Genomic DNA, 240635 nt, shown 5'->3' with positions numbered 1-240635 from the left:
TTGGAAAAAATAACTCTATTCACCTATATTTTATTTTTTTTCTTTATTATATTTCAATTTAATTTACAACTTGTAATACATGTTTCCAAAAGAACTACTAATAGTATTTCAAAATAAAATATTTATCTCCGTTCGCGAATAGGAGATCCGTTTTTCCATTTTAATCCATCCGCGAATAGGAGTCCCGGTTCACTTTTATCATAAATGGTAATAAGATCTCACCTTCAACTAACTTATTCCACTCACATTTCATTTAAAATTAATATATACAAGTGTGACCTCTATTCCACTAACTTTTTTTCACCCACTTTTTTTACCATTTCTTAAAATCCGTGTCGCCCATGAATAATGGGACTCCTAATGGCGGAAGGAGTGAGTATTTTTTTAATTTGACTTTTTATTTTATTCATTGAGATTGTATTGGACTTCTCAACGTAGGAGTATTCTTTTTCCTATAAAATATTCTTTTTATGTGATTGCTTGTAAAAGATAATTTTATCTCAAATTGCCTTTAAGACCTTCACCCTATTTATATTCTCTAGATTAGAGTGCCCAACCAAAACAATCCCTATTAAATTTTGTGGAGGTTGAGGAAAATTTAGTACTGCGAAACAAGAATTATTTGATTTACTTTATCTTTCAGATTTGAATTAAAATGGACGATATTACTTTTGATCGACGAAAGATGCTCAAAGCCTAGCAAAGTCAACTCCGAATGGTCACAATCTAAACATTAGTAAAACCAATATAATAAGTCAAATAATATAGATACATTAAAAGGGTAAACTTTGAGTGTAACACCTGAAATTAGGATTAAATATAAGTCACTAGTCCAATGAGATAAAAAAAATATATATATCTTTTTTTTTTTGTGTGACCACATGTGTACAAAACTTATTTTTTGGCGAAATCTGACTAATCATGTTGGACCGTGTCTGTGGATTAAGGCCAAAAGTCTTCTAACGAGTGATCGGGTTTGAACCCGTGACTTCAGTCACCACAGCTTCATGCTGTCAATTGTGCTACAACCCGTTGATAAAATGATCATTTTTTAAATGGTTGTAAAATGGATTATATATTATCGTACTCGACGATACTTGTAGCATATTTTATTTGGTTGTTTACTGACTGAATAAGGGGTGTTATAACATCTCAACTGATGTTGCTTCTTGATGCAAATTATTTTTATATTTAGAGAAAATAAAGTCTATTGTAAATACTAATACTCAGCAACCAATATTAGTTAGGTTTGCAAATGAAAGTGAGGTAACCAATTGAGTTTGATTCATTTCATTTGACTTGTGGATGAGAATGGTGGGTTTAAATATTTAACTTAGGAAACAATCCAAAAAGTAAATATATGTACCAAAAATTGCTTTCGAGAAGATTGTCCCAAGCTGGAAACTGAGAAGAGACTCTTGTTGTGGAGGTTAGGTTCGTGGGCTAAGGAATGGTGTCCAGAGTTTCCTTTTTTACCGGAACAAATATATGAGGAGCTGAGCCGAGTTAGAAGATGGACTGACATCAAACATAAGGCTAAGGTTGCAATCAAAGACCACTAATGAGGTTCGTCTTGCCCTCGGTTTGATGTAATGCTTTGTTGGCCTTGCTTGCTTGGGGGCTTTTGCTTTGGTATGAGCTGAGGTGGTGTGAGCTTTGGTCGTTTGTTTGTTTTTAATTTTGGTTTTTGTTGGTGCTTAGTTTTTTTTTTGCGTTGGTCTTGGTAGGTTTGTTTTTTATTTAGGTAGTGTTGTTGAACTCTTGCTCACCATCTTTTGGTTTGAGCCTATTTTTATTAAAAAAAAAGATGTACCAAAAATTGTCCTAACTAAGCTCGAAAAACCGACCAGTTCAGTCATGAATCGCAATTTGATTGAATCGATTTTTCTTTTTTTCTTTTTAAAATATTTTAAATATGTGTCTAATGGGAATGGTGCTTCACTTATTGTCAAGACGTGAAATGCATATATCATTGGCTGCGACATAATGTAAATAAATATGTAGTATATAGTAAAGCATCAATTTTTGCATCTACACTAACTAATAACTCGTGTTTGAAGATATAATCTTATTAAAATAATTAATTAATTTTATAGTTTTTATAATTTATACTGTATATAAGTATATATTAATGTTTTTTAATTATAATATATATTTGCTACAATAAATTGTCCAGAACGATTTAAACATGAACTGCTAGTTTTCAATTGACCTGGTTCTTAAAACATTGGTGGTACCCAAATTTTAATTATTTTACTACTAAAATGTTTATTTTATTCTACCAGTCCTTTTTCCTTATTGGGCTCCTTTTTATACAATTTGGGCTTTTACTTAGCAAATTATTTATTCCAATAAATAAATAATGATTATAAAGTGAAGTTTAACTTAGCATATTAAAGTGAGACTTAGCATATTTCTACCAGTCCTTATTGGCCTGCAATGCAAATAAATAGTAGCTAATTAATTGCGATTTTCATTTGATTAGAAGCTGTAACTATGCAAGTCTCCATGTCATAGAAAATAAGAAGAATCTGTGCACCATATTAAATTAAAATACATAAACATAACTTGCATTGTTCGAACCTTGTGAATTGCCATTTGATTTAAAATCTTCCTTCCCTCTCCACACTGCCAATACTTCATCCGTTCTGAATCGCTGGGTGAACGTAGATTCTTCTAACGGAGTCGTCTGGCTCGAGCGTACACGAGGAGCCCCGTGTAGGAAATCATTGCCCACGTGAAATCATAGCACCGCCATATCCGCCATTTGACAACAATAGTTCAACCAGAGTAACACCAATCAAACTAAATCAAAATGGAACAATGTTCAGCTAAGCTTTATAAATTGGAAATACAGCTGAATTTATTTGGAGTTGAAATAACTAAGAGCCATTCTTATTGGTTAGATAATTAGGCAAAAGCTTTTGGGAATATGGTGAAATTGACATCCCAGAGAAGTTTTAAACATGTATAAATATCAGTAATTGCACATTAACCTGCATCAATGACAAGAAGAGAAGAAAGCAGAAGATGAAGTACTAAAAATAATACGAGTCGTTTATGGTGGGACATAACACAATTTTTTTGTAACATACCATATTTTATCAAATAAACATATAATTATTACTCCCTCCGTCCCAAGGTATTAGACCAACTTTCCTTTTTGGGATGTCCCAACATATTAGACTCATTTCCTTTTTTAGCAAAAAACATCTATCTTATTTTATTCTCCACCTACTTTTTTCTCTCTTCTCTCCCCTACTTTTTCCCTCTCTCATACTTTACTCTCTCCACTTTAACTATTTAAATATCAATTCCTTAAATCATGTGCCCAAAAGAAGTGAGTCTAATACTCCGGGACGGAGGGAGTATTTTATTTCTCTTCATTTAACTCATAAAACAAAATTAGGTAAAATGAAAAGCTCAATTCAATATATATTTATTATATATATATAGTATATAAATAGAGATTGTGATGTTCCAAAGATTACTAAATTAGCTTTATATAAACCTAAAATTAAATTATAAATATAAGGAATTAATAAAATATGGTACTTATACAAATAATAACAATAGAAATAAACAATAATTGATGGAGTACTATAATTATATATTCGACAACGTTTTAGATTAGGGTGATTATTCGATAAGTAAGAGAAAAATTGCACATGAATCAAATTTTCTGAGCCAAACTTAAAAATACAATGAAAGATAACAATGGTCAAAAATTAATTTCGTTTTCACAATATAAACTGAACAAATTGAACCTCTATCTATCTCTCTCTATTTCCTGTCTCGTCTCCCATCCCTCTTCTTTTTTCTGTGTAAAGGCAAAAAATCTGCCGCCCTATGCTAGTTCGGTCGCTGCTCACACGGCGTGAGGACGTGAGGTGGGAGCGGAGACGTGAACGCCATAGGGTCGGAGAGGACGTCAGGTGGGGGCGGAGACGTGAACGCCGTAGGGTCGGAGGCCGAAGAAAGTAGCTTTCCGGTGGCATTGCGGGGCAGGTGGTGGGGTCGGCCGACCCCGCACGACCCCACCTAGATCCGCCGCTGATTGTATGATCCAGAATTCATAATATTTCTTTTAGTTAACTTGAACTTTTCACTTTATTACCATTTTATATTTTATTAATAAAAATTGATCTATTTACATTATGTAAATAAATTGAAGAATCAATTTTATATTTTTTATGTGGTTATTTATTTTATAAAAATTGTTAATAAAGATTTATTGCTCCTCAAAGTCAACCTCTGACTAATGCTTGTGCCAAAAGCAATTGGTACAAGAAATGAAATTATGATAAAATTATTTTTCTTAACCACCAAGCAAGGCATGCCACAATTTCAACATTGCAAGTGCCCTTTATTGTCTTTTCAGCCAGATCCGCAGGGGCAATTTTGTCTTTACAGATAACCGACCTGAACCGTCGCGGGTTACAAAGGCGGCAAAACTTCTTCATTTTACCTCAGAAGCTCGTTGCAGCGCTAAATCAGCAGATCTTGTACGCAGAGCTTCTCTACTTGTACCTTCAGGTTTCAGCCATGAATTCGTTCAATTCCGCCTCGGTAACGGCGAAGAGGTCCGCGGAGGTGAGAGGCAGCGCGAAGGCCGTTGTCCATAGCGAGCCGTTGATCCAGAATTATTCGAATTTCAAGCGGAGCTCTTGCCCGGAGCGATTGATGTTCTACCAGAACGGATCGTGGGTTGATTATTCCGAGGAAGTGGCGGAATTGCTGAAATTAGGGTTTGCGGAGGGTAGGGCGGTGGTGGAGGCGCAATTGCTCGGGTACAGCTGTTTGTTTGACTTGTACCGCATGCTCGAGATCGATTTGGATTCCGGTAATCAGCGCTCCATCGCTTGGATTGATGCTGATGGTAAGTGCTTTTTCCCTAAAACGTTCGTCAATAGCTGCGAAAATGATCGTGAGGTGGAATTGGGCGATGGCGATGGCGATGAGATCTGCGCGAGGATTGAAATTGATGTCAGAATTGTTGAGAATTCGGGGGATCGCGAGGGCGAGGGGTTGAAGGAAGGTGTGGATTTAGGTAAGAGGGGGAGAATCGACGATGTGGAGGAGAGTTTTTGTGGCGCCGCTGCGAAGAGGGTGAAAATAGAGGAGAGTGAGTCGCAGTCGTCGCGGTGGCCGAAGGCGAGGAGTTTGGAGGCTGGGGAGAAACGTTATGAGATAGTGAGGAATCTGTTCTTATCCGGGCTGGAGAATGTGGAGCCGGGTGCTATGGTTACCGCGATTCATCAACGTGTGCGGACGGGGCCTTTGGATAAAGCGCGTTCCGAGGTTTTTGCCAAGCAAACGGAGGTCGTGAGACGAGCTAGAGGTGGGAGTAATGTGGTTTTCGCGTGGTGTGGGATGTCGTCCCGGGGCGTGGAGAGCGTCTTGATGCACGGGTTTGGAATCCCTAGCAAGTTATCTCGGTCAGCCGGTCATGGCGTTGGAATTCACTTGTCGCCTATACGATTGCCCCAAAATAGGTATAAATCGATGCATACTCGTGCTATTATCATCGTATTACCGTATGTGCTAGTTAATTCTTATAATGATAATGTTTTGGTTGATTATTGAGATGGAATATATGTATTTGTTTGTGTGGCTTTGGATTTGGTGTATGTTTCTGGAGTTGTGTATTTTCTAGTAATATTTTGGTTGGGATGGACAGTGCAATGTTGGCTGAGGTGGATGAGAATGGCGAAAAGCATGTCATATTGTGTAGAGTGATATTGGGAAGATGTGAGAAGGTTGAAGCAGGGTCGCTTCAGTCGTATCCATCAAGTGTGGAGTACGATACTGGTGTTGACGATTTGAACAATCCTAGGTGGTATACCGTGTGGCATGGGAATATGAACACTCATATTCTGCCAGAATGCGTGGTCAGCTACCGGCCTGTAAATATAAATGGTACTCCTAATAGATAGCTTTCTATAGATGTGAACTTTGATCGAATTTTCATGTGCCTTTGAAACTAAATCGCGTTAGTTGATATTTCAGGTTCTGTAAATAGTATCCCTAAGAATAGGGTTCCTAATCCGTCGACATTTATTGCAAAGCTATTCTCCAAGCTGAGAGGCTCGCTTCCTTTCCCGCAGTTTTGTGAGTTGCAAACTTCGTGGGAGTCATGTAAGGTGAGAATTTTGTTCCCTCAATCTGATGCAGAATGTTTAGTTAGGTTTAATTTGCAACTTACGCATTCAAGTATAAAACATATCTTTTTGCAGAAAGGGAAGTTGGGGAAACATGCTTTCATGAAAAAATTACGATTAATTGTTGGAGATGATGTGCTGCGCTCTACCATTCATGACATTCGTGGCTGAGAATATGTCTTCTGTACTTGTATGTTCGTATTTGGCAGAATAGAATTAGATATTTTTAGTCAAAACCTATTGGAATAGGGATGTATGGATTTATTGAGAAACTTGATCAAATTAGCAAAGCTAGTTTGATGTGGGCAAGATTTGTATTGCATTGGTGTCCCTCTTCAGTTAGAATAAGAGATGGAATTAAGTTATAGAGTTTGAACAGTTTCTACATCTTCTTTTTTCTAGTTCCCTTGTTATACCTCATCTTCTTCTCACATTTACAAAGCTTTATTCATCATTATTTTGTTCTGTATTGCAAATAGTTTAATCTTTTAATATGCCTTAAATGAAATCTTACTCCTGTTGATTATTGAGTATGTCCATCCAAAGTTTCGATAACGAAGGGGCAGTATTGGAAGAGGTGCAGTTTCGACAAGGAAGGAGCATCTACATTGCCAGGCAGTAGGCACCAAGGCTGGTGGCTGTGCCTCAAATGTGGCTGCTGGCAGCGGTCTGGGCCAGATTTTCGAGCATTCTTAGCTGGTACGTTGTCTGAATTGCCTTATTGTTCGTAGAAAAACATTGATCGGTTCAACAGATTCTCATCAATCGTTTATAGTTTTGTGGTTCAATCCTCTGCGAAGATTGCTTGATGTTCTTTATTTCTTTGATTAATTACATTTTTAGTAAATTTTGATCACTCCATCTTTTCTAAAATGAATTTGCATATACAGCAAATTGAATCTGTATTTATTATAAATTTGCATATATATTAAAGGTATATGTATTTTATTCAAAATAGACGTATGTATTTTATACAAATAAGTGTGTATAAATTTGGTTACCAAAAACATTCAAATATAGATTTCGTGTATGTTATGATCTTGACCATCAAAATTTAGAAGTGATCAAATATGTCAAATACTACTCAACTAAATTCATATTAGTAATTGACTACATATTCAATTAAATCACGTGTGATTTATAATTATGTCAATGATTTAGAATTCGATAATGACATTAAATTTTGATTGGTCGGTTAAATGAAGAATAATTAAAGTTGAATAAAAAGCACGTGAAGGATTGTGAGGCATATAAATGTCATTGAAAAAAATATGTAGATGAGATTTGTTTTGGATTGTCCACACATTTGGCTGGTAAAATTTCACTAGAATGAATAAAGCAAACTCCACTCAACTACTCAACTAGATATGCATGTCATTCTCAATTTTAATCGATTTTTATTATAATTTCAAGGGATTTATTAGGTGAAAATAGCATGGCTTAAAGGTATAAAGTGAATTAAGAAAGATGAAGAAAGAGTTTTTTTTTACTATTAAAAATATCCGGTGTGAGTTTTTTAAAAATCTCGAAACTTCTTCATAAAAAAATAAAATTCTCTAGGTTGTGCGGACAACTATAGTATTTTCGGACTGACCTTAAGGAAAAATTAAACTCTACTATTGGCACGAGAGCAACCACCACCTCTCGTCCCCAATCTGCCGCTAATCTCAAATAAAATGTAAGAGTATACTCCGCAAAAGAAATACCTAGTCAATTTTTATCATTTTAGCATGTATAGAAAAATGAATCTATTTCCATCTACGATTATCCTCAATAATCAATATGTTAATTCATTTATTCTTTTAATTTATTTATTCTTTTTTATCATAATATGTATTAGCAGTATATTTATTAATTATTACTGAATACTATTACTATTTCAAAGATAATAATTTCTGCACTACTGTCGCAAGGGACAAAGGAAATTTCGTTTTCTGCATGTTATAATATTTACGAAAATGACAAAAAAGTTTAGTGGCGTGGCTTTGTCGTGTCTTTTCAATTGCAATGTGGCACTAAGTCCTATCATAATATATATCAAAACAAATTTAAAATAAATTAGTTTCTCGTGTGCATAGTTTTTTTTTCATATTCATAATTACTCCAAAATTAATTGTCACTCACTTGGCTATTGGCACCCCAATTGCTAGTAGTTTGAGAGTATCAATTTGATCAAAGGTGAAGAACAAAATATATATATACAAGTCAAAGATAAATAACAAAGGTTTCAAATTATTTTTTTCTTGCTCTTTTAACTAATTTGATGGGATGCCCTCACATGCTGTTGTTGCACTTGTTGTCTATTGTTGATTTTTCTTTTGGTTAGGTAATGTTGGTTTGTGTGGCAACCACCTATTGTTCAATTTTTGTATTTGGAGGATTTGAGCTCACTCTTTGGGGGGTTTGAGCATTTTCTTTGATTAAAAAAAATCCAATATACATACTTGATTACAACATAAGTATTGTTCAATATCCATGGCAAAAAGGTAGAGAGACCGAGACGAGGAGGAACTCGACAAAGAGTGAGCGAGATGAAAAGAATGAAATAAAGACGAAATGAAACTCGGCAACCACTAAAAGGCAAAGTTTCATTGATTATTCAGACATTAATGTATCGCGTAACTATTTATCGCACTCCAAATAAAAGATCAATAATTAGATCAATAATTTGTCGACAGATGTATAGTCTATATGTTTATAACATTCTAATGTGCCTTTATATAGGTGAAGTTAAATTAAATTCTTATAATGGCATACTCCATAATCAAGGGAATATAGTAATATAGTCTATGTATACAACATGCTAATGTCCCATGCAATGTTAGGTGATGAAATATGTATCATGTGCATGTGGCCCACATTATAATTCTTCCTTTGGGAAAAAAATTTAAGTGGTGAGAATTGAATCCCACAAATCTCATTAAATTGGATACAATTCTCTATCGTGGAGTTATGGGCCTCCCATTTTGATCGACTTTTTAGTAAATATTGGAAGACAATATAATATTCCACAACTATACAAATTTTAATTGATCATGGAACTCCTTCAAAAGGAATGGATCACATCGAATTTTCCAACTTTTTGAGATGTAGAATTTGTCATATATCAACTTTCTTTGCAATCATATGTCTTTTGATCTTCAGTAATAACGCTAATTTAGTAATAGATGAAGATAATTCTTTAACAATTTAGAAAATAATATTTCAAATCAATGAATTATTAATACTTTATTTTTCTTATTATATCAATGACTAAGCATGAATGAATATGTTGGACAAGTCATAAGCGTTTCATAAAAGTCCAAAGAGAAGAGAATAAGAAAAGTCCAAATGAATAAGTTCATTCAATAGAATAACTCGCGAGTGTAATAAAAGGACCAAATTTCTTCTTGTATTTAATTTCATGAGATCACTTTTCTCCATAGAATAAATATATTACACTCCTGAATTAGTATACAAGAGTTAGTCAATTTAAAATGTTAAATGCACTCAAGTGGAAAATCAATTGTTTCCAAACAAATTAAATACTAGTACTCCCATGTCTTATTCATGAGACACTATTCATCATTCTAAATTAATTATACATCTACCAATCTAGTACTAGTAATGGAGTATTAATTCATTTCATCATACTAATTACCAACTATAAAAACCAAAATAATAACTAGAAAATAGTAGTATATCATTTTTTTTCATAGTAACTTAAAAAATATATATATTAAAAAATGAAAAATAGTAATATGAGTAACATTTTAAACGATCTAGTCAGTCGATTTTCAGGCTAGCCCGTTCAAGCTATCTTGGACTCAACCAAGCTAGGTAGCTACACCAACACATCATTCAATTTGAAATTCAAATTAGAACTTTTCGTCATTAATACTCCTTTCGTCCAGTTATAAACTCCATGAGTTCTAACACATAATTGTAAGAGAGAAAAAGAAAGAATTTGATAAAACAAAAGAAAGCAATAATAAAATTCTATAATAAAAATTGACTAATTTTTCTTAGACGGAGAAATATTACCTTTAATCTACTCATTCTGATAAGATGAATTTCGAGCCGAATTGACATCCCGGAAAAATATAGACAATTCAATGCATGCATATGTGTGCAAAAATTGGGAATGGCAGGTGGGTCCCACCCCATGAATGTAGGGCGTTACATCAGTATCAGTTCCCATGGCCATGGCGACAGCTACCATCTATAAAGACAACCCCTTTCTCTCAATCTCTTTCCTCCACGCGTTCCATTTCACCCTTTTTCTGCTTCCCCCAAATCCCCCTCTCTCTCTCTCTATCTATATATACATGCGCATGAGATACAAATTTCTCTCTTTTTTTGTCTTCAATTGCTTCAATTGCTTCTGCCTCCTGCTTCAAGCTGTAGAAAAAATCCACTCTTTATTTGGGAATTCAATTTTCGAAATCCCTAGCCCCAATTTTTTCAATTTTGTGAAATCGAGCGAAGGGGGATTTGAAATTGAAGGGGAAATTGGGGGGGATTGAGGGTATTTGGTGGGGATTATCGATCGATAAATTGGGATTGAATTGAAATTGGGGGACGAGGATGGGAGGCGAGATGGCGTACCTCACTGTGGGGGAGAAGGAGAGGTGTGACGAGGGGAAAGTAGCGGCGGCGGAGAGGAAGTATTCGGCGCCGTCGGTGGGCGGTGGCGGGTTGGCGCCGCCGCCGAAGAAAGTGGTGGTGGTGGGGTATGCGCTTACGTCTAAGAAAGTTAAGAGCTTTTTGCAGCCCAAGTTTGAACGCTTAGCGAGGTAACTGGTTGATTGATATCTTCTCGTGATTGGTGTTTTTTGGAGTGTTGGTGAAGATCAATTTTGGCTGATGTAGTTTTCAGTGATTTTTATGCTTCTTTCATTGAGAATTGAATTGGTTTGTTTGTTCACTGTTTACTTGTTTGGATTGAGGTGAGGGTTTGAGTTCGTCTTTGCCGATGTGTTTGATTTGATTAATCGTTTTTTTAAAGTTGGAATTGGAACTGGAACTAATATCTAGCTATTTAATTAATGGTTTTCTTTATGCTGGATGATCTTGCCTTTTGGTGTGTGTGTATATATATATATACACATGTGTGTGTGTTGTTGTGGTACAGCTGTTAAATGTTCTGTTTTTAAAGGATTTTGAACTGTCAAAGATCACAATTTGGTGTCTAAATCTTTAGGCAGTCATGTGGCATTTTTATCTTGTCAGACAATGGTGAAATTATAATATAATTTTAATCCTGACAGTTTTCAATTACTAATTGATATTCAGGAACAAGGGAATCCTGTTTGTGGCTATTGATCAAAGCAAACCCCTTTCGGAACAAGGTCCTTTCGACATTGTGTTGCATAAGGTGACTTCCTTGTTCGTTCTCCACTTCCGGCTGAATCGCTTAAGACGCATATGACTATGAGAATCTAATGCATTTTAATCTCGTTGTGTTTCCTGCAGTTATCTGGAAAAGAATGGCGGCGAGTACTAGAGGTTGGTTTCATCTTTCGGGGTGACCTTTGTTAATAACTGGTGAAACTTTTACTATTTATTAGAAAATTTTAATGTATTAGGAAGTGGAATGATACACATTGAATCATTGATTATATGGTGGCATGTGCATCTGTTGTGACTGACTATGGTCATGCCTATTGTGCTTATTCACAGTATAACATAATTTGCAGAGATATTGCTTTCTTCTTCTTGAGTGTTTTGAGTACATATTTTAGTTGAATCCTCATGAAGAGATGATTTTCTTAACAAATACATCTTCGTATTGAAAGGAATTTCTTTGTTGGTTGTATCAGAAGAGAAAGAGACGTATATTACGGAGGGGTTTCTTACTTTTCTACATATGTTCTAGCTGAAAAAAACTGCCTTATTCTCGTCTTGCTGGAGGTTTTCTTCTCATTATTTTAATTCTGATTTGTCGATCATCTTCTATGACCACATATATTTTAGATAATTCGATTCTCAATCATGCCTCACTTAATCTAGTGATTAACATAAAAATTGGTTTTTGAGTATTAATGCCCACCTCCCGCCCAAAAATATGTAAGGTCTAGATGATGATGATGATTAGTTCTTTTCTAATAGTATTTCTTTTAGTTTTATGCTAATCTGGAATTTTTAAGGTTCTAATGTGCATATCGTCTCCCTTTTTAGCTTCTCCTTTCATGTGGTTGTATTTGTGAAATAGAATTGAAGTCTGAGATTGTTTCTTGTCATATATGCACGAACATGTATGCAGCATTTCTCAATAACCTTGAAAGGCTTTGCGAAATATCCTTTGCACGAACAGCATTTCTATGATTGTTTCTTGTCATTTATTGTTTACTACTTTTGCAGGATTATTGGCATGAACATCCTGAGGTCACAGTTCTGGATCCTCCTCGAGCGATACAGCAAGTACATAATCGTCAATCCATGCTACAAGAAGTTGCCGACCTGAATCTGTCAGACCGTTATGGTAAATTTGATTTATACTGCTTACAGTATTGTTATTTTTAAGCTTCTCCTCTCCTTGTTAAAGTCTTCCTGTTGTTATTTGTTCACTGTTGTTCCTTGGTAGATTATAATGAAGCTGTTTTTCAATTGAATACGGACTTATTTTTGGATACATGTCACTTATGTGACGTGCAGGAAAAGTCGGTGTTCCTAAACAGTTGGTTATCAAGAAAGACCCGTCATCAATTCCCGGTGCGGTGAGCAAGGCAGGTCTGAGGCTACCAATTGGTATGTCGTGCTTTATCTTCCTCTCTTTTTTGTACCTGCTGTAGTATTTTTCTTGTTTTCTTTCCTTATCTAATTAACGGAACTATCTTCACAATCCACCTGGAAAATAAACTCTTTGTACAAAATCTCTGTGCTTCAGTGGCAAAGCCGTTGGTTGCAAAGTCACATGAACTGTCTCTTGCCTATGACGAGTTCTCCCTCCAGAAGCTCGAACCACCACTCGTTTTACAGGAATTCATTAACCATGGTATGGACTATGGAGAGATTTATTGTGTCCTCTTATTGCTTTTTCCAGTGGTTTCCCTTAAGACGGATAAAAAAACTTAAGTTTTTTTAAACGGACCTTCTTTCTTCTTTCGTGCTGTAGGAGGTGTGCTGTTCAAGGTTTATATTGTTGGTGAAGCAATAAAAGTGGTTAGGCGTTATTCCTTACCCGATGTCAGCAAATGTGAACTGTCAAAGAGTGCTGGTGTTTACCACTTCCCAAGAGTTTCTTGTGCTGCAGCATCTGCCGATGAAGCTGACTTGGATCCTTGTGTTGCTGGTGAGCTTATTATGTTCGAACATATTGGTTTTTCACTTTTTCTGGCATTTTGCTTAGTTGTTAGCCTAGACAGTTTATTTCGTCTCTCAGCAACCTCAATATCTTATCTTTGAGCTCTTGTCAGTTCTTATTTTTCTGCTGCCCTTTTTTCACGCAGAGCTTCCTCCACGGCCATTACTCGAGAGATTGGCTAAAGAACTAAGACGACGGCTGGTACACATTTTGGTCTTCCGCAATTCTTTACATCTGCTACCCTCGTAATATTGATCTGATCATTTGTTGTTTCAATCCTCTTGCCATAGGGTCTTCGGCTATTCAACTTGGATATAATCAGAGAGCATGGAACTCGAGACAACTATTATGTGATAGATATAAACTATTTTCCAGGTATGCCATCTACTCAAACATAAGATATTTACGAATAGATTTGATATAAACAATAAACTTTCGTCTAACTGTGAAAGGGGTCGTTCGAATCTCCAGGATATGGAAAAATGCCAGAATACGAGCACATATTTACGGATTTCCTTCTGAGTCTAGTTGAAAGCAAGTAGACACATCGTCTGCAGCAAGAGCCATATCATCGACACACATCACTATGCTTTGGAGGGCGAGGAAATCGATATCCTTATGGTGATATTTGGCAGTGACTTTGTGGCGTTGTGAAGGCGATGATCGATCAATCGTCTGTGGTTCGTCGTGATCTGCCAAGGCCTGTTGTGTTTCACCTGCTAAGCAGCTGGGTAGGGCGCTAATCAGTTAGTATTAATTTTTGATCTGATCGATGTGTGTTCAGTTTTGTAAATTCTTGTTAGATAGACTATGTATCTCTCTCGGAATTTGCTGCCTAATTCACATTTTTTTCATTTTTTGGGAAGTTGATATGTTTCGTTTCTATGATGAGTTTTTCTTGTCTTGGAATGATAAAAAATTTCATTTCTATCATCTCAATTTTACTCATATTTATAATACTAGATTTGACCTCAAAATCAGTTATGATAAGTGAAATTACATAAAATTCTACCAAATTTGCACCCAATGTAAATCTCCATTGTCGAATGCCAAAAATAATTGAGAAACATTTTTAAATGTACTCACTCCATCTCACTTTAGCAGTCTCATTGACTTTTCCGCCTCTTTTTGTAAAAATGATAAAAAATAATTAAAGAAGAGAACTTGTAAATTAAGAGAGAGAATAATATGGAAAAGTGTCTTATCTAGGTGATTGTCTCTTTTACTTTACTATTTCTCTACTTTAACTATTTTTTATCAATTTTATAAAAAAAAAACAGAAAAGTCAATGGAACTGTTAAAGCGGTACGAAGGGAGTACTTGCTAGCATGATCTCATCCTTTAACCAAAATATTGAAAACAAACAATATGGAGCACTCAACCATTAAAAATTAGTTGCCTAGCGATATACTCCCTCAGTTCCATAGTACTTCATAGAGTCATTTTGCTATTTTGGTACGTTTCATGGTAATAGAGTCATTTCCTTTTTAATAAAAGTAACACATTTCTCCACATACTTTACTTTCTCTTTTTTTTTTTCTCTCTTCATCTCTCTACTTTTTTCATTTTATTCCCCTTTACAACTCACCTAACACCATTTTTCTTAATCTTCGTGCCAAAAAAAATTGTCTCCTTTAATGTGGAACAGATGGAGTACTACATCCAACACCATTAAACATGAAGATAATGCATTCAAATCCAAATAAATAAACATCAAATTCTTTCACAAAATAAGTAAAATATCCAAATCATTCAAAAAAAACGCCGAGGAATTTCAAATTCAACAACAATATCAACAGCAATTCAGCTCTCTAATTGCGGCAATTAAATTGGTACAGTCGAAAACGCAAACCTAATTTCCCCAAATTGGGGATAACTTCACTCGGACTGGACAGCAGGCTGCGACGGCGACGGCGCGGCGGCGGAGTCGCCGGAGACGAGAGTCCATTCCGGAGGGAGAGGCGGGAGCGGGGGGTAGACGGCGGGGCCGTGGCGTATGTCGGAAGGGCGGCTCTTGCGGGGGCGGGACTTCATGTGATGCTTCGTCGCCTTTTTCTGCGGTCGGGAAGAGCACTCGATCGCCAATCCGCCGCCGCCGCCGAGCGATAGGCGGCTCGGTGGCGGTGGGAGAGCCTTGGTTGCTGCGGCGGAGGGGGGCGGAAGCGCCAGTCTTGCCCCGAAAATGGCTGAAACTGACATTGTGAGTGATGAAGGAATGAAGGGATAAGAGTTGGATGATGAAACTGATAAGAATTGTTATTTTATAATTGGTGGAAAATGGAAATTCTACAAAAATAGTTTCTCTATTTTACTCCATCTTCAACTATTAATTTTATTATGTTCATTAATTATTCAAAATTTAAGATATACTACTCGTCTACCCCCCATATTCAAAATAAAATATTTTTCTATTAGTTGTCCCTATAAAAATGAAATATTTCTCAAAAAATAAAAAAAATATTTCATATTTAGTGGAACATCGGAATAAGTATTGTTTTACAAATCAGTTTGTTACAATAACAATAATTTTTTTATAATTATAATGCATATTGTTAAAACTTAAAATAGTGAAATTATTAGTGGAAAATTATGAGACACAAGAATCTTAAAATTCTCAACAAAGAAGCTGAATTCTATGAACTATTGTCTTTTTTTCCCGTTCAATTAGTTTCCAATTTTCATAAAGCGAGGTTTTCTATTAATTTTGAGGTATATAATTATATATATAACTCAGTGATTACTTCAACATGTCCTAATATCATACTCCCTCCACTTCAACCAAACAATAATCATAATATACAATCTTGTCTATTCTAGCATACATATTACATTATAGTGGTATTCGGTTTGTAAGATAAAATAATACCAATATACAATATAGAATTGAGTTGTGAAAATTATTTTAGTCATAGGGGATTAGCTATGACTAATTATCTCATGATTATTCATCTAAGATTGAATTGCAGAATTAAATCTCATGAACAAAACACACTACATATTTAATTTGGAATACAATCTTGCAAACCGAACACCCCTCTATATATTTCAATCCCACCACAAAAAAAAAAAAAAAAATGAATAAAGAAGATAGTTTTATGAAGAAATGAGACAATAGCCTGCTAAACCTCAATGGATGAAAAAAGAGATAATACAACTGAAGCATCATGTCACACTACTATGAACAACTTCTCTTACTTCTGTACTCTAAAATACTAATGAATATCTACTCTCGCAGAATCTGCTCTAACCCAGTCAGGTTGCAACTTCAGATTTTGTCAAAAAATCATTGACACAAATAGCTACGAAAAGGACTAAAATCGAGTCACCGGTTTATATTTTGGTGAGATTAGATAGGGAGTGTTCTTCCCGGATCTGGGAGCTACGATACAAAATGGCGATGAATGGAAGCAGAAAGGGTGTGTTAAACCTCACATCATCCGTTCTTCTTACAGAACCTTGGAAGAGATGATCGCATCTGCCGCTTTACAGAGACCTTCACATCGTCCCCTTCCGAATCACTAGCATAGTTACTAATGCCTGCACACAAGCATAAAATTTATTCCTACTGAACTTTGAATGAATGATCTTTCATGTGATTAATCGTAGAACTTGAGGGCATAATGCAACTCAAACAAGTACTAATAATTTAATGTTATCATTAAAAACAATAATATGAATTTTAATTTCTTCCTCCAAATGCCCAAAAGGAGAATATGGTGAAGCTTAGCATTCTGGACATCATGTATCAATTATATTAACCGTTTACAGAGTTTCTGCATCAGTGCGCAAAAAATCTCACGGGCTAAACAATCATATACTCCATCTCTAAAATAAGCTAAAAAATGAAATAACAAATTTGTAGGGAAGAGACATATTTAAGAAGCAAAATAATGAAATAACAAACCTTCTGATTTAATGGCTTCTTTTTCACGAAAGCCGTTTCTTGGATCTTTTGTGTTGTAACTGTGACGCTTGGTTGATATTGTAATTGTTCCACTTGTGATTGATTCTTCTGGTGTATCACAGAGACCAGTAAAAGGCTTCATGTAACAGAACCTAAAACCAAACACAAGATTTTATTCATCAATTATGTTGATTCTGCAAATATCACATCTGTCTGCATTTGTAATTTATAAGTTTATGAATAGAGTATAATATTTGCATGAATGCAAAATAAAACTAATACTACTGATGATTTGGAAAACATCCTCTAACAGTTGTGTATATGGAGCTACCAAATGTTTAGAGTAAATTTTAAATGGAAAATGATATATAACCATTGTGAAGGTAATGTCTTGCTGTCAAAATCAGCGCTTAGCATCCTCCATTTTCTGCATTTGTCACACTGCACCCATTCATGATCAGGTTTGTCTGACGCATTACCCTTTCTCTGTACAAGAAACAAATCTATATCAACCAGACTAACCTTACTAATCTTGTAGGGTAAATTTTCTATGAGAACACTATATATACTGAAATAGAAAATGGTAAAGGATAGATTAGAAACTAGAAACGAAGTTTATCTTAAAGAATAGAAGGAAATCATAATTCAGAATTGATGAGTCAAGCCTCTAACTTTATGTTATTTCTTAGCCAATATGAAAATTTCATAAATTCTATGTGTAACAGTGTAACTACTAAGCATAGTTAATGTTGCATGCCGATTAGGCATCCAATTCTCTTTCAAAGAGATCTTGGCTAAGCTCCTGCTTACATCCCAGTCTCTGAAGATTAAAATCGGATGAAGTTATGCTGTAGAGTGAATGTTTGAAGCAATACTATAGAAGCTAATAAGACAGTTATTGTTTCTTTTAGGAGAAAGCAAATCAATTACCAATTGAATCTTATCAACATATTTGTCTATATATTCATTCGCTTTTTCACCCAGCCACTGCTCCAGTTCAGCATAGGCTTCACAGTCTTGGAACCCTTGCTTGTTGCTGTGCACCCAGACACAACCATTCTCATCGTCCTGTCAAAGAATAGAAGAGAAGAAAATTTAGATTGTCTCTGCTTCAATACTGCTGATATCTTTTTTATTATAGTGGAAGTCCTTTGGCCAAAGAAAACGATATTAAAACTATTGTGGTATAAAAGTCTGTTAATGAGGGAAGAGTCATCACAGATTCTAATGTCAGTGCTACTAATGGTTACAGCTTATCGAACATCACCGATTCAGATAAAAAACCCACATCACAAAAGATCACCTCAACATACAAAAGGTTAGCTTTATATTCAAAGGTATTGTCTGGCTTAAGTTACGAGGACTTTGATTTTTGCTGATTTAAACAAAGTGGATGAACAAAGATCCAGGATACTCATCTCCCTTCGCAGGTGGGCAGTTGAACAAAACAAAAGATCTTATAATCCCTACTAATAAAATAACAATTCTGACCAAATATAATAACTTGTAATTTGACATGTTATACTTAATTCAGTTAATTGAACACAAATAAATTACCACACCCATTGTTAATTGCAGTAAAAGTTAATAAAACTTACAAGAATCGAATTTGCCATAGCATAAAGTACAATAAAATGCAAGTTTGTAGAGAAGTATGAAAACCAAGACTCTGCTCATTTTTAGTAAAATATAGGATTGGGCCCTCATTGATGACATGTTTAGGACTGGTTATGGAGCCTCAACAAAGATAGATATCTTCAGATGTGCAGATTTAGACTTCTGTTCAGTGATTGACAAAGCACTATTTTTGTACCAAGATGGCTAAACTCTCAATTTAGCATGTAACATATTGAGATGATAACTAAACCAAGGATAAAATCATTTTACGAAGTTTACCATTATTTTAGTAACATCAGCCACACCAATGATGCCACGTCCACAATCTCCATTGTGAACCATGCTTCCAACTCTCTTATAAGCCTGAAACACGTGATGCACAATATGAATTTATAAGCCCAGCATAAAATAACGCGATGCACAATAAGAATTTAGTTTTAAATTTTTAATATATTTCCTTGTCTCTTATTATTTCCTAGTAGGACTCTATTGGATATTCTGTAGGGTTCATATAACCCTCAATGTGCATGTTTTGGGGATTATAATTGTTCTTTTTATGAAAATTATAGCACTATCATTGTTTACTAGGATAATTCAAGGATTATAACTTTGAGTTGCTAGGATACATTGAATTAAACAAGACACGACTGAAACACCATGCTCAAATTGATCCGTACTACATGGGGGGGGGGGGGGTGAGGCAAGGCGTGACAGCAGTGCCGTTGGTTCGAACAGGATAATAGATGTCTTATCGTCTCTGTATCTTATTCATTTCCAGGCCTCATGCTTCTTAGTTAAGTTAGATGTAGATATACTCCATTTTAAGATGCGGCAAGATTCCATTTTCTTTAAACAAGAAGGTCAACTACCATAATTTCCTTGATGGCTAAAAGATGCAAAAAAAATATTAAAAGGATCCTCCTTACGGATCAATTTCCAGATGTCTTTAAGACCTTAAGCAAGAAAGTCGTTAGAGTCAGGTTCAAGTTAAACCCTTGTATAAACTAAGTAAGACAGCAGCATGTGCCAATGCTACATGATCTAAGTATCATTTAGCATGAGAAACACAAAATAAATCTTGAAATCAATGTCATTTATACAGTATCTAAGAGACTAGATAATGTTGGAATGACAAAATACATCACTTCCCATAGTGCCAAGGAAGTGCAAGAAGCAAACCGAACAGGTTAGGGAATTAAATGATTTCTTTTCCTAGTGCAACAAAATAAAGGAAAAAGAAGTGTACGCTTACCTCTATTAAACGTCCGTGCCAATATAAAAATATTCCACTATTTGCTTGCTCCCATTCCAATTGAGAACGGCCAAGAGTAAGTTGAACTGGTTTTCCTAAGATGGTGCCATTTTCAACAGTAGTCTTACTCAATGATTTTGCAAGGGGTCGACTTCTAACCTATTAAAAAACGTGGGGGAAGGTGAGAGATAGAAATAATGATAAAAATTAATTAATTTGCTCCACACTAAATCAAGCACACGTGTTACAGCAAAACAGAAAGAACTAATGTTAAATTTCTCTCATCTCAAGAAAGAAATGTCTCAGTTTTAAGATCGCCTACTTAATCATTTACATTCATAAGAAATGTATAGAAATGTTTATAAACACAAATTTGGTGCCTTGAACACATAAATTTTGTTACCAGTGCTCCCTGTACATAGATCTTCATCCTTGGATCTAAGAATATCACCTCCAAATACGATTTCAGACAGTAGTCCAAAGGAACCTGAAATTAAGAAACCACGTCTTAGTTTTTGTATGAATAATTCATTTGAGATGCTATCAGGAAAAAGACACACCGACAAAGACATTTGCCCTGGACGGCATCTTGTCCTTCTTGACCGAATGAATATACCACCCTGATGAAACGAACTCCCGCCAGTGAACCCAGCTTCCCATTTTAAACTATAATCTGATCCCCATTCATCCAGATTCCATATATAAATTTGTGTTCCAGTACCATCTGCCCCAAAGATACCCACTTTTTCACCAATAAGATACTTATCAAATGGGGAATATCTTTTAATGATCTTCAAGTACAACTTTGCCGCATCCTTATTCTGGACATCTGTGTCCACTTCCATGGATTGCCCAACTCTGCGGTAGCTTACAATGGGTATCTCCAGATTCTACAAAATAACATGCCAGAGAAAAATCAATTTAGTTCAGAACAAGCAACACTAGAGATTTAACTCCACATCCATCACTGGTATATATAATTGGGATTGGGGACTTGCATCTTTGCCTTCATTCAGCGACTGCGAGAGGAATGCAATTGATCTGGAGTTAGTTGTCTGGGTCAGAACCAAAGCATCCTTTCCTAGTCGCATAGTGCCAGTCTGCGAAAATAACCAAACAAAAATACATATTCTGGTCATTGTTCGGCAATAGCTTTTTCCAATGTGGCCCACAAGACTACACAGGTAATCCTCCAAGACTTGCACCATATATATAGAAACTGAACATATTCATATTAGGTATGTTTTACCACAGTAAGAGTCTTCATATATAGCTATTATATATATATATATATAACACCCATGCTATATGCATTACATTATGAACTAAAGACCTTCAATTAGTATTAACCACTGGGGATCAGCTTCAGTATAAAACTTTAGAAGGGAAGAAAGAGTACAAACAAATATCAGCTTCAGTATAAAACTTTAGAAGGGAAGAAATAGTACAAACAAATATCAGCTTCAATACAGAACTTCACATATTGAAAAGTAGAGACAAGTATGAGAAGTAAGAGTAACTGGTATCATATTCAATAAGGCCTCTCTTGTATGAAGATAAACATACATAAAGGCAACATTTAGTTGAAAATATTTATGAAGATAAACCACTGTATGTTAACTAAGCTGGACTGTGAAGAAGTACCTTAAACCCAATTCCATACATTCCAATATGATTGGGGTCATCTACTTCAGTTTTCCCGTGGCCAAATGATACCATTCTTTGGATATCTGCATGGCTCATTCCATGGCCATCATCGATCAATGATAACATAGGAATTTCTTTGCAAGAAATTTTAGAATAGAACTTATTGATAGCGATTTCCAGTCTGAAAAACAACATTAGATATCATATATGTTAAAGAGAATATAATAAAATATAAAATAAAAAAGGAAACATGAAACATGCAATTACAATTGAGAAGGGGGGACACATAGAAACAACATATAAACAATAATAGTTGGTCATTTCCATTTTTCCCAAGCATCTCAAAAAAAGACAACTCACTACTTTGGACTTAGAAAACTAATGCTGTTTAAAAATGGTTATGTATAAGTTACTTCAACACCAAGAAGAAGAGAAAACATGTACACCTACTTGGTTGCTTTTGCATCCCTTGCATTATCAACAAGCTCAGCAACTGCCCCAAATATCCAACTGGAATGTGCTTGACCAAGTGTTTTCAGATAACTGGGATGTGCTGTTACATAATTTCTCTGAAAGGGTTTAACTGTTTCAACAGAATTTCCTAATTGACTGCTAGCTTTAGCTGACAAATCACAAGAGGAATCTCCATTTACTTCTGCACATTGTATCTTAGGAGAATATTTATCTTGAGAAACGTTTGAGATCGACATAGCAACCTCACCAGCCTGAGATTGAGATGTAGGCGGAGATATTTGATCAGAATCAGCAACCCCTGCTCCAGCTTAAATAGAAGAACGTAAGATTTGAGTACAATATAAAATAAATTATGTTTAGTAACTTTAGTTTCTTCTCTTCTATGCTAAGAGTTAGAAGTTATGCATAAATTTATTACCATGCAAGCATTTCAGTTTATATGATTTCCAATAAAAGATGGGATGAGCAGTATCCAGGTCAAAAACAGCTGGAAGGACATATGATTCATTCAAGGATAAAAAATTGAACTTTGCTATCTGGATAGATAACATGAAAATAACAGAGGAAGTTCATTTGCATTGTTCATGATTTGATGAAAACATTGGGATCAGGAAGAACAAATAGATGGCTTTTCCTACTTTCCTTATTTGTAATGAATGTTATACTATTACTTACTTATTTCTTTATAACTAAAATTGACATTTTAGTTTAACTGTAAATGGACAGTAAAAAAATATTACTAAGTAAAAATATATTCCTATCAAAAATATAAAAAATTATCCTGTTGGTATTAGTTCATATATTCACATGAAAAAGAAATAAAAGATAATCATATTCCCCCTTAAAATAAATACTACTACTACTTATACATCATTTTTATAAAGTAAGAAAAACATGATTACCTTTTTATTTATTTTTAACTAAATGCTATTGATGAAAAAAAAACCTTGTATCCACTTCATAGTTCAATAAATAAATAATTTGTTAAAACAAAATTAGAGAGAAAAAAAAATCATCACTTGAATTAATTAATTTTTTCTTGCTAAAATGTTTGCTATTTATATTAATTTTAGTGTAAATTTATTTCGATATTTGAAATCACATTCAGTAAAAAAAAATATATCTATTAATTAAATCCATGATTTTTTTTAAAATTTCTTATATAATAGTATTACAAAAGAATGTAGCTTAAGCATGAAAGAGCAATTTTACTAAATTAATAATATTACTCACTACACTTCAATTAAAGAGTAATTATAAGAAAAGTTTATCATACAAACGAGTTTATTCAATTTATAAATTATACTATGAAAATACAATTGATGTTTTCTTTCATGCTTCATTCAATGCACATACCAATTATAGGAAATGTCCCCTAGCTACATTTTTTCTAGTACCAATCACCTCTTACATACATACTCTCTCCGCCCATGTTACTCGCACTTTTCATTTTAGGTTGTAAATTTCGGATTGATTTTTTAGTATAATTAAATTAGTATTTTTAAGTGTAATGTGAGATCAATTAATAAAGGAACACATAATTAACTCTAATATATTAATTAAATACCCTAATTCTTACTTAAAATCGAAATAGTGTAAGTAGTTTGGGACGAGCCGAAATAGAAAAATGCGAGTAACACGGGACATAGGGAGTATTATGTAAAGAAAAATGATAACACGGCCTATATGGAATATTCTTGAGAATCTACAGAATTTAAAGATGAACTTGCTAAGTAAGTAAGATATTTTCAATTTTCCTTTCTATCTTGTATTTAAGATAATTTCAATTATTGCATCTCCCATTTTCCATTTTTATGTTGTATAACACAACTTACAACATATTGACAGGATACATTGATTATCATTCATTTAAGTTTTGGGTCAATGGTTCTAAAACTTGGGATATGAAGCTCTTAGATCAAAGCAACACATTATATTTCTTCTCTAGATCCTAACTTGCATAATTAGTAAAATAGCAAAGAACCACCATTTACTAGGGGGTTTAAGAATGCAAGAGTGATGATAAATCTCAACAGTCATGTTATGCTTCAAACCTGGAGATGTTTTTGATGCTTTCCCTTTGTATCGAACAGTTGCAAGGTCAGATCTTGAGCGTTCAAGGGAAGGTAGTATGTAGAATTCAAACAATCCGAAGTTTGATATAGCAACCTTCAAATTTAGGAAACATGACAGCATTACATTTCCCCAAAAACACAAGAACTGAGACCTAGGTCCATAATAAGTCCCAGACACAAAAAGCAAATAGTTCTTGTCACCTTCTAAGCATGGGACTAGCATTACTTCAGTAAAAAGAGTTCCAGAATACTTGTAATTGTATATTACCCTGTTATGCTTCTGAAGGAAATCCAAGAACTGCCCCCATTCTTTTTCCTGATGGGAATCTTCACAGGCTGGTATTATAGAAAAACCAGGCAATGAAGATAGAAATCTGACCTTGTCTTTCCTGACAATGGAAGTTATGTCCCAAACTGCAGGCCTGTCATTCATGTACTTTTAAAAGGCTTGGATATTTTATAAACCAAAGAATGCAATTAGATTTCCAAATTAAAGGCACAAAATAGTGACAAGAAGAACTTAGAAATCAAAAGGGAAAAAGATTGCTAGACTGTCAGGCTCTTTTGACATGATCAGTATCTATGCGGGAGCATGTATACATAAAGACAAACTACTAGTAAGTACTAACAAGTTCATAAATCCACAGTCCACATCCATATATTGTGAAATTGAGAGAAGACAACTAATAAATCTACAAATGGTTTTGGATTTTGCACTCTATTTATCCAACTGATAGTTGTTCCATTTTCTACTATCAGATATGTTAATGCAGGTAAAATTTCAAGACTTCGTGAAAAAATAGTTTTTGTCATGTGTGTTGATTGATACAAGCTCTGTTGGGACAGCATAAATGCTTGGGCCATTATGTATATAGGCCATTTATGTGCCTTCATGACAGCTAACACAAGTTAATGTGAGTATGATTCTCATCTACTCATACTTCTACTCAACTCCCCAATTAGTCAAACAAGTGAGGTTGATAAAAATTTATACATTTACTTTTATCCTTTAGTCCGTGTAAGAATTCCTATGTGTTACCTTCTTATTTTTAATATCATCAGGCAATCAAAATTGTAATTGACAGATTTTAAATATATACTAGCAACAAGTAGGCTACTTCAACCTGTAGTTACATTACCCATTGGGTGGAATAATAAGCATAATGTATCATGTTCAATGCTACAGTAATACAAACCAAAATCCACAAACCATGGGCATGTAGAAGAGCTATATACAAGGTCCAGGGAAGACGAACCATAGTATATTAACTTCCACAAAACATCATATACAGCATGAGTGTGATGTATGTTGCCTCATTGAGAATCTTAAAGGACATGTCAATACATTAGTTGCAGTCGTGACTTACATTTGGCTGGGTGGATTGACACATGCTGCACGACTTATAATTCTTTTATCCTTTGTCAGTTTAAAAAGAGTCTGGGAACACCCTACAGAACATTGCATCAAAAGGTCAAATATAGAAGCCTATAAGGCTTAATTTGGTTGAAATCTATTCATTCACAAAGCACTTACATGAGTGGATGAGTAAAAGAAGCCATAATATCAAAGCTCATGCACAAAAAACATAAATCCACCAACTTAACTCACAACATGCAATGTACAAATTTCCATTGATCTTTTTTTGGGGGGTGGGGTCCTTCTCTTATCTCATAAACTAATCAATATGGATGCATGTGAAAGAAAATATGTTTGACCAAGGTGATGTTCATTTGAGTGGAAAAAAAAAGAAAAGAAGAAAACACACACACACACACACACACATATAGAGAGAGGGGGGGGAGACAATTTACGGGAACAAAAGAAACAAAGAATTATTCAACGCGGATGAATTGAAGTGCAATAATCACCTTCTCCCATTGGAGTATCTTCCATGAAATGATCCCCCATTACAAATCCAGTCACGACATGTAACTTTTAGGAAACAGAGAAGATAGGGTAAGTTCCTTTAATCAAGCTCAACAAATAAACATTTTATAAATTTACAATTTAGCAACAAATCTTTTGAAAAAGCATCATCTAAGAACGAGAAATAGAAAGTTCAACGATAGCATTCCCACGAATCACAGCCATATGCAGCTTGTGATATGTAGCACACAAATCATTGTTTCAACCATACTTTTCACACAGTAAAAACTCAAGAGCAGTGGGAGAAGGTGGTGTACAACCATTGACCAAACTCTCAACACTAGCCGACCACATTTCTAATTCACATCATCGGCGCCTTAATCACATCCTGACCTGACTTCGAAATACGCCACCGGTCAATTTTCTCATCTAAAGCATGTGCAATTAACTCACCACCTAGATACCTCGCACTACCGAGCTTTTTATTCAAGAGAATTTGCAATCATATAAAAAATCACACCATCATCAACCAAAGCAACACTATTATGAAGCCATATCTTATAATCAGCACTACGAGCATCACTTTCGGTGCATTCAACGAGCAGCACAAACACTCACAAGTACAGCGCCAGCCTCACACACAACACAAAAGATCCAGCTCAAAAACTCAACAAATTAGCAAAATTTCAAATGACGAAAAAACGTTTACAGTAAAATCAATCGACACAAAAAGCAAGGAACACTCAAAAAATCAAACATCATCACTCAATTCTGCAGCATACACAAAATATCATAACCCTACGCCATGCAATCAAACTATTGAAAAGGTGCTGAAGCTATTTCAACATTTTCGAACGAAGCGGGAAAACAAAATAGCTGCCTCGTCACCAAAACCCTACCACCTACGAAAAAAGGGGAACACTGTATATGATGATCAAAACACGCCAAAACAACGAAGCAACAACAGCAAAATGTGAGAATTTTTAGATTTTCGTGCACGTATATATATACTTAGCTAGTTTAGCTTCAATGTGCAATCATAAATTCGTGAGAATTTGCAAATACTAACCCAGAATTTCCGATTGAAGACTGAGAGAGAGAGAGAGAGAGAGAGAGAATTGCTTCCGACGCTAGCACAGTAGCTATAGCTATAAAATAACCGCTGATTATTGGAGCCGTACAATTTGAAAAGATTTAATTGTAAATTGAATAAATATTACCCGATATAGTAGTGATTTAATTGAAAATTCTATTCTTCATACTTAATTAAATGTTTTATATTGGTAATTTTATTTTATTTTTACTATTTTTAATAAATTGACACCATATTTAGTTAACATTTTATTTATTACTAGTATTTTATTATAAAAATAGGATTCATTTTTTCTTATAATTTTCATTCACTTTTATTTGTTATATCATAGAACTAAAGTGAAAGGCAACAGAAAATAAATGACTAATTAATACGACGGCACTGTCCCAGAAAGATTGTCTCATTTCATTTTTCACACTTGTTTTGCAAAAGTAATAAGAAATAGTTAAAATAGAGAGAGTAAAGTAAAAGAGAATAATATAGAGAATAATCTTACATAAATTATTCTTTCTCTTATTTTACTCTCTCTTAACTTTACCTATTTATTATAATTTTTTTAAAATGGGTGCAAAAAATAAATTAGGATCATCTTTCTGGGATGGAGGAATCACATCTGTATAAATATAAAGATTTGAGATCAATTATGAATCAATTTTGAATGTAATTTGCAATTATGAAAACTAATTGAGGGCAGTATATACAGCCACAAAATGTGACGTTATTTTCAATGTTGATTATATATGTGTGCATCTGATTTTATGTGTCTTCCAAATCTTGTTTTCTTTTTTAGTAAATTGATTGTTGTTTATTGGATCATAAAAATACAAAATGGAGTTGCGATAATATTGTTTCGGATTTTATAAATTGCTAAATCTTATTTTCAAAACTTATAAATGGTGTGAGTTACATCCGCATATTTATCACCTACAAATTTATAAAATACGTCACTCAATCATTACAAAGTAAAGTTCAATGACATAATATATTGATACGCGCGATCATCAACACCAAAGTGTGGATAAAATATTTGAATAATTATTTAATAGACTATGACTCAAACATAGCTAAATTAATTCCCTTGTTCGAATGCTCAAGGAGTGGGCCCGTGCGGAGGGCTGCGGCAACGGTGACCACGGCACGAGGGCCGGGGCCAAATAGGGTCTTCAATATAGGAAGAGCCTGGATGGTTGATTTGTGGCTTCTCCATCGTCTCGCCTGTTTAATTGACAAACATACATTATCATATAAAAATCGATGGTTGGGCTAGACATTTCACATTCAGAGGCTCGAGAAGAAAATAACATACTATAGACGTTGGGAAGTTCCCTAGCTACAATAGCTTGTGGTGACATTGTGAGAACTATGAGAAGAAAAATTTCAAGAAAAGCCATTACTTTAGCTCCCATATTAATGTTGGAGGCTAAAAATTAAGATGTTTTTATTTGTGACTTAGTGTTTGATTAAATCCTCAATTTATAGAGATAGATTTGAGTATTTTTGAGATACACTTGGGCCCTTGGCTACTTCCACACATAACATTATGTTTTGGAAAAAATTTCATCATGCACGTTACTTTCTCCCTCTCTAAATAATTGTCCTATTTTTTAGTTATTTTTTTTATTTTATATACGTAATAAGTACTCTATAATTATCCATCTTTAGAGTTTTCTTTTCAAGAAAGTGATTTAAAAAAAAGTTTGTTGAATATGGATTCCATTTATGTATACTTGTTTACCGTTTAAAGTGGTAAAAGATAAATGAGATTCATATTCAAGGAATATTTTTTTCGTATACAACTTGATCATTCATTATTATATGGGAAATAGGCTAATTAACTAGTCAATTTTTAAGTGTTTTATCCGTCCTATAGCAAGTGATCGATTTTTCTTTTTTAGTTATTTCATTAGAAGTGAGTGATTTTAATTTTTAGCTAAAAATAAAATATTTAATTACTTTTATTTTACTTTCTCTTTGTTTTTCTTACTTTATCATTTCTACTTAACTCAATAAATATCAATTTTTAAAACTTATGCCGAAAAAGTATCAATCACATGCGATAGGACGGGGGAGATTAGTAATTATGCTCTAGCTCCTTAAAGGGACTTCAACAAATAGTAAAATTAATGGGATAAAATGTTTGAAAATTTTCTAAGTAGAGTATAATATCAAACATATTCAAATTCCCTTGTTCGGGCTTGAATGCTCTAGGAGTGGCCCATGCGACATCGGTTACGGTAGCCACACGAGGCTGGATAGCCAATTTGCGACTTCTCCAACGTCTACAAACATATATTAGCACACAATATTCAATGGCTAAGCTAGACGTTTCACGTTCAGAGGCTGAAGAAGACATTTAATATATGTATTGCATTAATTCAAGATGAAATTAAATGTTTAAGAAGAAAGAATTAAATTTCAAGAAAAGGAATTACTTTTGTGTGACTTAGTGTTTAATTCACTCTTCAATTTAAAGATAAATTTGAGTATTTTGGGATACACTTGACCTACTTTTGCATAGTTCATGACATTGAGTGCATTGAAAAATTAAAGCAGTTGGAAAGTTTTTCCACACAAAACATATCAATCTCTAAAAATTTATCCTATTTACCTCTTTTCTTTATTTTATGCAATTAGTACTCTATTTGTCCACCAGAATCTTTTTTTACCAGAGTTTTAATAAATATAAGGGTTTTAATAAATACTATGGTGGAAAACGAATTAAAAAAAGTTCATAGAATATGAATTCTATTTTTAATTAGTAAAATTTAAAGCAGCTGGAAAGTTTTTCAGAACTTCTTTAAATAATGAATGCATTGAAAAATTAAAGTAGTTGTAGATGAAAATTTTTTCCACATAAAACATGGCATTTAAAAAAATTTATCAACTTGCACATTACTTTCTCCATCCTAAATTATTTAGCTCTTTTTTCTATTTTATAGTACTAATAAGTACTCCATGCGTCCAAGCTAAAATGACACACTCTCCTTTTTAGTTTATTCTTAAGATGACACATTTCTATTTTTGATAAATACGATATCTCTTTCCAATTAATACACATAACCACTTTTTCGGACTCCAATTAAAATATTCAACTCTCTTTCTCTCTCCATTTAATACTTACACCCACCTTTTATCTTTTCAATTAAATGCATTAACAAACAACTTCTAAAATCTTGTGTCAACTAAGAAACATGTACTCCATTCATCCATCATTAGAGTATTTTTTTTTCAACCCAAATTTTATGAAGGAATGTGAGTTAAAAAAGTTCATAGAACATAATTCCATTTTTAATGCGTAGTAGTTAGTTGAATAGAATGAATTCATGAGAATCATCTATTTACCAATTATAAGAGTACAAATTAAATAAAATTCATATTTATGGACGAACCAAAACAAAATTAAACTCTTAGAGTATAAAGAGTATTTTTTTTCTTATACAACCTCATAATTTAATTATACAGGAAATTAAATAAATCTAATCAGTTCCATTTTATAGTAATTATGCTCTAGCTCCATACAAAGATGCTTTTGATTATTCACCAAGAATAAATGCTATACAATTAAAACACACAAACTTTGCACTACACACCTCTAAAAGAAGCTGCATTTTTGGTAGCCTTCAACTCATACAATATTCATCAAACCACCCTTTTTTTTCTTCAACTTTTCATGAAAATCTACCAAATTTAAAGCTAATCCTTGTCGTCTTCATCGATGAAATCCTGCATTTGATCATGCTCTACTTCCACCTCTCCATTCATCAAATCTTCGCCTCCGTCTCTCTCAACCCCATCCACCCGCGGCCTCAGCTCCTTCCTCCCGATTTTCTCATCGCTCTCCACGTGTTGCGGATTCTTGAAATTGTAAAAAAACCACACACAAATGGCCACAAGCACAAGTATGCGAATGACATGCTTCACCTTCAAGCCTTTGGCTCTCAAATTTGGATGCATGGCAAACTCACCAATGGTTTTAGAGTGTGGAGAGGCAAATATATAAAGAAAATAAAGGAATCATACATATCACTTGCAAAAGTGAAGTAAGCATTGATTCTTGAATAATGGGAACATTATCTTTGGATATATTTGTAATCTCACTTTTGTGGCTAGACCCCTTTTCAAGATTACTAGAGATTGGCTTGAGAAGGAAAGTTTAAAAAATGAGTGGATGTGAAAAAAGTTGGTAGTTTGAGAGATTTAATGAGAGGGAGTGGGGATAAAGGCATTTTAAATGTGTTGGCAATTGGTATATATTTATGGGACCTCCATTGTAGTTCTAACTGCCTAGGTAATTATTGTAGTCTTTTGGAGTACTTTTAAATGGAAAAAATAATACCATTTTATGAAATAATTTACAAAGAACACAATACGAATATCACATTCGAAAAATTATACTACATGAAATGTGCGTATCACACGCGAGTTAGAATATTTTTGTACTTCATATTGTGAATAAATAAAATAAGTGAGACTAAAAAAATTTAGGAGTATATACCAAGAGTATATAAATCTAATGAAATATTTTATATACAAATAAAATATTAGGGGACAATAATATCTTCCAACTTTCACATAATACATGTTAACCTAGCAAAGATAGCTATCATTCTCATCTTCTTCGTCAAATATTCATGTATCATCTTCTTTTCGGACGACAAACATCTTCCTACAGAAGCTTTGTTCATTGGTCAGTTCAAACAGTGACATCTCTCCCTCTTTTTATTCAACAAACAAAGAAGTAATAGTGTAAATGAAATTTGAAAAAAAATATATATTTAGGGTGTTATAGTTCAACACAACAGATCGTAGATATTGTACAAAATAGCATAAAAAAGAAAAGAAAACATGATACCCTTTGTAGAATGATTGAGGAGCTATTCAATCCTAAAATGAGTTGAAGTATTGTTGAAGTTGCCCCTAGCAAGAATGAATTTTCTTCAATTCTTCAAGCTTTTCAGCTTGGTGGAACTCAATATCTTTGTGTTTCTATTTTCGCAAAGTATCCTTGTAAAAGCCAAATTTATAGAAAATAGAAAATGGGTACCTTTTCATATTCTTTGTGACTTTAAGCCAATATTATATGTGATAAACTAAATTGATAACAAATGAAGACCTTTCAAATTATAATCCATTAATAAAAATTATTTGGATTAACAGATTTTTTATCAGTCATCGTTTATAACTGTCAGTGCTACATTATAAATTAATTATACACCATTAATTCATAGATATGATTCAAACAAATTAATTGGGTGGTGGTGGTAAATTGCACTCATTCTTTAATCCCAATATTGAATAATTGTAATGGTAATGGTAATAAATATGATAATGATAATTAGTGTTGTAATGGTAATAAAAGGTAGTAATTAGAACGTATATGCTAGTTACCCATGGTTGAATATAAGAAAAACTCCCACCGTAACTTATGGAGTATAGGCTCGAAATGTAGTATTCAAATTGATCCCATAATTTGTAAATATTTTAAAATAAGGACAAAACTTATAAATATTTTAAAAGAACGCCAAAACTCGGCTTTTATATATGTACTAGTATCACCCACATGCGATGCACGATTCATTTTTTTTATTTAAATTTATTTTATAATGTAAAATGATGTTATAAATTCATAAAAATATTATTGTATGAAATGTGAAATCATAAATATATAAAATAAAATAGAATTATTAAAAAATATAAAATCAAATAAAGAAAAAAAATAACACACAAATATATTGATCGGTGATTTTGGCAAAAATATACATACATATTATTATTATTAACATTATGATAGTTATTTATATCTATTTTATGATTAGTCAATTAAATCATAATTTCTTAATTGATTTTTGGTTAATCTCATAAGTTATAAGTTATAAAAGTAGGTAATTAAATCACCACTTTTACACATTTCTCAATCCTGTCACTCACCAATTATTTCACTATAATATACATGTATTTGTTAGTATATTGGATTTGGAGTATTTTTTAAATCTTTGTAAACCACATTCCAAGATTAATTAAGAGTCACTATTCCCACTAAAATAAAACATCCATTGGTCCACTTCCAATTGTAATCAATAGCCACTACTCCAACTAAAACTCCTATAATCCACTTCCGTCAATTATTATACACTTAATTTTAGAATTTAAAGAACCAGTAGCATCGTCTTCACAAACTAAAATCGTCAAAATTTTACTGCTCTTTTCATTTTCCAACAACACTTGAAGATAAAATAACTCGGTTTGCTTAGAGCCATTTGTTGCACCTCTTATAACTATAATAAAATACATATATAATTCAAAATTTAAATAATAAAATATATGTTACAAAATTAATAATATATAAATAGAATGACAACTGAAAATTTTAATGATTACTATTGAAAAGAAAAATTATAATTATTAAAGTATGAAAAAAATAAATAAAATGGTGGTAATATATAAATTAGTGAGGACTAATAACAAAAACAAAAATATAATTGGCAAATAATATAGAGAAACCTAAATTTAGTGAATGCCAATAGTTCATTTCAATAAGTAATAAATCTAATTTATAATTAATCAGACTAATAATAATAATATAAATATTGAGAAAGACTAAATCCATGCAAAATTGAATAGGAGTATGGCAGCAGTAAAATGACGCAACACAGATATACCACCACATTGTCGACCTTCGTCCACGACCCTCTACTCATTCTCTTATGCAATTCGCCCTGAAATGAAAAAAAAACACAGAACCACACGAAAAAATTAACTCCACAATGATATAAACAAAAACTAAAGGTTAGCATAAATTTTCTAAACGTTTAAAATTCCACCATAAATCATAGAAGCACATAATGTAACCCTACATTAAAAGTATACTCATACAACATCTATGCATCAATAAACTTATTGTATCCTGCGAAATAGGCTAACAATATAAAAATATAAGCTTCCAAAAGTACCAATGGTTGAATTTATATTACAACAATTACATGCATTCAATTAGCACTCCACGTTGTAGCAGTTTTTTACCTTTCAAACCACGTTCATATAACTGCAATATCTAAAAATTCTATTAATAATAATAATTTTAATCAATAAAAAGCTTTTTAATTAAAATGGCATTTCTATAAATATTCTCAAAACCCTCCTTTTATATATGTTTAAAGATATTAGTCAATTTTTAAAAATATTTCTATATTTATATTAATATAATAAATTTTGAATTTTTTTATTTATTAACACATGTAAAGAGTGGGTATTTGGGTACCCGATATGTCGGGTATGAATACCCGGGGCGGGCATTGGAGTAATCGAAAATATATCGAATCGGATTTTGGATAGACGTTTAGATGATTTTCGAGTTTAAGTACCCGACTTTTTCGGGTTGGGTATCTACAGATACCCGTATTCCCACCCCTAGCCATTCCCCACAAAATTAAATCTACAATTGAGAGCATGATTATAGGGGCATTTACATATCCATCTGCAATTGTAATAAGAATTGTAACTGCCATATTATTGCATTAGTAAGAGCGTTGATTTGCTTTATTACGTGGTGTATGATAATTTTTTAATCCTCACCCTGTCATTGACCGTCTCATAGTACAAATATATATTATTAATAAAAATAAAATTAGTGGGGTTTGTATTATAATGAAAATGAGATTGTGACTTCTTCAATACCATAAAAATTATACTGCCATAAATTAATAAAAAAAATCAAGTTAATCAAAATATACTGATCTTAAAGAATATTATTGTAATTTGAATAGGATGACTCAATTAATTCATTGCATGAAAACCGAAACATAAAATCAATAAAATAGACGAAAATAAACTTCTTAATAAATAGACATTATTTAGGGTATGAATTAATTTTTCGCACTAATTCTAGAAGCAGAATAAATACATGAAATAATGTAAAATGAGATCATGGACTCTAGAAGCTGAACAAATACTATATATTTGAAAACTCAAAAAACAAACGTATGTTTATCGTATATGATTAACAATGATAATGTAGTCCAAGAATTTACACTAATTCTAGAATTATTTTGTAAATTATAAAAGATGTGCCTCACTTTCTAATTTTCATTCTTCTCAAATCCTCTGCTACTGATCCTGCTATACTCATTCGAAGGCATATCACTCTCCACACCGTCACTACTACCACAAATATGGAATTTTGATTGAATAAATGTGTTGGGTGAAAGATTATTTATAGAGAGAAAATAGGGTTTTAGGGGCGGGCTATGATAGGCGTTTTGTGTACATAAATTATACAAAGACTGAAATTGAATTAGTTTTATTGTATATAAATATATACGTTACTAATAAGATTGAATACAACTTTGTATTTAATGAAGGCAACGTGCGCATAATGGGAGAAAAGTTGCAATCCTTCGTTAAATCAATAGAAACACAACATCAAATTTCTAGCAAATAATAAATGGCATCAATATTTGGATGAGAAACACCCGTAACGGCCTCATCAAATATTCCACCCCTCCTTAATTCCTTCTTGATGTCAAACAAATTAATGTACAAAATAAAATAAAATAAAATGAAACTAACGCATGATGCATCCAACAAACTTCTTATATATAACTTTTGTGAATTAATTTATAATGAATTAATGATTGAAATTCTTCAATGTATATATACGTTAGCACGTTACTTCGGAAAACGCTTGAATCAGTTTGGTGTCCAATATTTTGATCTATTACAAATCTGGTCTAAAACTTTTAAATATTCAAACTGAAGCCCATAATTCAAAAATATTCAAAATAAGGCCAAAATTCGCCTTTTATATATGTATAGATAGATTAAAATCGAACCACATCTTATTGCAGAACACAGACCCGTCACTTTTTTGACAACACAAATGTCATTTTTAGTTCGTTTTTAGTATATTCGGATTTTAGAAATACGGAGGTTATTTTAATATTGCTTCACAAGTCATCTTTTTCTAAAATGAACTAAAAACGAACTAAAAATGACTTCTATGCTATCTAAAAAAACATTTGCGTTTTGATTCTGATTCTGTATTCTGCACAAATCACAATTCTATATCTTATGTAAACACACATAAATGATATATATGCTCGATAAACATAATTAAATTACAGAAAGTATAGATGTTGGATTTCTTAGGCCTCTCCAGGGCTGAAATATAAATCTCCACATTTACATTTCCAACACATTGGCTTATAATTTGAAATATAATCTCCTCTCGAATATGCAATAATATTAATTCTTGGAGAATATAATTGTTTTGGGAAAATGATTTTCTTTGGTGTCACAATTGGAACCTGAACTGCCTCGCAATTTCCACAAGATTTACATTTTTTACCATCACATCTTGGAGGCTTTGATCCTATCAATGGTCTCATTTTGAGCACCTTTTCTTCACCTATTTTCTGCATATATACATAACCAATTCAGTATACAAAATAATTTTTACTACTAAAATTCAAACTCTTGCTATAAATATTTCAAGAAATTAAACCTACCATTGTGAGATCATTAGACAGTTTGGAGATTTGTCTTCCTGAAAAATGAAATAATAAATAGCATATCACACTAATTAGCTAAATGCTTGGTAAAAATGTATAATTATTAACTTAGTAGTATAAGTTTACTTACCTTCAACCATGAAATGGAGTGGGCTCAAAGTTAGTAACAACAAAAACTCCAATGCCAGCAAATATTTGAATTTCATGCATGCCATTGAACTTTTTTGAGGGAGAGAAAGTTGAAAAGGAAGGATACAAATTCAACTTCTCAAAGGGGTGGATTTAGAAGAAAAAAGAATGAACAAGAATATAAATAGAAAAAAATGATTAATGATTGAAGTTTAAAGACAAAAGGGTGTTCTGCAAAAGATGAAGTGTGAAAACAACCCTCCCAAAAGGGAAACAACCTTTTCAATGTGTCCTAGATTTATGAGTCCTTATAAATGGAGAAAAAAATCAAGGAAGACAGCTGCAAAATATGGGAATGATGAGAAAAGGATGATACCAATAAGAAAAGAATAAAAAGGATTTTTGTTTTTTTTCAAATTGCCTGCAAAAAAGATATATAATGGTGACATTTTATTGGATCAAGAAAGATAGGGATTTGAGCTTATGGGGTTTCATTTTCATGGATTTTGCGTAATTTCGTTATGTCCCCACCACATATATTTGAAAATGTATACACATTAGAGAAGTGTATTTATCTTTTGTTCGGTTTGATATATTAGATAAGATTATGTGTTACGAATGTGTTGATTAGATAGGCCATACATGGTTAGTTCTTAGTACAATAATATTTAATATCGTGAGAATGTCATGTATGTCTCGGATCAATCTCAAACAATGACATTATTCTGAATAATGGCGGATGCAGTAAACATAATTTGTAAGATCGGACACTAAATAAGGTCATTGATGGTTTCAGAATGTAAAGTGGTATATATTACGAGTTTAGCTCGCAATGAATGGCGGTCGAAGGGCGAAAGCGAATCATAGCCCTAAATGATGGATGTTGTTGTCGCAATGTGAGTCGGTTCCAACTCCAAAGTCCGAATTTAAAGGTAATTTATGTTTGGTGTTGGGGATCGGTTGATCCTCCGAACCCACCTAAATCTGTCATTGATTCTGTATGAAGTTTTTTAAGTTATAGTGAACAAGTGAATTATTTTTCCAGGTACATTTAAACAATGCATGTGTATAGTATATATTGTAACTTAGGTCCACTCTTGGCTCATCTAGAAACGTTACTATCTAAGGACCCAAGTTTTTAAATTTTTGTGTATTTTACTATATGTTTCGTACTTAAATCCCAGATTGATAACGACCTCTCAAGAACTCATGTGTCAATTATTTACTTAATCCTCTGTATATCTTTCTTTGATAATTAAATTCCATCATATCTTTAAAAGTAGAAAATTATTGGAAGTTGGAACGTCGGAAGAACATTCCTTGTTCACTAATGATGGAGAAGTGAATAAATAGGAGTATAATTTATGAATTTTTTTTTAAGTACACACTCCGTCCTATAATAAGATTCATATTTGATGTGAGCATGAATTGTAAAAACTAATGTGTTGGAATAATCAGAGGTATATGAATGAGGTCCATCTTTTTATATTGATTTTCATGTGAGATCTACTTACCATTTATGGTAAAAGTGAAATATGACTCTTATTGTGGGGACAAACCTGAAATAACAAAATGTAAATCTTATTTTGGAACGAAGAGAGTATTGTAGTTTGGTAGAAAATTTATTGCAAAAGAAAGTGTATAACAAATTTCACTTTTTACAATTTTGGAACCCACTCTAAAATTTGTAAAACTTGTTTGTGGATAATTTTATACTTATATTATGATTAGTGATAAATGCAAATTTATATATGGTGCAAACCCAAATTCAAAACTCTTCAACCACAACTGTTTCAATACAATATCAACATAGTGTAAAATTTCAAGATTTTAATGTCAACACAGTGTCAACACGATATCAACACAACATTAATAATTGACTACCGTTGAAATTCTGTTGACATTTTCCTTTAGATGTTTTTTTGTGATCTGTTGACATTTTTAATGTCCAGCTCATAGTTTTGAGTTTATACAGTATTTAGAGTTTTCATTTGATCACGTTCCTTTAACGATAAATCCAAATGCCTTATTAATCGACTCTATTTGAATTAGATTTTTAATTATTTTTTTTAATTATAGTCTCGTATCAAATCCGTTTGTATTATCATTAAATTTGTGATTGTCTTTTTGCCGTGTCATTAATTAGGGATAATTATATCATAAACACAAAATAAGTGATGATTATGTAAAATTTTAAAAAAAATTTAATGAATTAGTTTTATCAATCTTCCATCACTTCTCACACACTGCAGCGATTCAATTTTCATTTTTGAAGATTTTTTTTCCACAAAATCTACACACATCAGCTCTAGCTTGGCAAAGAAATGGCAGCTAGAAGGCCGATTAATCCCTCTCGGCGCATATCAGAGACTGGAGCAGTTTTATCATCGTCTTCGTTGCAGTCCAGATCCCGCTCTCCTTCTTATTTGTCGATTGCGCTCATTCTGGTATATTCATTTGTGATTCAATTTGTTTTTGAATGAAGCGGATTCTGATTGGCGAAATTGAACCTGAACGCGCTCCTTGCTTGACTTGTTCAGCTTGATCTCGATTTTGCAGGGGGCATTGTTTGTGATTGGTTATCTATATCGCGGCCAAGGTTCGAATTGCTTTTTGAAAAAAAAATTAATTGCTTCTGGAATTGTGCATTAGGTTACTGATTAGAAGGATTTTAAGTGAAATCAAATTCATGTAGATTGGGGATGCTGAAAATGTATGTTAGTAGTAGTTGATGATCAATGCGTAGTGCTGCAAAAATGTTGGAGGTTTGCTATGAATTGCTTTTGAATTGCTATAAATTGTCTGCAAACTTGAGTAGTGGTGTATATCATTTTGCTCTTATATAATGGATGTGATGTTTCGACATGAAGGGAAGTGCTTATATTGACATTTAGGATTTAATCTGATATTGGCGAATGTAAGAGGGCTAATATTTTCAAATATTAGAAGATAAGCAGCTTTGTGTGTTCCAAATGACTAGCATGGTAATAGTTTTCTCGGTTTTGGTTGTCTGACCTGTTGGTTTATCGTGTTATATTTGAACAGCTTGAGATACTTCGGTATCGTGCTTTTTGTGCTTCTATGCTATTATGTCGACTGATGTGTTTTATACTTATTATGCTTTGACTGAAAGGAAATGATTTTCTTGATAGGTAGTTTTGGAAATCCTAAAGCTCTGAATCGCGTGGAAGGTAATCATACTGCGAGCTCTTTATTTTTTTTAATCTTGTAAATTTGCAATCTTAAATCTTGTGCATCTAAACGGGGCTTAAGTTCTGATTCTTTTGTTGTCTATAACCTGTTTCATGATGGTGGATCTATAGTTCACTATGATGGAGACGTTTTTGAATATAAATGGAACATGGTCTAGGTTGCTTTGTCCTGTTTCTTGTTGAGAAAGGAATACTGACTTTGGGGTAGAGGCTTCATGAAATTTCAGTGTTCATGAATAGACACTTCTATTTAGCAGTTTACATAATTTAACACATCAAATTAGTACCTTTTGCTGGTTGAATATATTTCTCGGGTAAGATATGCTCCGTTTTTATTTACCTGTTGTACTTGATTGGCATGCTATTAGTTTCTTCATGAGTTTGCCTGCTGATTTAGGCTAAAATCTTGCATCATATAGAGCTCCAGAACAGTCAATGGCTATTCAGCTTTTGTTAAACTTTCTTTGATTCTTCCCTATCTAATCTAAAATAGTCTCATTGTATTTTGACTCGTCTGCATATAGTCTTACCTGAAATAACACTTGTATGAAGGGTTTTACAATAAAACAGGAGGTAGTACTTATCAATTTTTCGGGAGATTTCACGTAAATGATTAACGATCAGAATAGAAGGTTGGTAGGCGTGCTGACATTTATCTTGATGTTCAATATCATGTTCTACATGCAGGAGATGTTTCATGCACTGTTGAAGTTGAACGTGCCATTCCAATTCTAAAAAAAGTATATGGTAACAGTATGCTCAAGGTGTTGCATGTTGGTCCAGAGACTTGTTTTGTTGTTTCAAGATTGATAAAGGAGGAAGGCACTGAAGCTTTTGGTGTGGAACCATATGATGTTGAAGATGCTGATGAGGCATGCAAGAGACTGGTGCACAAAGGCCTTGTTCGTGTGGCTGATATCAAATTTCCTCTTCCCTATAAGGCAAAATCATTTCCTCTTGTCATTGTGTCGGATGCGTTGGATTACTTGTCTCCGAGATATCTCAACAGGAGCCTGCCTGCATTAACAAGGCTATCATCTGATGGTCTGGTCATATTCACAGGTTAGTAGTTACTGCCATGTTTCTTTACATGTTTTATTGAAATTCTTTTTTTGTTAGCTGAATTTATGGGATTTAGTCTATTTCATTTTATCTCCAAATTTACAGCCAAAAATCCTCATAGAACGCATCATACATGACGAAAAACTAATCTGGACTACCGGTTATTGATTTATACATGGCTTGTACAACCTATTATATTAACCAACTAGATTGGATCCTGTTCCACAACAAACAAATTCTTGCTTATGTCATTTCCCTACAATGATGGTGATTATCCATTGGGAAAAGCCAACTTTGGTCATTATTCATTGGAAGATAGTAGCTTGGCAAGTACTGATCTTAGAACTTTCATTGATTTATGGAACTACCTTATTGTGACTTCAAGTTTCTGGCCACTAAAGGTAGCAGAGGACTCAATCACCTTGGCTTAGATGTATTAACATACATGTTCTGCATTTTCGCGCTCGGCTCTACTTCTTTATTTTCCTCATGTTGCTCAAGTCATCCTTTTTATGGCTGTTACTGCTTCCATGACCTTGTATATTAACTAGTACCTTACTATAAACTTGTAGGGTATCCGCACAAACAAAAAGCAATGTCTGTTAATAAAGCCAGATATGGACGTTCTGTAAGTTTATCTTTATCTCACGCTTTTTTCCTCCATTTTAACTTTGCCCTTTCTTGCTCAAGGACTGTTGAGAACAATATATCAAGTAGTATTAAATATGGCCAACCGGATTAAGCAACCTTCTCCGTAATTGGATGCTCAGGTTTTCAAATCTGAGCTTCGATAATGGGAACTTGCTTGATGTTCTTACCAAACACCTAATCTCCTCAAAGATATCATTCTTGGAAATATGTTATCCTAATATTTTGCTCATAAACTACACATTATTTTGCGTGCAATTTAAGGCCATTTCCTTATGCTTTGCTAATAGGCTAAGTTGAGGAGTTCGACGTGGTGGATAAGATATTTTCTTCAGATGAGCCTAGAGGAGAACGAAGCTGCAACGAAGAAGTTTGAGCAAGCTGCAGCAAAGAGTTCATTCACCTCAAATTGCCAAATACTTCATCTCAAGTCTTACCGATGATGTCCTAGTAGGTGTAGAATGTCTCTGCATATATATCAAGTAAATGTTGAATAGTTCAGAAAGAAATCCACAAATTTTGTCTCATTTTTCTCTTTTTTTGTTTCATCCCAAAATAGGGTCATATTCTTTTATTACTAGGAGTACAATATATGGGAAAGTAGAACATTTCTCATTTCATATTTTATTAAATCATAGGTTCATTTTCAAATATGAAATTTATAATTGAGAGAGAGATTGTTTCTTGCAGCTCATTGATTTCGATGGAAAGTGAATCGATTGACTTGTCTACATGTCATGTGCGGAGATATTCACATATGAGTTGTTCCACGTATATGAAAGTGTAAAGTAGAAAACGATCAATCTAAACAACTTTGCGGTGAGACGTTTCCTTTTCAAATCAATACGTTGTGGGTTAGAATAATCACTACTATTATATAGGTAAGTCAGAACCATTATTAGTCTTTTATAATTATTATTATTTTTTTTAAATCTAAATACCTAGTAAACTTCTCCTTCGATTGCCAATTGGTGATGAAACGTTACCCAATAAATGAGACTATATCCAGCCTCTATAAAACTCTAACATGGTATCAAAACAGGCCCATTGCTCGAGCTGAATGTGCTCCCGGAGGTGACATCGCTCATGTGATCCTAAATAAAATACGAAATAAGAAGGCATGTTGAGATATTCAAATGTGGATCAAATAACTAGATTCACATGTTTTTTCGTACAAACAACTTGATATTAAAAAGGTGACTTTTTGAACATTAGAGTTTGTTTTCAAGTTGGTTTTAGTAAAAGAATTTTAAACATCAAACATGTTGACAAAAAACACAGCAAAATGTAGTTAAAAACAAACACAAATTGTACGTTTTCTTCAAACATAACCCCAATATTCAACAATTTATTTCATCTGACAAGAGAAGATATCTTCCACTGACACAATATACTTTATGGATTTGAGTTAATTAATTTCAAGATCTATTGTGTCTTCACGTAAAGCAATTTTTTTAATTGCATTGTGAAAATTTAAATTACACTTGTTATATCGTTTAAATATATTGTATTGTTTGGAACTCAACTGATCCAACTAGAAGGATTGGAAAATTTCATTAAATTAAATTCGGTTTTTGGAACTTCTACCGATTCTATAGTGCGGCAGCTAGCTGAGCTCCGCACCAACTCTTCAAGGTTGAGGTTCACTTTCATTCTTTGTCAGCTATCACCAATGACGACCGCTACACCGTCTTTGCGTTGGATGTCAGTGACGATCTTCTTCTCTATGTCCGACTCTTCAAGATTGAGGTTCACTTTCATTCTTTTCTGGATATGATGTATATTATATAGTATATAATATATGGAGATTGAATATAGATAAATATACATGCGTCACACATATATGAATATCGATGAAGGGGAATGTTAGGGTGCCACCACCTCTTAAAATAACACCATACCACCATTCCTAGTCAATCATTTGTATACGTGGACGAATAATAAGCTGCCACGTGGCAAAAAAAAAAAAAAAAAAATTCTGAAAAAGACAGCCAGCAATATGTTATACACTATACAACAATTTTTCTTAGCCAGCAATATGTAACACGCTATACAACGATCTATAGATTGTTGTGTAGCGTTTATAATATTGTTGTATAAGTGGTGTCACGGTGTCATTTTAAGAGGAATTGTCATTTTAACACAAACCTATCGATGAATATAATGAATATAATGAATTAGGGTTTATATGATGTAGTAAAGGTGCGTGACAAATGGGAACGCAGAGAGGGAAAAGTAGGCTGCAAAGTCAATTATTGGTTCCATTTATAAATGGTAGACTGAAATATGGATGAAGGGTTATACAAATATGGAACCTCATAAATTCCATTGCTTTATGCTTTGCCTTTTTTAGCTATTTCAGTGTGCCGACCAACCCACGCTTCTTCAATATTATCCACTACATTTACTTTGTAGTACTAATTTTTAATAGAATTATGCTATTTGGTCTTAATGACAAATCCAGAAAACAAAACTCGTGCGATCAGACACAGTTAAGAAAGGTTGTTGCCGATGTTGGAAGGTGGATCGGGACCAATCAAAGTTCAACAAAACCAAAATCAAATAAAAAAGCACAGCCGACGAAGCAACAAAACCAACAAATATGTTCCGACGAGAAGGGGAAGTATGGACGCCAACTTTCCGGCTAAGTTTTAAGGCGCCAAAACAATCGTTTCTTCTTAACTTTCAATTGAATGAAATCCTTGAAACACAATAGACACATAAAAAATTCTATTATAACAAATTGAAATATGTATCTAGTTGAAGAGATTTAATTAGCTTTCCCCTATCGTTGTCAATTGGTCGGTTTTGCCCAAGTAAAAAACCAAATCATGATACACATGTTATATTGTCACCACAATTAAGATATACTTATACTTATATTTATCTAGTTCCAACAGCCTCACATTATATTGTTAATTTCATTATGGAATTATTGTACCATGTGTTTCTATCCTTTAATAAATTTGGCATTCTCTTAAGAGTGAGCACATGAACAACTTTTATTTTCTAGTATTTTCTTTTTCTTTTTCTCATGCATCGTATATGTTATTACTGTTAATAATAATGAAATGTGAATTGCAAAGTATAAGAACAAATAGTTCATTTGGGATGATCTTTGATTAGGATTTAACTAGCTAGAGATGAAGTGTGCCTCTTCGTATATTAAATCGAATAAGCTATTTATTTCAAGTTAGATTGAAGAAATTATGCATTTCTCTCTTCACATTAAAATGAAGAATATAGACAACGAAATTAATATATAGACAATGACTAACACTACATTGAAAACTACAGGAGGAAAGCATTGCACGAACATAAGAAAAAAAAAATTAATGAGCGAACACACATTCTGACACTACTAGCTAGCGGAATACTTATCCTCATTCAGCAGAGATATCAAATAAAAACAACAACAAAACAAAAAACCCACAAGTAAATTATGTTGCATAATATATATACGAGTACATATTACTGTACTTTGATATATATTATGCAACATACTTTATGTGAGCATCATCAGTGATCACTACTCTTAGTCATTATTAACGTTATTTATTTTATTTTATGCATTTAGTTTGATTCTAGCACATTAAAATTGTTATCGACATTTTATTACTATACAAGTTAACATAAAATGGCTCAAATTTTTATTTTATTCATTTACTTAAAGTTATAGACAAAACGACTAAATCAAAAATTTAATTTTAAGTAATTTTTAGCTACTATATGAAATAAAACAAATAACCATAACAAAGAGTACTAATAGAAAAAGGGATATAAAATGGAATATCCTAGGCCTAAGAAACTAAATTAAACTATCAAATTCTTTACACTTGGCATTTGATGAAGCACACTTAAATATATTGAAAAGTGGCCCCTGCCATTTTAAACCAAAAAAACTACACCAACTTCATTTTCTACTCATTTTCTGTAAAGTTTCCAAGAAGTGACACTAGTGCCAGAATATATATGTGCAACATTATATCTTAGTTTGAAATAGTGAGCATGAGTTGTTTATAGTTGGGCATTGAATTACTTCAATTAAAAAAATAGTTGATTGAATATTAATCCGATCAAAATTCAAGTAATATTCGTTGACCGTTAGATTTAACCATTTCCGTCCATTTCGGACTAAATGTGATCGATTTTTATTTGTTAAGGATCAAATAATTCAAAAGATAATGTTATGGACCAAAATCAAAAAATCGCCATATGTTAAGGACCAAAAAGGACCTTTCCTCTTAGACATTCTACTATTAAACTTGTTTGTTTCATACCCTTATATAGGCCAACACCTTTTTTACTCAACTCCTCTACAAGATTGCAAGATTCCAATAAGGGGTAGATTATTAAAAGCCTTTGCTAGTTTTCCTTCTATACGTTTTCTACAAGTTGAGTGTCAAGACTTGACCGGCACCCAACACTTCTTTTTAAAATATAAAAATCACTAAATGTGGCGAGCCTCGTGTACACATGTGGAACGCTAAAATAATGTAACTCGGATAAGATAACAGAGATAACAGAGATAACAGACTACAACCAACAAGAGATTCGAACGACAAAAAATACTACAATCACTAAGAAATTTTGAACTTAATCGAGATAATATGACTTAAGTATTACTCCATATTTTAACTATGAATTAAATAAATCATATATAAGAAAATAATCCTATTGACCCAATGCCCATATATAACTCAAACCATATTGATATATATATATAAAAATGCACTTAAATAATTTTCAAGTCCCAATTTAACTAGAGGAATCATACAGATGATATTCTTTTTTATCTATTTAAATCAGAGAGGGATATATTTTGGTTTTAAAACTATTATTTATACTATTATTTCTATTGTTGCAATATTACTTATCTCATCACGACCAATATATATATATATAATGTCCCCTTGTTCCATAAAAGTGAGAAATATTGCATGTAGTCATGTCTCATCACGTTCAACATTTACAAAAGGAATATATAGTATAATTAATTAATTGAGGGGCTATTTTATATTATAGGATTTGTCGATCTTTAAGTGTTCATTATAATTACCTTTGTTTCATTTCGAAAATGATGAAAGACATAAATGCAATTAATACACTATTGAGTGGAATCCATAATAAACACCACAAACTAAAAATACACAAACTTAATTGGATAAGATTTCCAATTCAACTCAATTTCAATGACACTATATATACTAGTAATTTTTATCCAAAAGGTTAAATGGCTAAAGCGAAAGAAAACTAAACCAAAATCCACACTTATATATCCTACACTAACATAGTAAGTATATAGTTAGAGTTTCATAATTGGGATGAAATTACTGCAAATTGGTGACTATGGTCTTCGAAGTATTATTAGTATGTGCAAATAATCACTTCATTTGACTAACTAAAAACCTTTTTGGTGATGGAAAGTTCCCAATGGGAGTGGGGTGTTGCTGGGCCAAGTTCCAGTTTTTCCATTAAAGGAAATGGTGCATTATTGGCTTACTTGTATGCATGGATAAATTTCACTAAAGTCCCATTATGCAAAGTTGATGAAATAGTCAAATTTCTATCATGTAGTATGTTTTCGGAGGACAAGTTGTTGCGTAGGCATCAATGACTTAGTTTGTCTAGTCATGCCTTTTGTCTAAAGGCATATATGCAAGTTAGGCTTATTCTTGAAAAATAGCTTGAAATTTGATCCGTTGGTGATATATTTAGCCCGAATATCATATTTTTTATATAGTATAAAGCGATCAAATAAAATTAATAATAGTGAGTGAACATTGTAAATAATTCAAAATATAACAATAAAGTAGCGATCTATCTAAAATCACATGGAAACAGAAGCAAACGAGCGCCACATGTAAGGACATTATAGTTACAAATATAGCATGGGGTACTTATTTCCACGCCTTCGTTTCATCGTCTCGAATATTATTAACTAAGACTCTAAGAGTGGAGATATGTACAAGTTATATGGAGTATGTAATTTGATATTCATCACATTTTAATTTGGAGAATGATGTGAGATATAAGGCCTCAAGAATAGAATAATTAATGGTGACGATTGTCAAATATATGTAGAGAAATTATTCAACTTGACTTGTAACGGTTTTGTGTCACAATTAGGACATGACTTATACCATCGTAAGCTATAATGGTCTTGTGACAACATTTTTGTCCTCATTATTCTAAGACTCAAGAATCAATCACAATCCCATTATCCACTTAGATATGAAACCATTGTTTTACTAGTATAATATTAGGAAAGTAATTTTGTGATCATATTGCAATTTGATAATTACTTAATTAGTTTTTTTTTTTTTTTTTGGTTATCAGTTCTATCCACAAGGAATTTAGCCCAATCTTATCGGATTTTGGCTATTTTCGAGCTAATCAATCGGATCGTCCGGGCTATTGCGAGTAAGCTAGCCGTCGTCTTCATCGAAGAAGAGACGAGGTGCAAACCCTAGATTAGTCACTGCAGTCTCTGAAGCTGATTAGCTTATCTTGGAAAGAAAAAGTCTCACTAAAGAATGTTTTATCTAAGGCATTATGTGTTTCTAAATATGATTCACTTTGCCAAAGCAAATTGGAGCTTAAAGTATTTTCTTTTTTTTGCACTAATTAGTTTCAATGGATAAGAGTCTAACACTGTAGGTTCCACTTCCACATAAGGAAAAAACATGCATGCATGATTGATCTCAGACACAAACTAATCACTTCTTTTTTTGGGTGTCCATGAAGTAATCCATGAAATATAGGAGATAGAGTTTACATGAGAATCCCTAAATATTGTAGTGATGATAGAGTGATCAATTTGCACTTAAGCACTTAAACACAACCGATACGATTACTTATTTGTTGTGTTTTTTAAATAAGTTTGGTCGAATCTTGCAGGTGAATCCACTCCTTTCGTTATTCATGTGTATGTCAATCTGATACATCAACAATTCTCGATACAACTTAAATACGTTTTATTCAGTGCACTGATCTCACGTTCTCACAAAAAATATAGTTTTCGGGCATATAATTCATAGTTTCTTAAAGTGGCAACATTTTTCACATATCCAAATCCAACACACCATAAACCAAAAGATATGTTACTTAATCACATTTAGTTTCTTTTTCTCTTTTCTTTCCAAGAAATGGGGCATTAACTTCGACAAGACTATAGTTTCACAAAAAGTCCAACAAAGCAACTACTTATGATGCATCATCAGTCAAAAATCTAATGACCGTTGAAGAAGAACATGGTCGGCCCTTTGTCTCAATCCATCTCTTGTTGTATAAATAGACCCTCAATTTGTCACATTTCCACAACACCTTTGTCTCCCACTAAATTTTATTCCAAGCTAGGTTGTGTTAAGGATAGCAAACAAAATGTTGTCTAGGAAAGTTACATCACATGGCCAAGACTCCTCCTACTTCCTAGGATGGCAAGAATACGAGAAAAACCCGTTCGACCCCATCCACAACCCATCCGGGATCATCCAGATGGGCCTCGCCGAGAATCAGGTAATAATATTTTTTTTTCTGCGTCCGCCCCTACTTAAACAGCAACATTTTCATGCATGAAATATTAACATTTTGGCTTGTTAACCGCAGCTTTCTTTCGATCTTCTTGAGTCTTGGATCGAAGAAAATCAAGAATCGAATTGGTATCGAAAACAAGGTGGATCTGTGTTTAGGGAGCTAGCTCTCTTCCAAGACTATCATGGCCTTCCTGAATTCAAGAAAGTGTGTATAACTCTCTCTATTTCTTTCTCTATATCTCTCATTCTCTCATATATATATATGTACATATATCTCAGGTGCTGGCAGAATACATGTCTGAAATAAGAGGAAATAAGGTGAAATTTGATGTGGACAAGCTGGTTCTCACAGCCGGTTCAACCTCAGCAAATGAGATTCTCATGTTTTGTCTGGCCGAACCGGGAGAAGCGTTCTTGATCCCGACTCCATATTATCCAGGGTAACCACACAACTCTTCCGAAATACTAATATATACAACGACGAATTCACAAAACATAATTTATGGGATCGAAAAACACAATGAAGAAGGTTGTTGCCACCTGACCAAGAACCCCACCTGGATCCGTCACTGTATACACACACACACATACATTTCATATCACAAAAGATTATTTAGATATGCAAGTATGATGATTTACTCATAAAACATAAATATGATGGTGGATTTTACATTTTCAACTACCATCTTAAATATGATACTTTTCTACCTACTCTTTTGCCTAAATGAGTATCCTTTTATTGTATAACAAAGAATAAAATCTATTTTGTCACTTCAATAGTCAAATTCCTTTGACTTTAAACTCCCTCCATCCTACACCAAATTATTGAACTTGGACCAAAATTACATTTTGCATACTAACCAAAAAATCATCCCTCTAATTTCATCTATTTTTCTCTCCTAAGGTTTGATAGGGACTTGAAGTGGAGAACAGGAGTGGAAATCATCCCAATCCACACCTCAAGCTCCAACAACTTCACCATCACCAAACCCTCTTTACAAGAAGCCTTCCAAAGAGCCCAAACCCTAAAACTCAAAGTAAAAGGCCTCTTCCTCACCAACCCCTCCAACCCCCTCGGCACCGCCCTCTCCCTTCAAGAACTCCACCTCCTCCTCTCCTTCTCCCTCTCCCACTCCCTCCACATCGTCAGCGACGAGATCTACACCGCCACCGCCTCCTTCCCGACCCCCTCCTTCACCGAAACCCTCTCCCGCCTCCTCCCCGACCCCCTCCACCCGGCCTGGTCCCGCCTCCACGTCGTCTCCTCCTTATCCAAAGACCTCGGCCTCCCGGGATTCCGCATTGGCGCGATATACTCGCACAATGTGGAGCTTGTGGCGGCTGCGACGAAAATGTCCAGCTTTGGGCTTGTTTCGTCGCAGTCGCAGTTCCTCCTCTCGCGTATCCTCGCGGATAAGGGTTTTATCCGGGGGTACGCGAGGGAGAATAGGAGGAGGCTGGGGAGGAGGCGGGGGGTGATGCGGGCCGGCCTCAGGGAGGCCGGCCTGCGTTGTCTGAGGGGGGAGGCGGGGCTGTTTTGTTGGGTGGATATGAGGGGGGCGATGGGGCCCGGGCCGGCCTCGTTCGAGGCGGAGGCGGAGCTGTGGAGGAGGATGGTGATGGAGTTTGGGGTGAATGTGGCGCCCGGGAAGTCGTGCCATTGCTCGGAGCCGGGGTGGTTTAGGGTTTGCTTCGCGAATGTGGCGGAGGAGACGCTGAGGGAGGCGTTGAGGCGGATTAAGGCCGTCGTGGCGGATGCCGGGGTGCGCCGGTGAAAGCCATTTGTGTTGTAAGGAGATTAATGTTATGTAACAATATGTTGTTGCATTACTTGCATGGATGTAAATATAGTCGAGTTTTTTTTTTTTATTGAGATTTGATTTCCTACTTTTTTGTGTGTTATGTGTTATGCTCGGTCACTAAATTAATTGTTTTATTTTCTAAAAAAAAATACAAATCGTTATAATGTCTGTAAAACAGTACAAGATAAATGGTCGATGTTATCGCATCGTTTAAGACATTACTAATTAGGTTGATCCCAAAAGGTAATATCATTTTTGCGGAAAAAATGTCCCATAAGTTTTCGGTTACCCCACATGTGCATATTTGAAAGTGAAACACAAACTTTAATAAACATTTTTATCTAATAAAATGATATTAGATTCAAAAAAAATAATTATATACTCTTATAAGGTATAATAAACACATCAATTTTATTTAAGCATATAAATTGAAATTAAAGAAACTAAATTATGTGAATGAGATATGATCCATTGAATCTCAAGTCAATCTAAAAAAAAGTATGAATTTCACCACATAAGTCAATTAAGGTCTAATTCAAGACTATGACGTATCTATATTTAAGAGCGATTTGTCTAAATTTTAGAAAAAAATTTGTTTGACTATTGGTATTTGCAATTTCTTGCTGCAATATTTTTAGATGTGACAAAACTTATTTAAGTACGCAATAAAATATTGAAATACAACTATATTACCCCTTTTTAGTGAAAGAAGGATAAGGCTACATGACAAATTTGACTATCAATGTTGAAAAAATCAATTCCAAGTGACGTAAACTAAATTCGCACATATAATTTGTACAAATCTACGTCACTTTGAGGACTTATGTGGTGCAATATGTCTATACAAACTTTTCATCGTTAAAAATACATAAAATGGCTAAATAAACCGTCTGTCACAAGCCCATAAAGTAACAACTTGTAGTGATTAATTTATAATCATAAGTTGCATATATTTATGAAACCAACAATGGTGATTAATGCCATTGAGAGAGGGCTACATACCTAAATGACACTAATATTCATCAATCATCATATATCATTCAAAAATGTCACAAAAACTACGACATTGGAAGTTAACCAAGCTCAGAAACTACCTAATTACCAGCATCAACAGGGCTCGAAGAGCCATCCGAAGAAGATTCGTCTCCATCGTGTTTCTGGACGTCTTTCCAATTCCACAAGACCTGCACCAGTCCGCCGTTTGCAGCGTGCATAAGAAAATGATTTTGCTCCGGGCAAATATGTTGATATAGCCTTCACAAGAACGAAGAACAAAGCAATGTTCTGCGGACAGAAAGTTCAACCATCAAATCCTTCTTTTCGTACTCAACCCACATTCTTAATATCCACCACAGTCACGGTATATCGAACCTTGCTATAATTAGCAAAGTTGGGTCGTAACATTTAATCAGTCATTTGTATAATACTAAAACAATTGTTTCGATCCAATAAATTTTAGTAGTAGGAGTACTATTTTTCATAGTACTATTCTTTATCACTAAATTAATACTAGTGTTGAAGTATTTTAATACCGCTTTTACTTTACTTTACTTTTCTTTTCTTTTGTTGGGCAATTTTTCTTTATCAGTTTCTTTACCTTATAATATTAATATGGGTCTGCATTAATAACTCCACATTCGAAATTCCTTACAAATTGTTTAATTAACATGTCGATATTATATATGATTTAATTTCCTTTTCATATAGTATCGTCGCATCTAATTATATTAACTGAAATTCAAATTAGCTACTCTTATGTGTATAATACACTCAGCACTTATTTTTCTTTTTCTTTCTCACATTTTTTCATTCGAATTCTTGTGTATGCAATCTATATAGCCCAACCTTAATGTCACACTTCTATTTTTTCATATAATGCTAAAACTGTTGGAAAGTGGTTATAACTAAAAAATTGATAAGACAAATTGTCGTCTCATTATTCTTTTGTCCAAATGATATCTCCGGATTTGCTTGATTCCATTATTACTCATATTTCTAAAGCTTAGATTTACTTTTGCTTTTCTGTTCTTTTCTTTTGTTGGGCATCTTTAAAGATATAGAAAAGTGAGAAAATTAACTCATGAGGTGTGTAATAAAATTAAGATGCGTTTCTTTGTCATCCTTCAAAATTATTCTTTCCTCAAATTCCAGTCCATGTATATAGAAGCATTATCTTTTCCAATGTGAGTAGTGATAAAAAAAAAATTGTTTAAGAGAAAAAAAAGTATGGAGGAGGAGAGTTTTTCTCATATTTTTCACGAACACCCGCTGAGTCTGATCTCCGACTTCTCCAAGTATAGTCGTTATGTATGTTTTTGTTATGGTTGTGGAAGACGCTTCATGAGTGGAGATCTACTGTATGGATGCAATCTCAAGTGTGGATTTGAGTGGTTTTTACACAAAGAATGCATGGAAATGCCGCGAGAGATTATGCATCCTATCCATCCTTCTCACCCTCTCACACTCTTTGATAGAAGGCATATTTCCAATTTTAAAGAATGTGAAGTTTGTAAAGAGAGTGTGCGTAGGTTGGGCTACATATGTAGCCAAGGGGGCTGTGATGGATTCTGGATCCACTTGGGATGCACCGCGGGGTTGTTTAATTATAAGCAGCCGCTTGTGCACCACCCAAGCCACCCTCACCATCAGCTTCGTTTTTCCAAGAAAACAAGGTGGTGCCCATTCCCCTGCGATGCATGTGGTGCCATTGAGAAAGGGGACTCCTACACCTGCACTGTATGTGACTATTGCATACACGAGAGTTGCGCGCTCCTCCCATTGTCTGCGGACTTCCCTCGTCTTCACCCCGCTCACCCTCTCTCCCTCGCATTTTTTCTTCCATCTGAGTACATCGAATATGGATTTGATTGTGCTATATGTAGCTCAACTTTGCCGTTGAGACATTGGGTTTATCATTGCCGCCTTTGCAAATATGTTGTCCATCTCAACTGTGCCACCTCCAAGTAATACTTTTTACTATTTACTATTTACTCATACCGTTTTTTTTAGATGTGTTAAAACATGCATGTTTAGATTTTGAGTCAATATGATTTAGGCCCAAGACTTTTTGCTTTCTCTGTTCTCTAAAAATAAATAAGTCGGAAACGATAGTGCTAATTTGTTAAGTACTATAATATGAAATAGTGGTCCTAGACAGTGAGACCCATATCATTAGTAGTGTAATGTGTGATGGAAAAGTTATTTTAAAAAAATGTGTTAATTTTGTAGGACAAACTAAAACAGCAAAAAGAGACAATATTTGGGGAACAAAGAGTATAATTTAATTAATTAATTTATGTTGATTTTTTTTCACAGGTTTGATGATGAGAATGAAAACGCAAGTGATGATGAGAAAGAGGTTACTAGGTTTCCGATAGCAGTAGAAGACATGTATGAGGATATAATCAAACCCTTCGTTAAGCGAGAAAGAGGACAAAGTATCATCCCTCATTATGATCATGACAATCAGTACATCGGTGGCAAGTACAGGTTCTTCAATCACCCTGATCATCTACTAACGTTTACTACATTTTCTTCAGCTTCAACATCATCATCATCCTCTCATGCCCACTATAAAAAAGATTATGATGATGATGTTGATGAAGATGATTTTGATAGTATTCTAAGATGGGAATTAACATGCGATGGGTGCACATTGCCTATATATGAAAAGAAGCAAACAGATGGTGATGGGTACGAGAGTGGTTATATGAGTTGTGATGAATGCAAATACTTTCTCCATTTATCCTGCTTCAACTTACCACTACACATCCCCTCTCTTCCAATTCATCCTCTCAAAAATCATAGCCTAAGGCTTCAAAATGCTGACATGCTTACAAGTTGGAGACAATGTGATATTTGTGTGGTTTATACGAATGGTCTCTATTACGCTTGTACCTACAAACACTGTTGGTTCACAATAGACATCAAGTGTGCTTCTCTACCTAATACCATCAAACATGCAGCCCACCCACGACATAATTATCTCGATCGAGTTTCGGCCAACGTCTTGTTTGGTTTTTGTGATTCCTGTCATCTATATGTAAGTTCACATAAGGGAAAATACAAATGCAATAGCTGCAGATTCCTTGTGTGTGGTAGTTGTGTGATTCTACCGGCAACAAATAAGCATAGATTGGAGAATCACTTGTTGTCGTTGACATATGATGCCTATGTAAACCGTCCTGGTGATTTCTACTGTAGCAGCTGCGAAGGCCAAATAAACCCCAGGAAATGGATGTACCATTGTCGAGACTGCGATCAATCCTTTCATCCCAAATGCTTTCCTGCAATGTCGGGTCGGTACAGAAACATCAAATTTGGGACGCAACAATATGTGATTCCCCGTATTCATGGCCATCCTCTTAGATTGCAAATCATAACTAAGAAAAAGAGATGTGACCTATGTCATCAAGATTGGTATGATTGGCCTGGATTTCAATGTGCATTGTGCTTCTTTGTTTGTTGTAGATCATGCGGTGTGAAACAAATGGATGATATGAGCAGCCGACTCTTGAGGTAAATTTGGTGCGACTTTTTTTTAAAAATATGTGAATTATATTATTTTCAAATGTGTGTTAAGTTCAAATATTTGAATTTTGTGAGCCAAATGAATTAATTGTGCATTTTTGCATTTTTCTAGTGCGAGAATTATATCTGAAAATATGTGATTTTATCCCCAAGTGTGAAATAAATCAGTTAAATTATTTTTTGGGGATTTTATTTAAAGAGTATTTCGATTTTTAAAAATGATTTGGAATATTGTCAAAGAGCATTCAAAGTTGGCTTACCCATTGAACCGAATGTATTCATATGTATGTTATTTTTCTTTATTAACATAAGTATTTAATTTTTACATATGTATGTTATTTTAATTCTTTGGCATGATGGTATAGGCATGGTGATAGTTGATTATAAGAGTAACTAATATTAACATTCGTATTATACACGGAACATAAGAATTTCAAATAATAAATACAAAATATAATGAATATATAGAAAATAAGAATTCAAAGCAACGTGAAGATTTACAAAAACAGGATTGTGTCACATTCTAACTGAAGAATTTACTACTCCCTAATGAATGAAATATTTTAAATTCGGCGATTTTATACAATTTTGATTTATGATCAAATACAAACCCCCTATAATACAAACTATACAAACTTTAATCCTATCCGTTGTTTTATTTGCTTATAAAAAATATAAATCATTATAATGTAAAACATTAGACTGAGTTCAAGATAAATGGTCGATGTTATCGCATCGTTTAAGATGTTTACTCGAAATTGTCCTACTATTTAGGTTAATCCCAAAAGGTATCATATTTGAGTTAAAAATGTTCCATAAAGTTTTCGGCTAGCGGGATATTGATGTGTCAGTCGAAATTATATACACGGAATATATGTTGAAAGTGAAGCACATCGAACTTTAATAAACATTTTTATCTAATAAAATGAGATTAAATTAAAAAAAATTATATACTCTTATTAGTAGAATAATAACAATATTCAACTATATTAAAGCATATAATTCCATTGAATTTTCACCACATAAGTTAATTAAGGTCTAATTCAAGACTATGACGTATATATATTTAAGAGCGATTTGTCTAAAGTTTTGAAAAAAAATTAGTTTGACTATTGGTATTTGTAATTTCTTGCTGCAATATTTTAAGATGTGACAAAACTTTATAAGTACGCAATAAAATATTGAAATACAACTATATTACTTGTTTAGGTGCATACTTTTGATAGCATTTGTGAGACATGGTACATCTCAATTACCCTTTTTAGTGAAAGTGATTCATAAAATAAGGATAATGATAAATTTGACTATCAATGTTGACAAAATCAATTCCAAGTGACGTAAACTAAATTCGACATATAATTTGTACAAATCTTCGTCACTTTGAGGACTTATGTGGTGCACTATGTCAATACAAACTTTATTCATCGTAAAACATGCATATAGTTAAATAAACAGTCTGTCACAAGCCCATAAAGTAACAACTTGTAGTGATTAATTTAGAATCATAATTTGCATATATTTATGAAATCAACAATGGTGATTATATTAATGCCTTTGAGAGAGGGCTACATACCTAAATGACACTAATATTCAATATATATCATTCAAAAACGTCACAAAAACTACAACATTGGAAGTTAACCAAGCTCAAAGAGTACCTAATTACCAGCATCAACAGGGCTCGAAGAGCCATCGGAATAAGATTCGTCTCCATCGTGTTTCTGGACGTCTTTCCAATTCCACAGGACCTGCATCAGTCCGCCGTTTGCAGCGTGCATAAGAAAATGATTTACTCCGAGCAAATATGTTGATATAGCCTTCACAAGAACGAAGAACAAAGCTATGCTCGGAAGTCTCCAAGTAACGCATCCATCCTGAGGGAAGAAGACTGAGTTAATAATTTGACAAAAACTTGTGTAAGATCAAATGTCGGGTTAAATATCCTGATTTATATAGTGTCATGACCCGTTTGGGCGTTTTACCTGGTGGTCAGGCATGAGTTCTCGGGATATCTCATCGAACAATTTGGTTGTCATGATTCCGACAAAGAGACCTAATGGGATAACCAATTCTTTGTTTCTAGAGATAGAATATGAGATATCAGATAGGCAGCTAAATGCAAAGTATGCAAGCAGACACCACTTCAGTGCCTCCTTCGCTAAGGCGAAAAACTCTTCTAGCGCAACAGTCTCTGCTTTCTTCCAAGGAAATTGTTTAACTGAATCCGGCATCATGTTCCACAATTTCTTCTGTGTATTACTCAACATGACTACGAGCTTAGAAGGGTCGTTGAAGTGCTCCATCCCTGGCAATTTTGCAACGCAGGACACTGAAATGTGTTTCTTCGGGACATTTATCAGAAAGGGATTACGGAGTTGATGCAGTTGGCTTTTAGATGATGCAAGCTGTGCAACACAAAACAGATGTAAATCCATGAATAATTAGGAAGTGAAATGAACAATGCTTCAACCAGATTTTGGTAGAATGATAAGCAGCAAAGAACCATAGTTCACTTCTAGTGATCAGATACAGAATAGTTCATCAATTACCATGTTCAGTTTGTGCATATACAGATTTGAATTTGATAAGGAAAAGAAACGAACATGTATGGCACAAAAATAGCTCGAAGAAACGAATATATACATGTTTTTTATGTTCAAGCCTGAAATAAGTCGGAGATATGTACCCATCAGCCAAATTAATAGAGAAATTTGTTTCAATCAATCACCATTCTCAACATGTAGAAGTTTGAGCTAGCACAGTCACAGCACAAACAGATCATGCTCAATGTTGATGGCTTGAAAAGATTTACGTCAAAAATGCATCCGTACTATACTTTCGAATAGGAACTTTTCTGTCTACATAAAAAAGACAAGCTACCAAGGTGACTCGCTTGGTATTTCCATCAGAAGAAAATGCAAAATATTGTCTTTCAATAAGTTTCCACTATATTTGTGAATAATATTGTAATCAAAATCTTCAATAGTTACCAGGTGCAGACAGAGAGTCATAGACAGTAAATCAACACCATTTATATATCTGGTTGAAGTTCAATATTTGCAAAAAGGACTCTTCAGAATCTAGTATTGTGAATTATAGATACTCATACTACTACCGAACTACATGCAACCCGCTCCTGAAAGTAGCTCCACAGCAAAATAAAGTGAATCATACCTTTAACTCGGAAATAAGAGGTAAGACTAAACTACTTTCATAAAAAATGAAGTGATACAAAATGTACCACTGATGCCAGATTTATAGCTGGAATTCTAGGGAAAAACAAACTAGGCCCCTTGTCGTTTCTATGGAAGATGATCGTGTAAGCATTCATTCAACAACTTAATGACCAAAGAGGAACGGAAGCTAGCTGGAAGTTAGTCGGGAAGGATCTATGTCAGCTGCAAGCCTGCAACACCACTTGGTTTGTTGAAGGCTACCACTAAGCATAGTCTAGTTACAATTCATTGCACTCCACTGAACATTCTGTATGAATCTATCTTATCAAATATCAATAAACATCCGACTTTCTCTATACTGTATCGGATCGAAGAATTCTATGCGTGTATATATGCATCAAAAACCATTCTTGAGTAAGATAACAGGCAGAGAACAAAGATTTACCCAATTCATCTATGATTACACATTGTCAATTAAATCATAATATACCTAATTTCACATCAAAATCAACAATCTCTCTCTCTGAATTCTCACTCAGCACAATCAAATGTGAAATGCCTAATATATCGAAGCTTGAATCGAAATCCTACAACGGCATAATCTCAATTAGCAAATCCACTAAAACAAATGGGGGTAAATAACACTGATTACTTCTAATTTCCCCCTAATTTCTCAATTGCAGCATTGAGCGATGGTGATACTCCCCCATTCCCATCACAATTGAGTTCAAAAAACCTAGGGGTTTATCTCCCCTTCTATGAACTGTAATGCGACTCATTCACACAAAGACGAAGATATATGTGAGTAAATAATTTGTACAAACTTACAGGTGAATTCAAAGGAGTGAGTGCGGACGCCGCCGCGGACGCCATTCTCGCCGTCGTTGAAGGTCGTTGCGGCGGTGAGGGTGCAAATGAGTAAAGCTTTAAATGGATTATTTGAAATATAAATTTATTAGCAGAATTTACACTTATTATTTTTAAGTTATTTAATTAACCTTATTTCTAAACAAAAGTTGTTTTATCCAATAAAATAATGAGTTTGGGAAAAATTAAATATAATCTTGATATATTCTACCAATTATTTTCTTGTTTGTCTGCTACTTTATTATTTTAGATTATGCATTTTTATTTTGAATTTTACTCAAGTTGAATAATTCTTTTTCAATCATTTTATTGCAGTAAAATCATTTCTTTTTATAATACAATTACGGCCATTTATCACTATCATCAATCTTATTAACTTTAGCCTTTTTAAATTATTTATTTTATCTACATTTAATTTACCAAACACTGATTACTTAATTCTCTTTATTTTTTTTTACCAAACATTCATTGGTTAGAGGCTAGAGCATCTTCAGGAATAGGTAAATAAGAAGGTAAAGTATGATAACTACTATCTCCGTCTCCTAAAATTTGCTACACTTTGATCCGACATGAGTTTTAAAATATGTAATGGAAAGTGAGTTGAAAAAGTTGGTGGGATGTGAGTCCTACTTTTAAAGTATTAGTTTTATAATAAAATGTGAGTAGGAATGAGTTAGTGGAATATGAGGTCCACTACCAAAAATGGTAAAAGTGAAGTGTGTCAAATTTTCAGGGACGGACCGAAATGGTAAACTGTGTCAAATTTTCAGGGACGGAGGTAGTATCAAATTTGCTTTTTTCTTTTTTATGGAAAAACATTTTTCAAGAAGAAAGGTATATAAGAAAGTATTATAACTTTTCTCATTTTGAGAAGGTATCTTTACCTCTCCATTAAAGAGAAGGTAAAAGAGAAAAATAATTTATTTATTTTTTTTATCTTGGCGAGATATAGAGAACGCAACAGAATGTCTACGGCAAAATTAATTTAGGATTGATTTATGTTTTTAATATTTTTTAAGACTTTAAATTATTAGTTACTTTATATTATTTGTTAAATATATAATTGGGTTCATATAGATAAGGCGTATGCCTTTATATTTGATTAGTTCACGGCTGATTTATATTTTAAATATTTTTCTAACACTTTATATTATTTGATAAATGTATTGTTTAGTTTTAATATTTTATGTTTAGATTATTGGTTAATATGTTTAAGGAAATAATTATTTACCATTTCAATATACCTTTTTCTTTGGAGTTGGTTATATTTTGAAAATTATATTACACTTTTTAAGAAGGTATAAACATGATATACCTTTTTTATTTACCCTCTCCTCTTGGAGTTGCTCTTAGTCATCACACGAAAATGGGTTTATATCTATATTACCATGCATTACGAAATTTATTAATTCGATCACACATCAAATATAGATATTAAATTAATTTTGTAGAAAATATATGGCGCATGATGAATTCACAATTTAAATTACCCATATGTATATTTTATTGAAGTTAAATACAAAAATACTCCAAACTTACGTCGAATGTACGTATAAAGCCTAAAATATACTCCATATAGGACATATTAACATAAAAAAACAAAACATTTTTAACATAAATTAAAAATACTAAAATTATTTCATTGACTGTATAAAATTAAATTTAAATGAAATTTCTGTTCCTTGAGAGATTTTAACAATTTTATTCGATCTTTTCTAAAATAAACAATTTTATTAGAAGATCTCCGTACTTAACAATTTTGGAAATAAGTACGTGTTGAATTTTGTGATAGGAGTATCTAAATACTCTCAATATTGCAAAAGTTTTTATTATATTTCCTATTTAACCTTAATAAAATAAAATTACCCATTTTGAAAATCTTTTTACATGCAAACAAAAACATGGCTTTATATCACACCTACTTAAAACGAGTATGCAATAAAGTGTTGCCGATTTATTACCAAGATATTTCATTTTTTAACAGCTATGAACACACAAATGCAAAACTCTATACATTAATTTTTGTCACAAAAACCCCATTCCCTTTCTATCCCTCTCTCATACATACAACACATTCTCTGAGAAAAAGAAAGGTTTTCAATGGATTTAGCTTTGAGACAAAGCAATTTGAGGAGATCTATGTCTTGCCCAATCTGCCATAAGCTTCCCAGACAAGTCACAAATCTTGAAGAATGTTGTCATCTATGTGAGTTTTAATTTTTTATCATACCTCTCAATTTTTCGTGTTGCCTGTTTTCTCTGTGTTATGCTTCATTACCTATTCGATTGAAACTTTTCTTCTTTAGAAAGATTATTTTACATGTCAAAAGGCATAATTTTATTTGAAAGTCAGTTTTTAACATATACCAATCAAAATTTATAATCAGAATAAATAAAATATCACGGAGAATCTTTATTTTGCAATCCGCCTTCCGTCTAACAAGTAGTGACCCCAATTTGCTTTTGCGTGCGTAATTTAATTAATTGTAAACTTTTGTTATCCTTCTTTTGGCTACCACGTAGCGACCCAATTTGCTTTTCGCGCGTAATTTAAAAAATTGTCTGAGTGCGTAGCGATGAATATAACGGTTTTATTTTTTAGTGTAATTTTAAGTTAGAATGATTTGGTTGGATGTACTCTAGTTGAATAAGCAGACCACTTTTGTTATCCCATCCCATCTCTCAAGTAATGACTAAATGACCCAATTTGCTTTTGGCAAAAATTGTAGTAATGAAATTAATTGAGTGTGTTAATAAGAATTTTACTTTTATTGTAAATTTAAATTGATTGAATATCTCATTTTTATCAGGGAATAATAATTGTGGTGGGTCCAATGATTATAGTACTGGTAAATAAAATTTAATGTTGTGGATTATAATTAATCAAGTTGTGTAGGATATTATTATTGAAAATCAAATGAGAACGGGGATTATTTGAATATACCAAAATGAGTCATTATTTCGTGGACTACCAGAATATTTAATTATTAAAATTATTTATTTTGGAAAATATAGTATGTGAAGAGTGCATGACAAAAGATATTGAAGAGGGGTTGCACAATTGTCCGATATGTAACGTTGATCTTGCTTCTGAGCCTCTTCAAAGACTCAGGTACAAATTTGAACTTCAATTTCACTTCTTTTTTTCTAAAATTAATTTCTCTCTTATTGCTATATAGCATGTAGTTGGCTTCAATATATAGATATGGTTCATGAAATAATGTAACATGTTCTTACAAATAGTTTTGGTCCAAATAATTTTGGTAGTGGACGACACGACGTACAAGTTTCAATGTAGAGTTGATACAGTAAGCTATCGATAGAGATAAAAAGTGGTCGAAATATAAATACCATTAATGAAAAATGGAAATCACTTATTAGAGAGAATCTTGCCATAAATAAATAGAGTCTACTTTTGAGGAATGAATCAAAGCGGAAACAAGACGGTTTTTCGTAGATTGAGACAGTTGTAGTTAATTGTATTAATGGAAGGAGAAAAAGGTCAAATTAAATAATTATAAAGAGATAGAAAATACAACTAAATATATTAATGATGATTTACCTCTTTTTCAAAAAATGCAAGTGTGACATGACATTTTTATTGGGATAATCCCCAAAAAAGTGAGACATCTTCACCATGCAAGAATATATACTTTTGAATATCAATTAATATGGGATAAAACTAAAAGTTAATTGTAGTTTAGTTTTTGTATCTAAAAAGTTATGGTGGGAATAACAAGGAAAACTATATTAATAATCAAAATCTCTGTTTTATGGTTGGTTGGAGAATCTAAGTATGTAAAAGTATTTGAATATTAATTAGAATAATTAGTTTTTATTTTTATTGTTTTTATATTATATTCATTCATCTAACTGACTGGATTATATTATTGGCCAGAAAAAGAGAAAATAGGGAATTTGAATTGGCAAAATCTGTTCAAGTTTCAAAACAAGATGTGAAGGGATCAAAAAAACAGGTAGCCAATTTCTTCAATCCATTTGCTAAACTTTTTCTTGTTCTAACTCACATTTTATTATTTTTATAAAGTCAAAATTGGAAAAAAAATTCATTTGAATTTATGTCAAATTCTGATGTGTCATGCAATTTTATAAATCAGCATTAAAAATTGTGAATTTTAAATTTTTCCTTAATTTTTCCATGAATTCTAATTTGATTGCATTTAATGTGGTATTCGAAAAATTCTACAAGGACGAGAGCATTTGCAAATGTTTTGTTTTCTTTCGTTATTGTAAAATTGAGAAAAATGTTGGTAAAATTCGTTTTTTTTTTTGGTTGATTAAAGTCGCGAGACAAACCAACATTCATGGTTTTTCTAGCAATGTTCCTCTTTTTATTATGAATAATTCTACATTTACCTTGTACATCAATCGTTGTATTGCTTTTACAGAAATATCTTGTTGAGTATGAAGATGGAACATTTTATCAAACTAGAGAGTTAAGGCCAAGAAGAAGAGAAGAAAATTCAATTATTGCACTTAGAAGATCAAGAAATTCAACTAAAACTATATCTTATACCGAGGACGACGACGATGATGATGAATACAATGAAAAAGTGAAAACAATTTGGTTTTCTCTTATTGCTTCTGAAAACCAGTGAGCTATACTATATTTTCATATCAAATATTTATGTCTTTTGGAAATTCATATTTTTAACTAATTCTTTATTTTATTTGACCTTTTGTTTTTTATTATAGGAAATGCAAGGTGCCGTTGGAGCAAATACCACATAGGTACATAAGGCTGAGGTAAGTTAATCACAAAAATTAATTATTTGGCTTCATAGAGAATTCATTATGTTTTTGTTTGGTTGAATACAATCCCTTATTTATAATGGTAATGTTGCAAATATAATATTTTTCTAACACGGAAATATATATGAATAGAATTAAATTTCTAAATGATAAAAAAGAATATTGTAAAATTTGGATTGCATGATGAATGTTGCTAGAAGCCTAGAACAATTAACGAATTTTCATTTGATTTCATTGTGGATATTTTACAGGGATGGAAATGTTACAATTTCGTCTATCAAAAGGTATCTCATGCAAAAGCTCCACTTACGCAGTGAAAATGAGGTATACAATCCCATCTCCAATTAAACATTTCTTATTTAATAAACCTATTAGTTAATTATAAACATTAATTATCCCAAAAATACTAACTAACACCAACAATTTTCAGGTAGAGATATATTTGCAAGGAAGGCTTTTGCTTCCCACTTTGGAAATGTGGAAATTGGTAGATTTGTGGTTGAACACAAAATCACCATTAGAAAAGAAAAGGGCCTCAGTTGGTTCCTCAGCACAAGACTTTGTCTTGACCCTAACCTATACTCGAAGGACTAAGTCCGCTAAGGATTAGAGGTTGGTGCTCGAAATTTCCTTTCTCGTTTGGAGGAAAGGAACCGAAGCCAAAATAGACTCATCGATTGATGCTTAAGGTGACCTTATTTGGGTGTTGTTGGATGTTTATACCTTCCAATATCCTTTTTTGCTTTGGTGGATTGTTTCTTGGTTGGTGTTTGTTGTGTCTTGGTGGATGGTCTTGTTTTCCATTGTGTTGTTCTTGTGCTTTTGTTATTGTTTTGATTCAAACCTTGTTGTACACTGCTAGTAACTTTTTATTTTATTTTAAAACTATCTCCTAGGTTACTTTTGGAATCATGTTTTTGATGATTGATGTTTCCATTTGATGAATCATTTGTTTTAAATGTTTTCCTACTTTTAGGGTCATCAAAAATAATACTTATAAAATTTAAAATTGATTTTGTAGTGCATTTGTTCAAACTATATAATATGTGTGATATTTTTTTTTTCTTAATCAATATGTTTTGGTTCATATTTAATGGTTCTAGCAAATACTCACGCATTTTCACTAGATTAATGAGTTATACATAATTTTAGTTAATCATTTTAAACTAATTAAGTTATTACTTTAAATACAACAGATATTAACACATAAAATAAAATAATTAGGTTAATATGACTAACTAATTTATGCTAAAACGATTAATTAAAATTATAATTACCTAATTAGTTCACTCAAACTATGGTTTTGTCAATTTTTTATAAAACCGTTAAATATAAACAAAAACATATGGTCTAGAACATGAAATCAGAAACTATCACACTTGATGTGAAAGACGAACGTTTTTTTGTTTTGCTATCACGCTTGTTGCATAGGACTAAAAAGATTTTTGTTCAAATGTATAGGACAATTTTGAATATTAGTATAAACTTATTTACCCTATGCTCTACTTTAATATAAACTGATTTACCATATGCTATATATTTATAAATTGACACTATGTGCTCTATATTTTCCAGTGAAAAAAAATGAGAAATCAAAACAAAATCAGTTCTCCTACAATTGAAAATAACAAATTCAATCGACCAATTAAACAAATCATTCTTTATATATATGCACTAATCCACTGCTACACCACACAATTTCACACATCACATAAATTATAAAATAAAACTTCCAAATGAAGACCAGTAACAACATTACATTGATAGTAATTTATATTTTTCCAATATCAAAAGCAAATTAACTTAATTTCATGCATAATGTTATTGCTCACAATCAATAGCTTACAACTATATATATATAAGGTTGAGCTAGCAAACTATTACAACTCACTTCACCCAAAACGACGTCGTATACATAGGGCGAGGCATGTGTAGCATCACGGCCCGAGCCTATATGGACCATCAGGCATGTAGTGGCCCTCCATATAGAGGGCTCCATTTTGTGGATGAAGTCCATCCATCACCATGAATTGCATATCTTCTGAGGGCTTCCAATGCCTTTTTCTTTGGTTTATGAACCAATTATTTATCTGTTTTTGGTCCAAACCAGTTGATTCTGCCAATGCCACCTTCTCTGATTCCTGCAAGGAGACACAATTGTCAAATAATTTGAGATTAATTTCTACCGAAATTGATGTATTTATGTAACCTTATCATCACCAATTAGGGTCAACCGATCTCGATTAGTATAGCATTAGTAAAATCAGAATTTGACCAAAGTTCGATAATTTACTGACAACAATAGGACATTTCTTGTATATTAGTATATCGAGATTTATTTTACCAGAATTTATGGTGATGTGACGGCCTTGATATATTCATGTGACCATATCATCACCATATACGGTAAAACGATCTCAGACATAAAATCATAATCGTTTAAAATATAGTTGCAAAATCAGAACTTGGCCAAAGTTTGATAATTTCATTGGAGGGGGAGCCATCTAGAATTTCATTAGGGATAAATAACAACATGTAACTTAATGAATCCCGGCCAAATTCTGATTTTGTGCGCTCCATATAATAAAATTTTGATCATATAAATTAGTACTACTCCTACTATATAACTTTTTTAGCGGAATTTTGAATCAGAATTTGACCAAAGTTCATTATTCTGTTCTATTAGAGGGTCGAACAATTATGGAAGTACGTGGACGACATACCGATGGATAAGGCCACTTGTAATGAAGCTCCCACCAGCTAAGAAGTTTTTGGCGAGCCTCTTTAGGCAGTTTCCCTTTCTTCTTCTTCTTGGAGAGTTCTTGCTTGAGACTACTCAAGTATCCACTGTACTTTTTTAGGAGGTGGGTTTTCAGCTCCCGGTCTTCTGCTCGTGGATCGATCTCCGCCAGCCCTGTCTCTCCCGCGCTGATCTCTTGCTCCTCCTCTGACGAACCGATGCCCTCACTCTTGTCCTCTTTCAGACAATACAAACAAGGTAAGTAAAATTGAAGTTGTATAAAAAATTTGCACTTTTTTGTGTTGAAATGTTCAAACCAAAAAGATGACGAGCGGTTCAGAATAGAAATAACAACAAAAAGAATAAATTTAACGTAAAATCTAAATCAAGCGTTCTATCCAAAATTTACAATAAATAAAGAAATAAACGAACACAAGAATACAGAAGCAAAGGGATAAAAGTGCTCACTCACAACAACACTGGCTGAAAGAAGAGTTCCAAAAAACAATTGGAATTCTAAGTAAAAATAAATAAAGAATGAATGATAGCAAAGAAAAGGAAAAAATCAGTGATAAGAAAGGTCAAAGAAGAATAGTTCATGGCACAAATGAGAAAATGATGGTAACTACAAAGGCTATGATGTGTAGATATTAATTAAACCATTTATTTCTATTGTTCAATCCTTTTGCTCTTCATTAATAGTAAAAAGGGATGTGAAGCTCATGTAGACCTAATTAAAGTAGCAACACAATGGGAAATATAGATAAAAATAAGATCTAAATTCATGTAATGAGTTAATCATGGTTTTAACACTACAAATTTTCAAACGGTTCAAAATAATCAATCCTTATCATTTTTTCTAGAGCCAAATGTCTCATATTCAAATCTCACCAATGTCTTTGTAAATCTCACACGTTGGGCTTTTCCCGGTATGCGCACTGAAGATAGCTACTGCATAAGCTCGCGACATAGAAAAAATATCACAAAAGCCCTAATGCACATTGAAATAGCGCGCTTCACTCAACGCGCACTAAAGATTGCGACCGTAAATTTCCACATTATAAAAAATATCACAAATCACGCCTAATCCGTGTAAAGATAGGGTGTAAAGATAGTTGTTGCATACTCTCATAACGCGCAGAAAGTCGTGATTTTCGAATAGTAAAAAAGAAATGTGACTCGTATAAGTCATGACACAATATACAATAGGCTATAATTATTAACCAAAGAAAGAGGCTACTCAATAGAACATCGAAGTGATGGTTCAATCTACAGTTGTTGATGAAATAAATTCAGAAAAGACAACAAAAGGATGACACCACTATAAAAAGAATAAGATAGAAATGGCATGTATTATTTCACCTTAGAAAATATTAGAATATTACAATACCTCCAAATATATGCAAAAAGCAGAAATTAAAAAAAAAAGGCAGCATGTAGTGGAAAGAAATAAAATAAAAAATATTATAAAATAGAAAACCTGAAAATTAAATTGGTACAGAGACTGGATGGGGCAGCTCACAGATTTGAACAGCATCCTATGTTTCTCATTTTTCCAAAGCCTAAAAAGCTAAATTGCAAAACTAAAGATATGACAAATTTAATGGTTGTGTGTCATCTATGTCTACCCACCTATCTCAGACATAACTCTCAGATTCCACCATAATGCACTATATACATATATATAATAAACAATTACTATTATTTTTTTAGTGCAGTAAAACATAGTAAAATAATTCAGACAAAAGAATGTACTTGGTTTTCACAATATTCAAACCCTATATATATTCAATGTATTCTTGTAAGAAAAATACAGTTATTTTAGTACCAACATGTTCAGTACAATATTCTCATATTTTTGTAAAATGTATAATTCTCACAGCATACACATAATTAAATAAATATCTTGAGAGAGGTAATGAAGATTATGGAGAAAAATAAGATTTATTTCAAAGCAAACATGTTAGTAAATTTTCACAATAACCAAATTAAATTTATATATATATATAGAGAGAGAGAGGTAACTAAACAATGATTATGGAGAAAAATAGATTGGAATCTGATGGAAGAATTAAGTAATGGAGAAGCCATGAAAAGGGAAAGAAGTAATAAAATAGAGTGATTATATATGATTGTTTTAAAGGTGATAATATTATATTGATCATAATGGAACCAAATCAAATCTTTTTACTATACAGCTCGTGATTAGGGTTTTATTTTAATTGGAAGTTTCAGTCAAACTTCTGTTCACTCGTAAATCCCACCATCTCTACTATTCATTCAACAACAAGCAGTTGCAGTAAATTTTTGCAGACAATAAACCCCCAATTCCGACGTTTCTCCTCAAATCAATAGCTCAGAAGTTTGAACCGTAAACAACACATTTTTGAGGGTTTTAAAAAATCCAGCTGCTCAGTTGATAAAACGTTTTTTTTTTTAATTCAGTAAGTCATGAGTTCAAAAAAAAAAAAAGTAAGAAGCAGTCGCATCTTAGCTGATAAGACGTTTCCCCTCAAATCAAAAGGTCAGGAGTTCGAGAAAGAGGTGTTACCGGAGTTGAAGATGCGGACGGGGGCGTTGGTGAGGACGTTGAGCTGCGATTCGATGCGACGCATGAAATCCATGGCTTCTTGCAAGGGACGATTTAGCTCTTCTCGATATTTCACCAACATATCATAGTAAGCTTCCTGAAATATTTTTTATTTTTTTTATATGATCAAAATTTATTAAATCAAATTTACCAAAAAAAAAATTAAATAGTACTACCATAAATTGGTCGAGTTCCGGATCCTTCGAGTACTCGTCTCGGCTCGCCACCGCCGCCCGCTGGCGCGCCTCAAACTCCTCCCGCGCGGCCGCTAGCCGCGCCACGACCTCGGCTGGCGCCCCAACCTTCACATGTCAAATTTGTCAAATCATGTAAGGAGAAATAATTTTTTTTTTTTTTATATAAGCGGTAAAGTGGTTAATGTCTGATGTGATGCTGTAATAAAAAAAACAAAGAAATGTAACCTTTTGACAATCCATGTAAGCCTCCAATAGATTGGAGTATTGGGGATGCGCAATTATTTTGGCTTTGATGGTGTCGGTTTCGATCGGATCGAGACTATTGAAAGTGGACGGATATTGGAACCTAGGGTGGGAGGTTCCGGCCTCGGTCTTCACGGCCGGGGAGTCGTAGCAAGAGTGGATGTGGAAGCCTCCACCGCCGCCGTTGGAGCCGCCGCCGTAGAAGAAGGCGGCGCCTCTTGAATTGGAGGTCTCGGTGAGGTGATGATTGTATTCTTCCATAGTTTTTGATGAATTCGGATATTGAAAAAGTGGAAAAACCCTTTTTTTTGTTATTGGGAATTTGAGAAAGTGAGGGTGGAAAATGAAACCCTAGCTAGAAGAGTTGTGGAGATTGAATGAATAAAATTATGTGACACAAAACAAGAGATGATTGATCTATATTTAGAAAAGTAAAGGGTGTTTTTTTGTTAATTTGGATGGAAGATGGAGGTGTGAGATGTGAGCATGTTTGATTTTGAGAAAAGAAGCCGGAATTTGGCGGCGGAGTTAAGCCGGAATTATCAGCAACGGCGGTGTGGGGGTGGGGTGGGGTGGGTGGGTGGTGACGAGATGTTCTTTATCAAAGAATAAATTATGGGAGTTGTAGAATATATATATAAATATAAAATCTTGAAGAGAAATAAATGTTGGAAAGGTAGACCACTAGTTGACAATTAATCCAGTTAGTTTTTTCTACTTTTATCCTTTTATGTTTTTTTCTTTTCCTATTACTCTTATTTTCTTACCTCCACTAACTTTCATGAGACTTTTTTTTAACTTAATTCTAATATTAGGCCTTCAATAGTTGATTTGTTCGGGTTAGGTTTTTGGATTAGGTAATGTTTTTCTTAGTGAATTTTCTGTTTCTTGCTATTTATCGACGGATTAGCATATGTGATGTTTGGCGAGATCGATATCTTTGCTAAAGAAGATGAGTAACTTTGATATTGTTGTCCCAACTTTATTTTTATTTTGTTTGGATTGTCATATTTTTCGGTGAATTCTGCTCGTCGATTGATATCAATTTTGTGCATTTTTGCGACTGTAAAAAGGAAAGTTGAAATTGCTTTAAATTTAACCAAAAAGTATGTGTTGTGAAAAATGATACTACAAGAGTTTCATGGTTAAAGAAATTTATGACAGTTTCCTTCGACAACCATAATGGATAAAAGGTGAAAATAATTCATAGGATGACATGTGTTCATTTCCTAAAAAACTAAAGTTTGAATCCCACCATAATGTTAAGGTTCTAGCTTGTCCCGATAGAATTTACTATAGGTTCATTTTTCAAATTTATCTTGTCATAAAATGAAAATAGACAGCACTATGGATTTATCTACATTAAATTCAAGTACTTCGTATTAAAAGATATGACCATTATATACATCTAACATTCATTGTATACATCTAACATTATCAGTTTCTAGTTGTGGCCAATTGTTTGTTGCAATGATTATGAGTAATATGGTTCTACAAGCAAGGTTGAATATAAATAAATGCTCTTAATTAGTTGTTTATAGCTTTTTTGAGAGTATGATATTGTTAGTATTCCTAAATAGTTTCATTTTCATGTTTTATTCGAAGATTAGATAGTATTTATATTATAAAAGAAAAATGATATAAACAGCTCTAGGATTGGTGAGCAAAGGAATCAAAGTTCAGAACAAAAACCTAGTTCATTTAAGACAAGAAAATAAAACACCTCACACCAAAATAAACAAGCTAAACAAGAGGCAACCGAGAGAAAACCAAGAAGTGCACCTTTCGAACAAAACACTTATTAACCAAAACCACCAATCAAAAGACTGAATGGGAAGTAAGGCGAGCTACATTGCACCTTTGTGTTCACCAGGTTACTTGGTATGTAGATTATAATATTGATAAATGTCATTTTTCTCACACGTGTAAAAATCTTTTTTTATGTTGGAAGACACAACTCAGAGGATCTTGTATTACAGTTTAATTTGTTAAGATGTTTCCTCTTCAATTAATACGTTGAACTGTTGGAGGTTCAATCCTCCGCGGTCAGAATATATAGATAATTATTGAAATCCTTCTAACTATGATTGATTTTGATAACAATAAAACATTAGAAAATTATTGTCTGAAATCTCAAACTCAAAATTTATACGTATATATATCCCATACTAAAACAATTTTTTAGGCTGTCTCTACTTAGATATATATAGTACTATAACATAATTATTGATGGATCAGATTTTTTCTTCAAAAATAATGCATAGCTCTGTGGCTTGTGAATAATATGTTCTTAGTTATTTTTATGTGATCACTGGAATCCCTTCTTGAGAAATAAACTTTTTTGTTCAAATTATCATGATAATATATGATAAGGTTTATATTGAGTTGTCACATTGAAGTTTAGTTAATTTGAGAAATTCTAGGCAATTAAGACATGTTATCTGTATAATTAAAAGTTGATAAGTCGTATATTATAACCAAACTTGCAAATTGCCTAAAATTGAATCTTATTGTAAATTGACAACTTTAAAAATGAGTACTTTACTTTTATTGGTTTGGCTTAATAGAATTGCATCATCGCATGTACTTACTTATATTACAAAATTTGAGATTGGCTAAAAATATGTTTCTATAGTTTTGTTTCTTATACTTACCACAATTGATGTTCTATTATTCTCCATTGTACTAGTATGCACTATATTTTGGAAATTAAATTCGCTTTATCAAAAATGTTTATTTAAATTTTAAATTATCATCTTTGCATCAAATATCATGTCATGAGCCTAGTTTTCGGCCTCAGAATCTCGATATAGCTTGTCAAAGTCATTGTTTAGTTTTTTATTTTTTTAAATGGCATGGCTCAAAATTTCATACTACTAGCTTAAACTACTTTGTTTTATGTCATGTCATTTTAAATATTATTTATTAAAGTTCGAGTCATTTTTCATAAACGGGTATAATTTTAGATTTGAAATGACATTTTTTTTGTATCTTTATAAGTATTACATAGATGTATAGGCTATGGAGATAAAATGTTATCCAAAGATGTGTAGATTTCCTTTTAGCTCACTAACTAAACTAAGTTCTAGTTGAAGGTTTTGTGATAATGTTTTGCTAATTAAAGAAAATGTTAATTTTGTCAACATGTAACGTCAGATAAATAGTAATTTACACGGCCAATATTAAATTTTGGAAGTTCACGAAGTCAAGTTGGTAGAGTAATCTACTTCAATAAGAAAAACTAAAGAAAGAAAAAAAACAACTTTTTTTTTCATTTTAAGTGATAGCAATGTGCCATCCTAAAAAGCAATTTCACAACCATGTCAAAAATTACAACCTATCATATTTTTATATATGTATATTGACGAACTCAAAAAAGCACTTCAGTATGGGTTTTACAAATATACACAATAGTGCTATTTATTATATATATTTATATATGATGTGTAATATTAGTATGTATAGGGAGTTTATTTTTTGGATCACGCGACATCATCTTGTCATAATCATAAGTCTACAAACAAGAATGTGTCTAGAATATTTGTCTAAACACCATTGCTACTTTGAGAGGTTGCAAAAAACCTAAAGCTATCTTTTTATTTTTGTGTGGAGAAACAAGTTTAATTAATTAACTACTTTTAACATTTTCTTATAAAAATAGTGCATGCACAAAAAATGTGAACAAATCGCCCTACTGTCGTCCACGAAAAATGTGGATATTTTATCTTAATTTGAACATTTCTTCATGACCCATTATTTTAACACATTATTTGCTAAGTCTATCAAAATGGATATTGGGTATTGTATATCCGATATCCAAATTCGAAAATGTCGGATAATTGGATACCCGAAACCCGATTTTTCGGATATCGGATCGATTCTCTATTAAAACCAACGGGCGATCAGGGCGACGCCCCAGACCACCAGGAAGCCCTAACATTCCCTTATGAACGACCGGAAATGTCGTGACCGTCCAGAATTTTTTTTAAGATTTAAGCGTCAAACAACATCACTATCCATGCCTATGTTACATACCAGAAAAAGGAACAAACTTTTCTTCTCTAACCAATAAGTCGAAGATTCAAGTTACATACTAAACGTGCGGCCGGATCCTTACCAGTCATAACTTTAAAAAAGGAGGAAAAGTACCACCACCATCCGCAATAAATAGTTCCATTTTTATTTTTATTTTGAACCGTCCACAAAAATTAGTCTTGTAATATCTCTAATCATCTCGTCTCTCCATCTTCGCATTTTTCCAATTTTACATTAAAACACGCGTACGACAGAGAACACGCGTACGACAGAGAAAGGAAGAGGAGTAGAGGTGAGTGAAGAGAGGTTTGGAAACGTCCAATCTAGGTAGTAGTGCAGAAAAACTGAGAAAAGAGGGATTGAAAGAGAGGAGCAAATGCAATGTCACCTCGTTCACAAAATGGGACCCAAAAACCCCATGCATTCACTGACTTGGCAGCAGTGCCTAATTTGTAGCGCGTAATTTCCGGGCGTATTCGTATGCACTATTCACCCACTGCTGCCCCCACGTTTCTTCTTTCAGAGACACTACCCCACCTTCATTTACATTCTCCCTCTCTCTCCTATATTCATTTTAAACTAAAAGTTAACTCTACCAATCTTCAATATATATACTCCATTTATTATTTATTATGTGGGGGAATGGAGAAACACCTTATCTTATTACTCCCTCTGTCTCCGATTAAGAGTCACACTTTTCCATTTTGGTCCGTCCCTAATTAAGAGTCACTCTTCATTTTTATCATAAATGGTAAGTAGTCTCGCATTCCGCTAACTCACTTTACTCACATTTTATTATAAAACCAATATAAAAAAGTGGATCACACATTCCATTAACTTTTTCAACCAACTTTTCTTTACATTTATTAAAACCCGTGTCCGGTCAAAGTGTGACTTTTAATCGGGGGCGGAGGGAGTATAAGGTATTTAGTTCATGGATTAGGCCATTGATCACGAATGCAACTCAGTTGATAAAACGTTTTCTTTCTAACAATCTATTTTGATGCATACCTGGCTGGCTTATCTATATAATAGGTGGTGTCTGATTGGTCAAAACTGCAAATGCTCCCTCCGTTGCATAGTAATAGAGTCATTTTGCTATTTTAATACGTTCCATAGTAATAGAGTCATTCCCTTTTTAGTAAAAGTCAACACATTTTTCCATACCTACTTTACTCTCTATTACCCCCTCCGTCTCGCTTTAGCAGTCCCATTGACTTTTCTGCCCTATTTTATAAAAAATGATAAAAAATTGTTAAAGATGAGAAATGCTAAATTAAGAAAAAAAAATAATATAGAGAAGAGTCTTATCTACATTATTGTTTCTCTTACTTTACCATTTCTCCACTTTAACTATTTTTTATTATTTTTACAAAAAGAAGGCAGAAAAGTCAATGGGACTGCTAAAGCGGGACGGAGGGAGTACTTTTTTCTCTCTTCATTTCTCTATCTTTTTCATTTTTCACTTTATTCTCTCTTTAATTAATTCAATTAATATAATTTTTTTTAATTTTCGTGCCAAAAAGAAAACGCCTTCGTTATTATAGAACAAAGAGAGTATATGTTTCTAATTGTTGGACTATTTCGTTAAAGGTGATTTGAATACTTTTCTATTACATTTCTCAAAATTAAACAAATGATGATAAATAATTAGGGAGGAAGGGAGTGTTCCGTATTTGTACAGTTCGATATATCCAAGGTGCAAATTGTACCAAAAGCAAGTATATATAGTAGCTACGTCATTGACTTTGTGTCATATAATATGTGGACGTGCATTAATGAGAATATTAAGCATTTTAGAGAGAATAGTATACTCAAATACTACATGAAATAATTACGCCCATCTACACCAACTTAAATGCAATTCTGATTTTGTCGATAAACTAAAAATGATATTTCTAAATGCATATTTTTTTAAATTTATTTTTCTATTATTTTAAATTTCGGGGAAATTAATGCAAATAATGCGCGTGTCTTTGTAAATAACCATCATTTGTGTGTGTATTTATCGATAAAATATATTCCATTATACTAAAAGCATAGATTTTAATATACAATTAGTAGAGTAAAAGAGAAATGCGAATAGGACGGAGAGAAGATGTTGTAAAAATTAGTGTAACATGAATCCTACTTTTATATACTTCCTCCGTTTCAATAAATATGAAACGTTTGCTTTTCGGTACAGGATTTTATCTAGTGTTGTTTTGTGATTAAAGAAGAGAGAGTAAAGTAAGAGAGAGGGAAAAGTAGAGATAAAATTATTTCTATTTTAAAAAACGTTTCATTTTTAATGGGACAACCAAAAAGGAAAACGTTTCATTTCTAGTGGGACAGAGGGAGTAATAGTTTGTAATAAAGTGTGAGTGAGAATGAGTTAGTGAAATGTAGGATCCACTACTAAAAATGATAAAAATAAAAGGTAGTAACAAATTTTTAGATAAAACAAAAATAGAACAATTGACAAATTTTCAGGGATGGATGGAGTATTAATTAGAAACAAGTTTTAAGTGAAATGAGACAAATTTTGTCGAACTGATGGAAATAGAAAAATGTGACAAACTTTCAGGGACAGATGAAGTACTATTTTTGGTAATAGACCTTATATTCCACTAACTCATTCTCACTAACATTTTATCTTTGTCCCATTCAAAATAAGACGTTTTTCCATTTTGGATTTTCACATTAAAAATGAAACGTTTCCTAAAACAGTAATAACTTTATTTCTATTTTTTCATTTCTCTTACTTTACTCTCTCATCATTAATTCACAAAACAACATTACACAAAATTCTGTGCCGATTTCCAAATATTTCATATTTAATGAGATGAAAGGTGTATATAAAAGTAGGATTCCACTAAAAAAATTTTATCTCACTTTTTATTATATTTCTTAAATTTTGTGTCGGATCAAATAGTGACAAATATTAGTACGGAGGAAGTAATATGGTTTATCTAAAGACCAATGTACAGTGAATTAAGTATAACAGAGATATATAGGAGATGATGACAAAATCATTCACCAAAGTACTCATTGATTGAGAACGACCTAACAAGTCAACTTTGCAATTGTTTCTCTTTAATCGTTTTCATTTGTTGTGAAACAAACTATACTAATGTTTGCTATATATTGCTAGATGTTTATGCAATCTGCCCACCCGACCCGAATACCTAATTACCACTTAAATTCCGGCACGAAATAGTCCAGCGTGGTCGTCGAAAAAATGACTGGGCAATGTATACACGCCATGATAAACGCCAAACAGGATCCAGCTATCACTTGATATGCCAAATAGGATTATTTTTGACACGTATACACGCCGGAGTTCACCGCTGACCCGCCTTTGACCCGTTGTGGCAAATTGCATACGAATCGAAAGTTCATGGTTTTAAAAACAAATTTAAAAGTTCATGGGAAAAACCGAAATTCGGGGAAAGTTTATGATTTTTAGGGCTAAAAACCCTTTAATCTATTACATTTAGACGTGGTACTCCTTTGCTACCATTATTGATTAGTTTAAGCTTTTAATATAATTTATCGAGAAAATACCATTGTATAATTCTCTCTACAAAGAGTTCACAATTCATGACAGCAAAACAGAGGATCCAATATTTGCAAAGAGCTGAGAATTTCGGACATGACACAAAACTCAATATGAACATACGTGTAATTATTTAGTAAGTTAGGTTACGTCTTATTATGATTGTATACTTGTCATGATAAGCCTACGATAATGACTTGACACACATGATTTAATTTATAAAGTCCTTAAAATTATGAAGTAAATGCTATATTATGCATCTATTGATTTGATTCATTAAAATAAAAAATTGATATAGACTTCTCTTCTTTTCTGCTATAGTAAAAAAATTCTTATAAGCATTAAAAGAATTGAATTTTAGACATTTTAGTTAGTTTCCTAAAAAATTGTTCATTCTATTTATGGTTTTATGGTGACACACAATCACTAGCTCTTACTTTTTCTCGAGATTATATTAATTTATACAAATATAATTTACATATTAAAGTGATACTATGACACCATGCTACACTGCAATATTATAAATGTCACACTGTAATAGTATAAATGTTACACTGCAATCTATAGATTGCAATCTAGCGTATTAGATATTGCAGACGGGCAAAAGTTGCAGTCTACCGTATTGGATATTGCAGTCCGAAAAAATTTACCCTTGAGCATTTTTCATGATTGCCACATGGCAGCTGATTATTCGTCCACATGTACAAATGATTGCCTATGAATAATGGTATGGTGTTACTTTAAGAGGTGTTGTCATTTTAACACAAATATATTTATATATTTACTTAATATAGAAAAAGTCTCAAACGGTGTCGTTTAACGTGTTCCCAGGGGCAGTCATGATATTTTCGACCGATCCTATGAAAAAAATTAAGCCCTCCTAACTGTTCAAGATGATATTACCAAAGCTCAACAAACTACAATAATATTTAATGTAATCTCAGCTACTTGGGATTTAATAACCACCTATTCCATTCCATCCCATCCCAGCCATATATATCACACTTGTCTCCCTTGAAAACACACTTCACAAAATTAACACATGACAATTATAGCTAATTAATATCACCCTCTTTCTAGAATAATATAATTGGATGCATGTATTATTCATTTTTCTGCAAACTCTTTGTTTTTATCACAAACAGTATCTACTTTCATCTTATGACTCACACACATAATATTACATCAATTCAGTCACTGAACTTTTCACTATTTGCCGTTGAATATGCAGTGCTCTATTTATCTCTATCCCTTACACCAACTATATGGTTTTCTTTTTTATTATAATTTTTTTCAACATTTTTTCACTAATGATATTCGTATATAATCTTAGCTAAATGAAGATGGAAAGTTGAGGCATGAGGATAATATATTCTGGCCAATAAGGTGAAATTTAATGTTATCTAAGAATTTAGGAGCTCTAGCTAGCTTCTATGGAAGTTCTAAAAATAGACCCTATATTAATAGATTAAAAATGGAAAATATTAAATATAAGTATTATATGTGGAATAGTATACAGGGTTAATTTGAATAATTAAAAGTTTCTCTTAAGATAGGAATTAGAAATTATTTTCAGTCTTTAATCATAGATCATTATGATCTAATGATTGAAAATATTCGAAGGTTATAATTGTTAACACACGTGTGTGTATCAATAAACGATTATACAAACTCCTAGTTTGCAACATTCTTTTCATATCACAAACAAACTACAACTATTTTGTCTAAAGGGTTTGGTTCATATAATCTATTAAAACACAACAAATATAATTATTGATTAAGCATAGTTTCAAGAATCCTATAAACAATCAATTTTTTTTTTTAATTCAACCATATCATACTAAGGTTCTCTAATAGAGTGATCCTAAATAGTCAAATTTTTGTTGCCCAAGCATTTAACAAAAAAAGTTGAATGATGACTATTTTTTTAGGTTTCAATTTTTGTAATATAAAATTTTCAATTTTAAAGTACTACTGAATTATAATCGAATAATAAATTAAATCATAGTTTAGTTTTTCCTCTAAATAGTTTGAAGGGGAAGAATGAAAGAAAATAAATCAACAGTCATATAATCTATTTAAAATTGGTGGGATATGATAATTATACAAACATATTTGAATATTAATTACTCCATCCGTCCCATAAAAGATGGTATACTTGGGTAAAGATACTAGATTTTAAAAGATATTGTTTTGTGTGATAAGTAGAGTGAGAAAATAATATATTTATATTAATGTGATAGATAACATTGTCCACAAAAAGATTATATTAATGTGATAGAAAACATTGTCTACAAAAAGAAATGTGACATCTTTTATGGGACAAATTAAAAAGGAAAGTGTGACATCTATTATGAAACGGAGGAAGTACAATATTTACTTAAATAACTTTGTGTGGAAGTCACTATTGTATACTCCACATAATAACATGATCCATCTCTTCTAAATCTAATCATATAATTTGCTGGGTAATTTGGGTTCACTCTTGTTAATTCTTGTCATTCAAAAAGGGACCAGATGGGAAATAATTAATCACAAATATTATATAGTAAAATAGCTGTGTGGATTACCATCATTTACCTAATTACTTTCCCTAACTAATCATTCTTTGATTCATTGATTGGTCTAAATATTTGTCTAACATCCAGCTGCTTAGCATTATTGGTAACTCAATTAATCCCAATATGTACAACTGTCATTTATGGGTTGCTTCAAATATTCTCCATAAATCTAAATTTCAATGTTTGCTTTGACTAAAGAGGTATGATGACTGATTATCTAATGAATTTGAATAGGTAAATTGATGGTGATTTAGATAGAAGAATTGACTATAATCGGAAAGGATTATTTTTTAAGTTACCCTTTTTCACTTCATATGGCGTGTGGTAGTTGATTTTTTTTATCATAATGATATTATCTACGATTTTAGTCTAATCCATAACTAAGGATGTCAATTAAATATGAAATTCAAGGATTGATCCAAATGACCCCATAATATTACAAGGTTATGATTAAAAATTTATAGCGAAAAAATCATAATCCAAATCAATATAAACAGTGTAGCCCGCGGTCTGATATGGTAGATACTTTGGCATGTTTGGTAGGAGTGATAACTCATTAAGGGATGAAAATCCATGAACAAAAATATACTAGTATTTTAATCTTTTTATGATCATTTTATATTTTTAGTCTGGATGTATAACAATTTACAGGTCCAAAACATTACTCTCTCTGTCCTAAAACATTACAAGTCCAAAACATTACAAGGTTGTGATTTTAGATAAAATTTTTGGACATGAAAATTAAGAAATTGTGTTAAAAAGTACTCCCTCCGTCTCAAGATAAGTGACTTGTATTCCTTTTTGGGATGTCCCACTATAAGTGACTTATTTCCATTTTTAGCAAAAAGTCATCTCTCTTACTTTATTCTCCTTTTACTTTATTCTCTCTTCTCTCCTCTACTTTTCCCTCTCTCATACTTTACTCTCTCCACTTTAACTTATTTAAATATTATTCCTTAAATCCCGTGCCCAAAAGAAGTAGGTCACTTATCTTGGAACGGAGGGAGTATGGAGAGAAGAATAAAATACGAAAAATAAAAAGAGAGTAAAGTAAATAATGAAATAAAGTAAGAGTGATTGGATGTTTTATTTTTTTTTAAAAAGGAAATGACTCAACTTAGTTGGGATATCCCAAAGAGTAATACGACTCAACTTAGTTGGGACGGGTGGGGAATAAAAAGCGTTGTTGATTTATTTTGTAACTTAAACACTAGACTAGAGTCTATTTTCATCCTAAACCAGTAAACATTTTACGACTTTGGTTCAAAACATTATAAATCGGTCCATTTTGCCATAAATTGACAGGGTCATTAAATTTGGCCGGTCATGCGCAATGATTCCAACCTAAATATCAACAGCGAACGATAGCAGAACACAAGGGTATTGAAGCTCATCAACATCCGATCTTCAGCCATGAATCGCACGTCGGCGATGAATTTTAGTGGTGAAACTAGCGCCCGAATTCGAGCATACGAATACGTTTCTTGGTTAAACTAATTAAACTCCGGAAAAACATAAAGATATGAGTTTATTTAATTAAGTAAACATGAATTAATGGGGAAGGAGTGGGTAGAAAGGAAAGTACAAAAACAGTGTAGACGATGCAAGACATATCGGGTGATAATAAAGGTGAAAGGGTCCCTCTTTTCTTAGCCCGCGAAAACACCGCGGGACTTGTTTCCTCAACACACACACACTCACTTAACTATATATATCATCATATTATATATTTATTCATTATTTTCAAAATATAAAAGGTGTTCAATATAGTGTATCGAAGTTTGTTAAGTAACTAACTAACCAACACAATGTTATTTATTTAGTGAAATATGATAGGTTGATGGTTACAATATTTTTGTAGGATGAAATGTATTTTATTAGTTGTTTGTTTTGCTATTTTGGTCCGTTTTATTAGTGAGTGTCTCCCATCCGTTTTATTTAACTATATTCCTATTGAGAATTTGATTAATTACACAACAGTAATGGTAGTAGAGTGAACTTTAAATAATTTAGATATATGTAAAATTACTAATCACATTTTATAAAAATAGAGTATATTGAGAAATATAATTTTTTAAAACCACGATCAATTGCAGGAAGAAATGATATTAACTGTTATTTTTTAGAGTGATTAATTGTATTAAATCTCTAATTATTCTATTATTATGCCGCTAAGTTGAACCTATTACAAACTAACTAACGATATTTATAATATTTAACAAGATGTATTAATTTAAAAATACTAATGTAATTTTTTTTACGATTCATGTAAACCTAATACATTTTGTATTAAATTAAAACAAAGATAAAACATTTTATATGACCCCTAAGTTTTCAGATACTATTTCCAAACTAGGAAGAAAACAAATTGTGTTGTAATGTAAGCGACAACACTCCATTAAATTACCCTAGCAAAATTACCCCAGCTAATCACATAGTCATGAAACAATTTGAGAAGCAAATTGCAATAATTAGAGTTGATAATTATTGTATGAAATGAGAGAGAGGTCCGGCAAGGTTGGTGTATGGGCATGTGGGTAGTGGGGGCAAATGGGGGCAGACATAAAATGGAACTGTGTGTGAAGAGATTAGGCCCACCAAACTAAAATAAACACACATTGGTCCAATCATAGTATAGTGAAAAGTAATTAGTTTTATAGTGGTGAAGATATTGGTGGTGGGAGTCTATCAATTCGATGTGACGGCGGGCCACGGCCGCTTTAGGGGCGGTGGGTCGCACCGGTGATTTTCGCAACTCCCAAATGATTGTGTGACAACAATGTATGCCCAACTACAATTCATATATACACCCATATAGTAATACATGGATAATATGGTTATGTGATTGCTAATATTTCATGAATTATTATCATGTATAGGGACTAGGGTTGATGGTGATAACATGAATTATTAGTATACGTGGTGGCGGTTTCATAACATAATTTCGGTGTGTAAATGGTAAGTAGTGTGTATAATCGAACGAGGATGTATGATGTAGGATTTTTAGAGTAAATACCGATGTAAAATTTTAAAAAGATGTGAATCGATAGTGATTATGTCATTTCCGGCCGACCCAACTTAGAGGGAAATTGACTCATTCTTGCATTCTGAAGATGCCACAAAGTATTTTGAACATCGAATCGAATGTGATCATGGAATTTCTGGCAGACCCTAATGCGATTAACGGTATGGCGTTACAATAGATGTTGGGATATTGGTTTCCCCCCTCAAACCAAGACCACGTGTCTGCCTCATGTTACAGGTCACCAGGTCACCGCAGGTCTTGGTCGGAGAACTTGCAAGCGCAACCACCGAACCCCGAGCCACACAGGCCCAGCCCTGAACTAGGGCTCTGATACCACTGGTGCACACCCGAACTACACATTAGTATGATATTGTCCGCTTTGGGCAAAGCCCTCACGGTTTTGCTCTTGGGGTACTCCCCAAAAGACCTTATACTAATGGAGGTAGGGTAGCTCATTTATATGCTTGCAACTCTTGTTCATTCTCCGATGTGGGATATGGTTTGCCCTCTCAGTAGACATCCATTTGCGTAATAGCATCCCTACATACGAAAATAATACACTAACATCCTATGTCTTAATGTAATGAGTCATTTTCTTTTTTGGTCTATCCTAATGAAAATGATCAATTTGAAATTTTTTCGGTATGATGAGTCCTGAATATCAGTGTATATCCCACCCCTAATAATCATAAATACCTTATCAAAAATCACGTTATAACAAAAATTGATATTTTCCGGTACAATTAATTAGATATATCGATGTATTTCCCACCCCTAAAAATCACATATGTAAACTTTATTTATATGTCCAATGTATATAACACATTCAGTACAATTTGATTTTCACGTTCTGAATATTGTTATTTCGATATTTGGCTATCCATATAACAATAAGTAAATGCGGGCAGCTCGAATTGAATGTATTGAATAATTGAAAAGTAAAGTTAAGTGTATAAGAGCCACATACGTCAAATCTAAGTTTCCTAAATAGTAGATGATAAATATCCTTTTTTTTATCTAACAACATCAAGATGGAGAGTATCCAATTCAAAGCAAACAAAGTTTCAAGTGTCACCACTTACAATCTTAAAATAAATTAAAAATAATTATCGATAATTTTGATATTAAATGTCGAGTTTGAATTTCATCAATGTATTTTTATTTAAATTTGGTTTTATAATATACTTGTGGTATACATATATTTTATAAGACCCACTATCTCAGTTATGTGGTATGCATGTTATTGTACAACAGTGAGTTTGAATTATAATAGAGTTTAAATTTATAAATTTATTACTACTAATATTTAAGAAATTTTATTTAAAATAACTCACTCAAGTTACTCGATTTTGTATTTCTTTTTGAAATATTTTATTATTTTAATTTTTTTTACTTTACTCACTAACCACCTTTTGAAAACTTGTCAAAAATAAACGCTAAAAATTAAACCTCAACTTTGAAATTTTATTTTTAATGATGACATCTGAGACTGAACATTGTGTAAGTCATGTCACAATGGAAGTGTCTGAATTTAGTTTGACTATGAAAAGATGTGAATCTGCATATTGATTTGAAAATTCCTGGTTTTTTTACAGAATTTGAAGGGACTTTTTTGTTTCTATGAAAATATGATTCGAAGCACGAATTTAAATTTCAAAGGACCATTATAATTATAATCGTACAAACTAAATCCAGCCATATTCCGTAAATTAATTTGAAAAATGCTACTCCATATACTTTCATGACCACTATGCCATTATTACAAGAACACATTTCATCTCTAGAAAAAGGTCACATAATTTCAACTATTAAAATAACATTTTTCACTTTGTTTAATTTACTAACTTTTATTTTATTTTATATATTGGTAGAATTATTGTTGTTATATCTTTCCTACATAAAAAAGGTAAAGGGGAAATGAGGAAAGAAATTAAAAATTTTCTTTGCAATGGAGTGGGCTTACTGCAAGAAATGCAAAATCAGGCTTCATATTCTATAATGGGCTTTAAATACATTTTTTACTAATTTAAAATGCGAGCCCATAGATAAATTTAAGGGATATTGACGTCTAATATCATGAATTTAAGGGATATTGGCGTCTAATATCATGAAACTTTCAAAAAATTGTGTTTTTTCTATGAACTTTAAAATTGGCAAATAATATCACGAACTTTACCCCGGATTTGTTTTTCCCACGAATGAAAAAATTCTCACAAATAATATTATGATACAGATTTTTTTTCGTAATTTATTGACAACAATTTTGAGAGTTCAAGTTTTTCAATCTTTGAAGATAATTTTTCTTGAAGCACACCCTCCAAAATTGTTCTTCAATCTATTAAAATAACATTAATTTTTTCATTCGTGGGAAAAAACAAATCCGGGATAAGTTTGTAATATTTAAAATTCGTGGAAAAAATTCAACTTTTTAAAAGTTTGATGATATCCATAAAGAGAAGTATTTAATTAGTCATGTGTGGATAGTATTTACCAATATCCCTAAATTTAATTAGTCATGTGTGGATAGTATATTGCAAAAGAGTTATAGAAATTGGTCTAAAGAGAAGTTACTATAGGACTTGTTATGTATCTTGAATGATTTGAACTTTTAATCTAAGTGTAAATCTAGCCTACTAATTGCACTCCATTGAGTTCACTTTTGGGTTTGGTTACCATAATTAAAAAATAAAGGTTGTTATATTTCATTGCATTATTGCATAAGGCCCATCTATTAAAAGAGGCCCGCTTCAAAATTTAAATAACAGAGGACCATTATAGTTTTATTTTAATCAGACAAGCTTAATCCTGCCATATTCCATATATAGATTAATTTGAAAAATGCTATATGCCACTATTACAAGAACATATCTCATCTCTAACAGAGGGAACATATTTTAAACTATAAAAAAAACATTTTTCACTTTGTTTGGTAGAATTAATCCCGTTATATTTTCTAAACAAATAAAAAGTTAAAGGGAAAATGAGCAAAGAAATAATTTTTTTTTTTTGTGATTAAGTGGCATGTCCATTAATTGACTGAAAATTTCAAGAATTACTAGAAAACAAGTCCAGCCTATAGAACAGATCCTGTTCAAGTAAGGTCGTAACTATTCTTGTTTGCCATGTCTATATGTACATGTCTTTTTATTGTAAGAATTTCGATGTGGGATTTTAATTTTATGCTAAAACTATACTTCGACTTATTATATTGACTTAGATATTGGTCATGGGCTTGTTGATTAATGGAAGAGAAAAACTAGCACTTGCATAAGGCCCACTTCAACAATTGAAATTTAAAAATTAGTGCATTAATTAAAAGTCCATTTAATTTTCTTGTAACACATACTCTATTAGAAAATATGAAAACAAGATTATGGAGAACATATTTGTGTACAACTGCACTTGTAACCATTTTGGGGTGTTGTAATTAAACTCTTGCATTTAAGATCGAATATATACTAGACCTTTATTTTATTGAATACTACAATTTTTTTTTTTTTTAATGTACTTCAAGTTATAGAAAAGAATTAAATAGTACTTCTATATACTATAAGAGATAATAAAAGATAAGATATCTTGAGGGGAATATAAATGAAAGAAACACTTAAATAACCATAATCCATGTGCAACAAAAACAATAAAATGATCTCTACACATTTTGATACTGTACAAAGATTTTAATAAATTTAAATGTATAGGTTATCTTTAATTAATAATTAAATTTCTTGGGGTTGGTAAGATAAGATTAGTCCTTGAGCTCGTGCAGAGAGACTCAATCCCAAGATCTTGTCACATGACACAAACTAATTCATTATTACAATAATGATATAAGTCTAATGCGTGCGAATATTCGATAATTGAATCTAAATTATATAATATAAAGTTAATGTTTCAAAGATATATATTGAATCTCTCCCCTTTTAATCATTTATCTAATCAATCTTGTTTGAATTTTTAATCTAATTGCATGTGGTGTGACAATTGAGTGACTCGAAATGTTGGGCTTTGAAGACTATGCATGTTTATGAATTGAAATGTGTGTGTGCTACTCTTCAAATACCAATAGAGATGTTTGCCTCATTTTAATTTTTTCTTGGATAAATTCAATGGATTCACACTTCTACCCTTCCTAAATCGGAAAATTTTGAGATTATTGTGACTATAACACATTCAAAAATCAACCAAATTTAAATAAATAATCAACAGAAAAATGGGTCATATATGAGAAAATAAATTGGAGAGAAAATGGAATAGTGTTATGCATTATAGTCATAGACATATAAATGTTATGTTGCACACAATTAAATTGAAACATGGGCATTGTTCTCGTATAGTACTTATCCGTTTAATTTTATACATTTATTTTGATTTTGATATCTTAAATTTTATTATTGAAATCATCTACAAAAAAGGTACTACATGTTTTTTTCTCTCTTTGGAATTGCAAATTCAGTATGATGAATTGAAATATGATAAAGCTTGATATAAATAAATTAGACAAACAAATCACACATATGATGACAGACCCAATTCTTGCCTTTTGCGATGAAATACAAAGCCATAAGATGCTAGCTCGTTTTTACCCATTAAATTAAAAAAAATTAGTTGATTTTTTTGATATATTTAATTAAAAATCAACCAATTTTATTGAAGATTAGCATTCAACTAGCCCCACCTAACTTCGTGTATGTTAAATTAATTGTGAGCACTATAGTTTCACGAATCGAGCTTCAATTTAATTATTACTATTAATCAAATATATCTCGTTAGTTTAGATCAATTATAATACTTTAAATTAAGGGTAGAAGCATCTCACCTTGATTTATTAAACTAATAATAGACTTTGAAACCTATGGTGGTTTTCCCAATTAATCTCACTTTGCATGACCAAGCTTTTGTCATCTTTAGGTCGCCAACCCAACAATATTCATAATAATCTCACTCCCCAATGCATTTCCACTAATTTATAATAATAAAATACACTAAGTATAGTATTTAACCTATCTAGGGTTTTGTGCTATGTAAAATTACTAGTTAGACAGATAGTTGTAGCCATGAGTAGCTCCCAAATTCCAATCACATTAGTAAATTGAATAAAATCTTTGGAATTTGGTCCAAAGGGTCAACCTAATCAGCCTCATTCTCCAGGCCTGATTTAATCCAGGTTAGCCTTGGAAATATATTTTATAATTAATGAGATATAAAAGAAATTAAGATAAAAGTGGCCAATTTTCTTGTGGTCACGTGCCATGTGGGCTGTTGAGACATCGAAGAATAAATTCAAGAAACATATGCATAAATGCAATTTGTCAAATTGGACAGCCAAACATATGTATACACTTACATTTCTTTTAATCTCTATTAGCTGGACCACCTCAATTCTTTCTCATCTTTGAATTTAAGCCTAACCACTTCTTCCAATTCTACCTCTGGCTTCTGTTTCAGCTCATGATCTAAACGGGTCGCACATAAATTCTATTATTGCACCCTGAAGAGGAATCTACTTCAACCTATATGACCTGGTGGACGACTACATATCAAATGTATAGAAATTACACATGGAAATAAGGAACACGTACAACTAGTTATAGTGCATATGTTGTAGCGAAATCGATAACTCTATGCTACGAATAACTCAATGATACAAATAACTCGTTATTTTTTAAAAGTGGAGTGTGTGTGGGGAGGGCAAGGGTTAAAACAAAATCATTAGGTAGGTGCATGCTTCAAAATTAAGTAAAGAATTTTAAAATATAGAATATTGGCATTTAAATCTAGAATTTCAAATTATAGAATATTGACATTTAAATAACTCCTTTGGGGATCATGGTTTTTTTTACCCTAAAGAATTTTACCTTGAGTAAACTTAAGTACTTTTGTAGGTTATGTAACACACCTATCAAATTATGCATTGATAATGGTGACTTGAGAAAAAGTATAAATCATTACTATTAATTACAATTTGTAATTTGCACTCTTTCTCTATCATAGGTGTTTTGAGAAATCTTGGAAGTGTGATTAGCTATGCATAAATACCTCAAACTTTAGTGTGTAAAGAACCCTTTATCTTGATAGTGTAATTGATCATGACAAAATGTATTATTACATTTATTGAGATTAATTTCAACTCTCACCTAAATCAAAGAAAATATTGGCAGACAAATAGTCAATATGAGCATTTGATCCATATGTGTGTGTGTGTGTTTGGCATGTGGAGTATAAACCCTAGAGATGGAAGCTTGGAAATGTGGAGCCTAATTACAAAATAGTATTATTACTTATATAAATGACACCCAATTCGATGTGCCTCAAGCATGCATATTTACACACACAATCACACACACATATATGTATACACACATGTAATCAATACTATTGGTTAGTATTTTTTACCAACATGATAAGACATACCTTTGGGATTTACACACAAGTGTACAAAAAAATTTTAATTTCTCTTGCATTTACTAATTTAATGTGCTCAAGCATCTATACCCGCGGGTTTATGATGTTCTTCTTTGGACAAAATTAAATAGACTGAATTAAAAATAATCAAGTGTTGTTCCAATGCATATATAACTATATAAGCTGGTGTCAGCGTTGGGGCAATTCCAATCAAGAGTATTAAATATTAATAGTAGTATTATATAAGTAATGTTTTCTTTTCCTAAAATTCCCACAATTGATGCACAATATTTTTTTTTATATCCACTGCAATCTTCTGCTTTATGTCAATTACTGAGATTTTGGAGCAGTAACTACCCATACATACATACTCTGTGTACCCCAAAAAAATTAATATGATTAAATATTAATGTCAATTTATAATCAAAAGCTGCAATTATGAAAGTAATCAAGTTTGTTCTTCCAACTATTTACAGGTCATGATTCTTTTTTGTGCTGTGATTTTGAGTTATATTTTTTTTATAACTAGGCTTAAATTACTAATCCTAGCCATTTATGTTTTAGGCAAAAATTCGAATTTTTTGAAAAAACATAAAGAGAACACACAACGAAATTATCCTATACTAATGAATGCATAAATGCTCGTGCATTCGGGTTCAAAACGAGTTATTACACGATAGTATACGAACATCTACGTACGTACTCATGTATTTATGGATTCTATTAGCCGAAGTCCATGATTTTTTTTTATCAAATTCCCGGTAGTGAAAAATTTAATATGTCTATTCACATAGATTTTGTATGTGTTTATAAGGGTATTAAAATTTGTAAATTATATACCAAGATAGGTTTTTCTTAGATTAAGTTCTAAAGCTTACATGTAAAACATCATTTGGGTTAATCATAAAATATGTGTGAATCCTTCTCTCCATCCTTTGACACATAAAAAAAATTAATATATTTAATTTTGAGTTACATGTCAATTTCTTCTCAATTAATTGACTAAAATAAAAGGTTCATTACTATGATATTGATGGTAAAAATAACTGCACTAGAAAACCGACCTTCATAATTCGAATCCTAATTTCTAAAAAAAAAATCATTTTTTTCCCACAGAACATAGAAAACCAATACACTTATAAATTTGAAAATTTCATATTAATAGCTTAAAACCCTAGTAGGTTGAATGCATATAGGGGGTAAAACTTAATTCAACAGTTGACTCGTGTGAACGTATAATTACAAGTATAGTGTAGGCTACAGTTTATAGAAAAAAAGTGAAGTCTATAAACCTAAATCACACCACTAGGTTTGCTACGTGAATATAAAACATTAATTACAGCTCATTATTACTACATTTTACCGTTCTTACAACACAATTTAATAGTAGTATATTAATATGCCATATGGTGTCCTTTTACAAAGAAATAAAACGATTTCGCCCACATGGGATTAGGTTGGAGAAAATTTGAGAATATTCTATTGTATGTCATTATATTAGGGAGAAATTTTGAGAATATTGTATTGTATGCAATTATATTAGGACTTTTATTGCTTGTATATAATTGCAATCTGAGTATTGAATTGACTGATTTCACTGTCGCACATGAAAGTCGGAAAATTCTATTGATTTGCTCTTTGGATTGTCGTTGATAGTACAATGTGATAGTTCCGTCCAAGGTCCTCTTTTTTTTCTTCTTCTAGCATTCATTGCTTGCGACGACTGCCTCTTATTCCAATTTCAACAATGAGTTTATTCATCAGGTTTAAAATCACAAGTTTTGTTTTCTAGACTTGTCATTAGTGGTATATAGACCCTAACTATATACGAAGGCTAAACGAATCCTTTGTCTTAACATAAAAATGATGGATGGATAAAATTTGCAACTTGATCTAGACTCTAAAACGGATAGATAAAAAGTAAAAAAAGAAAGGTAAAAAAAGAAAATAAGACCTTGTTAATGTGTAAGAGTTTTAAAAAAATAGAATTGATTATTCGATTGGTCAGTTACAAGTTAATCTCTAACTGAATTAGAATCGGTCAGTTATCAAATAATCAATATCCTACACTTTTGATATATGTTCGATTCTGATAGGTCCGTAGGCAAGGCGGCAGACGCAGTTCAACCTGCATCTCCGCTTGCATCACGTGCTCCGGTCCGGTGCACTCTCTTGCACCTTCGCGGATGCTCTTAAAGATGAGTCAAGTGTGAGTGGCACAATTCGTGTGCTTGACATCCAAATTAATTGAGAAAATCTAGCCTAGTTATTTGGTGCAATAATGGAATAATAATGTTATCTTTAAATTGAAGAATGGCAGGAAAAAAATATCAGAATGGTGAATTATTAGAAAAAAATAAAGAGTGTATGGGTCCCACCCTATCCCTGTCGGCAAAGGGGAAACGAACCACTTCTCATTTACATCTCGCTCTATCTAACCCGGCAGCAATACACACACTCCCCCTCCACTGTGTGTCTTTCTCTACTTTATATATTACTCCATATTGCTATGAATTTATTTTCTGATTTTTGAATATTTGATATGGTGTTGTATTCTCTTGGACATATATATACATACTCTGACTATAACCATTGAATTTGTACGTGAATTCAATAAGTTTTTATTTTATAATTGTTGTGTATAGTGGAGTCTCGAGTGTTCGTTATTAGACTTCAGACCTCACGAGCTTATTCAAACTTAAACGAATTTTGTAAATGATTGATTATTTGATATGTATGTAATCATATGATTTTATATTCCCTCAATTTTTTTAAAAATAGCAACTATTTTCATTTTGGGTTGTTCCTTAGAAATAGAAACTTTAAAATCTTTCTATTTTATAACATGCACCCCACAATACACTAACTCTACTTGCACAACTTTTTCTCTTTCTCTCTCTTACTTTACTTATTTTTCTTTTCATCTCTCTTACTTTATCAATTTTTCTCATGTACTTTACCTATTATACATTAAAACCAGTGTCGTTTCAAATATTTTTATTTTTTGAATACGGAGGGAGTAGAAACTATAGTACTTACACCTATAAATGGAGTATCTCGTACTCCATCATCCAATGAGAATAGTCATATGTCTCTTTTATTTTATTAATTTTGTATTAAATCTTGTGTCATTTACTAGTATGTAACTTGTTTTACGCAAACGAACGGAGTATTTTTTTTACAGTAAATTATTCCACAAGACAAGTTAACGATACAGTACCACCAGACTCAAACAAATCTGCCGAATTGGCTCGCTTGTACTATGTAAGCTCAAATGAGCTTTTTTAGAACATAGATAAACCTAATCACAAGACAATACTACCATATCCAAATGAACTCGTTTATCAAAGATTAAACAAGGTCAAATCGAACCAAGTTTACCAAAGATTAAACAACCCAAGAAGCGATTACTCATCTTATATTATCTCGAGATTAAGCTATCATATAGCTAATGAATGTTAATACAACAAAAAGCAATAAATGTGTTGTTTTGTCTGGGGACCATAGTAGTGGTAAGTGGGCCGCACACCCACCGTTGACACGTCTCCATCACTCCTTTACGTACAAACTCACACTCTCTCCATCTCTATAAAATGTGTATATATCTCTCTTTCTCACTCATCAATTCTTATCCTTGTCCTTTTTCATATCCTTTCAATGGGATGGATTCCAATGGGATGATGTGACGAGGGTCTGCACCCTACCTATGCATGCATTTAACCAATTTCTACTTTCTCATCCTTTTTGCTTTCATTGCAAAATATTCATTTCATCATACATCTCTTTTTTGCTTAATTCCCTAGCTTGTCACACATAGTTTAGTGGGTGATTAGCTTTTGGTAGCATGTAATGCTCCCTCCATCCACTATTTATAGAGTCATCTTGACTCGGCACAGATTTTAAAAAATTGTTCGACTTTATAAAAAAAAGTAAAAGGAGAAAGTGAGTGGAATGTGAGACTCATTTAAAGTACTCCCTCCGTTTCATAGTAATAGAGTCATTTTGTCATTTCAGTACGTCCATTATTGTATTTCTCTTTTTAGTAAAAGTCAACACATTTCTTCTCACTTATTTACTCTTTCTTACTTTATTCTCTCTACATCTCTCTACCTTTTTCATTTCCTACTTTACTCTTCCTTTACTTAACCCACCTAACACAATTTTTCTTAATCTCCGTTCCGAAAAGAATTGCCTCCATTACTATGGAACGGAGGGAGTATTAGTTTTATATTGATTTATGAGTGTAAAAAGTTGGTGGCATATTGGATTCACACATTAAAAGTGGAATAAAGTAAATGGTTTTATAAATCGTAGATAAAATAAAAATGGCAAAAGGTACTTTAAATGGTGGAGGGATAGAGTATTTAAGTGGATATACTCTTTGAGGTGATGTAATAAAATCATAGTATTTGAATTACAATATGTTAGATGGAGATTATAGTCTAAGATAAATTCAAATTGTCTCACTTAAAATAACTCAATTGCAAAAATAGAAACATCAATCATGAGAATTGAGAGCGATGAACAAACACATAAAATAGACAAACAAGCACATAAAAATCAATAAATGGAAAATGAACGAATAAATACAAAAATTTTGCCCCCTCCAAGATTCAACAATCAACACAAGTGTGGCATTCATTTATAGTTGGAAGATGCATTCCCCATAGGTTGAAGGACTCAAAATGATTCTCATACCTCATTAACCTCACCAGCTCCATAACGGTTGTGACGAGACGTTTTGTAACGCTCGACGATTACTAGACTCACAATGATGACAGTCATCATGACTGTTGACCCCTGTAGTGGACTATGATTATAAATATGCTAGTCATATTTTAGGAAAATTATGTACTACACATTTCTAGGTCGAAACAATTGAGTAATGACCTTTTCGCAATTGTATCACAATATAGAGTTAACCAATATCTAAATGTTGAAACCATTAAACTTTTAATAATTACATCTTGAAATTCGATTTTTAGCCACATAAATAGTAGGACTACGTGACAAGTGATAATTGAAGTGATGATTCGAATAATTTTAATTCTTATTTTTCCCTAAATTAATACGTAACGTTTTGACATTGAAACATAACTTCACATTTAATGTAGTAGTAGCTTATATAACCTAGTGAAATAGTACTCTAATTTCATGTAATCATGTTATTATTTTTTAAATTACGTAATACTCCATATTATACTATGCGATGATAATTAGAGTATTATATTTAGATAAGACCACTATAATATATCAAATAAAACGAGACACACATTACATCATATTTAAGCCGACTTGATTGAATCAAAACGGCCTTTCGTAAATGAGAGTCTTGTGGTGCTATCGCTCGAACGATTCCTGTAAAAACGGATAGAAATCCATAGGTTCCATTAGTCAATTGGTGATAGGAGGAGTGTTCATTATAATACTATTTTTTTTCAATAGCCAACACCCTCCTTCAAACCCTTCAAGGTGAACCATGGAGGGGTTGAACTTTTTTTTAATCGGTTGGACGATTGGCCCAATTTTTTTTTTTCCGATCGGTTGGACCACTAGCCCAAATTTTTAGCCCAGATATATTGCTGGGTCGGTCATTTTTTTCGGTTTCGGCCAGATATACTGCTGGGTCAGTTAAATTTGACCCACCATCGGCGAGCCACTCTAATACCATGATAGAAATCTATGGGTTCCATCATAAAACCAATTGATGATAGGAGGAGAGCCCATAAAACTTATATATTAATTTCAGTTCTCTTTGTACACCGATATGAGATAATTCTAATATTGTTTTTTAGTTTCAATCGCCAACAAAAATATTGCAGCACTATTGTCTTTTAATTTGATGACTAAGTGTTTTATATTGCATCTATGTATTGTAAGAGCATATAAATGAACACAACGAAGAACAACGAACAAAGCAGAACAATAACAATTATAACACAGAAAATCTCCCCAGATGAAAAAAAGAAACAAACACATCAAAACTATTAGTACCAAAAATCGCAAGAAAAATTCATCTACAAAGAGATTACATAATGATTAGTTTAACAAGACAAATTTGTTTAACAATAATAACTTAATCATAATTCTAACAAGCTAATAGAGACTAATTAACCTACTAATGAGCATCACAAATTACTTATTTTGAATTGTGCATGAGTGCATAAAAAGCTTATTCTCAAACATACATGGAGTACCAAATTTTTTTCCATTTCTAAAAAAACACACTTTATACTCCAATTTCTTTTCAAAAAGAATTCACACACACACACACACACACACACACACACACACACACACACACACACACACACACACACACACACACACACACACACACACACACACACACACACACACACACACACACACACACACACACACACACACACACACACACACACACACACACACACACACACACACACACACACACACTTTCTTTATAATGTGTGTGTATATAAAGAAGCCCTCCATCCTAGCAACCAACAACTAGTCAAGTTTTATGCCACAAAGCTCTCAGACAGCTCCCCCTCTCTCTCCTCCCTCTCTCTCCAATAATTTTTCCTTTGACAAACATCAAACTCCCCAAACAAGCACCACCTTCATTCCCCCTTTTCAACTCTGCCCAAACCCACAAACATAGATAGCAAAGCAAAGAAACACAAGATGCTTCTCCCTGTCTCTATAAAGTTGTGCCTCCCCCACTCTCTCTCTCTCTCTCTCTCTCTTCCACTCTCTCTCCATGGATTTCGCCCTCCTCCCCTCCGACACAGCCTTCTCCTTGCAAAATGGCGACGCCGACAAGCCCAAATACTGCCACGGATTCGGATTTCTCAAGCAAGACAGAGCAATAAATGAGGATGATTTAAGGGAGTTTAAGATGTCCAAGAACTCATCTTGCGGTGAGGGTTCGCTGCAGAGATCCAACGGCTGTGGTCTCTCCTCTGCAGAGATGCTCAGCTTCTCCTCCCCAAACCCACAGCCTCTCACATTGCCTTACTATCACTACTCCTCCAATGCATTTGCTAGAAATGCAGGTAAAGATTGGATTTTTATCTTTTTTACATTCTTGTTGCATGAAAAGTAGGAGAAAATTTGAAATGGGGTTTGTCAAGATCTTATCTTTTTGCTAGTATGATTGTTGGGTATGTTTTTTGTTTTTTGAAAAATTCATCTTGGGTTTAGTTTTTATTTTTTTATGGAAATATGCTTTGTGTCATCATCTTATCCACTCTATTCTTGGAGGCACTGTTTGTTTCTCTCACTCTCTCACTGTTGGAGAAGAAAAGGATAAAGAAAAGAAGTTGGAACTGTGGTTTGTTTTAGGATATAATGTTACACCACCACAAATCAAAGGGATTCAAGATTTTTTAGTTTTATTAAGGAAAGTTGAGGAAATTTGAAATGGGGTTTGTAAAGATCTTACCTTTTTCTAGTATGGTTGTTGGGTTGTTATTGTTTTTTGAAGAATTCATCTCTGGTTTAGATTTTTTTGTGGTTGTGAAATCTTTCTTGGAAGTACATCATCTTATCCCCCCTATTTTTGGAGGCACTGTTTGTTTCTCTCTATCTCTTTCACAAAAGAGAAGAAGAATTTGTGATGTTTGAGACTGTGGTTTATTTTAGGACAATATGTTACACCACCACAAAGCAAATTATTTAAAGATTCTTGTTTTTTAGTTTTATTAAGTGATTTTGTTGGATGTAATCATGTAATTGCACCTTTTTAAGTGTGTGTTGTTTTTGTAGTAGGGATGAATGGTGGAAGCATGCAGCATGGTGTGAGGGGGCCATTCACTCCATCACAATGGATGGAGTTAGAGCATCAAGCCTTGATCTACAAATACATCACTGCCAATGTCCCCATTCCTTCTTATCTTCTCAATCCCATTAGAAAAGCTTTTGAAGTTGTTGGTTTCTCTTCCCTCAGATCCAATCCTTGTAAGCTTCCCTTCTCTCTCTTAAGTTGGTTACTTTTTGTTTCCGTAGTTAATGTCTGAGGTCAAATGTCTCGAATATGTAATTGTGTGATTTTTATAAGCTAACTAACTAACAAACACTTTTTTTGATATGAGTAGTGGGATGGAATGGTTTCCATTTGGGATACTCCAGCACCGACCCAGAGCCGGGTCGGTGCCGGAGAACCGATGGGAAGAAGTGGCGGTGCTCGCGGGACGCGGTCGTGGACCAGAAGTACTGCGAGCGCCACATGAACCGAGGCCGCCACCGTTCAAGAAAGCCTGTGGAAGCCCAATCCGCCGCCGCCTCCAATGCCACCGCGAAGCCCACCGTTGCTAGGTGGGAAAATCTCAACAAACTCAAAAAATTAAAATATTTTTTTTTCTGCGTCCGCCACTGACACAAACTTTTGACATTTTTCTCCCTTTGTAGAAGTATTGTTGAGAACACCACCACTCTCTCCAAAACCAAGCCCAAAGACTCCCAACGCCAAGATTGGGAGCGGAACGAGTTCGGCCTCGTGTGCTCCGACTCGCTCGTGAACCCCTTAAACCGGAGCGAGCTCCGCCAGTTCATGGACCAGCCCGACCGCGACGCGGACCGGACACAGCTCTCCATATCCATGGCATCCTCACCCCCGAGATCAGGATTGTCTCGGGAGCTCGAGATGGGGCTAGGCTTGGGCAACCGCCCAAGCAGCAACAACAACTGGGCTCCCATCTCATGGGAGCCCAGTGCCATCGGAGGGCCTCTCGGGGAGGTCCTCCACAACACATCAACAACAACCACTGGCAACGCGAAACAGCTCAACCTCATCGAAAGATGGGACAGCCCCCGGCTCGACGCGTCTCCCACGGGAGTCCTGCAGAGGGGCGCCTTCGCGTCCCTCTCCAACAGCAGCGCGGCCGGCAGCCCGCCGCACGATGTGTCAACTTATCCATCACTGCTCTAAGAACAAGAATTGCTCACACAACCAATTCACTTGTAATAGTGCTAGATATTTGTTGTATTATTAGTTGAAACTTTTATGCATATTTTGTGTGGTACTCTTTGATTTATTGTTATCTAAATAGGCTTCTTGTTTGGTGGGATTTTTGAGTTTGAGATATATCATGATTTTGTTTTAGGTTGGTTGGAGGGGAGCATGCTTGTTTTGTGGTTGTGATTTGTAGTTGGTGGGGCATCTAATAACATATCTTTTCACTATTTAGTATTTATATTGCAATTAAAGGCTTCTTGACTTTTTCAGAAGTAGTACTCACTAATTTATTGAAAGGCCAAATCAAATTGGTTAAAAAAATTATTTAATTTTGATTATTAAATATCAGTGAATTCTGATTTTTCACCTACTAAATAAAGTTCGTTGATTTTTGTGGTTATTTAAAAACCAAAAATTCATTTATAGTTTGAGGATTTACTGGCAATAAACCATTACGTAAGTTATAAGTTTGATTTTTCCCTTAGTAGATAAAGGTTTGGACCATGAAAATCTTTTTGGATGCTTGAGAAATCTTTCTTTTCATTACTTTAGTCTCGTGTGGTCCATTTTAAGACTTTTCTTTTACTCTTCAATAAGAATAAATGTGACTTCACCACAAATAATGTTTTTTTGTACTCATATGGTAGATAATTTGAACGAAGAAAATTACATAAATGTTGCGAGTTTGACAGGAACCGGTCACATTTACCTAAGCTAGTTGGTGACCGAATTTAAAGAGCCTAAAAAAAGAGCATGAGTCACATTTATGCAGCTTGTCGTTCTCGACAAAGTTGTGCGTATATTTTGGCATCCTACTCGACCATGGAACGCATTAGATATTTACCCAAGCTAGTTGGTTCTTGCATATGAAATATTTGTGTTGAATATATATTTGTACAAAATCAATCTTCTATTGGATTTGGGACTCTGATCAAACACAAATTGCCAATGTCACTATTAAACCCTACCTAGAAAATGAATAATTGATTAAAAAACACTAGTATCATGATAAAATAAGGCATGACAAGAATTAGATAGTAATTAGCTATAAAGCATGATTGGTTACAATATTTATAGTAGAGATTGTAGCATTCTAATAGGTATATTATGATACTGGAGAATGACATTAAGCAGTTGCTATTTAAAGAGAATAGAAGACTAACAAAAGAATAAGATAAAATGATACTTCCATAAAATGACAAACATGATCCATTGTTTTTACAATAAACAAAGGCTCAAGACCTCATTCTTCCATCACTATAGTAAAATCTAAGCCAATGATATCTCTATATTCAGATGATAAAACACAAGAGAACAAATTCACTCTGAACCATCCCTAAAGAATCTATTCAACAAATCCATCACGTGCTCTAAAGACCTACATGAAAACAGAATAAACAAGCCAATGGCAAAGCTTCATCACAAAAAGTAAGCAATTCTCCAGCATATTCGGGAAAATATCAAAGCCCGGGTTCGAAGGTAACAGATCGAGTCCACTAAAACAGCAAAGAGAAGACATGAAAGTACCTGTCCACACAAATGTTGGGATAACAAGAAATATAAGCAATACAGATAAGGCAGCACATATTCTTCACAATGGCAAGCTTTTGAAAAGCCTGCGGCATCATCAAAGATCAATATACTTACAAAATGTGAGGTTATAACAAAAAGAAGGTTAAAGAGTGAAATTTAGGAATCAAAAGGACAAGAACCATTTTCTGGAATATGGAGGTGTGCGTAACCCAAATTTCTGGTATATTTTCAGTTAAATTCAGGCTTTAAAACACCACCAAACTCAATATGAGGAGAGGCCAAATATACAGCAAACAATGTGTCTACTTTGCTATATTTCAAATGTGACCAACTCCTTCAAAATCAGTTCCTTGATTTAAAATCAGTTATTAATCAAAAAGATTTTAGCAGCAAACTGCATAAACATTATAGTAACATAATTGTAAACAACAGCTAAGCAAATTCATATGGAACATCACCATCATTAAAACAGTACTATACCTAACAAAGTACCTAAACACAGGAGAAGCATTGAAACAGCTCAATTTAAGTCGATGTTAATGTGTATATTACTCATCATTTTCAACCAATTCATGATGCATTAATGTTAAAAACAGAAGGTGATCTTAGTGGACTTTTCTAAATCATCAAAACTCATGAAAGATACTAATGTTACACAAATATTGAAATTAGTACTGACAATTAATTATGACAGACTGCATACGTTTGAATATCCAACTTTGTTATGATAAAACTGTATCAATTTAGCCAAGCAAAACAAATTTAAGAAAACTGGCAAACAATGTGTCTACTTTGCTACATTACAAATGCGACCAACACCTACAATGTGTCTACTATGCTATACAGCTAACATAAGTGACCAACTCCTACAAAGTACATTGATTAAGAAGAGTTAAAAAGAGAGAGTTTCTTGATTTAAAAACAGTTATTAATCAAACAGATTTTAGCAGCAAACTGCATAAATATTATAGTAATATAATTGCAAACAAGAACTAAGCAAATTCACATGGAACAGCACAATCATTAAAACAGTACAATACCTAACAAAGTACCTAAACACAGGAGAAGCATTGAAGCAGCTCAACTTTAGTGGACTTTTCAATCAATTCTTGGTACATTAATGTTAAAAACAGAAGGTGATCTTAGTGGACTTTTCTAAATCATAAAAACTAAAAATATTGAAATTAGTATTGACAATTAATTATGACAGATTCCATATATTTGAATATCTCCAGTCTATACAAATTTAAGAACAGCGGCAATTTGTGATTTGCAATCCTGCACAGATCAGCACAGAAATGTTGAGCTAAAAAATGAAACTTTGACAGTAATTTTTCAGATATATTGTGATTTCATCAATTGAGCAACCGTGCCCTACAATCTTGAACCAAAAACAATAATAAAAATCAAATAAAATAATGAATCGAACAAATGAAAATTAGAGGTGGAAGCTCATATTCTATGGGTGTAAAATGAGTCTGTCAAGCTGCAGAAACAGCATTCAGTACGAGGAATTATTTTACAATCATCGCAAGCACACTCTAATCGCCACCAATTAAGATCTGGGAATCAACAAAAATTTAAGCAATTAACAGCGAAATCGCATTGCCAATTTGTGATTTCATCAATTGAGAACCGTGCCCTACCAAATTCACCGATGAAGATAACATTTTGAACGCACAGATCCAAAAACAATAACAAAATCAAAAAATCGAATAACAATAAAAGCAAACCAGCAGCTGGAAAATAGAGATGGGAGCTCATATTCTATGGGTGTAAAATGAGTCTGTCAAGCTGCGGAAACAGCATTCAGTACGAGGAATTATTTTACAATCATCGCAACCACATTCTAATTCCCAGCCGTTTCGATTTCGAATTCAACAAAAATTGGAAAATTAAGAAAGAATTCACACTGAAAACATAAATAAACAACTCAATCCGGAGATGGGAGATGAACTCTGCCGATGAGTGATACTGAAGAAGCGGCGGTGTGGCGTTTAAATAAAGGATTAAAAAATATTTTTCGAAACCCTAGCTGCTCTTCATCGCCTCCATATCTCGCAAATCTCGCCCAAATTTGAGAGGGAGAAATTCTGTTTTGGGCTTTATTGTTAGCCCATTAACGTTATATCTTTTGGTAAAAGCCCAATTATGTGAGCATAATCGACGGCCCAATAAATTTTTGGGTTCGTTAATTTTAAGCTTAAATTTAATGTTGATTATATTTTGCGATTAATTTTTATATTCCCTCCGTCTAAAAAAAAGAGCACATTTACCATTTTTGGGCATATACAAAATATAGAACACATTCATCTATCAAAAGTTTTCAACAAATAATAATCTTATAACACTACTTCTCACCTATTTTTTCTCCTTCTCTCTTACTCTCTCCGTCCCACAAAGATTGTCTCACTTTGACCAGACGCGAGTCTTAAGAAATACTATAATGAAAAGTGAGTTGAAAAAGTTAGTGGAATATGTGTCCTACTTTTATATACTAGTTTTATAATAAAATGTGAGGAGAAATGAGTTAGTGGAATATGGGGTTCACTTTCAACAATGGTAAAAGTGAAATGGGATAAATTTTATGGGACGGACGAAAATGAAAAATGGGACAATCTTTATGGAGCGAAGGGAGTACTTTTTTCCCTTGTCTCTTACTTTACCAATTCTACATTAAAACCCGTGTCATACACCAATTGCTCTATTTTTTTTTTGGACGGAGGAGTATTAAATTGACTAATCTTATTTAAAAAATTGTTAAGAAACACACATTAATAATCAAAACTACACTTAAAAGAATTCGAAAAATCTATTCGTTTCTCTACTTTTTGCTAATCCACAAAGATTCGTATTTGTTTGATTATAGGTTGTTGATAGCGGTTTAGAGTTCAATTTGTTTATTTATTTTGTGATATGGATCTCTTCGAATTCTTGTTTTCATCGACAGTGTGAGTTTGTGTCCTTGCAACACAATGGATTTGGCCGAGAGATAGAGCCGTTGGAGCTCGAGGGAGAGATCAAGAAAAGGAGCTCGGTTTGTTGAGCTGGAACTAGCCGTTGTGATCGGCAGTTATAACTGAATTTTGGAATAGAGTTTAGTTAGTTTTCTTCTTCTCCATTTCTTGTATATAGCTCGGTAATTTCAGTTGTAAAAGCAGAGTGAAACAATACACACAATTACACACACGATTAGGAGATTTCTACTTGAGCTTGTGATTAAGTCTTGAGTGGATGTATTGTGAGTGTGATTCTTGTTCTTGAGAGTGCATCATCAATAAAATTCCGGTCATCTTCTCCGTGGACGTAGGCATCCTTGCCAAACCACATTATTTCTTGCTTCGTGCTTTATTTTTCTTTTCGATTTTTTCTTGTGAGATCGGCGGTGCAACCCAACAGACAGCTACATTGGTCACATCCCGCGTCAAGGATTCTGAAGCTTATGAGGCAGTTGCATCGAACACTAGTGGTTCCACACCCAAGGATTTGTTCGAGGATCTAACAGAAGAATTGGAGAAAAAGGTGCTTAGACCTATTTTTGCCAGGCCTAATTCAGCATATATTGCTTGTGTAAACACTTTATATACTTCTTCCTCTTACCATTGTTTAACTACTTGTTTTCCTTACATAGGTTTCACAATCATTTTTCGCCATTGATAGATAAACTTGTCTATGATAGGGTCCTTGATTCAGCAGATATTGCCGAAGATCATCTCCAACATATCTTTTATTTTAGTTAGTTATCTTTAGATATTTTCCATATCCTTTTGTAGTCTTTTATTTTAATTATCTTTCTTGATTAACAAAGATTGTGTTAGGGTTTAGAATTCTATAATCGTATTTTCATTCATTGAGAAATAAAGTTAATTACTTGTTTTTAGCACCTCAACTAGGGTTTATCTTGTTCTTCTAATTGTTCGTTCAAATCGTGGTGCTCAGGCTCGATAGGTCAAGGACCTATCAGTCTATCTACTTGTTTTTGCTATAGAATGTGAGATCTGAATTGTTAATCACCCTTGTAGTAAATTTTAACTGAATTAGCCAATGCCTCCATTCCATGTTTGTGTATGACTACGGGTCTGCTTGTCGTTCGATTCTCCTCAAGTTCAGTTTCAAAGTTCGATTTGATATTTTTCTCCATGTGCGGCTGTGCCAAGTTTGAGATTTCTAATTTGTCCATGTGAAATTGCAGCTAGTATCCGAAGATCTTATTGATCGAGCTAAAGAGAAAGAAGAGAAAGAGGTTAAGAAACGTAAACGTCTCGCCAAAAGATTTAACTGATAAATTGAGCAGCACAAAAGTACGTTGGATGTACTTGAGGGTGGAAGGATGTGTTTGATAGTTTAGCTTAATCTCACATTTTGTTTACTTCATCTCCGGAATTAAACGTGTTATCCACGGGGGAGGAATGCAAGCCACTAATCGAGGAAAGCTCAGAGTACCGGTGAACTTCTCTTGATTGGTTACGATTTTGTCATGTGTTTTCTAGGTCCATTGGAGAAGAAGACTTCTGCAGAGAAGTATTTGATGAATATGTCTCTCGTTTACAAGAGAAAGCGAAGGAAAAGGAGCGAAAGCGAGAGGAAGAAAAGGTAACGAAAATCGTCTAACTAGAACATTGTCTGGAATTTCCAATTAATTAATCGATAGCTTTGATGGATTTCCAATACATGTATGTGCTTCTTTGTTAGACCATGCAATTTGAGATGAAAATCAACTCCGAATGATGTAATGTTCGCGGTTTTACATCTTTTTCTTGTCGAGACGGGGATTGAGATCTATACCTTTCGTCTCAGTCTTACAAAGGGAGATCGTTGTTTTACTACGACGTTTTTGAGTTGGGGATAGGGGGTTTGTATATTTGAATTAGCGCTTTGGTTATGAAGATATACTCCCTCCGTTCCATAGTAATAGAGTCATTTTGTCATTTTGGTACGTTCCATAGTAATAGAGTCATTTCCCTTTATAAGTCAACGCATTTTTCGACGCCTACTTTACTCTCTTTTACTTTTTTCTCTCTTCATCTCTCTACCTTTTTCATTTTCCACTTTATTCTCCATTTACTTAACTCACCTAACACAAAATTTCTTAATCTCCGTGCCAAAAAAGAAACGTCTTTATTACTATGGGACAGAGGGAGTACCATTTATAGGTTGATTAGGCATAGGGATATAGTTATGTTTTGTTTTTTGTTTTTCTCTTCTTTTATTGATTTTGATGTCGAATTTTCTTCTTTGTTGTGAAAATGGATGTATACTGTGGCTGGGGCTGAAGTATGTGTTACTTTATTAAATTTCTTTTTGTATTTTGTGTAATACTTATCTTGTATTTCTTCATTTGGATTATTTCTTCGTATTAACTTAATATGGAATGGTTATTATATCGTCTATTTGCTTACACTTCTGTAATTAAAATGCTATTTTTTTTTATATTTGGATATTGGTGCTAATAAACTTTTCAAAAATTTATGTTTTTCCACGAACTTTAAACTCTACACATGATGTCATATCACGAACTTAATAGTAGTATTAAACTTTCTAGACGTTTGTCCTTTTGCTTCATCTTTTATTTCTTTTATTATGTTTGGTCACAACTTTAAACTTTCATTATTTGATGGGGACTGCGTATCCATTTCCCATTGATGCCAAAATCTTTTCTTTTTCATGTAGTCCTATTTATAAATTCAACATTTCTAATGTCTATAGTTACATGCAATTATTATTGCACACCAAGTCAATCTCTCTAGTTAGTGAAAAATTGTACTATTCGATTTTGAGCTCTTGTGAGATCACTCGTCTCTGACAGATAAGATTGACAAGTAATGTCAGGATGCGTGCTGCTCATTTGCTTATATTTTTCTGTATTCAATTGTTGCTTTTCTACTGTAGTGGATGGTTTTAGATTATGTGTTTGTCTTCATTTATTTGTTGAATTTTTGTCAATGTTTCTGTTCTAAATTGCTAGTCCGTTGCTCGTCATTCCATGGCTCGAACGTTTGTATTGCATCGAGAAAAACACTAACAAAGTGTAAAAGTTGATTTTGAAATGATGATACATAACTTTAGATCTTTGAATAAAGTGAATCAGATACCATAGAAAAAAAATATTGCATGCATGCATGCATAGGATATTTTTATCATCCAATAACCTTCTTCTTTTGACCCTAATAATTTGGAAGAAAGTTTTGCTGTAATTATGATGTCTAAACTACATTTCAATCAATGGAAAAGTTGGTGGAGCCATTTATTGATTTACGGAGGATAAATTTATTAAGGAATTATATAACAAAATATTTCAAATTGCTAAATTTATAATGACACCAACCTCTAATCTAGATGTCAAATTTAAAAGATAATACAACAATTGTTCAATCTAAAATCATAATCAAAACAACAAAGCAGAAGCAAACAAGCAACACACATAAGAGCGTTCTACGACAATTCTTATCCATCAAAGAGTAGCGATCTCACCGTATCTTTAAGCAGAACAAGAAGTTCTAATATGAAACGCAAAAAACAAGTACTAGACGTCGTTTACCTATACATAAAAGCGGACCAAACATGTATAATTGGATGCCGCCTACCAATCATAAAAACAATCTACTACAAAATTATAGATAATCAAAGAAACCCTACAAAGACAAACTGGATTCACAAATTTTGGATGCAAATAGTAAAAATATATAAACCTATAATTGACATGCACACATTTTCATATTGGTTAGAATGTTCTTCCTAAAATTAGATTACTTCTACCAACACGTAAGAGTACGTTTTTGTTCAAATACTTATCTTAAATTCCTTTATTTACCCTTTTCATTTTCATACACGTTCCATTCAACATTCATATAAAGATTATAATAGTGATTCTCTCAAAAGTTGATAAAGATATGTGGATAATATTCAGCCACTATGGTGATTTTTATTATTCGTGCTAGTGAAGTTGAGATTTTACTATTCTTTGAAGTGACAAATGCTTAATTGTTTCGAACCTTTTATTGATTTTGGTGGTACACTTTATTTTAATTGACTAGGTGTCAAATTATTAGCTTTATGAATAATCAAATGTTCTAATATTTGCGGCTTTAATTTGATAATTGTTTCACATCGAAAAATATAAAGATAAAAATGATCAACAGTGTAGATACAATTATTCTATCCATTTTGTCCAGAGATTGATGTCTCTTTAATCTCTATATTAGTCCTTTGGGAAAATGTGCATACAATATAGTAATTGTTATTTTAGGTTAGAATTATGTCTTTGGAATTACAAAAAATTTATTCGTTAATTGAGATTAAGATGAAAAAACCTTTATCCAATATTCTAGAAACTACCCTTTTATTTTTGTTTACGGTAGAAACATTTGTTTTTGTTTTTATTCATACGTTGATTTCTTATTGTTTATATTGATTTTTTTTTTGTATTGTTTTCTCGGTGCCCGCAATTTTTGAATCGATATTTTTATTTAATCATAAAAAGAACTTCGAAAATAAAAAAGATTTCGGATGGGACACTCAATAGTGGCACAAATTATGTTATATATACATTAGAGAGAGAATTTCACATCATGGCCTCAAACTAATCTTTAACTGCCTAACTATAAAAACACTATAAAATAAAAATAAAAATAAAAATAAAAACACTAAGCCTCAAATTTTACATTATCACACATCAAAAAGTGGTTAATTAATTGATTAAAAAACTCAAAACCACATATAATGCATGCATGAGAAAGATAAATCCCTAAAAATGAGGAAAAGGAGTAATTAGGGATTAGTTTTGAGCCGTAATTTGTTGTAATTAACGTTAATATTATTGTAGCATCATAGTTGGTGCTATGATTTCTTGTAAACCGGCGAGTCTATGCTGAAGATAAACCGATTCGGATAATAACCGGTTCGATTCCCGTTGGACCAAGTGGCATTGGTTAGCGAGCGCAGAGAGCCGGTTTTCAAGTTCCCGGTTCTCAAGTCTAAGCCGGTCCGCCTCGTTCGCGAGGTCCTCTTGGTGTTTCTTCTTTCGCCACCGCGACCGCCGGGCCGACTCCCGGTTCGAGATCATCCGCCTCCGCTTCCGCTCCTCGGTGGAGTAAACCGGCCGGCTCGTCTCCGAGCCGGAAGTTGGCCGGGTCATAGGTTGGGAGTCGAGTAGGGATAAGAGCTCGTGGATTTCGGAAGGAGAAATAATGGTTTCTTCGAGAATCGGGAGTTGGTAAAAAACCTGGTTTTCGACAGCTGTCATGGTTTTCGATATTATATATATAATTTTTTTAGAGTGTCGAAGTGTGGCAAGAAGGGGAAAAGGGAAGAAGTGAAGAGTAGGAGAGGGGTATTTATAGAGATTTCGGAGGGTGACAAATGTGACTAATAAATTTGAATTTTCAAAAAGTAGATAATTTTTACAATTGAAAAAGGGGAATAGTTAAAGGTGAAATCTTTATGAAAAGGGGTTAGGAAAAACGACCAAGATATTGACGGCCTTTTATAAATTATAAGGTGTAAAAAGTTGGATTTACATTTAAGGAATAATACATTGATATGTTAGTAAGTTGAGACACTAATAAAATATTGCTTATTAGATCAATTGATTAAATAATTAGACAACATATGTAATTTTATATTTTATATATACAGGCTGGTTTTTGAGTATTCGAGTGAGAAAAAAGATGGCTCATATCTAATAATATGAATACCATCACAACATAAATAAAAGGATATTAATATCATCGTGTTAGACATACCATTTATTCAACCTGCAACATAAAAATATTACAAAACTAGTGTTACAGAAGATGCTAGCATTATAATCAGATTTCATGGCTAAATAAAAGGAAATTGTCATGCTAATTTGTATTAAAATGACTAAAATATCGATTTAGGTTAAAATTAGTTCGATAACATTATATTGTCGCATGACATTATTTACATTCATTAGACTGTCGTACCTTACGATAGATCTTAGTTTTTAGTTCTTATTTAGGGTATGGTTTCTGTATTTTGTGTATTGTGTGTGTATGAGAGGTTGGAGGGTCAGAGTCGACTTTATTAAGGTGGGGGCTTTGTGTATGAGAGAATTAGCTTAATCACTAAGATTCAATTGACAAATGAAATTAACAAATTGTGCAAACCCACCCTAGTCATGTGGCCTACGACTCTCTCATTTTATTTTATTTCTCTTTCTCAAAACAGCCATGTGGAGGAACTACTATTGCCATTGCTTTTATTTTTGTCACCTCATGTTCTAACAAAATTTGAGAATGCACACTTGTTCCTACAACTTTTAAGGATTTATTCAAATTAATTTTATAATTACTTTGGTGTTATACGGAACCAAACGCTTGAAGCCACAAGAACATGAGTGGTGTGTCATGAAGAATATCGATGAAACTGGCTACAAGAGAAAATCAACTAAACCGGGACATAAAATTAAAGACCTAATCTAGCAAAATCAACAAAAGTCGAGGGGCACCGGCAAAGAAAGAAGACGAAAACTTCATAGACGAAGACAAATCAATTTCATCCAAACAAAAAAGAAAGGTCACAGAGAACTCAAGAGAAGCACATGACATGTGGGAGTCACCTTTCAGTCGGATAGAAAATAAAAGGCATACTCAATCGCTTCCACCTGAAATAGGTTGTCCGTCCAATTTCTGATGTCGCTTATGTTATCAAGGATTTGATTTGGTACGAAGGGAAACTCTGGCCAACCACAAATTCTCAATATACTAGTTAAAGAGAAAACGTTTTACAAACTAAGTTATCGATAATATTGTGGATTAAGATCTTGATACTAATTCGAACATGACTCTACACAAATGAGGGACCGGAGGGTTGAATAATAATCATAAGTTAATTTGAGATTACTAGCTAGTAATATGATCAATTATATATATAATTAACAAGTTTAATTATTATCATCATACACTCCACTCCACCACAAATAGAATATATAGTAAAGTAGAATAGTTAAGTGAACGACAAAGGCATGTTGATAATAAAACAAAATTTAAAGTAACGAGGCATTTATTTTTCTTTTTATTTTGATGTGATTATCTAATTTGAAATGCCCCAAACAAAATTCCTCAACTAACCAAAATTCTATGTTTTTGGACTATTATCCTAGATCCCTATTTCTTGTTTTTTCCCCTTAATTAATTGTTAAAGTGTGTATTTTGTGAAAGAACATATTCTTTGTCAGGTTTCCAGTTATTATATTACAAATAGATTAAAGATCGGCAGTTAGTTTCTGTTGGTTATCGTTCAACTAAATCTAATTACTAGTATGAATATATAAAATATTAGATTATATATATTTAACTAAGACAAAGTGGAGAGTAACATGCATACACTCGATCTATTGTCTTAGTCTAGTATATGGTACTAATTTTTATTACAAAGTTATGTCGGTGGACTAAAGAAAATAAATTCAAAACTATTACTAATATATAAAGGTACACCATTGAAACTTGAAAGGGGTTTTAATTTATGCAAAATAGATGTAAATATAGAAACGCGGAACAATATCATGCGTATGACATTTTTAGGTCATTGTTAGTTTATTTGTAGGTCATTCTAATAAAGGATGACCTAAACACTCAAATCATATAATATGATCTAAAACTGCTTAATCATGATCTTTCGTATTTTTGATTAATTATTAATCATTAGATCATTAAATTCTAGGGTCAAGATTTGAGCTGTATTTCTGGATTTAGATGCATACTTGTTTTCATCATCTCATATATTTAATCAAGACAAAGTGGAGGGCAAAATGACTAATGATCTTGATTACATCTACACACAACACCACCCACCACAACCTTAATTTATTTTGACCTAAAGTTAGAGCAATTGATCTGTTAAATTAAATAAAATCCAATTACCCAAATATGATTGATTTGATTTTTCATATCTATTGCCATTTCATAACACAAGGATTATATATATGGGAGGGTGGTTGAATCAATAACCTCTCTCTCATAAATCGCTGTAGGAGGAGATACTTGAGAATGTTGCTGTGTTTTGAAATAAATGGCAATTATGATTATAAATTTATGTAAAAAAAAATTCGGTTATTTTGAAGTATATACTCAATTGTAGTAGTGTCCTAATTATAATCGGTTTAATAATTATATTGATTTTCAAAGATTGGGCTTTTAACTCAAGACCAACTCTCCTCTCATAAAATTTGTCAAACCCACAATTAGAAGAAAATAAGTTCATATCGATTTAATTTAATTTGATGGATTATATTAGATAATAGTGAATCTTATGAATACTATTCAATTGTCACGTATGATTAATCTTAGCTTATAAGTCTTGGTCTTCCCTTATAATTAAATTATTCCCGGGCGAACTAACTTAGTCTTGCGAGAAATTAATTTTGAGCTACCGATTTTATCAAAATTTTGGAAAATCAAATTTAATTATCTAATCTCAATTATGGGAGGGTTAAATGTATTTTTTTCCTTTTATAATTATCTTGATGTTGCATTTATGATATTTTCCTGTCGACTATTTTCAAACCCCCTCCTTCCCCTCTATATATTTTAAGCCACTGAAAATTGGTTTATTCATCACTTCTCATATAGTAATACCCAAAACAAAAAAAAATGGAGTTTAAATTCATCAACTTTTTTGTAATTTGCACTCTCTTATTTTCATTGACGTGTGCCTCTCGCCCTAGTCCATCTATTATTGCAAATGTGAGTTTTAGATTTGATTAAAATTTTGTTTAAAGGATTGTTGTGAGTCTTACATTCGATTAAATTTTATAAAAGGATATAAAAATATTCCATAGTATTGTACTATTTTTGGTAGGTTCAGATCAGATATTCGATTTTCGGGTATTTTGCTCACCCTAAGCAATCTCTAACCATACACCAAATCTCATTTTTTGTGTAGAAAACTTCTCCAACCATAGTGCAAACCTTAACCTATTTTTGTGTTTTTCAATTGAACAACACTAAATATGGTGTAAATGGTTGGAGTAAAATTACTTTTTAGCGTGACATATATTCAAAAATGAGTTTGAATTTAGTGTAAATAATATACTATTAATATTGTTATCATTAATAAATATTTGTGTGTTTGTGTTTGTGTTTGTGTTTGTGTTTGTGTTTTAATAGGTAGGAGAGATTAAGATTTTGGGGGTTGAAGAAGTAAGTGGTGAAGGAGTATCAAATGAAGAGTTGAAGATGAGGACATTGGTTGTCGATCTTGATTACTCCCCCCCAAAAGAGTCACCAGGCCATCACCATTAGCCCTAAATGTTAGGGCAATCTCTCTATTCAATTTCCGATTACCTAATAAGTAATTGTTTTGATTTCTCATGTTTAGTGTCATTTCATAGTAAAAGGATTATATGACAAGTTTATTTTTCTTGCATTATGATTATCTTGGATTAATTCCGTTCTTATCAATTTTATGACTATTCCGTGCTTGAAGGTAAATTATTAACCACAAGTCCTATCCACATTCAAGACATAATAGAAAAAAATAATTTTTTTATAATTGTACGTATATAAATTCATGTGTTTTATATAAGAGCATTCACAATGTGCGGCTCTCTATCTCTTGCAATATGCATGGTCCTAGCCTTCAATATTTCATTCATTTATAATTAATGTAAATTTATACTGTAAAGTGGAAAAATAGTAAAATACATATTAAAAGCTTGAAATTATACATTATTGAACCTTGAAATTGTGACGCTCCGAGATTTTCAGGGCCATCTTTCGAGAAAAATCGGATTTAGTAAATGGATTAACTCGTGTTGTTAATTTATTCTCGACATGTACGACTCCTTCGCATGAATTCAACCTTGAGTGATGAATTAATATTACAAAGCCCAATACTTGATACTCCTTCCGTCCCGCTTTAAGAGTCCCGGTTGATCAATTTTGGGCGTCCCGCTTTAGGAGTTCCGGTTGAGATAAATTAATAAAAATGCCTGCAAAGTTTTAAAAGTGGGTCCCAACATTCACTACAACTAATAAAAAAGTGTTAAAAGTGGGTCCCAACATCTACTACAATATTTATTTATTACACACTCAAAAACTTTTTTCTTAAAACATGTGTCCGACTCAACCAGGACTCCAAAAGCGCGACGGAGGGAGTATATTCCAAGAAACTCCAAGAGAGCATCCCTACAACCTGCCAAAAAAAAAAAGGCAATGCCAAAAGGAAATGTAGTGATGAGCAAATCAAATTTAGGGATTTTAGTGTGAGAATGAAAATGTGAAAATGGGGAAGGGATTTTCGATAAATGAGAGTGAGAGAGGTATAAGCAGGCTACTCTCATTTTATTTTGTTGGGCCAAGAGAATTCAATTATTTTGGGCCATAATTTGTATTTAATCACATCCATTGGGCTGGTGATGTTGGGCCGAATTTGGCTGTGATTGAGTACTATCTTGGGCTAAAATTAAATATGTGATCGAGTTAAAAGCCATGAATGCGCGGTTGTTTACTAAGTTTCGAAGATGGAAAGTATTAAAGTTAGGGACGCGAAAAGCCGACCGGCGTCGCCCACGACGCTTCGGAGTCTTGATTTTTCCCTATAATGAAATTAATATCGAATGGACTTATTCAATCTCACGATAAATTAATTTTTGAGCAACCAATTTGATCCAAATTTGAAAAAAAAAATCTAACCCATCTCTGGTTATTATGAGAGGGTTAAATGTATATTTCTATTCAAATTTTGAAAACATAACGTTTACTTCAGAAAGGGGAAAACAGCGTTAATACTAATGAGTAATATTCTATGATTAGCTTGATTTTGCTTTTATGAAATTTACCTTCGAATATTTTCGGCAATTTCAAACCCCTTTTCCCCTCTATAAATTAAGCTTTATGAAAATTGTTTTATTCATCACTTTTCATATTACTATTCCACAAAATGGAGTATAAATGCATCAATTTTTTTGTGATTTGCGTTCTTCTATTTTCATTGACGTGTGCCTCTCGCCCTCATCCATCTATTGCTAATGTGAGATGTTGAAATTAACTAAACCTAATTTACGAATAATGCTTATGCATAATTTGGTACATTTGTGGTATAACTAATAATGTCAATGCATACTTGTTCACATTTAATGTCGTAAACTGCTAGCAGTTTAGGATTTTGAGTTGTTTACTTTTGCGCGTTATTTCTTATTATTTGTGTCTGTTCGATCATCCGTGTGTGTTGTGATTGTCTTCTGGAACATCTCATTCAACTTGAATTGATGTGAGACCGCTTATCTATGGCGTTTTGGGTTCAGTTGTTTATTTTTGTTGGTATTCTATTTCTTGTTATTTGTGGGCATTACTCATTCTCTGTGTTTTATGATTGTTGTTTACAATATCTCCTTCGACCTTGAGTTGATAAGAAACCACTCTATGGTGTAACTTGTAAGAGGCTGGCGAATAATATCATCATATGTATTGCTGACCTTTTACTTTTGTTCTCATGTGTTCGTTCGCTGCATTTCTTTTGTTGTGGTTGTAGATAAAACATTTGTTTTTGTCGTTACGTTATTTTTCCATTTTTCGTTTTTGTGCTCTATACTTCTTTACCAATAGTACTATGTTGCTCACCATTTTCAGCTCATGTTCATCCCAATTTCTTTGTTGTTAATTAATGTATGTGTGTGTATGTTTTTCAATTAGGATGGAGAAGTTGAAAATTTGGGGATTGAAGAAGTAAGTTGTGAAGGAGTGTCAAATGAAGAGTGTTTGAAGATGAGGACTCTGGCTGCCGATCTTGATTACATCTACACACAACACCACTCACCACAACCTTAACTTATTTTGCCCTAAAGTTAGAGCAATTTATCTATTCTATTAAATAAAAATCCAATTACCCAAATATGATTGATTTGTTTTCTCATATTTAGTATCGTTTCCTAACAAAAGGATTATATGAGAGGTAGCTTAAAAGTTACTATCCTGTGTCTATTTGATGTTGAAAGTTATGATTATAAATTAATATAAAAAAATGGGTACCTCAAACTTATGGTCATAAAGAATTCAGATACATCCATTGGTTTTCACGTTTTTCTTCACAGCTAAGTGAGAGTTTGACAACCTTCAACGGCTATAGTAAAGTTCTTTTTCCACGTATCTTCAATCAAATCATACTTTTTTTTCAATTCAAATCTTTTTATCTTTTTTAAATATTCTAATATGGATTAGAGGCATGTTAGGGTGCCACCACCCCTTAAAATAACACCATACCACCATTCCTAGCCGATCATTTGTACACGTGGACGAATAATAAGCTGCCACGTGGCCAAAAAAAAAAAATCTGAAAAAGACAGCCAGCAATTTGTTAGTCTTTTATCCAGCAAACTAACACACTATACAACAATCTATAGATTGCTGTGTAGTGTTTGTAATATTGTTGTGTAACGTTTATAATATTGCTGTATAAGTGGTGTCACGGTGTCACTTTAAGAGGGATTGTCCTTGTAACACAAACCTACATACTCATCTTCAAATCTTGTGCTTCACTTTTTTGTTTATTCAAATCTTTTTATCTTTTTTAAAATATTCGAATGCGGATTCCAAAATTGAAGAAACCCATCTAATGAATGCATAGATTTTTATTTTTCTGTTCAATTAAATCTTATGCATTTTTAAATTTTTCATCTTTTGTTTTTATAAATATTCTAATACATTTGACACCTACAGAATTCACATATATATTTATTTATTCTGTTGTTTCAAATATTTTTTACATTTTCGTCATTTTAGCTTTGAAAAAAAAATATTCTAATGCATTTGAAATCTGTACAATTCTAATTTACTTTTTCTGTTTTTTCAAATTTTTTAAAGCACTATTTATGTCATCATCATTTTAATTAGGCTCTTTAAAAATATTTTACTATATTTTAATATCATTTCGTGATAATATATAATTAATTTTGATCTTTCCAATTCCCTTCTAATGCACATGTGTATAATGTTTTTAATAACAAAAATAAAATCATATATTATGATTGAGAAAACAAATTAAAGTAAACAACAAATCTCTATGATTATTGATCGTGCCCCAATATGGAAAATCCTGAATCCACCAAGATAAGAGTGAATCTTAATTACACATACTATTCAATTTGATTGACTATTACTGATACTTAACTTAATTTCAAGACAATAATGTCATATATGATTAATTTCAAACCCCCTTTCCCCCTCTATAAATGTATCCTATGAAAATGGTTTATTCATCACTTCTCACATAAAACCAAGAACAAAATAATGGAGTTTAAATTCATCAACTTTTTTTGTGATTTGCACTCTTTTATTTTCATTGACGTGTGCCTCTCGCCCTAATCCATCTAGTATTGCAAATGTGAGTATAAGATTTGATTAAAAGGATATCAAAATATTCCATATTATTTTGGTAGGTTCAGGTCGGATATTCGATTTTCATGTATTTTTCTCACTTCGGCTCTTAGTGTACCATCAATATTGTTATTATTAATATTTATGTGTGTTTGTGTTTTAATAGTAAGAATTTGGGGGTTGAAGAAGTAATGAGTTGTGAAAGAGTGTCACATGAAGAATGTTTGAAGATGAGGAATTTGGCTGCCGATCTTGACTACGATTACCCAAGACCCAACCATCCACCTGCCCAGATAGATCATCATAAGTAGCCATAATTAAAAGTTAGGGCTTTCTCTCTTCAATTAAATAAAATACAATAACCTAAATAAAACTGTTTTGATTTCTCATGCTTACTGTCATATCATAGGCCATAGCAAAAAGGTTATACTCCCTCTTTCCCTAAAAATAAATATGTAATACTCAGTCTTTAAAAAATTGTTAAACTTATAAATGAAATGAGTTTTTTAATGTACAATTGGTAAAGTAAGAGAGATGGGAAAAAATAAGAGAGAAGGAAAAAAGACAGTGGAATGAGTGTTGTCCACAATATAAATGATTTGTACGATTATTATTTGTTGAAAAACTTTCCATATTTAGACTTTGTCTAATTTTGAAAGACGGCAAAAATGGTAAAACCCGTCTATTTTTTTAGGACAAATGAAGTATAATTATTGAGCATATTTTACATATTTTTGAGGATGGATGGAATACATATTTTTTCCTAACTACTTATCATTTTTAAATTTTACATATAACATTTTAATGATAAAGATAAGAGTAAAATAAAGAGAAATGAATAATCAGTGTAACTTTCAAATATTTAATCAAAAACATAAATACATTTAAAAAATGGTTTATTTTAATTACTTTCGAACGTTTTTAAAAAGCAATTTAATTTTAAATTAAATAATGAAAATTAATAATTCACTCATTTTGGGTCAACCTCTTTGGGATAGGGTTATTCAATTTACGGTCATTGAGTGAAGATTTTGTTCTAGTTATAAAGTTATGTCATTCACTTGTAAAACGATCCTTATAAATCATTATCTCTTTATCATAGTTTCAAGCCTTTAATTTTGTATTCAATTTTTATTTCTTTTATTTTCTCATTCCTTATTTTGAAAAAAACACTCACAAATTTTCCTCTCTTCTCATTTTTTGCTGCAATGAGTATCAACCTTTAATTTTGTATTCATTTCTAATTCCTTTTATCTATTATTTATATTATATTCATTTCTAATTAGATTTACTTACCATATTCACTAAATTTCAAAATTACATAATTAAAATCTTAAAAGTAAACTTTATTGAAATTTGATTCATAATTAACCCTAAACGTTAGAGCAATTTTTCACTCAATATGACTGATTCAATTGTAAGTTGTAACAATATACTAATAACTAACTAAATTTATCTATTCAATTAAATAAAATCCAATTACCCAAATATGATTGATTTGATTTCTCATATTTTGTGTCACTTCATAACAAAAGGATTATATGAGAGGGTGCTTGAACGTCTATTATATTAATAACCATAAGTCCTATCGACATGCATGGCCTAATAGAATATACTAATCGTCCATAAAAAATAGTCATATTTGTAGATGACACAGATTTTAACGTGAAATTGGTAAAGTAAAAGAGATAGAAAAAAGATAGATAAAGTAAGAGAGGGATGAGAAAAAGTAAAGAAAAATTGAAAAAAAATGGATAAAGTTTGGAAAATAAAAAGATATGAGAGACTATTTTTCGTTTACACTTTTAAATTGATAAAAAGAGACTATTTTTTTTATATCATAATTGCACATAGATAAATATATCAATCTTGGTCTTCCCTTATAATGAAATTAATGGCGGATTAACTCAATTTCACAATAAATTAATTTTGAGCAACCGACTTTATCCAAATTTGGATAAAAATTTAATTATCTCATCCCAATTGTGAGGAGAAAAAAATGAGAGGGTTAAATGTAATTTTTTATCTTTATAATTATCTTGATGTTGCATTTATGATATTTTCCTGTCGGCTATTTCAAACCCCTCCTTTCCCCCTGTATAAATTAAGCTTGTGAAAAGTGGTTTATTCATCACTTCTCATAAAATACCAAGAACAAAATAATGGAGTTTAAATTCATCAACTTTTTTGTCATTTGCACACTTTTATTTTCATTGACGTGAGCCTCTCGCCCTAATCCACCTATTATTCCAAATGTGAGTTTTAGATTTGATAGAATTTTGTAAAGGGATTGTTGTGAGTCTATGAAGGATATCAAAATATTCCATATTAGTATTTTTTGGTAAGTTCAGAACGGATATTCAAATTTTCGGTATTTTTCGAAACCATACACCAAATCTTATTTTTGGGTATAAAATTTCTTCAATCATACTGTAAACCTAAACCCACTTTAGTGTTTTTCCATGGAGCAACACTATAAATGTCAACCGCAAAAAATGTGTAAGATATATACTGAAAAGTGATGTATATTTTAAATTTGGTGTAAAAAGTATGAGTAAAATTACTTTCTGGTATAACATAAACTCAAAAATAGATTTGAGTTTGATGTGAATGGTTGGAAATTTGTCTGAATGTACTGATAATATTGTTATCCTCAATAAATATGTGTGTGTTGTGTATGTTTGTGTTTTAATAGGTTGGAGAAATCAAGAATTTGGGGATTGAAGAAATAAGTTGTGAAGGAGTGTCAAATGAAGAATGTCTGAAGATGAGGGCTTTGGCTATCGATCTTGATTACACCCCCCCAAAAGATGATCCAGGCCATAATCACCCCCCCAAAAGGCCATAATCATTACCTAATGATTGTTTTGATTTCTCATGTTTAATGTCATTTCATAGTAAAAGGATTATATGAGAGGTTTATTTTTCTTGCATTATGAGTATCTTGGGTTTATACCGCCGTTCTTTTCAATTTTATGACTATTTTGTGCTTGCTAGTAAATGGAATTATTAATCATAAATCCTATCCACATTCATGATATAATAGAAAAATTAATTTTTTTTATAATTGTACGTATATAAAAATCATGGTCTCAAAAAATATAGTATAAGAGCATTCAATTTTTAATTTATTTATTTGTTTTATTTATTATATATTATAATTAATTTAAACTAATAACTTTTATTATACATATTATAATCAAATTTAGTATAAAATTAAATTTAATTACAATATTCATTAAATTTTAAAACTACATAATTATAATCTTAAAATTACACATTACTGAAATAAAAACTCATAATTGACCCTAAACGTTAGACCAATTTATGATATTTATCCACTCAATTTACCTGAATATGATTTATTCAATTGTAACAATAGTAATAGCTGTAATTAGCTTGATTGATGATATTTACCATACGAATCTGATCGGCTATTTCAAACCCCCTTTCCCATTTTCTATAAATTAAGCCATTGAAAATTGGTTTATTCATCACTTCTCATAGTAATACCCAAAAAATGGAGTTCAAAATCATCAACTTTTTTGTCATTTGCACTCTTCTATTTTCATTGACGTGTGCCTCTCGCCCTAATCCATCTACCATTGATACTGTGAGTTTTAGATTCGATAAATTTTATAAAAGAATGTTAAAATGTGCCATATTATTTACTTTTGCAAGGTTTTTTTTTTTTTTTTTTTTTTTTTTTTTGCTTGCTATTTATGGGTATTTTGACCATTAGTGTATTTTGTAATTAATTTGTTTTTTGGAAGATCTCATTCAACTTTGACTTGTTGTGAGATCACTCCAATAGTTGCTTTTGTTGTGCGTAGTCAAAGGATAAAATATTTGTTTTTGTTACTATTATTATGTTAGTCCTGATTTTTTGGCTCAATATTTATTTAATTGATATGTTACTCTTGATATTTGGCTCAATATTTATTTAATTGAAATAGTGACTATTATTCATTCCAATTACTTTGAATTTCAAATTAGTGTATCCTCAATACTGTTATTAATTAAGATTTGTATGTGTGTGTGTTGTGTTTGCTCTTTAAATAGGATGGAGAGGTTGAGAATTTGGGGACTAAAGAAATAAGCTGTGAAGGAGTGTCAAATGAAGATTGTTTCGTAAAAATGAATATGACAGCTCAACTTGATTACACTGAACCAAGAGCCCACCGACGTCAGATTCACCCTCCCGGTGATGGCATCGTCCCATAAAAATTTGTGTACTTTTAATTTTTCGTCCGTTTCATAAAAATATGAGCATTTTTATTCATATAAAGTTATCTCATTTTATTATCATTATACATCAACTTATTTACAACTTATACCATCATTAAAACACTAACAATAATAGAGGTCTCATTATTCACTAACATAGTATGCCCATTTTTATGGGGCAGAGAGAGTATTAAATGCAAACCTATTTTAGTATAAATGTCACAATTATACAGTAAATTTAACTTAATTATTTATACTAAATTCAAATTCCAATAAGTATTTCCTATTCACTTGCTTTTTGTAATTTTTTAACTATACCTATATATATTTTATCTAAATTACATACTAGTCTCAAAGCACATTAAAAATATTATGACAATATTTAAAAATAAATTTAAAGATACCACAATTACATAAAACATACTCCCTCCGTCCCCGATTAAGAGTCACACTTTTCCATTTCGGTCCGTCCCCAATTAAGAGTCACACTTCATTTTTACCATAAATAGTAAGTAGGTCCCACATTCCACTAACTCAATTCACTCACATTTTATTATAAAACTAATATAAAAAATAAGTCCCACATTCCACTAATGAAGAGTATGACTCTTAATCGGGGACGGAGGGAATACTACACCATACACATAAAACATAAATTTCATAGTATATTCAGTATTTCATTTTATTACACAAATCTATTCTAATTTCTTAATTTAATAATCAATTAAATTTATAGATTAAGTAAGGAGTAAGACAAGAGGCAAACACAGACACTCCTCCAACCAGGTGATCATATTTCCTGTGGTGATGCATTTTTTATTAGCACTAAACAAACCTTACGTATATATACCTAGTATATATGGTATAGCTAAAGGTGAATACCGAATATCAAGAGAATTTGGTGATTGAAAAAATAAGTTGCGAAGGAGTGTCAAATGAAGAGTGTTTGAAGATGAAGGCTTTGATCCAGGCCATAATCATTAGCCCTAAAAGTTAGGGAAATCTCTCTCTTCATAACCTAATGATTGTGTCATTTCATAGTAAAAGTATTATACGAGAGGTTTATTTTTCTTGCATTATGAGTATCTTGGGTTTATACCGCCGTTCTTATCAATTTTATGCTGTTGTGATTGCTAGTAAACGAAATTATTGATCATAAATCCTATCCACATTCATGACATGATAATAGAAAAAAAAATATATAATTATAATTGAATGTATATAAAATCATGGGTTCAAAATAGTATTTTATTATACATATTATAATCAAATTTAGTATAAAATTAAACTTAATTACAATAATCATTGAATTTTAAAATTACATAATTATAATCTTAAGATTACACATTACTGAAATAAAAACCCATAATTAACCCTAAACGTTGGAACAATTTTATCCACTCAATTTACCTGAATATGATTTATTCAATTGTAACAATATAATAGTTGTAATTCGCTTGATTTATGATATTTACCATACGAATCTGGCGGGCTATAAATTAAGCCAATGAAAACTGGTTTATTCATCACTTCTCAATACCCAAAAAATGGAGTTCAAAATCAACTTTTTTGTCATTTGCACTCTTCTATTTTCATTGACGTGTGCCTCTCGCCCTAATCCATCTACCATTGCTACTGTGAGTTTTAGATTTGATGTTAATTTGGTTTAGTTATTTACTTTTGCAAGGTTAATTTTTTTTTTTTTGCTATTTATGGGTATTTGACCATTAGTGTATTTTGTAATTTGTTTTTTGGAAGATCTCCTTCAACTTTGACTTTTACGGAAAATATTTGTTTTTGTTACTATTCCTGATTTTTTGGCTCAATATTTATCTAATTGAAATACTATTATGTTACTTCTGATTTTTGGCTCAATACTTATTTAATTGAAATAGTGATTATTATTCATTCCAATTACATTGTTTTTTCAAATTAGTGTATCGTGACTGTTATTAATTATGATTTGTGTGTGTGTTGTTTTTGCTCTTCAAATAGGATGGAGAGGTTGAGAATTTGGGGACTAAAGAAATAAGCTGTGAAGGAGTGTCAAATGAAGACTGTTTCATTAAAATGAATTTGGCAGCTCAACTTGATTACGCTGCTCCAAGAGCCCACGAACGTCAGATTCACCCTTTCCCCGGTGATGGTCTCGTCCCATAAAAATTTGCGTACTTTTTTATTTTCGTCCGTTTCATAAAAATGAGTATTTTTATTCATGGAAAGTTATCGCAATTTATTATCCGTATACATCAACTTATTTGCAACTTATACCACTATTAAAACACTAATATTAACGAGGGTCCAACTATTCACTAACATTACCTTAACTACCATTCTCCTCTTTTATCTTACGTTACCAATTTTGACTTAATTCTCGTATCATATCATATGCCCATATTTTTATTGGACATAGAGAGTATTAAACGCAAACCTATTTTAGTATAATTGTCACATTATATAGTGATTTAAACTTAATTATTTATGCTAAATTCAAATTTCAATGAGTATTTCCTATTCACTTGCTTTTTGTAATTTTTTTACTATACCTATATATTTTATCTAAATTACATACTAATCCCACGACACATTAAAAATATTATGATACTAATATTTAAAATAATTTAAAGATACTACAATTACATAAAACACTTCACCAAAAACACAAAACATAAATTTTATAGTATATTCAGTACTACTAGTATTTAATTAATTTAAACTTCCTATATATAAAAATTGGCCTAAGTTTAATAAACGTTCCAAAATGATAAAACTAGTTTATTTTTTATGGTCACGATATTTTCGACAATCTTGAGTTAACTCAGATGCGGGCCCACATAACCTAACTTGTTTTGAATTCACAAGAATATCACGTTTTGGTATTAGTAGCTGCGGCAGCCATCAAATTGGCTTTATCTGCCTAAACTTTTCCTTAGTAGAAGCAAGTGCTTGAATTGATTGAGAAAAATCTAACTTCTAGAATATTTATTTATGTTTCAAAGGATTTTGAAATATCTCTATATATCTTAATCATTGGGGAAAGGTATTTAATTATTACAATCAAATTCTCTCTCAGTTACTTAAAAAGTAGACAATATTTAAATCGACATAAGTTTTGATGCACAATAGCAGAGTAAGAGAGAAAATAGAAAAAAGTTATTGGAATATTGTAAATAGAGAATGAGACCCACTTTACTAGATAGAAAAAAGTTTTTTAATAGAATTGTTCTATTTTTAAGGACAGAGAAAGTAGAATATAGTGTTACTAGTGCTTGGTTTGTTAATTTTTTTTTGTTCTATGGGATGATTTTGTTGTTTGGAATCTTTAGAGTAATTCTTCATTAATATCTGTAATGATTCGAACATCCAGGTAAAAGAGAAACTTCTTATCAACTAAATTGGGGAAATCTTGTTGTCTTCGTCATCAATATTTGACATTATTTTTTAGTTTGGCTCATGATTCGTCAAACATTTTAAGACCATCTCCAACCATACTCCAAAAATGAGTTTTGGTGTAGAAATTTTCCCCAACCATACACCAAACTCAAACTCATTTTTAGCATTTTTTTCAAACAACACCAAATATGGTGTTACTGCAAAAATTTTGTGAGACAAAAATTCAAAAATGGTGTAAATTTTGAATTTGGTGAAATGGTTGGAATAAAACCAGTACTTTTTAGTGTGACGTAAACTAAAAAATGGGTTTGAGTTTCGTGTAAATAGTTGGAGATTAGTCTAAGTTTAAAATGATTTCCAAAGCCCAGTGGATTAAATGAACAATTAGGGTCCAATTAAAGTAAATAAAGACTTAGTAATAAAGAAATCAAAGACTTTAACATGGAGTACTATTTTAAACCAAAAAAAGGATTCTACGTAATAGAGAATCTTGCAAAATATAATTATAACTTAAACTAGTTATATTCTAACATCAGAGTGAAAGTTGCAACTGATTCGTATTCAAAATTTTGAAAACGAATTCTCTATCTAATTTAATTTGTGTAGTCTAATGTCTGTATATATTTTATATGCACTTATTCATAATTAACTATAGAATTGTGAATATAAGATTGTTCTTATGTGACTACTTCATCTTTTTTATCTGCCATATCAGCATTGATTTAGGCTGACTAGTTGGAAATAAAATCAAATGATATTGAAACATACATAAATTTTTTCGTAAAATTAAAATTTGGTCAAAGTTCAATAATTTACCTGCGGAATTCAATTTAATTAAGTTAAAAAAAATATCCTTATAACTTCTGTTGTTTTTCATATTTGACTAACTAAAATTTCGTCTTGTTCATTAAAACATATAATAAAGTAACGTGTATCTTACAATATATATATTATACTCTCTTCAAACTTCCTATACTTTTGCACCTAATCTTCTTAAATGTATTTAATTACATTATCGATTAGAAGTAGACAAAGTCACACGTACGTAAAGCTTAATAAATCAATTAATTCAACATCACATCAACTCACCTTGTTTTTCAAACTTGTATAATTCAAATTAAATGCAACTTATACCCTCCTACAATTACAACTTCCATTTCGTCGGTTTCTAATATTAAAAACTTGTAATATTAATTAGATTAAAAACCTTTTTTAAAAAGGTTAGATAAAAAAATTAAATCATGCTAAGATTTAAGCAAATGGAGACAAATTCAATCTTTTTAAGTTCCATGAGATGAAAAGTAGAAAACCACACCCACACATCAAGTCAAAGAATTGACACTAATCATAGAATTCAATTCCTATTAATGTTACTTTTTATCATTCAATTTTGGCACACTTATTTAATCCAATCCGTGGGCTTGACCCCCCCTATTTCTTAATTAGTCGGCGGCCTATTGAAATATTTTCGTCTCTAGCTCTCATAATTTTCCTTTATTTCTTTGATGGAAAAATAGAGTAGAATTTATGACAAATAATAGCATATTGTTTTCTATTTGGGTCTGATTTTTTTTAGTTCGGTTGTTATTTTTCTTCTATAGTGATTTTAGATATCATCATTACTTTTATCTATGCATTATATTTTTTTATTATTATTTCTATTCTTCATCGTTTTTATACTACTATTATCAATTGCTCGTGTCATGATTTTGCTTGCGTGGCGCAACAAAATTGAATTCTCGTCATTATTATATGTGTACCACTATTTAGGAATAGTCTAATACTCCAAATTACACGTAAATATTTCATACTCCGTACTTATCAATAATACTATTTGAATAATATCTCAACTTTCAATGAATAGTAGTATCTCTTAATCAATATACTATTTGCTAAATATGGATGGAAAAAATATTAATTATCTAGCGTTCATAAAATAGCTTGAATATTAGAAATAATATTTTTAATAATTGAGTGTAAATGTCATTTTTTGCTCATCTCAAACTAAATAAAACATTGGCAAGAAATCTTGTATGAAAGCTCTTTTATTTATTTATATTAATAGGGATATGATTAAATGAAAACTCTAAATATTGTACAAACTCAAAACTATGATCTGGATTATTGAAAAATATCAACAGATCACAAAAAAGCATGAAAATGTCAACAAAATTTCAACGGTAGTCAATGATTGATTGTGTTGATACTTTGTTGACATTAAAATTTTGAAATTTTACACTGTATTAATATTGTATTGAAACCGTGTTGAAGCTTTGTTGAAGAGTTTTAAGTTTGTACAATATATAAGTTTACATTTTATCACTGCCCTATATTAATATATACAAATGGAAGCAAGATTGGACTCCAAAGTGATTACAAATCACCAAATCAACAAAAACTACTAAATTTGAGTTTCATTTAAATAATTTATTGATAGTAGTTTAACAAATATAAAAGATTTGCATTTAATAATCCAGTCAGTTGCCATTCAAGTTTATCCATCCATAGAAAATTAGTCCATGCCATAATTTTCAAACCAAAACTTAGAAAAAAGAGGCTTCTTATTTATTAATTATGAATATATCTTCCAAAACCTTCCACCTACATCCATCCCATTTATACACAATTCAATTTCCTTCTTTCCTCCTTCATAGAGAGATGAATAAAAAATCGAAACAACAAAACCGATTTGTCCGCATAATCACCACTCCATACCGGGCCCTGTGCAAGGCCCGCGACTTCTACGTCCGAAACATGCTCGACTGCGCGAATTCGAATGCGATCGGGCTGCAGAGCTCCGGGCAGGGCGGGCCCGCCCTGCCCCGGAGCTTCAGCACGTCGTCGTCGTCGGCCTCCCGCGACGACGACGCGGACTTCCGCGAGCTGGTCCGGGCCGCCTCGGCCCGGACCGCCGGGCTCGACGCCTACATCAATCAGGAGGAGCGGAAGGCGAGGCCCGGGCCGGGCCGGGCCTTGCCACCGCGGAGCGCCAGCGTGGCAATGGGGAGGATTGATGAGGAGAGGCCAAGTGGATTCTTTGGGGAAGATGTTAAAATTGGTAATTTTAATAATTTTGATAATAGTAGTAATAGAATTGTTGATAGGAAGAGTGGATTGAAATATCCAAGGAGCAAAAGTGATGCCGTGGTGGTCAGAACGACGTTGTTTTGATGTTTTTATTTATTTTGGAAATTAGATTGCAAAAATTTTAGATTTATGTTTATCAATAGGAGTATTAGACATGCTCCAAATTGAATTGTTGTTAATAATGATAGAATTTGGGATTGTTCGGTTATTCGAGATTGCATTTGGCTGAGATATTTCTACCTCCATTTGATGTGGTTGGTATTTTTTCTTTGAGATTTTTAATTTTTTTGTGATTTTTTAATGATTTGGTGTAATTAGATTTTCGTATTTATGTAGATTAATCTTTACTCTTAATAAAACATTTTGATGTTCATGTAAATTATGACTTTAATATGTAAAATTCATCGATCATTGAATATAAAGCATCCACGAATCATCCAAGAAGAATGACTGAAAAAAATAACAAAATTAATAGAGATGGAGAAAAGAAGTAAAGAACGATAAATAAACTACATAAAATTAGAAAAATAAAATTAAGAATAGCACGTAATCATTTTTGTTTATCAATTCTTCTATGGTTCTTCTACCTCTATTTGAAATTTCAATTTCATCTAAGTATATTTAGTAAATAAAAGTCAATTTTGAAAGTATTAGATTTTTTTAATTTTAAGGTTCCATTCTACTATGTTTTTTCTACTTTAGGAAGGATATACAATAATGATTCTCATAATAGAAACTCATTTTACATTATAATTTTGGAAAAAAACACTTTGGGTGTATGCACTTTTTAAACCAAATGCAGAAGGTGTTTGGTGTGCATGTTATAAAAAATGACAAATTATTACTCAAGTGGTTTATGACTTATGAGAACAACTTATATATGTTTGTGACTCTATGACACTTACAAATCTTGGCCATTGTTAGGAGGGTATGGTCTCGAACCATACCTAATCCGCGAACTAATCGCCCCTTCTCAAATGATAGTCGTGGAAAACTCGATATAAAAGAATGCAAATCCGGTATTTGTGGTTGGCACCGCCAAGATCAGCTCTTAGCAGCGTGGATACTGTCGTACCTCTATTAAAGACACATGGAAAATCATAGTCAATTTTCTTGAGTTAATCAAAAGCAAAAGCCATGTAGTATAAATTTAAACCCGAACCTTGAAAAAGAATGTTCGTTGTTTTTCAGTTAGCTGGATGTGGGAGCACGGTCGGTGTACAAATGCGAGCAAATCCAAATTTCAAGAATTTCCGAACTAATTTTTAAAGTTGCGAGATAGACGACCAAATTACACTATTTTTATTCCAAAAATTTGCTCTGTTTTTTCATTTTGCAGTTTAAAGAAAATTTTACATCTTTCTAGAAAAAGAGATGAACTGCAGTGACGATAAACTGCTTCTGATCGCCAAAAAGGGGGAAATTCCAAAAACCTAATTTCAAAATCTCAATTCCGAGACAGCAAGCATGGTGCAATTCTCGAAAGTGAACATCAAGGATTTCGTAGAAGAAGACGATGACGAAGAAGAGCCGGGTGAAGAGGTCGAATCGGCGCCGCCGCTGAAAGTGGGGGAAGAGAGGGAAATTGGCTCGAAAGGGATCAGGAAGAGGCTCGTGAAGAGTGGAGTAGGTTGGGAGACACCTCAATTCGGCGATGAAGTTACAAGTAAGAGATCTGTGTTTGTATGCTGCGGCATTCATCTGTATAGCTTTTGTTTTTGATTTTCTGATGGTTTATTAGTTTGATCATTTACCTTTATCATACGGAAAAATTATGCATTTTCTGCACGAATGCTTGCGTTAATAGCAAATTAACTGTGTGCAATCGTGCATTTTCCTTCAATTCCGGTGGTGAATGGTGTGTCTGAAGCTGCATTATTGCTTGAGCTGTCTTATTCTATTTTCATGTAGTAGTATAACTTTTCCATGGTCTAAGGATGTATGTTTGGGCAAGGTAATTCATTATGAAGGTTTAGGCCAGCTCCATTAGTGAGGGTTTGTATCTCGGATACACAAGGCTTAGATCTAGTGGAAAAGGAAGATCTTTCCTGTTTGTTAATAATTCTCACTTTGAGCTTTTAGTTGAGTTTTATGTTCGGAAGCAGCGGCTTGCTTGTTTTTTGTTTAATTTACTCTTCACAATTTGAAATTAACCGCCTTTTGTGTTGTGTTTTGAAGTATAGTTCACTATGTGGGGACTTTATGTGAGGATGGGAGCATTTTTGCCTCAACAAGGACAACGAATGAGCCTGTCACTTTCAAGCTTGGACATGGTCAGTTGTCACACCATGTGGACGTCGTCACGGGAGTCTTTGCCTTATAATGTTCAAGATTTCTCTCTTTTGGTTGTGTAGAAATTTATGGATTTTCTGTTGGTCGTATAGGGAACATAGTTGGTGGATTGGACCATGGAATTATTACAATGAAGAAAGGGGAAATTGCATCTTTCATGCTGCAGCCAGAACTAGCATATGGAGTATCAGGAACAGCTGGTGTACCTTCTAATTCTGTTGTTCAATTTGAAGTAGATCTTTTATCATGGATTACTGTAGTGGACATCTGCAAGGATGGTGGAATTATCAAGAAAATCCTGGAGACTGGGGAACAGATTGGGCCTCCTGGTGACTTGGATGAAGTTTGTGGTATTTTTATTTGACATTCTTTGTTTAACTTGAGTTTCAGTTTTGACTATAATGTTTGTAATGTTCCCATGAACTTAGTTTTGCTTCTAATGGCATTTACTATGTTCTAGTTAGTTACAAGGCTATGCTGGGTGATGGTACCATTGTTGCAGAAACACCCGAAGAGGGCATTGAATTTTATGTTGAAGATGGTATGCCGTGTTCATTAATTTGCATTTGTTTTTTGCAGAAGTTTTACTCCACATTTCATATAAGTTAACAAGAATCTTCTTCTTTTAGGCCACTTCTGTCCTGCATTGACCAAAGCTCTTAAGACTATGAAGAGGGGAGAAAGGGTCAGTTTGATTGTTCAGCCACAGTGTAGGTTCTCAAACTTATCTTTCTATTTATAAGCGTAGATCCAGTTTCTGAAGTTCCCTGTTCCCTGATCTTGTTGCCTGAGCTTCTAGAGCAGCATTTTGTACTCCAATATATAGTGAATATATGAAAACCTGGGTAAACTATGGAACTGAAAGATCATGACTTATATCAATCCTTGGCTAGCTTTCGAGCCTTCTGGAGAAGACTTTAAGAGAAGAAATGGAAAGTAGTGCACTGAAAACTAAGATATCTGTCTGTATTTGTGGGAAGAATTGGACCCGATCTTGTCATTTTTATAGGACTCTTGATATATTTCTTTGCAGCTCATATGTTTCTATTACACGGGTTTTCAAGTTATGTTTTGATTACTTTTATTGCTTTATAGAGATAAAATTGATTTCTAAGTTTAAATTTTGTAGTAATTGATAAATATTTCTTCATCACCCTGATGTATCAAGGATTTGTATTTAATGTTTAATATCAATCTATTAATCTAATTACTTCAGATGCCTTTGGGCAGAAGGGTCACAAATCAAACAATGAGCTTCCTGTCATCCCGCCTGATTCTGTCCTGAGCATCTTTGTCAAGTTGCTTTCATTGAAGCCGGTGATAGATGTTACGGGTGATTTGAAAGTCAAAAAGAAGGTCTTGAAGGAAGGTGAAGGCACAGTCACTGCTAATGACGGTGCTACTGTTACTAGTAAGTATTTCAGATCCTAACATTCTCTCTAAATTTATTGTCTCAGTTTCAACTAGTTTTGTGAGGTTTAAACCTACAGATTGACAAATATGTAATAGTACTTCCCCTAGTGTGGTTACTCCTATATTGATTGTAATTTTTGTGAAAGAGACGATGGTTTTTGGAATTTCTTTTAGTTATCATCCACTTTGAAAATTTCCTTTATGGGACACTTTTGAATTCATGCTGTACTCATTCGTGTCCTTCTATCCCGCAAGCCTTACAATTTTCTGTATTCTACTCAAGCTCGTTGGACTATTACAAGAAAGCCAATTTAGTCTTAGGCCCCAAACAAGCAGTCCCCATTTGGGCAACACAACATGGCAAATAGTTAAGTTGGTGCAGCACATGCAGTCCCCATTTGTTCGGTTTTTTCAGTTGATATAAATCCTGATGTTATTTCTACATACACGAGAGACAAGTGAATTTCAGTAATAACTTGCTACAGCCTTTTCATCTTGAGTTCTTGACATGTAATATATGTCTCCAACTTTGCAGTTAGGTATACTGCTATGCTAGAGGATGGCACTGTGTTTGAGAGAAAGGGTTTTGGTGATGAGCAGCCATTGCAGTTCATCACGGATGAAGGTAGGTTTGCCACAAATAATTCCTGTATAGTCACTGACCTGGCTTACTATTCTATGAGTTTTCCACTCATGGGCCAACTTAAAACAGAATATAATACTCCCTCCGTCCCATAAAAGATGTCTCACTTTCCTTTTTAGTTTGTCCCACTAAAGATGTCACATTTCCATTTTTAGAAAAAAGTTATCTCACATTAATTTAAATATTGTATTTTCTCCCTCGACTTAACTAACAAAACAAAACCTCCTAAAATCCCGTGCCGTCCCACAAGTGTGACATCTTTTGTGGGACGGAGGGAGTACATAAGTATCAAGCAAGAATGCATTAGTTGCTTATATTGCTCTAATATGTTACAGTAGCCGAATTGCAAAATCTTATGCCTAAACTCCTGTTGAATCACTGTAGGCCATATAAATGGCATATGCATTCAAGTAAGTTTTTGTTATCAATATAGGGATATGGTATTTGACTTTCTTTTAATTGGCCGCAGAACAAGTGATTGCTGGACTTGACCGAGCAGTAAGCACAATGAAGAAACATGAACTTTCATTAATAACAATATCACCCGAGTATGGGTTTGGAAACACTGAAGTAAAGATGGAATTTTCTTTGGTTCAACCATCATCAACCATACTGTATGAAGTTGAAATGCTGGATTTCATCAGGGTAATTTCCACAACTTTGGTAGGGAACCTTTTGGAACATTGTTTAAATGAGACATGATATAGCCTTGTTTTGGAATTCAGATGAAAATCTAATCGGTAGTGAATGGAATTTTGAAAGGGAATCTGCTGCATTTCCTATGAGATCTTATTTAGCAGTCTCTGAATAAGTTGTCTGATAATGATCAATTTCATGTAAAAAGGAGAAAGCACCTTGGGAAATGAGTACTCCGGAGAGGATTGAGGCAGCCAACCGGAAGAAAGAAGAAGGCAATCAGCTCTTTAAAATTGGAAAATACCAACGAGCTGCAAAGAAATATGAAAAAGTATGTCAGGCTATATTTGTCTCAATACTAAATAAAATTGCTGTCGAATTATTTTATTTATTCTTCTCTGTCAATCAGGCGGTTGATTATGTCAACCAAGACGTACCTTACACAGATGGTGATGAAAAAATAATTAAGCCCTTGATGATATCATGCTGGTCAAATAGTGCAGCTTGTTGTCTAAAACTGAGTAATTTCAGGGAAGCAATTGATCTATGCTCAAAGGTAATGATACCATCTACTTGTCTTACACAAGTTAACCATTAGACTGAAATTAAATCTATGAGCCATTTAATTCGGTGCACAGTTATTATGAACTAACGAAATACTTTGTGCTATAACACTTGTAACAACCTTCAAACATTAAGAAATTCCCTCAATGTTGTATCGACGATTCTCTCCTCTTTATGCCTATTTTTGGCCGCCGTATACCAAATAATGATTTAGTGCTCTTGATTTTTTGATGGGTTTATAGATCCTGAATGAAGAATCTTGCAATGTGAAAGCCCTGTACAGGAGAGCTCAGGCTTACATGGGCGTCGCAGAATTACTTCCAGCTGAACTAGACATCAAGAAGGCCTTAGAAGTAGATCCTCAGAATAGGTATATATAATATATGTATAACCGAGTTTTGATTTCTGATAATATTAGTCCCTTATGATGCAAAAGCCCCCCTTTTAACAGTCTTGTTCTGTCGCTGATTCTCAGGGAGGTGAAGTTGATGCAGAAGAATCTTAAGCAACTTCAAGCAGAGAAAAATAAGCAAGACGCGAAGCTTTACAGAGCAATGTTTTCAGCAAAATCTGAAGACACTTGCATTGCTGAAAAGGTAAGCTGTTTCTTGTGTTCTGCAGCCCAAATAGTCGATCGTTATTCTCGTAAACTGCTCATTCTGAATTCAGGTTAGAATCTGTCCATGCATCATTAGAATCTGTTGCTGAGCCTTGTTGTGCATCATAACTAGGGGATTTGAGCATAGTGTTCTTGTATTTGAACTCGTCGATATGTTTGTTTTTGGTGTTTTGCAGAGATTGAAGATATCCAACGACGAAGAGGATACTAGCATGCTTGATGAAAGTACTGCAGGAATGATAGTGGAAACTGAAAAGTATAGCTGTTAATTCACTTCTTCGGAAAATGGAGATGAAACTTGATTCTCATCAAACCTTTGTTCACATCACTTATGTATGTGTGCAAACAATATCTAAATTTAATGTGACATAATTTGGAATCTTCAAATTAATAGAAGCTTATTAAGTCAATCAAGATGTAGTGCAATATAGCCTACTATTTTTTTAATATTTGGGAGAACGATTGATAGATTTTTATCCTTTAATCCTTCCATCTACCACAAAATGTTCCATTTTATTATATTAGGACGTTCCATTTAACTTTTACTACTATATTTGATAAATATGCCATATATTCTTCTAACTCCACTCATTTATATTTTATTATAAAGTTAATTATATAAGTGTGATTCATATTTTATAAACTTTTTTCATCCATATTTCTTAAAATTCATAATAGGGCAATTAATGATGGACAAAGGCATACATCTACTTGAATATGCTAGTAGATTAAAATGTATATAAATTTAATCATATATAGTACTAGTATATGAGATTGTCCCCAAACCTTAACATGATGTAACAGGAAAATTTCTGACGCTAAGGTAGTAGCTCTAAAATGTAAAGAAACAATAGTCCAGAGATAGTTATGTATAATTTATATATTTCTTTAAGCTGTCAAAGAAATTCAAGGCATACATCTACTTGAATATGGTCTCTAAATTAGCTGAATCACTCGCTGGCTGCAGCAAATCTGTCAATCAAAAAAGGTTCAGGCCGGCAGTTCTTGAGCGCTCACGTCGAGAATCCATCACTTGGCATGCACTTCCTGCTTTGGTAGCAAATCCATTCTCCTCAATCTTAAGTTGAACGGGATGCCTGTGGTGTGTGTAACTACACGTCAGAATTGCAATCGAAGAAGTTGTAGGCGGGAATGAAAACGTTGGTCTGGAAGAAAGTTACCTCTTGAGCTTCTCGAGAAGAACTTCAATATCTCATCAATTATTATTACCTGCAGAACAAGTTTGGATATCAAACACAAGTTTATTACTGTAAAAATGAGACTGCATGTGTCTTATTTCAGGATATTCACACAAAATGTGGAATTAATGAATTATTAGAGGATAAAATAAATTCTGTAGAGAGCATATGCTCACCGGAAAAGAAAGATATAAAACAACAGTCCACTCAGACCAACTCAAAGGCGCCACCTGCACAGAAAATTGCAGTTTTTAGTAACGTCGGAAACACTAGAGATGGTCGGCTTATAAAAAAGATGGAGAAGATAGACTTACTGAGAAGAGAGCTGATAAAGGTGCCACATAGAGGATCAGTGCATGAAGCAACATTGTCAGTAGAATTGATCCGAGAAGCCATAAATTACTCCAAGGGGGGATGACTCTAGAAGTTGAGCACAAGCAGATTCAGCCATGTAAGAGGATGTTTTTATTCGAATTCACTACTTTGCCAAAAGTAGAAAAACATGTACTACTAGAGAATGTATTACAGATGGGTACTCACAAGAGTGATTGGTTTTCACTGAGGTTGTTCAGTGCATTGAACATCTCAACGACAACAAGTACAGTCATTGAAACCGTTGAAGGATGCTTATCACTAAACACAGTGCAAGAATAGCTTGTTTCCCTTGTGGAACAAGTGTCGAAATTCACCTGTAGTTTGAAGAAACATTAGTCAAACAAGCATATACCAAGTAGATACAATTTTTCATGAAGAATAAGCATGAAAGGTACGTTAATACTAACTGTGCTACAACAAACAACATTATTCAAGCAATAGAAGCAATTATTGGCATATACTGAGTAGATACAGTTTTTCATGAAGTATAAACAGGAAAGGAAGGAGATTCCAGTACTGAAGTATAATGAACAAGCTCAACTTCAATGTGATTGGCATGTGAAAATTGATAAAATCGATTTGGACATATACTTCAAAGGCCAATAAGGATGGTGTATTGTGGAACTGGATCTCTGAAAATTGATAAAATTGATTTTTTCTTGTTCACATAACACGATGGGCCACTGAAGCAATTATTAAAATTTGTATGGTAAAAAATGAAAGTAAATCAGAATGCAACAAATATCAGTAGTGTAGAGGTTGAAGAGAAGAGAAGTTAGCAACAAAGCCATGAACATGGAAAAACATTATAAGAAAGGGAACAAAGACCCTACACTGTTGCTCCATGGAACTTACCAGTTCTGTATAGCTCAATTTAGGCCCATTATCAGAGTAAAGGAACCACCACACAAATCCAGCAATGGTAGCAAGCCCAACATAAACTGCACCAGCCAATGTTGATTTTATTGACAGGATTATGATATTGCTAGATATAAAAAGGAAATGTTTCCATACTAAAACTAAGAACATCTGAATACTGGGTATCAGAAATTTAGTCATACTTCCCAGTTCCTATTAATTTTCAATAACTCAGCATTCAATCTCGGAGTGCTCTCATAATCTCATTGCATATGCAGTTTAGAAGGCAATGTATATAAATGACTACCATTATATTGTTTCATGCGTAGCATTTCTTTTAATTTTCAAGTTGTGACATTTGTCCCGCAAATAAAATAAGCATTTTCCAATTTGGCTAAAAGCCCAACAATCGAGGTAAACAAAAATAAAAAAGATAGCAGCTATGAAATAGCAGACAGTAAGGTAAAACACCCATTTATACCTCCAATAACTAAATAACGAAAGAAGAGCCACCCAGAGACAACAGCTTCATTGACCTGGCATACAAACATGTTGCAGAAAGATGAGAAAACCTCATTTCAAAAGAAATCTTGAATTATTGCAATGGTACCACAAGTAAACAAGTATTAGTAATATTGATATCATTTGCAGAGATCGCACAGCTTAACATAATCACTCACACCTTATAGGTGTGTAGCTTATTGAAAACGGCTACTATAAGCTGAGGTTTCAGTGCAGCAACCAGTTATTTTTCATCTAGAAAACAGCTACTAAGAGCTGAGGTTTCATAAAAACAGGCATTTCTACTGGCAAAAACATCAGTGTTGTTCGAATTAGTCGGTTTATTTGTTCGAAATGGATAAACATAGAATGGCAAATGATACTTAGAAAAAACAGAACAAAGTATTAAAAGAATAAATTAATGATCCAGCTCTGGCATACAAAACGAAGGCTAACAATGCTCGAGTCACGAAGTACGAACTAATAAATCCATATTACCTTCCGAGGTTTTGCCTTCATAACATCAGAATCCGGTTTATTAAAGCCAATAGCAGTTGCAGGCAAGCCATCTGTTACCAAATTCACCCATAGCAACTGGACCTGAAAAGGAATAAGAGGTAATATGATTATATGGAACAAGTTTTGAGGGTGGTAAAAAAGCATAATCATTCACAATAAATCCATGCTAAGTCTGTGTAAAATAAAAGGATTCAGGGTGAAAGGGGAAAAGAATAAAAAAGCAATGAGGATATGAAAGATTAAAATAGCCCCCACCCCCAGAAATAGATAGGCAATAAATGAGAAAGCAAACAAACTCACAGGCACAAGTGTGTCAGGGATCCCAAGTAGTGCAGCTACAAAAATGCAAACGACTTCACCAATATTGGATGATATCATGTATCTGATGAACTGCTTCGTGTTGTTGTAAATTGCCCTTCCTTCGGCAACAGCCTGATCAGAGAATAGTACATTGCTGACAAATGGTAAAAGTGAAAAAACCAATGGAAGAAAATCAGAGGTGCATATCTTACTGCAACAATTGTAGCAAAATTGTCATCTGACAAAACCATATCTGAAGCACTCTGAAAATGAAATAAAACATTAATTCAGAAGGTTGCATCCTCTCAGGTTTAGCTTATTTTGAAAAGACAAAACAGGAGAATGATCTTTTCCACTGTGAACATATAGCAATTCAGTATATAGCACCTACCAGCTCTTATCCAAGACTGAATAAAACAAAGATGGAGTTTCTTGTTAAAAGAGAATACCTTGGCTACTGCAGTGCCTGATCCCATGGCAATGCCAATGTCTGCTTTCTTTAATGCAGGTGCATCGTTGACTCCATCTCCAGTCATTGCAACCTTTGAAAGCGAAATCAGGTTACGAATAGAGACCATTGATGGAGAATAACTGAGGACATTTATGAAGCGCAAGGACAGAACAACCTTAGGCATGCATTGATACTGGCTAACAGTAACATCAACGTAAATAAATACACTTGGCTCACTGGACATAACCACTGGTTAAGTTATAGAAAAACAGAATTCATTGATGACGTGAATTTTTTAATTTGGTGACATAACCAAGGCCACCATCAAGCAATCAAGTGTCATGGGGATATATCAGCAACAAGAGGAGATCCTGTCTAGCATGTCTGACCAAAATACCAAAACAAAAAATTGTATGAGCAAAGCATTGGGTTAACCAACAAAAACAAAACTAAATCCTTAAAAGATCAATGTTAGTCCCTTTAACAAGCATCCAATTACAAAGCATCCAATCTGTAACTAGTCACAGTTCACCATGAAGTAAAATACACTATTCAGCTAAGCATATACTATTTCACTAGTCTGTGAAAGACGGCTGAGGGACAGGGTTTGCAAGGTCAGAGTCAGAAAAGCCCTCAAAATTATCCCCACAAAAAGAACTTTGCAGATTGCAGAAGTATTGCCACATATTCTGTCTTCAGGGGAAAAAGAAAAAGTAAGGAAAAGCGACATGTTTACCACTTCATTTTGATGTTGTAATGATTCAACGAGCATCCTCTTGTGAGATGGTTCAACCCTAGAAAAAGAATTGGAATATATTTATACTTTTCAAAAGTACGAAACAAACAAGAAGCTCGTGCAAATGGCCAATCATGTAGCATGAGATACTTGATACTGAACCCCCTAGGAAATAAACATGGCTGAAAACAAATGTGGGTAATACCGGGTGAAAATTGTCATTTTCTGCAACGCCATTGTCTTCTGGATGGCTGGAAGTTTCTCAAACTCGGAAGCAGTGTAGGAAAGCCCCGAAAAGTCATCCAAATGATCAAAAGCACCAATTCTTCGGCACAATGATTCAGCTGTAGTCTATATATCTCACAAGTCCACACAAAGTCTTGGTGAATTTATAACAGAAAGATGAAAACTCCAAGCAAGTTATGATAAGGATCACTGAACAAATAATCATGTCGCCCTACCTTGTTATCTCCTGTAACAACTATGACACGTATACCAGCGGTCATGCAAGAAAGAATAGCATCTCGTACTTCCGCCCTTGGTGGATCAAGCATGCCAACCTTTTTGTGTGTAAGACATAAGGATAAGAATGTTAGAATGGGAATGCAAACCTAATTATCAATTGAAAGTGACCACCCGTAAAAAAATTCAACGAAGAATAACTTCTATCAGTAGATTCAACCACGACAAATTTTAAGGTATTTCGAATACAGCTTTCCCAGAAAAGAAATGTGCTATACAGAAGAGATAGCATACCAACCCAATAAATGTTAGATCTTTTTCATCCTCAAAGGACAGAGCTTGCTGCCCCAGAGGCATCCTTTTCAAGGCTAGAGCCAAGCATCTTAAAGTTTCATTTCCTGCAAAACTGACATAGACAAGAGATGGTGTCTTTCCATAAGAGCAATAATCATCACAGAGAAGACAGCGAACAGTTTGAGTAGCAGAATTATGTGAGATCAATAAATTTGAAGGCATGTAGACAAGCTGCATTTTACAACTATGATTGATTAAACCAGAAATGAAAACCGGACAACAGGTTCCATAACTAGATAGGTGGTGTTTCATTCAGCCATGCATTTGATTAATGGTTTCAACCACTGATACACACAAGAGAGAATGCGGATATTTCCTTGTTAATTTTGTTATCAAGTTATCCGGCTTACAAAAAATTATATTTATCGAAGTTCAAGAGATAGAATTTTCCATTTCAACACAAATATAATAAATAGAGGGAATGTCAGTCAATGGAAAGATAAACCGAACCTGTGGAATTTCGACTCTATCTCTGCCCTGATTTCCGATGTTAGATGAACAGTTGAACCATCATCGTTGCACATGATATTTGTGCATCTAGGAAGAATACTCTCTGGAGCACCTTTTGAGAACATAATCTGTATCTGCTTCCGGTTACAAAGCACACTCATCATTTTTCGATCACGAGTGAACTCCAACACTGAAATCTGCAAGCATAAAATACATTAGTTAAACCCATACAACTTTACATAAATATGAGCAGTAAATGGTCTAACCAAGACAAAGAAGTTTGTTTTTTTTGAGAGAGGCTTCTTTAACACATGCATGAACAAACCTTTTTGAATTGGTTCTCCCAATACCGATTACAGTATGATGCGCGTTCATGCTTGGAGAGCATGTTGAGAGCTGAGGGCATAGAGTCGAAACCAGGAAGGCCAATCTGTTGAATATGATGAAATCGGAAAAATTAAACAGAAGAAGGGTGGTTCATTATTGAATATAGAATATCAAGTTGTAGCACTAGGACCAGTACATAAGATTGCAACCAACCTTTTCAGCCAGTACACGAAGAGCTACTTCAGTTGACTCACCAATCTTCTCATAACTTCTCTTATCTGGGTTGTATTGAATAACAGATTCATTGCAAAGAGAAGAGCACATTGCTGTGTGTAGAAGACAGTGAAAATTTGCTGGAAGCCCAAGCTGCATTAGGTCCAAGATAAATCTTCACTAAGAAGAACTCATAAATAAGTCAATAATAAACATGAAAGTTTTCATTATGTAACTATGATAAAGCCAAAATAAAAATAGAAAGTCAAAATCAAGGAAAATAAGTGAGAAGCTCAATATTGTAAAAAAAAAAACAGGCAGTGAGAAAGAGAATTTAGGAAAGGCGGGACTGGAGAAAGGCCACCTAGAACCTAGACATGGCCTACAGAGAATTTGGAAAAAGCGGGAATTGCAAAAAGGTGCATATGTCCTTTAATAAATTTTTTGTAATAATCAAGCAAAGGCACAGGAGAATCTGGGACCATATGGCATACCAAAGTACAGAGTAGACAAATTTCAGACAACAATCAGAAACATCAATACACTGTAGAAGATATCAAACTAAATAAAAATATGTTTATAAGAATGAACGAATTTTCGAGATGAACAATGCTATTAAACTTTTAATTATTCAGCAAACACAAACCTAATGTTATGAGCAGAAAACTACCTGCACATCTGTCCTGCTGTCGGAGATAGTACCTTCTGGAGCATATGTGGTGCCACTAACAGTGTATTCAGCTACAACAGGAACAACATTTGCAGAATGAAGCACAGACACCTATAAAGGGGAAGCAAATATCATACCAAATATTAGTTCTTTAGGAAGGCTGACACCATCTGCAATCAGCTTTCGATATCAAAATCGCAATGGATCTCACAATAATGGGTAACTCCTAGTGATCTGAATTAGCAATGTCCTTTGAATCGACTTTTACAATGAAAGTAGTTGTAAGAAAATGGGCTGTACATATAAATAGTGCAAAGAAGTATATGCATACTTGAACACATGGGGAGATTAACTGAAGCTTGATGGGGGAAAATATGAAAAAGGAATAGGTCGGGCATTATGTGAAACCTTAAGTGGTAAACATGTGTAGAGAAATTGATCAAATATCTAGCTTGTGACAAACCTAATAAAGGAGAAATATTCCAAACCACATGTTCCCCCTCCTCAACCTTTGACAATGTATAGCTAACAGGAAAATAAGTGAAGTCACAGAAGAATGAAGGATTTATTGTGTGTTAGTTGGTACCTTTGAGACAGACATCATATTAGTAGTCAGAGTACCAGTCTTGTCACTGCAAATCACTGTTGTACAGCCTAAGGTCTCCACTGATGGCAATGACCTTACTATAGCATTTAACCGAGCCATACGTTTAGTTCCAAGAGCTAGACACCTGTTGACACCCAGAGAAATTAAGATGTGTGAGGTGAAAAGCAAGCTGATTCTTAAGCAAGGATTTGAAACAATCAGCATTTCCTAAAAAAACACAGGTGAATATATCAGCAATTTTATTAAAACTACTGAGTGAAAGTGTGAAAGTGAGACACTACTGAGTGGAAGTGTGAAAGTGAGACACTGAATGACTATCGTATCCAGCATACCTAAGACAATAACCTAGTAAAGCCATAGCCAAACTGCATGAGTCACAAAGTGATTTTTTTGCATGTACGCCATAAGACATCTAAATACTTGTCATAGGGCCTACACCTTAGATTTTTAGCAAGATGTATTCTCATGGATACTAGAACAGATAAAGCACATCTATACTTTGATTTGTTGTATCTAAGACACTCAAGGGAGTAGAATACAGCAAAAAAGAGAACAGTTAATATTACTGAGCAAAGGTGCCAATTTGTAAAGGAAAGCATTGGTTATACTCAGAAATAGAACTACCAGGGTGTGCCCAATAAAAGTTCTCACAAATCCGTTTTAGTAATATAGCAAATCATACAGAGCAGGTAACACACAGAAAATTCAGTGATTAGTCCAGCAACTCATTATCAAGGCCGATCTGAGGAAACCTCCCACATTTGCCAACTCTTCTCAGGGAAAACAGTAAGAGAACACTGATGTACATATGGCATGTAATGTAAAATAGAATAAAGAACTAACGTTGTAACAACAGCAGGCAGTCCTTCAGGGATGGCTGCAACCGCAAGAGCAACTGCAATCTAGAAAACCAAATGTAAACAGTTTCATCAGACACAAAGTTCAGAAGCTGATGCCAAAGAAATAAGATTACATAAATTATTTGGAGATAAATTGGATAAGTCGAGTATTAGGTGTAGTTCATGCAAGTGTGCAACCTATTAAACGGATAAATGTCAATAACTATCCACACAATTAGAATTAAACATCAACATGCTTTAAAAAATAGGATTAGATACAGGATCAACTATATAACTTTTTATGGACTTCGTATTACATTTGATGGTTCACAACAAAATTATTATTGCATCCCATATGCAGCACATTTAATAAGACAGAAAGCCAGAGAGGAGAGGAGAGGAAAGGAAAGTATACAGCAAAAGAAGAAAGTCAAAGAAATAGAGGAAAGGTTGAAAGAATGATTGAACGTGTTCAGGTTTCAGCACAATAAGTACATGCAAAATTATTGATGGCCGATGCCATCAGTTAGATTCAACACCAACTTCATACCCCAAACCCCCACCTCCAGCCTGGCAGGAAAGACTAAGTAAAACTTTCAGTGACCAAAACTCAAAAATTCATTTGTACAGCATCAGAATAAGAAAGACCATCCAAAATAAAATACATCAATATACCTTAAAGTAATGTATCGCGCCTCGTAAGAAGCCTCCATGGGCAGGATCACGAAAATGACCAATGTTAACAATCCAAACCAAGATGCATATGCCTGCAATAACCTAGATTGAGGAAATAATCTTAGAAGCCACAATATAGCCCATTTTGCACACTATAACATTCTAAACGGAAACAAGTTATCGGACTAAAATTAGCAGTAACATGTAGTTCACCTTAGCCAAAAAAGTGCCAAATTCATCCAACTTCTTCTTCAGTGGTGTTGCTTCCTGCGTCATAAAGTAGCCAAGTAAAGGAGATTAGGATTTCAAGTGTCCATGCATGAATACATTGCTAGAAGCATTTAATGCATGTCCACTGAAAATATTTACAAACAACGTGACGGTAGACCAAAAGATCATGTATGATCATCTTGACTACAGTCTGAAAGGTAACATATGTTGATTTTGACTGCTTTCTGGCATTTTTTCAGCATGTTACAGAAATTGCCAGATGCTAAAGGCCAGATACATCCAATATATGTTCTACAGGTAAAAAAATAGTTAACCTGTTTACCAAAGAAACTGCTTGAATAAAAGGATAAAAGTGCTCACATCTTCAGTGTTCAACATGGAATCGCGTATATTTCCCATAGCAGTATTAGAGCCAACGCCAACAACAACTGCTCTCGCCCTTCCAGAAACTACAACTGTTCCCTGGAAAATAGTTGAAAGCAAATGTTGAATCCAAGAGCCCAACATATAAACTCTCAACTGCATTCTGATTGCTTCAAGAAAGATATATTGATGTTCCAATGTCTTAGTACACATAACGAAGCAATTCAACCAACTTATGGAATAGTTCACTGCAAAGACAAGCATGAAACTAAACCACACAATTAACTGTCACCTGCTATAAACACAAATGGGTAATAACCATAATGTTATACTCCTCCGTCCCCAAAGAGTATGAACATTTGGTTCAGCACGGGTTTTAATGCATAATTGGAAAAGTAAGAGAAAGATAGAAAGAAAAAGTTTTTAAAGTATTGTTAGTGGAGAATGGGTCCCACTTCGTTAGAGAGAAAGGAGTTTCCAAAATTAGAAAGTTCATATTTTTCAAGGACGACTAAAAAGGAAATAGTTCATACTACTTTTCAGGGACGGAGGGAGTATTAAATGTTGACAGTATAAGGATCATAAGAACAAACATTTGGCTCCTACTATGAAATGAATACAAAGCTTTCAAGATTTTACCGAGAATAGAATGTTTGTCTTGTCTTGGTATACAGCATTAGTCACGTTGGTAGCATCCAGTTCTTTTTCCACAGAACAGCTCTCACCTTTGAGAGGTCCAAGGAAGGTTGTTATTAACGTTAATCAGTATAAAGGAGTAAAATGAGGAAAATAGATCCAAGCAAGCAAAAGAAACTTTATATGCACATTTTAGCATAGCAGTGAGTGGCAGCAATGTTACAAAAAGCATCAGCATAATTCCAGCCATGAAAAACATTTAATGAACTAAACCTCAAGTGACCAATTCATATTTTAGCTCAACAATAGTTTGCCTAAAGAAGGCTCTTCAAATATAAAGGAACCAAGAACAAGCTAGACAATATTGGGCATTTCAACTCGAACTTATGGACAGATTCATTAGTAGGCTCCTGAGCTAGCTCAAAATGATATAAAACTAACAGTTTGACAATGCACTAAATATTATAGCCACGAATCAAATGATGAATTACATAAGTATAATCATCAAAGTTCATCTAATAATTGGCACAAATAGACCCATTTAGGAGCAGATCTCAACAAATTTCCTTGGCCATGCCATTAACAGAGTTGTATATATTGTCAGATCAGTTAATACCATTCGTCATTCTTTTTCTTAGAAATGAAAGTACCTGTAAGAATTGCTTGATCGACACGTAATTGATCACTTAACATTTCTATCATTCTCATATCTGCTGGAATCTTGCAACCAACTGTGTGATTGACAAAAATTAAAAAGAGGGGTGAGGAGAGAGGGAAAGGGTGAGGCGAGGTTATAACTCTCTGATCATAAATTCATAAAGTTGCAATTGTATAGAAATGTAAAAGTGAAATGACTATCATACCGCTGACTTCTACAATATCTCCTGGGACGAGGTCTGGCGCCGGTAAGATAGAGAAACAACCTAACAGTTTATGAAAATGTGAATTATCTCGACCATTTATGAATTTTAAAAAAAGCTGTGCAAGACTATTATCATAAATAAAATGACAGACTTCCATGATAACTGATATATCATAAGAATTTGTATTACCATTTCGTAGGACAGTTGCGACATCAGCTTGGTATGCACGTAGTTCCTGCATACCAGCAAAAGGTACTTAAACCAACGACGAGTGATCACGACATGAAGGAAGCTAAAGATTTGATATAAATATTTCATGCTCTTTTGTCAATCTTGATGTTATTGTAACATGATCCCTCGAATGACTTGATCCTGAACCTTATTAATTATTTGGAGATGCCTCATTAAATTTCGGATAAATGGGGGGAATGGTCAAAATCCCAGAGCAAAAACTTATTGCAGATATTCCAGGCATAAGTAGGCTGGGTATCATTAGCATTTACAAATTGCTATTGTACCAGAAGCCTTTGGCAGAAGAAATCTCAACTTGCAGGATGTAAAAAATTTTACACGCAAAATTTAAGTTTAGTAAGTGAAACGTAGAGAAGTTAGCCTTAGACAGAAAGATATCAGTACATTAACGTCTTAGTAATCCCAGCCATATTTAATTTCTATATTAAGTACAAGCCTTTTCACTTCAAACATGGTTACAAGAGATCCAGTGCTGAAGAACCACTCTTTTGTTATAGCGATAACAGTCCTCAAAGTAAGTGCGTATGCGATTTGATATTAAACACATACAGCTCTCCTACACAAAATGAACGAAGCCTACACACTTTAATAGTACTTAACAATATCAGGAACTTTCAAGTTTGAATGTTTATCTGGAGTATTGATTCTTCTAATTCAGTTGTATCAAGTGTTAATTTCTTTTACTTCTCCAATGTCCAAAATCTTGTTGGAAATTAAGACTAACCTCAAGGGCCTTCTCAGCATTTGTTTCCGTGATTACTCCTACAGCTGCATTTGCCGCCAATATCATGAGAATTACCTATCACATCAAATATGGGCGTAAGACACTCATTAGCATCTGATAAGCATCCATCTATATCATGTCCAAATGAAGCTATAAATGGATGTAAATTGTAGTAACTGAGAAACATTATGATATCTTACTGAAGGCTCTAAGAAGGCAGATAACCCTGTCTCTCCATTAGCCAAGGCCAAAAGGAAGGAGACTATGGCAGCTACAATTAGTATCTTCACAAGTAAATCATCAAACTGTTTCAACACCAGTCGCCAAAAAGGAGTGCCTGTTTGCATCAATGTCAGAAATCAGTATCGTGATTATCGTCCCGTTCAGCTAATACATGAAGCCCTATTCAACTCCAGAATTGATTCAAACCAACAAAGCAAGGACGAGTTCATACAGCAAGTGTCTTTAGATTCGTGAAACTGGATATTCTCGCAATCCACTATCTATTATGAGACAGATAAAGACACCTGTATCTTCTTTACAAATCACTAAGTCCAAGTATTTAAAGTTTTAATGATTCATAGGTAAGTTGTATGAGAGGATATAAAACATATGCCTATGTCTTACAGTCCAATAATCAATGTATTACACCAATCTAGCTAAAGGATTATAGTCCTTGACAACGAGGAAGGCAGACTTCACAGCAAATATAAAACTTATTGCTTTGCCTGAGAAACAATGATGAGGATGCCAAATGCTGTTATGTAAATATTAGTTTTAAGAGAAAGAATTATGCTAAATATTCCCCACACCATAGCTTGGTTTTCCATTGACAAGCTGCACAAAAGATATCCATGTAATCAGGATTTGGTTCCTCCTTAGCTCAAGGTGATAAACTAGCTCTAAATTCTTAAAAACAGATTTACAGTTTGGTTCTCTGGCTAGTTGCAGTTTATTTAACTAGATTTTAATAACCAAAATAATATAATGTGAAATCATTGCAGGGGGAACAATACATGAAATAAATATGCCTAGTATGTCTGTGTGTGAGTCTGGGACTCACAGAGTGAGACTGCATCTATGTTTGTTGTGTCTGTGTGTGCAAGCACGAAAGCGAAGATAGTGAGAGTAGATTAGAGGTTGACGTACTTTTCTCTTGAGGTAGCACTGCAGCCGAGCATATAACATGCATCCAAAGTGCAACAAAAATGTAATTAGAGAGTATGATATACACATGATTATAGATCATCATCAATAAAACTGAAGTCAATAAGACGAAAACGTCAATAAGTTTCAAATACTATTCAAAAATTGCTTAACATCATAATGCAAATTATTCATCCAGGACTATCTTATGTAATACATTCAGAGAATTGACAACTTCTACTAAAGTTCTTTTCTTTTGAATTCTGGATTCCATTTCTAGTCTTCTATTTTGTCCCTTTAGAGAAAATACATTCTAAGTTTATTCCTTATAGGTCGCTTCAAGAATTATAATTGTATAAGTGCTCCTACATCTACAAACAAAAAAGAGGAAACAAGAAAAGATAAATATAATAAACTAGGATGACAAATGAAACACGAGTTCTCTAAGAGATCCCCAGACCAGTGTTTGCTCGTGCAAATTTGATGGAATATGAACACCACGATTTGAAGTCAAAAGAGAGATTCAAGAAATTGGGTATATTTATCACTGAAAACTGCCCCCAGAATCCAGATATTCTCATACATGATACATCACACAATATTCCTATCTTCTCCTCATACTCACCTCCTGAGTTAATAGGACTTACATCCCCCTACCCAAAATTCCATATCACTCGTCAAAGTTGTAATCTACTAATCTAGGGCATCCAACAATTCTACACAATAAAGAAATCAGCTAAATCCAATTGCATGCAAGCCCCGTGGTCACAGCAACCTGAGGTCTCTTCTAAGTAATATAGCAATCTCACTAGCATATAACCACATTGTCTTTCCACTCAGATCCCTTCAATGCAAATTCATCCAGGTAAACACCTCCACATCACACCGAACACTTATGAATGCAATTGATAAACCTTATGCCACCCTATTTTTTTCTTGAAACATATAGCTATAACAACAGAAAATTATACATGACACACTAACCATTTTTCCCATATGATCTACCATGCTCTGCAACCTGAAAAGGCAAAACATCAGAGATTGAATCACATATTGTCTCAATTTAGCATAACAGTTTATTCAATGTACAAACCTACATCAATCAAATCATGCTAAAGCAAGTGTTACCTGGAAGTCCGTCAAGCCTCTGGTCGGGTCCACAGAAAAAAATTCCAAAACCTGTTCAAACAATCCCACCATCACCTCATTGAATTGCAGAAAACTAATTGCAAAGATTGACAAAATAAAAAACAAATCCAAAACTTTAACTGTGACTCCACTACTCTACTCTACATTGCCTAATTGATCTGAGAAAAGGACAAACAAAACCAATTCAATTCGATTCACACTAACTAACTGAGAAGATTGATAAAACAAAATTAAAAAAATCCAAAACTTTAGCCGGAATCCACTACTCTACACTGCATTGCTTAATTGATCTGAGACGGCGACGAGTATTCGATGGTTTCAAAGCAAAACTGCAATAAGCTAAGATGATCGAGCATCAATAAACTTCACCTCGCTGGCTGATCTGGCGTAGGCATCATCCATTGCTGCTCCAGTATTTCTTCAAATTGCGATCAACCGTTCCGCCGGTGCTTGAAAACAGCTCGATTTCGATTGATTAAGTAGACAATAGAAAAAGGAAAAGACGCAGGAAACGTGAAATTGAAGAGAGAGAGGATTGGAAATTGGGGATTTAGGGTTTAGTTAACGTGGGAGTTAGTGAAGGAGTGTGGTTGTGGCAGCAGATCTCACGTTTCCGGTAATCAATTCATGGTCTGAAAATAGGGAATGCTGTTTCTTTTTCCGGTAATTTGCATTTTATATTTTGAGTTAATTCAAATTTGGTCCCTTAATTATCTGATTCTTGTTCACACGGTCCCTAGAAAATGTATAAAAAAGTGTAAAATGTCATTTTTCATTTATTTGGGACTGAAATAACAATTTTTGTCTTTATTACTCTGTATCCTACACACACTAGGAAGTTGAACTTATTTGGGGAGATTTCAATGGTGAAATCAATAATATAACTATAATTTTAATGAGATTGATTGGAAAAGGATCAAGAAATACTATCATAGTTTAATGCTTCATAGTTTTAAAAAAAAATGATTGGCCCAAAATACAGTCAAGGCCCAAGACTAACATTCTTCTTATAAATGTGAATTCTTTTTATTCTAAGGCATAAAACTTTAATTATATTTCTATAATTTATTCCCTAAAATCCAATAATTCATTCGAAAGTGTCACGAGAGCCTAACTCACAAGCGGTAAACGTTGAAAGATACTTGAATTGAGAAAATAAACATAAGCTATTTGGTAAGATGTCATTCTTACTCCCTTTACAAATGCGTTGTTTTAGACTAAACTTGCATACTTTTACATATAAATTTTGGAGTGTATAACGACATAAAGAAGAAGCCTACTGAAATGAAGTTGTGTGTACAGACGCTGCAACACCACTCCCCAATTTTTAGAAGCCATCTATGTCTACCTTTATTGAATGCATGACCAATAGAGTTGGTGAGTTAATAAATGAGGTGGGTATACATCGCAATCATAATATATATTGCGTACAAGTTAGTGATTGGATGAACATATGCGTTGATACATGAACACATACACATACACAGCGAATATAATTCATTACTATCCCATTTATCGAAGCGAGGATTATGCTATAAATTTTGTACTAACAGTATCTAATAATGTGTCGAAAACAATATGGGCCTAAACCAAACACAAAAGCAGGCTTTTGCAGACCCGGAAATCGTAGCCGGATCCAACCCGACCCGGCACAATGATACGCTTTGCCCTCTTTAAACCCTACTTTCGTCCCCGCCTTCACTCTCTCTCTCTCTCTTGCTTCTCTCTCTACTGAGTCGCACAATTCCTCACATTCCCTAATTTCCCCCAAAATCTGGATTGATTGACGATTCAAATCAGCGGAAATGGTGAAAGTCCACCGAATCAGTTCGGTGGATTGGACTCCATCGCCGGTCCTAGCTCTGGCGACGAGCGCCGACAGCTCGCAGGTCGCCGCCGCGCGCGCCGACGGCTCCGTGGAAATTTGGCTAGTCTCCCCTGGCTCCGTGGGCTGGCACTGTCAGCTTGTAATATTTCTGCTCTTTATGCTTTTATGATGGTGTAATTGAGCTGAGAATTAGCTGAAAATGTTGATTAATTTTCGGTTTCGTGTGTAGACGATACACGGGGACCCTGATTGTAGAGTGTCTTCGCTGGTGTGGTGTCAGTCCGGGCCGAGGGGCGGACCGTTGGGGAGATTGCTGTCTTCCAGCATTGATGGGTCGATTTCGGAGTGGGATTTGTTCGGCTTGAGACAGAAGGTTACTTCTGCAGCTTAATTATGCTGATTATCATTTAATTTTCTCTGTTATGTATTGGATGATTCAATGTGACATATCAGCTACTTTAATTAGGAGCTCAGTTTTACAAATTGGGATAAGGTTTGGTATTAGATAAGTATGATACCATAATGTAGCTTGATTGTAACTAATGAGAGCTAATGGTTAATTTGGGATTCTGCAAAGAACTCCATATTGCTCAGTATAATTTATTTAGTCGATATGTTAATGTCTGTAAGAATCTGTTAGACCTCCAAATTAATTTTATGAGGTGTAGGGCTAATGGGCGTGTCTGTAAAGATTTTAGGTGTTTTGGTCAAGTTATTGATGGTTGCTGGCTTTTTTTGCTTTGTACTGCTGCAGACAGTTCTAGATTCTATTGGTTTCTCGATTTGGCAAATTGCTGCGGAGCCATGCAATCATTTGAATGTGAGACGGGAAGCAAAATATTATCAGAATGGTCAGACTAGCCCTTCAATTACCAGTGAAGTTGATGATGTGGAGACTAGTGAAGATGAAGATGATGATAAAAGTGTGGCGCTGGTTCATGAGCAAAATGATACTGAAAGTACCAGACTAGCAATGGCCTGCGATGATGGCTGTGTCCGGATCTATCGTGTTTCTGATGCAGAAGAACTTGTATATAATAGAACGCTGCCTAGGGTCAGTGGTGAGACTTCAAGCCCCTGCATGACTGAGAAGCTTTTTGGTCAATGTCATTTTGGTGTATAAAATGCTTATGATTGTTTCTTATCCTTTGTTTCTGTCTTTTTTAGGGCGCACACTTAGTGTAACCTGGAGTTCAGATGGAAGTAGGATTTATTCAGGGAGTAGCGATGGGTATGCTGGTCTTCTTTATTCGTGAATGTTTAGCATTTCTTTAGCTCTTGTATGGGTTTCATTAGACTGTTAATATATTTGTGGTTTTTTGTGTTTCTGATAACTCATTAATTTTTATATAATTTTCTTTCAGGTTCATAAGGTGTTGGGATGCTAAGTTGGCTCAGGAGATATACAGAATAACTGTTGGTCATGGATGTCTGGGTGGTGATGATGATCTTTGCATATGGTCATTACTTGCATTAAGGTAAGAGCGGGTCAAATTGCTCCTCTTGTATTTCTGCTTGTGTGCTGTGTTTTATTGAATATTGGAATTTCATTGTTTACTAACAGGGTGTCCGCTTGTGTCTGCGTTTTGTGGTATCAGGTGTGGAACTATAGCCAGTGGGGATAGTTCTGGTAGCGTGAAGTTCTGGGATGGTCAGTTTGGAACACTTCTGCAGGCACATTCAAATCACAAGGGTGATGTAAATGCCTTAGCTGCAGCTCCCACCCATAACATAGTATTTTCTGCTGGTTCTGATGGTCAGGTATATTCATATGCTTCTTATGCCTGTTGTGGTTTTGGCAGTTTTCTACTCTTTCATCATGGTTTAACTCACAGCAACTCTTGCCTTGAAAATTGGTCATCAAATATTCAATCTTCTAATAAGTTGTTTTACTTAGAAATGATCGCTCCTTGGTGAAAATGTTTGCAGATGATTATTTGATACTGTAATTTGGTTAAACTATAACTTATGATAATTGCCTTCCTTTTGTAGATCATACTGTATAAACTTTCTACTGAGGCTGTTGATTCTAGTGATAAAAAAATTGTCCCAGATGTCAAGAAATGGATCTATGTTGGCTATGTGAGATCTCATACACATGATGTAAGGGCATTGACCTTAGCTACACCTATTAGCCATGAAGGTAGGTTGGCGTGCATAGTTCTAATTTTTGTATCACCTTCTCTCTTCTTATAGTATTCTGACTGGTAGCTAATGTGCCTATTTTCCTATCGGCAGATCTTCCTCCTGATGAAAAGGTTAAGAGGTCACGAGGTCCAAACAAGCCCCTTGATTTTAGTTACCATAAATGGGCTCATTTGGGTGTGCCCATGCTTATCTCAGCAGGCGACGACACGAAACTTTTTGCATATTCTGTAAAGGAATTTACTAAGTATTCTCCTCATGACATATGCCCTGCACCACAGAGAATGCCAATGCAACTTGTTCTTAAAACACTTTTCAATCAGACTCCATTGCTTTTGGCTCAGTCTGCAAATTTCTTAGACATCTTTTGTGTGCGATTGCAAAATGGTGGTGCAACTGATATCAGTCCTAGCTCGTCTGCTGGGTCTGCGCGCACTGATTTAGTGGCCAGAATTAAATGCAAGGCTTCTCGGAAGATCATCTGCAGTACAATCTCTTCATCAGGAACGCTAATTGCCTACTCAGATCACGTAAGACCTAATTTATTTGCTTTGCAAAGAACCAAATCAGGCAGCGGTTGGGCTGTAGATAAAAGGAAGCTCCCTCAGAGATTGCCATTTGCCCATTTCATGGTTTTCAGCTCTGACTCTTCAAGACTAATATTAGCTGGGCAGGACAGAAAAATATATGTATGTATTCTGTTTCCTTTTTCTTGTTCATTGATATCTGTTTGCTTTTTCTATTATTTTTTGTTGGTTGGGCATACTTGATTAGAGACCATATATCGATTAGATAGAAATGAAAAAAAGAATAAAGGAATACTTTTTAAGTATAACCTGATCCCAACCTATATGATGAAAACAAAGTGATTCCTACTAAAATTCAAGCATTAGATTTCCTGAGAACCATCTTTTATCCAAAGGGATAAATGATGCTAATATAAAAGCTTAATATTTTACCCAACTACATATTCCTCAGTTCCACAGTATTGCAAAAACATATAAATAGGTATTCATAGTGAACTGCAGATATGAACATAATGTTGAAATTCTGCACTTTCTTTTGCAGTTTATACTTACACAAGTTTTATTCATGTTGTGGTTTGTGTTGGCTTTCACTAGTTTGATGTCTCGTCTTATAGTTAACAACATTATCACTAGTAATTACATTTCTTATTAGTTGTTTATGTTAAAAGTTGTTGCATGGATCATTACATTTTTTTTACATTCTAAGTTTATAAGGTTTTGGCCTAGATAATGAATTTTCTTTAATTATCTATTGTCACTTACCATGTTTAGATTTAAGGTACTTGATATGTTTTTCAAGTTGATCATGTGAAGAGTTTGAATTATGTTAAGGGCTCACTGGCTCAAACCTTCTTGCTAGACTCAAGTAAATGAGATGTTATCTTGCTAGTTTATTTTGAATCAAGTTCCCAGTTGTTTTTGCTGAATATTTTTGTTATTATTTCTCTGAATGCATCTAATCATGTTGTAGGTTGTAGATGCTGAAAGCGAGAATCTTGTCCATGCTTTCACTCCTTGCCGGAAGGACAATGTTGATGGTTTACCACCTAGTGAGCCTCCCATTACAAAAATGTTTACAAGTAATGATGGACAGTGGTTAGCTGCTGTCAACTGCTATGGAGATGTCTATGTCTTCAACCTTGAGACTCTAAGGTATGGTTGATGGCATTTTTCTCTATTTGAATATTGGGTATGAATCAAGTTCTCTCGATTGACTGCATGTCAGTCAAACTTAATTTCTCTTCTTAGCTACTAGTGGGTGTGTAAAAGATGTCAGATCTTAGTTGAAATGTTCAATAGGTTCTTGTGTATATTAATTTATTAATGCCTTCACAGCTCTGTTATATTCATACTGATATGCAGCTCTGTCCCTAATGCTAACACTGTAACACATAAATTTAGTTTAAATATATATTTTTCAGAGAATATAAAGAACTAATATGATACTTAATTTGGAAGGAATTTTGGGTATGCATTCACCCCCCCCCCCCTACAAGAAAAAAAAAAATCTGTCAAGACAAGTATTAGTGAAAAGCAGTGACAGGAACACTAGGGGTGCGTTTATAGTTTATACCAAAAATCTGTCTGGGGCTTAATGTACCTTGAGGAAATACAAATTGTGTCTTCAACCCTTATACCCTGTTTTTATTTATTGGTGATCTGGAAGCATGTAGTATGAAGAAAAGATGAATCTAAATTCCTAATTGTTTTTTTTTGGCAAGTACAGGCAACACTGGTTCATCTCAAGATTGGATGGAGCTTCGGTTACTGCTGGTGGTTTTACTCCTAAAAATAGCAACATTCTCATCGTCTCCACCTCTTCAAATCAGGTTTATGCATTAGATGTGGAGGCTAAACAGTTGGGGGAGTGGTCCATGCGTCACACATTTTCTCTGCCAAGGAGATATCAAGAATTTCCTGGGGAAGTTATTGGTCTTTCGTTCCCCCCATCCTCAGCTTCATCTTCTGTTATTGTCTATAGTCCCAGGTAAATTCAATCTCCCTTATCTAAAGTTACTAAACTAACATTTGAGATAACGATGAAAACTAATGTTACCATAATAGCTTTAGTGACCTAGGCTGACTTTATTAACTGGTAGAGGCTAGAAACCTTACACGAAGTTGGAAGACACACTTCCTTCTTCCATAACCCAAGCACTGGAAGGAACTGGGTTCATTTTCTTTTCTAGAGCTGTAAGCTAGCTAGATAACTTATACTTGCACATTTAGTTTTTTGTGATAGACGTAGTTATTATAGGGTAGCTCCACGTGTAGTTTTTCTTGTATTACTCTTTTGTTATGCATTAGACGCAATATAATGTCGAGTAGTTGCAATTCAAGGCCTCAAGGAACACGGACAACCATGTTTGTCTTTATTTCTGCTTTCTGTATTTCCATTTCTTGTGTTGACAGTTCTGGTGTCCCAGGGCTATGTGCTTGATCGACTTTGGGATGCCTGTCGATAGAGACGATGACACCGACTTAGCAAATGGTCTGGGATTAACAGGAAAGGGGCACAGCAACGGTAAGCCTAAGCGGAAACTGCAGGGATTAGAATCTAAGCACGGTGGTAAAAGGAACTTCGAAATTTGTGCATTTAGAGACCCTGTTTTATTTGTTGAACATCTGTCGAAAAATTCTCTCGTGGTCATAGACAAGCCATGGGCGCAGGTTGTTGGCACATTCGACGCCCAGCCTGTCCATAGACATATATTCGGGACATAACACTCCGTCACGGGGCAGGCGTATTAGGCTCGGAGGCGGCGAATGTTGCCTTCATCAATTTTTGATCTTGCTTCTCTTTGTACTCTCTTTTCAAGATGCTGTGGTTGTCTTGGGCCATGTTGTGCAATGTATCTGCTAACAAGTTAGTTTTTCAATGTTTAATAGAACAAAATTCAATTTAGAAAGTCTAAATTACTTTTATTTTTCTATTGCTAATTTCTTTCGTTGTTCTGTAAACAAAAATTAAGAATATAGTTGATTATTTACTTTCATGAATGTTATGTATTTTGAGAAATATTTTTAAATTAAATTATGTCGCTTTCTTTATGATTATGTAGATTAAGGAATAAGTATGTAGTTAATTAAGTGAAATGAGAATATTCATTAGTGTTGAGACATTATTTTCAGTTATTTAAGTAAGTAAGAATACTCATCAGTCAGGTGGAGTGAGAAGAAATTAGACATATTGACAGAATAAGTTAAATTTTTCTAAAAAAAGAAATGACTCGTATGCAATAGGATGTTTCAAATGGAATACAACTCAAAATTAATGAAACGAAGGGAGTACAATTTTATCAAAATGTTTCCCAATTGAATATTGAGACCAAATTTATTTCATTTATTATTTAGTTGATTTTCAAAATTACGAGCCGAATCAAAATGTGACCAAATTTTATGTAATTTTTCGGCAATCCCTTTCATTTATAGTGATAATAAAACATTATATCATGATGCACAACTTAGTTTGTTTTATCAATTCATTTTTTCAAATGAGATATAATAATTTCTATTTATTTATTGATTGTGATGGTGACTCAAATTAGTTTTAAAGAGGAAATAATCTCACCTATTCAATTGCACTTCATCATTATAAGATGTTTATCGCTTCTCTAACTAATAGATGATCTTACTAAGCTATGTTTCATTATGAGTATTGTAGTACTAATAAATAAGAAAGTTAATGAATTGGGGAATCGTTTTGAAAAATCCTATATATATCAAAATACACTTTTTCATGGGGGCTGTATGTATTAAGAGTAAGAAAACCTTTCAATAATTCAAGTTGTAACTTAAATTAAAAAGGTAGCAAGATTCCAATTCAATACAAAAACAATGCACAACTTGTTTAGTTGTTTATTATCATTATTTGTCTAAACTACTTTATATTCTTCTTAATCATTTACTTGGGACTTATTTAATTTCTCTTTCGTATGATTGGAATGGATAATATTTATATTGATAAATAAATTGAAAATGCAATTAAATTATGGAGAGAATCCAAATTTACATAAAATATTGGATTCTGTAATTACATGAATTGAACATATCTATTCACACTGAGCTGGATTTGGATGTTATTTTATTTCTTATTATTTTGTTTCTAAAAGTGTGGACATGCATAATTTTTTATTGCCAAGAACTGAGCACACGTGGATGTTTATCCTTATTTGATTTATTTACTTTTCTTTAATATTATATTTATATTTTATTTTAATATTTTATTTCTTTTGGTGTGAACACGCGTGTGCAAGTATTTTATTTGAATAGTTGATGCAATGAAATATGTAATAATTCTGTTTTTTATATACAATGTGGACAAATATTTCAATCAAAAAAGGGGGCAAACATTTGAGTAGCAACAAAACAATTGATAAAGAAAACCTACTAATTGGACTTATCTACCACTCAAAAAGCAAGCTAAATTAGTTGATTACAGCTGAGACTAATAAAACTAAAGAAACACTTAAGCACAAAACATCTATGCACATGCCTATAACAATCAAACAATTAGTCAAAATTTAAATAAGATTAAGTTAAATATATGGTACTTAATATTAATATGGAGTTATAGTTTTTGAGCATTTTTGTCTATTTTTGAAAAAAAAATTTATTTCTAGCTTTTTTATTTAATTAATTAAAATGAATTTGACTTTGTCACAATTTTATGCAATATGGCCCAAAATTATGAATCATAAATTTAATCCATAATAAATGACTCAATTATGTAGAATTTTATAGCATGGGGTTGTCCTTTTCCTAAACCCTGTCATTCCCAAAGATATGGGCATCAAATTCACTAGCACTTTAATACAGATTTATTTTGGGAGAATTCAATTCCAACAAATTTCAATAATTGCATGAGATTATACATATTTATGGGGATCACAAAATTTTCATTATATATGTAGCTGTCATAAGTGGTGGGATGTCCCTTTTGGACTTTCTGGTGAGAAAAAAACAACAAAACAAAAGTTAAAAGAAACACCAAAATTTCATCATAGATATTGTCCTCTTTGTATTTTACAACAAAGTATATTACCAATTTATTCACTTTAATTTAATCCACCTCAACTACTTCTTGTCTACTACTTCTTGTCTAAGGCTGGCAACTCTCCCACTCACACACAAATGCAGCCACTCATCCATGCCTTTAAAAGACACTAATTTATTTGTGTCAAAAGAGGGTGATTTGTGGTCTAATTAGTGGGGTTCTTGTTATATCAAGATTTGATATTAAAAAGTTGAAAAAAATAAATTAGGTTCTTTGATGGGGTCAGAATTAATTAGAAGATATTTAAAATGAGTTACTTTTTAATCAACCTTAGTTTTTTTTTATATAAAATATTTTTCTGATTCGTGTTGTAATTTAGTCAGACTGCAACAGATATAGTGATACCTTATGAGGTTAGATATTTTTACTGGATAGTTGATATCAAAATAGTAAAGAAAAATGAAGCATTAGAAAGCAAAATAAAACGTGAGATAGTAAGCTCCGGGGCAAAGGGAAGGTCTAGGATAGTGACCGCGCATGCTTGTTTAAAAACAAACGCGTGGCTCATAGGCAATGGTTTGGTCAAAAGAAACCGCATTAGCTAAAAATGAGAAAAATGTGAGAAGCTTCCAGGGAGAGGTACGGTCTACAACTTCTATTCAAGAATGAGCGGCAAAGTGAAAAAAAACTAAGTTTAAATATGTCATATCTTAGTCTTTAAGTTTACCATTAAAAAAGAACGACTGCAAGACTTAAAGACAGTAGCTTGATCAAAAAGACCTCGAACACAATTTATCATTCCATCATTCCATGACTCATCCTCGTACGAATCACAAAAGTTGCACAAGCGCATCCAACGAATCAGGATATCGATTATTGATCATTTTTTGCGAAAAATGAATGGAATTTTGCCAACTTTTTTCCCTCTTTTGTTTAAAATTTTATTTTGATCAATATTTACATTTACTATGATCTAAGGCTTGCTCCCTACTCCATGGACATGAAGAAATAAACAGAGGTAGAAAAAGATTAAAAAATCAAGAAGATAAATACACAGACAACAATCTTGGAAATTCAGATGCCATCCCCATTTTCATTTGTCACCCATTATTCTCACTGCCTCTTTCCTGCCAAAACCAAACCAGTCACAAATTTGTTAAATTATGAATAAATTATAAATTTTGGTCAAATTCTTGTATATTCTCATAATTATATTCAAAATAAATGAAATTTTTTGGCCAAATGGTTATTAGTTTTCATACTGATATAGTGAAATTAACTACATTGGAAAGAATGAATTTTTTTAGATAATGTGACATTAATTTAATTTTTTTAATGTAATTAATTAATTAAGTGCTCTGTTTTCACCTGATTTCCCTTTGGTTGAAGATTTGAAGAAACTCAGGCGCTTCTTCGTCACGGATTCGCCCTAATTCATAACCAAACACACAAATTCAGCTGCAATTGATGGAGAGGGAGCTAGAGAGAGGGAGAGAGAAGCGGCGCGGTACCTCAAAATGCGCGGCGGAGTCATCGGAAGGAGGTGCATTGCTCTGCAATTCAGCAACGGCGGCGTAAATCAAGCGGAAAAAGAGGCAATCGCGATCTGATTTGCGAAATTGAGCGCGAATTAGGTTTCAATTGCGCGAATTACCTGCGAGAAGTGGAAGATGGAAGAGCTAGCCGTGTCGTCGAGGCACATCGCCTGCTTCTCCTTCTTCGCGTGTGCTCCTTTGCTCTTGTTGTTCTTCTTCGTCTTTTTTTCCTCCGCCGCGGCGTAGTAGGCGGAGTGGTGCGGCGGCGCCGACGAGGCGTCTGATACCATCGACTGATCTTCGTCGGAGTAGGCGGCGGCGCCGGCTTTGTCGTGGTAATTGGTGTGGAAGTAATCTGTGGAATTGGAGATTTGATCGAAGTAGGTGGTCCAGCCGGATTCGCAGCCGCTGGAGTAATCGGAGGTGGATGCGTTCATGGCTGTGGAGAGAGGAGATTTGGTTGAAGATGAATGCTTCTTTTTGTATGTATTTATAAAGAGGGGTGAGTTTATGTGAGACCAAATAAATCAAATCCTAGACTATTTTTTGTTTCTATGCTTTACTTTCATTCATTCATGAGAGAGAGAGTAGAGAGGGGTTATTTCGTTACAACAGTGTAAACAGAGCTTGTGTGGTCGGACACAGTAAAGTGAAAAAGGTTGACGCTGACGTCAGAAAGCAAAGACGTTGCAATGAATGTCAGTGACAATGGATGAAGAATGAAAAATGGAAACGAACTAGCCTTCGGAACTGGCCATACAAGGAACGAGTCAACAAAAATTTTTTGGACTTCATAGTTGATGACAAAGTTCGTCAACCCACGACCCCACCTAGATCTGCCATTTGGGGGGAATACTAAGCACCCACAAATGGTAGATAGTTGGAGATGTTTCATTGTAGGTCGGCGGCCTGTGAGGGCTCGACAGTATGTCAGACACAATGAAGAAGTTTGTTGTTAGCTTCAAAAGATAAAAGAGGTGCAGTGGTCGTTACTGATAATGGAAGGCGAACGAAAGTGAATTCGAATCCCAAAGGGCTGAAGTGAAGTTGTTGCACTAGGGTCGACAACAACACGAAAGTGGATCCAAATCTCAAAGGGTGGGAGTGGAGTTGTAGCACCGAGTCGACAAGAAAACGAAAGTGAATCCGAATCCCAAATGGTTGGGTGGAGCTATTGCACCGTGTGATCTATGACAACTCTAAAAATTGAATTTAATGGAATTTTTCGATATTTATGAGTCAAACAGTGAAATAAATCAAACCCAACCCCACATATATCTATCCTTGTGTGGTAAAATATTGAATAATATCTAAAGCAAAAACGCATTAAAAATATGTCATATTTGTGAGAAGCAAGGGAGAGAAGTCTATAGCCTTATCCATTTCACATCATTCCATTTTAACATGTGAGGAAATTACCACACTATTCATCCATATAATAATATTAATTAATGTGTATTGGATCTCACTCATTATCAACTAAGGAAAATGTCCTACTTTCAAATAACATGAGCTAGTGCTATTGAGATTTACAAGAAAAGAAAAGGGCGGGAGTGGAGTCGTCGCACCAGGGTCGACAAGAAAACGAAAGTGAATCTGAATCCCAAATAGTTGGGTAGAGCTGTTGCACCGTGTGATCTACGATAACTCTAAAAATTGAATTTAATCGAATTTTTCGATACTTGTAAGTCAACATTGAAATAGATCGAACCCATCCCCACGTATATCCGTCCTTGTGTGGTAAATATTTGGAGGTACCATCATTTCTCACTCGAGGCAAAATATTGAATAATATCTAAAGCAAAAACGCATTAAAAATATGCCATATTTGTTAGAAGCAATGGAGGGAAGTCTATAGCCTTATCCATTTCACATCATTCCATATTAACATGTGAGTAAATTACCACACTATTCATCTATATTAATTAATGTGTACTGGATAATTTGGATTACTCTCACTCATTATCAACTAAGGAAAATGTCCTACTTTCAAATAACATGAGCTAACAAAAGAAAAGAACTTTAGCTGCTGGTCACATTCATACACAACAAGAATTAATACATAATCATTTCATCATTAGTTAATCACGACACTACTTTTGACTAAAGGGAATTTGATCACATGCTATAAGAGTAATGTTGTTCAAAGATAACATGGTTTGTTATAATTTCGATTCATTTGTTAATGATTTAGTAAAATATTCAATTCACTTTAAACACATTTCCCACTTATCCCACTATAGTTTAGTTATTTCAACACATTTAGTTACACTTATTTTTTTATCTATCTTATTTTACTTTATCTTTAATTATCTACTATGTTATTATTTATTCCACTCTATTACTAACACTCTTCATTATTCTATGCGCACAAAAAAACACATCAATTATACTAGGACGTAAACAGTAATTTTGTAATTATACTTCCCTTCATTTAAGTCAAATTGTTGCATTTCTAGAATCTAATAATAATGTAAAGGAATTTCAGCATTAAATAATATCATTAATTTATCATTTTTATAGTTTGCCATTGCTATATAGCTTTATTCATGTTAAAAAGGTTATACATATGTAAACTTTGTCTTATTGAATTTCTTCCACCTAGAATAGTTTACACAAATACACAAAACTTTAAAAGTTTAAATAGTAAAAAGCCCTCCCTCTCATGATTTTTGAGAGAGAAAGATGGTGTCAAAAATGAATAAATGAGGATTGGCCCATTGAATATGTGATGTGCAGAAGCCAGCCAATGTAAAGGGTACATATGATCATAGGCCCATCATGTGCTTCTGCTAACATGCACAGGCAGGTTGTGATAGATACATTAGTACTTGTATATACTCCCTAGTCCCTCACATCCTTAAAAAATAAATAAATTTGTAAATGTCACAAGTTTAATGCAATTGGTAAAGTAAGGATAGGTGAGAAAAGCCGTAAGAGTGAGAGACGGAAAAGGTAGCGGAAAAGTGTTAGTGGACTGTGAGTTTCACGTTATAAAGGATGTGTAAGTATCAGTTTGCATCACAAACATATCAGTTCCTGATATTGAGTCAGAAACTGATATTATCAGCGAATTGATATTGAGTTGGAAACTGATATGTTTCGTGATGTAAACTGATATAAAATACAAAACACATGAATTGTTTACCTAGTGAGATACAATGGTCAATGTGTATCTATGTTTGGGAGCGATGTGAAGCCTGCGTTGTGGACTGATTTACTTTCGTTCATGCTTCGTATTCTAATAAATCAATGTAATTTTAAAGGTACCAATAGAAGGACAAGACAAGAGGGGAGAGAGCAATATTTTATCCATTATTCAATGTCACCAATTGTGTTCATTAAAAAGAAGAGATAAGAATATTGATAATCAATGCATGATCCAAATCTGACGAAGTAAAAGTTTGTAAGAATGTATATATAGATAGTTGTCAGCATTAGATGACATTGGCTCAAAGCTGAAAATTTAAGTAATTAATATTATAAAGTATGGAGCCAAACAAAATAAATTAAATAATATGTGGAAAAAATATGTAAATATATATGGTCCCCTAACAAAATTGTATCTTCGAATGAGTTTTTGAAGTTCCAAGGGTTTCCATTGGTTTCCTCTCACAAATTGGACTTTTATATAAGTACTAAGTATTATATAATATGTGCAATCGTTTTCATTGATTATTACAATTGACTCAAGAACAATAACCAAGTCTACATCAATTGACTACCAAATCCCTATCTCCCACTCTTCATGAGAAGTGTTTTTCTATTATAATATTCTATGAGTTACCTAATCTAATAGTAGTAGTATATTTTTATATCTCCCACCGTCTCTATCTATTGGCATATACTACTCCTACTTAAATTACTACTTTCTCCGTTCCAACTTAATTGTCACTCTTGAAGTGGGCACGTATATTAAGAAATGTAAAAAAATAGTTAATTGAAAAAGTTAGTGGAATGGGTGACCCATCTTTTTATATTAATTTTATAGGAGTAATAAAATGTGAGTAGAGTGAGTTAGTGAAATGTGAGACCTACTTACCATTTATGATAAAAATGAAGTCTGACAATTAAATTGGGACGAACTGAAATGGAAAAGAGTGACAATTAAGTTGGGACGGAGAGAGTAGTATGCTTGAATGTGTGAGTCGATGTATCAAATTTAGCTTAAATGAGAGCAACAAATAATATAGCCATAGGTCACATGAGTGTGTAGAATATCAATATATAGCAACAAATTTTTTGGTAATGAAGCCTCAAATCTAAGTTGTCCAGCTTACAAAATTCCAAAGGCATGGCTTTAATCACTCCATTGGATTTTTAGAGTCAAATCAAGAAGAAAAAAAACTATCTCAATAATTCATAGCCATCAATAAATGTATGAGTGGACCTAACACAAACTCACCCACACAAATACAAAAATTAAAATAAAATAAAAATAGAAAAAGGACTATCATTCTCAGACTTGACACCCAATTTACATCCACACACACTAAAATGGAGAAAGATCTTTTGTTTTTAGCTTACTCTCAATTAATATCACTTTGACACTATTTGTTAACTTCCTCTGACTAAATCGAGATTAATCATATTGTCAGTTTCACACTGACAACACTGAAAATATTGCAAGGTTGCTAATTTTATCTATTTGTGATATTGTAATATTTTATCTCCTTATTCTTGGCCCTTATGGGGCTAGTAGCACTTTTAATGCTTAGCCCTATTATATGGTACTACATCACTATGATACAAGTTTTCAAATATCTTCTCTATTGAAATTTATGAAATAATTTAGTGATGAATATATTGATGAGATTAAATTATTATATCTTCTCTACTTGCATATGATATCAAATTTGTTTGTAAAGTTGGAAAAGATTTTCAAATTACTTGTGTCTTGTGCCTTTTTTTATGAATCTAGAAAAGTTCAAAATAAGAAAGTGGCGAGCAAAGTCCACTTAGAATTATACACCGTCCAAAAAAAAAAGGAACTAAGACAACATTAAAGACACACCAAAAGAAAAACACCTCCAGTGATATCTCACACTCCTGACCTATTAGTTGATTAAAAAATATATTACCAACTGAGTTGCACTTCATCAGCTCAGTTACACCTATCTCTTTGAGCATATGTATCGATTCCGCAACAAGTATAAAAAGAATAACCTAAACAATATATCGCCAAAGCCTCCAATCGATGTACAATGATCTTTAAAAACTTTATCCAAAACTATTGGATCATGTTCTTGACATTCATTAATTAGTCTTTGTACATTTTACTTCAATTGTGAAAACGTTTATTGTGCACAATCCAAGCTTCATGGTTTGAATTCGTCCTCTCACATGAGTGACTCTTTAAACAAAAATAGTAATTTGTTTGTTTTACCTTTTTGTTGTTATTTGGATGATTTAATTTAGATGTTTGGGAATTTTTATTAAAGAATTGGGAAATGTCAAAAACTCACGTGGACCAGCATTGAGTTTTTTGGGAATAGGTTTAGTCAAGTACCACACGTGTGTTGTTCCACTCCATGTGCTTCAAATTTCTGTCTACTAGCTTCCCTTTATTTTAATATTTTCGAAATTTTAATTTAGAAAGTTTTGAGTTAAATTCGGTTAAGTAGTTTGCAATCTATATATACGGTGATAGCAGTCTTGTTCTGCGTGTGGCGTGTGTTATAGTGTTTTTATCACAGTTGTTGCGGCTCACACCAAATCAGTTGTTTACCCATAGATATTCAGTCAAGTACTACGCCTTAAAGGAAAATCGATTGCTTCTTGGTTCGAGTGACATTTCACCCATAACCACAACTCATCCAGTGAATTTTCAACAACAGTTGATCGTGTGTCCACATAGTTTCACCAAAGCTTCATCTTAATCATGAGTAGATCGTCCAGATTTGGGTCCAATGGCAATTGCATAATAAGAAATTATTGATTCATATAAATATAATGTCTCTTGTTTCTAATTTTTTTAGGTAAAAAATGTCACTAATTTATCCTTAATCCAAGTATTATGTTTTGGTAATTCATTACAATGAAAAGAAAAGAATAATTGCTTTGTCCAAGGTTATATTTAATTTAATAATAAAAAGTGAATATAAATGAATAAAATGGTAGTGATAAAATGCAAACTCATATATTGTACAAACTCCAAACTATGATCTGAACCGTTAAAAAATATTAACAGATAACAAAATAGTAGCAATAGAATATGTCAACACAACATCATCCGCTGACACTGCGTTGACATTTTCTGTTGCAACTATTTTATCATCTTTTAACATTTTCTAATGGTACAGATCATAGTTTGGAGTTGTACAATATTTAGAGTTTTCAATTAGGAGCTACTTTAGCTCTTGCTCAAAAAGACATTAAAAGAGGTTTAGCTTATTCGAAAATGTCCCAATTGGGTTATATGATGTTAGCACTAGGAATGGGGTCTTATCGAAGTGCTTTATTTCATTTGATTACTCATGCTTCATCTCACCGCTCCACCGAAAATTCCCTCTGCCCCTACCGTACTCCAGCTTGGTAGTTCCACCGCCTGTCCAGGGTTGAGCCCTGGGATTTGACGGCGGACTTAAAAAGCCACCTGATTACATTTGTGAATAAAATCTATACTAATATAAAAGCCGAGTTTTGACCTTAATTGCAAATATTTATAAGTTTTGGAATGTTTTGTAAAATGTAGATATTTTGGTTGGTCTACCAAAAAATTAATTCAATTTATCAATATGGTTGTTACAAATTAATCACCAATCAAAAAAATTATTTGAATTAATTCATCTAATTATATTTCATGCGATAGACCATGACACTAATTAGAGTGATAAATGTGTTGTGGAAGTTTTCTTCATAAAGATTAATAAATTTTTGGCAGTTACAGATTTTTAATAATTATAATTTAATCTTAGTATTCAATTATAAGCACTACATAGTAACCGCCACATTATTACACACTATTTGGAATTGTATTAACCATAGTAATTTAATAAAAATTTTAACACACTATAACTTCTCTATAATTTTTGTCTATATATATGTGTCATTCACTAGCTTATTACTCACTTTCTCATTACCTTTATCTATAATCTATTCCATCACTAAATTTTCTGCAAAACGAATTTGATTTCGGTATGGTTCTTGCTCTTTATCAATAGTATCTTTTTATATTTCTTCATTTTACACATTATTTTAGTGTGATTATTATGTTACTAATATTTGTTGTTATGTTCTTACCAGAGGATAGTTGAAACCATAGACATGGAATTAATTTCTCTTAGTGATCTACAATCTACCATAACTTTATCAATCAAGGGTTGAATGCATTAACTTTGCCAAATTTGGTTTGAAATTGGTAAGTATTTTACGAAATTTTATAGTACAACCACTAAGTTGTGTTCGCATTATTCATGAATGAAAATATTTCTCGAAATTGCAATATGGTGTTTGTAGTTGACTTTTGTTTGAAGTTCTTATCTACATATGAGAAAATTGGCATGACTAAGAAGATGGTGTCGGTGCAGGACGATGAAAGTGTTGAAGACGATGGGCGGAGAAGATGAAGGCTATTATTGAAGATAGATGGTGGCCGATGGGCGATGGGGTAGAGCTGCATGAGCATAAATGATTTTGGATTCTATTTTTCATTGAATTTTTTCATTTCTTGGTTGCATTTTGATTATTTTTTTATTAATGGACTTGACTAATTTCTATTGTTAAATCAATTTCCAATTAGTGAAATTATTGAATATTGTAGGATCATTAGTAATTAAATGGATTGATGAACAATATAATTAATTTCAACATTATTAAATTAAAATTTGAACGTTATTAAAAAAAATCTACGAGACAATCATGAAAAGCTATTTTGTTTTTTCAACATTGCCAAAAAATTATTAATAACATAATCAAAATTATTAGCTATTTTGATTTTGTAATGTCATTGGTTTGAATTAGATTAGTGATTTAAAAAAAACTATATAATTCTATTTTTTTTATCATAGTTTATTTAATTTATGTTTTCAATTTTGTATGAGAGAATTCAATAGGCCGTGCAACGCACGGGGTTAGATACTAGTAATATTAATGTCCAAGAAATGATTCCAAATATGACCCATCGTTATAATATAAAATAGCAAAAATGCCATCATAGCTTTCATAGCTCAGTTGGTTAGAGCACCCGTTTAGTAAGCGGGAGGTCTTGAGTTCAACTCTCAATGAAAGCATAAATATGCAATTGTTTTTCCTATTCTCAACTAGTTTTCTAATGGGCCTGAGCCCATTCCATTAAATTAGATAGTGTTCTTCAATATGGGCTTTCATGGGCCCATAGAATGTTTATGTCATATTGAATCATTGATTATTCAAATTATTAATAGAAGCTTTAGCTTTAGGCTAACAAAATTCTTTTCTTTAAATTTATAAAAATGGCATTTATAAAGGTTTGATTAGTGGAGTAGTATTTAATATTAATTTTTTATGTGGATGTGCAATTTATCTTCAAAAATCTTTTCACTTCCTTTTTTACATTCAATTTGTATATCAAAAATCTTCCTTTTTGATATACAAATTGGAGATTTGATATGGAGATTTGTATATCAAAAATCTTACATTCAATTTGTATATCAAAAATCTTCTTTTCACTTCCTTTTTTTATGTGGATGTGCAATTTATCTTCAAAAATCTTTTCACTTCTACTTCTTACTAATTATCATAAAAATAAACAAAAATTTCCACTTCCCTAATTTTATTAAAAAATATTTATATTTATATTTTTGTTATCTTCTAAAACTTTTATTTTATATAGATATAGAAATAGAGATAGTCTATTTTCTCCAAAATTTTCCTTTTATAGATATAGAGATATGTAAAGATTGCGTTGTAATGATATTCTTTTAATTTACATATTCAAAACCTATGTGGAAGAGGGAAATCAATAACAATTTATAAATACAAAAATAATAAATCTAGCAATAAATAAAGATCGTGCCCAAAAAAAAAAGAGAAAAACTGAAAACAAAAGGGAAAAAGAAAAAAAAGAAACAGAGCATCATCGTTTCTCTACCCTTCCAAACCCCCCTCTGTTTCATAGGTGGTTCGCCGCAGATCTCGATCCTCATCCTCCGCCGTCGCCGCCTTCAATTAAAACTCCGACCACCGCTCTATACATCTCCAATCGTCAATTGCCTATCCCGTAAGCCTCGTGCCGTTTTCTGTTAATCGCCAACACCGCCAATGCTCTCCATAGGCGAAGGCATCCAATAATCCATTCGATTAAATTGCGCCTGTGTTGTAGCTTGTATCATCTCGGTGGTTCAAAGCCCTAATTCAATTCGATGGACCGGAGCTCGAGATTCCAGAACCCCGTGCCTCTGAGCAGCGGGGGTTTCAGCAAGCCTCCGCCAATCCAGAGCGACGGCGCAGGGATGAAGCCGCTTCCGCCGCTGCTTCTCGATAGGTTCAGGGCCATAGTGAAGGAGCGGGAGGATGAGCTTAGGGTTTTTGGTGGCGCTGCTGGTTTGGCGTTGGGAACTGACGAAATTGTTCGGATTTATGAGATTGTTTTGTCGGAGCTCACTATCAATTCGAAGCCTATCATCACTGATCTCACTATAATTGCTGGAGAGCAGCGGGTGCACGGCGAGGGCATTGCTGGTGCCATTTGTTCCCGGATTATTGAGGTATAGCACTTAGGGTTCGGCAGCTATGGTAGTTCTTGTAATCTGAGTTGCAATTTCCGATTCTCCCCAGTGTATTGTAGTCGTTGCAAATGCAATTGTAGTGCTGGAAGGTTGATTGACTTGGATGAGTCTTCTTCTTTTACTTCTTCTCCTTCTTATTTATCTTTCCCCCTTTCTTCTGTTGGAAGTTTTTCAATTTCTATTGTTTTCTTCTTAATCTGGGTGTTTAAACAAGCTAAGAGAGTGGTGATAACACAGATTGAATTGAAGTTTCTGGTTAAATTGATCAATAATATGGAATTGATGATGTGTCTCAGTTAATGTGAAGTGCACTTCCAAAGACAACACTAATCAAGCTTCAAATTTGAATTAAGTAACTTCCTCACAACACAATTATGCAAACTTGAGATGAATCCACTCTTGTGCACTTAAATTTTGTAAGTCGGAAAGTCATGTCTGATATTTTCAGTGACAGAACATTGTTGAAGTGCAAATAATCAAAGCAAGGCCTATTTGCTCTTGTCAAATTTGTTGCAAAGCAAGCTTCTTGTGTTTTTTTATCTTTCCTTCTAATCAGATATTGAAATTGTTTTTTTTTGTTCTTTGTTGAAGAACTTTTATGTATGTGGTCCTGGATTTTCTCATCTAACTAGAGATTGTTGGACTCTTCTTTTTATGTTATGCACTTTGTGTTATCTTGCTATTGTATCCTCTTGGAGTTCCTTGCCTTGTGATGAAATATTGTTGGTAGGCTCTAATTGATTTCTGCTCAAGATGGCATCGTATTATCTAATGTCACTTAATGACGTTTGTCCTAGGCCAGATCTTGTAAATTTAAATGTTTGTTCGTAGAGGTGTTACATTTCTATACTTATATCTCATAGCTTAAAATCTGAGAGTCTTCTCCTATGGATGAAGAGAGGAGTAGCAAATTTGAGTAATATAACCATAAATTTTGGTGCAGGGCATGTGATGGTTGATTTTCTTTGATTACATTATCTGATAGTTGATTTTTTTTCAGGCTTCTGTCGAACATAAACTGCCTTCTTTGTACCTTTTGGATAGCATTGTGAAGAACATAGGCAAGGAATACATTAGATTCTTTTCTGCTCGCTTGCCTGAGGTCAGACCAGTTTGAGTGCATGTCAATTGAAGTCTTGCTTATCATTCTCGCCCTTTTTTTTCACATGCCTGTTATTATTATTTTTTTTATTTAATAGGTTTTCTGTGAGGCTTACACACAAGTCCACCCCAATATGCACCAAGCAATGCGCCATCTTTTTGGTACATGGTCAACAGTATTCCCACTGTCAGTGCTTCAAAAGATTGAGACACATTTGCATTTTTCTCCTCCTGTGAATGGCCAGTCTTCTGGATTGAGCTCTTCAAGAGCTTCTGAATCTCCTCGACCTACACATGGGATACACATAAACCCAAAGTATTTGGAAGCACAACGTCAGTTTGGACAATCATCAGTAGATCCTGTAAGCTTCAGAAAGATCTTGGTTCTTTGTATTTTAACTCCTATATTCCCCTTCTTTTCTGCTCCTATAAATGTCTGAGAGCGTGTGTTTGGTTTCTTTGGTATCAATTGTATTGCTACCCTACTTTTATCATAATTTGGATATCAATGCACGATTGTTGTAAATCTCTTAGTGTTTTAGTGGTTTGAAGATAGTCGGATGTTCAATTTTTTAAGATAATCGGGTGCTATTAAGGACGCTGAGAACTCTTGAATTTTGAAAGGTTATAAAAGGAATAGGCGAAGATAAGGACCATCATGCTTTCCTTATTGAAACTCTTGTTGTGTCCTTCCTATGTGTGAAAGTGGCGCATTCATCTCCAGATACCTAACCTTCCCCCTGTATTGGAATATCTTGTTTTAGACTGATATTTGAAAATGATGTGATGAAGATTAGTGCCTTAGAAATGCTTCTCACATTTTTGGCTTGTATGATCAAAATTTTATACCTATCAAATATTTTTTGAAGTTGGAGCAAATTGACAAAATAGTTTCTGACTTTCTGTTTCAAATTTACATCCATAAATATGTATGAATGGTGGCTGCATACTGGCTGCAGAAGTTATATTTTCTCGCAATTCAGCTTAACTGCTGAATTATGTTGATAATGGTTATACTTTACTTTTCTTTGTTTGTTATCTCGTTTGTTTGTTATTTTTTTTTTGTTTTGCTGTTTTGCATTTTTCATGACATCACTTGTGCTCATTTCATATGGAAGTCATGCTGCTCTGAATTCATTTCATTGACATTTGGGTATAGTTTGTGATAGCATCTTCGTTTGCAAGAGAATGATCATATGTATCTAGCGTTGCCTGATTTCATGGTATAGTTATAGTCTATATATCATATGTCAATATTTGTACGAGTCAGACTATGAAACTGATGTTTGATGGAACTTTAACTGAACAAATCCTATCAGGGGCATGGTTAGTGATACTCATAATTCAAAGTCATTTACTTTGCAGTTTGGAACTGAAGGAGTGAGCTCAACTGGTCGTGCAGGCCTTACAACTTCTGGTTTAGATGCTGTGAAAAAGTCTATTCCATCAGCTTCTAGGATAACAAGGTCCTCCCCTCCTTATGGACTTGGGCCTGGGGGATCATTGTCACCTGCTGGTCCTTCACTTGAGGAGTTTGGTATGGATAGTTCCACAAAGAGACTCGCCGTTAGGCAGTCACCATCTCATCCTGGAACTGATTATGGGCCAAGCAAAGTGATGAACAGAGAGGAGGAGCCGAGTGAGTGGCGGAAAAGAACTTTGCAGGGAAATCTCAAACCACAGCATAAAGCAGCAGCAGCAACAGCAGCTTCAGTGTACAAATATGGTGGTGGTATTGATCTTAGAGGACCGAGAGCATTGATTAGTGCCTATGGGATGGATGAACGTGAAAAAAACAATAAACATCATAAAGCAGATGAGTTGGATTCAAATGGTGCTGAGCAAAAGATAGGTATCAGGACATGGCAAAACACTGAAGAGGAGGAATTTGATTGGGAAGACATGACTCCATCTTTAGCAGATCGGAAGCAGTCTAGTGATACTTATTCATCTCTTCCACCTCTAGGTAACTTGACTGGAAGACAGAGCATTGTTGCAAACCATGCTCCACTTTTGGTGAGTGATTAAGAGGCAACTTATCTGAGGCTTACTCTTCTTATATTATGCTCCTTTATATTGAGAATGTTTCTCATATAACTGTGGTGTTAACTTCCAATTGTGTAGCCTTATTTAATTTATCATCACTTATATGATAAAATATTTAAGTTCATCAGTTATGGAGCATATACATATAGTAATGATATCATTTGTATGACTAAGCATCTGTATTGGCACATTATTTTAATTGGTGGATCTATGTGACCAGTAAAAGATCTGAATGGAGGTTGCAACTATGTCTTTTCTAATCTTTAGATAGAATAGTCAGATCCCACACTTGAATATAATTGAAGTACTACTTGGATGTTTCTTCTAGACTCAAACCATGACCTTTTGAATGTTTTTTCTGACAGTCTACTCGTGGATCTGTAAACAATGTTGCTGGCGCCAGTGATTTGACAAGCCATATTCCTCCTAATTTTGGCCGAGAATCTCTGATTTTGCCGCCACAGCAGTCTCAGAACCAATTTAATGCCAAAGGAGGCGGTTCTCTAGCTGAAAGTAGAGGCTTTTTAACTGGTGGTGAGCAAAGGAGCCAAGTTGGAAATTTCTCAAATATTGATTGGAAGTCTGGTGGGCCTGCTGGTGTTGTTTCCACATTTAGTTCCACCTACGACTCACTGGCTCCCGAAATCCAATCAGGTGATGTTGCTGTAAGAAAAACATGGAATCCTGCAAATTTTCAAAACTCACAGGTTTTGCCATCACACTCGAGTCTTCCTCAGCAAATGCAGTTTAGAGGCCAATTTGGTATGCAGAATGGTTCCATTATTACCGACCAAGTTCATTCTGAGCCTGGTAGCAGTAGAAGCATGCCACAGTTGAACTTGCCCCAAATTTCTAGTATTCGTCCAGGAATGGTTCCTGTGAATTTGCATGGTGCAGCACCGCCAAACTTTTCAATGGTTCGAGAGTCCCGGCAAAATATACACTTGCCTTATTCAGTGCCCAGTTCATCAAATACAATGGTACCACCTTTAAACTATGGATACTTAGCTCATGGGCAGGGTCCTGCTGCCACTACTCCACATAATTTAGTTCCGGGCATGCAATCCTCCTTGCCTATCCTAAATGGCCGAAATATGCCATTTCAAGTACCCATGGCAACTTTACAGCCTCCACCGAGGGGTCCTCATCCAGGAAATACCCAGGCATATCCTATTGGTCAAAATAATGGGCAAGTTGCTCCTAATGCCTCTGTAGGGAATGGACTTTCAGGGTTAATTTCTTCTTTAATGGTCCAAGGTTTAATATCTTTACCAAAGCAGGTATATGTCTGTTCACTTGTTGTATCCTGTTTCTTCGTCATTACCTATATGATGTGCACCTATCTTCATTTTCAATCTATGCACAATGCCAGGATTCTGTCGGAGTGGAGTTCGATCAAGACAGTCTTAAGGTTCGTCATGAAAGTGCAATTACGGCTTTATATGCTGATCTTCCAAGGCAATGCAGAACATGTGGCCATCGATTTAAAGACCAAGAAGAGCACAGCAAGCATATGGATTGGCATGTAAACAAGAATCGAACTCTAAAAAACCGCAAGACAAAACCTTCTCCAAAGTGGTTTGTGAGTGTTAACATGTGGCTCAGTGGCACAGAAGCCTTGGGAACCGAATCAGCTCCAGGTTTCTTGCCCGTTGAGAATACTGTGGAAACAGAGGAGGATGAAGAATTGTCTGTTCCTGCTGATGATAGCCAGAAGGCTTGCGCATTATGTGGGGAGCCCTTTGAAGATTACTATAGTGACGAGATGGAAGAATGGATGTATAGAGGAGCCGTATACATGCATGCACCAGGTGGATTAACAGTTGGAATGGACACATCGCAGTTAGGTCCTATAGTGCATGCTAAATGTAGATCTGACTCACATGGGGTTTCATCGGAAGACTATAAGAAGGATGAAATGGTAGCCTTTTTCTGCTTCTCTTTCTTGAACCTTACATTTACTGCCTTGTTTAATAGGTGTCTTAAATTGCATTTTTATTTTGCGGTTTCTATTTACACTTGGAACAAAAGGTCAACCCTCTCGTTACTCTCCGTGTGCAGGAATCAACCGAAGAAGGCAGTAAAAGGAAAAAACCACGGTGTTAACATTCCTGAGACTGGCTTGCAGGTCACATGTAACCCGCTTGTTTAATTTATTTTATTTTTCTATAGCATCTTGTAGCCTACCAGAAAATGTGTACATGAGTAGTGGACCTGTTTTATCGGTCTTGTGGAAAAGAAAACAAAATTGAGCAGATTCACACCGCGTCCTATTCTTCCCTCTCTTTTTTTAGCATTCTTTACTAGCTTTTTCCATGAAGAGTTGGTACTTCAATTTGTGTTGAAGCCATTGTTTAAAAATAATGATATGGTAGGGCGAGGCGGGTTGTTTGTTCGATGTTTGAGTGCAGGACAGTAGGGTAGGCATGGGGTGTATACTTGCTCTTATTTTGCAGGAGGTTCGGTTCGCCTGTACGAGGAAGCTTGTATCGTTGTATCTGAAGGAACACTGATAGGGTTAAAGAAAAGAGCAGTTTCTGCTGCATCTGGAGTTGTGGTTTTTTTTAACAGTTACAGTATTGCTAAATTTGGATGTAATTTGTAGTTAGCTACAGCAATGTTTTCTTCTTCTCTTACTCCAGTCTCCTTTGTGGGAATTTTTCATTTTAAGTGAGACATGTTTTATTCTGTAATGGCAAAAATGTGAATTTTCATTGCTTTTAAGTTTTAATGGTATTTCATGTGCTTTTTTCTTTCTTTCTTGAGATTGGATCCATTATTAAGAATGGGTTCAGATATTGTACATGACATAATTTTTTAACTTAGTAATTTGTCATTAGTTACATTATTATGTTCTTTAGAAAACATAACATTAAAATTTTCTCATGGTTAAAAGTGACTAATTGTTGCTATTACAATGATATCATATCATGTTGGTTGGGCATGGTTAACAAGTTTCATTAAAAATGAAATGTATGTTTTATCTTTTTGAATTTTTGAATCCTAAACATTTTAACTCGGATCACAATAGTCATACACTAACAATTTTGTCAACTTTTAAACGATTTTAACCTGATTTTGACTGATTTTCAAACGGTTTTAATCCGAATCGGGTTGACGGAATTGGTCAAAATTGGGTTAAAACCGTTTAAAAATTGACAGAATTGTTAGTGTTGGACCAGTTGTGATCCGAGTTGAAATGTTCAGGATGCAAAAATTCAAAAGATAAAATATACGACCAAATCATAAAATTGGCATAGATTCATGACTAGTTTTAGCCTTTACTCTATAGAAAAAATCTATAGAAAAAAACATAGGTACGTCAGATTGATGAGCAGTACTTTCTATTGAAAAAAAAAATGAAAATTACAAAAAAAAAAATCAGGAAATTTGAATGATGGAGTGAGTCGAGTGACAATAAATAATCAAATTTTACAAAAATTTAACATTTTTCTGAAAATAAAGAGAGATTTGATTGGAATGGCATCTTTGCATGCCGGCCCGAAAATAGAACTTGTTCGGCCCGATCCGACACGTGCCACTCACTCGTGCGATCCCGACGCACTAAAAAATAAAATAATTTTGGATTTTATGTGAAGATAGAGAGATGAGAGAGGAAGCAAAGTAATCAAATAAATTTGCTACAGAGTTGAGGAAAATTGGGGGAAAAATTCGTTATTGAGTTGTGTTGAGCAATTGAGCTGAGAATCGGAGGCGGAGGAGTGATCGGAGTGGGTTGCTGCGGGAGGAGAAAGATCAAAGATGCGAGGACGATGTGGAAGGAGACTAGAGAGAGAGAGCTCGGGAACCTTCGCCCTAATTTGTTCAGCACTCGCATTTTCAAATCTAGGATTTCGTCCATTCAGCTCTCCAATTCCAAGGAAATCGTCTCCTCTCATCGCGGAGCAGTCAACTCACTTCAGGTCGTCCTCTTTTTCCCTTCCTTATGTATTAATTGGAGTGTTTTTCGTGCTGTTGATGTTCAGCTTTCGTCGATTCTGCTGCGTATGTGTTGATGGATTTGATTTCCTTTTCCTGTTATAGAGATGACGTTTTTTTTGACCTGATTTAGTATGTATGTATGTATGTGTGTCAGTCAGTCAGTGTGTGTGTGGGGTAGGTAGCTGGATGTTGGATTTTGTGCTTCTGATTCGTGTTTAGGATCGACAGTAATGATGATTGGTTCCTTTAATTGACGAATCAGAGTCCTATTTGGAAATGAATTTTGTCCCAATTTGGTATGCGTTTTGACAGAAGAGGACTTGAGCTTCCTGTTTCAGTGCCTATAATGCATTGTCTATGTTGTGAATTAAGTCAAAAACATGTTTACTCAATGCAATATATGTTAAAAAGAGGTTTTCTGGGATCGTTATGATCTCAAGATCAGGTTGATTTGACAGAGGGGCGATATCTACTGGCTGGTGCGGCGGATGCAACTGTTGCAGTTTATGATGTTCAGCGAGCAACAGATCATGATGGGCGTGGCCGAATTTCGAAGCATAAGTCGTTGTTTCTCATCAACAAGCAGCATGAGCATGGGCATAAATATGCGATATCATCTGCCATCTGGTATCCGGTCGACACGGGGTTGTTTGTTACTGGTTCTTATGACCATCATATCAATGTTTGGGATACGAATACTACACAAGTGAGATATTTTACCGCCATCTGCCCCAGTTTCTACTATTTCAATTTTCTACAAGTTTACATTTGTAAAATTATCCTTTGCAGGTTGTAATGAATTTCAAAATGCCTGGAAAGGTTTATAGAACTGCTATGTCTTCAATAGCAAGATCACACATGTTAATTGCTGCTGGAACCGAAGATGTCCAAGTTCGATTGTGTGATATTGCTTCTGGTGCATTTGCTCACACTTTGTCTGGTCATCGCGGTATGGAGATACTGGTGGACTATCTTGCATTGCATGAAGTTAAATCATTACATGTTTGTGGTCTGGTCTTCAATATTCAACTTTGGTACATCTAACAAAAACAAGTAGTAATTCATAAATGTAACTTAAAATGACTTGAAACGGTTTATATGATGTCTCTGCCCCTCAAAATCTACATTCTAAAATTCTTATTCACACTAGAACTTTGAAATGGGCAGTTGCATCCATACATATTTGCAATGTGCAAGTAGAGTATGTATTTTTGCTCTAGTTTACAATCTCTAATGATCAACACTTTAAATTTCTTTTATTTCAATTATTAAATGATCAGCTATTTTACAATGCTTATTTGAGGCACTTGGAAGCAGATATATAATGTCAGCAACATATACCATTCATAGTCGAAGAAGTTTAAAATTTACGAACTCATGTGTTTTGACAAAGTTGCTCATTATTTAAAAGATTTTTCATTATGGTAGTTGGTTTAAATGAGAACCATGCCTTAAGTTCCTTAATACACAAGTTAGCAACATTTCTACGTTACATGCTTCAAATGGTATTATCCATTTAGTGTTAGCTGGAAAATTAATTGTGTTTTAAGTGTTTATGAAAGATATAAAGTGGACAAGTATCGATAAGGATAATTTGCAGTTAATAGATCTGAACTAACACGTTTTACTTATAATCTCTCATTTTCTTTCTTTTTGTTTTGTCATATATTTCCTTGTTCTATATAGCTTAATAATCCTAGTATGGCCAATTACTAGACTTCATTTAGCCTTTTCTTTCTCTAATAGGGGCTAGACTCTCTTCCTTTGAGTACTGGAGTATTTTTTATTTGTTTTGTTCACTTCGCATAAGACTAACACCGCTCTTGTTGTCTGCCTTAGTTCCATTAGTAACACAAATATTGATAGAACTACCTCCAAATGGAATATAGGAAAGTCATTTTATTTCTTTTGTCACTCATAATAGATCAAATACATGTTTGTAGATAATGTTTGTACTACAATGTACTAAATCTTTGTTAATATCTCCTGATTCTTTTGACAGATGGAGTAATGTCGTTGGAGTGGTCCACTTCTAGCGAGTGGGTATTGGTCACCGGAGGATGTGACGGTGCAATACGCTTCTGGGACATCAGACGGGCTGGATGTTTTCGTGTTTTGGATCAATCTCATTCCCAGTTAGGAAGACGTCCACCTCTCCTTGCAGCAACAAATAAGGTGCCAGCTTCCTGCGATTTCTTTTTTTTTTAATTGATTTCTAAGTTAATACTCTGTGTATTGCCTCCTTAAATATTAGCTTGCTAACATAGTAACATGTTCATCTCATGATTAGTTTTATTACTGTGATTCCGTAGAACTAAAAGTTGTTTATTCAAAACTGCAATGACCTGTGGCCATATTTTGTCATTTAAATAAGACAATCACTCAGTAGAAATTTAATCAGGATATACAGGAAATGCTGCACATATAGACACTACTAAGCACGTCTAGGAAACGGGCTCTTGGTATCACATACTTGTATGAAGTATTGATGTTAGTATAATCTTATGGAATCTTCTGCAGAAATCATCATCACATCAAAGTTCTGCAAGAGCCCGGCCACCTCAAAGAAAATCAACTAATGGTAACACTGTAAAGTCCCATGGTGTCACTAAGGTTCCTAGTCAAATGAAAGGTGCAAAACAGAGATCACATCCTGGAATGATTTCGAGCCATGATCGTGCCACAGCCCATTATGGTGTAGTAACTGGATTAAAGGTGACTGAAGATGGCATGTATCTTCTAAGCGCAGGTTGAATTCACTACTACTAAAGAAACATTTATATCTTATTGTCCTTTCCAGCTTTATGGTTTCTCTTCTGAAATATTATGTGAACTCAGTTTGGATAACTACTTTCTTCTTTTAGAACACTTGAGATAAGAAGTATATGCAGATTTTTATTTGTCTGGATAATCTTATTCCGTTTCCCTTCTTTTCTTTCAAATGACCTTAAACATGAGAAAGTATTGCATTGCTTGTTATGCGATGGTTATGAATCTTATGATCATCTGTTATCTTTCATTTGATTGACTCTCAACTGGTCTATAGAATATATGACACTTGAACCTGTTCTTACATGTCATAAGTTTTGAACCTATTTCTACATGGATGAACAAGAAAAGTATTGGTTCTCTTCCAACCCTGTTACATATTAATGCTGTCACAGGAAGTTAGATTTTTTAGAATTCCTTTATTGTAGTTGTCACAGTTATATGCTCTAGTTACAAGTGATTCTGACTACTACGTCACAATTTTTTTATTTGAAAATTTGATGTAGTTATGATCTTTTGACTCAGGTTCTGATTCAAGGTTGAGATTGTGGGATATAGAGTCAGGGTGCAATACACTTGTGAACTTTGAAACTGCACGCCTACAAAGTAGCAAGGCCATACAGATGGCTGTATCCCAAGACTCAGCTCTTTCTTTTGTTCCTTGCATGACCACTGTAAAAGTATACACTTACTCTACTTACTTTAGTACTATATCATAATCCTCGTTTCAAATATTTGATGCACTTATTCTCTCAATCTATCAGGTCTTTGATATTTGGTCTGGCCAAACAAAGTACGCATTTCGTGGCCACTATGAAAATGTGAACTGCTGTTGGTATAATGCACAAGATCAGGTCTACCTCTCTCTCATATATTGTACTCATGCTGCATGCCCCACACAGAAGGACTAGCTATATATGCCATTAGATCTATGTTTCATTCATAAAGATGTATGAACTTGCCATTTCTTTAGGTTGTTAATGGGCGGCTATAATATGATTTCCCATATCCCATTGTGACCATTTTTTACAATTACAATTAAATTGGCGGGGAAATGGATCTTTTCCACTAATCAATTGTTCTATTTCATATAGGAGTTGTATACTGGTGGCAATGATAGGCAAATTCTTGTCTGGTCTCCACCCAAGGCCATTTCCACTGAAGATGTAAGCTTTTGAAACCTCGTGTTTACACAATGGTAGTATATGCTAAGACTGCGACTTGAACCATCCTTTTATGTCAAAATGCAGGATGAATCGAAGAACGGGGAGGCTGCCACCAGTGACCAGGATAACTGGAGTGATTGAGGCATTCGCATTCATGTGCCTTGGTCGATCAAATTTCCCCGTTCTGCAACATACATCGTCTAGTACAAATTACTAACAATGCACAATTAGTGGGTTTCAAGTTCAAAAGATTCTAAATGCTTTCCATATTGTGCATCAATTTTCATAATATCAAGTGTTTTCAGCGTTGTTGTATTGCAATTTGTTATGTAACAATTTGTTGTGCCCTAAAAGGACTCTATTCTCTCTATTTGGTTCTTGTATTTGCATGTATCATAGTGTAAAATACTCTCTTCATTTACTTTAGGAGTCTCATTTGAGTTCGTTACGAGTTTTAAAAAATGTAAAGAAAAGTTAGTGAAAAAAAGATAGTGGAATGTGGGTCCTATTTTTTATTACTCTCTTCGTCCCACAATAAGTGTCACATTTCATTGTTTTAATTTATTGCTCCTTCTGTCCACCATTAGAAACCTCATTTCTTAATGGCATGGGTTTTAAAAAATGTTAAGAAAAGTCGGTGGAAAAAAGTTAGTGAGATATGAATTTCGCTTGTATATATTAGTTTTAAATGAAATGTGAGGGAATGAGTTATTGGAATGTGAGACCTTATTAGAGCATCCGCAATGGCGATCTTCCCGTCGGATGTTGGAGAGGCTTCCGGGAAGGGCGTGCGGGACGTCCGCCATTGGGGCGGCGAGGGGCGGAGGTGGACGTCCCTTAAGGACACGGGATGGGTGCGGTCGTCCGCGGAAGGGCGACGGGACGTCCGCCATTGTGGCGACTCGCGGACGTCCCAATTTTTTTATTTTTTATTTTTTAAATTCGGTTCGTTGAACTTGATTTCATTCGTACCACTTGTGTTAACAAGTTTATCTCTATCTAAATTTCTATTTTCAAGCATATCTAGAATGGCTAGTAGTGGTGCGGGTGGTAGTGGCGCGGGTGATAGTGAGGGCCGACGAATTAATGAAGAATTGCAGGCCGCTATGACAGGGGCGATAGATCGCCTGCTACGCGAGGCGATGCAGCGGCAGCAGCATGCGGCGATACCTCGCCCGATCCGCTGTCGAGCTATAGTACCCCGGGACCACATCGCTGCACATCATCGATTATTTGAGGAATACTTTGCTCCAGAGCCGCGTTTTGGGGATGCCTTATTCCGACGATGTTTTAGGATGCAACGTCCGCTATTTATGCGTATCGTGAGTGCTTTAGAGCATCGATACGAGTATTTCAGGTTCAGGGAGGATGCGGCGGGCAAACCCGATCACACGCCCATACAGAAGTGCACTGCCACAATCAGGCAGCTGGCGTACGAAGGCGCGGCCGACATGTTTGACGAGTACCTCCACATTGGCGAGTCAACAGCCCGCGAGTGTCTGTAGTATTTTTGCCAGGGCGTTAGAGATAGAGAGATATTCGGGGATTGGTATCTTCGGAAGCCCACCCCCGTAGACTGCCAACAGCTAATAGATATGCACGGGTCGATGCACGGGTCTCCCGGGATGTTGGGCAGCATAGATTGTATGCATTGGGGGTGGAAGAACTGCCCCGCCGCCTGGAAAGGGATGTACACTACCGGCTTCAAAGGCAAGCATCCCACGATGATCCTTGAAGTTGTAGCTGACTACCCGGCTGTGGATTGGCATGCTTATTTTGGAGTAGCCGGGTCGAACAACGACATCAACGTCCTCTAGTCATCGCCCCTTTTCAACGATCAGTGCAATGGCATTGGTCCCGCTATCAGTTTCGTCGCCAACGACAACCTGCACAATATGAGATACTATTTGGCGGATGGGATATACCAAAACTGGCCCGTTTTTGTGAAGACGATTAGATGCCCATCAGATGATAAAAAAGATCTACTTTGCGGGTCGTCAGGATGCAGCGCACAAGGACGTGGAGCAGGCATTCGGTGTGCTCCAGAGTCGATGGGCGGCAGTGAAGGGTCCTTCACAGATGTGGTATATTGACAACATCGCCGATGTCATGTACGCATGTATTATTATGCACAACATGATTGTCGAAAATGAAGAACCTGAACTGACTCAGTGGACCAATGAAGATGCTATGGGTGCCGGTCCAAGCCACGGCGTGGCCAACACGAATGTACGTATGGGGGTACCCCATGGAGAGGCCGATTGGATCCGTACATTTGCCGACATGCGCCAAACACAAGCTCATATACAACTTCAGAATGATATCGTTGAAGAGCTTTGGGCGCGGAGGGGTAGACGTTGATATTTTAATTTTCTGTTGTTTGCATTGTAATTTTATTTTTATATAATTATGTATAATTTTTTTTAATGAAGTTGTAGCATTTTCCCCGTTCGTATTCGTGTCAAAATTTTAATCCCGTAACGTAAATTGAATATTTGTGAATTTGTGATTTTTTTTTTATTGCGGGAAGTCCGCGCGGGAAGGGCGATGGGAAGTCCGGATTGTGCAGTGGGAAGTCCTTATGACGTGGCAGAAGATGTTTTTGGGAAGTCCGACGGAAAGGGCGGAGGGATATCCGCACCATTGCAGATGCTCTTATTATTTATGATAAAAGTGAACTGAGCCTTCTATTCGTGGACGAACTAAAATTGAAAAATGAAACTCCTATTCGCGGTCCTATTCGCAGACAGAGGAGGATCAATCTACAATTGTTACGTATTAATATGATTGATTGTAATACTCCAATAATTTGTTCTCTCAATTGTTTTATACCCAATAAAGTATATATAATTATATATAATTTATGATATTAGTTATGCTCATATTTGGGATTATAAATATTATGCATTTTGATTTTGTAAAAATATTTAATTTTTAAAAAATTAAAATAAAGTTTGTGTTATATAAATATCTAAGAACATTCATTTTAAATTAGTAGTAATATTTTTTCAAGTAATAACAATAAAAACAATTTATTTTTATATACGATGAAGCGATTCATTGGAAAAAAATGATTAGGATAATAGAATAAAAAAGATGATTGAATGTTAAATCTTCCGGTGGGTGTAACTATTTATCGTACCCCCAATATAATATTTTGGGATCCGCCACTGTCCCTACCGTCTCTTCTCAGTCGCGCAACATTTTTACCGCTGCCTCTGCACATGCATTTTTCTAGTTATTATTTATGCTTTGCACGTACATCTTTAAAGCGTTGATGATATATTTAAAAACACAAATTAACGTCCTTAATTAATTGCATTAAAAAACGTCCTAAACGAATTTTAATTTTGTAGTGACATAATATGAAATTAGGCAAATCTGTAACTTTACTCCATACTCCTATTATAAAATTTTCGGTATATAGTCAGCAATAGTTTATTCTGAACATATATTATTATTAGGCAATCTGTAATTTTATACCGTACACCTATTACGAAAATTTAACTATATAATTAGCAATAGAATATTGTGTGCAGAATTGGGTTATTATTAGACAAATCTGTAATTTTAGTCCGTTCTCCTGCTATGAAATTATATACTTTATACATATAATTAAGAATAAATTATCGTGTAAAGAATTGAGTTAGTATTAGGCAAATCTATAATTTTAGTCAACACTCATATTATGAAATTTGATCATATTATCAATATCTGTCTATTTAATCATGGGATTGTCTCAAACAAGAGGGTCTATAAATTTAATACGGTATGTAATATCAATAATCAATATATATACAACATCAATATTGTTAATAACAACACATAAGGAAATAAAACAATAATCTATAACTAATTTCAAAAATTAAACTAAACCTAAATTCGACAAAATATAATAATAAATCTATTTAAACCACAATCAGTTGAAAATTAAACCCTGACCATTGTTGGAAACCCACAAACCCCAACCAGTCTTCACGCCACATCGAATCCAAGAGAAAGAAATAAAACAAGGTTGGATTTTAATTGAAGTCTTTTCTTTTGTATAACATATTTTAATAATTGTATACTAGTATTTCATAGAAAAATTAGGATTAAAGTTTTTAGAGTGCTGTCCCACTTTTTTTTTTTTGTTAGGTAGCATAATTATTTATGTCATATTTTATGCTTGTCATCTTTTTTTTTTAATATTATTTCTCATTGTTGATTCTAACATGTACAACTTCTTCAAATATGACTTGTCATCTTTTTGTATAGAGAAATTAAGAGAAAAATAAATACTGAAAAAAATATTGATATGTGGTCTGATTCAAATCAAATTCTAAATGAAAGGTGAAATAATTCAATGCGAAATAGAGTTGGTAGGATAGGTGTTCAATGTTAGAGTTATTACAATTTTTGTATAATATTGATGGATTGGAATGACAGATGGGTGAGGAGTATGCAAGAATTCTTGATGTGGAGTTGGGTGCTTCTTATGACTTGGATCTTGAGATGTAGGTCTACTTCTATGTCTTTTATAAATAACTTCATTTGTTGGTAATAATTGTCTCAGTATTTCACATTCCACTAACTCCTCATTCTCGCTTTCTTTTACATTTCTTATAATGCAAGCCGCATAAAAAGTAAGACAAATGGTGAATGAGGGAGTATTTATTATTTAGCTAGGTTGTCTTTTTTATAGAGTTAAAAGTGCGATGGAGAAGTTTGAGTTATCATTAGGCTCAGAGAATGAGGAAATCTGTACGCATCCTGGTTTTGTTGATGAATTGTGCATTAAATGTCGCTTACATGTACAAGATGATTCAGCCATTCCACTTAAATACATTCATAAGGTGGTTCTCTCCAACATTCTTACTTATAGTATTTCCCAATAATAATATCTTAACACTAAATTCTATATGTTCTCCATAAAGAATTTGAGGATAGCTAAAGATGAAATGACTCGATTACGCGATAAAGGTTTCGAGGATTTGGTTTGTTTAAAGAAAAAGCTTTATTTGGTCCTTGATTTAGATCACACACTACTGGATTCGGTTATGTTAACCAGTATAGAAGAGGAAGAAGAACAGTTTATCGACCAAAGAGATTCTCTACTAGGTATGTTAAGTATGTTAGGACCTACATTAGTTTAATATTATCTGCTTTAACTTAAAGCTTTTACGATAATTAGATACTTGGAAGAGCAATTTGTTCATACCGGACAAGATGGAAAGGATGACTAAATTGAGGCCCTTTGTGCACGTATTCTTGGAAGAAGCTAGTAAACTATTTGAGATGTACATCTATACAACGGCTACACGTGGCTATGCTTTGGAAATGGCAGAATTGATTGATCCTGAAAATAAATACTTTTGTTCAAGAATAATTTCACGAGATGATTCCACACAGGAGAATCGAAAGAGTCTGGATATTGTTTTGGGGCGAGAAAGTGCAGTCCTCATTGTTGATGACACTAAACGGGTGACTACTTAGTTTCATTCTATGCATGTTAGTTCAGTTCATAATGATTAATAATTAACATATTTATGTTTTTAGGTATGGGAAAATAATCTAGAGAATTTAATATGGATAGATGAATATGAATTTTTCACCTCTGATTATGGTGAAAGCCTCTTTCAACGGAAAACCGATGAAAAGGAGAGAGTTTTGGCTAATGTTTTAAAGGTGCTCCAACAAGTACACACTTTGTTCTTTGACAAGGTATGTCTACTCTCTCATATGACTGATAATTTTTGAAACGACATGAACACACAAGAAATTAATGGTTTTGGATCAAACCTTATGGAGTTATGTATACACTTATGGAGTTTTGGGCTGGATTGAGTTAGAGTATGAAAATAATATAATGATTTTAATTTTTTATTGTTTTTATTGTACTTTAGTTTTATTCTTCGGGTTCATTTAGATAAGAATTAATTGTGTATATCAGGTTTAATCATATAGTATTTGGTTTAAATCACGTAAATTAGATTTGTCCTGTTTAGGTCATATTACGGACACAAATCGTGAGTTGGTCGTATTGATTTATAATGACCCAACCTGCACTATTTCTTATTCTATATTATCTTTCTAATAAGTACTTATTAACTAAAGTTGAACGCTTTTTTACATCTATTTCTTAATTTTTTTCTCTTTAAGGAACGCAAGGATAATATAAAGGAGCGAGATGTGAGACAAGTAAGTCTTTGGCTCTATTATTTATTGTTTTACAATATAATACATGCAAACACAAGAACCATTAAAAAAGCATTTGATCTTTATTCTTGCATTCACAAAGTTTTAACTACTCCACTTTGCGATGATACATCATCTTTCTTTGCAGATAATAAGAACACTTGGGATGAAATTTTTCAAGCATTGCGTCGTACTAACAAAGGCCGGACTCCCGAGAGTCAAGGTGCCATTGTATTTCAATTTAAAAGGTCACAAAACATTTACTTTGTTCTTTACCTTGTTGAAAAAAAAAAAGAGCTAAGAAAGCAGTGTAATAGCAAAGCTATTCAATTTATACAAGAGTGTTTAGACATATTACTTCAAAAATAAAGTATTATTTTCACAGCACTGTTGAGTTTGTTATTTTAACTAAGATCCAAGGGAACCACTCCCTTTATATTATATATCCAATCTATTAATGATGATATTATTGATTGTCTATAAATTTAATTTGTTAATCAAGCACGCATACCTTTTTTGTTCAAATTTAGATATCTCGATATTCAAATGTATTAAATGATGCATGCATACAATTTGATAATTGGAATGAATTCAAATATATATGATATCAATAATCAACATATAGAATCAAAGTTGTTCATTAAAATTTTGTACTAGTGTAGTAATATACAACTTATTTAAAGTAAAAATTAAAATTATTTGGCAAAGTGTAATCTAAATCTATTTAAACCCCATTTAGTCTCATCCATATAGGTCTAACCTAGACTCTGATATCTTGAGTAAGACAAACTAAAAAAAAAAGTGGACATCTTTTTTAGGACGGAGGGGATACCTAATTTAGAAGAGCTAAGAAGCAATGAATAATGCTAGCCTCTGTAGCATCAATCTAAAGGGGTATGTAAATAATGCATCAAACCCGCACACCGTTGGTGAAGCATGTGATCATAAATCCGGTGGAGCTAATGGTGAAAGCGTAGATGCACCAGCCAAGGACGTGACGAGAGTGCGCACGAGAGAATAAGCGAGTTGTAACTAAACAACTAGTCATTACAAAAAATTCACTATGGAATATAAAATGAGTCAGACTCTAATGTCGACGACCCAATATGTCCACCGTGATTAAAAATTAAGTAAAGTTTAATTGTGCATTTATAACCTAAATTGTGGGTTATGAATATAAATAACACTTAACTAGTACTCCTCAAATTGTCATTACTAAGATAAATAGGTTTAAACATTATCTCTAGATCATCTAAACTGGCCCAAAGAGAAATTCAAATGTCATCCTAACTCGCCCCATCATTGTACTAAAATACTACTCCCTCCATCCCGCTTTAGCAGTCCCATTGACTTTTCTGCACTCGTTTTGTAAAAATAATAATAAATAGTTAAAATGGAGAAATAATAAAGTAAAAAAGAGAATAATATAGAGAAGAGTCTTATCTACATTATTCTCTTTTTTGTTTTATTATTTCTCCACTTTAACTATTTATTATCATTTTTACAAAACGAGTGCAGAAAAGTCAATGAGACTGCTAAAGCGGGACGGAGGGAGTATACAACTTTGCCTTCCTATTCATATTGATGTAACAATAACATCAATCTTACACTAGCTCTAGCACTAGCATTTTTTTTCTTTTTGAAAGTATATAACTAAGTGGACCCTTTCGAAAGTAGGATAGACAGAACACAATCACACACACACGTTAATTAGAAACATTGGTGATTGCAAAGAAAGGAAAGTACAACAAGCACTGGTAAGAGTACAATCCTCATGGGACATAAACATGTAGAGTTCCATCAAGTAGAGAGATTCCCTAACATAACATGGGCAAGATTTTTCTTTAGAAAAAGAAAAGAAAAAGATGAGCTCCCAATATCAAACACTTCAAACCAAATCTTTACACAAAACATCATTTGTGATGGGAAATATTGCAACACAAGTGTATCTAATCAAAGAGACATCATCACATTATTTTTTCTCACCTTCCCAAAAACTAAAAAACAATTTGAAAAAAAAAGGCACACCCTCTAAAACTAGGGCTGCATGTGGCTATAATGAGCTATAAACATAAACATGTAGTTAAAAATAATCAATCAAACAAATTGGTTTTTCAAGAAAACCCAAAGGCCAAAACTGTGTGAAAGTCATCATCTTTGTGGGCTTCATTTCCTTTCCTTTTCATTCTTTCAAACTTCTCATGTAGCTTTCATGTTCTTCTGCCAAACTTCTCCTTTTTCACTCCTTCCTTTTCCCTTTTCCCTTTTCCCAAATGAATATATTTCCTTTCTACTTTGTGTCCAATCAACTCCATAAATCATATACAAACATGAAAATTATCATCACAATCATAACTCTCACCCAAATTGATGCTTCCTTTCATGGCTTTGGCTTCTTCTTCTCATCCACATTGCTCGATTCGTCCATCTGGTCGAACACGAGGCGCGTTCGCTTCGAGGGATTCGTGGAGGAACCTCCATAAGCTTGGAATTGGATAGGGGATAGAACAGGAGACTCAATGCCTTTTGCTACATTCAATCTCTCAATCTCCATTTCTTGAAATGAATTGTAGCAAGAAATGATACTATCCTGCAAGATTGTAAATCCCATTAATTCCCCTAAACAAATACTGATAATTCATCATCAAATTTTTAGCACTCACACTATTGAAAGAATGAGGAGGTGTCAAGCAACCAATCTTGAGGTGCAATGCATCTTTTGTCAATTCTTGGTCTAATACAAACAATGTGGCAGCTGCTGATATCACAGATGGCCTATGACACATTATTTTTGCATCTACATTTCAAAATCAAGATCAATCAAACAAACAAATCCAACTCTCAAGAAAAGGGGTGACAAAAAAAGACACTAACCAACCTCTCACTGAGGTCAAAATGACTTCCTTGACTCTTGAAAGCCAGTTTTTTGGTGGTGATTTGTTGTCACAAAACTTGCTAGCAAAGAATGTGGTGAAACTAAAAGGGGTTAAAGATCCCATTTTCCAACCCAAAGCATTCAAGACCAAAAGCTCCATCCTCTGAATCACACTGCTCTCAAAATTGTAATCTTCAACACAAAATTCAGACAATGCTGGCACCCTAATTTCCTCCATCTTGGCAGCCAGTGACAGACAAGCCATGGCCAAAAGCCTCATGGCCCAAGATTGCTCTTCCTATATTCACACAAAAACATTCAACAAAATGCAGCCCACATTATAAAAATTGAATCTTTCTAACCCAAAATCAACTTACATCAATAGATCTTATCGAGAGAAATCTATCAAGATATGTAACTGATGCATAAGCAGTTTGCACTCCAAATCCAAGAACTTCCCTTTTCTGCATCCAAAAAAATAAAAATCCAATCTTTACCACTCATTCATCAAGAAAACCACCAAAACACTATAAAGATTCAATCTTTACATTCAAATCAAACACACACTAAATGGGTTTTGGTACAAACTCTGAGAATGTAATCAATCCCCTCCAAACGACCCCTTTGAATCCAAGAATTCCGGAGAAGATCTTGCATTTGGGACACCCCATCTCTGATTTCTTTATCAAGAAGTGTTTGAATGTAATCATCATCATCATTTTCATATACTAAAATTTCTTCATCTTCACAGGCTAAACTTCCCAAATCCTCTTTACATAGGAGACTAGTAGGAGAGAGCATTGATTGAGAGCTACTCTCCATATTTTTTTTCTTGTTTTGTAACAGAGTGTTGAATTTTCTTTTACTCAAATCTAAATAAAGATTTGGGAGAGAATCTAAGGATATGTATGGGAGAAATTTATGCCGCGAAAACAAGCGGGTATTTCTGATAATGGTGGTCGTGTCTTCTAATTAGGCATGTGATATGATAACCATAACTACCATTATTTATTTATTTATTATATAAATTTGTGTTAAAATGACAACCCCTCTTAAAATGACACCGTAACACAATATTATAAACGCTACACAACAATATTACAAACACTACACAACAATTTATAGATTGTTGTATAGTGTGTCGGATATTGCTGGATAAAGACCAGCAAATTGCTGACCGTCTTTTTCCACATTTTTTTTGCCACGTGGCAGCTTATTATTCGTCCACGTGTATAAATGATTGGCTAGAAATTGTGGTATGATGTTATTTGAAGGGTGGTAACACCCTAACATATCCCTTTTTTAAATTTAATCGTTGGTCACACTATTTAGTAAGATCATCGTAACTACTAATATCATATTTACTTTGTATTTATTTGTTGAATAATTCCCTTGAATTTTGAATAGAATCAAACTGGTTTTATTGTCAATTACTACTACCTTTGTGTTGAAATGAAACGTTTTGAATATTTTGGGATCAGAGAGTATTTATTAATAATAATGAATTTTAGAATAAAGAGAAAAATATTTAGGAGTGATTAGCGAATTGACATTGGGATTTTAGCTAAATTTTTGCTTTATGTGAATTACAGATATTTACGGATAAATTGATGCAATTCGATTATTGGAATTACGGATATCTTAATCATTTTCCATAATAATATAGCTTTGGCCGATTTCTTTAATAGTGCATCTATTTCGATTCAATAATTATATTAAGGGCCCTTCCAAAATTTATGTCACAAAGTACATATGGTAGACCTCAATTCCACTGTCCTTCCAACTCACATTTTGGTGATTCTTTTTCACCATTTATTCTTTAGACTATACCATAATTTGTTCGTCTTTATAGTTATGATCAAATGTAAAACAATATATTAAATGAATGGTATCTTTCCAACTTGTGTGGTTAGTGTAATTATTGTACAATGTATAGTGTTTGTATCCTTATATATGATCTAGCGGTCATGTTTTTGTGCGATACAGTGGCTTAATTGATCACTGACAATTTTTAATACAAAAGTGCATTTCTAGTTTCGATTTACAGTTTATTGTTAATTAAGATACTATATGATCTCATAAGTTTAGAGTGATTTAGTATACTAAAAGATAGTACTAGTAGACAAATAGGGTAAGATGTTTTCTTTTTTTACAACAATATTTACGTGAGTCATATCTTTGAATGGTAGTGTATGAATGAATTGTTACACGACATTTACCAATGCTTTTTAAATATGGTATTTACATAAAGTTTTGCCAACAATGAATTGTCTCCATTATAATGTGTTTTGAAATAGAAATGTTATGAAATGCAACTTTTGTGAGCATATTAGTGTGACCATAACCTTAACATTATTGTTTTGTTTTCAACTTTTAATTTAAATAAAACTATATTAAACTATTACTAACATTATAAATTTTATAAATTACTTAAATGATTAAAGCTTAAATTTTTTTTCATTCATTATTTTGAATAATAAAAAAATAAATAAATTGAGCTTTCATTTTTTATATTATGTATTGAATTAATGAAGTTAAAAATAGTACTAGTAAAAACAAAAATATTGCTAGAATCTCGTTTTGCAAAACAACATACGTGGTATGATATGATTGGGTTATGGTATGAACATTGGTTAGAGAAGTACCATCATTGCGTCACTTCACTGAAATAGGCAGACCCTTTAAACAATTGTAATGTGATTTTTTTGTATTTCCCAGCCATTCTTTGAATTAAATTGGAATTTTTTCAAAATTAAAGGAAAGATTGTGCCATTTTTTAAGAAGGGTCCAATAGTTAGACCATAAACACTTGATTAACAATAATATCAATTTTATATTAAAATGTTAAATAATATTCGTAATACTAGTAAAAATACTTTACTACTATTATAAAGAGAAAGTTAAATGTTTTCTAATTTGTTACTAAGCCTCCAATGAGAATACTTAATAAAATTCTAAGATGGGATCAGTTCACTGCTCAAGAAAACAAGAACAACATTAATTATCTCAATTACAATTTTACAATATCACAGACAGTTGTATAACGCAAGATCCAATATATCTTAATGTTAATCAAAGACTTTTCATCATAAACTAACTTGTTAAAATTTTCAAAGGGGAAAAACAAATCTTATTTTAATCACCTAATTTTTGTCAGTATTATATCATTAGAATCCGACCAATCCTAATGGATTTGATTAAATTAATGCAGTCAACATTGTACTTGAATTATATGTAAATTATCCCAAAATCTCTAACAACCTCAAATGATTATATATACACAATGTACTTAGCATACCATGACATGTTATTAACCCTATATATATGTATATATCTATATGGAGATAGCTATAATTTATGACTATCCACACACAACTTCATTTTATGAAGAGTCTATATCCACATATAACAAAGGCTTACAAATATATAACTTTATGGAAAATAGTTTCCCATTTGGACTAAAGTCATGTATTATATGAGTAGAGCATAAAAGTGCACCTATATAGGTGGGTCACAATTCACAAAGTTTCTTTCTAACAAGCATTTGTCAGTCAAACCCCAGCCATCTATTTCCCACCATCTCTCACACACGCATATTCTTTCGATGCACAACGCATAGTTGATCGCTCGAACAATAGTGACGAGCTAAAAGTACAAGTCAAAATCCAAAAGAAAAATGACGCTAATAATATAATATTCAAAGCGATATTTTTATGCAACAAAACAGAAAACATCAATATACTGAAGATACTAATTAGAAAACAATGACTCAAACAACCAAGACGAAAGATAATAAGAAAATAATGACTCAAACAACCAAGACTAAGACTCTATATGATAAAGGGCTTTTGATATCAACTAAAAGGTTTATGATTTGTACTCATTCCTGATTAATTATGAGTGTGCATGAAAAAGTAAAAGTAAGTTCAAAATATTAAGTGGATTGTCATATCATTTCATGTTGTACTAGAATATTCATAACACGTGATGGGATATGAAAAGTTACTTCATCACCTTTACTTTTTACATTTTCCTTCAATCTTTTTACCGATTCTATTTGTTAACTTTTATTCTAATCATTTTGTAGTCAAATATGTGAATAAAGACTTGAACTTTTTTTTAAAACTATATATTACGAATCTTGGATTCGTTTTATAATATTAATATGTATGAATTTATCGTATATAGGAGAATATGTTTTGATCATGGAATAGTTTACTCAAAGCAAATGGCCACTAATTAAGTTGGCCAAAGTTTAAGCTTCATCAAGATGTGTGCCATATTATTTTAGGGATATCCCTACAAAGGTAATGAAATGAAATTAATTTTTTCAAATAATTAATTATTTTTCATAGATCTAGAGTCTTTGGCATCAAAGTGCATTAATTTGGTAGCAAGTTAAACAATCAATCGGCAATAAAGTACGTCCATATAAATTTGAGGAATGTACACTTGGAACTATGTTTAAATTTTTTTAAAAAATTGTTAAAATTTGACTAAATTTGTGTATTCACCTCATATATGTAAACAATGTCACTTCAGTTGTGTATCATCACTAATTAATTGTGCTTTCTAATGCAAAAAATAACTTTCAAGCTAAAACATATTCAATTTATCGAGCTTAGGGAATTTTGAATCTTGATTTTTTTTAAAATCTATTTATTTATATTCTACTAGTAATATATTTGTAAGTTCAAATTTTTTATGAACTTTGTGGCATATGAGTTATAAGTTTAAATTTAGTTTGGAAAAATTAATGTGACACATGAATACTAAAATTTGATTCTAATTTAAGGCTAGCTCGTGGTTGCGGTTATATAAAACACTTTTATTCATAAACACACTTTTTACCTTTTAATTGGTACTACTATTCTATTTTTCTATCAAATAGCAACATTCCTCAATGAATTTTTCACTATTCTGTCGTTACATGCATGAAGCCCACATATTGCTTTTAGAGATCTAAATTAGTAAAAAGTCACATTATTTCATCTTTGCAGAACTTGTCCAAAACGACCTCTTAAAGTTGCTTCAAAAATAATTTTATTTTATAAAACTGATACTAATATTAAAAGTGGATCACCACACCCTGCCTGCAAAAATTAATTTTATTTAAGAGAAATGAAAAAAGGGGTAAAAATGATTAATTAATAATTAGGAAAGTGGTTTAGCACTGCAGCAGAGAAAACAAATGGAATTCTGTGTCAGTCAACATCTTTGACTGGATTTCTAAATCACTTTCATTTATATTTTTCATTTAATAATAGTAATAATAATAATAATAATAATAAATATAATAATAATAATAATAATTAAAATAATAATAATAATAATAATAATAATAATAATAATAATATGAGTTTTGATATGCACGTGAAAATATGTTAAATGATGATAATATGAATTTTAATTTGCCATTGATAACATATAAAATTAGATAATTTGTGTAAAGAATTATTTTTATTGGGTGACTCGAAAATTCTCAGAAAAAGGAAAAATGTATTACTACTATCATAGTTTTCAATTTTGGTTTATTGATATTTTTTATTTTTAATCTAGTCTAGTTATGCAGAGGTCCATCTATGGGAACTTGAAAAGAAATAATCATTGTTAGTAAGGAAACATGTTTTCGTGGGAAATGATGTAACTTGTTTTCCGTGAAATAAATTAATTACTTCATTTTTTATAATTATTAATGTTATGCGGATTGTAATTTGGTTATTTGAGAATAATTTAATCTTGTATTATCAGAGTTTGAATTAGCAATAAATAATTTAAGACTAATTTTGTTATAGGTAAAGGTCAAGATTCACACGTTAAACTTTTCAATCAATTTAATAGTAGTAGTAAATACTCACATTTCCAACAATTACTTATACTTCATCCGTTTCACTTTAGAAGCACTATTCGAGTTTCCACCCATATTAAACCCGACCTTGTACATGATCGTCGATGCAAACAACTGGTCATCGTAAAGCACTCATTTCATTAGGATTTACAAATAAAATTATAACGAAAGACTTGTTATTTTAATTTGTAAATCTTAAAAAGATTATGTTTACAAATTATGTTCTACAACTTTGTTCTTCTCGATGCCCAATTTGTTCTGTATTGCTACATCGAGTCAATTAGGACGAAACTAAATGTGTGACAATTACATATAGCGATTGAGTTTGTATACTTTTTGAGTTATTCCAACGCTCATATAGAACAGAACACACAATTGTATTATTAATGTACCTTAGGTGTCAATGTTACATGTACATATGGTTGTTTTCAGTTAAATGAATTGATTTTGATAACAGAAATACCTAAGACACTAACTTCCAAGCCTTCTCCTCTGCTCTGTGATTAATCTTACCTTGTACTGATTAATTTAGTTAGTACATTTATGTATGTACATATTTTACACCGAAACACATAGGTAGATAAAAACAAAAATAATGATAATTTTGTTGGATTCCCAAAGTTTTGACTGAAATGCACTTCCATTGGGTCCATTCAAACTTGCAAGCTGCCACTGCAATTATAAAACTCTCTCTTCCTACTTCACATGCTTGTACACTACTATGCACATTCCAATTTTAATAAACCAACAATAAGTTTGATGGTGAACAATACAATTTTTAAAGCAAAGCTACTAAAATAGGAGTAATTTAGAAATAAAAAATAATTAAAGTATTTCTTTCAGAAAATGAGTTGTTTCTTCCGTTCCATAGTAGTAGAGTCTTTTGGTATATATAATAGTAGTGAAATATAGTTCAAATGGCAAAAGTTTTGAGTCAATCTCTTTAAGAGAAGGCACTTTCCCTCAAACTTCCATACATTTAATTTCACCCAACATAGGTTGGCACTTTTAATAGTAATATGTGCCAAAATGTGACTCTCATGAGAGCTAGACTATGGTGGTCCAGATTTTAATTGATTGTTGTGTCGTACCATTGAAATTATACTTGATTAATCTCCACTATTATCTAATCATCTTGATCTTATAAATGTCATATTATTGGGCCTAACATCTCATTTCACAACAAGCAAGCTATGAAACTAATTTTCAGGCCCGACTCTGGGCTTGGGCGAGAGGTGCGATCGGTTAAGACTTGAAGTCGAAAGGAGCGATTAAAAAGATCTGGTATATAGAATAGGAGGATTTCTTGATAATTTTTTTAAAAAATTCACAAAGCATTTATATGTGTTTTAGGACGTTTTAAAACATGAATCTATCTTCATACATTATTTTGCAAAAAAAAGTTTGCATATATATAAAAATTATAAATTTATAATTCTCTTAATGATATGGTTTTCTGTCCTATTTATCTGCTAATAAATACTCCATAAAAGTTTAATTTATTATATATTAATTAAATTATGATAATTGCAACTAGAGCAAATAACTTGTTACTTGTGGATGTGTCCAAACTATTAGTTCATCTTAGCCCAAATTATAGTTCTTAGCCCAATTTTTTATTGTGTCCTAGTATATATCTAGGCCCATTATCTGATTTAACAAAAACCTAAACTTTTTCCTTTTTTATAATTCGCAAAATAATTTGAAAAAAGTGTCCTTAAGAGACGGAGGGAATAGTTAAGTTAAGAGAAAATCTGAATAAAAAAAAAAAGTAAAATAGAAGAAAAAATAGTGAAAGCCCATTTTACCCTTTGGAATTCTCCAATCATCATAGACCAAGAATTAGGGGAATCGAACATGGCAAGAATAAAAATCCCAACTTGCATTCGAAACCCAATCGGAATTAAAATTAGAGCTGAAATCACGCACCTCAAATCGAAGAGGGTGAACCTGAAGACGAGGTAGAGCACCGGCGGATATGGCGGCGGCGATTACGAGGAGCGCGAGTGTGGAGAGGGTGAAGCAGCGGCGTCGACAGCAGCTTCTCCCGCACTTTCCGCGGCGTGTGAAGGCTTCGAATTTCCTGGCATTCTCCGGCGGCGGATAGCGGTGGCTCTTTCTTGAGTGAGGAGTGATTGGGAGTGAAGAACGGTAAATTGGAAGTAATTAAAAAGAGGGGTAGTTTAGGCATGGGCTTTTTGGTTTCAGCCCTTCCTCATTTCAACCAAACGACGGAAATGGGCTAAACATTTTACTTGGGTTCAACCAAACAGCCTACAATTTAGTCCATAAACTCATGAAAGCCCATTTACCATAAACTCATGTTAATTATTTTCTTCACTACCAGACGAGCCCTTAAATTCTTGGAATTTCATCAGAGAATATCTTATATTGAACTTTGCTTAATAAAATGTTTTAACTGCAGGATATACCCTTATGAAATTACGAAGTTTTAATATTTTTCAATCGTCCAACTCGCTAACTCTAGGCAGAATCATTGGTGGTGTGATAATCAAAATTACGATGATAAATTGACGTCAAACAATGATACTTAAAACTACGATCATTTAATTTCATTAAATGGAAAATACTACCCTTCCGTCCCGTTTTAGCAGTCTCATTGACTTTTCTGCACTCATTTTGTAAAAATGATAATAAATAGTTACTGTGGAGAAATAATAAAGTAAAAAAGAGAATAATGCAGAGAAGAGTCTTATCTACATTATTCTGTTTTTTACTTTATTATTTCTCCACTTTAACTATTTATTATCATTTTTACAAAACGAGTGCAGAAAAGTCAATGGAACTGCTAAAGCGAGACGGAGGTAGTATGTATTTACTTCAAGAAAATAATAACAAAACAATATTCCTGGACATGATCCAATATGGATGAGCAACATATAACCCACGCCAAACAAACCCTTATTTTAATTGCCTAAAATAAAAATAAACATTACTATTAAAATTTACGCAATCGCTTATCTATTTGACCCCTTTACGGAGGTGATCAATTGCTAACTAATTAGCAATCCAAAACTAAGACCTATTTTTAATCATTAGATTAGGAAATCTAGTAGTTGATATAATGCCAAGTGTTATTATATTTTAAATTTAAATATTTATTAAATAAAATTAAAGGGTATTAATGTCAATCTCGTCTTATTAAAATTATCCTAAAACTTTAAATTTACGTAACTCTCTCAATTAAAATTATTTTTTCGCAAAATTGTATGATTCTAACGAGATATCAATTGCATATGTTCCAACGATGTTCGGATGATGAAGTTTGACTATTTTTATTTCAATTTTCGTATATGTTGATGATTTGACGAAATCTCAATATAATGCATATAAAATCTCAATATAATACATGTAAAATCTCAATATAATGCATGTGAAATCTCAATAAAACTGGATTCATATTTTCGTATACTTGTGTTGAAATATTCATGTCATTGTGTTGATATTTGTAATAAATTATGTTAATATAAAAAGAAACACGAAAATTATGATAGGATGATGAAATTTGATGATTTTTATTTCAGTTTTCGTATATGTTGATAATTTGACGAAATCTCAATATAATGCATATAAAATCTCAATATAATACATGTAAAATCTCAATATAATGCATGTGAAATCTCAATAAAACTGAGTTCATATTTTCATATACTTGTGTTGATATTTTCGTGTATTTGTTGATATTTGTAATACATTATGTTAATATAAAAAAAACACGAAAATTATGATAGGATGATGAAACTTGATGATTTTTATTTCAGTTTTCATATACGTTGATGATTTGACGAAATCTCAATATAATGCATATAAAAAATATCAATATAATGCATGTAAAATATCACTATAATGCATGTGAAATCTCAATAAAACTGAGTTGATATTTTTGTGTACTCGTGTTGAAATACTCATGTTATTGTGTCGATATTTGTAATACATTACGTTAATATAAAAAAATCACGAAAATTATGATAGGATGATCGTGATGATTTGACGAAATCTGAATATAATGCATGTAAAAATCTCAATATAATGCATGTGAAAAATTATGACATGATAACAAAATGACGAAATCTGAATATAATGCATGTAAAATCTCAATATAATGCATGTGAAAATTATGATATGATAACAAAATGACGATCTTACCCTTTCGTTTCGTTGATATTTGTCTACTATTTATTGACATTCGTAAGATTTAATGTCGCTCTATTCCTATTCAATTCAGATTGTAGTCGTCCTTGTATTTTTCCAGCTTGTAGCTTTCGGATTCGGATTTTGATTTGATTTCTCCTCTCACCATGGGTAAAAGTGAGTTTTCCCCTGTTTTCTTGAATTTAGCATTTTTCTTTCTCATTTAAATTGCAATATTGTAACCAAGTGGAGTAGAATGTAATCAAGCTTGTTACTTTGCCATTTCTTTCTCTTTAAAGGGCTCATTCTCCTTTTTTAGAATCGGAGTGTTCTGTTTGTATGTATAATGAATATACATGTCACCTTGGAACATTTGAATTGGATGAACTTTTCATATTTGCTACTTGATGCCGATAACGATTATTTAACTACTTCCATGTTGTCTATCTTTTGTGCTACATCATGCCAGACAATTGATCAAAAGCTGCTAATTATAGGGGTGGGTCGATACGATATATCGTATCGAAAACGTTGTATCGTGTATCGTATCGAAAATATCGATATGAAAGAATTTCATATCGTTATCGTATCGAAATTCGATATATTGTTAAATATCGATATATATCGAAAATTTCGATATATATAGAAAATAAAATATCGATATATATCGAAAATATCGATATATCGAAAATTTTCGATATATATCGTATTTTCGATATATAACGATATATCGCGATATAAGGAAATTCATATCGTTATCGTATCGAAAACTTACGATACGTCGTATCGTATCGAAAATTACGATATATCGAAAATTCGATAATTTTTCGATATTTTTCAATACGGTACGAGCAATATATCATTTTTTCGGTATTTTTCCCCACCCCTAGCTAATTATTCTTGCTAATGAGTGCCTCAAAATAAACTCTCTCTCTTGTATCCTTTTTCTCACTACACTTTGTTATGGCATTCTAGAAAGTTCATCTACATCATCTATGCGCTTCGATCACATGCCAGAGAATGGCCTCGATGAAGTTCAGGTTGATAAGGACGCGTTGCTTGATCAGTGTTTAGATGCTTTATATGAGAAGAGGTAATCCTAATGAAGTAATGCATGTCAAACATATGTATTAGTAATATGAAAGACTTCTAATGAAGTTATCTTTATCTTGTTGTTTTGATAATACGTTATCTTGATACAGGGGGTCCACTAGAGAAGAGGCGTTGGCATCTATTATTGAGGCCTTCAGTAGCAGTTTGCAGTATGAATTTGTTGAAGCAAAGTAAGAATTCGCTGCCGTTTTGCTTTCATTCTGAGCTCGGTTGCCTTGGTCCGTTCAATAACAGTAGATTTTTCTTTCTCCTCCCAGGTTTGCTGCATTGCTGCAGCAATGCCTCAATTCAATCAAAAAGGGTTCTGCCAAGGAGGCTGCCTTGGCATCTCATGCAATAGGTTACTCACCGCCTTTCGTTGTGGAGCTAGTGTTTGGTAAACTAAATTATTTTTGTGCTCTTTTACAGGACTTTTAGCTCTGACTGTGGGTCCTGGGGAGAAGGCACAAGAGATCTTGGAAGAATCACTCACCCCTATATCAGACGCCCTGAGAGTTCGGCCGGAGACATCTGAGATTTTGTCGGTACGTTAAGTTATGATAGTTCAGTAGGGTGTATTGCCCTTTGCAAGTGCCTAATATGATATTGGATACTGCTGTGATGTGCTCGCAGTTACTGCAGTCTTTGGCTGTTATTACGTTTGTTGGTGGCGAAGATCCGGAACAGACAGAAAAATCAATGCAAATAATGTGCCAAGTGGCTCATCCAAAGTTGGGTGCCAATGTAAGCATCCTTGCTCTCAGCTTGTTCCAAGATGTTATGTCTTTTTTGTACTCCCTCCGTCCCGGCACATTTCTTGGCCGGCACGGGATTTTAGGAGTTATTGGTTAAAGGGTTTAATGGGAGAGAGAAAGGTGGGTGTAAGTATTAAAATAGAGAGAGAAAGAAAGATGAATATTTCGCTGTTCGGTTGAGCATTAGATATCAATGTATAAATGTGTCAGCTATAATATTTTATGCTTCTGTTTATGAGCTCTGTTCAATTATGTAATTTATAACTTATTTCTTCATTCAGGTGGCTACCTCTAAACCTTCACCAGCCGTGATAGCGATGACGGTCTCTTCCTGGTCATTTATACTCACGACGGTGAACAGCTGGGCACTGAACCCCAAGAATTGGCAAGAGTAAGTATCAAATTTAAAGTAGTTCAAGAAGTGTGGGTTCAAAGCATTTTATGAGGGCTACTTGAAATAATCCAGGTCGATCTCGTACTTCTCTACGCTGTTAGACAAGGACGACAGAGCACTGCGCATGGCAGCTGGTGAAGCACTTGCTCTAGTCTTCGAGATTGGGAGCCTGGAAACATTCTGCGGAGAAGCTGAGGACTCTTTGATGTGCTTGCATGGATTGAGGACTAAAGTACTTGGTCAAGTGCGCGGCCTCTCTGCTGAGGCCGGTGGTAAAGGTTCTGCTAAGAAAGATCTCAAAAGTCAGAGGAACACATTCCGAGATATCCTAGACTTCCTTGAGGTACGCCTTCTATTAATTAATCTACGTTGATTTGGTTTCTAGAAAGCTTGAAATTGTTTATCGATTATCATATAACAGAACGGTTCTGCACCCGAGACCTCGGTGAAGATCGGTGGAGATCCTCTGAGCACAGGCTCATGGACTCAATACATCCAGGTAATGATTTATTGTTTACATATTGACTTTTAACCTTTTCTAATGTCTTTATGGATTGTAGTTGAACTTCCTGAAACATTTCCTAGGAGGAGGATTTTTGAAGCACATGCAGGTCTGTGGTATTTTTCGCTAGCACTTCTGCATATGGAATTCTTTTATGATATGTTATATATTACATGTGTGGCAGGAGAACCAATTTCTCCACGACGTGTTTGATTTTATCCCCGAGAAGAAGCACCTATCAGGGGCCGAGCAACGAATGTCAGCGAGTGAAAAGGTTAGTTAGTTCAGTATTGAGAGTTGAGGTGCATCGTGGTGGTTTTGCTCATGTGTTCCCGTCGTTGTTGACAGAGGATGTACAGGTCACCTAACTCAGCTCTCAGCAAGGCACGGACGCAGTTACTGAACAAACAACGCACATTGGCGCAGGTTAGTTGTTCATGTCCTGGAAAAACAAACAAACCACTTCTCCGTTGTCTCGTGGAGGAAGGGACCGGGCATTGATGCACTTATTGATTTTTGCCTCTTCTATCTTTCGGTACGAGAAATGTGACCTTGTCGTGTTTGGCGTGCAGGACAAGAAGTCGGGCTACTTTGCATTCGACGAGTGAAAGAGGAGCTAAACAACTAGTTTATCCCTTGTGTCTATATATTCAAACGTTACATATCTTGTGATTTGTTTACCGATTGGGATCCAGTGTAATTTCACTCAATTTATTCACTATAATCTAAACCAGAGGCAGTTGTATGATGGAAAGAATTGCTTGCTCTTACAACAATCTTCGTTCCTCGTAAATACTATCTACGAGAGCGTAGTTATGCACGAGATAGTCAGTTAGCATATTTCCTTTTTTCCTTATTGAGAAAGGAGGAAATGCTGATTTGTGTCACTTTAATTCCCTTGTTATTAGCAGAGAATATAAATGTCATATAGTGATTATATTAAATATTGAGAGATTAATTATATGATAATGTCATAAATTTGCAGCATTAATCCTCTGATAAAGTCCCATGTCCATCCCAATTTATTATTGTATCCCATATATCTAGGCCCATTATCTGATTTAACAAAAACATAAACTTTTTCCTATTCTATAGTTATACATTTTAATTAGCAAAATAATTTGAAAATGAGGAACACGTTTTCTTTTTTTTCTTTGACCAACATATCTATTCAAGTCGGCGGGGAGTTCCTGCACATGCCATGTCAGCTGGTTGTCGAATCCACGTGTACACTGTGTGTAACTCTATAATTGATGGTTTTGATCAATTCACGTCAGCTTCAAAAAATCACATGTGCCTTCTATCACGAATATTCCTCTAGAACCAAAAGCACCACAAATAAATCCTAGTAGAAAGTTAAATTAAATTCCAAATTATAAGGCCTTGTTTGGTACTAGTACTATATAATTTGATTTAATAAAGTAAATTTGAGTTGTTCTTTTATAAGACCATCTCCAATCATTTACACCAAACTCGAACCCATTTTTGAGTATACCGCCATATACGTCATATTAAAAATTAGTTACTAAATTCAAAATTTACACTATTTTTGAATTTTTGTCTCACAAATATTTTGGAGTAACACCATATTTGATGTTGTTTCACAAAAAAACACAAAAAATGAGTTTGAGTTTGGTGTATGGTTGGAGAAGATGACATTAGTCTAACGAAGTGATGTTTTAAAATAAGTGAAACAATACTTATCCAGGATGAAATTTTATGTAGTGTTATTTTGTGAACTAAGTGTGGAGAAAATAAAATAAGAAAGATAATAAAATAGAGAAAATTATATTTTTATTTTAAGAAATGTATTGAGTAAAAACAATTGTCCATAAGAGACAAAAGGAGTAGTTAAGAGAAGATATGAATGAAAAACAGAGAAAAAAAGTAAAATAGAAGAAAAAATATTTCAAACAACATAGGCCAGTGTAATAAAATACAGTACAATTCAAGAAACATGAAGTAGAGAGAATATTACATTATTATTCATACATTATGAAACATTAATTCCCTATTAAATCCTTAGAATTTTATCAGAGAATATTTTGTGTTGGACTTCGCTTAATAAAAGCTTTAACTGTATGGTATACTCTTATGAAATTACGAAGTTAATTTGATATTAACATAATATTAAATGTATGGAAAATATTATTTACTTTAACAAAAAAATAAAAAAAAATATTCTATGACAAGATCCAATATGAATGAGCTAAACATATAACCCACGCCAAACAGACCCTTATATTAATTGCCTAAAATAAAATTTACTATTAAATCAACGCAATCGCTTTTCTATTTAATTATTTGTATATATATACGTAATTGCTGGGTGTTGAATTTGCCCCAATTTTCTTCCTCCACAGAAATTTAGCCCTACATTTTGTCTTCTCCATCTCCAAATTCTCCCAAAATTCTTTTCATGGATACTTCCTTCACCGATTCAATTCAATTATTCAGCTCCCAGCTCTATTCCTATTCAATTCACCGTTCTTACTTACTACTTGCTTGTTTTCATCATTCCGATTGTGGTCGTCCTTGTATTTTTTCTTAATAACGGAGTGATTTGCCACCGCTTGTAGCTTTCGGATTCGGATTTTGATTTGGTTTCTCCTCTCACCATGGGTAAAAGTGAGTTTTCCCCTAATTTCTTGATTTTAGCGTTTTTCCGATGTGATTGTTCCATCTTTTTCGAAGAATTTGAAGCTTAGCTTTTTTCCACTGCGGTTGCTCTTTAGCTGTAATTAAGCATGGATGAAGAAACAAAAAAATTGAATTACTCATTTTTTGTTGATCACTTCCTTTTTACTTAAATGGAGAATTCTTTGACGGTGAATCATTAATTTCTGGTTTTCAAAGAAAAACAGCTTAATTGTGAGTAGGATTATGTTAATTTGATTGGAAATTTTGCGAAGTTCGGCTCGATTATTGATTTGATTTGTGGTTTTACTAGTTTTATGCGCATGTTTTGATAAGTAGTTTGATCAATTTTAGAGTCGTTTGAACAGTTTGTAAGCCCATTACATATGAGCTATTTACGCTAAAGAATTTGTTGGGGGTATTTATTCGTCCATTTATTATTTTTTATCATTAGGGGAGTTGTAAGTCTTTAAATTGCAATATTGTAACCAGTGGAGAAGAGTGTTGGTTCCAAGTTAAAGAATTATTGAGTGACGGGTCAGACAATTGATCAAAAGCTGCTAATTATTTGTGTTTCATATTTATTTTGCTTCATCATGCAGCCCAGTAGATAAAATTGGTGAATAATTGTTTTGTCTAGGAAAATCATATGAACAGTCTATATGATCTAATTATGTTTTTGTTGCTGATCAGTAAGATTAAATAAAACTGCTGATATACAATATTTTTCGGGGTTGCACCCATAGACAAGACTAGCTGCTTAGTAAAAACAGTATATCCACATTATTGGAGTTCACTCTGAAGATAATTTGATTTTTACAGGACAGCATTGGTTATCTTAGTCTCTTAGAACGTGATGATAGACTTTGAATTTAATAGACCTTCTCATTTTCTTTGATCTTGTTATCTTTGTATTACACTTACTGAGTTGCCATGTGTAGTGTTTAGTGTTTACAGGAAAACCCAACTCTTACAAATATAAAAGTTAAACCTTTCCTCTAAAAAGTTCAATGTCCTTATCCCAGAATGATCAGGGTTGTCAAATAGAAGCACCAAATTACCCTAGCTCTGGTCTTCAACAATATCTTTACCTTTTTACGTTTTTCTGGGTGAAGTTTAAAGGAGTCTAGTGTTGCTAACTTCGCGTGTCACAATCTGTATGTTTCTGATGTGTGCAAAAGACCTGTAGCAGAGCGTTTTTCCGGCCGAACTGTTTGAACTAGAAGGACTGCTTTATTGTATGCTCAACCCTGAGCAGTTTTAAAACACATCATTCTTGCTAATGAGTGCCTCAAATTAAACTCTCTTTCTTGTATCCTTTTTCTCACAACACTTTGTTATGGCATTTCAGAAAGTTCTCAGAAGAAATTTGCTGCAATGCTGGATAGCGATGATACAGATAGTATGAGTTCATCTACATCATCTATGCGCTTCGATCACATGACAGAGAATGGCCTCGATGAAGTTCAGGTTGATAAGGATGCGTTGCTTGATCAGTGGTTAGATGCTTTGTATGAGAAGAGGTATTCCTTTTGGTTCCATTCTCGCCATATAAGATACTCAGATTCTACGTGCTTTGTGATATTTCTGTTCTGAAGTGATTATTTAAGATTGTATTTTTGCTGCATGATGATGTAATGCATGTCAAAAATATGAATCAGTAATGTGAAGACTTCTAATAAAGTTGTCTTTTTGTTGTTGTTTTGATACTATGTTATTTTGATACAGGGGGTCCACTAGAGAAAAGGCCTTGGCATCTATTATTGAGGCCTTCAATAGCAGTTTGCAGTATGAATTTGTTGAAGCAAAGTAAGTATTCGTTGCCGTGTTGCTTTCACTCTGAGCTCTATTCTCTTGGTCTCTTGAAGTTGGAAATTCCTGTAGTGCATGTGTATTGAGGAATATTTTTTGGTGGGAAGGGGGTTAGGTAGCATTATTTTGGGATGATAAATACATTTGCAACAAAGTACTTAATAGTTAAGCTTGTATTAAATCTATCCAATTTCAAGTATCTTCACTGAAGAAGATCTTCCAGCTATATAGTAAAGGTTGATATTTATACGTATGCACTTGCACATTGAAGTTTATAGTTTCTTGAATGCTCTTATAAAGTTTGGGTCCGTTCAATAATAGTAGTTTTTTCTTTCTCCTCTCAGGTTTGCTACATTGCTGCAGCAATGCCTCAATTCAATTAAAAAGGGTTCTGCCAAGGAGGCTGCCTTGGCATCTCATGCAATAGGTTTCACACTGCCTTTCACATATTGTATCTAGCCTTTCACTGTGTAAACTAAATTATTTTTTTACTATTTTACAGGGCTTTTAGCTCTGACTGTGGGTCCTGGGGAAAAGGCTCAAGAGATCTTGGAAGAATCACTCTCTCCTATATCAGACGCCCTAAGAGTTCGGCCAGAGACATCTAAGATTTTGTCGGTATGTGAGGTGATGATAGTTTAGTAAGGTGTATTTCCCTTTACCAGTGCCTAATCTAATATAGGATATTGCTATCATGTGCTCGCAGTTACTGCAGTGTTTGGCTGTTATTACGTTTGTTGGTGGTGAAGATCCAGAACAAACAGAAAAATCAATGCAAATTATGTGGCAAGTGGCTCATCCAAAGTTGGGTGCCAATGTAAGCATCCTTGCTATCAGCTTGATCCAAGATGTTATGCATTTTTTGTATATATATATTTTTTTAATCAATAGGTAGAGAATCTACTACAAACTTTCCGTCCTGTGCTATGCAAACTCAAATTCTATTGTGATCTATGGTTCTCCTCAAAGATGCATTTTTGTAATGTCGATGCATATTATGTATTACAATAATGCAGCTTTTGGTGAAAACCGAAGATCATACAAAGATGAATAGTCCAAATTAGGTTTTACATACTGCGGGATGAAGGCTTCTATCTAATTCTGTCCCTATATGCATATGTTGTCTGTAAGCACACAGAAGCACCACATATACCATGACATATATTCTGATCTGTGATGTTGTAGGCTTGTAGCTTGTTATCAGTTTAGTCATATGCTGATTTAGTGGGTGTCCAATGTTAAGTGGTGCATATACTTATTTTTGCTGTTCAGTTGGGCATTAGATATCAGAGTCCAAACGTGTCAGCTATCATATTTTATGCTTCTGTTAATCAGCTCTGCTCAGTCATGTAATTTATAACTGATCTCTTCATTCAGGTGGCTACCTCTAAACCTTCACCAGCAGTGATAGCGATGATGGTCTCTTCCTGGTCATTTTTACTCACGACTGTGAACAGCTGGGCACTGAACCCCAAGAGTTGGCAAGAGTAAGTATCAATTTATAGTTGAGCTTGCTTTTCAGTATCTTTAAGATAGTAGTTCAAGACGTGTGGTTTCAAAGCATTTTATGAGTGCTACTTGAAATAATCCAGGTCAATCTCGTACTTCTCTACACTTTTAGACAAGGATGACAGAGCACTGCGCATGGCAGCTGGTGAAGCACTTGCTTTAGTCTTTGAGATTGGGAGCCTGGAAAAATTCTGCGGAGAAGCTAAGGACTCTTCGGATCCCACTACTGATGAAGGGAAGGATTCCCGAAAATTGATGTACGTGCATGGATTGAGGACTAAAGTACTTGGTCAAGTGCGGGGTCTCTCTGCTGAGGCCGGTGGCAAAGGTTCTGCTAAGAAAGATCTCAATAGTCAGAGGAACACATTCCGAGATATCCTAGACTTCTTTGAGGTATGCTTCTATTAGTTAATCTACGTTGATTTGGTTTCTAGAAAGCTTTTGAAGTTCTTTATCAATTATCATATATCAGAACGGTTCTGCACCCGAGACCTTGGTGAAGATTGGTGGAGATCCTCTGAGCACAAGCTCATGGACTCAATACATACAGGTAATGTTATCTTCTTTACATATTCTATCAGTAGTGAATTGGCTTTTTACCTTTTCTAATATCTTTCTGGATTATAGTTGAACTTCCTGAAACATTTCCTAGGAGGAGGATTTGTGAAGCACATGCAGGTCCGTATTTTTTTTTTTGCTAGTGGCTCTGCTATCATGGAGTTCTTTTTTACGGGCTATCATAATATGTTACATGTTACATGTATGGCAGGAGAACCAATTTCTCCATGACGTGTTTGATTTTACCCCCAAGAAGAAGCACCTATCAGGGGCTGAGCAACGCATGTCAGGGAGTGAAAAGGTTAGTTAAACCAAGTTAGAAGTTAGAACTTTGGATGCTGATTGAATGTTACTCAGTTTATAGCAAGTTTTTTGTCCGTGTGTGTGTGCATCAAGTGGTTTACCTTTTCCGACTTCCATTACTCTTCGAGATGATTATATTTCTGTTGTTTGACTGCACGTCTATTTTTTCGTGTGTCTTGAGTCCGCAGTTTAGTATTTAGAGTTGAGATGATTTTGCTCATGTGTTCCCTCTTTGTTGACAGAGGATGTACAAGTCACCTAACTCGGCTCTGAACAAGGCACGGACACAGTTACTGAACAAACAACGCACATTGGCTCAGGTTGGTGGTTCATCTCCTGAAAAACAAACTACTCCTTTCTCTCATGAAGGGACGGACCCAACATTAATCCACTTATTGATTTTTTTTCTTTCTTTCGGTATGAGAAATATGACCTTGTCGTTTTTGGCGTGCAGGACAAGAACTCGGGCTACTTTGCATTCGACGAGTGAAATAGGAGCTAAACAACTAGTTTATCCCTTCTGTCTATACATTCAAATATTATATATCTTGTGATTTGATACCGATTGCGATCCAGTGTAATTTCACTCAATTTATTAACTATAATCTAAATTCTAAACCAGAGGCAGTTGTATGATGGAATTGCTTGCTATCTTGATTTTCTAATTTTCTTCTTGAAATGATGAATCCAATAAAATACACCACACATTGAAATGATGATCCTATTTCCACAGAAGAAAGAGATGGAGTTATTGGATTTTTCTCTTTAGAATGCCATCTTAGGTGTTCATATATCATTATAAAGGCATTTATTAGTAAGATTCAAACAAGAAGAAGAAAAATACTCTATATGATTAGTTGTAATGACAAGATAAATCCACCTAGATGTCTACTCATTGCTCTGTCTTTCCTGAAGTTGTTTCTTCTCTTGCCGTGGCATCCTCTCCTCCCTCCGCCTCTCCTTCCCCCACTTCTCGCGAAGCCTCCCCTTCCTTGCATAAGATTTTTGAGGAAAATACGAGTCTAATTATAATAAAGTATTGGATCATATCCAAGTCGATGTAGATTCATTTGCTATAGTAGATAATGAGTTATCGGCTCACTCTGAATAAATTATTGTTAGGATCTCCTATGTATGAGACGATCCGAAGGTTCGGTTTTCGAGAGTGACAATAGTTTTTTGATATGGTCATGGATACAACGATCATATAGGGTATTAATTTGTGATTTTGCAAATTTGGAGGTGCTTTTGTGAAAAGTTCGAATGTTGAGGCATAGAATTGTTTTTAATATTTATTGTTTTAGGGTTTATGTTCTATGTTTTGGGATAAAAAATTTAACTTTTTGGATTTTTATTTTGTTTTACTAATTCTAAATTTGTTATAGTTTTTATACTTTCATTCCTCTAATCATATTGTTTCTCTCTTATATTATAGGGACACTAAAATTGTGTGGTTTCAACTAATTCTAATCAAGTTTAATAGTCATGTACAACACTACATTACTAATAAATATAGTGAAACTTCAACAGTATTCAAGTAAAATAACATAGCCAAAATACAGCAAAAAATAAGAAAGCAATATTCCCATTACTGTATTTTCGTACAAAGTGTACCACGACCGTGCGTGTTCTTACAACATTCTTCGTTCCTCGTAGATACTATCTACGAGAGCGTAGTTATGCACGAGATAGTCAGTTAGCATATATCCTTTTTTTCTTATTGAGAAAGGAGGATATGCTGATTTGTGTCACTTTAATTCCCTTGTTATTAGCAGAGAATATAAATGTTATATAGTGATTATAATAATTATTGAGAGATTAATTATATGAAAATGTCATAAATTTGCAGCATTAATCCTCTGATAAAGCCCCATGTCCATCCCATTGTAAGCAATTGGAGCATACATCCACATTTCATCAGAGCTTAGCAACTGCAAATTAACACAAAAAACATGATTAATACATTAATCAAGTAATGGATCCTTTACTATTATGTGACAAATCTAATTCACAAGCCTTATTTTTTTTTAATTTATTACCTTGATTTGAAGCTGCAGAAACTTGACATATTGGACAGCCTCTTCCAGCATTGTGCTAATATCAACCTAAACATGCCAAATAACTCATGTTAATTAACTATAATAAAAAAATATATATATATTCAAACCAAAATTTGCTAATGTAATAGTATGATTTTGATATTTACCTTTGTTCCATTGGGCACAAGATTCTGCAAGATTCTCAACCTCTCATTTATCCTTTCTCTTCTTTTCTGCAAAATGCAAACAACATTACATTAGACTTCAAAAGTGAGAGATTTTTTTTTCAAATAATGATGTTTAATTTTATTTACCCTTGCATAGAGGCTTTGTGGATCAGTTGCTGGGCTCTTGCTAGCCCTATTCTTGGCCGAGGATGTGGACGTCGTCGTGGATATTGACCCCTTCGACTCAGACTCCTCCGAGCCATTGCCATTACAATCACCCCCCTCACATCCAACACCAACACCAACACCAACACTCTCTTCTTCATCATCCTTGCTCGCTTTCCCACCTCTCCTCGCCTTCTTCGCCTTCGCCTAAACCAAAAAATCCACAACACATCCATGAGAAATATGTAAAAATCCCGGCCCACTTTAGACAAGTATAATGCCATTGTGGCTCAACTAGTAATCCCTAAAAATTGCGAAAAAGTCCTCTTACCTGTCTAGCTACACGAGGCCTCTTCTTCGATGAATCTTGAAGTTGCTCTCCATCAGCATTGTCCATCCCGTCGTTGCAAAGCATCTGCGCCTTCAAATGGAGGATCTCCCCCATGAGATCACCGGGGAAGGAGGGGACGTTGGAGGCGAAATGGGACGCGTCAATATGATCATAATGGAAGCTACTAGCATGATCATGATCATGATGATCAAGATCAAGATTGTTGTTGTACACATTTGCATCAACCAAGAAATTGTTGGTGTTGCAATCCATCAAAGAATTAGATTCCTCAAAGGAAAATAGCTTGCTCAATGAGTCCCATTCTCCATCAAGAAAAGCCTCAACAGCCTCCATTTTTTTTTTTGAGAGAGAGAGAGAGGAGAGAAAGAAGAGTATGAGTTGAAGATCAACTTAGCTCTATGGTGTTGAGATACACATACCTCAGCATCTTATTTATATATGGGGAAAAAGGGAATGGCAGTGAGGATTTGACTTCAATTTTCTAATGATTTGATGAAATAAATATTGTACTATTAAAGTATAATTAAGGGAGTTTGGTCCGAGTTCTTTGTAGCCAACTCATGGGGTGGCTAATAATATACATAAACAATCAACACAAAGAAAAAAAAATAATATATAAGAAATACTTGGGCTTTAACCACTTCAAACTAATTAAAAAATGAAGTATAACATGTTGAGAGAAATGGGGAAAAGGGTTAAATACATGGTTCAATCAATATTTGAATAAGTTTTATTGTTATATAAAATGTAATGTTGACATACATCCCGCTAGCTCTTTACTTGAAGAAAATATTTATGTTAAATTGCTTTTAATTTATCAATTATCAATAAAGAATGAAATTAAACTATATTTGAGTCTATGAGCAACTAAACTTAATGAAAATGTCAACAATATGTCTTATTATGTTTAAAAAGGGGAATAATACATCACTAAAGGTCAATGCTAAGAGTTTATTAATTTGTACTAAAACATTAACATAAAAGGAATGGAATTCATATGGAAGAGATTAATTAATGGAAGGTTCTATAATATAAACCAAGACCGTATAAAAATCAAGCCACGCATTATGTGATATACTTACAAACCTAAGTTTTAATATACATTTCATCTATTTAAGAAATAAAAAATATCCGAAAAAAACACCATCGCTCATCGTCGTCGTCGTCGTCGTCATCATCATCACATCTCCGGCAAAACTCAATAATCGTTTTGATGCCAAATTCTATCGAACGGGAAATCAAACTTGTCACACAATTGATGATATTTTTCTATAAAAACCCTCAATTTCACATATCTAAACCTACTTTTACACACATAAATACAAGGAAAATTGGTCAGAAAAATCATGAACTTTTATAAAATTTGGTATTTCCCACAATCTTCAAAAGTGGTCTTAAAAACCAACTTTTCAAATTGTGCGAATTTCCCACAATAAAATTTTCAGCGTAAATTTTGCCTACGTGGAATGCCGATACTAATTCTAGAGTATCCATATCATCATTACTTTCATCTTCCCTAGTAGATGGAATGTAGCTCTGACTATTACACGTAGGGTTTTTTGGCATTCAACATAGCCAAATTTATGCTGAAAACTTTAGTGTAGGAAATTCGCACAATTTGAAAAGTTGATGATTTTTAAGATTACTTTTAAAGGTTGCGGGAAATACCAAATTTCTTACTAGATGGAATGTAGCTCTGACTATTACACGTAGGTTTTTTGGCATTCACATAGCCAAATTTATGCTGAAAACTTTAGTGTCGGAAATTCACACAATTTGAAAAGTTGATAATTTTTAAGACTACTTTTAAAGATCGTGAAAAATACCAAATTTTGTCAAAGTTCATGATTTTTTTTACCAATTTCCCTGAATACAATATCATTTGTCCATTATTAAATCTTAAATCTTAAATAAAGAATGCCATGTAAACTTGTGTGAGATTAACTATTCATACCCAATCATTGTGATTGTGACTAACAATGATTCGTGTAAGCTGTCAATTAACATGATAATGTAGTTTGGTGAATGAGAAATTGATATGGTGAAAAAGGAAAAAAGATAAGAAAATAAAATTAATAAGTGAATGAAATGGGAGAACGTGGGATTAATTAATGTGAATGTAAATATATGGATAAAGAGGATGAATATGAAAGGCGGCAAACGTGAGGATGAGTATAGCATTCTTCCTTAGTTGAAAAATCCGACACTTTCAACCGATAAACTCGCTCTTTGTCGACATAAATTTAATTTAACACACACTAATCCCATTCCAAATTTAAATAAAATAAAATGCCGACATAGATTTATTTACTTGTGATGAATTTTAATTTGATATAGGAAATCCAATGGTTTGAAGAGTAAATTCCAACTTACTAGGTAAGTTTGTAAATCAATTTTTCCAATTCATGATTTTGATTATATGTAACTAAGCCAAGAAGCCAACAAGACACATAATTAGCTTATAATTTATGAAAATTAAGAGTGTCATCTTCTTTACTTTTTTATAATAATATTTCAAAAATATATTGCTAAGATTAACATTGGTCGACACATGTGTAATTGTGTATGATGATTAATTAAGAAAAGAAGCAATAGATTAGAGTAAAGGCCAAAACTGGTCCTGAACATATGCTTATTTTATGATTTTGGTCCTGTACTTTATCTTTTGAATTTTTGCATCTGGACATTTCAACTCGTATCACAATTGGTCCTACACTAACAATTCCATCAATTTTTAAATGGTTTTAACCCGATTTTGACCGATTTTTAAACGGTTTTAACCCGAATGAGACTGTTAAAACCATCAAAATCGGTCAAAATCGGGTTAAAATCGTTTAAAAATTGACGGAATTGTTAGTGTAGGACCAATTATGATCCGAGTTGAATTGCTTAGGATGTAAAAATTCAAAAGATAAAGTATAGGACCAAAATCGTAAAATGGACATATGTTCAAGACTAGTTTTGGCCTTTACTCTTTTTGTTTAAAATGAAGGGTATATTTTTTGGGGGTGAGCATAAGTACAATATATAATATCTATGATAAGAAACAATTCCCAGCTGTGAAATCTTCATTTTGTTAGTATTAAGATTGATTTGAAGATTATTTGAACTTAGCCAATTTATTTTGTCACCTTTGATTCCGCCGTTAGTGCCGCTTTAAGGGTAGACTCTTGCCATTAGTGTATCACAATATATATCAATAAATACAATATATAGTGTAGTTTTAATTTACTATTTTCTTGTTCTTATAATAATTCGGGATAGAACATTTTTTTTATCATATATTTCATTTTTTTTATAGTTATTTTTATATTATATTAAAGATTTGAATGAAATATAAGAATTTCTTTTATTAACAATAGTTACATACTTTCATTCACTACAACAAAATACATCATTCTTTAATATAGAACACATACACATATTATATTTATATAGCTAGCTTAGTATGTTCTGTATGTATCAAATATTGAGTTTGTTTGATTTCTAGAGAGCATGATATCTTTGTTAATACGTGGCTAATTTTCAAGCTCTTCATTTAATTTAATTCTTAAGATTAGCCTAGTAGTACGTGCAATGATTCTTTTGTTCACGCACACACATATATAACTATATTATATGTAAGAATTCTAATGAACATATCAGATATTCTCCATAAAAAAACTAGTTATGCCAGTGGGAATTAATTTTAAAAAATATTCTTCATTTTATTGTGTTTTCATTGAAAGTGGGCTTGATCAGTCTTTTAATCAAATCCATTTATTAGAATCATTATTTCTTTTAATCCACATTTCTCAATTTTCACGGATATTATATACAAACATTTGCCAAATGTAACAACTCAAGTACCTATTTACAATAAAAAAAATGCAAACCCAATACAATTAAATTATAAATATGAGATTTGATATGCAAATCTTATTAATCTAGCTCTTCATTAATCTTAATGTAATCTAGTAATGATACAATATTAAGATTTCATTTTCAGAAATGGGCTGCCACCTATTGTCAATGACTCCAAAAATTATAATTTTGTGGGATTTCTAGAATTATTTTGTTGAGTAATGTAGAATTTTATTTCATCATCAATCCTAACAAAATCTACTACTATATGTCGAAACAAAGAAGTTAAATACCTTCAAAATCAGATTTTATTCTTTCTTGTAATTCGAAACGTTTTCCCTTGCACGATTGTGTTTAATTCATGAATTTAATATTTTAAAAGGGTTCTGTCGGGGGTCCATAAATTAATTGAGTTGTTTTTTTAAAATTAATTGAATTGATTAAATGTGGAGAGCATCAATATAGTTGAAACTAAAAAAGAATGACAGCTTGGTCTTATCAAACTACCAAACTATATATATACCTTATTCATAAACAATTTGCCACGTAAAGTACATTTTTTTTGCAGGTTTTAATATTATTAAGATTTAATTCTTAATATAGTTATGGTGTCTCACGAATCAATTCACTTGAGCTCCCTTTCGAAGTTAAAAGAGTAAAAAATGGTAGAATGATGTTCAAATGATGATTATTCACCAATACTGTAATTTATTTTAACAAAGATTAAGTAAGCTTAGGACATCCACATCAGAGTGCTAAAATGATGTGTTAAACATACAATGCTTAGACTATCCCCAACCATTTGCACTAAACTCAAACCCATTTTTGAGTATACGTCATACCAAAAAGTAGTTTTACTCCAACCATTTACACCAAATTCAAAATTTACACTATTTTGAGTTTTTTCTCATAAAAAAACTCACAAAAATGGGTTTGAGTTTGATGTATGGCTGGAGATGGTCTTAAGCACGCTCGCGGCTACACGCAAAGCGTACCTAAGTAGGCTTTTACATCAAAACAATGAGCTGTCGGCGCATGTCCAACAATTTTATTAAAAAATTCGAAATCGAATTAATTATGTTGTATTTTTTATTTTAATTATGTGTTGATTATTTAAATTAAGTACTATTTTTCATTGTTATCATTTATGTTTTAATATGCATTATTTAATTTACTTATGTAATTACTTATGTAATTTCTAGCTAGTTATTTAATAACATTAAAAATTTCCATTTTGTATGTTTTGCATTCACTCTGCTGTGGATGTATAATTTTAATCCATGACAAAGGATTAAAACAAATGTACTTAATTAATAAGAAGAGAAACTATATCATATGTACTTTATCAAATGTACTTAATTAATGACAACCAATCACATCAAACTACAATAATTATACAACTTATATGTATAATGATAGTAAGTCCACTTCTCCGAGTAAGACATCGTATTAATTAATGCAGCTTAAGCCATAATTAGAAGAGTTGGTTATGACGTAAACTAAACATGATGATCAGTTTTAGTCAATAATTGTTCTCTCCAATGACTTCTATTAGCACTTAAGAGCAATAAAATGTAATTTTCAGTGGTCATATGAATTTTAATATTATATCCCCTAATATAAAATCTCAAACATCCACATATATAGTGGAATTATCGTGAAAATTACATATGTAAAATCATTGCATTTATAGTAAAATTAACTGTACTTAAAAAATTATTCCGTCAAGCCTTGAATGATGAATGGTTTAGATTTATTTTCAAATGAAATAATGCTTTTATGTATAGATTAATGTTTTCTCTATGATGACCTTTTTAGGAATAAAATTAGTTTGGATATAATATTTATTTTATTTTATCAACCGTAGTAATTCTTTTGATGAATTTTCCCTTCTTTTTATTCATTTATTACTCCGTATGATTTAATTAATAGTTCAATGCCTCCAAATTTATTCTCGAACGTAACCATTGACAAAGGAAAAAGGCATGAACTATGCTGATTATTTGTACTTTATATAACACCGAAAAGGCCAAATGAAAAAAAGGGGTCATAAAAGTGCCTTCATTTAAAAATATATAAGTATGTTGCTAGATGATATAAAATATATTTCCTTTGTGCTGTTGGCTGACTTGTATAGACCAAAATAACAACTAATCATGTATTATTAATGCATTAAAAGGTCAAAGGCTGAAGAGATAATGATACTAAATTGCTAATTCATTACTTTATGCATAATTATTTAGTTAAATTAAGGTTAATCACGAGGATAATATTTCTGGGTTTTGGTTAAGCACAACTTACGGACAGAAGACCGACAGTACAATCATTACTGTCATATTTATGAAGTTTAAGATTTAAAATTTGAGTTTAAATAGAAAATTAAAGCTCGACCAAATTGAGTTATGAGCTTGGTTTTAATTTATGTCAAAGGTTTAAGCATATTTTGTATCTTAGAAGTGAATTGGTGTTTAAGAATTTGTTGGTAAATGTTAAAAGACTTTGGTGGGAGAAACTTGTTTTATAATACTCTATCGGTTTATAGATCAAATAAGTTATTTTTTCTAATATGCTAGTCTTTTAGGATGAATTCTCGTATTTGATTTATAACATTATATTTTCACTGAACATGACAACTAGAGTGGTGATCTAGGAAAGAAGCTAGTCGTGCCCAACGAGAACGTTTGAGAACGAAAAGTGGTGACCCAAACATGACCATCAACACGGTTGTGACAAATTCATTACATTCGAGAGATGGTTTGTTGCATATTTTATGCAAATATAATTCCTAAAATAACCACATCGATTGAATATGTCGAACAATAAGTAAATTAAAATGTTGCAAATAAATTTTGGTTTCTTGAGTGAAGGGTGTTTAGACATGATTAACCCAAATAAAAGTAATTCAAGTGAACATAGAATACAGGTACAAAGGGATTAGGCACGAACCTAGCAATTCTTGAAGGAAAAGCAATAATTATTTGTGAAGCAAGGGCAGCATTCTTTCATTCCTCATGTCTCGCTCACGAGAACAAACAGTGATTTGTCGCCTAATTTCTCCCGACCCTAAGATGAACACAAACAAACAAACACGAGTCAAATAAGAAAAAAAAAATTTAAAAGCAAGTAAAATGGCATTCTCTAGTTCAGAATCGAGCCTAATTACACAGTTTGGTTCGATTTTTTGTCATCTCATGTACTCTAGTCTATGGGACTTGAGGTTCTAATTCCATTCCCTACCGGATGCACCTTTTATACCCTCCTTAGCACGGATAAACCAACCAAAGCCAACAAAACCAACCACCTCATATATAAACCAAGCCATCGGCCACTATCCTTCTGTTCCTCACCTTATTGCTAGGTATGCATAATCGTAAGGCCCAACTGACTATCCTTATTTTTATCATATTGGTCGAGATAGATGATCGTACAGTGGTAGTACTCACTACTCAGAGTCAAAACTCTAAAAATGTGTCTATCTTACTTCATGAATTTGCCTAAGCTTAGTGTGCCTCTCTGTTTTTCAGGGATATTTGGTAGCTGGAAACAGTTGCAAGGCGAGGGCTAGTTATGTTGAGTGTGTAAGGTAGTCTGAATTCGCAGAAGAATCATCCGAACATGAACAAATGATCAAGTAGTGATTAAAATGGCTTAGTATACAAGCTACCAGTAAAGACTACAGAGCAGGAGCTTTGTTTGTATCATGAGTAGACGTATATTGAAGATAGAACAAGTACACATCTATTCAATTAGCAAACACTTTAACAATGCAAAAGGAATAAAAATACAGGCCACCTTAACTTGGAGAGGAATTACATATACCTTCAGTTCAGCCAATTCAATAACACAAGCGCACTCAACCACGGTGACCCCAACACGTTCTGCAATAGGATTAGCAACTGCTTAGTAATTTCATGTATCCAATAACACTAGTCAACTGGTAGTAATTAACAACATTTTCCCCAAAATTGGTAAACACTGTTGCCTCCAGGAAAGCAAATTCAAGCAAAACTTAAGTGTTAATCACAATTTTAACAAACAAGTTACTTGACATGTACACGCGTGGCAAGCTAAACTGAAACATAGAATATTTTACAAGCTGAGAACCATCATGCATTGTATCTCAACAAAGTATGCTGCACTTTAGCATTACTATGAAATATCAGTTTTACTAATGCATCGTCAAAGCCTAGTTACAATGGCTAACTTCAAATCTCTAACAAAAGGAAAACAGAAACGCACATGCACATGCACAAAGACATAATGAATCATACCAAGCAGACGTATTGCTGCATTTAAGGTACCGCCAGTAGCAATAAGATCATCTACTATAACTGCACGTTCCCCAGCTTGCACAGCTCCAACATGCATCTCTATCTTGTCAGTTCCGTACTCCAAAGAGTACTCTTCTGATATTACCTCCCCTGTAAGGATTAATATATGAGGATTTACTGTAACATATATGGCAAATCTACAAGGTGCTCATGTGAAAGTGAAACAGATCAAACTGATATATAAAGACAACTGACAACGTAAGAAGTACAAAGAGATACAGATAATACTAACAAAGGGAACTACAGAGAAAATAAAGTACATTCAATATATATAAGAAATGTATATTGAAATCTAACAACCATTAAATTTTCAGAACGGGTTCTTCCATCAAAATAGAATTCATAAGAAACAGAATATCACAATGAACAAACAACAATATTACACTATAAAATAATAGGGAAAAAAACATATAACCCCTTGTGTTTTCCCAAAGATGTGAAAAAACATTTTTAATGAGAATTCCAGCAGTGAAAATATACACACAAAAAAAAACACAATGTTATTAGCATCCTAGTTGACTTGACTCAAGCATCCCAATAAACTTAGAATGAAAAAAAGGGCTTGAATCTGAGATAAGCAGTAGTAAACACTTTGATGCTCTTGGATCTTCCAACTAAACTAGAAGTGTAAAGCAGTAAGGAAACAAGCCAACTAGCATAACGTAACATTTCGTCAAATAAAAACAAAGCATCAACAAGATAAGAAAGATGCCTACATACTTATGAAATTATAAGCAAACTATTTGCATGATTGCATTTGACATCATTTAACCGTACCAGGTAGTTTTTTGGGCTTTCTCATTGGAACAAACTTTGCACCAATAGCCAATGCGATCGGAGGACCGAATATAAAGCCCCTTGCTTCAATACCTGTAAGAAACCTGATGGTGTTACATTCATAAAAAAACACAAATTCAACTTCCAATTAGAGCCTAAAATTTATGGACCTGTCTTCACAGTTTTAGTTTGGCTTGAGAAACTTTAGTGCAGCCCTACCTTCCAAATTCCAATACATCACACTCCCCCTCAATTTTATCTCTAAACACATTGGCTATTATAAAACCCTCTCTATCTTCTAAGCAACAACTAGAAAAGCAAAACTACTTTCTCACAATAAAAAAAACAATTCTGCTTAATTTCGGAAGGAGACGAAACATACCGGCAATAACATTGATGTTCTTATCTCTATATCTCTCAACAAACAAATCGATGGTATCCTTAAACGCCTTAGGATCAAGCAGCAGCGTCGTTATATCCTGAAACATAATCCCTGCCGACAGTTTTGCAAACAACTCAATTTCAATTCAATCGTGTGATCCAAATTCACGCAAACGAAATCGAAGATCGAGAAAATTGAAGTGCGTCACCAGGTTTGGGGAAATCAGGTATGACACGAATACTGGAGGCGATCCGAGCAATGCGTTGGTCGGGGACGTCGGCGGTTGATGTGGCCATGGCTGCTCCGCTGATTCTGCGACGCTCCGGTAGGGTTGCGCCACCAGTTAAGCGGCCGTAGCTAAGCGGATCAGTTCTGCTGCTTACTGCTGACTGCTTCAGTGTTAGGTAAAGAAGAAATATGATTTGGGGAAAACGGAAAGACGATTTTGCCCTCGTCGATTTTGGGAAGAGACCGCTGAGAGGGTGTATGCCGCAGGGTTTTAAGAGGGTATATTGTGGAAATTTGAGATTTTGAATATCGAGATGTTAATATCTGATGATTTTCTATCCAAGATTATATTGGCACAATATTATTCGAGATTAGTTTTTCTAACTAATATTTCCTCCGTCCTCGACTAATTGTCATCTTTGACCAGAAATGAGATTTAAGAAATATAAAAAAAAGTTGTAGAAAAAGTTAGAATGTGGAATCCACTTTTTTATATTTGTTTTATAATAAAATGTGAGTGAAATGGTTAGTGGAATGTGAGACTTACTTACCATTTATGGTAAAAATAAAGTGTGGTAATTATTGAGGGACGAAATAAAATGAAAAAGAGTGACAATTAGTCCGGATTGAGGGAGTATTTTCATCTCTCCAAATCAACTTTCTCAAACATAACAAAATATGCATGTGTTGTTTATTCAATTGTACTAGTATAATTTAATGAAATTAAAGAGAAAGTGGTACTTGTGGATGATGTTTCTATATAATATTTGGATTCGATGGTATATGAAGGCATGTTGATGGAAATACGAAGGCATGTTTCATGCGTGAAAAGAAGTCAAAAGTGGAGGAATTAGGGGTGTCGAAACGGGTACCCGCGGGTACCCGCATCCGATAAGTCGGGTATCCGCTACTCGTTTCGGACAAAATGGTTGTCCCGACACCCATCCCGCACTGGAGTCGGGTATGACCCGATACCCGAGTCGGGTATCCCGCACCCGACGCTGCGTGTACCCGACCCGAGTCTGTCCTAATTTTTTTAAAATCTATTTGTGGTTGTGATTGTATATTTTAAAATGTATGTGTACTGTACTGTATATTTGTATGGGGGTGTGTTTGTGTTACACCTATATATATTATATATGTGTGTGTGGTAGTAGTATATGTGGGTAGCACGTATATCGGGTCGGGATAGGAATTACCCGTTACCCGCTACCCGTTTCGCCACCCCTAGGAGGAATGTAAAATAACTACAATACTTTTGTCTCTTACATAAATATACTACTCCACTAGTAGAAAAGTAAATCTTATCCATACCAAAACATAAATGGACAAGAAACATGTTTTTTTAAGTAATTCACACATGATATTATAATCGTGAGGACATCCACTACTAAATTACAGAAGTGGTCTACACTGCCGTGAAGTAGAAAGGGCTGGCTCGGGTTGGACCACAAATAGTACAAATCTAACTGCATTTTTGTGGCTAGATTGTTTGTATTTGCATTAAGATTGCCAAGACAAATACTTATTTGGCTAAATTTGAAATTTTTGTGGCTTAGTCGACAGAGTCGTGGATGAATTTCTTTTTTGGATGGTTTAGTTTGGAATGTTAGTATATTTATTTAAAAAAATTAGGTCTTGGTCCAAATTAAACTGGGCCTTTAGCTAAATGCAAGGGTTATTTGGACCATAGATAAATCCATTGATGTTTGGTTTAGCTCTCTTTTATCTAGTTGGGATGTGGTCCATCCATCCCACTATTAGCCCACGAGGGTCGTAAACTACATTAAATTCAGTCTTTGAAGTTGTCGTCGATTTTACGGTGCAGTAGCTCAACACAACCCTTTGGGATCAGAGTTTACTTTCATTCTTTGTTTGTACCCTTTGGGATCAGAGTTTACTTTCATTCTTTGTTTGTATGTCTTCCGACGCTAGCAACGATCGTATTCGCAGTGTCCGATCTCACGAATTTCATCTCCTAGATTCATGAGATAGTGTTCTTTCATGTTAATTTTGTGACAATTGCTCTATTTGATCTTAGTGGACGATGGTTTTGATGAAGATAAATCTACATGACGTAGCTGAACAATCAAATACTATGAGTTAAGTCATCGAAGTTTTAATTAAGTCATTGCTTAGCTAATTATTGTTTGGACTTGGACTTATCTAAAACTATGTCCAAACGGTCTGAACTGTGCGCCGCCATAAATAGTACTCCACGAAGCTTCGCATACTAAGATAACTTCTTTCTTCCTTATCCCAACTTTAATTATAATTCTACACTAGAATAATAAAAATAAATAAAAACGAGTAAACAAATATCACGTATATCATGAAATTGATGTCCAACATAAGTACTACGGAGTAGAGTTTTGATCTATGTAAAACTCATTCTTAATACAAAAATACATAACTAAGCATACAGAGGTCATTTTTAGATCATCGTAAGCTTATTTTTATGTCATTATAATAAGGATGATATAAAATGATCTTAACATTACCTCAAATCCAAATTTTATAATATGACCCAAAACTTCTTTATAGTGACCCACCGTGTTTTTCTTTAATTATTGACCATTAGATTGAAAAAATCTCATGGTCAGGATTTGGTCTGGATTTCGTATTGAGATGCATTTTTGTATTGATCATTTTCCGGAGTATTTTTAAATATTACTATTGAGTTTGAGTGTGTACATGTATTTCGAAGCTTCCACGACTCACGAGGTCACATAAATACACCCATCATAATCCAATTTTGAAAATTGATTTAAGTGTTCCAACCTAGCTGCCTTAGTTACAAGTCAAGTCGAACTTCTAGTCTTCTAGAAGTCTCTGTTGAGTATTCTTACAAAGAAAAGATATAATGATAGAAGAAAAAATCATAGAGATGATTAATTAAGTTGGGATTGTGCCGGGTTTGGGTTTTAATCGAATCTTGAACTTACCATTTGCTGGCTTAGAGCATTTTGTGGTTCATATATAATAAAATAATTGGGCATATATCTTGCAATTTGGTGTGTAAACATTACATTTGAAATGTTATTTATTTTTTCCCCTCTTGTTCCCATACTCTACCCACAAGTGATCATACAATTTGTTATCTAGTATTAGGGCTAACAGAGTGTAGATTAGTCCAAAATGTTGCTAGACTATAATAAAATGAAACGACATGTACAAATTCTCCGTTTTGACCATCCCTTGGCAACAAGTTGGTAACTATCAACCTATGACCAGTCCAAAATTAATATTTTAAACACAAGTGAAATACACCTACAATTGAAGAGTTTTGGGAGGTTCTAAGAATCATGTAAAAAGTCATAAGTCAATTTCAATCTCAATTATATGTGTAAGTTCATGAACAATATCTATGTCATTAGCCGCCACCCACAAATGCCCACTTAACAAAAAATATCCACTTGCTATTGGCTGGCTGCTCTTCTGCTACAACTACACACCCCACATCCCTTTTCTTCCTAAACACGAAATAAAGTTATTTTTGTATATTATTTGGGATGTAATTAAGATGACAACCCTCTTTATTATAATACCGTACCACTATTTTAGGCCATTGGATCTGAAAATCGTGTGCTTGTCATGCTGCCACGTGTAAAAACACGGAGGGGTAAAATAAGAAATTTCTAATTTTACGTTACCAGATTGCAGTGTTGTTCATTGAATATTGCAGTCTTACCACAACAATATTGCAGTTTACCACGACTGCAATATCTAATACAATAGACTGCAAACTCGTGTTTTTTCACGAAACTTAATCCCAGACATCCATAAATGAGATCTAACGGACTATATTGGTGGTATGGTGTTATACTATCTATAGTGGCACCATAGTCCACCCTTTACAAATAATATTGAAATTTCCCACAAATATCTAATTAATATGATTTAAAAAGTTAGTTGGTAGAAAATGATGGTATTATTACATGATGCGGCAACTATGACATGGAAATGTGAATAAGAAGAACGCGTAGAAGGTTTTGACGCGAATGAGTCGGTCACCCACACACACATATACACTCCTATTAGCTTCCACTTGCCCCCCAAGCAATTATATTGTTGCCTTTTCCTTAGTGTGTTGAGTAACCGTTTCACTTTCCTCACACTTGTCACGCAACTTCCCACCCTCAAATATGTATATATAAGCCTAATCTCACTCTTCAATTCCATATCTCAATCTTCTTCAGACATCCTAGCTACTACTCCACTCTTCAAATCGATACGAATCTGTTTAGAGGTCTAGGGTTCAATTCGTCCAAGAAAAAAAAATACTGTTTCAACTAGTCAAAGCCTTTGAAATTAATGGCACTCGAAGCTCTGAGTTCCCCCACAGGAGTTACTGCACTGTCGAAGTCAGCATTTGACTTCGACAGCGCATCAACCCTGCCCTGGAGCAAGGGAAAGCGCTCTAAGCGCCCCCGCACCGAGGAGGAGTACCTGGCTCTCTGCCTCGTCATGCTCGCTCGCGGCGGCCCCACCTCCACCTCAGCGAAAGCGCCCGGTGCGGATCCTTCCAAGCTCGTGCATAAGTGCTCTGTCTGCGACAAGGCTTTCGGGTCCTACCAGGCCTTGGGAGGCCACAAGGCCAGCCACCGCAAGCTCAGCACCGATCACGCCGCCGCCGCGGCCGGCACGGCCGCGGCGGCGAGCGGCGGAGGGAGGATGCATGAGTGCTCCATATGCCACAAGAGCTTTCCCACGGGGCAGGCCTTGGGAGGCCACAAGCGGCGCCACTACGACGGCGGGAGCAGCGGCGTGACGACGACGTCGGACGGGGCGGGGTCCACGGGATCGGTCCGGAACTTCGACTTGAACCTGCCGGCTAAGCCGGAATTTTGGGTCGACGATGAAGTTGAAAGTCCACACCCTTTGAAGAAGTCGCGCCTTGGAAATTTTCTCAATATTTAGTTTTAGGATTTTATTTTGGAATTTTTAAATTGGTGTACATATGAAGAATGATTAATTCATTGATTTATTTATTTACTGAATTTTGTGAGAATACGAAATACTCCCTCTATTCCTTACTCGGACGGCACAAGATTTTATGTAATTTTATTTTATATGCTAAGTGAAGAGAGAATAAAAAAAATAGTAGTAATATTTTTATTTAGAGTAACAAATCATTTTAGTTAAAAATAAATTAAAAAAAAATTAACTCTCCTTTATCACTATTCAATTTCAACTACTTTTTCTCATCATCTCTTACTTTACCAGTTACGCATTAAAACATGTGTGAATCCTATATTAGAGCATCCGCAATGGTCGGCTAGCGACCGGCTAGCCGATTCGTCGCGCTGGCCGATCGGCTAGCCGAACCATTGGAGTCGGCCAGCGCGAAATCGGCGAGCCGATCGGCGTGGGCTGGCCGATCGCTGGCTTCGCTGGCCGATGCGCTGGCCGCCATTGTGGCGGCCCGATCGGCCAGCGCCGAATTTTGTTTTTTTTTAATTCTTTTTTTTAATTTTTTTTAATTCTTTTTTAAAAAAAAAAAAAAAATTAATTCTTTTTTTTTTAATTTTTGAAAAACTATATAAACGCGATTTTCTCTATCTCTAAATTTATGTACAAGAGCAACATCTAGCGATGGACAACAACAACTAGCCCAATACAAAATTAAAACCTAAAACAGATTCAAGGTGGCTCGTGTGTGGAAGCCCGGATTTTTTTTTTTATTATGTTATTTTTATGATTTTTAGTTAATGTACTTTTTTTTATTTAAATAAAATTAATGAATTTTTCCGTATATGTCTCGTAAATTTAATTCAGTATTTTAATCGTAATTTTAATTTCGTAAATGTAGTATATTTTGAATTATTTTTATTGCGGCTGGCCTAAATCTGATGTGACAGGTAGATTTTTTAGTGTTGCTGACGTGGCAGGAGAGAGAATGGCTGGCCTATGGCTGACCTAAGCACCATTACGGATACTCTTACATATTTCTACTGACTGGATGAAGTATTATTTAATTATGGGATTGTCTATAAATTTAATTTGTCAATCAAGCGCGCATATTTTTTCGTGCAAAGATATCCAGAAATTTAAATACATTATATGTTCCATCCATGCAATTTGAGAACTTGATTAATTCAAATATACTGTATATGATATCATTAATCATCAAATGGAAGCAAAGTTGTTAATTAAACTTTATAATATAATAATCTACAACTAATTTAAATATATTTTATTCATTGATTATATGTTTATATATATCTATAGATCTACTTAAGGGTGAGATTGTCGATTGTTTATAAATGTAATATGTCAATCAAGTGCGCATACTTTTTTGTAGAAAGATATCTGGAAATTTAAAAGTATTAAATGTTCTATGAATGCAATTTGAGAACTTGAATGAATTCAAATATATATGATATCAATAATTATTAAATGGAGGCAAAATTGTTGATTAATTTTTTTTTATAGTAATAATCCACAACTAATTTAAATTAAGCATAAAGAAGATTTTTTTACACTCCAATCAGTCTAAATCACCTTAGACTATTGTCGGAAATCCACAAACTCTAACCAGTCTTCACCGTCTCTATTCACGATCTTGTTGACTCTCAATTCCAAAGGTGAGCAAACATAAAAATAAATACATGTTTGTGTTTATAACATGACCTTTAAATTTCTATCAATTTAGCTATAAAATATGTATGTCTATTTGCTATAAAAAAAATCAATTTGGCTACACCAATCGTATGTCTATTTGTTATAAAAAAAACAAGGTCTGTGTTTAAATTGAATCTTTGGGTTGGAGAGAATAAATCTTTTTATTATTCCCACTTTTCTATATTGCATCGTTGTTCATAATGATTGTACATAAGATAAGACTACCATTTGATGACAATTAACAAATTAGTGTTTCCTTGGTTTTCAGCTGGTCAAGACGTTTTTTTTAAATACATTATTTAAAGATTATGTGAAAAGAAGAAATTATAAATTTAAGAAAATAAGAAAGAGAAAGAGCAAGAGAATAAGTAATAGTATATTTTTTTTAAAAGTAACAAGGGAGTACTTATTTGAGTTTTAAGGGGTTCAAATTTCTATTCTACGGTATAACATGTTTTATTAAATTATTATTTTTATTAATTAAAAAAATATTATAATTTTAATTTTATTAGTAAAAATATAATTAATACTATTAATAATTATTTTTTATGATAAAAAATATTACTGCATACTTAAATTTATTAAAAAATAATTATTTTAATTATTTTAACTTTATTAGTTAGATTTAATTTTAATATACTTTAATTTTATTATTTGGATTTTAAAATTATTTTAATTAATTATTTTAATTTTGTAATATCGTAAAATTTGGAATTTTATCCTATACGATACTATTATTTGTTCCTATTTTGACTAAGTACATCATTTTTGAAATATAAAAAGTGTGAAAAAAATTAATATGAAAGAAATTGGTTAGTAAAAGTGAAATTGGAAAATGAATAAGGAACGTCTTATAATAACACGCATAATGGGGGTTGGGGGAGTCCTATTTCATTGACTCAACGCTTTGTGATAATTAGATACGTTGAAGAGCAGTCTGTTCAAACGGGACAAGATTCAAATGATTACTAAATTAAGGCCATTTGTGCACACTTTCTTGGAAGAAGCTAGTAAACTATTTGAGATGTATATGTATACCTTGGGTTCACGTGACTATGCTTTGGAAATGGCAAAACTACTCGATCCTAAAAAAAAGTACTTCCATTCGAGAATAATTTCACGACATGATTGCATTTCCAAGAATCAAAAGAGTCTAGATATTATTTTGGGCCGAGAAAGCACAGTCCTCATCGTTGATGACACGGAAAGGGTGAGTATGTATTTCAATCTTAATGTCAGAACCATCTTGTTCGTTCAGTTCATGTTGATGGAGTAATTAATAGATTTCATTTTATAGGTATGGAAAAATAATATGGAAAATTTGATATTGATCGAACGATATTATTTTTTTACCTCAACTTTTGGTGATAGACACTGTCTACAAAAAATCGATGAAAGTGAGGTGGCTCTTGTCTCCGTTTTAAAGGTGCTCCAACGAGTTCACACTTTGTTCTTTGACAAGGTATTGTCTCTACACTCTCCATAAATAGTAGTGTTAAATAAAGTTGGATGTTATTGGGTAAATTAGCGGAAAAACAACTAACTCTTACTCAATTGTCATATACCCAAAAAATCAGGCTTTCTACATGTTTTTATTTCTGGTGTATAGTTTGTTTTTGCACAATTTTTCTACTACGGGGCCCAAAGATAAACTTATACAACATAAATGAACATGTAGAAAGCCTGAAGATAAACTTATAAAACAAGAAAATTTGCTAAAGATTATACATAAAAAATGACCACATCATATTTTTTGTTATGGGACAATTTAGAAAATTGTCAAAGTTATAATTCGAAGACGATTTTTTTTTGGCAATGTGCCAAAGTTATTTAGCTCTATTTGTTTATCTTTTTATTCTGTTACAGGTTCACAAGAATAATATAGAGGGTCGAGATGTGAGGAAGGTAAGTCTTTAATTACCTCTACATTATAGTAGTAGTAGTATTTTTCACAAAGTTTTTATTTCACCTTTTGAGATTGACTTTGAGATGATTTATCTTGGCAGATACTAAAAAAAACTCCAAAGAAACTTTTGAAGGATTGCAATGTTTTTATCAGAGTAACTAGGGGTGGCAAAACAGTTATCTTGTTTAGAAGAGTTGCTTCCAAAATAGTTAACTTGTTTATAAGAGCTAAGAAGCAATGCAATAGTGATACCTTTTGTAACCTCAAACGAGCTAATGATAAGAAGCCCAAGGAGGATGTAAATCATGTATCAACCCCATGTGATCATAATTCTGGTGCAACTATGGAAGGATATTAGAAGAGATATTAGAAGAAGATGCTATTGAGACCACTAGAAGTGTTGGATAAAGGGCTATTGTATTTCCATATCTACATCTAATGTGTGATCCTTCATCATCAATGAATAAACTACTATACTATAATTTGTATTATTAATTACCTTTTTCAAAACAAAATCAACTATGTATAACACTAAAACTATTTGAATGGGTGCGAAACTTTACCTTCTCACTCCTAAATCAACTGTCAAAAGAAGATGATCTATGTATAATTACTAGGTAGGCTTGTAGTTAATATTGGATGGTACTAATATTTATATGATTGTAATAATTTTAAACGAGATCTTCTACAAATACAGCTCATTAACTTGGCAATTGGGTTTCATTTTTCCATACCACAAAATAACGTCAATGCACCTATTACCTTTTGTCACTTTGTCATTTCGGTACGTTCCATAGTAATAGAGTCATTTCCTTTTTTAGTAAAAAAGTCAACACATTTCTCCACATATACTTTACTTTCTCTTACTTTATTCTCTCTTCATCTCTCTACCCTTTTCATTTTCCACTTTATTGTCCATTTACTTAACTCACCTAACACGTTTTTCTTAATCTCCGTACCGAAAAGAAACGCTTCCATTATTATGGAACGGAGGGAGACATCCATTACTCCCGGCAGCATTGTCATTGTCTATGTTCCGAGCAACCTGAAACACAAAATTAAACAGAAAACCTATTTGATTTGTCAAAGGCCCACACTCTCCCATCTCTCATGTTTGCTCTCAACTTAGTGCGATTCAAACTAGACAATGATCCCCAACTAGTTCATCTTCCCAAGCAAAAAGCTTCCTCCTCCACCGGAATTCCCAACTCCATGTTCCATTCTCCCACTCTCCCATCTCTACAATGAGCATATCTTTCTGAATAGATAGCAATAACAGCCTCGAGAAGAGGTTCTTGAGGCTCTCTTCTCCCATCCAGAAGTCATGTCAAAATCTCGTTTGAGCCCCATTTCTTGACGTATAGTTTCCCTACTTCTAAAATAATTACTTTACTCTATCTTACTTTATTCTCTTTTCATCGATCTATCTTTTCACTTTTTATTTTATTATTCTTTTGATTAACTCGCTTAAAATAATTTTTTTGAAATCACCGAAAAAGAACGCATCTACTACGTAGAGACGGGGAAGTATAATATTTTGAGGGAGTATATACTCTGATTCGATAGAAGACATGCTTCATGCGTGAAAAGAAGTCAGAAGTGGAGGAATGTAAAATGACTACGATAAAAAAAAAAAATAGAATAGGAAATCTCATCCAAGCCAACACATCCATGGAAGAAAAACCCTTGAATTTCTTTCACGCGTTGTTGAATTGGTATTGAGATAATTAGTTTGGGCTGTAAATTTGAACTGTATTTCTTATTGGGCTAAGAAATTTGAGTTTCATATAAATCCATATATATGTATTATGTATTCATTCTAAGTTGTCATTTTTAATTTGGTCATCACTACTTATGTAATTTTTAGTTTCGATTATGTATCTCTTTTGAATTACATATGTTTCAATTATTAATTTGAATTTTTTTAGAAATATCTTAATTTAAATAAGTACGTATATGAAATTAGAGATTAAATAACGAATTAACCACTTCAATTAATTATAAAATGCATGTTTTTGTGGTTTTACAAACTTACAACTACTATCCAAACCTACAACTACTATCCCGTCCCACAATAGGTATCACATTTAAAAAGATAGGTTAAATAAGTTAGTGAATTATGGATCTCACTTATATATTTATTAATTTTATACTTCCTCTGTTTTTTAAAAATAACAATTATTTCCATTTTGGGTCGTTCCTCAAAAATAGAAACTTTAGAATCTTTCTATTTTAGGACATAGACCCCACAATCCACTAACTCTACTTTCACTACTTTTTATCTTCTTCTCTCTTGCTTTACTCATTTTTGTTTTCTTGTCTCTTACTTTACCAATTGTGCATTAAAACCCATGCCGTTTCAAATGTTTCTATTTTTTTTAATACGGAGGGATAAGTTGGTGGAATGTGAAGTCTACTTAGGGCTTGATTGGTAGCTCTTAAAAAGTGTGAAAAAGTCGAAAAAGGTACTGTTCATCATCTTTCTACAATGTTTGGTAGCTCATTCCATTATCGGCCGGCCCGGTAGAAAATGGTCGGGTTTCCAGGGAAGTGAGATAATTTTCTGAGTTTGAGTGAAAACACTATCACGGGAATTTTGTGATATAAAGTTTCCTCCTTTTGTGAGAAATCTTGAAAACAAGATTTCTCCTGAAATTGCCCTCCCAATTCTCCAACTGCAATCACAGCTTCGCCGCACATCCACCCCAAAAACACCCAATGCTACTGCCGATCTGAACATTCCGATTTTTGTGATAAATCTTGTTTTTGAATTCGCCTTCCCATTTCTCTAACTGCAACACAGTTTCGCAGCGCATCCACTCCAAAAACACCCAATGGTACCGTCGATCTGAACATTCTGATATAGGTACGTCGGTGGCTTTGACGCCTAAAATTATCCCCCAATTTCCTAGCCCTAATCGCAAAATTATCCTCCAGATTTGATGTTCAATAATGTGTTTTGTTTGTTGTTGCATTTTTTATTAATTTTATTTGTTTATTTGTGTTGTGAAAGTTTAAGGAATTGGTCTGATTGTTCATCCACTGCGATGCGCTTCGAGCCCTACCTCAAGAGCGCCTGCAAGGGTTTCATCATGGAGCTCCGCCCTACCATCATCGCCGACGACAATCCGAACAAGGACATCAATTTCGCCTTCTACAACCTCCCCTTGGTGAAGAAGCTCAGGGAATTGGCCACCGCCAAGATCGTCAAGCACGTGGCCGTCAGCGGCGTCGTCACATGCACCAGCGAGGTCCGACCCGAGCTCCTCCAGGGCACTTTCAAGTGCTTGGAATGAGGAAGCGTTATTAAGAAGGTCGAGCAACAGTTCAAGTATACCGAGGTTTGTTTCGCACTCTGTCACTGGAATTGAACGGATGTATTTGCCTATATCTTGTTGTTTAATTGAGAATTTTATGAATTGAAACCGTAAATTTAAGTATTTGATCTCTGTTTATATTGTTGCTTTTGTGCCTATGGTTTGTCTTGATTTCTCTAGCAGCTTTAACTCCATTTGCAACACAATGAATCATTTTGTAACTTTGGGAGATTGTGTGAATGATTAGGGGTGCAGATTGTGGCTCTGCAGTGTTGATAATGCATTTTTTTGGATTTGTTCTGCGATATGTCTAAGTAATTTCTCAGATAGTAACTATGGTTGTGTTCATTCTGGACTTATATCTTTCGGTTGTTGAGTCTAAAGTGTGTATTGATAATTTGAGCTGTTATTTGTCAAGTCCCATACCCTTTTTTGTTGTTGTTTGTTCAATGTGTTTGCTTGGAGCCGTGTTCTGTTCGTTTTTGTGGAAAAAATTAATATTGCAGTGATGATATTGTTGTTTTGCCATGAACTTTCATTGTTTTCAAATTATGTAGGATGGTTAACGAAAGTCAGCGAAAGAGGTCGGAGTCAGAGACAATTGTTATTATAATCGAGGTCATCGTCCGGACTCATATGAACGAGATGTTCTCAGATTTGAAAAACAAAAACTGATACTCGACGGGCTGCCCTAGTATGTGAGTTTTTTCTTCGCATGTGTAGACATCGCAGCTGTATTGGATGGAGAAGATGTATTTTGTGGAATTGTGGTGGAATGAGGGTACCAAGAAGGTGTTGCATGGAGAATGAGAGAAGGATGGCGCCAAAGTTAAAGAAAGTAGCCGCCATTTTACTTCCCTGTAGAATCAACATGTAGAGCTGCTACATACTCAAGGATATTATTGACATTTCCCTTATTATCCACATGAGTGTAACTCTTAACCAATTTCTACCAAACATTTGATAGTGTGGTTTCTCAGTTTGGAAAAAATGTACCAAACACTGTTATACCATGGAAAACATTATCCGTAAAAGTAAGAAAAACTCTGTATACGTGAAACCTTGAAAACCCTTTTTTGCTACCAATCACACCCTTAATATTTTATGGTAAAAGTGAAATATGACTTTTATTGTGAGACGGAACAAAATGACAAAATGTCAGGGCTGGGTATTCGGTTTACTGGGTCTCGGTTAACCGAGAACCGAACCGAAAATGACAGTTTTCAATTAACCGAGAACAGAACAAGACAGTTACAGTTCGGGTCTGGTTAGGAGACCCGCATTGACGTCGGTTATCGGTCTAGGTTATCAGTTTAAACCGAACTGATAACCGATGGTGGAATCAATTACTATTAAGTCCATATTTTATTTCTAAAATAAAGACTGATATTTATATGGGCCACGAGGCACATATATACTTAAGCCCAAACGCCAGGATGATTAATACCACTGAAGAACGCCAGGATGATTAATTCCACTGAAGAAGAGACTTATCTTTTATAAGTATAATAACTATGTTTTATATTCTTGTTATGTTGTCAAATTCGATGTGGATAATTTTTTAAGATGTATAAGTGAATTTGTGGGGTATGCAATTTTCTTAAATGTATGTTATAAATGAAGGTGAACTTGAAAGGTGAGACATAACTAAAATTTAAATTTAAATAATACAAATAGATTAGCATGATTGTTTTATATAGTTTATAAATTGTTATTAACTTCATTTTATGAGAAGTTGGCAAACAATTTCAGCCTTGCTTGTTAGTTTCTTTTTCATTTTTAAATTTCCTTTTCTATTTTTTTAGAATAATATTTCATAAAATCCTAGATTCAATAAATATTAGTACAGTTGTCAACTACAAATTTAGCTGAGATTAATAGATTACAGATATTAAATATTTTTAGAAGTTCCTATATAGAGTAGCTAATTAAATAACTATATATAAAAAATAATTTAGCCAAGATTTTTACAACTATGAGTAAAGTTTCTTAAGCTGGTTTATGTTTTATCATTGTCACACCTCATCAGTATCAACAAAGAAAGGAGAGAATAGGCTATTATAAAAGAAAGAAAAATGGAACAAGGTTTTACATTAACCGAGTTCAAATCTCATGGAACAACAATTCAGCATAGTTTAGTAAAAAATTTTGAAGTAATTTCGGTTCCATTGTTTAATGTTTAATCGGTTCCATTTTTGAAGTAACTTCTCAATAATAATCCTTTAAAAATTTTTTTACCAATTTATTTAATATAGCAAAATAAATGTATAATTATTTTTACCTATATAAGTATTATAATGTCAAACACATCCTCAATTTGTTAATGGAATCCATATTTGCTATCTTACTCTAAAAGTGTGTCAGACTTAGCTATTGATGCACTGGCAAGATTAAAAACCGTATCTCCACCCACTTTACCATTAAATCACGAAAAAGTTAAGGTATAACGTGTGCGCTCATAGCACCAGTTTTCAATTAACTTTAAAACTTTATTCCCCGGTTTTAGAAATTACCAATTTATTTAATATAACTATACTTCAAACCATAGTAACTTTACCAAATTATTGCTCAATCTTATAACTTTCAAATTATAGTAGCGTAATTTTACTACCGTTCGCAAATGTCACGTACAACTAATTTTCGGTAAAATCGATGGCAGCGTACCAGTGGCGGAAGCAGGACTTTTCGATTTTTGAAAGTATCACTTAAATGAAAATTTCACATATATGTGTATGTATATGTATATGATTCCAAACACTTCCTTAATAACTAAACTAGCCCTAGTTACTATTTTACCCCCAACCAAACTCTACCCCACAACCCCTATAACTATCCCCCAAGCACACACCTCACACTCCCATTCCCTTTCTCTCTCTCTCTTCCTTTGCCTTTGGAGAGGAAAGATGAGCTGCAGTGGCTGCCGAATCCTCCGCAGAGGCTGCAGTAACCATTGCATCCTAAGGCCGTGTTTGGATTGGATCCCATCCCCGGAGGCGCAAGCCCACGCCACCCTCTTCGTCTCGAAATTCTTCGGCCGGTCGTATCTTTTGACCTTCATCGCTTCCGTCCCCGTCTCCAAACGCTCCGGTACATAACCGTTGTCGCCACTTGTATTTATTTTATTTTTTTACTAATTTTAAATGTGCAGTCGACCGTCCTAACATCTTTTCATTAATTAATTATTATTATTGCAGCGCTCTTTCAGTCCCTCCTCTATGACGCGTGCGGCCGCACGGTCAACCCGGTCAACGGGGTTGTGGGGCTGCTCACCACCGGCAACTGGCATATCTGCCAGGCGGCGGTGGAGGCAGTCCTGGCTGGAGAGGACCTGACGCCGATTGGCTTCGGGAACCCACCTCCTGCATGGCGCTCAGGCGCCGTGCAGGATTGCTCTAGCCGAGTCGGATGGGCGCCGGACCGCGCCGGGACGATGGCGTCGGAGGCGGAGAGTGGGGTTGATCAGGTTGGGGCTGAGGAAATGCCAAAGCTGCTCAACCTTTTTGCTTAAGCATGGGCTTTATCTAAAGAAGAAGAAGAAGACTAAATTGATCCTCTTTCTTTTTTTTTCTTTTTTGTTTTTTTTTTTAAAAAAATTAAGTGAGATGGGACTAAGTGAGGAGAAAATTGGCTTTTCATTTAGATCCCATGTTTAAATCGGAAATTGTATCTCTTTTTGTAGGAGAGTACTATTTTGATGAATAAAGATAAAAATGAAATTATATGTGGGCCCATCGTAGATAATATCAAATTAAATGCGCTTATAAAGTCACGAATTTTGTACCGTTATTTCGCCATTTGCAATAATTACATGCGTATGAAAAGTCGTGGGGAATATATCGTTGTTTCGTCGTCACAGAAGTAAAGACATAAATTCGATCTTCAATTTCAAAGAGAAGGAAACTAAAATTAAAGACATAAATACTACTTACAATGGTTGTAGCTTTGAATGAAATACCAATGTTTTACTCATTGCTCATAGGGAGAAGCTTCTCAATTAGATTAATTAATTATATCTTAAGGTACTTAATTTAGAATTTTGAGAAATGGTTTGACAAAGGGTTGATGGGCTACTCTTACAATCTAAGACGACGACCAAATATAAGTGTAAGATTTGTAATTAATTTAATAGACAACATTGGAATGTGTATGAATCGTAGCTTTGGATATTGTGGGCAATATTCTCTCTTTGTGCTTCACTGTACTACCCCTATATCTTCTTCATTTTTACAATAGTGTGTTATGGGGTGAATTAATTTTCATTAATTAAACGTGGGGATTATAAAATTTTGTTTTGGTTACTTAATATTTATTATGAAATATACTTGTATTACTGTAAATTTGTAATGTGTGATATATTAACACAAAAACGCATTATTATATATAAAAACCATTGAAAAGTATGATTTCTAGCAAATATTTATGACCATACTAATTCTAGTAGTTCAAATTTTTTTTTCAAAAAGACTCTTTTATACCAATACGGTTCCATCAAAATCACAAGTAGGTAATTCTCTAAAAATAAATGATAATGTGGACAATAATAGAATGAATTACCATTGTTTTTTTATTCTTCTTAAATTTAAGTGGAGTATCTCTCACATTATTTAATTGGATGTGAAAGTATAAGTGTTGCATTCCTAAACTTTAATTTAAACCCATGAAGTTTCCTTTCACATAAAACAATTCATGAATATTAGCTAGTACTATATATATTATTCATAATTAAAAATAACATATACTAATACTTACTTATATAATGAAATGGATCTAGGTTTAAGCATTACTAATTAATTACAATGATTTTTAGGGATTATTATTACAGAATTTACAAGCATTCTTCAACGTCTAAACTAATACAACCTCAACTTGTATAGAAATTAAATAACACATCTTCGAGATATGTACTCAAATTTATGATCATGTAATATTAATTATCAATGCTTTGTTAATTATATTACTACCTTATATCATGTACTAATGAAAATTGTGGTACAAATAAAATGTAGTACTATATGTTTCATTGTTTTTAACGAAAATTGCATAGCCTTGCTGAATTAGATGCGATAAGAGTTCAGTTACAACTTTACAGAACATTTTCCGCCTTAATACAATGGAAAACGCGACAAATTTCCAACCTAGAAATATGTGGAGATAATCTTTTCCATCCGCATAATAGATATTGCGACAAAGTTTCAACCTATAAATTATTGAACTTTTTCTCAAAGAGATGCGACTTTATATCAGTATTAACTATTCCAGGTATACAGCAAAGCATACCCACAGAATTACAATAGAAAAATATAATGATATACAAATTAATAATATTTTTTAAAAATATGTAAATTGTGGAGTATATCACTTATATGGGAATTTAACCAAAAATTATAAGTACCTTTTTAATTGAAAAATAGTAAAATGTGAATAAAATTGTAGTGGTAGGAATTGTAATTATGCATAATTACTTGGGTGTAAAAAGAGAAGGGGAAAAGGTGTGCGATCCACATCATCAGGGCCCACAGGAATGAGGTCGTCCACTGGCAGTGGAGTCCACGTCATCAGGTGGGTTAGATTTCTCTTATATATTAATGGGAAAAATTTTAATTTAAAATTATTTAATTTATTATTAATGTGGGGATTGAAAAGGCAAATAAAATCATATAGTGGCAATGGGATCCGCTTTTTTAGGTTGCGTTTCGCCGCATATGCACTTTCTCTCCCCTTTTCTTTCTTTGTCTATTCACTTAAATTGTTCATAGATAAAAAATATACATAATTTTATTTTGAGATAAATTTTCCTACTTATGCATCTTGAGCTTCGTCATGTGGAAAATATAATTTTTTATAATTAAGGGACAATTTAAAAACCTTGATATTTAATGATACTTACAATAGGTGTAATAAAACATTATAGACATTGTAATTTAATTGTATTAGTGCAAATATCTTTCTACAAAACATAGTAATGAAAAGTAAAATATTATGATTGACAAAAAGCAACCTAGTTAGTAGACGTTTTTCTCCATTGAATAGGTTGAGAATTTGAGTCGCCACGGGATAATTAAGAAATTATTATTGATTATTTCTTTATATATAAAAGAGTAAGATACTACAGGATACTATATCATCATACAATAGTCCATATATATGGATTATTTGATTTGGTGGATTAGACAAAATTTAATGACTTAATATTTTGCGAGTTGAGTGGATTATGTAAGATATAGAACTAGTCTTGCCTTAAGTATAATAAAATATTTTTTATTAATTTCAGATAAATTCAAATTCGATGCCAATTTAATCTTAAGAAAGGTAAGATACAATGTTATTCTACCATAGTCCATATATTTGATCATATTTCTGAGTAACCTAACATTGCGTAGATTTTAAAATCATGATTTGCCAAAGTATTGAATTTTCAATATAGATACGACGAATGTATCTATTCCACACATGCTAAACAAATCACATCAAAGCAAACAAGCAACAGTTATTCCTCTAGAGAAAAAGATAATCGAAGATTATATTCTGATTTCTTCTATCACATTTTCTTGTCATCTTTTTGTGTTTTAGATATAGATATTTGATCTTGAATAGTTGTATTATATCGCTTTACTAATTGCAAAACAATGATGAGTTTAGGAAAACAAGGTAAAACAATAGTATAACAAACATATAGTAATACTCCATAATTTATCTTATATCTCATTTTATCATTTTAGAATATTTGATAAGCTCACATTTTACTAATTAAATTCATTCACACTTAATTATAAAATTAATATATAAAAATGTAACCCATATTACACTTTCATCTGTATTTTTCTTATAACTCATGCTAGTCCCACTTGGCGCATTTAACGGCGGACGAAGAGAATAATTTTCAAACATATCAAAGTTAGTGACAACCCTTAAATAAACGACATAAGATAAATTGTCTAATTATCGAGATAGTACTTTTTTAAAAAAAAAAATCAACGTACAATAGCACATATTGTCGAGTGAATAGTAGAAAACTATCTATTCCAAAATTTCGAAAATTGGCCTCTATCCTTAAGTATAGGTGTGGGCTATGATTACTCGACACAATACATTGGTAGAAAAACTAAGTTTACAATATTGACTTGATCTTGAAGTAAATCACATATGTTTGTCTATTCCAAGCTTATCATATATCCATACACATACCTAATCATCAAGTCTAATTAAATTTGTCACCTCACTTGATAGCAAGTCCACTAGTTCAATTTGTGTGCAATATAGTTTTGACTATTGAGAAATCACGAGTGAGTCATGTAAAATGATGCACTATTTTGGGTGGCTAAGCTTGAAAGAATTGTTCCCACTACTTCCATTTGCCACAAAATTTGGGATGGTCTTGTCTTATAGTAATGTACTATACACTTTTTTTAAATATCATCTCACCTTTTCCATTTTCTTTGTCACACTTCAGCTTTGATTGCATGCATCCTATTAAAATTTTGATTCGATTTCTACTTGGATAGTCTCAAATTTCATGACCCTCAAAATAGTTGTTCTTACTCCCCCGTCCCATAAAAATAATCACATTTTCCATTTTGATACACCATTGCTCGTCATGTTT

At 33.5% G+C, this 240635-nt stretch overlaps 28 protein-coding genes, 3 long non-coding RNA genes and 3 other non-coding genes across 42 annotated transcripts; 20 read left to right on the top strand and 14 right to left on the bottom strand.

Annotated features, from left to right (window-relative positions):
- Positions 1-4367: 4367 nt before the first annotated feature.
- Positions 4368-6949, top strand: LOC125223268 (probable inactive poly [ADP-ribose] polymerase SRO3). 3 transcript variants are annotated; one of them, XM_048126340.1, is made up of 4 exons: positions 4368-5495; positions 5681-5919; positions 6010-6143; positions 6708-6949. In XM_048126340.1, exons 1-4 carry the CDS (start codon positions 4546-4548, stop codon positions 6714-6716), a joined length of 1332 nt encoding a protein of 443 aa, XP_047982297.1. In that variant the 5' UTR covers positions 4368-4545; the 3' UTR covers positions 6717-6949. The 3 variants fall into 3 exon arrangements, with proteins under 3 accessions (XP_047982297.1, XP_047982296.1, XP_047982294.1); XM_048126339.1 differs by having other exon boundaries at positions 6693-6949; XM_048126337.1 differs by lacking the exon at positions 6708-6949 and adding an exon at positions 6237-6539.
- A 3447-nt stretch (positions 6950-10396) lies between these two features.
- On the top strand, positions 10397-14311 carry LOC125222228 (inositol-tetrakisphosphate 1-kinase 3-like). 2 transcript variants are annotated; one of them, XM_048124734.1, is made up of 10 exons: positions 10397-10936; positions 11436-11517; positions 11616-11648; positions 12504-12624; positions 12798-12890; positions 13030-13137; positions 13258-13434; positions 13592-13647; positions 13737-13821; positions 13918-14311. In XM_048124734.1, exons 1-10 carry the CDS (start codon positions 10728-10730, stop codon positions 13986-13988), a joined length of 1035 nt encoding a protein of 344 aa, XP_047980691.1. In that variant the 5' UTR covers positions 10397-10727; the 3' UTR covers positions 13989-14311. The 2 variants fall into 2 exon arrangements, with proteins under 2 accessions (XP_047980691.1, XP_047980692.1); XM_048124735.1 differs by lacking the exons at positions 10397-10936; positions 11436-11517 and having other exon boundaries at positions 11630-11687.
- An 806-nt stretch (positions 14312-15117) lies between these two features.
- Positions 15118-15701, bottom strand: LOC125222230 (50S ribosomal protein 6, chloroplastic). Its single transcript, XM_048124737.1, has one exon. It carries the CDS (start codon positions 15643-15645, stop codon positions 15325-15327), a length of 321 nt encoding a protein of 106 aa, XP_047980694.1. The 5' UTR covers positions 15646-15701; the 3' UTR covers positions 15118-15324.
- An 857-nt stretch (positions 15702-16558) lies between these two features.
- On the bottom strand, positions 16559-21310 carry LOC125224491 (MORC family CW-type zinc finger protein 3-like). The gene is made up of 9 exons (XM_048127897.1): positions 21218-21310; positions 20780-21109; positions 20623-20706; positions 20220-20378; positions 19247-19330; positions 18281-18418; positions 17724-17836; positions 17351-17502; positions 16559-16983 (listed from the first exon to the last, which is right to left on the bottom strand). Exons 1-9 carry the CDS (start codon positions 21308-21310, stop codon positions 16880-16882), a joined length of 1257 nt encoding a protein of 418 aa, XP_047983854.1. The 3' UTR covers positions 16559-16879.
- LOC125222229 lies at positions 21218-26335 on the bottom strand. The gene is made up of 7 exons (XM_048124736.1): positions 26285-26335; positions 25783-25864; positions 24684-24837; positions 24395-24509; positions 22317-22638; positions 21864-21949; positions 21218-21319 (listed from the first exon to the last, which is right to left on the bottom strand). Exons 1-6 carry the CDS (start codon positions 26322-26324, stop codon positions 21910-21912), a joined length of 753 nt encoding a protein of 250 aa, XP_047980693.1. The 5' UTR covers positions 26325-26335; the 3' UTR covers positions 21218-21319; positions 21864-21909.
- A 1995-nt stretch (positions 26336-28330) lies between these two features.
- LOC125218651 lies at positions 28331-28820 on the bottom strand. Its single transcript, XR_007175995.1, has 2 exons — positions 28682-28820; positions 28331-28590 (listed from the first exon to the last, which is right to left on the bottom strand). It is a non-coding gene; the product is annotated as an uncharacterized LOC125218651 (long non-coding RNA).
- Positions 28821-39238: 10418 nt separating this feature from the next.
- On the top strand, positions 39239-42585 carry LOC125219797 (probable pectin methylesterase CGR3). 2 transcript variants are annotated; one of them, XM_048121866.1, is made up of 6 exons: positions 39239-39457; positions 39570-39609; positions 40163-40201; positions 40910-41284; positions 41857-41912; positions 42223-42585. In XM_048121866.1, exons 1-6 carry the CDS (start codon positions 39335-39337, stop codon positions 42373-42375), a joined length of 786 nt encoding a protein of 261 aa, XP_047977823.1. In that variant the 5' UTR covers positions 39239-39334; the 3' UTR covers positions 42376-42585. The 2 variants fall into 2 exon arrangements, with proteins under 2 accessions (XP_047977823.1, XP_047977824.1); XM_048121867.1 differs by having other exon boundaries at positions 39551-39609.
- Positions 42586-49300: 6715 nt separating this feature from the next.
- On the top strand, positions 49301-51403 carry LOC125185135 (1-aminocyclopropane-1-carboxylate synthase 9-like). Its single transcript, XM_048081629.1, has 4 exons — positions 49301-49450; positions 49541-49672; positions 49747-49907; positions 50372-51403. Exons 1-4 carry the CDS (start codon positions 49316-49318, stop codon positions 51240-51242), a joined length of 1299 nt encoding a protein of 432 aa, XP_047937586.1. The 5' UTR covers positions 49301-49315; the 3' UTR covers positions 51243-51403.
- A 2092-nt stretch (positions 51404-53495) lies between these two features.
- On the top strand, positions 53496-56081 carry LOC125224461. The gene is made up of 3 exons (XM_048127864.1): positions 53496-54232; positions 54585-55567; positions 55740-56081. The coding sequence occupies exons 1-3, from the start codon at positions 53496-53498 to the stop codon at positions 55751-55753; spliced, it is 1734 nt and encodes a 577-aa protein (XP_047983821.1). The 3' UTR covers positions 55754-56081.
- A 1209-nt stretch (positions 56082-57290) lies between these two features.
- On the bottom strand, positions 57291-59910 carry LOC125223269. The gene is made up of 3 exons (XM_048126341.1): positions 59804-59910; positions 57782-58204; positions 57291-57673 (listed from the first exon to the last, which is right to left on the bottom strand). Exons 1-3 carry the CDS (start codon positions 59846-59848, stop codon positions 57458-57460), a joined length of 684 nt encoding a protein of 227 aa, XP_047982298.1. The 5' UTR covers positions 59849-59910; the 3' UTR covers positions 57291-57457.
- A 6442-nt stretch (positions 59911-66352) lies between these two features.
- Positions 66353-70955, bottom strand: LOC125185661 (homeotic protein knotted-1-like). Of its 2 annotated transcripts, XM_048082227.1 has the most exons (6): positions 70368-70955; positions 70122-70247; positions 69907-70042; positions 68247-68306; positions 67339-67592; positions 66353-66756 (listed from the first exon to the last, which is right to left on the bottom strand). In XM_048082227.1, exons 1-6 carry the CDS (start codon positions 70644-70646, stop codon positions 66553-66555), a joined length of 1059 nt encoding a protein of 352 aa, XP_047938184.1. In that variant the 5' UTR covers positions 70647-70955; the 3' UTR covers positions 66353-66552. The 2 variants fall into 2 exon arrangements, with proteins under 2 accessions (XP_047938184.1, XP_047938185.1); XM_048082228.1 differs by lacking the exon at positions 68247-68306.
- A 25698-nt stretch (positions 70956-96653) lies between these two features.
- Positions 96654-99125, top strand: LOC125218631 (growth-regulating factor 1-like). 2 transcript variants are annotated; one of them, XM_048120346.1, is made up of 4 exons: positions 96654-96986; positions 97702-97890; positions 98028-98247; positions 98341-99125. In XM_048120346.1, exons 1-4 carry the CDS (start codon positions 96692-96694, stop codon positions 98858-98860), a joined length of 1224 nt encoding a protein of 407 aa, XP_047976303.1. In that variant the 5' UTR covers positions 96654-96691; the 3' UTR covers positions 98861-99125. The 2 variants fall into 2 exon arrangements, with proteins under 2 accessions (XP_047976303.1, XP_047976302.1); XM_048120345.1 differs by having other exon boundaries at positions 97699-97890.
- A 932-nt stretch (positions 99126-100057) lies between these two features.
- On the bottom strand, positions 100058-102448 carry LOC125217937. The gene is made up of 2 exons (XR_007175841.1): positions 101473-102448; positions 100058-100414 (listed from the first exon to the last, which is right to left on the bottom strand). It is a non-coding gene; the product is annotated as an uncharacterized LOC125217937 (long non-coding RNA).
- Positions 101868-101958, bottom strand: LOC125185797. Its single transcript, XR_007170294.1, has one exon. It is a non-coding gene; the product is annotated as a small nucleolar RNA snoR8a (small nucleolar RNA).
- LOC125185796 lies at positions 102176-102266 on the bottom strand. Its single transcript, XR_007170293.1, has one exon. It is a non-coding gene; the product is annotated as a small nucleolar RNA snoR8a (small nucleolar RNA).
- A 797-nt stretch (positions 102449-103245) lies between the features above and the next one.
- On the top strand, positions 103246-105736 carry LOC125217587. Its single transcript, XR_007175757.1, has 2 exons — positions 103246-103942; positions 104613-105736. It is a non-coding gene; the product is annotated as an uncharacterized LOC125217587 (long non-coding RNA).
- A 21212-nt stretch (positions 105737-126948) lies between these two features.
- Positions 126949-127669, top strand: LOC125223913. Its single transcript, XM_048127219.1, has one exon. It carries the CDS (start codon positions 126949-126951, stop codon positions 127543-127545), a length of 597 nt encoding a protein of 198 aa, XP_047983176.1. The 3' UTR covers positions 127546-127669.
- Positions 127670-128774: 1105 nt separating this feature from the next.
- On the top strand, positions 128775-134077 carry LOC125185107 (peptidyl-prolyl cis-trans isomerase FKBP62-like). Of its 2 annotated transcripts, none has more exons than XM_048081590.1 (13): positions 128775-129127; positions 129645-129734; positions 129846-130103; positions 130214-130294; positions 130383-130463; positions 130970-131164; positions 131702-131791; positions 132279-132454; positions 132654-132776; positions 132855-133001; positions 133252-133379; positions 133485-133605; positions 133805-134077. In XM_048081590.1, exons 1-13 carry the CDS (start codon positions 128929-128931, stop codon positions 133895-133897), a joined length of 1782 nt encoding a protein of 593 aa, XP_047937547.1. In that variant the 5' UTR covers positions 128775-128928; the 3' UTR covers positions 133898-134077. The 2 variants fall into 2 exon arrangements, with proteins under 2 accessions (XP_047937547.1, XP_047937548.1); XM_048081591.1 differs by having other exon boundaries at positions 128991-129127; positions 129640-129734.
- A 279-nt stretch (positions 134078-134356) lies between these two features.
- LOC125222545 (calcium-transporting ATPase 3, endoplasmic reticulum-type) lies at positions 134357-149178 on the bottom strand. The gene is made up of 34 exons (XM_048125217.1): positions 148898-149178; positions 148508-148558; positions 148364-148397; positions 147383-147400; positions 146434-146570; positions 146234-146308; positions 145447-145492; positions 145258-145317; positions 145045-145125; positions 144398-144483; positions 143756-143857; positions 143378-143431; positions 143165-143266; positions 142494-142552; positions 141630-141774; positions 141044-141154; positions 140374-140526; positions 140159-140263; positions 139834-140030; positions 139324-139435; positions 139029-139127; positions 138773-138918; positions 138568-138625; positions 137830-137922; positions 137593-137643; positions 137381-137512; positions 137060-137161; positions 136542-136596; positions 136058-136143; positions 135368-135516; positions 135142-135247; positions 135004-135057; positions 134810-134858; positions 134357-134725 (listed from the first exon to the last, which is right to left on the bottom strand). Exons 1-34 carry the CDS (start codon positions 148928-148930, stop codon positions 134658-134660), a joined length of 3009 nt encoding a protein of 1002 aa, XP_047981174.1. The 5' UTR covers positions 148931-149178; the 3' UTR covers positions 134357-134657.
- Positions 149179-150235: 1057 nt separating this feature from the next.
- Positions 150236-156024, top strand: LOC125222096 (WD repeat-containing protein PCN-like). The gene is made up of 11 exons (XM_048124537.1): positions 150236-150495; positions 150586-150729; positions 151111-151417; positions 151524-151587; positions 151721-151834; positions 151955-152117; positions 152349-152499; positions 152595-153190; positions 153999-154180; positions 154755-155015; positions 155455-156024. The coding sequence occupies exons 1-11, from the start codon at positions 150334-150336 to the stop codon at positions 155750-155752; spliced, it is 2442 nt and encodes an 813-aa protein (XP_047980494.1). The 5' UTR covers positions 150236-150333; the 3' UTR covers positions 155753-156024.
- A 3009-nt stretch (positions 156025-159033) lies between these two features.
- Positions 159034-160047, bottom strand: LOC125223899 (protein SOB FIVE-LIKE 6-like). Its single transcript, XM_048127208.1, has 4 exons — positions 159679-160047; positions 159536-159577; positions 159393-159453; positions 159034-159151 (listed from the first exon to the last, which is right to left on the bottom strand). Exons 1-4 carry the CDS (start codon positions 159994-159996, stop codon positions 159138-159140), a joined length of 435 nt encoding a protein of 144 aa, XP_047983165.1. The 5' UTR covers positions 159997-160047; the 3' UTR covers positions 159034-159137.
- A 7669-nt stretch (positions 160048-167716) lies between these two features.
- TRNAT-AGU lies at positions 167717-167790 on the top strand. The gene has a single exon. It is a non-coding gene; the product is annotated as a tRNA-Thr (tRNA).
- A 760-nt stretch (positions 167791-168550) lies between these two features.
- On the top strand, positions 168551-175137 carry LOC125221611 (polyadenylation and cleavage factor homolog 4-like). Its single transcript, XM_048123767.1, has 8 exons — positions 168551-168758; positions 168861-169245; positions 170267-170368; positions 170466-170729; positions 171733-172383; positions 172779-173693; positions 173786-174334; positions 174475-175137. The coding sequence occupies exons 2-8, from the start codon at positions 168901-168903 to the stop codon at positions 174517-174519; spliced, it is 2871 nt and encodes a 956-aa protein (XP_047979724.1). The 5' UTR covers positions 168551-168758; positions 168861-168900; the 3' UTR covers positions 174520-175137.
- Positions 175138-176024: 887 nt separating this feature from the next.
- LOC125224085 (WD repeat-containing protein ATCSA-1-like) lies at positions 176025-180660 on the top strand. The gene is made up of 9 exons (XM_048127435.1): positions 176025-176336; positions 176801-177061; positions 177145-177304; positions 178358-178530; positions 178876-179104; positions 179650-179804; positions 179889-179978; positions 180219-180290; positions 180375-180660. The coding sequence occupies exons 1-9, from the start codon at positions 176187-176189 to the stop codon at positions 180429-180431; spliced, it is 1347 nt and encodes a 448-aa protein (XP_047983392.1). The 5' UTR covers positions 176025-176186; the 3' UTR covers positions 180432-180660.
- Positions 180661-181318: 658 nt separating this feature from the next.
- Positions 181319-181795, top strand: LOC125224449. Its single transcript, XM_048127847.1, has one exon. The coding sequence runs from the start codon at positions 181319-181321 to the stop codon at positions 181793-181795; it is 477 nt and encodes a 158-aa protein (XP_047983804.1).
- A 463-nt stretch (positions 181796-182258) lies between these two features.
- On the top strand, positions 182259-182651 carry LOC125224432. Its single transcript, XM_048127834.1, has one exon. It carries the CDS (start codon positions 182259-182261, stop codon positions 182649-182651), a length of 393 nt encoding a protein of 130 aa, XP_047983791.1.
- Positions 182652-184987: 2336 nt separating this feature from the next.
- Positions 184988-187488, top strand: LOC125224418 (RNA polymerase II C-terminal domain phosphatase-like 4). Its single transcript, XM_048127819.1, has 6 exons — positions 184988-185125; positions 185207-185390; positions 185464-185753; positions 185829-185993; positions 186432-186470; positions 187360-187488. The coding sequence occupies exons 1-6, from the start codon at positions 184988-184990 to the stop codon at positions 187486-187488; spliced, it is 945 nt and encodes a 314-aa protein (XP_047983776.1).
- A 790-nt stretch (positions 187489-188278) lies between these two features.
- Positions 188279-190213, bottom strand: LOC125224270 (cyclin-D1-1-like). The gene is made up of 5 exons (XM_048127646.1): positions 189931-190213; positions 189720-189806; positions 189346-189640; positions 189131-189264; positions 188279-189057 (listed from the first exon to the last, which is right to left on the bottom strand). The coding sequence occupies exons 1-5, from the start codon at positions 190162-190164 to the stop codon at positions 188848-188850; spliced, it is 960 nt and encodes a 319-aa protein (XP_047983603.1). The 5' UTR covers positions 190165-190213; the 3' UTR covers positions 188279-188847.
- A 9204-nt stretch (positions 190214-199417) lies between these two features.
- LOC125224268 (interferon-related developmental regulator 1-like) lies at positions 199418-202741 on the top strand. The gene is made up of 13 exons (XM_048127645.1): positions 199418-199519; positions 200318-200435; positions 200545-200625; positions 200713-200795; positions 200864-200979; positions 201068-201178; positions 201471-201580; positions 201656-201926; positions 202005-202082; positions 202144-202194; positions 202270-202359; positions 202434-202511; positions 202658-202741. Exons 1-13 carry the CDS (start codon positions 199510-199512, stop codon positions 202691-202693), a joined length of 1233 nt encoding a protein of 410 aa, XP_047983602.1. The 5' UTR covers positions 199418-199509; the 3' UTR covers positions 202694-202741.
- A 1677-nt stretch (positions 202742-204418) lies between these two features.
- Positions 204419-209545, top strand: LOC125224267 (interferon-related developmental regulator 1-like). Of its 2 annotated transcripts, none has more exons than XM_048127644.1 (13): positions 204419-204713; positions 206074-206245; positions 206451-206531; positions 206879-206961; positions 207037-207152; positions 207241-207351; positions 207912-208021; positions 208127-208436; positions 208516-208593; positions 208671-208721; positions 208813-208902; positions 209147-209224; positions 209359-209545. In XM_048127644.1, exons 1-13 carry the CDS (start codon positions 204704-204706, stop codon positions 209392-209394), a joined length of 1326 nt encoding a protein of 441 aa, XP_047983601.1. In that variant the 5' UTR covers positions 204419-204703; the 3' UTR covers positions 209395-209545. The 2 variants fall into 2 exon arrangements, with proteins under 2 accessions (XP_047983601.1, XP_047983600.1); XM_048127643.1 differs by having other exon boundaries at positions 207037-207161.
- Positions 209546-210479: 934 nt separating this feature from the next.
- LOC125224271 (transcription factor bHLH139-like) lies at positions 210480-212016 on the bottom strand. Its single transcript, XM_048127647.1, has 5 exons — positions 211607-212016; positions 211258-211482; positions 211111-211176; positions 210944-211009; positions 210480-210835 (listed from the first exon to the last, which is right to left on the bottom strand). Exons 1-5 carry the CDS (start codon positions 211958-211960, stop codon positions 210740-210742), a joined length of 807 nt encoding a protein of 268 aa, XP_047983604.1. The 5' UTR covers positions 211961-212016; the 3' UTR covers positions 210480-210739.
- A 6257-nt stretch (positions 212017-218273) lies between these two features.
- On the bottom strand, positions 218274-221381 carry LOC125224274 (adenine phosphoribosyltransferase 1, chloroplastic-like). The gene is made up of 6 exons (XM_048127651.1): positions 221169-221381; positions 220961-221071; positions 220579-220671; positions 219742-219891; positions 219290-219348; positions 218274-218533 (listed from the first exon to the last, which is right to left on the bottom strand). Exons 1-6 carry the CDS (start codon positions 221254-221256, stop codon positions 218480-218482), a joined length of 555 nt encoding a protein of 184 aa, XP_047983608.1. The 5' UTR covers positions 221257-221381; the 3' UTR covers positions 218274-218479.
- Positions 221382-225316: 3935 nt separating this feature from the next.
- LOC125224272 (zinc finger protein ZAT10-like) lies at positions 225317-226188 on the top strand. The gene has a single exon (XM_048127648.1). It carries the CDS (start codon positions 225503-225505, stop codon positions 226106-226108), a length of 606 nt encoding a protein of 201 aa, XP_047983605.1. The 5' UTR covers positions 225317-225502; the 3' UTR covers positions 226109-226188.
- Positions 226189-235903: 9715 nt separating this feature from the next.
- Positions 235904-236585, top strand: LOC125218308 (LOB domain-containing protein 38-like). Its single transcript, XM_048119948.1, has 2 exons — positions 235904-236122; positions 236230-236585. Exons 1-2 carry the CDS (start codon positions 235939-235941, stop codon positions 236541-236543), a joined length of 498 nt encoding a protein of 165 aa, XP_047975905.1. The 5' UTR covers positions 235904-235938; the 3' UTR covers positions 236544-236585.
- Positions 236586-240635: the final 4050 nt, after the last annotated feature.

The sequence above is a fragment of the Salvia hispanica genome, chromosome 4 (genome assembly GCF_023119035.1).
Source record: "Salvia hispanica cultivar TCC Black 2014 chromosome 4, UniMelb_Shisp_WGS_1.0, whole genome shotgun sequence".
NCBI classification, from domain to species: Eukaryota; Viridiplantae; Streptophyta; class Magnoliopsida; order Lamiales; family Lamiaceae; genus Salvia; species Salvia hispanica.
Note: the sequence above shows the minus strand (reverse complement) of the source record. Positions and strands in the feature narration are given on the sequence as shown.

Bases quoted from the DNA above. Each gene is read 5' to 3' on its own strand.
- LOC125223268 (XM_048126337.1), top strand. From the start codon at position 4,546: ATGAATTCGTTCAATTCCGCCTCGGTAACGGCGAAGAGGTCCGCGGAG. The intron at 5,920-6,009 runs GTACTCCTAATA...TTGATATTTCAG, and splicing joins CCGGCCTGTAAATATAAATG to GTTCTGTAAATAGTATCCCT. The intron at 6,144-6,236 runs GTGAGAATTTTG...ATCTTTTTGCAG, and splicing joins CTTCGTGGGAGTCATGTAAG to AAAGGGAAGTTGGGGAAACA.
- LOC125222228 (XM_048124734.1), top strand. From the start codon at position 10,728: ATGGGAGGCGAGATGGCGTACCTCACTGTGGGGGAGAAGGAGAGGTGT. The intron at 10,937-11,435 runs GTAACTGGTTGA...ATTGATATTCAG, and splicing joins AAGTTTGAACGCTTAGCGAG to GAACAAGGGAATCCTGTTTG. The intron at 11,649-12,503 runs GTTGGTTTCATC...CTACTTTTGCAG, and splicing joins AATGGCGGCGAGTACTAGAG to GATTATTGGCATGAACATCC.
- LOC125222230 (XM_048124737.1), bottom strand. From the start codon at position 15,645: ATGTCAGTTTCAGCCATTTTCGGGGCAAGACTGGCGCTTCCGCCCCCC.
- LOC125224491 (XM_048127897.1), bottom strand. From the start codon at position 21,310: ATGCGACTAGGAAAGGATGCTTTGGTTCTGACCCAGACAACTAACTCC. The intron at 19,331-20,219 runs GTAAGCGTACAC...CACGTGTTTCAG, and splicing joins GGCACGGACGTTTAATAGAG to GCTTATAAGAGAGTTGGAAG. The intron at 17,837-18,280 runs GTAATTGATTTG...TTTCTTGTACAG, and splicing joins ATGTTGATAAGATTCAATTG to AGAAAGGGTAATGCGTCAGA.
- LOC125222229 (XM_048124736.1), bottom strand. From the start codon at position 26,324: ATGGGGGATCATTTCATGGAAGATACTCCAATGGGAGAAG. The intron at 25,865-26,284 runs GTGATTATTGCA...AATGTTCTGTAG, and splicing joins AGATACTCCAATGGGAGAAG to GGTGTTCCCAGACTCTTTTT. The intron at 21,950-22,316 runs GTAGGTGTACAT...TGAGCCATGCAG, and splicing joins AGGGATGCAAAAGCAACCAA to ATATCCAAAGAATGGTATCA.
- LOC125219797 (XM_048121866.1), top strand. From the start codon at position 39,335: ATGGCAGCTAGAAGGCCGATTAATCCCTCTCGGCGCATATCAGAGACT. The intron at 39,458-39,569 runs GTATATTCATTT...TCGATTTTGCAG, and splicing joins TGTCGATTGCGCTCATTCTG to GGGGCATTGTTTGTGATTGG. The intron at 40,202-40,909 runs GTAATCATACTG...TTCTACATGCAG, and splicing joins AGCTCTGAATCGCGTGGAAG to GAGATGTTTCATGCACTGTT.
- LOC125185135 (XM_048081629.1), top strand. From the start codon at position 49,316: ATGTTGTCTAGGAAAGTTACATCACATGGCCAAGACTCCTCCTACTTC. The intron at 49,451-49,540 runs GTAATAATATTT...TGTTAACCGCAG, and splicing joins TGGGCCTCGCCGAGAATCAG to CTTTCTTTCGATCTTCTTGA. The intron at 49,908-50,371 runs GTAACCACACAA...TTCTCTCCTAAG, and splicing joins CCGACTCCATATTATCCAGG to GTTTGATAGGGACTTGAAGT.
- LOC125224461 (XM_048127864.1), top strand. From the start codon at position 53,496: ATGGAGGAGGAGAGTTTTTCTCATATTTTTCACGAACACCCGCTGAGT. The intron at 54,233-54,584 runs GTAATACTTTTT...TTTTTTTCACAG, and splicing joins CTCAACTGTGCCACCTCCAA to GTTTGATGATGAGAATGAAA.
- LOC125223269 (XM_048126341.1), bottom strand. From the start codon at position 59,848: ATGGCGTCCGCGGCGGCGTCCGCACTCACTCCTTTGAATTCACCT. The intron at 58,205-59,803 runs GTAAGTTTGTAC...TGTGTTGCACAG, and splicing joins TCACTCCTTTGAATTCACCT to CTTGCATCATCTAAAAGCCA. The intron at 57,674-57,781 runs GTAAAACGCCCA...TTCTTCCCTCAG, and splicing joins AACTCATGCCTGACCACCAG to GATGGATGCGTTACTTGGAG.
- LOC125185661 (XM_048082227.1), bottom strand. From the start codon at position 70,646: ATGGAAGAATACAATCATCACCTCACCGAGACCTCCAATTCAAGAGGC. The intron at 70,248-70,367 runs GTTACATTTCTT...TGACATGTGAAG, and splicing joins CTTACATGGATTGTCAAAAG to GTTGGGGCGCCAGCCGAGGT. The intron at 70,043-70,121 runs GTAGTACTATTT...AAAATATTTCAG, and splicing joins CGGAACTCGACCAATTTATG to GAAGCTTACTATGATATGTT.
- LOC125218631 (XM_048120345.1), top strand. From the start codon at position 96,692: ATGGATTTCGCCCTCCTCCCCTCCGACACAGCCTTCTCCTTGCAAAAT. The intron at 97,891-98,027 runs GTAAGCTTCCCT...TGATATGAGTAG, and splicing joins TTCCCTCAGATCCAATCCTT to TGGGATGGAATGGTTTCCAT. The intron at 98,248-98,340 runs GTGGGAAAATCT...CTCCCTTTGTAG, and splicing joins GCGAAGCCCACCGTTGCTAG to AAGTATTGTTGAGAACACCA.
- LOC125223913 (XM_048127219.1), top strand. From the start codon at position 126,949: ATGAATATATCTTCCAAAACCTTCCACCTACATCCATCCCATTTATAC.
- LOC125185107 (XM_048081590.1), top strand. From the start codon at position 128,929: ATGGTGCAATTCTCGAAAGTGAACATCAAGGATTTCGTAGAAGAAGAC. The intron at 132,777-132,854 runs GTATGTCAGGCT...TCTGTCAATCAG, and splicing joins CTGCAAAGAAATATGAAAAA to GCGGTTGATTATGTCAACCA. The intron at 133,606-133,804 runs GTAAGCTGTTTC...GGTGTTTTGCAG, and splicing joins ACACTTGCATTGCTGAAAAG to AGATTGAAGATATCCAACGA.
- LOC125222545 (XM_048125217.1), bottom strand. From the start codon at position 148,930: ATGGATGATGCCTACGCCAGATCAGCCAGCGAG. The intron at 148,559-148,897 runs GTGAAGTTTATT...TTGTTTGAACAG, and splicing joins ACGCCAGATCAGCCAGCGAG to GTTTTGGAATTTTTTTCTGT. The intron at 136,144-136,541 runs GTATAAATGGGT...TGGCTGGTGCAG, and splicing joins TCGTTATTTAGTTATTGGAG to TTTATGTTGGGCTTGCTACC.
- LOC125222096 (XM_048124537.1), top strand. From the start codon at position 150,334: ATGGTGAAAGTCCACCGAATCAGTTCGGTGGATTGGACTCCATCGCCG. The intron at 152,500-152,594 runs GTAGGTTGGCGT...TCCTATCGGCAG, and splicing joins TACACCTATTAGCCATGAAG to ATCTTCCTCCTGATGAAAAG. The intron at 155,016-155,454 runs GTAAATTCAATC...CTGGTGTCCCAG, and splicing joins GTTATTGTCTATAGTCCCAG to GGCTATGTGCTTGATCGACT.
- LOC125223899 (XM_048127208.1), bottom strand. From the start codon at position 159,996: ATGAACGCATCCACCTCCGATTACTCCAGCGGCTGCGAATCCGGCTGG. The intron at 159,578-159,678 runs GTAATTCGCGCA...GCTGAATTGCAG, and splicing joins CCATCTTCCACTTCTCGCAG to AGCAATGCACCTCCTTCCGA. The intron at 159,454-159,535 runs GTACCGCGCCGC...GTTATGAATTAG, and splicing joins ACTCCGCCGCGCATTTTGAG to GGCGAATCCGTGACGAAGAA.
- LOC125221611 (XM_048123767.1), top strand. From the start codon at position 168,901: ATGGACCGGAGCTCGAGATTCCAGAACCCCGTGCCTCTGAGCAGCGGG. The intron at 172,384-172,778 runs GTGAGTGATTAA...TTTTTCTGACAG, and splicing joins CAAACCATGCTCCACTTTTG to TCTACTCGTGGATCTGTAAA. The intron at 174,335-174,474 runs GTAGCCTTTTTC...CTCCGTGTGCAG, and splicing joins ACTATAAGAAGGATGAAATG to GAATCAACCGAAGAAGGCAG.
- LOC125224085 (XM_048127435.1), top strand. From the start codon at position 176,187: ATGTGGAAGGAGACTAGAGAGAGAGAGCTCGGGAACCTTCGCCCTAAT. The intron at 179,979-180,218 runs GTCTACCTCTCT...TATTTCATATAG, and splicing joins GGTATAATGCACAAGATCAG to GAGTTGTATACTGGTGGCAA. The intron at 180,291-180,374 runs GTAAGCTTTTGA...GTCAAAATGCAG, and splicing joins AGGCCATTTCCACTGAAGAT to GATGAATCGAAGAACGGGGA.
- LOC125224449 (XM_048127847.1), top strand. From the start codon at position 181,319: ATGGCTAGTAGTGGTGCGGGTGGTAGTGGCGCGGGTGATAGTGAGGGC.
- LOC125224432 (XM_048127834.1), top strand. From the start codon at position 182,259: ATGATAAAAAAGATCTACTTTGCGGGTCGTCAGGATGCAGCGCACAAG.
- LOC125224418 (XM_048127819.1), top strand. From the start codon at position 184,988: ATGGAGAAGTTTGAGTTATCATTAGGCTCAGAGAATGAGGAAATCTGT. The intron at 185,126-185,206 runs GTGGTTCTCTCC...TTCTCCATAAAG, and splicing joins CACTTAAATACATTCATAAG to AATTTGAGGATAGCTAAAGA. The intron at 185,391-185,463 runs GTATGTTAAGTA...TACGATAATTAG, and splicing joins CCAAAGAGATTCTCTACTAG to ATACTTGGAAGAGCAATTTG.
- LOC125224270 (XM_048127646.1), bottom strand. From the start codon at position 190,164: ATGGAGAGTAGCTCTCAATCAATGCTCTCTCCTACTAGTCTCCTATGT. The intron at 189,807-189,930 runs GTTTGTACCAAA...TTTTGGATGCAG, and splicing joins GGATTGATTACATTCTCAGA to AAAAGGGAAGTTCTTGGATT. The intron at 189,265-189,345 runs GTTGGTTAGTGT...TTTGAAATGTAG, and splicing joins CATTTTGACCTCAGTGAGAG to ATGCAAAAATAATGTGTCAT.
- LOC125224268 (XM_048127645.1), top strand. The intron at 200,980-201,067 runs GTACGTTAAGTT...ATGTGCTCGCAG, and splicing joins AGACATCTGAGATTTTGTCG to TTACTGCAGTCTTTGGCTGT. The intron at 201,581-201,655 runs GTAAGTATCAAA...GAAATAATCCAG, and splicing joins AACCCCAAGAATTGGCAAGA to GTCGATCTCGTACTTCTCTA.
- LOC125224267 (XM_048127643.1), top strand. The intron at 208,594-208,670 runs GTAATGTTATCT...TCTGGATTATAG, and splicing joins CATGGACTCAATACATACAG to TTGAACTTCCTGAAACATTT. The intron at 208,903-209,146 runs GTTAGTTAAACC...CTTTGTTGACAG, and splicing joins GCATGTCAGGGAGTGAAAAG to AGGATGTACAAGTCACCTAA.
- LOC125224271 (XM_048127647.1), bottom strand. From the start codon at position 211,960: ATGGAGGCTGTTGAGGCTTTTCTTGATGGAGAATGGGACTCATTGAGC. The intron at 211,177-211,257 runs GTAAATAAAATT...TGCATTTTGCAG, and splicing joins CACAAAGCCTCTATGCAAGG to AAAAGAAGAGAAAGGATAAA. The intron at 210,836-210,943 runs GTAATAAATTAA...GTTAATTTGCAG, and splicing joins TTCTGCAGCTTCAAATCAAG to TTGCTAAGCTCTGATGAAAT.
- LOC125224274 (XM_048127651.1), bottom strand. From the start codon at position 221,256: ATGGCCACATCAACCGCCGACGTCCCCGACCAACGCATTGCTCGGATC. The intron at 220,672-220,960 runs GTATGTTTCGTC...GGTTTCTTACAG, and splicing joins GAACATCAATGTTATTGCCG to GTATTGAAGCAAGGGGCTTT. The intron at 219,892-220,578 runs GTACGGTTAAAT...TAATCCTTACAG, and splicing joins AAAGCCCAAAAAACTACCTG to GGGAGGTAATATCAGAAGAG.
- LOC125224272 (XM_048127648.1), top strand. From the start codon at position 225,503: ATGGCACTCGAAGCTCTGAGTTCCCCCACAGGAGTTACTGCACTGTCG.
- LOC125218308 (XM_048119948.1), top strand. From the start codon at position 235,939: ATGAGCTGCAGTGGCTGCCGAATCCTCCGCAGAGGCTGCAGTAACCAT. The intron at 236,123-236,229 runs GTACATAACCGT...TTATTATTGCAG, and splicing joins CCCCGTCTCCAAACGCTCCG to CGCTCTTTCAGTCCCTCCTC.